This window comes from Anomaloglossus baeobatrachus, chromosome 10, assembly GCF_048569485.1.
Source record: "Anomaloglossus baeobatrachus isolate aAnoBae1 chromosome 10, aAnoBae1.hap1, whole genome shotgun sequence".
NCBI lineage: Eukaryota > Metazoa > Chordata > Amphibia > Anura > Aromobatidae > Anomaloglossus > Anomaloglossus baeobatrachus.
In genome coordinates, this window is record NC_134362.1 from 59,744,063 (window position 1) to 59,963,962 (window position 219,900).

Below are 219,900 nucleotides of genomic sequence, written 5' to 3' on the forward strand. Positions count from 1 at the left end.
AGAGAAAGCCTGCACAGCTTGTTCCGGGTGTATCCGCTGACTGAGAGCCAGAAGGTGGGCATATTAATGGGACAGCTAGCCGGCGCAGCCCAGCGTGAAGTGAAGTCCTGGCCTGATACAGATAAAGGGACAGTAACCCAGATACTGGCCAAGCTAAAGAGTACTTTTGACACCCGCACCGCAGCAGAGATAAAGATGAGATTCTTTGGGTGCAAGCAGCGGGCCACAGACAGCATAAGGGACTATGCCTTAAACCTGCAGGAGGCCCTGAAAGCGGTTAAACAAGTGGACCCAGAGAGTGTACGTGAGGAACACAAACTCCTAACTGAGCAGTTCATAGAGGGGCTCCTGTCAGATGCCCACAGGACCCAGCTGCGTATCATGGTCCTGCAGAACCCTGCTCTGGACTTTGCAAAGTTTAAGGACCAGGCCATACGGGTACTGAGAGAATCTACACCGAATGACCCAGTACCCCTCCGGCCTCTTGCTATCACGTACCCCGGGGTGGTGCCTGCAACACGAGCCACTGCAGGGGCTGAGGCGCAGTCCCTGGATAAGGATCCCACTGCAGAGCTCAGACAGCAGGTCCAGGAGCTGACCAAGACTGTAGCTGCCCTTGCCAAGACCGTGCAGTCTCTACAAGTGACCCCATCGCCTGCAAGAATCGAGTTGGCCTCCAGCCCAGATGACGTCCCATGGATGCGACAGAGGAGGGTTCCGCCGACCCGAGGCAGAGACACAGACCGGTATGATTCAACGGGACAACCGATCTGCCGCCGCTGCAGCCAGGCGGGCCACATTGCACGATACTGTCCTTTAAATGGGCCGAGCCTGGGGCCAGGAGCCGACCCCCAGGTGTAAGGAAGCCCGGCTCAACACCCAGCCGCAGCAAGTATGTGGGAGGACGACCGGTCCTTCCCATTGTGCTGGATGGGATCCCTTTGAATGCCCTCCTGGATACGGGGTCCCAGGTAACAACCATCCCCTACAAACTGTACAAAAGATATTGGGCTGATTCAGACATTGACCATGGCCCAGATGATGATTTAACAATTGTGGCCAGTAATGGTCAGCCCTTACCTCAAATTGGGTACAAAGAAGTAACCATTAAAGTGGGGCGGGTAGAATTGCCGTGTCAGGGGATGATAATTGTAGATATTGATCGCAAAGAATCTGACCCATTGGTAACCATTGGTACAAATGTGATAGAAAATTGTGTTGCCGAAGTGATAATTTTGTTGCAACAGGCGTCTGAAACTGCCAGCTCCGGGCAGCAGCGTGCCCTACAGAGGGAGATCAGAGCCCTGATGAGGAGGCAGCAGGTAGAGCTGGCCGGAGGAGAAATTGGCAGTGTGAGGGTAAGTGACCCCCTCCCCATTGCAATACCCCCAAGAAGTGAAATGTTGATATGGTGTCGGGCAGCAATAGGCCTCAAGGGTCAGGATTACCATGCCTTGGTAGAACCGGTGTATTCAGACAGCAGGCCTGGAGTCCTGATAGCCAGAGGGGTAGCAGACGTCCGCAAGGGGAGAGTGCCCATCCGTGTCCTGAATTGTGGGGAGGAGGAAGCCAAATTGCCCCGGTACGCCACTGTAGCAAAACTGTACACTGTCAGCAACAACACCATCAAAGCAGTGGAACCCTTGATCCCGTCCGACCAGGCGGAAGACAATGGCTCCAAGGGGCAGCTGGAAGACTGGTGCCAAAACTTACATGTGGGCACCGACTCCACCCCCTCACACCAAAAGCATGGGGTTTACCGGGTGGTACAGGAGTACGAGCGGGTCTTCAGCAAACACCCCCTAGATTTTGGGCAGGTGAAAGGGGTTAAACATCAAATCCCCACGGGAGATCATCCTCCCGTTAAAGAGAGATACCGCCCTGTACCCCCCGCACAGTATCAGCGTGCCAAAGAAATGTTACGGGAAATGAAGGAGGCTGGGGTTATCAGAGATAGTTGTAGCCCCTGGGCAGCTCCACTAGTGCTCGTAAAGAAAAAAGATGGTACAATGAGAATGTGTGTAGATTACAGGCAAATTAACCGCATTACACATAAAGATGCTTATCCACTACCCAGAATAGAGGAGTCACTAACAGCCTTAAAGTCAGCTAACTATTTCTCCACCTTGGATCTCACCAGTGGGTATTGGCAGGTTCCCGTGGCAGAGGCGGACAAGGAGAAGACTGCATTCACGACGCCAATGGGCCTCTGCGAGTTCAACTGTATGCCATTCGGGCTCTGCAACGCCCCAGGGACATTCCAACGGTTGATGGAGTGCTGCTTGGGCCACCACAACTTCGAAACCGTGCTGTTGTACCTGGATGACGTCATAGTCTACTCCAAGACTTATGAAGACCACCTGAAGCACTTAGCAGAAGTGTTTGAGTCTTTGTCAAAATATGGCCTGAAGATCAAGCCGTCCAAATGTCACCTCTTGAAGCCAAAGGTACAGTACCTGGGTCATGTGGTCAGCGCAGAAGGTGTGGCACCTGATCCGGAGAAAGTCACCGTAATCAAGGACTGGCCAAGACCCACCACGGTAAAGGAGGTGCGGCAGTTCCTTGGGCTGGTGGGCTACTACCGAAGGTTCATTGATGGTTTCACCAAGATAGCAGCGCCCCTTCAAGATCTCCTGGTGGGCCAGCCAAAGCAGGCTAAGAAGCAGAGCCCTCCCTTTGAATGGAGCAGCCAACTAGAAACATCCTTTGTCCAGCTGAAAGGGGCTCTCACGGGAGAAGAAATTCTGGCCTACCCTGACTACAGCCAGCCGTTTGTACTGTATACAGACGCCAGCAACGTGGGCCTGGGAGCCGTGTTGTCCCAGGTGCAGGGAGGCAGAGAGAAGGTGATAGCGTACGCCAGTAGGAAGCTTCGGCCCACAGAAAGGAATCCAGAAAACTACAGTTCCTTCAAGCTGGAGTTCCTCGCTATTGTTTGGGCAGTGACTGAACGCTTCAAGCACTATCTGGCGTCGGCCAAGTTCACCATCTTCACGGACAACAATCCGTTGACACACCTGGCAACAGCCAAGTTAGGTGCGTTGGAACAGCGGTGGATGGCCCGGCTGTCTAACTTTGACTTTACCATCAAGTATCGGGCTGGCAAGAAGAATAACAATGCTGATGCGCTGTCCAGAATGCCTCACTTACCCGAATCTGGAGAAGACCTGGATGAACTCGAAGAGATAGAGTTACCGGCTTTCCATCATCAGGGTGTTTCCCAGTGTGAGCATGCTGTGGGAGTGAAGCGCTCGAGCCAACACGAGGTCTCGGTTAACCCATTACTCCACCATAATTGGGAAGAGACACAGAACGGTGACCCGGCTGTGCGATTGGTCAAAGAAAAGCTAGCACAAGCTGAGACTCATCTTGGCCCAGATGCTCCAGAAGAAGCCCAGCAGTTGTGGAAAGAGAGGGGACGACTGTTCACCTACCAAGGCAAGCTCTGCAAGAGATATGTCAACTATCGAACAAATGAACTTGTCTGGCAGATAGTGGTTCCGCAGAGAGATGCTCCAATGGTCCTAGCAGCGTATCATGATAACGCAGGACACTTCGGGTGGAAGAAGTTGGAAGCCCTACTCCGTGATCGGTTCTATTGGGTGCACATGAGAAAGATGATCGAGAAGTGGTGCCGAGACTGTGGCCCGTGTAACCTGAGGCGGAAAGACGATGCCAGCCAAAAGTCTCCCCTACAGCCAATTGTCACAAAGCAGCCCCTGGAGTTGGTGGCCCTGGACCACGTGAAGTTAACACCAAGCCGGTCAGGCTATGTGTACGCCCTCACCATTGTGGACCATTACTCTCGTTTCCTGGTAGTAGTGCCTGTGAAGGACCAGACAGCCAGGACAGCAGCTAGAGCGTTCCAGGCATCCTTTTGTCGACCTCACGGCTATCCGGAAAGGGTACTGACTGATCAGGGTCCTGCATTCGAGGCTGAAGTGTTCCAAGAGTTCTGTAACATGTACGGTTGTAAGAAAATCCGAACCACACCGTACCACCCCCAAACCAATGGACTGTGCGAGAAAATGAACCATGTGGTTATTGATATGCTGAAGACCCTGCCGCTGGAGGAAAGGAACCAATGGCCAGAAAAGTTGCCAGATCTGGTAGACCTGTACAACCACATCCCAGTGAATTCGACCAACTGCAGCCCCGCTTACCTGATGCGAGCCAGACCAGGCAAGTTGCCTGTAGACTTTGAGATGGGGACTGTGTCGCCTGAGGCGGTTCAAGAAATAGAGGATTGGGATACAGAACGGCAGCAGCGGTACCGTAAGGTCCAGGAGTGCGTAGAGAGGAGCCTGTCTCAAGCAAGAACGAGGCAAGAACAGCATTACAATCAAACAGCCCCAGCAACTCCCTTAGCACCTGGAGAACAAGTCCTCAAGAAGAAGCGGAAGACGCATAAATTGGATGATCAGTGGGAAAACGAGCCCTACACCATTATCCCCTCCAACTTTGACAACAGTAAGGTGTGCCTCATAAGCAAGGATGAAGGCAAGACTTGTCAAGCAGTATCCAGAGACCGCCTGAAGACGTGCCCTGAGCGGTGCAAAGTTCAAAAGGAAGTGGAGGAAGTTCGAGAAGAGGGGGAAGAGATGATACAAACAATCCTCGGCAAATTCCCCAAGACTTGGACCCGCATAAATGGTGCCGTAGTGGTACCGGTCCTGACGTTCCCACAGTTGGTCGAGCCAGAAACAGAACGGGTTCCGGATCCACCCAAAGAACCGTCCGCCCCGACACGAGGTGACACGCCAGCAGTGGAACAGGAGGATCAACCCCCTGTCAGTGGTGAACCTGTCATACCCTTGGCGACTCTTAGACCACATGGGCGATCATCATGCATACCTATTGGGGTTAGGCCTACCGGTAGTGCTGAGATAGGAGACACACTAAGTAGTCAGGGACAAACACCAGAGCTACGCAGGTCCCAACGCAGCACTCGGGGACAACCCCCTCTAAGGTATAGGGAATCAAATGTATAAAGGAGAAAGAAAGAGTATTTATTGGAATGTAAATAGTTATGCGAAATGTCTGTAATGTTGTGTACAAAATGTTTTTTTCTTTTTCTTTGATTGTGAAAATGGACAACTGGGCCACTGGACTATGGGTGGCCAACACCTAAATTGTTCATAGTTAGCACCAGTGTGCTCGATACCCCTGAAGAAAAACCCGTCCGGCGTGCATAGAGTGGGGTCATCAATGCTCTGACGCACGCCCAGAGCCTACGTTGGGGGTTTTATCGCGGCGGGTCCCCCATGGAGCAGTGTAATGGACACCCGGCAGGGAGCCACACTGGACTCTTATAGTACTGTTTGAATTTGTAACGTTAAAGAGAATGTGCCTCCCATTTTGGGATGAAATGTATGACATGTTATGTTTTGTTTCCACAGTCCGGGAGTACTGAATTTAACTAAGGGGGAGTGTGGCGCCCTAGGACCTGGTCGCCACAACAGCATTGCCCTCCCAAAGGGTTAATGCTGAGCCTGGAGGTAATTGGGAGATCCATTGGCCAGCAGGTTTAACACCCAACACAGTTCTCCCTCCGGCCAGCAGGGGGAGCTCTGAACCTGGAATTCCAGGGAGCCTTCCTCTACCCGACCAGAGGGAGGAAGTGGAGTCAGTCTGAAGGGAGTAGTGGAAGTGAACAGACGCAGAGTGAGCTGTCCTGTGAATCTGGGGCCTAGAGCTGGAGCAGCTTGGCCCAGAGAAGCAGGAATAGCTGAGAGGCAGCAGAGAGACTCAGACATCGGAGTCTGTGGTTGCCAGGGTATAAAATCCGTCCCTGGTAGCCGAGTCCGAAGGGCAGGAGAGCTGCAAGCCCCTGGCCCAGAAACATCCAAGGTACAGCTGCAGCATCAGGGCCCGGTGTGGACTCCAGCGGAGAAGCACCAGAGAGAGGGTCTGCGCAGCCACCTACAGAAAGAAGGGACGTGCCATCGGTCCCAGCAGCAAAGAGGGCCATTGCTGGATTCAGAGAAGCAGGGTCCTATCATCACAAAGCAAAGTACAGGAGTAGGCCTCATACTCAGCTGGCCAGAAAGATCATCCCAAGTACTTCCAGGCCGACCGGATCCCCATCACCACCTGTAACGGTCTCCCAGGACTGGACTGTTCCCAGAGTAAAAGAGGAGAAGGTAAAGAGACTGTTGTTTGTGCCTGGTTCTTTCCTCGCCTGTCGGCCCTGCACCGTGTTAGCCACACAACACCATAGACTTTCACGGGCACCAACTGTATCCCGGGGCATCGCTCCACCTGTGGGGAGCAGTACCATCATAGCTGCCATAACATCACCCCGGAGTTCTCCCATAGCAGCGGCGGCTTAATAGCCGCATACCACAGGTGGCGTCACGAACATTAACTTTAACTCATCAGCCACATATTCAACTGACACCCACCAGGGCCACGGAGCCGGGCCCAGCCACCACCGACTACCACCGGACTAGTCCGGCCCGGCACCGGGTGTCCCATAGCCCTGGGGTGGGCGAGTCAAGTGCACTGTGTTTCAAGTAAATGCCTAATGCTAATCAGCTTGTATACTGTGTCACTGCCCAAGGTGGTAACAGAAGATCTAACGTGCATCGTCACAACTGATTATTATGTTTGCTGCAATTTTATGTATTTTGCCCAATATTTGATACTTCTTTGTAGCAGATGTGAATCCTAGATTTTAATTGCTTTTCATACTACAGATGTTATTTCATGAAAAGACGCCGCTGAACTCTGCAGTTTTAGTGCTTTTTTTTTCTCTAGAGGTTTCTATGTGGAGCTTAAAAAGAAGCGGGATAAAACCGCAGATACTGAGTGCAGAATCCAAGCTTTTCTGTATTATAAAAACATTTACAAAACATGGCACCAAAAACACATGATATAATGGGAAAAGGACATAAAAAATGCAGCAAAAATGTAATAATGAGAAAAGATTGTTATTGTGTAGTAAAACAAAAAACACAGAATTTATGCAACATGTGAAAACGCAACAAGAAGAGGAGATAAAAACTCCCCCAAAAATATATTATAAAATGTACTCACAGCAAAAAAAGGGCAACCAGTCCAGTTAGCCCAGGCCAACACATGTAATGCACAAACAGGATGCAGACAAGCCTCTCAACATGATGGACACTTCACAGGTGCAAGGTAAATTGCACACTAGTGGCGCGCATAGGGCACTGTTCACACTTGTATGCGCATGGTGTCCAGCCAGCAACCTATTACCACGCCCTTAGGCTATGTGCGCGCGTAGACAGAGCAGGAGCTGCCGGCAAAGCGCACGGAAGAAGTGACATGTCACTTCTTAGAACGCAGCGCTTCGGCAGTAGCCGAAGCGCTGCGCTCTAAAACGCCACGTGCGCACGGCCCCTGCACAATCTCCATAGACTGTGCAGGGGACGCAGGACGCATGCAGTTACGCTGCGCTACAAAGCGCAGCGTAACTGCATGTATTTACGCAACGTGCGCACATAGCCTTACTATTAGATTAGGCGGGTTACTCGGACACTACTCACTGCAGCACATAAGGGACAGAAATTCCACTGTGCACGGCCATATTAAGAGGCCCGGCTGCACCCCGCATAATCAAAGTGCAAAAAATACATATCAAATATATGTGAGGTATTAGTTTGTAAATTGGCCAATGTACGTAAGCCCACAATCCTCATCACGGATCCTCACGCTTGCGGGTCCCTACACTGATAAATATCAAAAATATCAACAAGAAGACACCATGCGCATACAAGTGTGAACAGTGCCCTATGCGCGCCACTAGTGTGCAATTTACCTTGCACCTGTGAAGTGATATGTGAAAACGGATAAAAAAAAAAAAGCAACGTGTCATATAGTGAATCGACATGAAGATGAGAAAGTTCTGGCGGCTCCAACTATGATTGAACAGTCCGGGGCATCTGCTGAATGTCCCTCTGTGCCAAATGGGTGTGGCCAAAATCTGTTGTGGGTCGCTGAGCGCGCCACATTATATGCCCCTCTTTCTGTTCTTCAAAAGCTGGGAGGTATGTAAACACGTATTCAGACAGGTAACTTCTTGAGACTCCCATGATTCCCAGGAAAGCAGCATGTGAACACTGAGGTCAGTGATCGGCTGCAGCGGTCTAGAGTCCCCATGTCTGGATGTTAGTAGTGTGATATTACTTATTATGCCAATAGTTATTATTTTGGGTAAGTGAACTAATGAAGTCTGCCAAGTTTATGATCAGACACATTTTCTTATATTTCGTACATCTATTTTTAAGATCTTTAACCTTTTCTTATTTAGCTATTAGGGTATATGCACACAATCAGGACCCGCTGCATCCTGGACACGGCAGGTCCTGACTTGCGGGGCCGCGAGTCTCCTCCGCAGGAGACCACAGCTGCTTGTGCCTATGATCCAGGCTCGGGCAGTTGAGGTCTCTCGCTTTGCGTCTCCGCAGCAAAGAATTGACATGCTGCTGTCGCGGGCGGAGGAGGGGACGCTGCGCTCACCCACTGCTCGGGTCCGGCTGCTGCTGCTGCTCGGTGGTGGCTCGAGCGGTGGGCCAGATCCCGGGGTCTTGAGCGGCGTTCCTCGCCCGTGAGTGAAAAGGGGGATTGGTGTGTGGTTTGGGGGATATTGTCCGTGACGCCACCCACGGTTGTGGTGAAGTTGTGACACCACCGCTGCTCTGGACGGGGATCCCGGGAGCGATGACAGGGAGCAGCTTGGATGTTGGTTCTCCCCTCCGTGGGTAGGAGGTTGGTTGTCCCGGGGCCCCAGTGAGGGTTTTAGGGATGGCAGGCAGGTTACGGGGCCTGGTGAGGTGCAGGGTCGCGGGGGCAGCGCTGTGCCGCACGGCACGGTGGTACTCACTCAGCCAGTAATTCACACGGAGTTTCTGGTCAAACAAACGGCTGGATGGACGGGTCCCACAGACGGCTGCGGTGTTTCCCCTCCCGGCAGGTTGATGGTGACTGCCTTTCCCTGCACCTGTGTTGTGTTTACGGTTCCAATGGCTTCCCACCAGTAACCCGCTCCCCAGCTTGGATGGATTCTGAGGGAGCCCCTTTTGCCCGCAGGCTCTGGCCCTGGGAACTGTAGCCTTGGCGGTGACTGTGTTTCCCTCTACGGTGTGAGCTGTTGCCTTCAATCGGGTCTTGGCTGCTGGGAAACCCCGGAGGTTCCCTTCGCTAACGGATTTGACCGGTTTTACGGCGACTCCTAGCCTGGTCGGGGTTCGTAGGCCCTGCCGGATGGTGCTGGCTTCTCTTTACTCTCCGATCCGGTACCGCCGGGCCACCGCCCGTCCACGGTCCATACGGTTTGCTCCAATTAGCCTCTCCTGCAGACGGTCACCACCGTCTGCCAACCTTGCTGAGTGCCCGGGCCACACACCCGGACACGGTCAGTCTCCTCTGCTACCACTTTCCTCTCCAAAACTCATCTGCCAACTCTTCCCGCCTCCAGGACTGTGAACTCCTCGGTGGGCGGGACCAACCGCCTGGCCCACCCCCTGGTGTGAACATCAGCCCCTGGAGGAAGGCAACAAGGATTTGTGTCTGGCTTCGGTGTGCCTAGCCGGGGTGTAGGGTGTGTTGGTGTAGTACCTGTGATGACCTGGCTTGTCCAGGGCGCCACACTGCCACTCGGAAAGCCGCGCCGCAGGTCATTTTTGCTGCAGAAAAAAACAAGCACAGTGGGCACAGGATTTCTAGACATTCCATTCACTGTGCTTGTACTGTACAACGCAGCGTTTTGGACTAAGCAAAAACACGCTGCGTCCAAAACGCTGTGAACCTTGATAGTGGGCACGCAACCTTAGGGGTACTTTGCACGCTGCGACATCGCAAACCGATGCTGCGATGTCGAGCGCGATAGTCCCCGCCCCGTCGCACATGCGATATCTTGTGATTGCTGGCGTAGCGAACATTATCGCTACGCCAGCTTCACATGCACTCACCTGTACTGCGACGTCGCTCTGGCCGGCGACCCGCCTCCTTCCTAAGGGGGCGGGTTGTGCGGCGTCACAGCGACGTCACACGGCAGGCGGGCAATAGAAGCGGAGGGGCGGAGATGAGCAGGATGTAAACATCCCGCCCACCTACGTCCTTCCGCATTGCAGCCGGGATGCAGGTAAGGAGATGTTCCTCGCTCCTGCGGCTTCATACACAGCGATGTGTGCGGCCGCAGGAACAAGGAACTACATCGTACCTGTCGCTGCACTGGCATTATGGAAATGTCGGACCCTACACCGATGATACGATAACGACGCTTTTGCGCTCGTTAATCGTATCAAAAAGGATTTGCACACTACGATATCGACTGCGACGCCGGATGTGCGTCACTTTCGATTTGACCCCACCGACATCGCACTTGCGATGTCGGAGTGTGCAAAGCCTGACTTACTATACTGTTTCTATGACCACAACGGATCACCACGTTTTAAATTGTGTTCTATTTTCCGTGGCAATTATTTTTCTATATTGGACACGTGATTTTTGTTTCTTTTATTGCCAGGTTTCAGGGCTAGAAACAGCCATTTAGACTGATGGTGCCTTTTACTTAATTTAATCCATACATTATGCCGACCTAAAAGATTATGAAAGACATGTGAGGGTCAATTTAAAAGTTAAATCCATTCTTAGTATTGCTGATTTCCCCTGTAACTGAGGCTGGCAGTTAGCTAAGCTAGAGTATATGTTTGGAGCTCTCCCCATTTATACTGTAATGCTCCCCATAAGCTCCCATTTACCAGATGTGTGTTCTTTCATGTTCCTTCTAGACAGTTTGTGTTGGCATACCGTTTGTTTAACCATATAAAAAAAGCACCTGAGACTGCTCTTCTTTATACAGAGGACTACTGTTAAGAAATCTATATGTTGCGGTATATCAAAACAAAATTCCAAACACGCATGGCTATGGTAAATGCCATGCAAAATAATTAAGATGATATATACAGAGCATAACTCCAGAACAATTAATGAAATGCAGGAGAAAATGGAGTAAAAAATGCACATCAGTAAGTAAGTGATCCATATATAACAATACATAGATAAGGCAAAGGATGCCAATAAAATAAACGGACCAGAAATACAGTCAGATGGTAATGACTTAATACCCCACATAGAGAGTAAAAGGGGGACAATCTGATCAAAGGTCAGAAAAATTATTGTAGGTATACCGAAACTTTACAGCAGCGAAACTTAACTAACATCATGGAGGTTCAAGCAAATGGGCAATATGACCAAATAATCGTCTGTGATTAATCAAATCTGACCAAGTAAATGCAGAGACCCTCGAGCATGCTAACCAATTAGGTATAAATATGTTGCGGTGTACAAAAAATAGTTGACCATGATCAGATATACTTCACCCATATACTCACAGTGTTGGGTAGTCAGAGGACAAAAGTTATCCAGAGCAAAAGAAGACAGGAAACCTAACGTACGTTTCGCTTCTTAAAAATAACCAAATACATGGCTTCCTCAGATTGTCCCCCTTTTACTCTCTACATGGGGTATTAAGTCATTACCATCCGACTGTATTTCTGGTCTATTTATTTTATTGGCGTCATTTGCCTTATCTATGTATTGCTATATACGGATCACTTACTGTTAAATATGAGCATTGGTTGTTCTATGGTTGTGGATTCTCATTTTAATATTGTTATTAATAAAAAAATGTAATTTTCTGTTGAACATTGTTTACTGATGTGCATTTTTCACTCCATTTTCTCCTGCACTTCATGTTGCGGTATATGTATCTGCACAATGGGTGTCTATGATAGAAGTATGACACAGCATCCATCCCAACTGTGGCCAGTGTGGGGCACATACTTCCAATCACCAAAACGTAGTGTTGACCTAAACATACAGGGTAAATTTAATCTTATGCCTGAACTGCAGTTGATTTGGGTCTGCTAGTGCCCAGCAGCTCCTGCTCCCTCTGGGGAACATGCTCACTAGGAAGGGAATATGAAGCTCTGTTAGCGTTTCCTGCACTGTATACACAAAGCTGATTCAGCAGAGGAAGGCAGAGATGGTAATAAACCATGTCTGCCTTCACTATGGGCAGTCCATTCGTCTCTGACAGCTGTTGGAATTCTGCAGCTGCTGACTCTGCAATGACATTCTTATCGTCATCGCACAGTCTATACGTGGACCGGCTTGGCATTGTCATTAAGTTCTCCCCAGGCAGATAAAGTTTTTTTTTCCCAAAATTTGAACGATGGAAACCTATTCCAAAAATGAGGCTCTGTAGAGCCCCACATGCTCAATCTCATCTCCATTCATGGTCTATGGGAATGCTTCACAATGAATGGAGCAGGAGTTGACCATGCACACCAATGCTCAGGGCTCTCGAGGTTCTGGTTAGGGGAGAACTTGTGATTTTGGAACAACCCCTTTAATCCATGTATGCAGATTCTGTTTTTCTCTATTGAGCTGATTACTTTCAGTGACTGAATTCACACCACTAAACGCCAGCGCTCAGGGCCGTATTTGGCATTCATGCTGCCCTAGGCACTTTAAGTTGTAACGCCCTCTACTGGTAAGGCTGCTTTCACACTTGCGTTGTTTTGCATCCGTCACAATCAGTTGTGTGACTTATGCAACGGATTCATTGCAGATAGTGGCATAACTGATGTGACTGATGCTGCAAAACAACAATCCGTTGTTTTCTGGGGTTTTTTTTACTGTTTTACCAGCGGCTGGCTATTGTGAACGATCAGCTGATCACCCAGCGGCCGGCCGCTGGGCGATCACCTGATTGTTCACAGTAGCCGAGCGATCAGATGATCGTTCTCAAAAGCCAGCTGATCGCTCTCAAAATCCAGCTGCCGGGCGATCAGCTGATCGTTCGGCTGCAGAGAGAAAGAGGGAAACATTGATTTCAATTATTAAACACAAGAGCTGAGCATGCGCAGTAGAAAAAAAAAAAAAGATTCCGACGCTCAAAAACCGCTACATGCTGCGTTCCTACGTTCATACATAACTACATCACAAGATCAACAATTAGTACATGAATACATCACTAGAACCACAGTCAGTACATGCCTACATCACCAGGACAATCAGTACAGAAATACAGCCCTAGAACCACTGTCAGTACATGACTGCATCACCAGAACAATTGTCAGTACAGAAATACAGCCTGAGAACAACCGTCAATACATGACACATCACCAACGTTATACAGCAATCACTTTCAATGTCAGGTTAGCCCCTATCATATAAACTTGTATACCTTAACAATGGTAAGGAGATGATTGAAATTGTTGTTACCAACTATCATCAAACTAGGTACCACAGTACTGATTACTTGCTAGTAGCTGCTCTAGTAAAGATTTAAAGAGTAACTTAAAGGTTTGGTCTGAAGGCAAAGTAATTTTCATTCTAAATCCCTATCTATTTGGTGCCAAAAAATATTTTTTTTAATATACTTGCATTAATAATTTCCTATCCTGTCCCTTGATGACGCTTCATTTCAGGGAGCGGCAGAGGCTGTGGCAGTGACTGCAGCCTCCGCCCCATGATAACACTTCTTTTGAGTATCCCAGCATGCACCATGCTCTATGAGTCTCAAAAGGAGGGTCATCAAAAAGGACCATTCATTCTTAGACTGGTGCAGTAATGTGTCCTGAGACCCCCATAGGTGAAGTGCACGGCTCAGGAGACAGGACTATGACTTTCTACTGAATCCGCGCTGGTCTGTCTGCTCTCCTGCACTTTCCTAATAGGTCTTTGGAGCAATTGTGGGGGACTCGGGACCAGGTTCCCCTCAGATCTGCTCAAAATTAATTACCCTAAAACATATAAAATAATTTCTAAAACATTAAGTCGCTCTTTAAGGTGCGTTTACACTGCTACGGATTATTCGTCTACCTCAACAAGCTGTCAATTACCTGCTACAGAAGCAAAATATCTGTCACCCACAAAATGCCGATTACCCTGCACAAATATTCATAAAACATCGCCCATAGAAAAATCATACTAGGTGTATACAGCCCATACAGAAATCCCACCAGGTGTATACAGCCCATACAGAAATCCCACCAGGTGTATACAGCCCATACAGAAATCATACCAGGTGTATACAGTCCATACAGAAATCATACCAGGTGTATACAGCCCATACAGAAATCATACCAGGTGTATACAGCCCATACAGAAATCATACCAGGTGTATACAGCCCATACAGAAATCCCACCAGGTGTATACAGCCCATACAGAAATCATACCAGGTGTATACAGCTCAATTTAACATTAGATTCACTTTTGTTTATGGCATAGGCCACTCCAAAAGTGCACAATGCCCCCTCACTGGAAAAAAATAAATAAATAAAATAGAAGATTTTTTTATTGTTGGGTTACACTGTTTCTACCTGGTATGATTTTTATATGGGCTGTGTTCCCTAAAAAATGTTTGTATAGTTTAATTGGCATTTGGGGGGGGTGACAGACGCCTTTAAATATCTTTCTTGGCCGCACATTGTCCTGTGAACACATGCTGCCAAGAACAATGCTATTCTATGTGCACAGGATGATCATGGTAAAGATCGTACTGTGCACATGAAAGTGCGGTCACAGGCTCAGAAGCTGTTAAACCATTGACCATCTGCTGGATATAGATCAGCGATCACTTAAAACCTGCATTTAGCCAATGTGTTTAGCCATCACCTGCATTTATCCAGCTTCAGACCTCGGTACCTCACAGGTCCTGGCGCCATGATGACTTCACATCCAGAGCTCATCTCTGCAGACCTCCATCTTCTCTGCTCTTCTGCAACACATCACGACACAGTGCCCTTAAAAATAACATGTCATTATAAAAATAATCAACCATGCTGTTCCCTAAATAAGCCCCCAAAATAAATAACTGTCCCTCACTTTAATCCCTGCAGAAAAAAATGACCCCCCCCCCACACTGTCTATATTATGGTACATGGCTTCCACACTGGCCCCTTTATATACCACACAGTCTCCCCTCATGAGTTACACCCACTACACCCTCCTCACTTAGGAACTATGATCGCCAAACTGTCTGCACCACATGCTGCCCCCTATTCGAACTGTCTCCCTCTCATTAGACTTTTACATACTGAGCCATGTTGCCCTTTCTCCATACTGAGCCCACCCCACGATGCCCCCTTTTCCATACTGAGTCCACCCCACGTTGCCCCCTTTTCCATACTGAGCCCACCCCACACTGCCCCCTTTTCCAAAGTAAGGGTATGTGCGCACGTTGCTTTTTACCTGCTTTTTTGCTGCTTTTTCTTCTGCGCTGTTTAATGCCAAAATGGATGTGTTCTTCTATTCAAGCAAAGTCTATGGGAATTTGGGTTTCTTGTTCACACTATGTTGTTCAAAATGCTGCCTTTTTTGTGGCAGAACTTTGGTCAAAAACTCAGCTTTGCAGTGCAAAACCCAAATGGCAAAAACAATTGACATGTTGCTTCTTTGAAAAGCTGAGTTTTTGACCAAAGTTCTGACTCAAAAAGGCAGCATTTTGAACAACATAGTGTGAACAAGAAACCCAAATTCCCATAGACTTTGCTTGAATAGAAGAACACATCCATTTTGGCATTAAACAGCGCAGAAGAAAAAGCAGCAAAAAAGCAGGTAAAAAGCAGGTAAAAAGCAGGTAAAAAGCAACGTGCGCACATACCCTAATTCCACCCCGTAGCCTGCCCCCTGCCCCATACAGATCACACCCCATGCTGTGAACCCACACAGAGCCAACTACATGCACCCCCTTTATCATACAGAGCGCTCCCTATGCTACTGCCCCCTGCCCCGTAGAGATCCCCCTCCATGCACCCCCTTTTCCCATACAGAGCGCTCCCTCTGCTTCTGCCCCCTGCCCCATAGAGATCCCCCTCCATGCACCCCCTTTTCCCATACAGAGCGCTCCCTATGCTACTGCCCCCTGCCCCATAGAGATCCCCCTCCATGCACCCCCTTTTCCCATACAGAGTGCTCCCTATACTGCTGCCCCTGCCCCATAGAGATCCCCCTCCATGCACCCCCTTTCCTATACAGCGTGCCCCCTATGGCTGCTGCCCCCTGCCCCATAGAGATCCCCCTCCATGCACCCCCTTTCCTATACAGCATACCCCCCCTATGGCTGCTGCCCCCTAGAGGTCCCCCTCCATGCACCCCCTTTCCTATACAGTGCACCCCCTATGGCTGCTACCCCCTGCCCCACACAGATTACACCCCATGCACCTCTTTTTCCCATAGAGAGCGCCCCCTATGGCTGCCCCTGTCCCATGCAGATTACACCCCGCCGGCTGCCGCCGCTATCTTCAGCTCTACAGTGCCTACCTCCCAGCTCGGGTGACTTCTCCTCAGCTCCTCAGCGGCACTCGTTTTTTTTTATTACTCTCGCACCTGGCGCCGCCCAAGCAACCCGCTGCCCCAGACCTCCGGTGCCTAATGGTAAATACGGCCCTGCCAGCGCCAAGCAGTAATGGCGCGTGTCAATATCACAGAGTGACAAGTACTCGTACTATTCCAGCCAAGGATGCTATTGTTATAGCATCATAATTAGAGTTGAGCGCGGTTCGCGGTTCTCCAGTTCGCGGTTCGAATGATTTTGGGGGGTGTTCTAGATCGAACTAGAACTCGAGCTTTTTGCTAAAGTTCGATAGTTCTAGTTACGTTCGAGAACGGTTCTAGCAGCAAAAAGCAGGGCTTTTTACAGCTACAGTGTGCAGGAGCCATCGCTGGCAGCCTGCCAGAAGCTGGTAACCAAGATAAACATCAGGTATCCAACCAAAGCGCTTTGGTTAGTAACCCGATGTTTATCCTAGTTACGTGTGCAGGAAGCCGACACTTCCCCGCTCAGCTCACTCCGTCCCCTCCTGCACGCGGCATGTACACATACATACACACACACACACACACTCACACTCACCTGTCCCCAGCCATGCAGTCCACGACACTGACGTCCTCAGCGCCACATGACCCCGCTAGGCTCCACCCACTTCGCACTCCGCCGCCAGCACACATGGCTCCACCCACCTGGCACTCTGCACACATGGTCCCGCTAGGCTCCGCCCACCTGACACTCTGCACACCTGGTCCCACTAGGCTCCGCCCACCTGGCACTCTGCACACATGGTCCCGCTAGGCTCCGCCCACCTGGCACTCTGCACACATTTCCCCGCTAGGCTCCGCCCACCTTGCACTCTGCACACCTGGCACTCTGCACACATGGTCCCGCTAGGCTCCGCCCACCTGGCACTCTGCACACCTGGCACTCTGCATACATTACCCCGCTAGGCTCCGCCCACCTGGCACTCTGCACACATGGTCCCGCTCGGCTTACCTGCGGTGATGAAGTCCCGACCTCAGCGCTGTCACTGTCCTCCATGGCCGCCGCTTGTCACATCACCTTCTCTCGCTTCCGACCCGAGACTGACTAGCGGTGACGTCACGGGCCTCTCGCGATACTTGGCTGTGAAGGTCATTGAACTCAGTGACAGGTGCTGTCAGTGTGCAGGAGATCAGCGCAGGTAATGTACCTCGCTGACAGCAGCACTTGTCATCCCCTGCAGTGACCTGGGCTGACCCATTGATGTTAGCTCAGGTCACTGCACTGCTCTCCCAGCCAATGGGGAACATCCTGCTCTTCATTGACTGGGACAGTGTGGATCGTCATGGCAACCCTTTGGATTACACCAGACCTGGATTTGTTTTTCTTTCTAATAAATTGGTTAAAGAGGGAATGTTTTGGGGAGTGTTTTTTCAAATAAAAATGTGTTTGTCGTCTATTTTTTTTATTACTGACTGGGTTTGTGATGTCGGGTATCTGATAGACGCCTGACCTCACCAACCCCAGGGCTTGATGCCAGGTGACATTACACATCTGGTATTAACCCCTTATATTACCCCGTTGGCCACCGCACCAGGGCACGGGATGAGCTGGGGCGAAGCACCAGGATTGGCGCATCTAATGGATGCGCCACTTCTGGGGCGGCTACGGCCTGCTATTTTTAGGCTGGGGAGAGTCCAATAACCATGGACCTCCCTAGTCTGAGAATATCAGACCCCAGCTGTCTGCTTTACCTTGGCTGGTGATTCAATTTTGGGGGGACCCCTACGTGTTTTTTTTTTTTAATTATTTAATTTAAAATAACAGCGTGGGGTGCCCTCAGTTTTGGATTACCAGCCAAGGTGAAGCTGCCAGCTGTGGTCTGCAGGCTGCAGCCGTCTGCTTTATCCTAGCTGGCTACAAAAATAGGGGAAACCCCACGTCATTTTTTTTTTTTCATTTTTTTGGCTAAATACAAAGCTAAGCACCCCTTAGTGCCACATGAAAGGCACCAAAGGGTGCAAAATTACAAAATGCAGGAGAGTGGGACATTATGTGCCTTTCTGCCATTATAATGACAGAAAAGACTGATATGAAGTGTACAAGCACAAGAAAATCACCAGAGCACTCTACGCTGTGAAAAGCAGTAGGAAATGGCCCTGGAGTGAACATGTGACCGTCTCATGTAGGTTGAAGCTATGGATCCTGGGTAAATTTATGTATTTTCCCTCCTTCAGTTTTTTTGCTGTACACAAAAAAAATGGAAGGCACACGGATGACAAACAGATGACATACGGACCGTCTACGGAACGGAAACGGATGCCACACGGATGCACCCGTGAAAAAAACGGACTGTTTTTTGCAGACCACAAAAATGGATCGGTCGTGTGAATGTAGCCTTATTCTGATCTGCGGTTTATAAACAGCAGGCAGAAATAAGTGAATAGCGCCCCCCAGCGTCAGAAAATCTCCGGGGTTTCAGGGGTAGCTGAGACCCTGGAGATCCTGATTCAGGACGATTTTTCCGGTCCCCGCTCACGTGATCACCGGTATACACCGTATACCGATGATCACGTTACAGTAAATGACAGTGTCGGTAAAAAATTATTTATCTCCCATCTGGCATGAACAAACATGATAAATCTCCTCCCCGGTCTCCTCCGGTCCCCCGTTGTCGCCAAAGTGCCCCCCCTGATGCCCTCCCAGAAATCCAAGATGGCCACGCGCACAGCAGCGCGCCGGCCGCATTCACCCTACTCCTCTGATTTCTGTCGCATGTGCCATGACACATGCAACAGAAAACTCCTCCCCAGGCCCTGCCAGGTCACCCCCTATAACCCCACCGGTGTTCCCCGGTGTCCCACAGTACCTGTGCAGCGTTGATCCCCCCACGGCCCTCTCCTTCACAATAGACGCTGCCGCATGCACAGAGCGGCTGTCAGCTCAGCTTCCTGTGTTCAGACACAGTGAGTGGTTATGCATCTGTAAGTTAAATGGGTGGCACGGTGGCTCAGTGGTTAGCACTGCAGCCTTGCAGCGCTGAGGTCCTGGGTTCAATTCCCACCAAGGACACCATCTGTAAGGAGTTTGTATGTTCTTCCCGTGTTTGCGTGGGTTTCCTCCGGGTACTCCGGTTTCCTCCCACACTCCAAAAACATACAGCGCTATGGAATTAATAACGCTATATAAATGAATAAATTATTATTATTACTGCAATGCCCTGCTCATGAGGTAAGGAACATAATTGATCAGGATACTACAGGATACTACATTTCCAAATGGAGCGATTTGCTTTTATAGTTTCCCTGCTGAACGACTACCAAACATGAGAGTCCGTTATACGGCACAAGAAAACACATCTAAATAGCGAGCTCTGTTGTTTAGTATTCATTCAGCTGGATAACTGGACTTAAAGGGGTATTCCATCTCCAAGATCCTATCCCCAATATATAGTAGGTGGAATAGCAATAATATCAGCAAATACCAATATTTGGAAATGTAGAATAGTTCTCCAGATTAGGCATGCCCTTACCTCATGAGCAGGGCATTGCAGCTTTGGTAGCAACCATTACGACATGGACTCTGCTGCTGTGGACCCGGGGAGAGTGAGTGCAGATTCATTGCACCCACACTCCTCACATGAAGGGTCTGCACTCCTAGAAAATGGGGGATACGTTCCCTGAGTGTCTCCCCCCCTATTCTAGACGGTCCAGAGTCGTCGTGGGACCCCTTTATTTTTTTTCTTACAATAAATTGGTGAAAGAGGGAATCTTTTGGGGACTGTTTTTTCAAATAAATTTCTTTTGTCGATTTTTTTTGTTAGTACTGACAGTTTATGATGTTGGGTATCTAATAGACGCCATGACATCACAAACTGCTGGGCTTGATCTCAGGTGACTTTACAGCTAGTATCAACCCGATTTATTACCCCGTTTGCCACTGCACCAGGGCACGGGATGAGCTGGGGTGAAGCGCCAGGATTGGCGCATCTAGTGGATGCGCCACGTCTGGGGTGCCTGCGGCCTGCTATTTTTAGGCTGTGAAGGCCCAATAACTATGGACCTTCCCACCCTGAGAATACCAGACCACAGCTGTCCGCTTTACCTTGGCTGGTGATCCAATTTGGGGGGACCCTACTTTTTTTGTGTAATTATTAATATTTATAAAATAATTATAAAAAAAGAGCCTGGGGGGACCTCCACATTGGATCCCCAACCACGGTAAAGCTGCCAGCTGTGGTTTTCAGGCTACAGCCGTCTGCTTTACCCTAGCTGGCTATCAGAAATGGGGGGACCCAACGTCATTTTTTTTTTTAACTATTTTTTAAATAGAAAAAATTAATGGGCTTCCCTGTATTTTGATTGCCAACCAAGGTAACGGCAGGCAGATGGGGGTGGCAACCCATAGCTGTCTGCTTTATCTGCACTGAGAATCAAAAATACCGCGGAGCGCTACGTCATTTTTTTAAAGATTTATTTTTACAGCACTGTGATGTCCAGCAATCAAAATACAGGGAAGCCCATTTTGTTTTTAGTTATTTAAATAAATAATTAAAAAAAATATATATGGGCTCCCGCTGCATTTTTTGTATTGCTAGCTAAGGGTAATCCAAGCAGCTACTGGCTGCTAACCCCCACTGCTTGGTGTTATCTTCACTGGCAATGGAAAATCCAGGGAAGCATTTTTTATTTTTTTTGCCAAAAAACTACAAAAAAAGGACGTGAGCTTCGCCATATTTTTGTATGCTAGCCAGGTATAGCAGGCAGGTGCTGGAAGAGTTGGATACAGCGCCAGAAGATGGCGCTTCTATGAAAGTGCCATTTTCTGAGGTGGCTGCAGACTGCAATTCGCAGCAGTGGGGCCCAGAAAGCTCAGGCCAACCTGTGCTGCGGATTCCAATCCCCAGCTGCCTAGTTGTATCTGGCTGGACACAAAAATGGGGCGAAGCCTACGTCATTTTTTTTCTAATTATTTCATGAAATTCATGAAATAATAAAAAAGGGCTTCCCTTTATTTTTGGTTCCCAGCCGGGTACAAATAGGCAACTGGGGGTTGGGGGCAGCCGTACCTGCCTGCTGTACCTGGCTAGCATACAAAAATATAGCGAAGCCCACAAAATTTTTTCAGGGGGCAAAAAACTCCTGCATACAGTCCTGGATGGAGTATGCTGAGCCTTGTAGTTCTGCAGCTGCTGTCTGTCTGTATGGAGAAGAGCAGACAGCAGCTGCAGAACTACAAGGCTCAGCATACTCCATCCAGGACTGTATGCAGAAGTTTTTTGCCCACCAAAAAAATGACGTGAGCTTCGCCATATTTTTGTATGCTAGCCTGGTACAGCAGGCAGCCACGGGCTGCCGCCAACCCCCAGTTGCCTATTTGTACCCGGCTGGGAACCAAAAATATAGGGAAGCCCTTTTTTTTTAATTATTTCACTTATTTCATGAAATAATTAAAAAACAAATGACGTGGGCTTCGCCCCATTTTTGTGTCCAGCCAGGTACAACTAGGCAGCTGGGGATTGGAATCCGCAGCACAGGTTAGCCCGAGGTTTCTGGGCGCCTCTGCTGCGAATTGCAGTCCGCAGCCGCCCCAGAAAATGGCGCTTTCATAGAAGCGCCATCATCTGGCGCTGTATCCAACTCTTCCAACAGCCCTGAAGCCGGGTGGCTTGCTGGGTAATAATGAGTTAATACTAGCTTTGTTTTACTAGCTAGTATTAAGCCAGAGATTCTTAATGTCAGGCACGTTTGATCCGGCAATTAAGAATCTCCAATAAAGGGTTAAAAAAAAGACACCACACAGAGAAAAAATACTTTAATAGAAATAAATACAGACACATTAGAGACTCCATGTTTATTACTCACTGTCAGCCCTCCACGATCCATGGTCTTCTGTCTTTCTCGTTCAACAAATGCAGCTCTGCTCCATCACTGCTGCATGGGGGAAGACGCTGCTTCCCGTGCAGCCTTCACTCCATGAGAGATCAGTGCTGCTGGCTGTTAGCGGTAACAGCGGTAACGCTGACAGACGCGTTACCATAGCAACGGTGCTCCGATCATGTGATTCCCGGAGCCGCGGTTAGCGGTGACGTCACCGCTAACTGCGTTGCTATGGCAACGATGATCTCTGTTAATGACCGGCTGTGTCAGCCGGTCCCTAACGGAATGGGGAGTCGACCGTGTGCTAGAGCATGTCGCCGGTACACGGCGATACACAAATGTGCACCGTGTACCGGAGAGTGCAATGACAGGACCTAGGACAGGACATGACGTCAAAGCCATGTGACCAGTCTGTAGCCAATGAGATAATAGCCACGTGACTGGTCACATGGCTATTTTGATGACGTCACGGAAGGTCCTGTCAGTGCTGGTTATCGGGAGGACGCAGCGATCATTGGAAGGAATAGCGGCAGGAGACAGAGTGCAGGATGCAACGCGCGCACCGGTAAGTGTTATGGCAATGTTTATTAACTGTATGTGTACATTTATAATGCGTTTTTATGTGTTTGTGATTGCCTCCCATTCTTTCCTATTAGATAAGGGAGAGTCCAGCTCACCAAGGACTGACCTGCTGGTTGCAATCAAGAATCCTGCGCACGGAATGAGGCTCGGTACCATCCAATTAGAAATAGAAAGAGGAATTTCCAGCGCCAGGAATAGATTAAAAATCCTTTTTTATTGAAAATAAGGTAATAAAAATCCAGCAGATACCATAGTAGATGTCAGAACATCAGAACTTCTGACATCTACTATGGTATCTGCTGGATTTTTATTACCTTATTTTCAATAAAAAAGGATTTTTAATCTATTCCTGGCGCTGGAAATTCCTCTTTCTATTCTTTCCTATTGGTTCGAGTTCGGTTCGTCGAACGTTCGCCGAACTGAACTCGAACGGGACCTCGGTTCGGCAAACCGAGCTCGAGCCGAACCGCGGCTGGTTCGCTCATCTCTAATCATAATATATGATTATTGATAGTTTATCATTGATGGGAGACTGAGGAAGGAGTGAAACTGTGACCTCTAGGTAAAAAGCTGGGACGACGTCTGTCACCGCAGAATGTGGAGCGGAATTGAGTACTACATGGAAACCTCACCGGGCTTTCAGGAAATTGGTCCTCTTTGGGTGTGTGACAGCAGTGACTAAAAGCACGTACAAAGTTTGCGTGATGATGTTTTACACAGGTCACATTTTTAGCATTCCTGTATACTATTAAATGCCTATAAACTACCATTGCCATTGAGCACAACACGTCTGTGAAATCTGATCAGAGGGGGAGAGACTTAATGACGCAGGATAAATACACAGAACTAGTGACTAGTGCTGAGCGAGTGCTACCATGCTCGGGTACTCAATACTGGTAATAATGAGCGGGCACTACCATGCTCGGGTGCTCAGTACTCGTAACTAGTGATGAGTGAGCACTACCATGCTCGGGTGCTCGGTACTGGTAATGATGAGTGAGCACTACCATGCTCGGGTACTCAGTACTGGTAATGATGAGTGAGCACTACCATGCTCGGGTACTCGGTACTGGTAATGATGAGTGAGCACTACCATGCTCGGGTGCTCGGTACTGGTAATGATGAGTGAGCACTACCATGCTCGGGTACTCAGTACTGGTAATGATGAGTGAGCACTACCATGCTCGGGTACTCGGTACTGGTAATGATGAGTGAGCACTACCATGCTCGGGTGCTCAGTACTCGTAACTAGTGATGAGCGGGCACTACCATGCTCGGGTGCTCGGTACTCGTAATGATAAGTGAGTACTAACACGCTCGGGTGCTCGGGTCTTGTAACAAGCTGTTAGATGCTCGGGATGGGCGCGACTTGAGTACTGAATATACTGTGTGCAGAATTATTAGGCAAGTTGTATTTTGTAGGATTTTTTTATTATTGATCAACAACTATGTTCTCAATCAACCCAAAAGACCTCAAACCTTAATATTTTTGGAAGTTGTAGTGGGATTTTATTAGATTTGGCTATCTTAGGAGGATATCTGTTTGTGCAGGTAACTATTACTGTGCAGAATTATTAGGCAACTTAATAAAAACCAAATATATTCCCATCTCACTTGTTTATTTTCAACAGGTAAACCAATATAACTGCACAAAATATAGAAATAAACATTACTGACATGCAAAAACAAAACCCAAAAAATTAGTGACCAATATAGCCACCTTTCTTTATGATGACACTCAGCAGCCGACCATCCATAGATTCTGTCAGTTGCTTGATCTGTTTACGATCAACATTGCGTGCAGCAGCCTCCACAGCCTCCAGACACTGTGCCGAGAGGTGTACTGTTTTCCCTCCCTGTAGATCTTACATTTTATGAGGGACCTCAGGTTCTCTATGGGGTTCAGATCAGGTGAACAAGGGGGCCATGTCATTATTTCTTCATCTTTTAGACCTTTACTAGCCAGCCACGCTGTGGAGTAGTTGGATGCATGTGATGGAGCATTGTCCTGCATGAAAATCATGTTTTTCTTGAACGATACCGACTTCTTCCTGTACCACTGCTTGAAGAAGTTGTCTTCCACAAACTGGCAGTAGGTCTGGGAGTTGAGCTTTACTCCATCCTCAACCCGAAAATGTCCCACAAGTTGATCTTTGATGATCCCAGCCCATACCAGTACTCCACCTCCACCTTGCTGGCGTCTGAGTCGGAGTGGAGCTCTCTGCCCTTTACTGATCCAGCCTCTGGCCCATCCATCTGGCCCATCAACAGTCACTCTCATTTCATCAGTCCATAAAACCTTTGAAAAATCAGTCTTAAGATATTTCTTGGCCCAGTCTTGACGTTTTATCTTATGTTTCTTTCTCAAAGGTGGTGGTTTTTCAGCCTTCCTTACCTTGGCCATGTCCCTGAGTCTGGCACACCTTGTGCTTTTTGATACTCCAGTAACGTTGCAACTCTGAAATATGGCCAAACTGGTAGCAAATGGCATCTTGGCAGCTTCACGCTTGATTTTCCACAATTCATGGGCAGTTATTTTGCTCCTTTTTTTGTCCCAACACTTCTTGCAACCCTGTTGGCTATTTGCCATGAAACTTGATTGTTTGGTGATCACGCTTCAAAAGTTTGGCAATTTCAAGACTGCTGCATCCCTCTGCAAGACATCTCACAATTTTGGACTTTTCAGAGCCTGTCAAATCTCTCTTCTGACCCATTTTGCCAAAGGAAAGGAAGTTGCCTAATAATTAAGCACCCCTTATATAGGGTGCTGATGTCATTACACCGCACCCCTCCTCATTACAGAGAGGCACATCACCGGATTTACTTAATTGGTAGTTGGCTCTCAGCCTGTACAGCCTGGAGTAGGACAACATGTATAAAAAGTATTATGTGATCAAAATACTCATTTGCCTAATAATTCTGCACTCAGTGTATAATGTAAGTCAATGGGGAACTGGAGCATTTTTCTGAAAGATCTTCCGGAAAAATGCTTGGAGTACCCCATTGACTTCCATTATATTTCTCATTAACTTCCATTATATTCCCCATTGACTTCCATATATACCATGCTCGGGTACTTGGTACTGATGAGCGAGCACTACCATGCTCGGGTGCTCCATACTCATAACTAGTGATGAGCAAACACTACCATGCTGGGATGCTCGGTACTTATAATGATGAGCAAGCACTACCATGCTGGGATGCTCGGTACTTACAATGATGAGCAAGCACTACCATGCTGGGATGCTCGGTACTTATAATGATGAGCAAGCACTACCATGCTGGGATGCTCGGTACTTATAATGATGAGCAAGCACTACCATGCTGGGATGCTCGGTACTTATAATGATGAGCAAGCACTACCATGCTGGGGTGCTCTATACTTGTGATGACGAGTGAGCACTACCATGCTCGGATGTTTGGTACTCGTAATGATAAGTGAGCACTACCAAGCTCAGGTGCTCGGGTCTTGTAACGAGCAGTTGGATGCTCAGATGGGTGCAACTTGAGTACCGAATATAAGGAAGTCAATGGGGAACTGGAGCATTTTTCTGAAACATCTTCCGGGAAAATGCTTGGAGTTTCCCATTGACTTCCATTATATTCGGTACTCAAGTCGCATCCATCTGACCATCCAACTGCTTGTTACAAGACCTGAGCACCTGAGCTTGGTAGTGCTCACTTATCACTACGAGTACCAAACATCCGAGCATGGTAGTGCTCACTTATCACTACGAGTACCAAACATCCGAGCATGGTAGTGCTCACTTATCACCAATGACATGTGTTCTTATAAAACCATGCCAAAAAACATGTCCAATGAAATTTGTTTAGCCAGAAAAATCAATATCAGTAACTTCTGTGGGAACATACCCTAAAGAATTACAGGTAAAGCCACTCTCCTGTATGAAAGAAAATGTAAAATGTTTTGAAAAGTTGCACAAGTTTGTGAATTTTGGTGTGCTACACCAGTTTGACACAACTCCGCCAAATAGGCAAAACTGGAGCGACGTCGGGGCAGGATGTGGTGTTGCTACATCTACTTGTCAAATTCTGCAGAAGTGCCAGTGTTTCTTATGACAGGAATGCACTGGACTAGAATTTCTGACATGAAGCTTTGTTAGAAGATGCCCAAAATTCATGAAAGCACCGCTCAGCAGTTTTTCTTTATTTCACCGCTCAAATGATGCTTTAAATCTATGTCCCATGTCCCCTGTCTTACCCTCACCCTCCGCCATCTTCATCTGTTTCCAGCATTGCTCCCGTCAGTATCCGATGATTTGTGACCTGCTGGCAGCTCTAGTGTTTCACAACTCAAAACAAGTCTATGAGAGCCTCGTTCTGGCTCTCATAGACTTGTATTGGGAGGTTGTGACGTAACTTCTGTCTAACGGCCAGTCAGAAGTAATGGGCACAAGATGGTGCCGCAGGATCAGAGTGTTACGTCACCACCGGAGTCCGCTGCAGCGACTTCTACGCCGATCGCCAGGTGACGCCGTGTTCCGTGTTGTAGTGCTGGTGATGGGAGAGGAGTCAATGCCAGCGGCGCCGGTGAGCGCAGGCTCCGCTCATCCACTGGGCTGGGTTTCCTTGGGATCTGCAGTGCCACTGGCTGACTGTAGGTGGCATGTGTCTTACAGCTGAAGTTGCCATCATTCAGCTACAACCAATGGGAAGACACCACACCCTTCTTATTCCCCCTCCTGTCTGCTGGCCACTGCCAGAGATAGTTCTGGTCGCTGTTCCGCCCTGTTCTGTTTAGTTATTCTGGTGTTCTGACTTCTGCTTGTTTCCTGACTACCCTCCTGCCTGCTGTTTATGTACCTTGCTACCCGATCCGGATTTGACCTCTGCTACGTTTTCTGATTACGTCCTTGCCTGCCGATTCTGTTCCTGTTCTGCTATTCCTGGTTTGACCCTGCCTGACTGTGCCGCCCCCGTGCCAGCAGCCACCGCTGCTTGGATCCGGACCTTCAGGGGTGTGGCTCGAGGGTCTCCGGACCCGGGGGTCTCGCGAACAGGCCGAATAAAATGGGGGACGTAGATGTACGGGCTAGGCCGCAATAGGTTCGTGACGCCACCCACGGTGTGTGGTGAGGTGGGACACCACCGCTGCTGTTACGGGGCACCCGGGGGAGATGTTGTGCAGCAAGATGTTAACGCCTCCGTGGGAAGGGATGGTGGGCAGTATGGAGCGTCTGCGGCCTGCTCGGGTTTGCTCTGCGCGGGGGTTGAGCCCAGCTGGAGTCCCTCCAGGTCAGCTGCGACCGACACCTTTGGCAATTGGGGACCCCGCTGTGTCGTGGCTTGCTTGGCTGCTTGGCAGCTGCACCCCCGCGGCGCCTCAGCCGAGGCCTGAAACCTGGGAGCGGTCAGCGTTGCCTGCTGAGCGGGCTTCTGGTTGTGAACCACCTCCGCTTTGGCCGGGCAGACTGCCGGGGCCGTTGTCATCTGTGGCGCGGCCTCTTCCGGGATCGGTGGCGAGTCCAAGGCAGGACGGGGCACCTTCTGGACGCTGGTCTGCTGTGGAGCCGATACGGGTGCCAGGGCGGTGAATGGCTGGCTGCGAGTGGCTTTCTCGGGCAGGTCCTCGCGGGCCGATGGGACTGGCACCGCTACCGTTGTGGGTGGCAGCGGACCGAGTGGAGCGACAGCGGCACGTGCGGGCGGTGAGGGAGGCAGCGTGGCGGGCAGGCCGGGCCCCTCAGCCTGGTCGGCCAGTCCCTGAGGGACATAGTGGCGTAGGTCGCTTACCCGCTCCTCCAAGGTTGCTTCCACTTCACGAGCCCGCACGGCTGCAGCCAGCTCCGCCATGTTGGCCATCCATCTCTCCAAGATATAGTGCGCCTGCGCCTGGATCCAGCGGCACATACGTTCCGTCTGGGCTTCTACCCAGGCCGCTGTTCCGGCACGGGCTCCGGCACTCTGGGTTTGCCAGACGGGTTGGCCATGTTGCTCCGATGGTGTCCAGGAACAAGAAGGGTGGCAGTGTCCTGGAGAACCTGCCCTTTATCTGCTCGGTCATATGGTGCAGAATCTTCACCCACCCCCCTTGGTCTTTTGCTGGCACTCCTCTTTTAGGCCTGTAAGTTTCGTTTTTCGACTTCCGGCCTCGCTTTCCGGCCGCGTTGCCAGGGGGCGGGGCTTCGGCTTTCGCGCCCTTTTCGCGGGGAAAAAGACGTTGGGCTGTAATTTTTGCGCCCAAAAATGGCGGCAAGATGGCGACTTCTGAAAAATTTGCAACGGATCACTGCTGACTGTCCAATACAAGGCGCACTTCCACAAGGTAAGCAGATGGGTAAGTATCCTGTTTGTGACGCCAAGTTTCGAGGTGTGCCGCCCCCGTGCCAGCAGCCGCCACTGTTCGGATCCGGACCTTCAGGAGTGGTGGCACGAGGGGTCTCGTGGACACGCCGAATAAAATGGGGGACATAGATGTACGGGCTAGGCTGTAATGGGTTCTTGACACCACCCACGGTGTGTGGTGAGGTGGGACACCACCGCTGCTGTTATGGGGCACCAAGGGGAGATGTTGTGCAGCAAGATGTTAACCCCCTCCGTGGGCAGGGATGGTGGCCCCGGGATCCAGTGGCTCTGGTACAGGTGAGATGGCGACCGCAGAGGGTGCTGGTGTACTCACTGTTAGGAAAACACACAAGTCTCTGGTAAAACAAGGTGGTGGTGGCCGGTGCCGTGGCCGGTTGCGTTCGGGATTCCCTACCCGGCTGGTGGTCTCTATCCTTTTCCTGCACTGTTTAAGTAGAAAAGACTTCCCAGTTTTAAACGTAGGAGTCCGCTCCCGGCTGGATGTGGCCTAAGGAGCCGTGCCCACAGACGCTGGCCCGTGGGATCTATGGGCCTTGGCGGTGACCTCTTATCTCTAATCGGTGGGCTGTTGTCTTTTATGAGGGACTTTGGGTGGGACAGGACCTCTAGTCCTAGCCTCAATCGGTTAATTAACCAGTTCCAGTAGGATCTGGTTCCTGGCTTCAGGGTCCGAGTACCCCCCTTTGTGCTACGGTTTCTGGGTCAGTTCCCTGTGTCGGTACCGGCGGGCTCCAACCCTGGCCCGGTCCACCTCGGATCCACCGAGCCATCTTCCCGTCTCCTGCTGACAGAGACCACTGTCTGCCTCCTAGCCAGTGGCACCAGGGCTCCTACACTGGTACCTGTCAGTCAGTTTCAGGCCTGACACACAGGCCTGACCTCCACTCTATACTCCTCTGTCCTTGAACTCCAAGACTGATCTCCCTTACTTTCCCGCCCCCGGGCTGTCTGGACCCTTGGATGGGCGTGTCCCAACCGCCTGGTCACGCCCACTGGTGTGTCTATCTTTCCCTAAGGGGGTTGACTAGGGTTTAATGATTGGCTGTGTTTTTCCTAGTGAGGGAACGGTGTAATGCGGGGGCCTAACTGCGACTACCTGGTTTTGCCAGGGCATCACATGACTACTACTCTCATTGGACTGTAGCCCTCCACAGGTAGTGATCACCTTGGGCCCTGTGTAATACCAAATCCCTGTATAGGGGTTAAAGGGTTTCAGGGTTCTGGGGGTCTTGCTTGGTGAAGTGGTTTCCCTCTAGCCTGTCCATTACAGCCTGTCTGAGTCTGTGGATCCAGGCAGGCGTTACACAGAAAGGTGTAAATATAAGAACAAGACACAGTACTTAAATTTAAGCACCACTCCAGCGTTGAACCCCCCGGAGTGGTGCTTTAAGTGGTATACGACTGTTAATGAATTTGGTACTACATACTGCAGCCAGCCCTTCATTACAAGTATCGTGATCAGCGCCAGTCTCAATGAATCGGCCCCATTGTGACTGTGCAGCTGTTTGAATGTCCTGTGTATGTAATGTGGGATATAAGACTGCGGTACGCGTTCCTTTTGTGGTTTATAGCTTGATCTTTACATGATGTTCAGGTTGCCACACAACATTTTTTCCATAAGGAAACACTAAGGTTGGGCGCTACCGTAGTTATGGTGATTTAACAGAGTCCAAAGGTCTGGGTTCGAAATTGGAATTTCCCACTGACCCTGAGAAATAAAGGCAGTGACATTGGTGTAGGTGATTTTCGCTGTAGAGCAGCTCGCTGACCACTAGCGGTGCAGGGATTAGAAGAGCAGCCTTTTTAAAGCAATCAATACCTGCACCGCCAGATGGCTTGGAGCCCTGATGTGCAGGAAAGACTTTTCAGGGGCTGCAGCAGTATAACAACACTGCCTTTAATTCCACAGAGTGGTAGGGGGTCCAAAGTTCCCACCAATCATAAACTGATGACATGTACTAGTCATATACCGTCTCCTTTTAAGATTCGAATACCCTAGTAAATGGCTGCCCCACTAATTGTGTATCGGTTACCCTTCCTTAAAGGGAACTTGCCACCAGATTTTTCACTATTAAACTAAAAGTGACACCATCTGCAGCTCCTGGGCTGCGTTCTATGAAGGTGCACCTTGGCCCTGACTCCCCTTCCAGACCCCAAAAATAACTTCATAAAACATGACCCCCACGTATGCTAATTACCTGTGGGGCTCAGATGGGCATGCTCATTTTCGGCTCCTGTCCCCCCTCCTGCCGCTATTCGCCGTCCTCCTTTCTTGATTGACGTGATGACACCTCCGTCAATATCCTCATTGCATTTTCAAGTCTCGCTCCTGTACAGTTATTTCAGCTAGCGCAGGTGCAGTTCGCTCTGCCATATCGCGGGCACAGCAAACATAGCTGCCCTCGCACGTGCCGGTGAGCTAAATGCGCAGGCGTGAGATTATGGTCGGGTACGAGGATGATGCTGCACAACGCCAACCTTAATCTCGCGCCTGCGCATTTAGCTCACCGGCGCATGCGAGGGCAGCTATGTTTTCTGCTCTGCCTGCGATATGGGAGAGCGAACTGCGCCTGCGCGAGCCGACATAACTGCACAGGCGCAAGATTTGAAAATGCAATGAGGATGATGACGAAGGCGTCATTACGTCAATCAAGAAAGGAGGACGGCAATCAGCGGCAGGAGGGGGGGAAAGGAGCAGAAAATGAGCCCACCCATCTGAGCCCCACAGGTAATTAGCATACGTAACAGTCATGTTTTATAAAGCTATTTTTGGGGTCTGGAAGGGGATGCATAATACAACATGAAGGACATGTTATACATGGACTATAGAGGTGCATTATATATGGAGGAGTATGGGGCGGCATATTACAATATGAAGGACACCTTATACATGTAATATAGGGGTGCATTATACATGGAGGAGTATGGGGCTGCATAACACAATATGAAGATCTATGAGGATGCATTATAATACATACAGTGCCTTGCGAAAGTATTCGCCCCCCTTGAATTTTTCAACCTTTTCCCACATTTCAGTCTTCAAACATAAAGATAAAAATGTTAATGTTCTGGTGAAGAATCAACAACGAGTGGGACACAATTGTGAAGTTGAACGAAATTTATTGCTTATTTTAAACTTTTTTAAAAAATAAATAACTAAAAATTGGGGCGTGCAATATTATTCGTCCCCTTTAAGTTAATACTTTGTAGCGCCACCTTTTGCTGTGATTACAGCTGCAGTCGCTTGGGGGATGTGTCTATCAGTTTTGCACATGGAGAGACTGAAATTCTCGCCCATTCTTCCTTTGTAAACAGCTGGAGCTGAGTGAGGTTGGATGGAGGCGTTTGTGAACAGGAGTTTTCAGCTCTTTCCACAGATTGTCGATTGGGTTCAGGTCTGGACTTTGACTTGGCCATTCTAACACCTGGATACGTTTATTTGTGAACCATTCCATTGTAGATTTTGCTTTATGTTCTGATCATTGTCTTGTTGGAAGACAAATCTCCGTCCCAGTCTCAGGTCTTTTGCAGACTCCAACAGGTTTTCTTCAAGAATGGTCCTGTATTTGGCTTCATCCATCTTCCCATGAATTTTAACCATCTTCCCTATCCCTGCTGAAGAAAAGCAGGCCCATGATGCTGCCACCACCATGTTTGACAGTGGGGATGGTATGTTCAGGGTGATGAGCTGTGTTGCTTTTATGCCAAACATATCGTTTGGCATTGTGCTCAAATAGTTTGATTTTGGTTTCATCTGACCAGAGCACCTTCTTCCACATGTTTGGAGTCTCCCAGGTGGCTTGTGGCAAACATTAAATTACACTTTTTATGGATATCTTTCTTCTTGCCACTCTTTCATGAAGACCAGATTTGTGCAGTGTACGACTGATTGTTGTCCTATGAACAGAGTCTCCCACCTCAGCTGTAGATCTCTGCAGTTCATCCAGAGTGATCATGGGTCTCTTGGCTGAATCTCTGATCAGTGTTTTCTTTGTTTGAGATGAAAGTTTGGATGAATGGCCGGGTCTTGGTAGATTTGCAGTGGTATGATACTCCTTCCATTTCAATATGATCGCTCGCACAGTGCTCCTTGGGATGTTTAAAGTTTTGGAAATCTTTTTGTAACTAAATCCGGCTTTAAACTTCTCCACAACAGTATCACGGACCTGCCTGTTGTGTTCCTTGGTCTTCATGATGCTCTCTGCACTTTAAACTGAACACTGAGACTATCACAGGCAGGTGCATTTATACGGAGACTTGATTACACACAGGGGGATTATATTTATCATCATCAGTCATTTAGGACAACATTGAATCATTCAGAGATCTTCAATGAACTTCTGGAGTGAGTTTGCTGCATTGAAAGTAAAGGGGCCGAATAATATTGCATGTTCCAATTTTCAGGTTATTGTTTAAAAAAGTTTAAAATAAATAATAAATTTCATTCAACTTTACAATTGTGTCCCACTTGTTGTTGATTCTTCACCAGAACATTAACATTTTTATCTTTATGTTTGAAGCCTGAAATGTGGGAAAAGGTTGAAAAATTCAAGGAAACCGAATACTTTTGCAAGGCACTGTACATGTTTCCCTGAAAATAAGGACTAGCAGGAGTTTTCAGCAAGGCCTAAATATAAAACCTTCCCTGAAAATAAGCCCTAGTCGCGGTTCAATAATGAATTGTCCATGCAGCTAAAAAAGTTAAAGAATCCTGCAGGACACTTCATTATAGAAAGCAGACACCCCCCTAAAAGATAGAAGATTCACCAGACGCCGACCGGGAGCAGTAGAACGCATCGAGAACCTGCAGTGGAACACACACCCACACACATCAGCTGACACACGCACACATGAGAATGCACACACACACACACACACACAATCACACATCAGATTACACACACACAGGCTCACCACAGCCAGCGATATCGATTGCTTCTGCCCGGCGTATGGTAAGGACCTGGGAAGCTGTACAGTGAAGCTCCAGGACCTTCAGGTGGAACGCATGGAGGACCCACCCAGCGGTGGAATGCATCATAGAGATAAGAGAGCAAAGAGTCCCGTGCTGGCTGGAAACAAGTGGTTTCACTGGATGTGAGTGTGCGCGCATGCGATTGTGTGTGCGCATGTGTGAGTGCGATCTGATGTGTGTGTAAGTGTAACTGTGCAGTAGAGCGGTTTATGTGTGTGTGTGCACGCACGTAGCAGAGCTGTGCATTAAGTGTAACTGTACATGTACCAGAGTTGTGTATGTAAGTGTAACTGTGCATGTAGCAGAGGTGTGTATATGTGTATGAGTGTGTCTGATGTGTGAGTGTCGGCCAGAAGCAGGGGAGGATGGCGTGCAGCACACCTGCTGGAAGCACCCGCCACGGATCACAGAAGGACCCGGGTACCTCGCCCGGGTCTGGTAAGTATGACTATCCTGGGAAGGGGGATCTTCATTTTTTGGGGGGTAAACTTTCCTCCCAATCATGTTTCCCTGAGAATAAGCCCTTCCCCAAAAATAAGACCTAGTGCTTTTTTGGGGTAAAAAAAATAAATTATAAGACAGTGCCTTATTTTTGGGGAAACAGGGTATAGGACTATGGGGGCTGCATTATAATATATGGAGGACTATAGGGGCTACCTTATACATGGACTATGGGGGTGCATTATAAAACATGGAGGACTATGGAGGTACACTATAATATATGGAGGACTATGGGGTGCATTATAATATATGGAGAACTATGAGAGTTGCATTATAATAACTGGAGGACTATGGGGGTGCATTCTAATATCTGAAGGGTTATGTAGGACCCATTATACTATATGGAAGCCTATGTGGGGGCCATTATAGTATTTGGAGAACTATATACAAGGGGGACAAAGATACAATCAGGGGATGGGAAAGTTTTGTGCTGAGGGAAAAGGCTTTTTCCCTCAGCACACAGCTTCCCCATGCTATGATGTACATCTTTTCTCAGCACCCAGCTTTCCCATGCTCTGATGTACATCTTTTCTCAGCACCCAGCTTCCCCATGCTATGATGTACATCTTTTCTCAGCACCCAGTTTTCCCATGCTATGATGTGGGAAAGCTGGGTGCTGAGGAAAATATGTATAACAGTGCATGGGGAAGCTGGGTGCCGAGGACAAGATGGATATCAGACCATAGGAAATCTGGGTGCTGATAGAAAGAGGGATTTCAGATCATGGGAAACTTAAGGGGGCTTTACACGGTAGCGATATCACTAGCAATTTGTAGCGATAGCGAGCGTGTAAGTACCCGCCCCCGTCGCGCATGCGATTGTTTGTGATTGCTGCCGTAGCGAACATTATCGCTACAGCAGCATCAAACATACTTACCTGGTCGGCGTCGTCGCTGTGACTGCCGAACAATCCCTCCCGCAAGGGGGAGGGACGTTCGGCATCACAGCAACGTCACCGCAACGTCACTAAGCGGCCGGCCAATCAAAGCGGAGGGGCGGAGATGAGCAGGACGTAAATCCCGCCCACCTCCTTCCTTCCGCATTGTAGCCGGCGGCAGGTAAGGAGACGTTCCTCACTCCTGTGGTGTCACACATAGCGATGTGTGCTGCCGCAGGAGCGATGAACCACCTGGATAAACAACCCTTACCGATTTTTGAGTTTGGGACGACCTCTCCATGGTGAACGATTTTCACCATTTTTGAGGTCGCTTAAGGTCGCTGGTCAGTGTCACACGCTGTGATATCGTTAATGACGCCGGATGTGCGTCACTAACAACGTGACCCCGACGATAAAACATTAACGATATCGTAGCGTGTAAAGCCCCCTTTAGGTGCTGAGGGTAAGAGCTAAGTGTCAGCATCATTATCCCGTACTCCAAGTGTCAGTGTCATTATCCAGTACCCCGAGTGTCGGCGTCATTATCCTGTACCCCCAGTGTCAGTGTCATTATCCTGTACCCCCAGTGTCAGTGTCATTATCCTGTACCCCCAGTGTCAGTGTCATTATCCTGTACCCCCAGTGTCATTATCCTGTACCCCCAGTGTCAGTGTCATTATCCTGTACCCCCAGTGTCAGTGTCATTATCCTGTACCCCCAGTGTCAGTGTCATTATCCTGTACCCCCAGTGTCAGTGTCATTATCCTGTACCCCCAGTGTCATTATCCTGTACCCCCAGTGTCAGTGTCATTATCCTGTACCCCCAGTGTCAGTGTCATTATCCTGTACCCCCAGTGTCAGTGTCATTATCCTGTACCCCCAGTGTCATTATCCTGTACCCCCAGTGTCAGTGTCATTATCCCATACTCCAAGTGTCAGTGTCATTATCCTGTACCCCCAGTGTCAGTGTCATTATCCTGCACCCCCAGTGTCAGTGTCATTATCCTGCACCCCCAGTGTCAGTGTCATTATCCTGCACCCCCAGTGTCAGTGTCATTATCCTGCACCCCCAGTGTCATTATCCTGCACCCCCAGTGTCAGTGTCATTATCCTGTACCCCCAGTGTCATTATCCTGCACCCCCAGTGTCAGCGTCATTATCCTGTACCCCCAGTGTCAGTGTCATTATCCTGTACCCCCAGTGTCAGTGTCATTATCCTGTACCCCCAGTGTCATTATCCTGTACCCCCAGTGTCAGTGTCATTATCCTGTACCCCCAGTGTCATTATCCTGTACCCCCAGTGTCACCGTCATTATCCTGTACCCCCAGTGTCACCGTCATTATCCTGTACCCCCAGTGTCAGCGTCATTATCCTGTACCCCCAGTGTCAGTGTCATTATCCTGCACCCTCAGTGTCAGTGTCATTATCCTGTACCCCCAGTGTCATTATCCTGTACCCCCAGTGTCAGTGTCATTATCCTGTACCCCCAGTGTCATTATCCTGTACCCCCAGTGTCAGTGTCATTATCCTGTACCCCCAGTGTCATTATCCTGTACCCCCAGTGTCAGTGTCATTATCCCATACTCCAAGTGTCAGTGTCATTATCCTGTACCCTCAGTGTCATTATCCTGCACCCCCAGTGTCAGTGTCATTATCCTGTACCCCCAATGTCAGTGTCATTATCCTGTACCCCCAGTGTCAGTGTCATTATCCTGTACCCCCAGTGTCACCGTCATTATCCTGTACCCCCAGTGTCACCGTCATTATCCTGTACCCCCAGTGTCAGCGTCATTATCCTGTACCCCCAGTGTCAGCGTCATTATCCTGTACCCCGAGTGTCAGCGTCATTATCCTGTACCCCGAGTGTCAGTGTCATTATCCTGTACCCCGAGTGTCAGTGTCATTATCCTGTACCCCGAGTGTCAGTGTCATTATCCTGTACCCCCAGTGTCAGGGTCATTATCCTGTACCCCCAGTGTCAGGGTCATTATCCTGTACCCCCAGTGTCAGTTTCATTATCCTGTACCCCCAGTGTCAGCGTCATTATCCTGTACCCCCAGTGTCAGTTTCATTATCCTGTACCCCCAGTGTCAGTGTTATTATCCTGTACCCCCAGTGTCAGTGTTATTATCCTGTACCCCCAGTGTCAGTGTCATTATCCTGTATCTCCAGTGTCAGTGTCATTATCCTGTACCCCCAGTGACGGTGTCATTATCCTGTACCCCCAGTGTCAGTTTCATTATCCTGTACCCCCAGTGTCAGTGTTATTATCCTGTACCCCCAGTGTCAGTGTTATTATCCTGTACCCCCAGTGTCAGTGTCATTATCCTGCACCCCCAGTGTCAGTGTCATTATCCTGTACCCCCAGTGTCATTATCCTGTACCCCCAGTGTCAGTGTCATTATCCTGTACCCCCAGTGTCATTATCCTGTACCCCCAGTGTCAGCGTCATTATCCTGTACCCCCAGTGTCAGCGTCATTATCCTGTACCCCCAGTGTCAGTGTTATTATCCTGTACCCCCAGTGTCAGTGTCATTATCCTGTACCCCCAGTGTCATTATCCTGTACCCCCAGTGTCAGTGTCATTATCCCATACTCCAAGTGTCAGTGTCATTATCCTGTACCCCCAGTGTCAGTGTCATTATCCTGCACCCCCAGTGTCAGTGTCATTATCCTGTACCCCCAATGTCAGTGTCATTATCCTGTACCCCCAGTGTCAGTGTCATTATCCTGTACCCCCAGTGTCAGTGTCATTATCCTGTACCCCCAGTGTCACCGTCATTATCCTGTACCCCCAGTGTCACCGTCATTATCCTGTACCCCCAGTGTCAGCGTCATTATCCTGTACCCCCAGTGTCAGTGTCATTATCCTGTACCCCGAGTGTCAGTGTCATTATCCTGTACCCCGAGTGTCAGTGTCATTATCCTGTACCCCGAGTGTCAGTGTCATTATCCTGTACCCCGAGTGTCAGTGTCATTATCCTGTACCCCCAGTGTCAGGGTCATTATCCTGTACCCGCAGTGTCAGCGTCATTATCCTGTACCCCCAGTGTCAGTTTCATTATCCTGTACCCCCAGTGTCAGTGTTATTATCCTGTACCCTCAGTGTCAGTGTTATTATCCTGTACCCCCAGTGTCAGTGTCATTATCCTGTACCCCCAGTGTCAGTGTTATTATCCTGTACCCCCAGTGTCAGTGTTATTATCCTGTACCCCCAGTGTCAGTGTCATTATCCTGTACCCCCAGTGTCAGTGTCATTATCCTGTACCCCCAGTGTCAGTGTCATTATCCTGTACCCCCAGTGTCAGTGTCATTATCCTGTACCCCCAGTGTCAGTGTCTTTATCCTGTACCCCTAGTGTCAGTTTCATTATCCTGTACCCCCAGTGTCAGTTTCATTATCCTGTACCCCCAGTGTCAGTGTCATTATCCTGTACCCCCAGTGTCAGTGTCATTATCCTGTACCCCCAGTGTCAGTGTCATTATCCTGTACCCCCAGTGTCAGTGTCATTATCCTGTACCCCCAGTGTCAGTTTCATTATCCTGTACCCCCAGTGTCAGTGTCATTATCCTGTACCCCCAGTGTCAGTGTCATTATCCTGTACCCCCAGTGTCAGTTTCATTATCCTGTACCCCCAGTGTCAGTGTCATTATCCTGCACCCCCAGTGTCAGTGTCATTATCCTGTACCCCCAGTGTCAGTGTCATTATCCTGTACCCCCAGTGTCAGTTTCATTATCCTGTACCCCCAGTTTCAGTGTCATTCTCCTGTACCCCCAGTGTCAGTGTCATTATCCTGTACCCCCAGTGTCAGTGTCATTCTCCTGTACCCCCAGTGTCAGTGTCATTATCCTGTACCCCCAGTGTCAGTGTCATTATCCTGTACCTCCAGTGTCAGTGTTATTATCCTGTACCCCCAGTGTCAGTGTCATTATCCTGTACCCCCAGTGTCAGTGTCATTATCCTGCACCCCCAGTGTCAGTGTCATTATCCTGTACCCCCAGTGTCAGTGTCATTCTCCTGTACCCCCAGTGTCAGTGTCATTATCCTGTACCCCCAGTGTCAGTGTCATTATCCTGTACCCCCAGTGTCAGTGTTATTATCCTGTACCCCCAGTGTCAGTGTTATTATCCTGTACCCCCAGTGTCAGTGTCATTATCCTGCACCCCCAGTGTCAGTGTCATTATCCTGTACCCCCAGTGTCATTATCCTGTACCCCCAGTGTCATTATCCTGTACCCCCAGTGTCAGTGTCATTATCCTGTACCCCCAGTGTCAGTGTCATTCTCCTGTACCCCCAGTGTCAGTGTCATTATCCTGTACCCCCAGTGTCAGTGTCATTATCCTGTACCCCGATTGTCAGTGTCATTATCCTGTACCCCCAGTGTCAGTGTCATTCTCCTGTACCCCCAGTGTCAGTGTCATTATCCTGTACCCCCAGTGTCAGTGTCATTATCCTGTACCCCCAGTGTCAGTGTCATTATCCTGTACCCCCAGTGTCAGTGTCATTATCCTGTACCTCCAGTGTCAGTGTCATTATCCTGTACCTCGAGTGTCAGTGTCATTATCCTGTACCCCCAGTGTCAGCGTCATTATCCTGTACCCCCAGTGTCAATGCCATTATCCTGTACCCCCAGTGTCAGTGTCATTATCCTGTACCCCCAGTGTCAGTGTCATTATCCTGTACCCCGATTGTCAGTGTCATTATCCTGTACCCCCAGTGTCAGTGTCATTCTCCTGTACCCCCAGTGTCAGTGTCATTATCCTGTACCCCCAGTGTCAGTGTCATTATCCTGTACCCCCAGTGTCAGTGTCATTATCCTGTACCCCCAGTGTCATTATCCTGTACCCCCAGTGTCAGTGTCATTATCCTGTACCCCCAGTGTCATTATCCTGTACCCCCAGTGTCAGTGTCATTATCCTGTACCCCCAGTGTCAGTGTCATTATCCTGTACCCCCAGTGTCATTATCCTGTACCCCCAGTGTCAGTGTCATTATCCTGTACCTCCAGTGTCAGTGTCATTATCCTGTACCCCCAGTGTCAATGCCATTATCCTGTACCCCCAGTGTCAGTGTCATTATCCTGTACCCCCAGTGTCATTATCCTGTACCCCCAGTGTCAGTGTCATTATCCTGTACCCCCAGTGTCAGTGTCATTATCCTGTACCTCCAGTGTCAGTGTCATTATCCTGTACCCCCAGTGTCAATGCCATTATCCTGTACCCCCAGTGTCAATGCCATTATCCCCACATCACGTCTCGGGTGGTATGATGCCCCGCTGGTGAATGTTAAATTATGCTGTAAGAGGCATAATATCATTAGGGAACTAAAAATTAAGGTAAAAAACATGTAAAAATTGGAATATTCTCCCCTTCATTGAAAATAAAGTAGGAATAACACAAGTGCACATATGTGGAGTCGCCTGGTCCGTATGAGTCTGATGTATCCAGATATAGGGTTAATTAACCTGATTAGTAAAGGCTGTAACCACAACCACCGGGGTTAGGTGCAGTGTGCAGATATGGGCCCTGTATACAGCAGTGACAGGTTCCTCCTCAGTCTCCATGGTAACCAGGGAATCTCACCACGCGCCGTGACGTCACGCCGGGGCGGTCCTCCACTGCCCAGCTGACGTCACCACCCCCAGCCCTGACCCGGAAGGAGATCTCCTTGTGTTGCTGGCTTCCGGACGCTGATTGCCAGTGCAGGGCCGATCACACGAAGTATGCGGTGAGCGCAGCCCGGAGGGTGAGTGACGGCGTGATACGGAGCGGGGAGGACGTCTGCAGGGTGACGTGTGCGCGGCCTGCGTGCTGGGCCGTGACGTCACTGCTGCGCTGCCTGCCTTATCTAAGAGCAGTGCTGACGTCACAGGCACGTTGTTATTATGGCGGCCGCCCTGACATTGGCTTCAGCTGGTGTCATTCCTGGGTTAGGTGTCGTTGTGGTACTACAGGTCCCAGCAGGTGTAGTGGGCGGTATAGGCTGTGCCCAGGTGTGCTCTCTGCCCTGTGTGACCACGCACCCAGTGAGTAGTGTCATAATCCAGCATGCTGGGCTTTGTAGTGCCCAGCTGGTATTGTGCCCACTATATAGGAGCCGTGTGTAATCTGCAGGTGGCCGCCACCCGCCCTCCACCCATGACAAAGGCTGCAACTGGATGGGGAGTATAAAATAAACAAAAAACACTTATATTTACCAACCCACAGGTGGCGCTATAGGGTCTGTGCTGACACAAGAAGAGTGACAGACCGCTGCGGTCAGTGATTGGCTGCAGCTCTCAGGTGACTTGAGCACCATGGTCATCAGATGTCTTAGGCCTTGTGCACACATTGAGTATTTGGTGAGTTTTTTACCTCAGTCTTTGTAGCCAAAACCAGGAGTGGAGCAATCAGAGGAAAAGTATAATAGGAACACGTTACCATTTCTGTATTTATCACCCACTCCTTATTTGTCTACAAATACTGAGCTAAAAATCTCACCAAATACTCAACGAGTCCATGTGGATACACTGCACAAAGTCATGTGACTGCTGCAGCCAATCACAGACTGCAGCGGTCAGTGGAGCAGTGACATTAGCACTTACTGCCTCTGCACAGGCTGGGGAGCACTCTGCACTGGATGAAAGTGATAACTGACATATATTCCGACCTTTTAAAGGCCTAATCCCGCCAGTTGGGCGCAAGTAGGTGAGTGTAACAGTCTGGTTTTTTTTTTTTTTTTGTTTTATATATATATTTTTATTATTCCTTGTCTCTTGGACAAAGTCTTAATTTGTCCTCCCCTGGACAGACTTATTTTTGCGCATACCAGAGAAACTGATTCCACACTAATGGTAAAAATGGATAAACATCAAGAATGTGCATATGCAAGCAAAGGAGGATGATTTGCGCTAGCGTTTTTCATGTTTTTAATTTTTTTTGTCACTTTTGACTGTATTTGTTAGTCCCCTTTGGGGGCTTGAAGCTGTGGTTATCTGATGGCTTGTGCTATACACAGCAGTGCTTGAGCACTGCTGTGTACATCACAAATCATGGTCTACTATGACCGCTGGCTCTGTGTTGGCTTTCACAGGAGATTTATGACTGGCATAGAGGAGCAGACACCCCACCCTGCCCCACCATCATGTCACAGGTGGTATAACACCCCTCCCTTAAAAAAAAAAAACCAAAACAGTTGTGTGCATGAGGCCTTATGACTAGTGATGAGTGAGCACTACTGTGCTCGGTTGCTCAGTACCTGTAATGACCATGCTCGGGTACTTGGTACTTTTAGTGATGAGTGAGCACTACCATGCCTAGGTGCTCTGTACTCGTAGTGGGCACTACCATGCTCGGGTATTAGGTAATCGTAATGATGAGTGGGCACTACTATGCTCAGGTGCTCTGTACTCGTAATGATGAGCGGTCACTACTATGCTCAGGTGCTCTGTACTCGTAATGATGAGCGGGCACTACCATGCTCGGGTGCTCAATACTTGTAATGATTTGTGAGGACTACCATGTTCGGGTATTTGGTACTCGCAATGATGAGCAGGCACTACCATGCTCGGGTGCTCAGTACTCATAATGATGAGCGGGCACTACCATGCTCGGGTGCTCAGTACTCATAATGATGAGCAGGCACTACCATGCTCGGGTGCTCAGTACTCATAATGATGAGCGGGCACTACCATGCTCGGGTGCTCAGTACTCATAATGATGAGCGGGCACTACCATGCTCGGGTGCTCAGTACTCATATTGATGAGCGGGCACTAACATTCTCGGGTGCTCGGTACTCGTAGTTATGAGTGAGCACTACCATGCTCAGGTGTTTGTAACCAGCAGTTGGATGCTCAGATGGGCGCATCTCGAGTACCCAAGTATAATGTAAGTCAATGGTGAACTCAAGCATTTTTCCTGAAAGATTTCCCTGAAAAATGCTCAAGTTCCCCATTCACTTCCATTATACTCCAGTACACAAGTCGCGAGTGTCCGACTGCTCTTAAATGGAACCAATCACCAGGATTTCCGTATATAAGCTAAAGCCAGTGATATACTAACACTATCAGGCTGAGTCTATACATACCTGTAGTGGTCAGCTCGGATGTGAAGGTTTTGAAAAGCAAGAAAGTAAAGTTTATAAAATCCGCAGCTTCTTGAGTGACAGCAGCGGAGGAGCAGATAATATCTGGGGGGTATTCATAGTTATACCCTCCCCCTGTTAGAATTAGCATAAGTATTGTACAATCGATATACGTTTTCACTAGGAAGGACCTGTGTGAGGTCATACCCATGTGACCTGGTATCAGCTTTGTTGGCTGAGGCCCCGCCCCTTCTTATCACATGGGTATGACCTCACACAGGTCCTGAAAGTGAAAAGTTACATCGATTGTACAATACTTATGCTAATTCTAACAGGGGGAGGGGAGAACTATGAATACCCCCCCAGATATTATCTGATCCTCAGCTGCTGTCACTCATGAAGCTGATGATTGTATAAACTTTACTTTCTTGGGTTTCAAAACCTAAACATCTGAGCTGACCACTACAGGTATGTATAATATCAGCCTGATAGTGCCAGTATAGCACTGGCTTTAGCTGACCACTACAGGTATGTATAGACTCAGCCTGATAGTGCCAGTATAGCACTGGCTTTAGCTGACCACTACAGGTATGTATAGAATCAGCCTGATAGTGCCAGTATAGCACTGGCTTTAGCTGCCCACTACAGGTATGTATAGACTCAGCCTGATAGTGCCAGTATAGCACTGGCTTTAGCTGACCACTACATGTATGTATAGAATCAGCCTGATAGTGCCAGTATAGCACTGGCTTTAGCTGACCACTACAGGTATGTATAGACTCAGCCTGATAGTGCCAGTATAGCACTGGCTTTAGCTGACCACTACATGTATGTATAGAATCAGCCTGATAGTGCCAGTATAGCACTGGCTTTAGGTTATGTACACAAATCCTGGTGATTGGCTCCCTTTAATGAGATTTGAGCATGGTGGTGCTCGCTCATCACTACTCCTGACCCATTTAGACCAGCCAATAGCTGGTGAATGATGTGTCTGATTGTAATCCATGTCTAAGGCGGCCATTCTCCCAAGTAATGAGCAAATTGCTTATTCGTCACGTGATGGATCGTTTAGTTCATCAGAAAGATGATTGTAATCGGCAGCACATTGTCCTGTGTGATTGGGGGATGTGCTGCCAATAGTGTGATCCTGTGCAGGACGGAGCGATCTTATTGGGCGTTGGAGCAGTAAGCCCTCATCAGATCAGCTTGTATATAGTGTCGGGGGTCATTCAGCGGCCTGGACTGGCACATGTAGAGGGCATTGAGCTGGTATCAGGCCTGAGCAGAGTTCCCGTTTTCTCCGCTGTGACCCGGGTGCTCGGCAGGCGGTGAATGAGAGTGTAAATCTTCTCCTGATGGGATGATCATTATGGCTGCTCCGCACTGTGATGTAGACATGCAGCTGCTGGAGCTCTTATAAGGATTTGCTCACAGAGTAAGGATCAGTTCACACTGTGCCAGGTTACCACCGTATAATCTCCTGGCTGATCCCAATAGAAATACGACCAGTAATAAATGGTTTACACAGTACAATGTCCTGCCAAGAGCGATGATCTCTGCATCCTGTAGCTTTCCACCAAAATCGTGCAGTGTAAATGCACCTTTAGGATTTGTGCCGTTGATGTCAGTAGAAGCCCGTTCACATTATTTTTGAAGAGTCCTTTAGATGTGGCTGTAGTGCTGCCTGCCCCTCCCTCCGGACCACCACATGATACCACGGAATTGTTAGTTTAGTAATTCTCCAATATGTTTGATGGACTGAACAAGAAGAAGCAGTGACAGTAATGGACGCTCACAGCTGGGATGGGGGCAGCACATCTCCGTAACGAGTCGCCCCCCTCTGCAGCCTCCCATCTCCGCTTACCGACCAGTAACATGCAAAAAATAGACTGTAAAATCGTTAACATGTTACCATATTTGTGTTCTCTGGCCTTCGGAGTGACTATGTATGAACGGCCTAGACAAAAATATATCCCTTTCCAAGTGCGAGCCTTGTACCCGGCGGACGGTAACCCTTTCCAAGTGCGAGCCTTGTACCCGGCGGACGGTAACCCTTTCCAAGTGCGAGCCTTGTACCCGGCGGACGGTAACCCTTTCCAAGTGCGAGCCTTGTACCCGGCGGACGGTAACCCTTTCCAAGTGCGAGCCTTGTACCCGGCGGACGGTAACCCTTTCCAAGTGCGAGCCTTTTACCCGGCAGACGGTAACCCTTTCCAAGTGCCAGCCTTGTACCCGGCGGACGGTAACCCTTTCCAAGTGCCAGCCTTGTACCCGGCGGACGGTAACCCTTTCCAAGTGCGAGCCTTGTACCCGGCGGACGGTAACCCTTTCCAAGTGCGAGCCTTGTACCCGGCGGACGGTAACCCTTTCCAAGTGCGAGCCTTTTACCCGGCAGACGGTAACTCTTTCCAAGTGCCAGCCTTGTACCCGGCGGACGGTAACCCTTTCCAAGTGCCAGCCTTGTACCCGGCGGACGGTAACCCTTTCCAAGTGCCAGCCTTGTACCCGGCGGACGGTAACCCTTTCCAAGTGCCAGCCTTGTACCCGGCGGACGGTAACCCTTTCCAAGTGCCAGCCTTGTACCCGGCGGACGGTAACCCTTTCCAAGTGCCAGCCTTGTACCCGGCGGACGGTAACCCTTTCCAAGTGCCAGCCTTGTACCCGGCGGACGGTAACCCTTTCCAAGTGCCAGCCTTGTACCCGGCGGACGGTAACCCTTTCCAAGTGCCAGCCTTGTACCCGGCGGACGGTAACCCTTTCCAAGTGCCAGCCTTGTACCCGGCGGACGGTAACCCTTTCCAAGTGCCAGCCTTGTACCCGGCGGACGGTAACAGTTTTGCTGCCAGGACAGTTTCCCTGCTTAAAGAATATTCACCGCCTAAGAAATTAAGTCAAAAATTCAATAAATATAGAACAGATAAAATAGAGAGATATTAAGAAAATAAGAAAGAACAGAATAGCTCAGTAGATGTAGATGTAGTTAGCTTGGCCAGCTGTTTTGCAGCAATTTTCTTTTTCAATTAAAAAAAACAAAAAACTGATGTGCGGTCCCCCCCAATTTTCAGAACCAGCACAAGAACAGCAGCAGGCTGCAGGCTGCAACCCTCAGGTGTCTGCTGTACCTTGGCTGGTTATTAAAAATAGAGGGAATCCCAGGCTTATTTTTAAAATTTTTAGATTAGAAAGGAAAAAAAAAAGGACGTGGGGTCCCCCCCATTTTACTAAAATCAGCCAAGGTACAGCAGACAACAGGGGGCGTATATTATTAAGGTGGGAAGGGCCATGGTTATTTGGCCCTTTTCAGCCTAACAATCCATAGCCCACAGCCGCCCCAGAAGTGGTGCATCCATCACATGCGCTAATTCTGGTGCTGGGCCCGGCTCTTCCCGTTGCCTTCGTGCGGTGGCAAATGGGGTAATGTATGTGAGGTTGATGCCAGCTCCAGCTGGCATCAAGCCCTGGTATAAATAATGGATGGCGTCTAAGGCCCTGTGCCCACGGGAGCTTGTTCCTGCGGATTTTGCCGCGGAAAACCTGCAGATTTATCTGGATTATCCAGATAAATCCGCAGGTTTCAGCACGTACAGACACTCCCCATGTTATCCTATAGTACATGGGGAGTGTGTGTCCATGCTGCGGTATGTGCAGCTGCGGATGTCCCGCAGCCGCACGTAACTGCATGTCAATTTTTCCTGCGGATTTACCTGTGGAAATCCCGGCGCTCCACTATGGAGATAGAGGCTTACCTGCCTCGATAGCAGACACCCGTCACTTTCTTCCGGTGCAGAGGACCTCACGGCAGTGGAGCTAGGAGCAGGAAGCAGGAGGTGGGCGGGGCCTGCACGAGCTCCGGTCATGTGACAGCCGGTGCTAGTTCAGGCCCGCCCACCTTGTTCTGCACAGTGCAGACGCTGACAGACACGGCGGCCAGAAAGTGAAGTGCTGCGTGATGGAGGTAAGTATGAACTCCCGATCACTCAGCACTTGTTCTGCATTGAGGATGCAGTGCTGAAGCCATGGTACTGTATTCTCAATGCAGAATGCCCGTCGGACATTACACAATACAACCGCAGCATTGAAACGGACAAAGTTGTGGTGCGGATTTCTGGGAGCTCCTGCGGAATGTTCTGCAGATATAACCGCAGGACACTTTCTCCGTGGGCACATAGCCTAACAGACACCGCCATTTCTAATCCAGTAGTTGAAAGGTTGAAAATACCCTGACCCGCCCTCGTTCACCAATTTATTTGTTTTTTTTAAAATAAAAAAAATACAAAAGGTCTGCCATAATCCATGGTGAGGTTCCCCAAAAGGACACCTCTATAATTCTATTAGAGGGATCCACATCGATCACATACTGCTGTCACATTCAATGGAGAGCTGAACGTTGGATACTCCAATTGACCTCCTGGCTTCAACACATACGGGCACGTACGTCCATTTATACACCTACGTCCGGGCACGTACGTCCATTTATACACCTACGTCCGGGCACGTACGTCCATTTATACACCTACGTCCGGGCACGTACGTCCATTTATACACCTACGTCCGGGCACGTACGTCCATTTATACACCTACGTCCGGGCACGTACGTCCATTTATACACCTACGTACGTCCATTTATACACCTACGTACGTCCATTTATACACCTACGTACGTCCATTTATACACCTACGTACGTCCATTTATACACCTACGTACGTCCATTTATACACCTACGTACGTCCATTTATACACCTACGTACGTCCATTTATACACCTACGTACGTCCATTTATACACCTACGTACGTCCATTTATACACCTACGTACGTCCATTTATACACCTACGTACGTCCATTTATACACCTACGTACGTCCATTTATACACCTACGTACGTCCATTTATACACCTACGTACGTCCATTTATACACCTACGTACGTCCATTTATACACCTACGTACGTCCATTTATACACCTACGTACGTCCATTTATACACCTACGTACGTCCATTTATACACCTACGTACGTCCATTTATACACCTACGTACGTCCATTTATACACCTACGTACGTCCATTTATACACCTACGTACGTCCATTCATACACCTACGTACGTCCATTCATACACCTACGTACGTCCATTCATACACCTACGTACGTCCATTCATACACCTACGTACGTCCATTCATACACCTACGTACGTCCATTCATACACCTACGTACGTCCATTCATACACCTACGTACGTCCATTCATTCATTTATACACCTACGTACGTCCATTCATTCATTTATACACCTACATACTTTCATATACCTACATACATACATACATTCATACACCTACAGTCAGGGCCAGAAATATTTGGACAGTGACACAAGTTTTGTTATTTTAGCTGTTTACAAAAACATGTTCAGAAATACAATTATATATATAATATGGGCTGAAAGTGCACACTCCCAGCTGCAATATGAGAGTTTTCACATCCAAATCGGAGAAAGGGTTTAGGAATCATAGCTCTGTAATGCATAGCCTCCTCTTTTTCAAGGGACCAAAAGTAATTGGACAAGGGACTCTAAGGGCTGCAATTAACTCTGAAGGCTTCTCCCTCGTTAACCTGTAATCAATGAAGTAGTTAAAAGGTCTGGGGTTGATTACAGGTGTGTGGTTTTGCATTTGGAAGCTGTTGCTGTGACCAGACAACATGCGGTCTAAGGAACTCTCAATTGAGGTGAAGCAGAACATCCTGAGGCTGAAAAAAAAGAAAAAATCCATCAGAGAGATAGCAGACATGCTTGGAGTAGCAACATCAACAGTCGGGTACATTCTGAGAAAAAAGGAATTGACTGGTGAGCTTGGGAACTCAAAAAGGCCTGGGCGTCCACGGATGACAACAGTGGTGGATGATCGCCGCATACTTTCTTTGGTGAAGAAGAACCCGTTCACAACATCAACTGAAGTCCAGAACACTCTCAGTGAAGTAGGTGTATCTGTCTCTAAGTCAACAGTAAAGAGAAGACTCCATGAAAGTAAATACAAAGGGTTCACATCTAGATGCAAACCATTCATCAATTCCAAAAATAGACAGGCCAGAGTTAAATTTGCTGAAAAACACCTCATGAAGCCAGCTCAGTTCTGGAAAAGTATTTTATGGACAGATGAGACAAAGATCAACCTGTACCAGAATGATGGGAAGAAAAAAGTTTGGAGAAGAAAGGGAACGGCACATGATCCAAGGCACACCACATCCTCTGTAAAACATGGTGGAGGCAACGTGATGGCATGGGCATGCATGGCTTTCAATGGCACTGGGTCACTTGTGTTTATTGATGACATAACAGCAGACAAGAGTAGCCGGATGAATTCTGAAGTGTACCGGGATATACTTTCAGCCCAGATTCAGCCAAATGCCGCAAAGTTGATCGGACGGCGCTTCATAGTACAGATGGACAATGACCCCAAGCATACAGCCAAAGCTACCCAGGAGTTCATGAGTGCAAAAAAGTGGAACATTCTTCAATGGCCAAGTCAATCACCAGATCTTAACCCAATTGAGCATGCATTTCACTTGCTCAAATCCAGACTTAAGACGGAAAGACCCACAAACAAGCAAGACCTGAAGGCTGCGGCTGTAAAGGCCTGGCAAAGCATTAAGAAGGAGGAAACCCAGCGTTTGGTGATGTCCATGGGTTCCAGACTTAAGGCAGTGATTGCCTCCAAAGGATTCGCAACAAAATATTGAAATTAAAAATATTTTGTTTGGGTTTGGTTTATTTGTCCAATTACTTTTGACCTCCTAAAATGTGGAGTGTTTGTAAAGAAATGTGTACAATTCCGACAATTTCTATCAGATATTTTTGATCAAACCTTCAAATTAAACGTTACAATCTGCACTTGAATTCTGTTGTAGAGGTTTCATTTCAAATCCAATGTGGTGGCATGCAGAGCCCAACTCGCGAAAATTGTGTCACTGTCCAAATATTTCTGGACCTAACTGTACATACATTCATACACCTACATACATATATACATTCATACACCTACATACATTTATACACCTACATACATTTATACACCTACATACATTCATACACCTACATACATACATTCATACACCTACATACATATATACATTCATACACCTACATACATATATACATTCATACACCTACATACATATATACATTCATACACCTATATACATTCATACACCTACATACATTCATTCATACACCTACATACATTCATTCATACACCTACATACATTCATTCATACACCTACATACATACATACATTTATGCACCTACATACATACATTTATGCACCTACATATATACATTTATGCACCTACATATATACATTTATGCACCTACATACATACATTTATGCACCTACATACATACATTTATACACCTACATACATTTATACACCTACATACATTTGTACACCTACATACATTTGTACACCTACATACATTTGTACACCTACATACATTTGTACACCTACATACATTTGTACAACTACATACATTTGTACACCTACATACATTTGTACACCTACATACATTTGTACACCTACATACATTTGTACACCTACATACATTTGTACACCTACATACATTTGTACACCTACATACATTTGTACACCTACATACATTTGTACACCTACACACATTTGTACACCTACACACATTTGTACACCTACACACATTTGTACACCTACACACATTTGTACACCTACACACATTTGTACACCTACACACATTTGTACACCTACACACATTTGTACACCTACACACATTTGTACACCTACACACATTTGTACACCTACACACATTTGTACACCTACACACATTTGTACACCTACACACATTTGTACACCTACACACATTTGTACACCTACACACATTTGTACACCTACATACATTTGTACACCTACATACATTTGTACACCTACATACATTTGTACACCTACATACATTTGTACACCTACATACATTTGTACACCTACATACATTTGTACACCTACATACATTTGTACACCTACATACATACATTTGTACACACACGCACACTTTGCTGGATTCTCACCTGTCCCCAGCACACGTCACACGTACCTTAAACACAGAGGTTTAAAGGGGCCTAAGGGTGGGTCATCTGTATTGTAAGTCAGCAGATCCCCTTTAATACTTGGGGCGGCCTTCTAGCCCTAATTCTAATTGTGTGAAGCCCTTATAAAGCCACTACATATTACTTCCTTTGTGGTAAAAGGGTTAAATGAGTTTTCCGGGAAGTGAGCGCCAGACTTTATTTATTTTTTTACTTTATTCTTTTGTACAATAAGGTCCTTTTGTTCCTGTCTCTGACTTTCATGGCCAAGTCTCGCCCACCCCAGTGTTACGTACACGGCCGCCCTACGAGTGTATGTATAACTCCCTGGGAGTTGTGGAAACCGCTTCGCTCAGCGCAGTATGTAGATAGAGGATTGTGTTTTGCCTGTGAGTGTGCACTCAACTGAGTATGCATGTATATGGTGGGATGGGGGAGAGAGAGGTCAGTTTACATGAAACGACAGGCGGCACTATACGACCGCTGATCCAGTAACATTTAACAATTAATGGCCGTTTAAATTCCTGTTTACACAGGAATACAGTATGTGGTGTGCACTGAGCAATCTGTAGTGGGTCACTCAGTGCGCACGTGCTGCCGAAGCCCTGATTAGCCAGCACAATGCATCCCCAAGATCGATGATCTCCTGCGCTGCGCAAAAGATCATTTTACCGGATGAAGAAAACTTTTTCTCAATCATTGGGTGATCAGAGCTGGTTTACACCACAAGGTAACAGTGAAATGAGCGTTTTTAAGAACTGTCTGTGTAAATGCAGGTAAAGCACCGAAAAATACAATAAATATTACCGCCAAAGAGTAGCCGAGAGGTTCCCTTTAAATAACAGCTGTCCGTTTGGCACAGGTCTTGCTGTTTATGAGCTTTGCTATTTGTGAACTTTGTCCTTTAAGTTCAGTTGTTTTTTTCTTTGTGTGGTTTTACATAGGATTCGGTTGCGGAGCTGACGGGTAGAGGGGCCATAGGGAGACCCCCGATCAGTGTAGCCCGTTTATAACCATGTTTTCCAAACCGGCTGCAGGTCTCCTGACCCTCACATACGCCTCTGAGCGACTCACGACCGGTCCGGAGACCCAGCCCATGACACTATTGCATAAAACCAGCCTAATGTACAGACTCCAGCACAACACATTACATACGAGCAGAACCTGGGTAGTTTTGCAAATGAATGTGAACAATTTGTGATTACTGATCAGGTAAACTAAGAAAGTATCAGTCTGAGAAGATTTATCCCTTTATTACTTGCCGTCCTGCTATGTAACATCCGCTTTTGGAAATTTAAAAAGAAAAATCAACTAGGTCCCATGACATGCCATAATTGTATTAAAGGGAATCTGTCAGCAGGTTTTTGCTTCCTAATCTGACAGCATTACTTACAGCAAAGATGGGCAGAAGTTGTAAACCGCCTAGGCCAAAAACTAGTACTCTGCCAGGATGCAGCTAAGCCCCCACTGGAGGCATCACAGGTGCAGGAGGAGCAAATCACACACTTCCAAGGAATGGAGGGGGGCAATTGCTGGATGATAAAACTGCACGCTGATGGCCATAATACCAACTAAAACATCATTTTTTTTTTTTTTTTTTTGTACAGTATACAGCCAGGCCCCTTTCTGTTAGGCCTTCCATATTAGAGTTTCTGTCCCTGCATGATACACAGTGGGGTATGGCTTGGCAGCCCATCTGATCTAATAGTATGGGCACCACCTAATAGGCTGCGGGCTTGTGACTGTGTTATCTGCATGTGTGAACAGTGCTCTATGCAAGCCATCAGTGTGCAGTTTTATCATCCAACAATCGCCCCCTCCATTTTTTGGAAGTGTGTGTGTGTGTGTGTGTGTGTGTGTGTGTGTGTGTGTGTGTGTGTGATTTGCTCCTTCTGCACCTGAGATGCCTCCACCTAGTGGGGCTTTAGCTGTATCCTGGTAGAGTACTAGTTTTTGGCCTGGGCGGTGGACACACTGCAGCCGATCTTTGCTGTAAGTAATGCTCAATTTTTGGAGGATATTTATTCCTTTTTGTGTTGCTATTTCTAATCTGACAGCAGCATAATGTAGGCAAAGAGACTCTGAGTCTAAAGAGCCCTTTACACTCTGCGATATTGCTATCGATATCGCTAGCGAGCATACCCACACCAGTTAGTTGTGCGTCACAGGCAAATCGCTGTCTGTGGCGCACATCGCTAACACCCGTCACACTACTTATCTGCCTAGCGACGTCGCTGTGGCCGGCGATCCACCTCCTTTCTAAGGGGGCGGTTCATTCGGCGTCACAGCGGCGTCACTAGCGGCCGCCCAATAGAAGCAGAGGGGTGAAGATGAGCGGGACGAACATCCCACCCACCTCCTTCCTTCCTCATTGCGGGCGGCCGCAGGTAAGGAGAGGTTCCTCGTTCCTGCGGTGTCACACATAGCGATGTGTGCTGCCACAGGAACGACTAACAACATCGTACACGCAGCAGCAACAATAATCGGGAATGGAATGACGCGTCAACGATCAAGTAAGTAATTTTGATCGTTAACGGTCGTTCGTGCGTTTCACATGCAACTAGGTCCCTAACGAGGCCGGATGTGCGTCACGAATTCCGTGACCCCCCCCCCCCAACGACATCTCGTTAGCGGTGTCGTTGCGTGTAAAGCGGCCTTAAGGCTGGAGTCACACGAGCGTATGGCATGTGATGCGAAAGCATCGGATGTGTTATGCTAATGACCACCGACTCAGGTTCTGCTGTGAGCGTGAGCCGAGTGTCATGCAACTGTGATCTGATCTTGGGATCGGGTCACAGCTGCGAAGCTGAGGGTGGGCGCTGCGGAGGAGAGGGATGGGTTAATCTCCCCATCTCCTCCATTGTCAGCCTGTGCGTATATCGCACTGCACTGGGATAACATCCGACTGCAGTCCGATGTTTCTCTCGCACCCATACACTTGAATGGGTGCAAGTGATGGGGCTCTCGCAGAAAATCGCAGCATGTTGCTACTTGTCTCGCTTCCAGAATCTGGATGCGAGATACGCTGACCAACTGCTCTGCCTCATTCACTAACATTAGTCAAGATTTTCTCACATTGCACTCATCCGATTTCAACGCTCGTGTGAGCATACCCTCATGATGTATCACTTAGATTACTGGATGCAGCCATTGTAACACAATCAGAATGTCTAGATTTAGTATGTAGCAGAGCTGAGCGAGCTTCCCCGCCCACACCAGGCTCTCTATAGAGATTGTATATTGAGTCAGGTGTCAATCAGAGGATGGGGCGTGCCAAACTGTGCGCCTGACATTAGCAATGATAAGAGTCCTGCTGCTTATACAGACAGCAAATAAACAAAAGATAGCCTTTGACAAGACAGGCACACCTGAATTCTATGTTTTAACCCTTGCAGCATGCTGGTTTCAGATTACCCACACCAGGCTCTTTATTAAGATTGTATATTGACCGTGCGCTGTGAATCGGAGGGGGCGTGCCGGACTGTGCTGGTGATTTTGTAGTCCGAGCAATAACGGGGGATGGACCTTGACAAGACGGGCATCCCTGAATTCTGTGTTTTAACCCTTGCAGCATAATGTTTTCAGCTTACATTGCAAAAACCTGCTGATAGATTCCCTTTAAAGGGTCATAAAATATTGATAATTTTAATCTTTGGATCTGTCATCAGTATCTGATCAGTGGGGGTCCGATACCCTGATCGATTGTCATCAGCCCTGGTGGTGGTTCCATGTAAAGACTTTGTGCAGCTCCATTGAATTGTAGCAGCCGCTGCCGAGTGCTGCAGATCCCTTCTCTTGAATAGAAGTTTTGCAAAGCTCCGCAGCGGCCACTACACATTGGATCCAGCTAATCGTTGTGTATTTACACCTGGCCATTATGACAGCTGATAAGTGGGGGAGGGGTTGCCAGCCGTCAGATCATACTGACCTGATATTAGGGACATAATACAAATCTGCACTTTTACTGCAGAACATGCGTTAAATGCACTATGCCATGTGTGAATGGGGTCTTATATTCTATGTCAATTGCCACTTACACTATTCACTGTTCCCTATGAAATAAAAAGGTGGAGAATACCGTTTTTTTTTTTGTTTTTTTGTTTTTTTTTTTTTGTTTTCCACTGCCGTTGTGCAAGTCTACAGCCAGCAAGGCGTGCCAGGAATTTCTTGTTTATTTTGGTATTTGCTGAAAATAATCACATACTGGCTCTACCTGTCGGCTACCATTTTCAAACTGAAAAGATACTTTAACTCACTTATTCCAGCAGCAGGTTAATGAGTTTTCAGCAGTCTCATTATCATCACAGACAAGATTACAATGGCATGTTCTTCAAATTTTTTTGTACATGCTCATTAGATGCTTTAATCCAAGAGATAGATTCTTATCGGTTATGTACGTGTGGGTTTCCTCCAATGAAACCTCCGTGGCCAAAGTGAATATTGCAAGTGTTTTTTTTTTTTAAATACAAATCATGAAATGAAAAACACATTTTACATGAACTGCTGCACCATTCAAGACTGGACTCCTTAGGGCCCCCCGTTCTCCCGTGTCTCTGTGTCGCCGGGCCCCCCGTTCTCCCGTGTCTCTGTGTCGCCGGGCCCTCCCGCTCTCCCGTGTCTGTGTCGCCGGGCCCCCCCCCGGCTCTCCCGTGTCTGTGTCGCCGGGCCCTCCCGCTCTCCCGTGTCCGTGTGGCCGGGCCCCCCCGCTCTCCCGTGTCCGTGTGGCCGGGCCCCCCCGCTCTCCCGTGTCCGTGTGGCCGGGCCCCCCCCGCTCTCCCGTGTCCGTGTGGCCGGGCCCCCCCGCTCTCCCGTGTCCGTGTGGCCGGGCCCCCCTTCTTGTTATCATGGGTCCAAGCATAGGATAGGAGCGTATTTGCAATGTTGGAAATAACTCTTAAATCTGCATGTCCAATCTATGTGGAATCATCCAAAGCGCTGACTATGCAGATTACTAGTATATGTGCCGTATTCTAATACATTTTCCAAATATACCTCATTTTAGACACTTTATAAATCTATTAAAAGGAATCTGTCACCAAGTTTTTGCCACCTAATCTGAGAGCAGCATAATGTAGAGGCAGAGATCCTGATTCCAGCAATCTGTCACTTACTGGGCTGCTTAGTGTAGTTTAGATAATCTGCTGATTAATCAATGATTTTATCATTACAGGACTACTTAGCGTTCTGCAGGTAGTCCAGCATATTCATGAGCTTTGTATAACGGCTAGATGTGCAGCAGAGAAAACATCTGATTTTATCAAAATGACAGCAAACAGCTCAGTAAGGGGCACATCACTGGAATCGGGGTCTCTGTCTCTGTATTATGCTGCTCTCAGATGAGAGAGCAGAAATCGAGTGACAGTCCCTTTAAGCAGCGGTATGGTTTAATGCTCTGGTTTTGGCTCTCATACATTATAATATTTTGGTATGTGCTAATATCGTGTAGGCTGAGCTGGCTGATAATTGGTTTATGATTGCAGAACTTTCCAGAACTTCCCATCCTCTGACATTGGATATTTTTGCTGTTTACAGGGGATGACTTTCTGATGCATAACCATGGATGATGAAGAGAATCAGGATCAGCTCATCAACAGGAACACCTCCCAGGGGAAAAGCCGACGACAAGGGCCGTTTGTAGTCAGTGATGATGGTAATGCTTGGATTGCAAAGCTACCGAGTTATTAAAGAAGCTGTTCAGAAATTTTTGGGGGGGGGGGGGGGAAACATGAAGATTAACTCTCTATCTGCAGGTAAATAACGTTTTACAAGTTGACGAGTGCCTGTGAGCATGGGCAGTAGTAAGCTTTACCTGCATGAGGTACAGGTTATCACCAGGTCTCAGCAGCTGATTAACATTCAGAAAAACATGATGCACAGCAGTGTGAGCAGTCTCTTCTTACCTCAGCATTCCTAGTATCTCTGGTGTTAAATCGTATAAACAAGGTGAACAGCAGTGTAAGCAGCCTCTCCTTACCTCAGCACTGCTGGTATTTTAAGTATTAGATCATACAGAGAGGGTAGACAGCAGTATGGGCTGACATTTTTTTTTTTTTTAAATATATACTTCAGCACCCCTCGTATGACCAGTATTAGATCAGATGAACCGCATTATCATTAGCCTCTTCTTACCTCAGCACCTCTGGTATCTTGAGTATTCAATCATATATAGACAGGGTGAGCAGCAGTGTTATCAGTCTTTCCTTTGGCCGGTTTCACACATCCGGCATTTCGCCGCTTTGCCGGATCTGTCACACTCCAGTACAGTGCAGTGGCATCGTGGCATGCTCCGGTCACATGACAGCATGTGACCGGAGCTTGCCGCGATGCCACTGTACTGGAGTGTGACGGATCTGGCAAAGTGGTGAAATGCCGGATGTGTGAAACCGGCCTTACCTCAGCACCTCTGGTATCTAAAGTATTAGATCATACAGACAGCTTTGGCAGCAGTGTGAGCAGCCTCTTCTTACCTCAGCACCCCTGGTATATCAGAATTGGATAAATAGAATAGGTGGACAGCAGTGTGAGCAGCCTCTCCTTACCTCAGCACCTCTGTTATCTCTAGTTCTAAATCAGATATACAGGGAGGCCAGAAGTGTAAGCAGCCTCTTCTTACTTCAGCATCTCTGGTATCTCCAGTGTTAGATATGACAGGGAGGCCAGTAGAATGAGCAGCCTTTTCTTACCTCAGCACCCCTGGTATCTCAAGTATTCGATCATACAGACAGGGTGAGCAGCAGTGTAAGCAGTCTCTTCTTACCACAGCACTCCTTGTATCTCAAGTATTAGATCATATAGACAGGTTGAGCAGCAGTGTAAGCAACCTCTTTTTACCTCAGCACCCCTGGTATATCAGTATTGGATCAGATAGAATGGGTGGACAGCAGTGTGAGCAGCATCTCCTTACCTCTGCACTCTTGGAATATCCGTATTAGATTAGATAGGCTGCACACACTGCTGTCCTCCCTATCTAATCTAATACGGATATTCCAAGGGTGCAGAGGTAAGGAGATGCTGCACACGCTGCTTTCCTCCCTATTTGCCTTTTAATATTTGTATTCTTTTGGTTACAGAAGATGTTGAGGAATCTGATGGATCAGGGAGTGAAGGGGAGGATGATATGGATGAAGAAGATGGTGAGGTGGAAGATGGCTCTGGTGAGTATTAACAATCTAATGAAGCAGTAATTGCTTTTAAGATGTGGGACCTGATTCACTAAGACCTTTGATGATGGGGGTTTGGTGGAGATATAAGGCAGATGGCTTGGGTCAGGCGATCCGGCCAGTAGGCTGTATATGCATATGGCCCCTTCAGAGAGGTGGAGGACTTGCCCTCTAGCACCACTTTTTGAAGTAGTAATCCTAAAAGTCAATATTGAGCCTTGCCTTGACTTTGGATAAAAGCCACACCAGACTCTCAATTTTCAGACACGGTGTTTCGGGGTATTGCTCCTCATCAGTGCAAAGTATGGGATTGGCTTTGGCTATATGATGGGCTTAAGTCTGGGATCTAAGGGGTAAGGTTTCTCCTTGTGGAGTGGGACATGCCGGGATGAGCAATAGATGTACACGGAGAACGCTTCATTACATAAGGTGACCAATGTGTCTGTCTATTGCTTTTTTTTAGATTCAGTAGAGGAGGGGGAAGAAGAAGAAGAGGGGGAGGAGGAGGATGAAGATGATGAAGATGAAGAGGACCTTCCAATGGGTAACGTGGATCCCACACAATCTGCAACAGATTTGGCTGAAGCGATGAGTTCTGATGAAGAAAGGGAGAACTGCCCCATCTGTCTGAATGGTTTCAGAGACCAGGTCGTGGGGACACCAGAAAACTGTAACCATTACTTCTGCCTGGACTGCATTCTAGAGTGGGCAAAGGTTAGTGATCTGCAGCGTCGCAGCACATTCAGCCTATGATGTTCCTAATGGAAACAAATCTTTATAGATAAAATCTTGCGCATGCATCCATGTCTGGTATCAATGAGCTGCCATGACAGTCAGGGTTCGCTGTTATGTTGATAATTTTTTTTTTTTTTTTTTTGTGATGACCTGGTGGAAGCTGGCCTTCCCAGGGGGCCAGGCGGCAGCTGGGCCTTCCCAGGGGGCCAGGCGGCAGCTGGGCCTTCCCAGGGGGCCAGGCGGCAGCTGGGCCTTCCCAGGGGGCCAGGCGGCAGCTGGGCCTTCCCAGGGGGCCAGGCGGCAGCTGGGCCTTCCCAGGGGGCCAGGCGGCAGCTGGGCCTTCCCAGGGGGCCAGGCGGCAGCTGGGCCTTCCCAGGGGGCCAGGCGGCAGCTGGGCCTTCCCAGGGGGCCAGGCGGCAGCTGGGCCTTCCCAGGGGGCCAGGCGGCAGCTGGGCCTTCCCAGGGGGCCAGGCGGCAGCTGGGCCTTCCCAGGGGGCCAGGCGGCAGCTGGGCCTTCCCAGGGGGCCAGGCGGCAGCTGGGCCTTCCCAGGGGGCCAGGCGGCAGCTGGGCCTTCCCAGGGGGCCAGGCGGCAGCTGGGCCTTCCCAGGGGGCCAGGCGGCAGCTGGGCCTTCCCAGGGGGCCAGGCGGCAGCTGGGCCTTCCCAGGGGGCCAGGCGGCAGCTGGGCCTTCCCAGGGGGCCAGGCGGCAGCTGGGCCTTCCCAGGGGGCCAGGCGGCAGCTGGGCCTTCCCAGGGGGCCAGGCGGCAGCTGGGCCTTCCCAGGGGGCCAGGCGGCAGCTGGGCCTTCCCAGGGGGCCAGGCGGCAGCTGGGCCTTCCCAGGGGGCCAGGCGGCAGCTGGGCCTTCCCAGGGGGCCAGGCGGCAGCTGGGCCTTCCCAGGGGGCCAGGCGGCAGCTGGGCCTTCCCAGGGGGCCAGGCGGCAGCTGGGCCTTCCCAGGGGGCCAGGCGGCAGCTGGGCCTTCCCAGGGGGCCAGGCGGCAGCTGGGCCTTCCCAGGGGGCCAGGCGGCAGCTGGGCCTTCCCAGGGGGCCAGGCGGCAGCTGGGCCTTCCCAGGGGGGCCAGGCGGCAGCTGGGCCTTCCCAGGGGGCCAGGCGGCAGCTGGGCCTTCCCAGGGGGCCAGGCGGCAGCTGGGCCTTCCCAGGGGGCCAGGCTTTTTACCAGATACTGCAATATTGAAGTATTTCAACATAAAGAACAATCGATCAAACTGAGACACATTCCAGTTCACTATGGGGATTTAAGTTACAAGCAAGATTTTGTGTGTGTGTGTGTAATTCTGTCCAAATTTATTTTTTTTTTGTGCAGTTACATTACACACAGGATATAAATGTGTATTTCAAAACATAAAATTGTAATGCTTTTCTGGGAAAAATATTTCATTTTCTAGAACAATTTTTCTTTTTTTTTTTTTAAGGGTACCAACACTTTCAGCCATAACTTTATAAAATTTACTTTTTGCAAAATGGTATTGATTAAAATGCCAATCTGCTACGGAAAAGAGAAAAGTCCTCACATTCACATGCTCCATTTATAGAAATTAAACAGTCATCAATCTCGGAAAACACCACACACACACACACACACACACACACACACACACACACACACACACACACACACACACACACACACACACACACACACACACACACACACACACACACACACACACACACACACACAGGCGCGCACACACACACTCACTCACACTCACACTCACATATATAATATACTTTTCTTTGTCGCTCCATTGGGAGACCCAGACAATTGGGTGTATAGCTATTGCCTCCGGAGGCCACACAAAGTATTACACTCAAAAGTGTAAGGCCCCTCCCCTTCTGGCTATACACCCCCAGTGGGATCACTGGCTCATCAGTTTTCATGCTTTGTGCAAGGAGGTCAGACATCCACACATAGCTCCACTGTTTAGTCAGCAGCAGCTGCTGACTATGTCGGATGGAAGAAAAGAGGGCCCATACTAGGGCCCCCAGCATGCTCCCTTCTCACCCCACTTTATGTCGGAGGTGTTTGTTAAGGTTGAGGTACCCATTGCGGGTACGGAGGCTGGAGCCCACATGCTGATTCCTTCCCCATCCCTGTTACAGGGCTCTGGGCGAAGTGGGATTTTAACGGTCTCCAGGCACTGAGACCGTGCTCCATCTACAGCCCCTGGAGAAGACGCTGGATATGGAGCGGAGTACATCAGGGACAGGCCCTGCTTCCTCAAGGTACTCTGTGTCCCCGTGCATTTCGCACGCACACCGCAGCATTGCTGGGTGTGTTAGTGCGCCGGGGACATCAGCGCTGCTGCGCTTGTGCCATTGTCTCACTTCAGCTTAGCTGAGTGGGCAGACTTATGTAGAACGGTCGCGCCGGCCGCTGGGACTGCGACGCGGCTGGGACTTGTGGTGCGCCGGGGACTTCCGCGCTGGCCGCGCTTTTACGGCGGCCGCGCTTATAAATCGAGTCCCCGGCTTTTGCGGCCTAGTTCGTTCGTTAACGCCCACAGGCCTGCCAGTCAGGGTAGGGGCGTGACGCTGCACATCACGGCAGCCCGGAGAGCTGGAGTATGTTTTGCATACTCCACCCCTCTCACTGTGTGCACTGTGAAACCGGATTCCCGCACTTTCTCAAGCACGCCCACGGCTTCCTTCTCTAACACAGGACGCCGGCAGCCATTATTGTCAGTTCTTTCTATAGCGATAAAACAGACAAGTGTGGGAACACCCTGACAGGGATTCTGAGGTTCACACAATCGCTGTGAGCAGGCGTTAATCAGCACTTGTGGTGCTAACCCCACTAGTGCCGAAGTGCATTGAGATATATGCTTCTACGCTATGCATTGCACTGTTTTGGTCGTACTTTTGTATATATCCTCCTTATTGTGCGGAGGAGATTACAGCATACTGTCTGTGGAAAACAGAGGTGCAGAAGCACATGTTTTCCATGCAGCCGGTACAGCAGGTACGGCTATATGGCCGGCAGGTTACATACACCCCCATTGTATGCAACTTAGCCGGAGTCTCTGCTAATGATCCAGAGGCTGGGGATGAAGTCTGCAGTGTTTACTGACAGATTTTCTGAGACTATGGCTGTGATACTAGAAGCCTTGCAGTCCAGACAAGTCTCTCACACCATGAGCACTGTTGAATCATTGATCCATGGTCCCCCTCAGTGTGAACAATTACAGCTCCGGGGGGGTCACGTGCATCCCAGAGTCACGGCTCTGACACGGACGACAGTCCCAGACAGCCTAAGCGGGCTCGCTGAGCGGCCCTCAGTTTCATCGCACTGGTCAGGGTCCCGCAGGTGGACTCTCTGGGTGCTGAAGCGGAGATAGCTGCTCAGGAGTCTTATCCTGAGACCGCTCTCAATCTCGGTACACCTGATGGTGACGCCATAGTGTATTATCTTATAGCGTCCATCAATAGAATGTTGGTCATTTCTCCCTCAGCTCCTCCTGTGAAGGAGCCAGCTGTACGGCAGGAGAAATTCTATTTCAGGTATCCCAAGCGTAAATTAGGTATTTTTCTGGACCACTCTGCCTTCAGAGAGATAGTCCAAAAACACCACGCTTATTCAGATAAGCGCTTCTCCAAGCGGCTTAAGATACACGTTATCCCTGCCCCTGACGTGGTCAAGGGCTGGACCCAGTGTCCCAAGGGACATCCTCCACTCTCCAGGCTTGTGGCTAGATCCATAATTGCAGTGGAAGATGGGGTTCCACTTACAGATGCCGCTGACAGACAGATGGATCTCTGGTCGAAATCCACCTATGAGGCTGTAGGCGCGCCGTTGGCTCCAGCATTCGCAGCCATAGAGGCACTCCAAGCCATTTCAGCTTGTCTTACACAGATGGACACAGTCACACGTACATCTGTACCGCAGGTGGCATCCTTAACCTCTCAAATGTTTGCATTTGCGTCTTACGCGATTACGCCTGTCCTACACTCTACGAGCCGTACGACAGAGGCGTCCGCTCACTCCGTGTTTTTACGCAGACCCTGGTCGTTAAGTGAATGGAAGGCAGATTTTGCTTCCAAAAAAGTACTTAACCAGTTTGTTTTTTTCTGCGGAACGACTGTTTGGTGGGCGTTTGGATGAAATCATTAAACACTCCAAGGGTAAAGATTCATCCTTACCTCAGCCCAGACAAACAAACCCCAACAGAGCAGGGGTCCCCTCGTCCAAAAGGACTCAAAAAGATCAGAGGAGCTCAGATTCGTGGCGGGCTCAGTCACGCCCAAAACAGACAGTCTGAAAACCCGCTTCCAAGGCGGCTTCCTCAGGACTTGCAGCCTCCTCTCTTCGCATCCGCGCTCGGTAGCAGGCTCTCCCGCCTTGGCGATATTTAACTGCCATAGGTCAATGGCCGTTGGGGGAGAGACATTCTGTCTCACGGGTACAGGATAGAGTTTAGTTCGTCCTCCAACTCGATCTTCAGAACTTCTCCACCTCCCGGCCGAGCCGTTGCGCTTCTGCAAAAGATGGGCACTTTATAGGCAGAAGGAGTGGTGACTACGTTTCTCTTCAGGACCAAGGTCACGGTTTTTGCCCCAATTTATTTCGGGTGCCAAAAAAGGACGGGTCGTTCCGTCCCGTTCTGGATCTAAAACGGCTCAACAAGCTCGTGAGCACCAGGCGGTTCTGGATGGAATACTCCGCTCCGTCATCGCCTCAATGTCCCAAGGAGGTTTCCCAGCATCAATAGACAGGATGCTTATCTCCACGTGCCGATTGATCCAGAGCACCAGCGTTTCTGCGCTTCGTTATAGGAAACGAACACCTTCTGTTCGTAACTCTTCCTTCCTGCTGGCGACAGCCCCACGGGTCTTCGCCAAGTTCATGGCAGCAGTAGTGACAGTTCTGCACTCTCAAGGTCACTCTGTGATCCCGTATTTGGACGATTTCCTGGTCAAGGCACCCTCTTAGGGAACACTGCCCGTATGTTGCGCTGGAGACTCTCCAGAGTTTTGGGTGGATCATCAACTTTCAATGTCAGATCCGACCCTGACCCAATCGCTACCATATCTAGGTATGGAGTTTCATACTCTCTCAGCGATAGTGAAGCTTACGCTAAATCAACAGCGTTCACTACAGACAAGGCTACAATCTCTCCTTTAAGGACCAGTCGCACACATTGAGACGCCTCATGTACTTCCCAAGGTCCTTCCTACTCCCATCCTGGGTGGTAGTTACGACAGACGTGAGTCTATCAGGGTGGGGAGCAGTTTTTCTCCACCACAGGGCTCAAGGTACTTGGACTCAGAAATAATCCAACCTTCGGATCAATGTTCTGGAAAACAGAGCAGTGTATCTTGCTCGACTAGCCTTCCAGCAGTGGCTGGAAAGCAAGCAAATCCGAATTCAATCGGACAACTCCACAGCGGTGGCATACATTTACCACCAAGGAAGAACACGCAGCCGGCAAGCCTTCCAGGAAATCCGGCAGATTCTGACGTGGGTGGAAGGCACGGCATTCACCGTATCCTCAGTTCACATCCCAGGGGAAGACTGGGAAGCAGACTTCCTCAGTCGCCAGGGTATGGACGCAGGCGTATGGTCTCCTCAAGATCTGTCGCCGCTGACAGATGCCGGACGTCGACCTAATGGCGTCACGGCACAACAACATCGTCCCGGCTTCATGGCACGGTCTCACAATCTTCGATCTCTGGCGGCGAACGCCTTAGTTCAGCATTGGTCGCAGTTCTAGCTACCTTATGGGTCACGCCGCTGGCATTGTTGCCCAGAGTGCTGCGCAAGTTCAGGCCCGACTGCCGCCGCGCCATCCTCGTCGCTCCATTGGCCAAGGATGACGTGGTACTCGAATCGGTGGTACCTCACGGTGGGCCAACCGGAGGCACTACCAGACCGATCAGACTTGCTGTCTCAAGGGCCATTTTTCCATTTTTCCAGTTGAATTCTGCGACCCTCAACCTGACGGTGTGGCATTGAGTCCTGGAGCCTTGCGTCTTCAGGATTATCTCAGGACGTGGTTGCCACCATGGGACAGACTAGGATACCAACGTCCGCCAAGATTGACCACAGGATGTGGAAGATATTCTTATCTGGGTACTCGGCTCAAGGGGTTTCTCCCAAGCCGGTTCCATCGTCTATGTTTCCTTCCTTCCTGCAATCTAGGTTGGAAAATGGGTTGTCGCTCAGCTCCCTCTCGGGACAAGTCTCAGCGCTATCTGTATTTTTTCAGAAACGCCTAGCACGACTTCCGCAGGTACGCACGTTCCTGCAGGGAGTTTGTCTTCTCAGCACTCCGTACAAGCGGCCGTTAGAGCCCTGGGATCTGAACAAGGTTCTAATTGCTCTTAAGAAGCCGCCTTTCGAGCCTAGGAAAGATTTTCCCTTTCCCACCTTTCACGGGAAGTGGCCTCTCTAGTACGGTCACGGCTCTTAGGAGAAGTTTTCGAGCTAGTAACGCTCTCATACAAATCTTACTTCCTGGTCCTTTACCAGGACAAGGTAGTTCTGCGCCCGATTCCGGGATTTCTCCATAAGGTGGTATCCCACTCTCATCTCAATCAAGATATCACCTCACCTTCTTTGTGTCCTCATCCAGTCCACCAACTTCAGAAAGATTTGCAGCTGTTGGATCTGGTGAGAGCACTCAGGTTCTACACGGATGCACTCTTTGTCCTTGTCGCTGGTCGGCGTAAAGAGTCGCAAGCTTCCAGATCCACCCTGGCTCGGAGGATCGAGGAACCAATTCTTGAAACCTACAGTTCTACTGGGCTTCCGGTTCCTTCAGGGCTGAAGGCCCATTCTACCAGAGCCGTGGGTGCGTCCTGGGCATTACGGCACCAGGCTACGGCTCAGCAGGTGTGTCAGGCACCCACCTGGTCGAGTCTACTTACTTTTACCAGGCATTATCAGATGCATACCTACGCTTCGGCAGACGCCAGCCTAGGTAGATAAGTCATTCAGGCGGCGGTTGGCCACCTGTAGGAGAGGGCCGTTTGACGGCCCTATCATGGGGTATTCTTTTACCCACCCAGGGATTGCTTTTGGACATCCCAATTGTCTGGGTCTCCCAATGGAGCGACAAAGAAGAAGGGAATTTTGTTTACTTACCGTAAATTCCTTTTCTTCTAGCTCCAATTGGGAGACCCAGCACCCGCCCTGTTTTCTCGGGGTTTTTTTCGGTTTTTTCGGGTACACATGCTGTTAATGTGGAATGGTTTCAGTTCTCCGATGTTCCTCGGATTGAATTGGTCCTTAAACCTGTTATTGGCTTTCCTCCTTCTTGCTTTGGCACTAAAACTGATGAGCCAGTGATCCCACTGGGGGTGTATAGCCAGAAGGGGAGGGGCCTTACACTTTTGAGTGTAATACTTTGTGTGGCCTCCGGAGGCAATAGCTATACACCCAATTGTCTGGGTCTCCCAATTGGAGCTAGAAGAAAAGGAATTTACGGTAAGTAAACAAAATTCCCTTCTTTTACACTGCATGTACATTTGCTCATGTTTAGGGCATAAAATGTCATGGCAGTGGCTGCTTCCTAAAACTTAAACTCAAAAATCATTGTTTTTGTTTTTTGTTTTTTTTTTTTTTTTTAATCATTTTGTCACGGCACATGAAATCATTTTCCCGTACAAAAACTAAGATTGCCTTCATCTGTAAGGGGTTAATAAAAAATAATCATGCATCTAGATTACTATCCTGTATCGAGGCAGCGCTGCTAACCTTGCTTTCTGCTTCTTTCTCCTTACAGAATGCCAATTCCTGCCCCGTGGACAGAATCACCTTTTCATGCATTCATATTAGGGCTCATTATGGTGGAGATATCTTGAAAAAGGTGAATATATGGCCTTGTTCTTAGAGATATTGTTATGTTTGGCTTTTATGGATATAATGCTTTTTATGTTCTCCATAACCATCAATTATGTGTCGTATAGACGCTGGAGTAATAATTTCTCTCTCTTCCTGTGCTTTTGATGTAGGTCCCAATACAAAGTAAAGTAGATGAGAGTTTGGTAGAGGAGGACCCTACAAACTGTGAAGTTTGTGGGCGTAGTGACCGAGAGGACCGTCTGCTGCTGTGTGATGGCTGTGATGCCGGGTATGTGCCTTCTACAATGTGGGACTTGTTCTCTGGTTCTCCCCTGGATCTAACACCTTGGGTTTGAGGCCAAGTCTATGACCCTTGGGCTTTTCTTTCTTCATGAGTCTGTGGGTGGGGGGGACCAAGCGTGAGCAGGGGACACAGGTCTTCAACAATCAGTGGAGGACCTAGCGGTGGCACCTATCTTGTGAACAGGTGACAACATCTGGGATATCCTTAGTAACCATACTTCAATTCTTTTTTTTGTAAATCAATAGTAAATACGAAAATAAGAAACTTTGTAATATCTTATCAGATAAATCTGCTTCCTTCTCATTAATACCATTGGGGACACACCGTGGGTTACCATTCTCTGCCACTAGGAGGCTTGACACTATCTGAAACAATGTTTCTTTGGCTGTCGAGAAGTGTTCAACATCACTCTGCTCAGGGCCTCTGGTCTTTTGAAGAATCTGAATGACCAGGTCCCAAGACTCATGGACCTTCATGGTAGAAGTTCTGGTCACTCCATGGGCAGAGTTCGATCTTCTCTATCTCTACCGTCCTCTACCTCTCCTACATTGTGTTCTCAAGCAAGTCAAATGGAAGGCTTTCCTGCTATCCTCTTAACTCCTGTATTGGCCTCACCGGGTATGGTCCTCTGACCTTATTCATCTGGTCACAGGTGTCCTGTTGCCCTTCCACTCTTGTGCCTCTCCATGCAGGCACCCGGTGGAACTTTGGGATCTCTGTCTGGATCAGTCTGCCCTCCATGAGTTTCCCTTCGAGCCTGTTCATAGCATCTCTTCTAAGATCCTTTCGTGGAATGTGGCATTCATGGTGGCCATAGCCTTCATTCATAGGGTGCCTGAGTTGGCTGCCCTGTCCTCCAGGACTCCCTTTCAGGTCCTTTGGCCTGTTCCATCATTTCCTCTAAAGGTGGTTTCCACTATCCACGTTAATGATGACCCTGTGTTTCCCCTCCTTTTTTTTTTTTTTTGTCCATCTCCATTTCATCACTGGACGTGTTCTTTTCATTGTCCAGATCTAGTTAGAGCCATCAGGACCTAGCGTTCAGTTACAGAAGCTTTTTAGCTTTTCGATCCTCTTCTCTTTTCATGATTCAAAACAACCCACAGAAGGGTTTTTCAGCCTCCAAAACTACCAAAGCTCAATGGATTAGGTCAGCTATCGCGGAAGCCTAGAAGTCCAAGGGAAACTCTCCTCCTCTTTGGGTCACAGCTCATTCCACCAGGGTGGTCGGTGCCTCCTGGGTGGTCAGGGCTCTGCTGCAAAGCTGCCACCTAGGACTGTCCATACCTGTGTGACATTTTACAAAATCTACTCCATGGCTTCTGCGTATGCTGGCTGATTGCGGAAGGTGCTGCAGCGGTGAGAATGGTCCGCTGTTGTTTTTCCCACCCAGTGGGACTGCTTTCAGATGTTCCTACAGTCATGTGCCCCCCATGCTATTAAAGGGAACCTGTCATTTAGTTTCTTTATCGTTCCTATGGGAGACCCAGACATTGGGTGTATAACTTCTGCCTCCGGAGGACACACAAAGTACTACACTAAAAAGTGTAGCTCCTCCCTCTGAGCATATACACCCCCTGGAGAACGAGATCTAGTCAGTTCATTGCTTTGTGTTCAGGAGGCACACATCCACACATGCATTCTCATCTGATTTTTCATTTTTGGAAAGAGTTTGAAGAAAAGCGGGTCCAAGCCTGGACTCCCGGCATGTCCCTTCTCACCCCACTGTCGGCGGTGTTGTTAAGGTTGATTCCAAGGCTGGAGCCTTACATGCCGTGCTCCTTCACCATCCCTCGGGCTCTGGCTTGAAGTGGGAGCCAGCACGGTTCTCCATGCTTTGCAGGAGACCGGTCTCCATCCGCAGCCCTTCAGGATCCTGCTGGACGGAGCACTCATCCCCAGGGACTTGGAACCCTGCGTCTCAGCAAGCTAAGTACCTGAGACATTTATATTCTGGGGGTCCCTGTACTTTATTATGGTGGGAGAGTGTGCTGTGTAACTTTTCTGACATTTCCGGCCGGTTCTCTGGCTGTCGCCTGAGAACCGCGCCGATGGTGCCTGCGCGCCGGCCGCATCGCTCAAATATAGGCCCCGGCTTCGCCGGAGGCCTACTTTCGATTTCACTGCCCTCGCATGTCAATCATGCAGAGGGACAGTGCGGCTCCGCCCAGCGGCCGTTCGGCACAGGGGAGGGACACTCCTCTCTGAGTACATGTCCCCTCCCCTGTAAGTCTCCTTGGCCCTCCAGATCCCGCTCTCAGAGCAGGTCCCGCCCCCTCTCCTCACTCCGGCGCCATTTTATCAGCGTTTTTCTCTGCGATCAGCGCTGGCTGCAGCATCCCTGCTAAGCTGCTTGGGGGTCCGGGCTGTGGGATCTGGAGGGCACACAAACGGTCTGGTAAGCCACAACCTCCAGTTGTGGACCTTCTTATATACTCTCTGGGGGTCATTCTGGCTCAGAGCCCCCACTCCAGCAGCATGTCTCACACAAGGAGCAAGGCTGTACTCAGTATGCACTGTATGTAAGCTCATACTGCCTGAACCGAGCACATATCCACATTGTGATGCCTGCTCTAACCTGACAATGCCTCAGCCTGGAATCGCCCCCCCAGTGGTCTCTCCGGCTGCTCCGGCTCCGGTGGCTGAACCCCCGGCTTGGGTAGAATCCTTCTCTAGGTCAATCTCCCAGTCTTTTGTCGACTCCATGGGACAGCTGTCCCGGACGTTGCTGAACATGCATCAGCCCCCTTCTCAGGGCGCCTCTGCTGCTAGGGCTCTCTCAGCGGAGCTCACAGAGGATTCTTCATATGGTCCCAGACCCCGTCCTCCTAAGAGGAGACGTAGGGCTCCCTCCCCTTCCTCGTCTCGCGGCTCTGCTTCTGAAGCTGACTCGCCGGACGGGGAGGATGCCTTTACAGGGGGCTCGGAGGCTACCTCCATGTGCCCCATTGATTTGTCCGAAGGTGACTCAGATGTTAGTGATTTGATTGCGTCCATTAATTCGGTACTGGACCTCAATCCGCCAGTATCAGAGGAGCAACCCTCTCTGGCAGAAAAGCACCAGTTTACCTTGCCTAAGAGGACAAAGAGTGTGTTCTTTAACCACTCCAGTTTTCAGGCCGCTGTGACCAAGCCTAGGGCCTGTCCTGACAAACGCTTCCCAAAGCATGGTTCTGATGACCGTTTTCCTTTTCCACCTGAGGTGGTCAAGGAGTGGGCTCATTCACCAAAGGTAGACCCCCCCGGTGTCTAGACTCTCAGCCCGGACTGTTGTATCAGTGGCTGATGGCACCTCTCTTAAGGATTCCACTGACCGCCAGGTTGACCTTCTGGCCAAATCTGTATATGAGGCGGCAGGGGCCTCGTTCTCCCCATCTTTTGCAGCAGTGTGGGCTCTCAAAGCCATCTCTGCTTCTCTAGAGGAGATGCATTCCCTCGCCAGAGAATCTATGCCCGAAATGGTTGCCTTAACTTCCCAAGCTTCAGCTTTTTCATCCTATGCCATGTCTGCCATGCTGGAGGCTTCTCACCGCACTGCGGTGGCTTCGGCTAATTCCCTCGCTATCCGCCGGATCTTGTGGCTTCGAGAGTGGAAGGCAGATGCTTCTTCAAAGAAGTACCTTGCTGGGCTCCCATTTGCTGGGTCCAGGCTGTTCGGTGAACAACTGGATGAAATTATTAAGGAAGCTACTGGCGGGAAGAGTACTTCCATGCCACAAACCAAAACCAGGAAACCTGTCCAGGGTAGGAACCAGTCGAGGTTTCGTTCCTTTCGTTCCTCCAACTGGTCGTCCTCTAAGCCCTCGGCCTCGTCCACTAACTCAGCCAAGGACCAAAAATCCAACTGGCGCACAAAGGCGCGTCCACAGAAGACCGCAGGAGCTGCTGCCACTAAGGCAGCCTCCTCTTGACTATCTGTCCGCGCCAGCAACGTCCTTAGTCGGTGGCAGGCTCTCCCACTTTGGCGACGCGTGGTTTCAACACGTCTCCGATCAGTGGGTGCGGGATGTCATCTCCCACGGCTACAGGATAGAATTCTCTTCCAGCCCGCCAAACAGATTTTTTCTGTCAACTCCCCCCTGTTCCAATGCCGCCGCCTTCTCTCAGGCCGTGGCATCCTTGCAGGCCAACGGAGTAATTGTACCGGTTCCCGCCCGGGAACGGTTCAGAGGTTTCTACTCAAATCTCTTCCGAGTCCCCAAAAAGGACGGTTCCTTCCGGCCCATCCTGGATCTCAAGCTTCTCAACAAGCATGTTCAGGTGCGGCATTTTCGCATGGAATCCCTGCGGTCAGTCATTACCTCAATGACCCAAGGGGATTTCCTGGCATCCATCGACATCAGAGATGCCTATCTGCATGTGCCAATTGCAGTTTCTCACCAGCGTTGGCTACGTTTTGCAATCGGAGAGGAACATTTCCAATTCGTGGCTCTCCCCTTCGGGTTAGCCACGGCCCCTCGGGTATTTACCAAGGTCATGGCAGCAGTGATTGCGGTTCTGCACCTCCAGGGGGTGGCAGTGATTCCTTACCTGGACGACCTTCTAATCAAGGCTTCATCCAGCGCAGACTGTCAGCGGAGTGTCTCGCTCACTCTCGCCACTCTAGCCCAATTCGGGTGGCTGGTCAATCTGCCCAAATCCACTCTGACTCCGACCCAGAGGCTCACGTACCTAGGGATGCAGTTCGAGACTCTGCCGGCACTTGTGAAGTTGCCCTTGATCAAACAGCAGTCCCTCCAACTGGCGGTGCGCTCTCTGCTGAGGCCCCGCCGTTATTCCATCAGGCACCTGATGCAGGTGCTGGGTCAGATGGTGGCGTCCATGGAGGCTGTTCCCTTTGCCCAGTTCCATCTGCGTCCTCTGCAGCTGGACATTCTCCGCTGTTGGGACAAGCGGACTTCCTCCTTGCACAGGCTGGTAACTCTGTCGCCACAGACCAGGAGCTCTCTTCAGTGGTGGCTTCGGCCCCTCTCTCTGTCTCAGGGACGCTCCTTCCTGGCTCCGTCCTGGGTGATTCTCACCACGGATGTCAGTCTGTCCGGCTGGGGAGCGGTATGTCTCCACCACCGAGCTCAGGGCACTTGGACTCCGTCCGAGTCAGCCCTTTCAATCAATGTGCTGGAAACCAGAGCCGTGCTCCTGGCTCTCCTAGCTTTTAACCACCTATTGGCGGGCAAACACATCCGAGTCCAGTCAGACAACGCGACAGCGGTTGCCTACATCAATCACCAGGGCGGGACACGCAGCCGCTTGGCAATGTTGGAGGTACAACGCATCCTTCAATGGATGGAGGACTCCAAGTCCACCATATCCGCAGTCCACATCCCAGGCGTGGAAAACTGGGAGGCGAGTGGTCCCTGCATCCGGCAGTGTTTCAGTCAATCTGCCGCAAGTGGGGCACTCCGGACGTGGACCTAATGGCATCCTGTCACAACAACAAGGTTCCGATTTACGTGGCTCGCTCCCACGATCCTCAGGCCTTCTCAGCGGACGCTCTGGTTCAGGACTGGTCCCAGTTTCGTCTGTCCTACGTGTTTCCCCCTCTAGCTCTCTTGCCCAGAGTCCTGCGCAAGATCAGAATGTAGGGCCGTCGGGTCATACTCATTGCTCCGGACTGGCCCAGGCGAGCTTGGTATCCAGACCTGCTCCATCTGACGGTAGAGATGCCGTGGCATCTTCCGGACTGTCTAGACCTTCTCTCACAAGGTCCGTTTTTCCGCCAGAATTCTGCGGCTCTCAGATTGACGGCGTGGCTCTTGAGTCCTGGATCTTGACGGCTTCTGGTATTCCTCCTGAAGTCATTTCCACTATGACTCTGGCCCGGAAGTCTTCCTCGGCCAAGATCTATCACAGGACTTGGAAAATTTTCCTGTCCTGGTGTCGCTCTTCCGGCCATCCTCCTTGGCCTTTTTCCTTGCCGACTCTACTGTCCGGTCTGCAGCTGGGACTGTCCCTCAACTCTCTCAAGGGACAAGTCTCGGCTCTGTCAGTGCTGTTCCAGCGGCGTATCGCCCGGCTGGCTCAGATCCGCACCTTCATGCAGGGCGCGTCTCACATCATTCCGCCTTACCGGCGGCCCTTGGATCCCTGGGACCTCAATTTGGTCCTCACAGCCTTGCAGAAACCCCCCTTTGAGCCTCTTAGGGAGGTTTCCTTGTTTCGTCTTTCACAGAAAGTAGTCTTTCTAGTGGCCATAACTTCCCTCAGGAGAGTCTCTGATTTGGCTGCGCTCTCTTCGGAGTCACCTTTTTTTGATTTTCCATCAAGACAAGGTGGTTCTCCGTCCGACTCCGGACTTTCTCCCTAAGGTGGTTTCTCCTTTCCACCTTAACCAAGACATTACCCTGCCTTCCTTTTGTCCGGCTCCTGTTCATCGCTTTGAAAAAGCGTTGCATACTCTGGATCTGGTGCGGGCGCTCCGGATCTATGTGTCTCGCACCGCTGCTCTTAGGCGGTGCACCTCTCTTTTTGTGCTAACCACAGGTCGGCGTAAGGGCCTCTCTGCTTCTAAGCCGACCTTAGCCCGTTGGATTAGGTCGGCCATATCCGATGCCTACCAGTGTACTCGGGTGCCTCCCCCGCCGGGGATCAAGGCACACTCGACCAGAGCTGTCGGTGCCTCTTGGGCTTTCAGGCACCAGGCTACGGCTCAGCAAGTCTGTCAGGCTGCCACTTGGACTAGCCTGCACACCTTTTCGAAGCACTACCAAGTGCATGCTCATGCTTCGGCAGATGCGAGCTTGGGCAGACGCATCCTTCAGGCGGCTGTCGCCCATTTGTGAAGTTAGGCTCTGCCTACTTCTCATTTTTTCTGTTTACTCCCACCCATGGACTGCTTTGAGACGTCCCAATGTCTGGGTCTCCCATAGGAACGATAAAGAAAAAGAGAATTTTGTTTACTTACCGTAAATTCTTTTTCTTATAGTTCCGTATTGGGAGACCCAGCACCCTCCCTGTTGCCTGTTGGCAGTTTCTTGTTCCGCGTGTTATCACCGGCTGTTGTCGTGGACAGAGTCTCCGGTTGTTCCGGTTCTTGCTCTGTTTTTACTTGTGGGTGGCTATTCTCCTTCAGCTTTTGCACTAAACTGGCTAGATCTGGTTCTCCAGGGGGTGTATAGGCTCAGAGGGAGGAGCTACACTTTTTAGTGTAGTACTTTGTGTGTCCTCCGGAGGCAGAAGCTATACACCCAATGTCTGGGTCTCCCAATACGGAACTATAAGAAAAAGAATTTACGGTAAGTAAACAAAATTCTCTTTTTTTTCCTTTCTTAAACCAAAAATATCACCTTCTGCAGCTTCTGGGCTGCATTCTAGGATGGAGCACCTTGTTGCAGACCCCTAAAAGAACTTTATAAAATCTTACCGTTTCCTATGCAAAGGAGTTTGGTTGGCCAGATGGGCGGGTTCAAATTCGGCTCCTGTCTCCCCTCCTGCCACTGTTCGCCATCCCCAGTCGCCGTCTTTGTGCATGCTGCTGGAGTCTTGCGCAGGCACATTTCGCTGTGCCCCTATCTTGCGGCTGAGCATAGAGATTCCCTCGCGCGAGCGCCGGTGATGTAGCTGCGCAGGCGTGAGATCATGAGCGACGCTGTGTATGACCTCACCAGCGTCATCCTCGTACTCACCCATAATCTCGTGCCTGCGCAACTACATCACCGGCGCTCGCGCGAGGGAATCTTTATGCTCAGCCCCGCGATAGGGGCACAGCGAAATGCGCCTGCGCAAGACTCCAGTAGCATGCACAAAGACGGGGGCAGCGTCATCCATGTAAACCATGCCTGGGGACGGCGAACAGTGGCAGGAGGGGGGACAGGAGCCGAAATTAGAGCCCGCCCATCTGGCCAACCAAACTCATTTGCATAGGACACAGATTTTATAAAGTTGTTTTAGGGGTCTGCAAGGGGGGCCAGCAACAAGGTGCACCTTCATAGAATGCAGCCCAGGAGCTGCAGAAGGGGATATTTCTGGTTTAATAGAGAAAAAAACTGATGACAGGTTCCCTTTAAAGAGATGAGTGGAATTTTTTACTTTTAACATAAAATCTTTTTTTTTTTTCTTAAATACATTGGGAGACACCGTTCCCACCCTGTGCCTAGTTATCCTGCCCCGGGGTCAGTTCTCATTGCCTGTGGTCTCGCTGGTATTCTTCCCCAGGTTTCAGGTCATGTTGGTTCCTGCTAATGGGGGTTTTTCATTCTCAAAATTCTTTATTCATGGGTAAAATGTGTCTGCAATGAATACAGATGCTCTCATTTCTGAGCTGACAGTTGGTGCTCGTAAAGTTCCGTCATTCATCTCAGATGAACTTTCAGCAGAATTTCTACCTCCTCCATAGAATGTTAAAAGCACCAACTGTCATCTCTTATCTCATTAATGGGAAAATCTTGTCTTCACTGAATACAGACTTTAACCATAGATTGAAAGTGAAAGATCAGTCCAGGAGGAGGAGGAAGCGGATTTCTCTGATTTAAAGATACTTTACAATATTGCTTATTTTCTTGTGTACTATTAATTTATGAAATATAAATTATAAGGACGTTTACTCCTTTTTAATTCTTTTTCAAACTTGATGTAAATTTTTTCTTCTTGCACCGATGTGACTTTCCCACCTCCTTCCGTGACAAGCTCTCTTCCTTCATTAGTATTTGATCCTTCACTTCCATGCCATTATTTTTCTGAGACCACATAGTGCAGCCCATAATCCAGTACTTAGGGGTTTATCCGTCAGCAGGTTTTTGCTATATAATCTGAGAGCAGCATAACACAGGGAAGGAAAACCGAAGGCTGTATCACTTACTGGGCTGCTTGGTACCGTTTTCATACAATCCCTGTTTTTTCTGATATAGATGTAGCAAAACTAAGACTTCTGGGCCATGTATAACCCCGCCCACACCCCTGACAGGCAGCTTCCTGCATACGGTGAATTGTCAGCAAGCTGCCAATCTGGTGGGGGGGCGGGGTTACACAGATTAGCTTGTGCACTTAAAAAAAAAAATATGTCCTGCAGTGATAATCTCCTGCTAATAAAACAATGATTGTTTTGACACTACAGCACACATTCTAGTAAGTGACACCTCCCTGGAATCAGGCTCTAGTGCCCTATATTATGCTTCTCTCAGATTAAATAGCTAAAACCTTCTGGCAGATTTCTTTTAAAGTTGAATCTACAGGAAAAAAAGACTTGTAAAGTCCTAATTTTTAATAAGTCAATTGCTAAAGTGACTTTTAGCCCCAAATACATGAAATTAAAGGGGTTGTGCCACAATACAATTTACTGTTATCGCTGCAGTTTTCTTGTAAACGAGATATTTTTGTAATTTAAATGTATTAAATATGATGCCCCATTTAAAAGCTGTTTAATATGGCGCCCCCTAGTGTTAGTACTACTGGCCGCACTCTCCGTCCAGCTAACACTCTTCTGCTGGCTGAATATGCCCAGTTTCCTCTCTATCTGTGAAATGGCCGCCTCCGCTATGTAGTCCTCTGCGCGGGTCAGGATCTCCTACAGCGGCATGTGCTGGGAGTCTGAAGTCCCTGTGTACATAGTGACGTTCCCAGCACATCACCCGGGCAGGGCGTCTCCCCCTGTCACCTGCCGCAGCAGCTATGATGAACATTACACCCTCCAGCCCGCCGTCCTTGCAGTGGAAACGAATCTGCAAATAAGACAGCGGCTTCCTTGTCCTCTCACTCGGTGCTGGCTGTGCAGAGCGCAGGAATTGTGAGGAGTTTGTCCTCTGATTGCTGCACTGTGCATAGGCAGTGACTAAGATCTCGGCCTTGCTATGCAGTAGTCAGATGACATACTCCTCACAACTACAGTGCTGTGAGAGGACAAGGAAGCCGCTGCCTGCTGAACTGAACCAGCTCTTGCATGTCCCTGCGTCTCCCGCTGGTAGCGGTCTAATGCTCCTGGCCTGGTTCCTGGCTCTCCTCCCTTATGTCCTCCGTTCCCCAGCTCCTGACCTCTGTTCCCTCATGTTTTCTGTTCCCCAGTTCCTTGCCTCTCCTCCATTCTCCAGCTCCTGACCTCTCCTCCCTCATGTTTTCCGTTCTCCGGTTCCTGGCCTCTCCTCCCTCATGTCTTCCATTCCCCAGCTCCTGGCCCGTCCTCCCTCATGTCTTCCGTTCCCCGGATCCTGGCCTTTCCTTTCTCATGTCTTCCGTTCCCCAGGTCCTGGCCTTTCCTTTCTCAGGTCTTCCGTTCCCCGGATCCTGGCCTTTCCTTTCTCATGTCTTCCGTTCCCCGGATCCTGGACTTTCCTTTCTCATGTCTTCCGTTCCCCGGATCCTGGACTTTCCTTTCTCATGTCTTCCGTTCCCCGGATCCTGGACTTTCCTTTCTCATGTCTTCCGTTCCCCGGATCCTGGACTTTCCTTTCTCATGTCTTCCATTCCCCAGCTCCTGGCTTGTCCTCCCTCATGTCTTCCGTTCCCCGGATCTTGGCCTTTCCTTTCTCATGTCCTTCGGTTCCCAGGTCCTGGCTCTCTTCCCTCATGTCCTTCGGTTCCCAGGTCCTGGCTCTCTTCCCTCATGTCCTTCGTTCCCCAGGTCCTGGCTCTCTTCCCTCATGTCCTTCGTTCCCCAGGTCCTGGCTCTCTTCCCTCATGTCCTTCGTTCCCCAGGTCCTGGCTCTCTTCCCTCATGTCCTCTGTTCCCCAGGTCCTGGCTCTCTTCCCTCATGTCCTCTGTTCCCCAGGTCCTGGCTCTCTTCCCTCATGTCCTCTGTTCCCCAGGTCCTGGCTCTCTTCCCTCATGTCCTCTGTTCCCCAGGTCCTGGCTCTCTTCCCTCATGTCCTTCGTTCCCCAGGTCCTAGTCTCTCCTTCTCTTCTTAGGCTATGTGTCCACAGTAGAATGTACCTGCGGATTTTTCTGCATGAAAATCCGCGACTTTCGCGGCAAATCCGCACCCGCGGATTTTGATGCGGATTTTTTTTTTTTTTTTCCCCCATTCTATACCCAAAATCCGCAACAATAATTGACATGCTGCAGATTTTTCCGGATCAAAATCCGCGGCAAATCCGCCGCGGAAAAATCCGCAGCATGGACACAGCATTTCCAAAATGCCATTGAAATGGCTTGGAAGTGCCGCTGCTGCAGATTTTCGGGAAATCCGCGGCAAATCCGTGGCAAAATCCGCGGTAAATCCGCAGCGTGGGCACATAGCCTTAGAGCTGGGAGCGGAGACCATGAACAGGCAGCAGCTTCTTTGCCTGTTGCTCCTGACCGTGCAGAGCGCAGCAGTTGTGATGAGTTTGTCATGTAACTTGTACTATGCAGAGGCAGGGACCTTCATTCATTACATCGCTCTATCACTGGCTGTGCATAGTGCAGCAATCAGGAGAGACTCATCACAACCCAAGCCACTGAGCTTATTACTGTCTGCACATCCTGTCCACACTCCATCAGGCCTCCCAAAGCTTCTGCCTCTTTCACTTGGACTTTGTGAGAACAAAGACTTCTGAGGATTTTCCCCAGTTTTAACAAAAAATAATAAATAAATAAAAAAAATCAGTAACATCGTTACATTTCATGGCCCAGAAAAAAATGTGTAAAAAGTATTAAAACCCTTTGTTCTGCAACCAGCAGCATATTTTTGTTGCAGAAATTTCTGCAACTGAAAATCAATGTATCTGACTGGGCTGTTGCAGAACTTTCCCCAGAAGAATCAGAAGCATGATCTTCACCCCTAGGCCTCATTCACGCGGGCGGTGGTCGGATGACAGGCGGCCGTTTTTTCACATGCTTGTTTAAACAAGGACATGTGAAAGAGGCCTTTAGGAAGGTGTTTGACAAATGAGGTTTCTCCTTTACCCAGGAGCTTCCCTAATTTTGCAGGAAAGTTTTCAACTTTTGAAAATGTACCATGATTATTGCACATAGTGTAGGTCTCACAATTTGTTCACAAATAATACATTTAGGAAACTTATCTGTGAGCTTCTTTTTGGACATCAAAGCAGTTTTACTGTCCGAATTGTGAGTTGTACATTAATCCGACCCCCTGAAAGCTTTTTCCATGCACCCTATCATATGTCGTGTAGTGAGATGCTTTAGTATTTGGATGTTATTTGTTTAGTTCAGACACTGGATGGATAACCCTTCCGCTAACACATGTTTTAGGTACCACATGGAATGTCTCACGCCCCCCCTCAACGCTGTCCCTGTGGATGAATGGTTCTGCCCAGAATGTGCCGCCACTAATCAGCCAGATGACGGTAATTCCTAACTTTTATATATAGGGGGACAGGAGCTCGGGGTTAGTTTTTCTCTGTCTCTAATTGATTCGGATTGGGGGAGAGGCTGGGCGGAGGAGAGGGAGAGGCTGGGCGGAGGAGAGGGAGAGGCTGGGCGGAGGAGAGGGAGAGGCTGGGCGGAGGAGAGGGAGAGGCTGGGCGGAGGAGAGGGAGAGGCTGGGCGGAGGAGAGGGAGAGGCTGGGCGGAGGAGAGGGAGAGGCTGGGCGGAGGAGAGGGAGAGGCTGGGCGGAGGAGAGGGAGAGGCTGGGCGGAGGAGAGGGAGAGGCTGGGCGGAGGAGAGGGAGGGGCTGGGCGGAGGAGAGGGAGGGGCTGGGCGGAGGAGAGGGAGGGGCTGGGCGGAGGAGAGGGAGGGGCTGGGCGGGAGAGAGGGAGGGGCTGAAAGGGAGAGGCTGGGCGGGAGAGAGGGAGAGGCTGGGCGGAGCTTGTAACCAGTTATGTAAAGATTGTGCCCACATGAGGGTTTGTAGAATGGATGTTTGGGTCACAGACGGAAGACAAATAACACTGTGGATGAGTTGATTTTCACTTGGCAGGAGAACCTCAGTCTCCCAGCCCAAACCTAATCTCCTGCATTTCCATGTACTGCTTTGTCTGTACCATACAGGATACATACCGTATTTTTTGTTTTATAAGATGCCCCGGATTATAAGACACACCCCAAATTTAGAGGAAAAAACAATATGGGGTCCGTCTTCTAATACGGTGGTGTCTTACCGGAGGTGGGGGGGTCACAGGAGGCAGGGGCGGTGCTGGAGTAGGGCGATGCTGCCGTCGGTGCAGCGGGTGTCCCAGATATTTGCTGTGGACAGCAGTGCTGTGATGCAGGCTTCAAATAAATGGCACTCGGAGTCGACATGTGCGCAGATTGAGTTATCTGCTCAATCACAAGCAGGGATTTCATCTGCGGACGCGCCACCTCTGGGCGCCATTTTCCTTAAAGGGAACCTGTCAGGTGTAATATGCACCCAGAATGATGAGCAGTTCTGGGTGTATATTGCTAATCCCTGCCTAACCGTCCCTGTATACACTAACATAGATAAAGAGATCTTTAGAAAAAGTATCTAAAGATCTTTTATCGTATGCTAATGAGTGAGGGGACTAGTCCCCTGGGCGTTAGCTCCCTGGCTAGTCGGCTCCATTAGCATGTTAGTACACCCCTGTGGGCGTGCTATCATGCTAATGAATGTGCAGCATCAGAGGATATCACTCACCTCTCCGCTGCCATCGCGTCCGACACTTTATTTTGGCTCAATGCGCATGACCCCAGACTTTTACTCATGCGCACTATTTCAGTTTGAAGCCAGGACGCATACACCCGGCTTCATAGTGCGCATGACACAAACTCGGGTCATGCACACTGAGCCAAAATAAAGTGTCGGACGCGATGGCAGCGGAGAGGTGAGTGACATCATCCTGTGACGCTGTGCATTTATTAGTATGATAGTACACCCACATGGGGCCAACTAGCAGGGGAACTAGTCCCCTCGCTCATTAGCATACGATAAAAGATCTTTAGAAATACTTTGAGATCCCTTTATCTATGCTAGTGTATACAGGGATGGTTAGGCAGGGATTAGCAATATACCCATACCTGCTCATGGCTCTGGGTGCGTATTACACCTGACAGGTTCCCTTTAAGCCCACTGCTGGGAGATCAATGGGCCGGAGGCAACGCGTGTGCAGATGAGATCTTGAGCCAGGAGCTCAATCAGCGTACGTGCAGACTCTGGTGCCATTCTTTGAAGCCTGCTCTGTTGACATTCAGGATGGCAGCCCCTGCCTCACCGCCTTGGTGCAGCACAGGGGACAGCACCCCACCCGCAGCATCATCCCTGCATCCTGTGACCCCTCTCCACCACGTTCTAGTAAACTACATTTGGATTATAAGACGCACCCCTCGTTTTCCTCCCAAAATTTTGGGAGGAAAAGTGCGTCTCTTATAATCCGATAAATACGGTATGTTTTCCCACATTTAAATCAGACTGATATAACATTTGCTGTAGGCATCCTTTTTAGTGTGGAAAGTAGAATAACTTCTGTTAGTGTACAGCCGGCTAAAGTGTGTATAAGGAGTTTATGGGGCATTAATGAAAGACATTACACATGTACATGCACATCGCCGATTCCACAATAAATGGCCTTGAGCTCATTATATACTTTGATATAAACACAATCAAAATAATTGTATTGGACTATGTCTCTGTTGGAGACTATATATATATAATGCACTCCATTTAATTTGTACAACCCTCCTAATGTACTTCTACCACTTTAGAATACATTATTACCGCCCCCCCAGCATTGCACCTAGAAACAAGCGCAAAGTGCAGACCACCCACATTAGTGACATTACCACCTTCACATCTTTACATCATCAGGGTAGTTTTAATACTAATATTTTTGTCCATTCCTGTTGTCCTAACCTGTGTGCATCTTAGGCAAAAAAATATGGTGTGTATGTATGTAGACTTATATATAATTTATATTATATCTCGCTATCAGTCATTAGTGTCCCTATACAGTGTGTCCACCCATATCCTATCCACCGCTATTAACTTGAGAACGGCGGCAGCTATAGGCATAGAAGTGGTGTCTAGGTATATTAAAGTAGCCATGCGCTACACAATGAAACCATCTATAGCGCCACCTGGTGGAAAACAACGGAGTTAGCATTTTTATTTTGAAAACTGAACAAGATAGAGAAAAAAAAGTGAATAAAGTTGTAGGGCATCATCAGTTCAATACGAATCGACACCTTGCATACAGAAATGCTATGATATGAAACCCATGACCCCCCCCCAAAACATTGAATGGTGGTCATGCATATGGCGCTCATTTAACTTGGATGCTCAAAGTGTCCCCCGTCAGCTGCAATGCACATCTGGACTCTGGACAGCATACTGTATCTTGCTGCACGTTGTGCAATATGGTAGGTGACACGTTTGCACAAGCACCTGTGATACATCGTCGTAGGTCCTGCAATGTTGGTGGAGGGGTCGCATACACCTGCTGTTTGATGTGACCTCACAGAAAGAAGTCCAATGCGGTCAGGTCAGGTGAGTGTGGAGGCCAGTCCACACAGCCACCATACCCAATGACTTGTAGGAAGGTCTCCATGAGGTATCGCTTCACGTCCGCAGCCTTGTGAGTTTTACACGTTCTAATCATAGCATTTCTGCATGCAAGGTGTCGATTTGTATTGAATTGATGATGCCCTACAACTTTGTAATTCACTTTTTTTTCTCTATCTCGTTCTGTTTTTGAGATAAAAATGCTAATGCCGTTGCTTTCCACCAGGTGGCGCTATAGGTGGTTTCATTGCGTAGCGCATGGCTACTTTACTATACCTAGACACCACTTCTATGCCTATAGCTGTCGCCGTTCTCAAGTTAATGGTGGTGGACAGGATATGGGTGGACACACTGTATAGCACAATAACTTTTAAAACATAGCATTCATAGGGAATCCTGCTTCAGAATTCCAAGGAAGAGAATACACGGATATGGCAATAAAATCTATTTGTTATTAAATGTAATCATTAAAAATGCCAGAATATCAGTAGGTGACTATGAATAGGATGCAACACATTGACAAATGCATATGTAAAGTATATTATGTAGAATACAGAGTCCCATTATATCATACAATACAGTGCAAGCCAGAGAATGCACTAACAATATAGAATTGACCTAAATACTAATCTTTCTACTAAGCATCTCCTGAAAGGGCTTAAAGGGAACCTGTCAGGTGCAATATGCACCCAGTACCACGAGCAGTTCTGGGTGCATATTGCTAATCCCCGCCTAACCGTCCCTGTATACACTAGTATGGATAAAAGGATCTTTAGAAAACATATTTCCAAAGATCTTTTATCATATGCTAATGAGCGCGGGGACTAGTCCCCTGGGCGTTGCTTCGCTTGCTAGTTAGCCACATTAACATGTTAGTATGCCCCTGTGGGTATGCTATCATGCTAATGAATGTGCAGCGACACAGGATGATCTCACTCACCTCTCCGCTGCCATCGCGTCCGACGCTGGATTTCGGCTCAGTGCGCATGACCCCGGAGTTTTGGTTAGGCAGGGATTAGCAATATACACCCAGAACTGCTCATATTTCTGGGTGCATATTGCACCTGACAGGCTCCCTTTTAAGTGCAAGTGGTGAACAGGGACATCTAGTGGTTTGTACACCAAATTACACATTAATTACACAACTGGCACTCCATAGGACATATATAGGAGGTCTTGCATTAGTTTCATGAAATACCTGCATAATTCTACGAAGGCTCACGTCAGAGCCAAGGATACAAAGTGTTCAAAAGGGAGTAGGAAGAGAAGAAATTACCCACCTCGTTGACCTATGATGTATCGGACTGGAAACTTCTTTTGGGCAGTATCTGGTGTGACCACCATTTGCCTCATGCGGTGTCACATTCACATAGAGTTGATCAGGTTGGTGATTGTGGACTAATGGTCCACTCCTCTTCAGTGGCTGCAGAGTTACTGGATATTGACCACGCTGTCATATACGCTGATCCAGAACGTCCCAAGTATGCTCAATGGGTGACCTGTCCGGTGAGTACGCTGCCATGCAAGAACTGGGTGTACTCCGCTTCCAGGAATTGTGTACAGATCCTGGCACCATGCGGCCATGCAGTAGCATCTGCAACATAAGCTGATGGTTGTGCATGAGGATCTCACCACGGGATCTCTGTGCCTTCAAAATGGATGTACTGCCAAATTCTGACACTTCTTTTGGTAGAGAAATGAACACTCAATTCACGGGCAGCATCTCTGGTGTCCATTCCTAAGTCAGCAGCCAAAGGCACATTGCCTCAAAACCTGCGTGATCTGTGATTAAAACTGCACATCTTAGAGTGGCCTTTTATTGTCGCCAATCTAAGGCACACCTGTGCAATAATGCTGTTGTCTAACCAGTATCTTGATATGTCACACCTGTGTGGTGCAGGGATTATCTCAGAAAGAAGTGATCACTAAGGCTGCTTTCACACATCCGGCTTAAGCTCTGCGGCTCAATCCGGCTGTGCAAGCTATGCAACGGATGCGGTGAACACACCGCATCCTTTGCATAAGTTTTTCCTTTGCGGGCAGTCCGGTTTTTGCCGCTTGCGGCATGCTACTGAGCATGCGCAGTGGCAAAAACCACATGCGGCGGCTGGATGCGGTTATTGCCGCATCCTGCCGCCATAGGCATGCATTGAAAAATGCGCCGCATCGGACGAATGCGGCGCAATGCGGTTTTTTTTTTTTGCCGCACGAAAAAACGTGCCAGGCAACGTTCCATCCGGCCGCCGCATCGGCTAAATCTGCCGCATGCGGCAAAAACCGGATGGAACGCGAGCCCATGCGGCACTAATTAAAGTCTATGCAGAAAAAACGCAACCGGCAGCAAAAAACAACTGTTGTGATTTTCCTGCAAAGTGCCGGATTGTGCCGCATTGCAGAAACCGGAGGTGTGAAAGCAGCCTTACACAGATTAGACAAATTTGCAAACAATATTTCTTTGTCGCTCCATTGGGAGACCCAGACAATTGGGTGTATAGGCTATGCCTCCGGAGGCCGCACAAAGTATTACACTAAAAGTGTAAAGCCCCTCCCCTTCTGCCTATACACCCCCCGTGCTCCCACGGGCTCCTCAGTTTTTTTGCTTTGTGCGAAGGAGGCAGACATGCACGCACAGCTCCACAGATTGGTCAGCAGCAGCTGCTGACTATATCGGATGGAAGAAAAGTGGGCCCATATAGGGCCCCCAGCATGCTCCCTTCTCACCCCACTCTTGTCGGCGGTGTGGTTAAGGTTGTGGTATCCATTGCCGGTACGGAGGCTGGAGCCCACATGCTGTTTTCCTTCCCCATCCCCCTCAGGGCTCTGGGTGAAGTGGGATCCTATCGGTCTCCAGGCACTGAGACCGTGCTTCATCCACAACTCCTGTGGAGCCTGCTGGATAGGAGCCGGGTATCGTTCAGTGACATGGCCCTGCTACTTGGAGGTACTCTGTATCCCTGTGGGGACAGCGCACAGCAACACTCCAGCTTTGCTGGGTGTGCTAGTGCACCGGGGACCGCGGCGCTGACCGGGTTAATATGTGCCATTACACACTCAGCGTTGCTGAGTGTGTTTATGTATAGGGACTGCCGCACTGACCGCCGCTGCCATGGAAACACCGCGGCGCGGCTGGGACTTGTAGTGCGCCGGGGACTTCCACGCCGGCCGCGCTTTTACGGCGGCCGCGTTCATTACTAGAGTCCCTGGCTTTTTGCGGCCTAGTTTCTTTTCTTCCCACCCCCAGCCCTGACAGGCAGGGGAAGGGCGGGACGCTGCACAGAACGAGCAGCACTGAGGGCTGGAGCATGCTTTGCATACTCCACCCCCCTCACTGTGCACAGTGCGGGCACCAGTTCCCGCACTTTCTGGGTCACGCCCACGGCTCCCTCCTCTCCTCAGGACGCCGGCAGCCATTCCTGTCAGCTCCTCGGACGCTGCAGAGGGGGACAAAGTCTGGGAGACCCAGGCAGGGACTCTGGTGACCGCACAACCGCTTTAAGCGGGTGGTAAGCAGCACCTGTGGTGCTAGCCCCATTGTGCAGTAGTGTAACATTATATGTTTATGGTATATATATTTTACACTGTATGGTGCACAGTTGATTTCTGGCTATATACCCTATTGTGTTGCTCAGGGAAGATAATAGCATGGCGCCCACGAAAGGCAGGGGTGCCAAAACACAGGCTTTTTATGCTGCCTGCGCCGCATGTACGACCCCACTACCGGCAGGTTCCACTGACCCCCATTGTGTGCACTGTTCGGCCCCTGTGGCACTTACTCAGCCAGAGCCTCTGCTAAGAGGGGCCCAGGGGGAGCCACCTGCTGACACTGTTTCAGGTGACGGGGACAGAGTTTGCAAAACTCTCTGAGACTATGGCTAAGATACTAGAAGCCTTGCAGTCCAGGCCGGTATCTCAGCACAGGGACTCTGTTGAATCCCCTGGCCCACCTCAGTTGGACCAACAATGTCCTCCCGGGGTATCTCATGGGTCCCAGGCTGAGGGTTCTGACACAGACCCCAGCCCCAGACCGACTAAGCGAGCTCGCTTAGAATTTCCCTCGACATCATCATATTGTGCAGGGTCTCAGAGGGGGGAATCTCTGGTTGATGAAGCGGAGACAGTTGATCAGGATTCTGATCCTGAGGCCGCTCTCAATCTTGATACTCCTGACGGGGACACCATAGTGAACGATCTTATTGCGTCCATCAATCTAATGCTGGATATTTCTCCCTCAGCTCCTCCGGCGGAGGAGTCGGCTTCTCAGCAGGAGAAATTCCGTTTCAGGTTTCCCAAGCGTACACAGAGTATGTTTCTGGACCACTCTGATTTCAGAGAGGCAGTCCAGAATCACCATGCTTGTCCAGATAAGCGTTTTTCTAAGCGCCTTAAGGATACACGTTATCCCTTTCCCCCTGACGTGGTCAAAAGTTGGGCTCAGTGTCCCAAAGTGGATCCTCCAATCTCCAGACTGGCAGCTAGATCCATACTTGTAGTGGAAGATGGGGCTTCACTCAAAGATGCCACTGACAGGCAGATGGAGCTCTGGTTGAAATCCATTTATGAAGCTATCGGCGCTTCTTTTGCCCCAGCATTCGCAGCCGTATGGGCGCTACAAGCTATCTCAGCAGGTCAAGCGCAAATTGACGCAGCCACACGCACGTCCGCGCCACAGGTGGCGTCCATAACCACTCAGACGTCGGCATTTGCGTCTTACGCTGTTAATGCTGTCCTGGACTCTGCGAGACGTACGGCGGTTGCAGCCGCCAATTCGGTGGTACTACGCAGGGCCTTGTGGCTACGGGAATGGAAGGCAGATTCGGCTTCCAAAAAGCGCTTAACCAGTTTGCCAATTTCGGGCGACCGATTGTTTGGCGAGCGTTTGGATGAAATCATCAAACAATCCAAGGGAAAGGATACATCCTTACCCCAGCCCAAACCAAACATACCCCAACAGAGGAGGGGGCAGTCGAGGTTTCGGTCCTTTCGGGGCGCGGGCAGGTCCCAATTCTCCTCGTCCAAAAGGCCTCAGAAAGATCAAAGGAACTCTGATGCATGGCGGTCTAAGTCACGTCCTAAAAAGACCACCGGAGGTGCCGCTACCAAAGCGGCTTCCTCATGACTTTCGGCCTCCTCACTCCGCATCCTCGGTCGGTGGCAGGCTCTCCCGCTTCTGCGACACCTGGCTGCCACGGGTAAAAGACCGTTGGGTGAGAGACATTCTGTCTCACGGTTACAAGATAGAGTTCACCTCTCGTCCCCCGACTCGATTCTTCAGGTCATCCCCGCCTCCCGAGCGAGCCGAGGCTCTTCTGCAGGCGCTGGGCACTCTGAAGGCAGAAGGAGTGGTGGTCCCTGTTCCTCTTCAGCAACAGGGCCACGGTTTTTACTCCAACTTGTTTGTGGTCCCAAAGAAGGACGGGTCTTTCCGTCCTGTCCTGGACCTGAAACTTCTCAACAAACACGTAAAGACCAGGCGGTTCCGGATGGAATCCCTCCGCTCCGTCATCGCCTCAATGTCCCAAGGAGATTTCCTTGCATCGATCGATATCAAAGATGCTTATCTCCACGTACCGATTGCTCCAGAGCACCTGCGCTTCTTGCGCTTCGCCATAGAAAACGAACACCTGCAGTTCGTGGCACTGCCGTTCGGCCTGGCAACAGCCCCACGGGTTTTCACCAAGGTTATGGCTACTGTAGTAGCGGTCCTCCACTCTCAGGGTCACTCGGTGATCCCGTACTTGGACGATCTGTTGATCAAGGCACCCTCTCAAGAGGCATGCCAACACAGCCTCGACGCTACCCTGGAGACTCTCCAGAGTTTCGGGTGGATCATCAATTTTCCAAAGTCAAATCTGACACCGGCCCAATCGCTGACATACCTTGGCATGGAGTTTCATACCCTCTCAGCGATAGTGAAGCTTCCGCTGATCAAGCAGCGGTCACTACAGAAAGGGGTACAATCTCTCCTTCAAGGCCAGTCACACCCCTTGAGGCGCCTCATGCACTTCCTGGGGAAGATGGTGGCAGCAATGGAGGCAGTCCCTTTCGCGCAGTTTCACCTGCGTCCTCTTCAATGGGACATCCTACGCAAATGGGACAGGAAGCCGACGTCCCTCGACAGGAACGTCTCCCTCTCTCAGGCGACCAAAGCTTCCCTTCGGTGGTGGCTTCTTCCCACTTCATTGTCGAAGGGAAAATCCTTCCTACCCCCATCCTGGGAGGTGGTCACGACGGACGCGAGTCTGTCAGGGTGGGGAGCGGTTTTTCTCCACCACAGGGCTCAGGGTACGTGGACCCAGCAAGAGTCCTCGCTTCAGATCAATGTTCTGGAAATACGGGCAGTGTATCTTGCCCTGAAAGCGTTCCAGCAGTGGCTGGAAGGCAAGCAGATCCGAATTCAGTCGGACAATTCCACAGCGGTGGCATACATCAACCACCAAGGCAGCACACGCAGTCGGCAAGCCTTCCAGGAAGTCAGGCGGATTTTGATGTGGGTGGAAGCCACGGCCTCCACCATCTCTGCAGTTCACATCCCAGGCGTGGAAAACTGGGAAGCAGATTATCTCAGTCGCCAGGGCATGGACGCAGGGGAATGGTCCCTTCACCCGGACGTGTTTCAGGAGATCTGTTGCCGCTGGGGGGTGCCGGACGTCGACCTCATGGCGTCCCGGCACAACAACAAGGTACCGACGTTCATGGCACGGTCTCAAGATCCCAGAGCTCTGGCAGCAGACGCCTTAGTTCAGGATTGGTCGCAGTTTCAGCTCCCTTATGTGTTTCCTCCGTTGGCACTGTTGCCCAGAGTGTTACGCAAGATCAGGGCCGACTGCCGCCGCGTCATCCTCGTCGCTCCAGACTGGCCGAGGCGGTCGTGGTACCCGGATCTGTGGCATCTCACGGTCGGCCAACCGTGGGCACTACCAGACCGACCAGACTTGCTATCTCAAGGGCCGTTTTTCCATCTGAATTCTGCGGCCCTCAACCTGACTGTGTGGCCATTGAGTCCTGGATCTTAGCGTCTTCGGGATTATCTCAAGACGTCATTGCCACTATGAGACAGGCTAGGAAACCAACGTCCGCCAAGATCTACCACAGGACGTGGAAAATTTTCCTGTCGTTGTGCTCTGCTCAGGGTTTTTCTCCCTGGCCTTTTGCCTTGCCCACTTTTCTGTCCTTCCTTCAATCTGGACTGGAAAAGGGTTTGTCGCTCGGCTCCCTTAAGGGACAAGTCTCAGCGCTCTGTGTTTTTCCAGAAGCGCCTAGCCAGACTTCCACAGGTACGCACGTTCCTGCAGGGGGTTTGTCACATCGTTCCTCCTTACAAGCGGCCGTTAGAACCCTGGGATCTGAACAGGGTGCTGATGGTTCTTCAGAAACCACCATTCGAGCCAATGAGAGATATTCCTCTCTCACGCCTTTCGCAGAAAGTGGTTTTTCTAGTAGCAGTCACTTCACTTCGGAGAGTGTCTGAGCTAGCAGCGCTGTCATGCAAAGCCCCTTTCCTGGTGTTTCACCAGGACAAGGTGGTTCTGCGTCCGGTTCCGGAATTTCTCCCTAAAGTGGTATCCCCCTTTCATCTCAATCAGGATATCTCCTTACCTTCTTTTTGTCCTCATCCGGTTCACCAATGTGAAAAGGATTTGCACTTGTTAGATCTGGTGAGAGCACTCAGGCTCTACATTTGTCGGACGGCGCCCCTGCGCCGCTCGGATGCACTCTTTGTCCTTGTCGCTGGCCAGCGTAAAGGGTCACAGGCTTCCAAATCAACCCTGGCTCGGTGGATCAAGGAACCAATTCTCGAAGCTTACCGTTCTGCTGGGCTTCCGGTTCCCTCAGGGCTGAAGGCCCATTCTACCAGAGCCGTGGGCGCGTCCTGGGCTTTGAGGCACCAGGCTACGGCTCAGCAGGTGTGTCAGGCAGCTACCTGGTCGAGCCTGCACACTTTCACGAAACACTATCAGGTGCATACCTATGCTTCGGCGGATGCCAGCCTAGGTAGACGAGTCCTTCAGGCGGCGTTTGCCCACCTGTAGGAAGGGGCCGTTTTTACGGCTCTATCACGAGGTATTATTTTACCCACCCAGGGACTGCTTTTGGACGTCCCAATTGTCTGGGTCTCCCAATGGAGCGACAAAGAAGGGAATTTTGTTTACTTACCGTAAATTCCTTTTCTTCTAGCTCCAATTGGGAGACCCAGCACCCGCCCCTGTTTTTTTGTGTGTACACATGTTGTTCATGTTGAATGGTTTCAGTTCTCCGATATTCCTTCGGATTGAATTTACTTTAAACCAGTTTATAATTCTTTTCCTCCTTCTTGCTTTTGCACCAAAACTGAGGAGCCCGTGGGAGCACGGGGGGTGTATAGGCAGAAGGGGAGGGGCTTTACACTTTTAGTGTAATACTTTGTGCGGCCTCCGGAGGCATAGCCTATACACCCAATTGTCTGGGTCTCCCAATTGGAGCTAGAAGAAAAGGAATTTACGGTAAGTAAACAAAATTCCCTTCTTTAGCAAATTAAGGCCTTTTGTACATAGGAGACGTTTTAGATCTTCAGGTTCAGCTCATGAGAAATTTTGAGCAAAACCATACTATATTTTTGTTGTGTGTGTAAATTTATAATGCACTTTCTCTGGTTTCTACAGATGCAGTTAGTGAGGAAGAAGTGGCCAGCCTGCTAGCAGATGTCGTTCCCACCACAAGCCATCTGAGGACCAACGTGGTTAGAACTCGTGCGATTGCCCGCACCAGGCAAAGTGAGAGGGTGAGAGCCAATGTCAACAGGATCCGCACCACGGCACGTCATAGCCAGGTAGGAGTATAGAGTATAAAAAGTGTATATGTTATATATATAATATATATATATATATATATATATATATATATATATATATATATATATATATATATATATATATATATATATATATATATATATAATGTATATGTATATGTATATGTATGTGTGTGTGTGTGTGTGTGTGTGTATATATATGTGTATATATATGTATATGTAAATGTATGATATATATATATATATATATATATATATATATATATATATATATATATACACGCATACGCATATACACATACATAATTTTAGGAGATATATATCTCCTAAAATTATGTATGTGTATATGCGTATGTGTGTGTGTGTGTATATATATATATATATATATATATATATATATATATATATATATATATATATATATATATATATATATATATATATATATATATATATATATATATATATATATATATATATATATATATATATATATATATATACACATACATAATTTTATAATATATAGACATATAGATATAGATATATATAATATAATTAAATTTTAGTCTCTGTGTAATATGTATGTTGTAACCTGATCATGTGTTAATATACTTTTCGATGGCCATGATCCATGCAGGTGCTGTCCTCTTCTGCACCACCAATGTGATTAGCTCTCGCTGTGCCTTCTGTGTAGCTCAGAAGACAGACTCACAGTTTATAGGGGTTGTCCCATTTTAGATAATGTTGGCCCCCGTGCTACAATTTTAGTACAAAAATCCCCCCAAAAACAACAAACTGTACTGTATTCACCTTCCCCAGGTCCATCGTCAGGTCTCCCATCGCTGCTCCTGGTGTCTGACATTAGCAGTGGGGCTGATGACAGGTTGACAGCACAGCAGCCGGTCAGTGAGCGCAAATGCTCTGAAGGCTGCTGTGCCGTCAGCATAACGGGAGCGCCGCTGCCAATGACAGACACTGGGAGCAGCGACAGAGACTTGTTGGTGGCCCCAGGGAAGGTGAGTAAAGTGCGATGACTTATTTAACACACTGCAGCAGGGCCAGAGCAATGTCTGAAAGTGGACAACCTCTTAGTCTATGAGACTAGCCTTGAAAAATAATCTACCGGACATGACAGAAGATAGTCTGAAATTGACGCACGTGGTGCAGGAGAGGACCAAAATGACACCGATCACGGGAGGAGACGACAATTGGTAAGTACCGTATGTTAACACATGCATGGTACTGTATACTTATTAAAAATGGAATAAGAAATAACATTTCTTCGGCGCTCTATTGGGAGACCCAGACGATTGTTTTGACGATTGGGTGTATAGCACTGCCTCCGGAGGCCACACAAAGCAATTACACTAAAAAGTGTAAGGCCCCTCCCCTTCTGGCTATACACCCCCAGTGGGATCACTGGCTCACCAGTTTTCTGCTTTGTGCGAAGGAGGTCAGACATCCACGCATAGCTCCACTGTTTGTAGTCAGCAGTAGCTGCTGGCTATATCGGATGGAAGAAAAGAGGGCCCATATGGGGCCCCCAGCATGCTCCCTTCTCACCCGTGGTGGTGCTTGTAAGGTTGAGGTACCTATTGCTGGTACAGAGGCTGGAGCCCACATGCTGTTTTCCTTCCACATCCCCTGGAGGGCTCTGTGGAAGTGGGATCTTGCCGGCCCCCAAGCCCTGAGGCCGGGCTCCATCCACAGACCCAGAGAACCTGCTGGATTTGGAGCGGGAGTGCCGTTCAGGGACAAGGCCCTGCAACTTTCAGGTACTCTGTGTCCCCGGCAGGCACGGACACTCTCAAGGCTTGCTGAGCGTTATAGTGCGCCGGGGACAGTAGCGCTGTGCGCTGGGGTTAGGTCACTGCAGCTTTGCTGAGTGACGTTACATGTTGGGAACTACTGCGCCGACCGCTACTGGAGCGGCGGCGCAGCTGCGACTTGTGGTGCGCCGGGGACTTTGCGCCGACCGCGCTTTTACGGCGGCGGCGCTTCTAACTTTAGCCCCCGGCTTCTGCGGCCTAGCGCCGCTTCGTTCCCGCCCCCACCCTGTCAATCAGGGTAGGGGAGAGATGCTGCTCAATTGGCAGCGCCGAGGGCTGGAGCTTTATTTACATGCTCCAGCCCTCTCACTAGGCACAGTGGGAAGCAGGCTTCCCGCTCTTCGTCTGTATACGCCCAGGGCCCGCCCCCCCTCTCCACAAGGACGCCGGCAGCCATTACACATGCGGTCTGGCTGGGGAAGGGCAGCAGGCTCTGGGAGACCCAGACTAAAGGGATTTCGGCGACCACACACCCGCTCCTAAGCGGGCGGTAAGCTGCACTTTAGTGCTGGCCCCACTAGTGCCTCAGTGTTATATTAGTGTACTTTTTTCTTGGTACCATATATATATATATATAGTTGCACTGTAAGGTCGCTTCTTGGCTGGACACCCTGTACTGCTCTGAGGAGGCAGCAACATGTCATCCGCAAAACGCAAGGGTGCCAAGGCACAGGCTGTGTACACTGTTTGTACTACATGTGGGGCTGATCTACCGGCAGGCTCCAATGACTCACATTGTGTGCAATGTTCAGTCCCAGTGGCACTTCGTCAGCCAGAGCCTATGGTGGTAGCCCAGGCTGAGGCGCCTGTGAACCCTGCCCCGGTGACGGGGACAGACTTTGCAGTTTTTGCTGATAAAATGTCTGTGACTATGACAAAAATCCTGGAGACCTTGCAGTCCAGGCCAGTTACTCAGACCATGGACACTGCTGTGTCTATGCTCTCCGGTCCCCCTCAGTTGGAACTAATCCGTACTTCAAGGGGGTCTCAAGCATCACAGGCTGAAGTCTCTGACTCAGATGACAGTCCCAGGCAGCCTAAGCGAGCTCGCTGGGAAAGACCCTCCACGTCATCACACTGCTCAGGGTCTCAGCGAGAAGAGTCTCTCTGTGATGAGACTGAGGACGGTGATCAGGATTCTAATCCTGAGGCCCCTCTCAATCTGGATGCCCCTGATGGTGACGCCATGGTTAATGACCTTATATCGGCAATTAATAGACTGTTGGATATTTCTCCCCCAGCCCCTTCTGCAGAGGAGGCAGCTGCACAGCAGGAGAAGTTCCATTTCCTGTATCCCAAGCGTAAATTAAGTGCTTTTTTGGACCACTCTGACTTCAGAGAATCGATCCAGAAACACGACGTTCATCCAGACAAGCGTTTCTCTAAACGTTCTAAGGATACCCGTTATCCTTTTCCCTCTGAGGTGGCCAAACGCTGGACCCAGTGTCCAAAGGTGGATCCCCCAATTTCCAAGCTTGCGGCTAGATCCATAGTCGCAGTAGAGGATGGCGCTTCACTTAAAGATGCCAACGACAGACAGATGGACCTTTGGTTGAAATCTGTCTATGAAGCTATCGGCGCGTCGTTTGCTCCAGCATTCGCGGCCGTGTGGGCACTCCAAGCTATTTCAGCTGGTTTAGCACAGGTGGATGCTATCATACATCCAGCAGTGCCGCAAGTGGCGTCCCTAACTTCGCAAATGTCTGCGTTTGCGACCTATGCTATCAATGCTGTCCTAGAATCTACGAGCCGTACCGCTATGGCGTCCGCCAATTCTGTGGTTTTGCGCAGAGCCTTGTGGTTAAAGGACTGGAAAGCAGATGCTGGTTCCAAAAAATGCTTAACCAGCTTGCCATTATCTAGAGACAGACTGTTTGGTGAGCCATTGGCTGAAATCATAAAACAGTCCAAGGGTAAGGACTCTTCCTTACCACAGTCCAGAGCAAGTAAACCTCAACAGAAAAAGTGGCAGTCGAGGTTTCGGTCCTTTCGAGGCTCGGGCAAGGCCCAATTCTCCTCGTCCAAAAGGACTCAGAAAGAACAAGGGAGCTCAGATTCCTGGCGGGCTCACTCACGCCCCAGGAAAGCAAATGGAGGAACCGCTTCCAAAGCGGCTACCTCATGACTTTCGGCCTCCTCCCTCCGCATCCTCGGTCGGTGGCAGGCTCTCCCGCTTTTGCGACATTTGGCTGTCACAGGTCAAAGACCGGTGGGTAACAGACATTTTGTCTCGCGGGTACAGAATCGAGTTCAGTTCTCGGCCTCCACTTCGGTTCTTCAGAACCTCCCCACACCCCAACCGAGCAGATGCCCTGCTGCAGGCGGTGGACTCTCTAAGAGCAGAAGGAGTCGTGATCCCTGTCCCCCCTCAGGAACGGGGGCGAGGATTTTACTCCAATCTCTTTGTGGTTCCAAAAAAGGACGGCTCCTTCCGTCCTGTTCTGGACCTAAAACTGCTCAACAAGCATGTGAACGCCAGGCGGTTCCGGATGGAATCCCTCCGCTCAGTCATTGCCTCAATGTCCCAAGGAGATTTCCTAGCATCAATAGACATCAAAGATGCTTATCTCCACGTGCCGATTGCTACAGAGCACCAACGCTTCTACGCTTCGTGATAGGAGACGACCATCTTCAGTTCGTAGCTCTGCCATTTGGTCTGGCGACAGCCCCTCGGGTGTTCACCAAGATCATGGCGGCAGTGGTAGCAGTCTTGCACTCTCACGGACACTCTGTGATCCCTTACTTGGACGATCTACTGGTCAAGGCACCCTCTCTAGAGGCATGCCAACTCAGCCTGAATGTTGCACTGGAGACTCTCCAGGCGTTCGGGTGGATCATCAACTTCCCAAAGTCAAATCTGTCACCGACCCAATCACTAACGTATCTTGGCATGGAGTTTCATACTCTCTCAGCGATAGTGAAGCTTCCGCTGGACAAGCAGCGGTCTCTACAGACTGGGGTGCAGGCTCTCCTTCAAAGTCGCACTCCTTAAGACGCCTCATGCACTTCCTCGGGAAGATGGTGGCGGCAATAGAGGCGGTTCCGTTTGCGCAGTTTCATCTGCGTCCACTTCAATGGGACATTCTCCGCCAATGGGACGGGAAGTCAACATCCCTGGACAGGAAAGTCTCCCTTTCCCAGACGGCCAAAGACTCTCTGCAGTGGTGGCTTCTTCCCACCTCATTATCACAGGGAAGATCCTTCCTACCACCGTCTTGGGCGGTGGTCACGACAGACGCGAGTCTGTCAGGGTGGGGAGCAGTTTTTCTCCACCACAGGGCTCAGGGTACGTGGACTCAGCAGGAGTCCACCCTTCAGATCAATGTTCTGGAAATCAGAGCAGTGTATCTTGCCCTACTAGCCTTCCAGCAGTGGCTGGAAGGAAGGCAGATCCGAATTCAGTCGGACAACTCCACAGCGGTGGCATACATCAACCACCAAGGGGGGACACGCAGTCGGCAAGCCTTTCAGGAAGTCCGGCGGATTCTGATGTGGGTGGAAGCCACAGCCTCCACCATATCCGCAGTTCACATCCCCGGCGTAGAAAACTGGGAAGCAGACTTCCTCAGTCGCCAGGGCATGGACGCAGGGGAATGGTCCCTTCACCCAGATGTGTTTCAGGAAATCTGTCGCCGCTGGGGGGTGCCGGACGTCGACCTAATGGCGTCACGGCACAACAACAAGGTCCCAACCTTCATGGCACGGTCTCGCGATCAAAGAGCGCTGGCGGCAGACGCCCTAGTGCAAGATTGGTCGCAGTTCCGGCTCCCTTATGTGTTTCCACCTCTGGCACTCTTGCCCAGAGTGCTACGCAAGATCAGATCCGATTGCAGCCGCGTCATACTTGTCGCACCAGACTGGCCGAGGAGGGCGTGGTATCCGGATCTGTGGCAGCTCACGGTCGGCCAACCGTGGGCACTCCCAGACCGACCAGACTTACTGTCCCAAGGGCCGTTTTTCCATCGGAATTCTGCGGCCCTGAACCTGACTGTGTGGCCATTGAGTCCTGGATCCTAGCGTCTTCAGGATTGTCCCAAGGGGTCGTTGCCACCATGAGACAGGCTAGGAAGCCCACGTCCGCTAAGATCTACCACAGAACGTGGAGGATATTCTTATCCTGGTCCTCTGCTCAGGGAGTGTCTCCCTGGCCATTTGCATTGCCTACCTTTCTTTCTTTCCTGCAATCTGGGTTAGAAAAAGGTTTGTCGCTCGGCTCCCTTAAAGGTCAGGTCTCGGCGCTATCCGTCTTTTTTCAGAGGCGTTTGGCACGCCTTCCTAAGGTGCGCACGTTCCTACAGGGGGTTTGCCATATCGTACCCCCGTACAAGCGGCCGTTAGATCCATGGGATCTGAACAGGGTACTAGTTGCCCTCCAGAAGCCGCCCTTCGAGCCTCTGAGGGAGGTTTCACTTTCTAGACTATCACAGAAAGTGGCTTTTCTGGTAGCGATCACATCTCTTCGGAGAGTGTCTGAGCTGGCAGCACTATCATCCAAGGCTCCCTTCCTGGTCTTCCACCAGGACAAGGTTGTGCTGCGCCCCATTCAGGAGTTTCTCCCGAAGGTGGTATCCTCTTTTCATCTTAATCAGGATATCTCTTTGCCTTCGTTTTGTCCTCATGCAGTTCATCGGTATGAGAAGGATTTACATTTGTTAGATCTGGTGAGAGCACTCAGAATCTACATTTCCCGCACGGCGCCCTTGCGCCGTTCGGATGCACTCTTTGTCCTTGTCGCTGGTAAGCGCAAAGGGTCGCAGGCTTCTAAGGCCACCCTGGCTCGATGGATCAAAGAACCAATTCTTGAAGCCTACCGTTCTGCTGGGCTTCCGGTTCCATCAGGGCTGAAGGCCCATTCTACCAGAGCCGTGGGTGCATCCTGGGCATTACGACACCAGGCTACGGCTCAACAGGTGTGCCAGGCAGCTACCTGGTCGAGTCTGCACACTTTCACCAAACATTATCAGGTGCATACCTATGCTTCGGCGGACGCCAGCCTAGGTAGAAGAGTCCTGCAGGCGGCAGTTGCCTCCCCGTAGGGGAGGGCTGTCTTGCAGCTCTAACATGAGGTATTTCTTTACCCACCCAGGGACAGCTTTTGGACGTCCCAATCGTCTGGGTCTCCCAATAGAGCGCCGAAGAAGAAGGGAATTTTGTTACTTACCGTAAATTCCTTTTCTTCTAGCTCTTATTGGGAGACCCAGCACCCGCCCTGTTTGTCCTTCGGGATTTTTGGTTTGTTTGCGGGTACACATGTTGTTCATGTTGAACGGTTTTCAGTTCTCCGATGTTACTCGGAGAGAATTTGTTTAAACCAGTTATTGGCTTTCCTCCTTCTTGCTTTTGCACTAAAACTGGTGAGCCAGTGATCCCACTGGGGGTGTATAGCCAGAAGGGGAGGGGCCTTACACTTTTTAGTGTAATTGCTTTGTGTGGCCTCCGGAGGCAGTGCTATACACCCAATCGTCAAAACAATCGTCTGGGTCTCCCAATAAGAGCTAGAAGAAAAGGAATTTACGGTAAGTAACAAAATTCCCTTCTTTGCTTGGAGTGCTGCTTTAATGACCAAAGTGTATAATAAAAACAATTGATACAATAATTTAGTGTCATTCAACATTTTTTTGCAGAATGTTCCTAGGTATTTGTTGTCGTCTCTACTTGATGAAACCATTGAGGCGGTTGTAGCTGGACTCAATACTGCTGTGTACCAACGAAACCTAACTCCACGCCCCACCACCACACGGCGGAAAAGAAGAACTGGTGCGTATCCTAATACTTGGATAGAAAGTTGACCTATTCAGGGAAATGTTGATACGGTGTTAAAGGGAATCTGTCAGCAGGTTTTTGCTATCTCATCTGAGAGCAGCATATTGTAGGTAAAGAGACTCTGAATCCAACTATGTATTACTTAGATTACTGGGTGCAGTGGTTGTGACACAATCGGGGTGTTTAGATTTAGCAATGCAGGAGAGCTGAAAAAGCTACCCCCGCCCACACCAGGCTCTCTCTGTACAAAGTCTATTGATATGGATAGTCATGGTCGGACTGAAGTAGTCCAGCAATGTTAATCCTAGGTGATTAAAGTTTCACTCTAGGCAGGGTATTAAGTGACACGTCATTGAACTCTGTGTGTCAGCCTCTATTTCCTGCTATCTTTAAGTTACATAGCGAAAACCTGCTGACAGATTCCATTTAATTTTATATAGTAGACATTATACTAAACCTTTGTTTTGCACACTGAGCGCACTGGTGACATCTTAAATCTTGTGTCAAAGGAAAAAAAACTGGTCAATCAAAGACGTCTAAAGGAAGCCGTGGTGTAAGGAAAAGGCGAAGACGACGGGTTAAAAGACGAAAAGGACGGAAACAAATAGTGAGTAATATCCGGTAATATTTGTACCTAGCATTGTCAAACATGAGAGATTTTCGCTGTAGATTCCTCAGAGCGCTGTATAATGCAGTGTCTTCTGAGAACCTATTCACATGTCGTGTAAAAATTTGCCACAACCATATTCTTATCTGAAAGTTCCTGAAGATGTAGGATATGTCTGTTTATACTTATGCTATTTTAAGGGTAACCAGTCATGTGCAAAATGCAATTTCTTTGTCGCTCCATTGGGAGACCCAGACAATTGGGTGTATAGCTTATGCCTCCGGAGGCCACACAAAGTATTACACTAAAAGTGTAAAGCCCCTCCCCTTCTGCCTATACACCCCCCGTGCATCACGGGCTCCTCAGTTTTTATGCTTTGTGCGAAGGAGGCTGACATCCACGCATAGCTCCACAGCTTAGTCAGCAGCAGCTGCTGACTAGGTCGGATGGAAGAAAAGAGGGCCCATAACAGGGCCCCCAGCATGCTCCCTTCTCACCCCACTGTGTCGGCGGTGCTGTTAAGGTTGAGGTACCCATTGCGGGTACACAGGCAGGAGCCACATGCTGTTTTCCTTCCCCATCCCTTAATGGGCTCTGGGTGAAGTGGGATCCTAATCGGTCTCCAGGCACAGGGACCGTGCTCCCTCCGCAGCCCCTGGGAATCTGCTGGATAGGAGCCGGGTATCGTCAGGGACAAGGCCCTGCTACTGTGAGGTACTCTGTGTCCCCGTGGGGACCGCGCATGCATGGAGCGCTTGTGCCATACACATTGCAGCACTGCTGGGTGTGTTAGTGCGCCGGGGACTACCGCGCGGCCGCGCTTATTGCCGGCCGCGCTTATAACTTTAGTCCCCGGCTTCTGCGGCCTAGTGTCGCATATTCTCGCCCACAGGCCTGCCAGTCAGGGGAAGGGCGGGACGCTGCACAGATCGTCAGCGCTGAGGGCTGGAGCATACATTAGTATCCTCCTCCCCCCTCACTCAGTTCACTGGGGCACTAGATTCCCGCACTTTATTGGGCACGCCCACGGTCCCCTCCTCCCCACAGAACGCCGGCAGCCATTCCTGTCAGCGATTCAGACGCTGGAGAGGAGAGACAACACAGGGAGACCCAGGCAGGGAATCTGGTGATCACACAACCGCTCTGAGCGGTCGGTAAGCAGCACCTGTGGTGCTGGCCCCACTGAGTACCGAAGTGTATATATATATATATATAGGCTTATAGGCTATACATTTGCACTGTACGGGCGCTCTGTTGATTTGATTTTGGCTATATACCCTCCTGGATTGTTCTCAGAGGAGACAACAGCATGTCGTCCGCAAAAAGCAAGGGTGCCAAAGCACAGGCGTACTTTGCAAACTGTACCTCATGTGCAGCTATACTACCGGCAGGTTCCACTGACCCTCATTGTGTGCAATGCTCGGCCCCTGTGGCACTTACTCAGCCGGAGCCTCTGCTACGGGTGGCCCAGGTGGAACCACCTGCTACCACTGTCCAGGTGACAGGGACGGAGTTTGCAGCTTTTGCTGACAAACTGTCTGAGAGTATGGATAAATGGTCTGCTAAAATACTAGAAGCCTTACAGTCCAGACCGGTGATTCAGGCCCCGGGCACTGTTCAATCTTTGACCCCTGGTCCCCCTCAATTGGAGCAGCAAAGTGCTCCTGGGGTGACTCATAGGTCCCAGGGTGAGGTCTCTGACACGGACCGCAGTCCCAGACCGCCTAAGCGGGCTCGCTGGGAAATTCCCTCCACCTCATCACACTGTTCAGGGTCTCAGCATCTGACTTCAGAGAGGCAGTCCAGAAAAACCGAGACTGTCCAGACAAGCGTTTTTCCAAGCGCCTTAAGGATACACGTTATCCCTTCCCCCCTGATGTTGTCAAGGGCTGGACTCCGTGTCCTAAGGTGGATCCTCCAGTCTCCAGACTGGCGGCTAGATCCATAGTTGCAGTGGAAGATGGGGCTTCACTCAAAGATGCCACTGACAGACAGATGGAACTATGGTTGAAATCCATCTATGAAGCTATCGGCGCGTCTTTTGCTCCAGCATTCGCAGCCGTATGGGCACTCCAAGCTATCTCAGCTTGTCAGGCGCAGATTAATGCAGTAACGCGTACATCTGCCCCGCAAGTGGTGTCCTTAACCTCTCAGGCGTCGGCGTTTGCGTCCTACGCCATTAATGCTATCCTGGACTCTGCGAGCCGTACGGCGGTAGCATCCGCCAATTCGGTGGTAGTCCGCAGGGCCATGTGGCTACGTGAATGGAAGGCAGACTCTGCTTCCAAAAAGTTCTTAACCGGTTTGCCATTGTCTGGCGACCGCTTGTTTGGTGAGCGATTGGATGAAATCATTAAACAATCCAAGGGAAAGGACTCATCCTTACCCCAGTCCAAACCAAACAGACCTCAACCACGGAAGGTACAATCGAGGTTTCGGTCCTTTCGGCCCGCGGGCAGGTCTCAATTCTCCTCGTCCAAAAGGCCTCAGAAAGATCAGAGGAACTCCGATTCATGGCGGTCTAAGTCACGTCCTAAAAAGACCGCCGGAGGAACCGCTCCCAAAGCGGCCTCCTCATGACTTTCGGCCTCCTCAAACCGCATCCTCGGTCGGTGGCAGGCTCTCCCGCTTTTGCGACGCCTGGCTGCCACAGGTAAAAGACCGATGGGTGAGAGACATTCTATCTCAAGGTTACAGGATAGAGTTCAGCTCTCGTCCTCCAACTCGTTTCTTCAGAACATCTCCGCCCCCCCGAAAGAGCCGATGCTCTTCTGCAGGCGGTGTGCACTCTGAAGGCGGAAGGAGTGGTGATCCCTGTTCCTCTTCAGCAACGGGGTCACGGTTTTTACTCCAACTTGTTCGTGGTGCCAAAAAAGGACGGATCCTTCCGTCCTGTTCTGGACCTAAAACTGCTCAACAAGCATGTGAAAACCAGGCGGTTCCGGATGGAATCGCTCCGCTCCGTCATCGCCTCAATGTCCCAAGGAGATTTCCTGGCATCAATCGACATCAAAGATGCTTATCTCCACGTACCGATTGCGCCAGAGCATCAGCGCTTCCTGCGTTTCGCCATAGGGGACGAACACCTTCAGTTCGTGGCACTGCCTTTTGGCCTGGCGACAGCCCCACGGGTCTTCACCAAGGTTATGGCAACAGTGGTGGCAATCCTACACTCTCAGGGACACTCGGTGATCCCTTACTTAGACGATCTACTTGTCAAGGCACCCTCTCAAGGGGCATGCCAACACAGCCTAAACATTGCTCTGGAGACTCTCCAGAGTTTCGGGTGGATCATCAATTTTCCAAAGTCAAATCTGACACCGGCCCAATCACTGACATATCTTGGCATGGAGTTTCATACTCTCTCAGCGATAGTGAAGCTTCCGCTGAACAAACAGCGTTCACTACAGACAGGGGTGCAATCTCTCCTTCATGGTCAGTCACACCCCCTGAGGCGCCTCATGCACTTCCTAGGGAAGATGGTAGCAGCAATGGAGGCAGTTCCTTTTGCGCAGTTTCATCTGCGTCCACTTCAATGGGACATTCTCCGCAAATGGGACAGGAAGTCGACGTCCCTCGACAGGAACGTCTCCCTTTCTCGGGCAGCCAAGGCTTCCCTTCAGTGGTGGCTTCTCCCCACTTCTCTGTCGAAGGGGAAATCCTTCCTGCCCCCATCCTGGACGGTGGTCACGACGGACGCGAGCCTGTCAGGGTGGGGAGCGGTCTTTCTCCACCACAGGGCTCAGGGTACTTGGACTCAGACAGAGTCCTCCCTTCAGATCAATGTTCTGGAGATAAGGGCAGTGTATCTTGCCCTAAAGGCGTTCCAGCCATGGCTGGAAGGCAAACCGATCCGAATTCAGTCGGACAACTCCACAGCGGTGGCATACATCAACCACCAAGGCGGGACACGCAGTCGGCAAGCCTTCCAGGAAGTCCGGCGGATTCTGCTGTGGGTGGAAGCCACAGCCTCCACCATATCCGCAGTTCACATCCCGGGCGTAGAAAACTGGGAAGCAGACTTTCTCAGTCGCCAGGGCATGGACGCAGGGGAATGGTCCCTTCACCCGGACGTGTTTCAGGAGATCTGTTGCCGCTGGGGCATGCCGGACGTCGACCTAATGGCGTCCCGGCACAACAACAAGGTCCCGACATTCATGGCACGGTCTCAAGATCACAGAGCTCTGGCGGCAGACGCCTTAGTTCAGGATTGGTCGCAGTTTCAGCTCCCTTATGTGTTTCCTCCTCTGGCACTGTTGCCCAGAGTGTTACGCAAGATCAGGGCCGACTGCCGCCGCGCCATCCTCGTCGCTCCAGACTGGCCGAGGAGGTCGTGGTACCCGGATCTGTGGCATCTCACGGTCGGCCAACCGTGGGCACTACCAGACCGACCAGACTTGCTGTCTCAAGGGCCGTTTTTCCATCTGAATTCTGCGGCCCTCAACCTGACTGTGTGGCCATTGAGTCCTGGATCCTAGCGTCTTCAGGGTTATCTCAAGAGGTCATTGCCACTATGAGACAGGCTAGGAAGCCAACGTCCGCCAAGATCTACCACAGGACGTGGAAGATATTCCTGTCGTGGTGCTCTGCTCAGGGTTTTTCTCCCTGGCCATTTACCTTGCCCACTTTTCTGTCCTTCCTTCAATCCGGATTGGAAAAGGGTTTGTCGCTCGGCTCCCTTAAGGGACAAGTCTCTGCGCTCTCTGTGTTTTTTCAGAAGCGCCTAGCCAGACTTCCACAGGTACGCACGTTCCTGCAGGGGGTTTGTCACATCGTCCCTCCTTACAAGCGTCCGTTAGAACCCTGGGATCTGAACAGGGTGCTGATGGTTCTTCAGAAACCACCATTCGAGCCAATGAGGGATATTTCTCTCTCACGCCTTTCGCAGAAAGTGGTCTTCCTAGTAGCAGTCACTTCACTTCGGAGAGTGTCTGAGCTAGCAGCGTTGTCATTCAAAGCCCCTTTCCTGGTGTTTCACCAGGACAAGGTGGTTCTGCGTCCGGTTCCGGAATTTCTCCCTAAGGTGGTATCCCCCTTTCATCTCAATCAGGATATCTCCTTACCCTCTTTTTGTCCTCATCCAGTTCACCAATGTGAAAAGGATTTGCACTTGTTAGATCTGGTGAGAGCACTCAGATTCTACATTTCTCGTACGGCGCCCCTGCGCCGCTCGGAGGCACTCTTTGTCCTTGTCGCTGGCCAGCGTAAAGGGTCACAAGCTTCCAAATCAACCCTGGCTCGGTGGATCAAGGAACCAATTCTCGAAGCTTATCGTTCCTCGGGGCTTCCGGTTCCCTCAGGGCTGAAGGCCCATTCTACCAGGGCCGTGGGAGCGTCCTGGGCCTTGCGGCACCAGGCTACGGCTCAGCAGGTGTGTCAGGCAGCTACCTGGTCGAGCCTGCACACTTTCACGAAACACTATCAGGTGCATACCTATGCTTCGGCAGATGCCAGCCTAGGTAGGCGAGTACTTCAGGCGGCGGTTGCCCACCTGTAGGACGGAGCCGTTTACGGCTCTATTATGAGGTATTATTTACCCACCCAGGGACTGCTTTTGGACGTCCCAATTGTCTGGGTCTCCCAATGGAGCGACAAAGAAGAAGGGAATTTTGTTTACTTACCGTAAATTCCTTTTCTTCTAGCTCCAATTGGGAGACCCAGCACCCGCCCCTGTTCCCTTCGGGCTGTTGTTCTTTGTGTACACATGTTGTTCATGTTGAATGGTTTCAGTTTTCCGAACTTCCTTCGGATTGAATTTACTTTAAACCAATTTATAATTTTTTCCTCCTTCTTGCTTTTGCACCAAAACTGAGGAGCCCGTGATGCACGGGGGGTGTATAGGCAGAAGGGGAGGGGCTTTACACTTTTAGTGTAATACTTTGTGTGGCCTCCGGAGGCATAAGCTATACACCCAATTGTCTGGGTCTCCCAATTGGAGCTAGAAGAAAAGGAATTTACGGTAAGTAAACAAAATTCCCTTCATTTACCTGCGGACGAAGAGTGTTATAAGTTTGCTTGGTTGCCTTACTGAAAGTGCAGCTACTGGGAGAAAATAAGATTATTTCCTCCCTGTAGCGACTTGCTTTCATTCATCAGGTTGGTGCACAGAATGGTTACAGTCATCGCTCACTATACTGTGAATGGCAGCTGAACCGCACCACAGTATGGATTTGCAAAGTGAGCTGTCAATCAAAGTACCGGGGTGTGATTCTAGCTACCGGTCACACTGCAGTGACTGTAAACTCTCAGTGCAATAACGACCAGCTTCTGGGAGGAAATAAGTTCGTTTTCTCCCAGAAGCCGCACATTTCAATCCGGCAGCCAGACAGCATTATATCGCTATTAACCTGCAGATTAACCCTATATCTGCAGGTTAATGGCATTTTTGTACATGACTAGTTTGCTGTAATAAGAGTTCTCCTAGTCTACAGCTAAATCTCTTCAGGTAGTGTATGTAAGGCCGGAGTCACACTTGTGAGAGACTCGCTCGAGTCTTGCAACGCATCAGCCGTCATGGCCGCACACTCTCCGGACAGGAGTGTCTCCGCTGCATAGAAATACATACAGCCGATCCGCTCCTGTCAGGAGAGTGCGTGGCCATGCCGGGTGATGTGATACGAGACTCGCGCGAGTCTCTCGCAAGTGTGACTCTGGCCTTAGGGTCGTTTGAGCCCACCCTGTCCGTCAGTTCCTCAGAGAGAAAAGCGGCTTTCCCATGGAAGCTGATGGACAGGTCTGGTCACCTGTTCCTCCCTCCGTAGCTTTGTATGGACAGGTCAGGTCACCTGTTCCTCCCTCCGTAGCTTTGTATGGACAGGTCAGGTCACCTGTTCCTCCCTCCGTAGCATTGTATGGACAGGTCTGGTCACCCGCTCTTCCATCAGTAGCATTGTATGCACAGGTCTGGTCACCCGCTCTTCCATCAGTAGCATTGTATGGACAGGTCTGGTCACCCGCTCCTCCACCAGTAGCATTGTATGCACAGGTCTGGTCACCCGCTCTTCCATCAGTAGCATTGTATGGACAGGTCTGGTCACCCGCTCCTCCACCAGTAGCATTGTATGGACAGGTCTGGTCACCCGCTCCTCCACCAGTAGCATTGTATGGACAGGTCTGGTCACCCGCTCCTCCACCAGTAGCATTGTATGGACAGGTCTGGTCACCCGCTCCTCCACCAGTAGCATTGTATGGACAGGTCTGGTCACCCGCTCCTCCACCAGTAGCATTGTATAGACAGGTCTGGTCACCCGCTCCTCCACCCGTAGCATTGTATGGACAGGTCTGGTCACCCGCTCCTCCACCAGTAGCATTGTATTGACAGGTCTGGTCACCCGCTCCTCCACCAGTAGCATTGTATGGACAGGTCTGGTCACCCGCTCCTCCACCAGTAGCATTGTATGGACAGGTTTGGTCACCCGCTCCTCCCTCCGTAGCATTGTATGCACAGGTCTGGTCACCCGCTCTTCCATCAGTAGCATTGTATGGACAGGTCTGGTCACCCGCTCCTCCACCAGTAGCATTGTATGGACAGGTCTGGTCACCCGCTCTTCCATCAGTAGCATTGTATGGACAGGTCTGGTCACCTGTTCCTCCCTCAGTAGCATTGTATAGACAGGTCTGGTCACCCGCTCTTCCATCAGTAGCATTGTATGCACAGGTCTGGTCACCCGCTCTTCCATCAGTAGCATTGTATGGACAGGTCTGGTCACCTGTTCCTCCCTCAGTAGCATTGTATGGACAGGTCTGGTCACCCGCTCTTCCATCAGTAGCATTGTATGCACAGGTCTGGTCACCCGCTCCTCCACCCGTAGCATTGTATGGACAGGTCTGGTCACCTGTTCCTCCCTCAGTAGCATTGTATAGACAGGTCTGGTCACCCGCTCCTCCACCCGTAGCATTGTATAGACAGGTCTGGTCACCCGCTCCTCCCTCCGTAGCATTGTATGGACAGGTCTGGTCACCCGCTCCTCCCTCCGTAGCATTGTATGGACAGGTCTGGTCACCCGCTCCTCCACCCGTAGCATTGTATGGACAGGTCTGGTCACCCGCTCCTCCATCCGTAGCATTGTATAGACAGGTCTGGTCACCCGCTCTTCCATCAGTAGCATTGTATGGACAGGTCTGGTCACCCGCTCCTCCACCAGTAGCATTGTGTGGACAGGTCTGGTCACCCGCTCCTCCACCCGTAGCATTGTATGGACAGGTCTGGTCACCCGCTCCTCCATCAGTAGCATTGTATGGACAGGTCTGGTCACCCGCTCTTCCCTCCGTAGCTTTGTATGGACAGGTCAGGTCACCTGTTCCTCCCTCCGTAGCATTGTATAGACAGGTCTGGTCACCCGCTCCTCCATCAGTAGCATTGTATAGACAGGTCTGGTCACCCGCTCCTCCCTCCGTAGCTTTGTATGGACAGGTCAGGTCACCTGTTCCTCCCTCCGTAGCATTGTATGGACAGGTCTGGTCACCCGCTCCTCCATCCGTAGCATTGTATAGACAGGTCTGGTCACCCGCTCTTCCATCAGTAGCATTGTATGGACAGGTCTGGTCACCCGCTCTTCCATCAGTAGCATTGTATAGACAGGTCTGGTCACCCGCTCCTCCACCAGTAGCATTGTGTGGACAGGTCTGGTCACCCGCTCCTCCACCAGTAGCATTGTATAGACAGGTCTGGTCACACGCTCCTCCATCCGTAGCATTGTATAGACAGGTCTGGTCACCAGCTCTTCCATCAGTAGCATTGTATGGACAGGTCTGGTCACCCGCTCCTCCACCAGTAGCATTGTGTGGACAGGTCTGGTCACCCGCTCCTCCACCCGTAGCATTGTATGGACAGGTCTGGTCACCCGCTCCTCCACCAGTAGCATTGTATAGACAGGTCTGGTCACCCGCTCCTCCACCCGTAGCATTGTATAGACAGGTTTGGTCACCCGCTCTTCCATCAGTAGCATTGTATGGACAGGTCTGGTCACCCGCTCCTCCCTCCGTAGCATTGTATGGACAGGTCTGGTCACCCACTCCTCCCTCCGTAGCATTGTATGGACAGGTCTGGTCACCCGCTCCTCCACCCGTAGCATTGTATAGACAGGTTTGGTCACCCGCTCTTCCATCAGTAGCATTGTATGGACAGGTCTGGTCACCCGCTCCTCCCTCCGTAGCATTGTATGGACAGGTCTGGTCACCCGCTCCTCTACCCGTAGTATTGTATAGACAGGTCTGGTCACCCGCTCCTCTACCCGTAGCATTGTATAGACAGGTCTGGTCACCCGCTCCTCCACCAGTAGCATTGTATAGACAGGTCTGGTCACCTGCTCCTCCATCAGTAGCATTGTATGGACAGGTCTGGTCACCCGCTCCTCCCTCAGTAGCATTGTATGGACAGGTCTGGTCACCCGCTCCTCCACCAGTAGCATTGTATAGACAGGTCTGGTCACCCGCTCCTCCCTCCGTAGCATTGTATGGACAGGTCTGGTCACCCGCTCCTCCACCCGTAGCATTGTATAGACAGGTCTGGTCACCCGCTCCTCCACCAGTAGCATTGTATAGACAGGTCTGGTCACCCGCTCCTCCACCAGTAGCATTGCATGGACAGGTCTGGTCACCCGCTCCTCCCTCCATAGTATTGTATGGACAGGTCTGGTCACCCCCTCCTCCACCAGTAGCATTGTATGGGCATGTCTGGTCTCCCGCTCCTCCACCCGTAGCATTGTATGGACAGGTCTGGTCTCACGCTCCTCCACCAGTAGCATTGTATGGACATGTCTGGTCACCCGCTCCTCCACCAGTAGCATTGTATAGACAGGTCTGGTCACCCGCTCCTCCATCAGTAGCATTGTATGGACAGGTCTGGTCACCCGCTCGTCCACCAGTATCATTGTATGGACAGGTCTGGTCTCACGCTCCTCCACTAGTAGCATTGTATGGACAGGTCTGGTCACCCGCTCCTCCACCCGTAGCATTGTATAGAGAGGTCTGGTCACCCGCTCGTCCACCAGTAGCATTGTATAGACAGGTCTGGTCACCCGCTCGTCCACCAGTAGCATTGTATAGACAGGTCTGGTCACCCGCTCGTCCACCAGTAGCATTGTATGGACAGGTCTGGTCACCCGCTCCTCCACCAGTAGCATTGTATGGACAGGTCTGGTCACCCGCTCCTCCACCAGTAGCATTGTATGGGCATGTCTGGTCTCCCGCTCCTCCACCCGTAGCATTGTATGGACAGGTCTGGTCACCCGCTCCTCCACCAGTAGCATTGTATGGCCAGGTCTGGTCACCCGCTCCTCCACCAGTAGCATTGTATGCACAGGTCTGGTCACCCTCTCCTCCACCAGTAGCATTGTATGGACAGGTCTGTTCACCCTCTCCTCCACCAGTAGCATTGTATGGACAGGTCTGGTCACCCTCTCCTCTACCCGTAGCATTGTATGGGCATGTCTGGTCACCCGCTCCTCCACCCGTAGCATTGTATGGACAGGTCTGGTCACCCGCTCCTCCATCCGTAGCATTTTATAGACAGGTCTGGTCACCCGCTCCTCCATCCGTAGCATTTTATAGACAGGTCTGGTCACCCGCTCTTCCATCAGTAGCATTGTATGGACATGTCTGGTCACCTGCTCCTCCACCAGTAGCATTGTATGGACAGAAGTGCTGGTCCATGTGTGAGGAAAGTGGAAAAAGTGGCCAACCACTGAGTTATGGCCACAGGACATATTAACGTTGACTGTGCAAGGAAACAATGGTCAAAATTTGTAATGATACCCAACTGCAAAAATGATTTTTAGCCCAAAATACATGCATTGTGGTAAAAAGTCCCCAAAGATGGCCAACCCCTTTTAATTATTAGATTTAACCTTTTACATTTTAATTTATTCCTTTTCTTTTCAGATTCGTAAAGTTCCGACGTCTCAAAGCCGCATTGCCAGATCGTTGGGTATACGCAGCCCACCGCGGGGGTCTTCAATACCTCGCATACAGAGGGCTCCAGAACACACACTAGGCTCCATGAGACAGGACATTGGTGCTGCCTCCCTCTCCGTGTTTGGTAACCCCAATGACTTTGATCCATTTGACAGGTAAATAGTTTACCCTCTGCCCACTAACATAAGGCTTGGTTAACGACAGAAATCGAACTACTAACGTCTCTATCAGGAATTACTCTTTGTGAGTAACAACAAAATTAGTGTTTTTGCCGTGCGTTTGGTGCCAATTTTTCACATTCATTGCAATCTGTCTAATCTACAGCAAAAGCACTGAAAGAATTTACTTATTTCTACACCAAATCTGTAAGAACAAAATACTCAATGTGTGCAGGAGACTTCAAAATTCTCATTGACTTTGTGGCATCAGAATTCCCTTCTGTTTTGTGGCATATCTGCACTAAAAAACGCTGCAAATACGCAATGTGTGCACACAGCTTTACATGTCATGAGCAAATCGATTGGTTTCCCCTGTATTGCAGTGACCCAGGTTTTACAATGACTATCTGAGTAAGCGCAGAATCTGGGGAGACTGTCTTCTCTGCAAGGAGTTTGTATGTTCTCCTTATGTTTGTGCGGGTTTTCACTGGTTTCCTCCCACACTCCAAAGACTCATACTTAATATTATTATATATCAATATTGTAATAATATTCCTTCTATACTCTGCAGCCCAGCCAAAAAAAGAGGACATAGCTGCTTCTAAAGGGATAATCTGCAGGAAAATGTAGCTGTTTACAAAGTTGATGTGCAAAAAGCTCCCTGAAAAGGGGTTAATCTGACTATTTTTCTTCATATTTCACATAGGCCACAGCAGCCCAACCACACAGAGTAGGTAGTGCGCATTTGCCTGTACCACTGCTTATGTCCTCCTGCTGTTGCCCCATAAGACACAGGATGTCGAAATTGGAATTCAGCAAACTTCTGGAATTTATCAGGGAAATTTTGATTTGCATCGGAGATTTAATGCAGGATTGTAAAAAAAAAAAAAAAAAAAAAAATTTCTTCGGCGCTCCATTGGGAGACCCAGACGATTGGGTGTATAGCACTGCCTCCGGAGGCCACACAAAGCATTACACTAAAAAGTGTAAGGCCCCTCCCCTTCTGGCTATACACCCCCAGTGGGATCACTGGCTCACCAGTTTTCTGCTTTGTGCGAAGGAGGTCAGACATCCACGCATAGCTCCACTGTTTAGTCAGCAGTAGCTGCTGACTCTATCGGATGGAAGAAAAGAGGGCCCATATAGGGCCCCCAGCATGCTCCCTTCTCACCCCACTTGCGGTTTGTAAGGTTGAGGTACCCATTGCGGGTACGGAGGCTGGAGCCCACATGCTGCTTTCCTTCCCCATCCCCCTGAGGGGCTCTGTGGAAGTGGGATCTTACCGGCCCCCAAACCCTGAGGCCGAGCTCCATCCACAGACCCAGAGACCCTGCTGGAGGAGCTGAGTACAGTCAGGGACAAGGCCCTGCAACGTTCAGGTACTCTGTGTCCCCGCACAGACAGGCCACGCACACTCCAGGCTTGCTGGGTGTGCTAGTGCGCCGGGGGCACTAGCGCTGCGCGCTCGGGTTAGAGTCACTGCAGCTTAGCTGAGTGATTTTATGTCTTGGGAACTACCGCGCCGGCCGCTCTGGGAGCGGCGGCGCCGCTGGGACTTGTAGTGCGCCGGGGACTCGCGCTGCCCGCGCTTTTACGGCGGCAGCGCTCATAAATCTAGTCCCCGGCTTTTGCGGCCTAGCTCTGCTTCGTTCCCGCCCCCACCCTGTCAATCAGGGAAAGGGAGAGACGCTGTTCTATAGCCAGCGCCGAGGGCTGGAGTCTTATTTACATACTCCAGCCCTCTCACTGGGCACAGTGGGGACGCAAGTTTCCCGCTCTTGGTCTCAACACGCCCAGGGCCCGCCCCTCTCCACAGGACGCCGGCAGCCATTCCTGCATGCAGTCTGGCTGGAGAACGGACACAGGCTCTGGGGGACTCAGACAAGGGACTCTGGCGACCACACACCCGCGTTTATGCGGGCGGTAAGCTGCACATAAGTGCTGGCCCCACTAGTGCCTCAGTGTTATTTGGTGCATTTTTTCCCTGTACCATATATATTTATATTGCACTGTACAGTCGCTTCTTGGCTTATACCCTCATTGCTCTGAGGAGACAACAACATGTCATCCGCAAAACGCAAGGGTGCCAAGGCACAGGCGGTATGCACTGCTTGTGCCGCATGTGGGGCTAATCTACCGGCAGGTTCCAATGACCCCCATTGTGTGCAATGTTCAATCCCTGTGCCACTTCGACAGCCAGAGTCTATGGTAGTAGTGGCCCAGGCAGAGACACCTGTGAACCCTGCCCCGGTGACGGGGACAGAATTTGCAGTTTTTGCTGATAAGATGTCTGTGACTATGACAAAAATCCTGGAAACCTTGCAGTCCAGGCCAGTTTCTCAGACCATGGACACTGCTGTGTCTATGCTCCCCGGTCCCCCTCAGTTGGAACTAATCCGTACTTCAAGGGGGTCCCAGGCATCACAGGCTGAAGACTCTGACTCGGATGACAGTCCCAGGCAGCCTAAGCGGGCTCGCTGGGAAAGACCCTCGCCGTCATCACACTGGTCAGGGTCTCAGCGAGACGAGGCTCTGTATGAGGAGACAGAGGTGGGTGATCAGGAATCTAATCCTGACACCGCTCTCAATCTAGATACCCCTGATGGTGACGCTATGGTAAATGACCTTATAGCGGCCATCAATAGACTGTTGGATATTTCTCCCCCAGCCCCTTCAGCAGAGGAGGCAGCTGCACAGCAGGAGAAGTTCCATTTCCGGTATCCTAAGCCTAAACTGAGTACTTTTCTGGACCACTCTGACTTCAGAGAATCAGTCCAGAAACATCATGCTTATCCAGATAAGCGTTTCTCCAAACGTCTTAAGGATACACGTTATCCCTTTCCCCCTGACGTGGTCAAACGCTGGACCCAGTGTCCAAAGGTGGACCCCCCAATCTCCAGGCTTGCGGCTAGATCCATAGTTGCAGTGGAAGATGGGGCTTCACTTAAAGATGCCAATGACAGACAGATGGACCTTTGGTTAAAGTCTGTCTATGAAGCTATCGGCGCGTCGTTTGCTCCAGCATTCGCGGCCGTGTGGGCACTCCAAGCTATTTCAGCTGGCCTGGCACAGGTGGACTCTATCATACGTCCAGCAGTGCCGCGAGTAGCGTCCCTAACCTCGCAAATGTCTGCGTTTGCGACTTACGCTATCAACGCTGTCCTGGACTCTACGAGCCGTACCTCAATGGCGTCTGCCAACTCTGTGGTTTTGCGCAGAGCCTTGTGGTTAAAGGAATGGAAAGCAGATTCTGCTTCCAAGAAATGTTTAACCAGCTTGCCACTATCTGGAGACAGACTGTTTGGTGAGCAATTGGCTGAGATCATTAAACAGTCCAAGGGTAAGGACTCCTCCTTACCCCAGCCCAGATCGAGCAAACCTCAACAGAGGAAGTGGCAGTCGAGGTTTCGGTCCTTTCGAGGCTCCAGCAAGACCCAATTCTCCTCGTCCAAAGGGACTCAGAAGGAGCAAAGGAGCTCAGATTCCTGGCGGGCTCATTCACGCCCCAAGAAAGCAACCGGAGGAACCGCTTCCAAGGCGGCTGCCTCATGACTTTCGGCCTCATCCCTCCGCATCCTCGGTCGGTGGCAGGCTCTCCCGCTTTTGCGACATTTGGCTGCCGCAGGTCAAAGACCGGTGGGTAGCAGACATTTTGTCTCACGGGTACAGGATAGAATTCAGTTCTCATCCTCCGCCTCGGTTCTTCAGAACCTCCCCACATCCCGACCGAGCAAATGCCCTTCTGCAGGCGGTGTGCTCACTAAGAGCAGAAGGAGTGGTGATCCCTGTTCCTCTGCAGGAACAAGGACAAGGTTTTTACTCCAATCTCTTCGTGGTTCCAAAAAAGGACGGCTCGTTCCGTCCTGTTCTGGACCTAAAGCTGCTCAACAAGCATGTGAACACCAGGCGGTTCCGGATGGAATCCCTCCGCTCCGTCATTGCCTCAATGTCTCAAGGAGATTTCCTTGCATCAATAGACATCAAAGATGCTTATCTCCACGTGCCGATTGCTACAGAGCACCAACGTTTTTTACGTTTCGTGATAGGAGACGACCATCTCCAGTTCGTAGCTCTGCCATCTGGTCTGGCGACAGCCCCACGGGTTTTCACCAAGGTCATGGCGGCAGTGGTAGCAGTCTTGCATTCTCAGGGACATTCGGTGATTCCTTACTTAGACGATCTACTTGTCAAAGCACCCTCTCAAGAGGCATGCCAACACAGCCTGAATGTTGCGCTGGAGACTCTCCAGACTTTCGGGTGGATCATCAACTTTTCAAAGTCAAACCTGGCACCGACTCAATCACTAACGTATCTTGGCATGGAGTTTCATACTCTCTCAGCGATAGTGAAGCTTCCGCTGGACAAGCAGCGGTCACTACAGACAGGGGTGCAGTCTCTCCTTCAGGGTCAGTCGCACCCCTTAAGGCGCCTCATGCACTTCCTAGGGAAGATGGTGGCAGCAATGGAGGCAGTCCCGTTCGCGCAGTTTCATCTGCGCCCACTTCAATGGGACATTCTCCGCCAATGGGACGGGAAGACAACTTCCCTAGAGGACAGTCTCCCTTTCTCAGATGACCAAGGACTCTCTGCAATGGTGGCTTCTTCCCACCTCATTATCACAGGGAAGATCATTCCTGCCCCCATCCTGGGCAGTGGTCACGACAGACGCGAGTCTGTCAGGGTGGGGAGCAGTTTTTCTCCACCACAGGGCTCAAGGGACGTGGACTCAGCAGGAGTCCACCCTTCAGATCAATGTTCTGGAAATCAGGGCAGTGTATCTTGCCCTATTAGCCTTCCAGCAGTGGCTGGAAGGAAAGCAGATCCGAATTCAGTCGGACAACTCCACAGCGGTGGCATACATCAACCACCAAGGAGGGACACGCAGTCGGCAAGCCTTCCAGGAAGTCAGGCGGATTCTGATGTGGGTGGAGGAAAGAGCATCCACCATATCCGCAGTTCACATCCCGGGCGTAGAAAACTGGGAAGCAGACTTCCTCAGTCGCCAGGGCATGGACGCAGGGGAATGGTCCCTTCACCCGGACGTGTTTCAGGAAATCTGCCGCCGCTGGGGGGTGCCGGACGTCGACCTAATGGCGTCTCGGCACAACAACAAGGTCCCGACCTTCATAGCGCGGTCTCGCGATCAAAGAGCTCTAGCGGCAGACGCCTTAGTGCAAGATTGGTCGCAGTTCCGGCTCCCTTATGTGTTTCCACCTCTGGCACTCTTGCCCAGAGTGTTACGCAAGATCAGATCCGATTGCGGCCGCGTCATACTCGTCGCCCCAGACTGGCCGAGGAGGGCGTGGTACCCGGATCTGTGGCATCTCACGGTCGGCCAACCGTGGGCACTACCAGACCGACCAGACTTACTGTCCCAAGGGCCGTTTTTCCATCGGAATTCTGCGGCCCTGAACCTGACTGTGTGGCCATTGAGTCCTGGATCCTAGCGTCTTCAGGATTATCCCAAGGGGTCGTTGCCACCATGAGACAGGCTAGGAAGCCCACGTCTGCTAAGATCTACCACAGAACGCGGAAGATATTCTTATCCTGGTGCTCTGCACAAGGAGTATCCCCCTGGCCATTCGCGTTACCTGTCTTTCTTTCCTTCCTGCAATCTGGGTTGGAAAAGGGCTTGTCGCTCGGCTCCCTTAAAGGGCAAGTCTCGGCACTATCCGTGTTTTTTCAGAAGCGTCTAGCGCGACTTTCTAAGGTGCGCACGTTCCTGCAGGGGGTGTGTCATATCGTACCTCCGTACAGGAGGCCGTTAGATCCGTGGGATCTAAACAAGGTCCTTGTTGCTCTCCAGAAGCCGCCTTTCGAGCCCCTGAGGGATGTGTCACTTTCTCGACTCTCACAGAAAGTGGCATTTCTGGTAGCGGTCACGTCTCTTCGGAGAGTGTCTGAACTAGCAGCGCTGTCATCCAAAGCTCCTTTCCTGGTGTTCCACCAGGACAAGGTAGTGCTGCGCCCCATTCAGGAGTTTCTCCCTAAGGTGGTATCCTCTTTTCACCTTAATCAGGATATCTCCTTGCCTTCCTTTTATCCGCATGCAGTTCATCGGTATGAAAAGGATCTACATTTGTTGGATCTGGTGAGAGCACTCAGAATCTATATTTCCCGCACGGCGCCCCTGCGCCGCTCGGATGCACTCTTTGTCCTTGTCGCTGGTAAGCGCAAGGGGTCGCAGGCTTCAAAAGCCACCCTGGCTCGATGGATCAAAGAACCAATTCTTGAAGCCTACCGTTCTGCTGGGCTTCCGGTTCCATCAGGGCTGAAGGCCCATTCTGCCAGAGCCGTGGGTGCGTCCTGGGCATTACGACACCAGGCTATGGCTCAACAGGTGTGCCAGGCAGCTACCTGGTCGAGTCTGCACACTTTCACCAAACATTATCAGGTGCATACCTATGCTTCGGCGGACGCCAGCCTAGGTAGAAGAGTCCTGCAGGCGGCAGTTGCCTCCCCGTAGGGGAGGGCTGTCTTTGCAGCTCTAACATGAGGTATTTCTTTACCCACCCAGGGACAGCTTTTGGACGTCCCAATCGTCTGGGTCTCCCAATGGAGCGCCGAAGAAGAAGGGAATTTTGTTACTTACCGTAAATTCCTTTTCTTCTAGCTCCTATTGGGAGACCCAGCACCCGCCCTGTTGTCCTTCGGGATTTTTGGTTGTTTTTCGGGTACACATGTTGTTCATGTTGAACGGTTTTCAGTTCTCCGACGTTACTTCGGAGTGAATTTGTTTAAACCAGTTATTGGCTTTCCTCCTTCTTGCTTTTGCACTAAAACTGGTGAGCCAGTGATCCCACTTGGGGGTGTATAGCCAGAAGGGGAGGGGCCTTACACTTTTTAGTGTAATGCTTTGTGTGGCCTCCGGAGGCAGTGCTATACACCCAATCGTCTGGGTCTCCCAATAGGAGCTAGAAGAAAAGGAATTTACGGTAAGTAACAAAATTCCCTTCTTTTTTTTTCCGGTTTATAAGACGCCCCGGATTATAAGACTCACCCCAAATTTAGAGGAGGAAAATAGGAAAAAATAATTTAATGTTGAAATGAGGGTTTCTCTTCTAATCCTAGTGTGTCTCAATCCTAATGCTTACAGAGGGGAGCGGCGGTGGTGGAGTGGCTCAGGAGGGTCCCAGGAGGCAGGGTCAGCAATGCTGCGGGCTCAGAGAAGGGGGTGTGACATCTGAGGAGGGTCCGTGAATGGAGGCAATACTGTGGCCTTGGGGGTGTCACGGCGGCGGGCACCATTGAGCTGCCAGCATGTTGCGGGTGTATCACTGCGTCGGAGGACTCTGGAGGGTCACAGGACAGGGTGTTGCTGCATCGGTGGGAGCCTGATCTTACTGCAGACTTTGACATTGAATTGCCCGCGGTTGACTCAATGGTCTTCAAGAAAATGGCCGCAGGGGCGGCGTGTGTGCAGAAAGGTCTCCGTGGCCATTGTCTTGAAGTCCCATCACATTAGTCTGCATACGTGCCGCATCCACAGCCATTTTCTTGAAGTTCTTTGTGTTAACCGCGGGCGATTCAAGAGAGCCCGCAGTCAGCTCAATGCACCCGCCGCGACACTGCAGTGACACCCTCAGTATTGCTGACCCTGCCTCCTATGACCCTGCTATTACCTCTGCTGAGGTAATTTATCCGCATTGTAAGACGCACCCCCATTTTACCCCCAGTTTTGGGGGAAAAAAGTGCGTCTTACAATCTGGAAATTACGGTATATACTCCACCACTCATCTGTCCTGCCGCCGTCCGGTCCTCTGCGCCTCTTCTTTTTACATTTTCCTGTTACACACATCATCTTCTGCCTGATTTACTCTGGACAAGCTTCCCGTGTGACTAGGCCTCTGATGTTCCTGCACTGTGCTCGCACAAGGCGCGTAACATGGCGTGCAAGGAGGTCAAAGGCCTAATCGTTCCAGAAGCAGCATGCCGAAAATGCATGCCGCGAGGAAAATGAAGAGAGGTGGTGCCGATGATCAGACGAAAAGTGCAGTGGCTGCAGGACAGATGAGCAGTAAGGCATTAATTTTTCTTCATCGTTCCTTATGGGAGACCCAGACCATGGGTGTATAGCTTCTGCCTCCGGAGGACACACAAAGTACTACACTCAAACGTGTAGCTCCTCCCTCCTAGCATATACACCCCCTGGTAGCCAGTCCTAGCCAGTTTCAATGCTTTGTGTTCAGGAGGTCACACACACACACATGCATTCTGATTTTTGATTTTTTTTGATTTCAAAGATTTGGAAGCAAAGCGGGTCCAGTCTGGACTCCCGGCATGTCCCTTCTCACCCCACTGTGTCGGCGGTGCTGTTAAGGTTGATTTTACAAGGCTGGAGCCTTCACATGCCGCGCTCCTTCACCATCCCCTGGGGCTCTGGCTTGAAGTGGGAGCCATCACGGTTCTCACTGCTTTGCAGGAGACCGGTCTCCATCCGCAGCCCTTTCAGGATCCTGCCGGACGGAGCACTCACCTCCCAGGGACTTGGCACCTGCGTCTCACAAGCTAAGTACTGAGACGTTTTTACCACAGAAAGTGGTCTTTCCAGGGGTCCCTTGTACTTTATATATTGGGGAGAGTGTGTTATATGACTGTGTTAACATTTCCGGCCGGTTCTCCAGTTTTCACTGGAGAACCGCGCCGATGGTGCCTGCACGCTGGCCGCATGTTTAAATCTAGGCCCCGGCTTCGCCTGAGGCCTAGTTTCGATTTCACTGCCCCTGCATGTCAGTCATGCAGAAGGACAGTGCGGCTCCGCCCAGCGGCTGTTCAGCACAGGGAACGGACACTCCTCACTGAGGAAAGATACCCTCCCCTGTATACCTCATTTGCCCGCTCTCAGAGTAGGCCCCGCCCCCTCTCCTCGCTCCGGTCGCCATTTTATCAGCGTTCTCAATGTCTGCATAGGCACAGAGATACCACATTGTGACAAATGGGGGCCTGGGCTGGGGGATCTGGAGGGCACAGAGATGTATGTTAAACGGTCTGGCAAGCCACAACCTCCGGTTGTACAGCTGCTTATATACTCTGTTTATATACTCTGCTGGGGGTCATTCTGGACAGAGCCCCCACTTCTGCAGCATGTCTCACATCAGAGCAAGTAACTGAATAGGATAACTGAAGTGAGCACTAATATATATATATGAGTGCAAGCCAAAAATACATACTATATATAAGAATAAGGCTGCACATCAAACTTAGATAATGGTATAATGCCTCAAGCATATGGAAAAATATTGGAATATACAATGAAAAATGCTACTTGCTAATTTGAACATGTGAATAATGAATTGCATACCTGCCATGAATATTAGGAAAAAGGAGATATTTAGCAATCGCATTGATCAATGTAACTGAGCCCCAAGGCTGTATATTCCAATATTTTTCCATATGCTTGAGGCATTATACCATTATCTAAGTTTGATGTGCAGCCTTATTCTTATATATCACATCAGAGCAAGGCTGCAAGGCTGTTCTTAATATGCACTGCAGTAGACTCGTACTGCCTGTACCGAGCACGTAAACACAGTGGTCCCTCAGCCTGGAGGCTCATCAGTGGTCCCTCCAGCTGCTCCGGCTCCGGTGGCTGAACACCCGGTTTGGGTAGAATCCGCTCTTTCCAGGGGACAGCTGTCCCGGACTCTGCTGAGCATGCATTAGCCCCCTTCTCAGGGCGCTTCTGCTGCTACGGCTCGCTCCGCAAAGCTCACAGAGGACTCTTCATCTGGTCTCAGACCCCGTCCTCCTAAAATGGAGACGCAGGGTCCCCTGTCCTTCCCCGTCCCGCAGCTCTGATTCACGAGCTGACTCACAGGACGAGGAGGATGTCTTTACTAGGGGCTCGGACGCTACTTCATGTACAATTGATCTGTCCGAAGGTGATGCAGATGCTAATGATTTGATTGCGTCCATTATATTTGTACTGGGCCTCAATCCGCCTGTATCAGGGGAGCATCCCCCTCTGGCAGAAAGGCATTAGTATACCTTAAAGAGAACAAGGAGTGTGTTCCTTAACCACTCCAGTTTTCAGCCCACTGTGACCAAGCCCAGAGCCTGTCCTGACAGACGCTCCCAAAGCGTGGTTCTGATGACTGTTTCCCCCTTCCACCAGAGGTGGTAAAGGAGTGGGCTCATTCACCAAGGGTGGACCCTCCGGTGTCTAGACTTTCAGCCCGGATAGTTGTATCAGTGGCTGACGGCACCTCTCTAAGGATCCCACTGTACATTAATTCTGTACTGGACCTCAATCCGCCAGTATCAGAGGAGCAACCCTCTCTGGCAAAAAGGCACCAGTTTACCTTGCCTAAGAGAACAAGGAGTGTGTTCCTTAACCACTCCAGTTTTCAGGCCACTGTGACCAAGCCCAGGGTCTGCTCTGACAAACGCTTCCCAAAACGTGGTTCTGATGACAGTTTTCCCCTTCCACCAGAGGTGGTCAAGGAGTGGGCTCATTCACCAAAGGTGGACCCTCCGGTGTTTAGACTCTCAGCCCGGACCGTTGTATCAGTGGCTGATGGCACCTCACTTAAGATTTTGCTGTCCGCCAGGTTGTGCTTCTGGCCAAATCTGTATGGAGGCGGCAGGGGCCTCGTTCTCCCCATCTTTTGCAGCAGTGTGGGCTTTCAAAGCCATCTCTGCTTCTCTAGAGGAGATGCATTCCCTCACAGCGACTCTATGCCCGAAATGGTTGCCTTAACTTCCAGACTTCAGTCTTTTCATCCTATGCCATGTCTGCCATGCTGGAGACTCTCACCGCACTGCGGTGGCCTCGGCTAATTTCCTCGCTATCCGCAGGCTCCTGTGGCTTCGAGAGTGGAAGGCAGATGCTTCTAAAGAAGTTCCTTGCTGGGCTCCCTTTTGCTGGGACCAGACTATTCGGGAACAACTGGACGAAATTATTAAGGAAGCTCTTGGCGGGAAGAGTTCTTCCATGCCACAAACCTAAACCAGGAAACCTGTCCAGGGCAGGAATAAGTCGAGGTTTCGTTCCTTTCGTTCCTCCATCTGATCGTTCTCTAAGCCCTCGGCCTCATCCACTAGCTCAGCCAAGGATCGTAAACCCAACTGGCGCACGAAGCCGCGTCCTCAGAAGACCGCAGGAGCTGCTGCCACTAAGTCAGCCTCCTCCTGGCTATCTGGCCACGCCAGCAACGTCCTTGGTCGGTGGCAGGCTCTCCCACTTTGGCGACGTATGGTTTTAACACGTCTCTGATCAGTGGGTGCGGGATACCATCTCCCACGGCTACAGGATAGAATTCTATCCAGCCCGCCAAACAGATTTTTTTCTGTCAACTCCCCCCTGCTCCAAGGCCGCCGCCTTCTCACAGGCCGTGGCATTCTTGCTGGCCAATGGAGTAACTGTACCGGTTCCCGACTGGGAACGGTTCTGAGATTTCTACTTAAATCTATTCCTAGTCCCCGAAGAGGGCGGTGCCTTCCGACCTGGATCTCAAGCTTCTCAAGCATGTTCAGGTGCGGCATTTTCGCATGGAGTCTCTGCGATCAATCAATGACCCAAGGAGATTCCCTAGCATCCATCGACATCAGAGATGCCTATCTGCATGTGCCAATCGCAGTTTCACACCAGCGTTGGCTACGTTTTGCAATCGGAGTGGTCCAATTCGTGGCTCTTCCCTTGGGGTTACCCACGGCCCCTCGAGTATTCTCAAGGTCGGGGCAGCTGTGATTGCGGTCCTGCACCTCTAGGGGTTGGCAGTGATCCTTTTGTCCTGGACGGCCTTCTAGTCAGGGCTTCATCCAGTGCAGACTGTTAGCGGAATGCCTCGCTCACTCTCGCCACTCTAATCAATTCGGGTGGCTTGTCATTCTGTCCAAGTCCACTCTGACTTCGACCCAGAAGTTCACGTACCCAGGGACGCAATTCGAGACTCTGTCGGCACTTGTGAAGCTGCCCTTAGTCAAACAGCAGTCCCTCCGCTGGCGGTCGACGTCGTTCCAGCACCTAATACAGGTGCTGGATCAGATGGTGGCGTCAATGGAAGCGATTCCCTTGCCCAGTTCCATCAGCGTCCTCTGCGGCTGGATATTTTCCGCTGTTGGAACAAGCGGACTTCCTCCTTCCACGGGGTGGTGGCTTCGCCACAGACCAGGGGCTCGTTTCAGTGGTGGCTTCGGCCCCTCTGTCTCAGGGACGCTCCTTCCTGGCCCCGTCCCGGGTGATCCTCACCAGGATGCTAGTCTATCCGGCTGGGGAGCAGTATATCTCCACCATGGAGCGCAGGGCACTTGGACTCTGTCCGAATCAGCCCTCTGGATCAATGTGCTGGAAATCAGAGCTGTGTTTCTAGCTCTCGAAGCCTTTCACCATCTGTTGGTGGCCAGGCACATTCGAGTCCAGTCAGACAACGCGACAGCGTTTGCCTACATTAACCTCCAGGGCGGGACACTCAGCCGCCTGGCAATGTTGGAGGTTCAACGCATTCTTCAGTGGACGGAGGACTCCTAGTCCACCATATCCGCAGTCCACATCCCAGACGTGGAAAACTGGGAGGTAGATTATCTCAGCCGTCAAACCGTGGACAGCAGCGAGTGGGCTCTGCATCAGGCAGTGTTTCGGTCAATCTGCCGCAAGTAGGGCTCTCCGGACGTGGATCTTCGCTCCACGATCCTCTGGCTTTTGCAGCAGACACACTGGTTCAGTTTGGTCCCAGCTTCGTCTGTCTTACGTGTTTCACCCTCTAGCTCTTGCCCAGAGTCCTGCGCAAGATCAGAATGGAGGGCCGTCGGGTCATTCTCATTACTCCAGACTGACCCAGGCAAGCTTGGTACCCTGACCTGCTCCATCTGTCCGTAGAGGTGCCATGGCATCTCCCGGACTGTCCAGACCTTCTCTCACGAGGTCAGTCTTTCCGCCAGAATCCTGCGGCTCTCAGATTGACGGCGTGGCTTTTGAGTCCTGGATCTTGACGACTTCTGGTATCCCTCCTAAAGTCATCTCCACTATGACTCGAGCTCGGAAGTATCCTTTGGCCTTTTTGCCTTGCCGACCCTCCTGTCCCTTCTACAGTCCGGTCTGCAGCTAGGACTATCCCTCAGTTCCCTCAAGGGACAGGTCTCGGCTCTGTCAGTGTTGTGCCAGCGGCGTATCGCCCGGCTGGCTCAGGTGCGCTCCTTCATGCAGGGCGCATCTCACATCATTCCGCCTTACCGGCGGCCTTTGGAGCCCTGGGACCTTAATCCGGTCCTCACGGCTTCCGGAAACCCCCCTTTGAGCCTCTTAGGGAGGTTTCTTTGTTTCGTCTTTCACAGAAAGTGGTCTTTCTAGTGGCCATAACTTCCCTCAAGAGAGTCTCTGTTTTGGCTGCACTCTCTTCGGAGTCACCCCTTTTTTGGTTTTTCATCAAGACAAGGTGGTTCTCCGTCCGACTCCGGACATTCTCCCTAAGGTGGTTGCTGCTTCCACGTTAACCGGGGCATTTCCCTGCCTTCCTTTTGTCCGGCTCATGTTCATCGCTTTGAAAAGGCGTTGCATACTCTGGATCTGGTGCGGGCGCTCCGGATCTATGTGTCTCGCACCGCTGTTCTTAGGCGGTGCACCTCTCTTTTGTGCTGACCACTGGTCAGCGTAAGGGCCTCTCTGCATCGAAGCCGACCCTGGCTTGTTGGATTAGGTCGGCCATTTCCGATACCTACCAGTGTACTCAAGTGCCTCTCCCGCCGGGGATCAAGGCACACTTGACCAGAGCTGTCTGTGCCTCTTAGGCTTTCAGGCCCAGGCTACGGCTCAGCAGGTCTGTCAGACTGCCACTTGGATTAGTCTGCATACCTTTTCGAAGCACTACCAAGTGCATGCTCATGCTTCGGCAGATGCGAGCTTGGGCAGACGCATCCTTCAGGCGGCTGTCGCCCATTTGTGAAGTTAGGTTTCGCCTACTTCTCAGTTTTTCTGTTTATTCCCACCCATGGACTGCTTTGGAACGTCCCATGGTCTGGGTCTCCCATAAGGAACGATGAAGAAAAAGAGAATTTTGTTACTTACCGTAAATTCTTTTTCTTATAGTTCCGACATTGGAGACCCAGCACCCTCCCTGTTGCCTGTTGGCAGGTTTCTTGTTCCGTGTGTTTTCACCGGCTGTTGTTGTAGACAGAGGTTCCGGTTGTTCCGGGTTTTGCTCTATCTCTACTTGTGGGTGGATGTCCTCCTTCAGCTTTTGCACTAAACTGGCTAGGACTGGCTACCAGGGGGTGTATATGCTAGGAGGGAGGAGCTACACATTTGAGTGTAGTACTTTGTGTGTCCTCCGGAGGCAGAAGCTATACACCCATGGTCTGGGTCTCCCATGTCGGAACTATAAGAAAAAGAATTTACGGTAAGTAACAAAATTCTCTTTTTTTGGGACAGTCCAGCAAAATGGCAGCCAATCGCATTGGCTGCCATTTTGCTGGAGTGTCCCAAAAAAAGAGAATTTTGTTACTTACCGTAAATTCTTTTTCTTATAGTTCCGACATGGGAGACCCAGACCATGGGTGTATAGCTTCTGCCTCCGGAGGACACACAAAGTACTACGCTTAAAAGTGTAGCTCCTCCCTCTGAGCTTATATACCCCCTGGTGAGCCAGTCCCAGCCAGTTTTATCGCTTTGTGTTCAGGAGGCATACATCCACACATGCATTCTCATATGATTTTTTCCTTTTTGGAATGAGATTGAAGAAGCGCGGGTCCACGTCTGGACCCACGGCATGTCCCTTCTCACCCCACTGTGTCGGTGGTGTTGTAAGGTTGATTTCCAAGGCTGGAGCCTTACATGCCGTGCTCCTTCACCATCCCTCCTGGGCTCTGGCTTGAAGTGGGAGCCAGCACGGTCTCCATCCGCAGCCCTTCAGGACCCTGCTGGACCGGAGCACTCATCCCCAGGGACCTGGCCCTGTGTCTCAGCAGCTAAGTACCTGAGACATTTATATATTGGGGGTCCCTGTGCTTTGTTTGGGGAGAGTGTGCTTACTGTATTTATTGGCATTTCCGGCGGGTTCTCTAGCTGTCGCCCGAGAACCGCGCCGATGGTGCCTGCGCGTCGGCCTCGCCGCTCAAATTTAGGCCCCGGCTTTGCCAGAGGCCTAGTTTCTGTTCACTGCCCTCGCATGTTACTCATGCAGAGGGACAGGCTCTGCTCCTCCCGGCGGCTGTCCTGCACAGGGGAGGGACACTCCCCACTGCTGTGCGTGTCTCCTCCCCTGTAGGTCTCTATGGCCCTCCAGATCCCGCTCTCCTCCAGGAACGCCCCAAGTCCCGCACCCTCTCTTCGGCGGCCATTTTCTCAGACAGGGTTCACTCTGCGCTGGTCTGCACTCTGCATCCCTGCTGAGGTGCTGTGCATTGGGGGTCCGGGCTTCGGGATCTGGAGGGCACACAACACCGCTTCCAGCGGTCTGGTAAGCCACAACCGGTCTCTGGTTGTGGACCTCTGTATATACTCTCTGGGGTTCATTCTCTTGTCTCTCAGCCCGGACCGTTGTGTCGGTGGCTGATGGCACCTCCCTTAAGGATTCCACTGACCGTCAGATTGACCTTTCCTTCCAAATCCGTGTATGAAGCGGCGGGGGCCGCGTTTTCCCCGACTTTTGCAGCAGTGTGGGCTCTCAAAGCCATCTCTGCTTCTCTAGAGGAGATGCATTCCCTCACCAGGGAATCTATGCCCGAGATGGTTGCCTTAACTGCTCAGGCTTCAGCTTTTTCATCCTATGCCATGTCTGCCATGCTGGAGGCTTCTCACCGCACTGCGGTGGCTTCGGCTAATTCCCTCGTTATCCGCAGGATCTTGTGGCTTCGAGAGTGGAAGGCAGATGCTTCTTCTTAGAAGTACCTTGCTGGGCTCCCTTTTGCTGGGTCCCGGCTGTTCGGAGAACAGCTGGATGAAATTATTAAAGAAGCTACTGGCGGGAAGAGTACTTCCATGCCACAAACCAAAACCGGGAAACCTGCCCAGGCTAGGAATCAGTCGAGGTTTCGCTCCTTTCGTTCCTCCAACTGGTCATCCTCTAAGCCCTCCGCCTCGTCCGCTAACTCAGCCAAGGACCAGAAATCCAACTGGCGCCCAAAAGCGCGTCCACAGAAGACCGCAGGCGGTGCTGCCACTAAGGCAGCCTCCTCGTGACTCTCTGCCCGCTCCGGCAACGTCCTTAGTCGGTGGCAGGCTCTCCCACTTTGGCGACGCTTGGTTTCAACACGTCTCCGATCAGTGGGTGAGAGATATCCTCTCCCACGGCTACAGGATAGAATTCTCTTCCAGCCCGCCAAACAGATTTTTTTCTCTCAACTCCCCCTCGCTCCAAGGCCGCCGCCTTCTCGCAGGCCGTGGCAGGCCAACGGAGTAATTGTACCAGTTCCCGCCCGGGAACGGTTCAGAGGTTTCTACTCAAATCTCTTCCTAGTTCCCAAAAAGGACGGTACCTTCCGGCCCATCCTGGATCTCAAGCTTCTCAACAAGCATGTTCAGGTGCGGCACTTTCGCATGGAGTCTCTGCGATCAGTCATTGCCTCAATGACCCAAGGGGATTTCCTGGCGTCCATCGACATCAGAGATGCCTATCTGCATGTGCCAATTGCAGTTTCACACCAGCGTTGGCTACGTTTTGCAATAGGAGAAGATAATTTCCAATTCGTGGCTCTCCCCTTTGGGTTAGCCACGGCCCCTCGGGTATTCAGCAAGGTCATAGCAGCAGTGATTGCGGTTCTGCACCTCCAGGGGTTGGCAGTGATTCCTTACCTGGACGACCTTCTAGTCAAGGCTTCATCCAGCGCAGACTGTCAGCGGAGTGTCTCGCTCACTCTCGCCACTCTAGCCCAATTCGGGTGGCTTGTCAATCTTCCCAAATCCACTCTGACTCCGACCCAGAGTCTCACGTACCTAGGGGTGCAGTTCGAGACTTTACCGGCACTTGTGAAGTTGCCCTTAGTCAAACAGCAGTCACTCCAGCTAGCGGTGCGCTCTCTGCTGAGGCCCCGCCGTTATACCCTCAGGCGTCTGATGCAGGTGCTGGGTCAAATGGTGGCGTCCATGGAGGCTGTTCCCTTTGCCCAGTTCCATCTGCGCACCCTGCAGCTGGACATTCTCCGCTGTTGGGACAAGCGGCCTTCCTCCTTACACAGGTTAGTGGCTCTGTCGCCACGGACCAGGAGCTCTCTTCAGTGGTGGCTTCGGCCCCTCTCCCTGTCCCAAGGGCGCTCCTTCCTGGCCCCGTCCTGGGTGATTCTCACCACGGATGCCAGTCTATCCAGCTGGGGAGCGGTATGTCTCCACCACAGAGCGCAGGGCACTTGGACTCCGTCCGAGTCAGCCCTTTCAATCAATGTGCTGGAAACCAGAGCCGTTCTTCTAGCTCTCCTAGCTTTTCACCACCTGTTGGCGGGCAGGCACATTCGAGTCCAGTCAGACAACGCGACAGCGGTTGCCTACATCAATCACCAAGGCGGGACACGCAGCCGCCTGGCAATGATGGAGGTACAACGCATCCTTCAATGGGCGGAGGACTCCAAGTCCACCATATCCGCAGTCCACATCCCAGGCGTGGAAAACTGGGAGGCAGATTATCTCAGCCGTCAAAGCGTGGACGGTGGCGAGTGGTTCCTGCACCCGGCAGTGTTTCAGTCAATCTGCCGCAAATGGGGCACTCCGGACGTGGACCTGATGGCATCCCGTCACAACAACAAAGTTCCTGTTTACGTGGCTCGCTCCCACGATCCTCAGGCCTTCGCCGCGGACGCTCTGGTTCAAGACTGGTCCCAGTTTCGTCTGTCCTACGTGTTTCCCCCTCTAGCTCTCTTGCCCGGAGTCCTGCGCAAGATCAGAATGGAGGGCCGTCGAGTCATCCTCATTGCACCGGACTGGCCCAGGCGAGCTTGGTATCCGGACCTGCTCCATCTGTCCGTAGAGATGCCGTGGCATCTCCCGGACCGTCCAGACCTACTCTCGCAAGGTCCGTTTTTCCGCCCGAATTCTGCGGCACTCAAATTGACAGCGTTTCTCTTGAGTCCTGGATTTTGACGGCTTCTGGTATTCCTCCTGATGTCATCTCCATTATGACTCGGGCCCGTAAGTCTTCCTCCGCTAAGATCTATCACAGGACTTGGAAAATTTTCCTGTCCTGGTGTCGCTCTACCGACCATCCTCCTTGGCCATTCTCCTTGCCGACCCTTTTGTCTTTTCTACAGTCCGGTCTGCAGCTAGGACTGTCCCTCAACTCTCTCAAGGGACAAGTCTCAGCTCTGTCAGTTCTGTTCCAGCGGCGTCTCGCTCGGCTGGCTCAGGTCTGCACCTTCATGCAAGGCGCGTCTCACATCATTCCGCCTTATCGGCGGCCCTTTGATCCCTGGGACCTTAACTTGGTCCTCACGGTATTGCAGAAACCCCCTTTTGAGCCTTTTAGGGAGGTTTCCTTGTATCGTCTCTCTCAGAAGGTGGCCTTTCTGGTTGCTATAACTTCTCTCAGGAGAGTCTCTGATTTGGCTGCGCTCTCTTCGGAGTCACCTTTTTTAGTTTTTCATCAAGAGAAGGTGGTTCTCCGTCCGACTCCGGACTTTCTTCCTAAGGTGGTCTCTCCTTTCCACCTTAACCAGGACATTACCCTACCTTCCTTTTGTCCGGCTCCTGTTCATCGCTTTGAAAAAGCGCTGCATACTCTAGATCTGGTGCGTGCTCTCCGGATCTGTGTCTCGCACCGCTGCGCTTAGACGGTGCACCTCTCTTTTTGTGCTAACCACAGGTCGGCGCAAGGGCCTCCCTGCTTCTACGCCGACCTTAGCCCGTTGGATTAGATCGACCATTTCGGACGCCTACCAGAGTACTCAGGTGCCTCCCCCGCCGGGGATCAAGGCACACTCGACCAGAGCTGTCGGTGCCTCTTGGGCTTTTAGACACCAGGCTACGGCTCAACAAGTCTGTCAGGCTGCCACTTGGACTAGCCTGCATACCTTCTCGAAGCACTACCAAGTGCATGCTCATGCTTCGGCAGATGCGAGCTTGGGCAGACGCATCCTTCAGGCGGCTGTCGCCCATTTGTGAAGTTAGGTTCTGCCTACTTCTCAGTTTATACTGTTTCTTTCCCACGCAGGGACTGCTTTGGAACGTCCCAAGGTCTGGGTCTCCCAAAGGAACGATAAAGAAAAAGAGAATTTTGTTTACTTACCGTAAATTCTTTTTCTTATAGTTTCTTATTGGGAGACCCAGCACCCTCCCTGTTGCCTGTTGGCAATTTCTTGTTCCGCGTGTTATCACCGGCTGTTGTCGTGGACAGAGTCTCCGGTTGTTCCGGCTCTTGCTCTGTTCTACTTGTGGGTGGCTATTCTCCTTCGGGTTTTGCACTAAACTGGCTGGGACTGGCTCACCAGGGGGTGTATAAGCTCAGAGGTAGGAGCTACACTTTTAAGTGTAGTACTTTGTGTGTCCTCCGGAGGCAGAAGCTAAACACCCAAGGTCTGGGTCTCCCATTACGGAACTATAAGAAAAAGAATTGACGGTAAGTAAACAAAATTCTCTTTTTTGTAAAGAACAAGAATTCAATTCCACCTGAATTAATTCACTCATCACTATTGGGAATCCATCTCCTCTTGCATGGCTTCTTGTACAATTGGCATGTAAGGGTACTTTCACACTTGCGTTGTTTTCCTTCAGTTACAATCCGCCGTTTTGGAAAACAGCGGAATCCGTTAACGGATTCCGCTGTTTCCCATAGACTTGTATGGATGACGGATTGTGCCAAAAGTACCTGCGTGGCTTCCGCTGGCCGACGCTGCGTGGCTTCCGCTGGCCGACGCTGCGTGGCTTCCGCTGGCCGACGCTGCGTGACTTCCGCTGGCCGACGCTGCGTGGCTTCCGCTGGCCGACGCTGCGTGGCTTCCGCTGGCCGACGCTGCGTGGCTTCCGCCGAGCAGAAGGAACGCAGCATGTAACGTTAATTGCTTGCGTTAAAATGATGCTGAGCGGCGGATTCCGTTACATCCGTCAATAGTTATAATGGATCCCTATGGTGGCGGATTCCGTTGCAAAGTGCTTTACAACAAAATCTGCCGCTGGATTCCGCTAATTTCTACTGAGCATGCCCAAAATGAAAAAAAAATAAAAAAAAAAAACAAAAACTGAGCCAACGCATTCCATTAGACGGACGCTAAACGGATGCAACGGGTCCGTTATTTCACAGGAATCAGCTAACAGATTCCTGTAAAATAACTGACCCGTTGCATCCATTGACAACACAAAAATAACGGATGCGTCAAAACGACGCAGCAACGGACCCAGCGGATTCAACCCAACGCAAGTGTGAAACTAGCCTTACAGCACAGATCTTTCCTGTGTTTCCATGCTGCACACTTTCTCCCCTCCCACACGCAAACATAGTATCTCCCAGCTTAGAAGCAGGAAGTCTCACAAAGCTGTGAAAATAGTGAGTCCGAGGAGAGCTCACGCACTATTTTCAGGCATCCACTTAATCTTACATGGCTTCTTATATCACTGCCATGTAACTGCACAGATCCTTCCTGTGTTTCCATGCTGCACACTGTTTTCTCCCCTCCCATACTGTTTGTGTATCTCCCGGCTCAGAAGCAGGAAGTCTCACAAAGTGGTGACAGTAGAGAGTCAGAGGAGAGCTTAGACTTTCCTGTCTCCCTCTCAAAAATGGATAAAGCTTTCATCACTAAATTAGTTAAGAAATGCTTCATTTAAAATTGTTTTTATTTGGTCGTCTTTTATTTTGTGGTTTCCCAGAAAGTGATATTAAAGGGAACCTTTGTCCTATAAGCTGCGGCCAGCACCACTGGGCTTTTATATACAGCGTTCTAACATGCTGTATATAAGAGCCCAGACCGCTGTGTAAAACATAACACTTTATAATGCTCACCTAAACCGGTCGCTGCGGTGGATGTGGCTCAAATGGGCGTCTTCGTCCTCCGGTGCCAGCGCCTCCTTTTTCGGCCATCTTTGTCTTCCTTCTGAAGCCTATGTTCATGACGCGTCTACGCCATACACACTTGCTGGTCCTGCGCAGGCGCACTACAGTGCTTTGATCTGCCCTTCTGAGGACCTGAATGTCAGCGAGTGTGGATGACGTTGGATGTGTCATGCACCGCGGCTTCAGAAGGAGGACGAAGATGGACGAAAGAGGCAGCTCTGGCACTGGAGGACGAAGACGCCTATTTGAGCCACATCCACCGCAGCGACCGGTTTAGGTGAGTATTATAAAGTGTTTATGTTTTACACAGCGACCTGGGCTCTTATATACAACATGTTAGAATGCTGTATACTGTATTAGAGCCCGGTGGTGGTGGCCACAGCTTATAGGGCAAAAAAGTGGTGCTTTAAGTTGTAAAACTGGATGAACACAACAGATGAATTTGCGCCAAAATGACTATCCCTTGAGAATTTTATGCCACCCTACAGCCAGCTATTACTGTTTGATTACGCTATTATATTTTATCCCCATCAGTCTGAAACTGTGTATAAGAATATGCTTCATTTTTCTGCTTTTTACAGTAATGACGGCCCGGTCAGTAATCCGTCATCTCCACTGACTGCTAAGAGAAGGATCCTTTCTCGTTCTGCACTGAGGTCGCATCAGCCGGTTGCGAGGCCCATCTCCGTTGGACTGTCACGGTATGAAAAAAAGCCAATTTTTTTTTTTTTTACTGCGATTATATACATGCGAGTCCAAAAGAAGGAAGGTTCACCACTGAGCACATTCAGGATCTGCAGCAGAAAATTTTGAAGCAAATCTTGACGTGTTAAGAAAAACACAGTGCAAAATACCAAGTTTTTTCACTTCTGTTATGTCTTGAGACTGAGTCTTTCTGCTGCTCTCTGACTTCTTCCCAATGTCCATTTCGACTGAAGGAAAAGTGAATCAGCTCATAAACAAACGCTGATTTGGTTGAGATGCTCAAGTGACATAATATCATGTGAACCCCTCACCTATTATCGCTGGAAGAGCACCGTATGGGAATAGTCTGTTTTTTATTTTACATGGGGGGGAATATAATAATTGAGAAAGAATTGCTCTGGACAATCCCTTTAAGATACTATTGCAAAAATGGCCGTAATCCATGTACAGTTTTTAAAGGGAACCTGTTAGGTGCAATATGCAGCCAGAGCCACTCCTTCCTAATCCCTGCCCAACACTCCCTGTATCTAGTAGCATAGATAGAGATTTTTAGAAAAAGTATTCCTAAAGATCCTCTATGATATGCTAATGAGCACAGGGACTAGTCACAAGGGTGTTGGTTCCCCCAACTAGTCCGCCCTCTTAACATGCTCACAAGGTGTGCTAACATGCTATTCAATGCCAATTGTACAGTGTCGTCATCGGCAGTGACGCGCATACCTGTGTCCATTGTCACCACTTCAGACGCCAGGTTTAGGGTCAGTGCGTGTAATCAGAAGTCTCGGCACTCCCAGTCATGCGCAGTAGACCTCTCCGAAACCGGGAAGCGTACACCCAGCTTCATAGTGCTCATGACGGAAGTGTGGTGACTTCTGATCATGTGCACAGCCTGGCATCTGATGCGGGAACAACGGACACAGGTACGCGCCGATGACACTGGGCAATGGACATTTAATAGCATGTTAGCATGCCTCTGTGGGTGTGTTAATATGCTAAGAGGGCAGACTAGTTGAGGGAAATAACGCCCTTGCGACTAGTCCATGTGCTCATTAGCATATCTTAAAAGATCTTTAGAAATACTTTTCTTTGTCGCTCCATTGGGAGACCCAGACAATTGGGTGTATAGCTTCTGCCTCTGGAGGCCACACAAAGTATTACACTTTAAAAAGTGTAACCCCTCCCCTCTGCCTATACACCCTCCCGTGGATCACGGGCTCCTCAGTTTTATGCTTTGTGTGGAAGGAGGCACGGTCTCAGGATCACAGAGCTCTGGCGGCGGACGCGTTAGTTCAGGATTGGTCGCAGTTTCGACTGCCTTATGTGTTTCCTCCTCTGGCGATGCTGCCCAGAGTGCTACGCAAGATCAGGTCGGACTGCCGTCGCGCCATTCTCGTCGCTCCAGACTGGCCGAGGCGGTCGTGATACCCGGATCTGTGGCATCTCACGGTGGGTCAACCGTGGGCGCTTCCAGACCGCCCAGACTTGCTGTCACAAGGCCCGTTTTTCCATCTGAATTCTGTGGCCCTCAACCTGACTGTGTGGCCATTGAGTCCTGGCTCCTAGCGTCTTCAGGGTTATCTCAGGATGTCATTGCCACCATGAGACAGGCCAGGAAGCCTACGTCCGCCAAGATCTATTATAGGTCTTGGCAAATCTTCCTATCCTGGTGTGCTAATAACGGTTTACCTCCATGGCCGTTTGCCTTACCCACTTTTTCTTTCATTCCTTCAATCCGGAATGGACAAGGGTTTGTCACTCGGCTCTCTTAAGGGCCAAGTATCGGCGCTCTCCGTGTTTATTCAAAAGCGTCTAGCCAGGCTTCCGCAGGTCCGCACGTTCCTGCAGGGAGTTTGCCACATAGTCCCACCTTACAAGCGTCCGCTGGAACCCTGGGATCTTAACAGGGTGCTAACGGCTCTTCAGAAACCACCTTTCGAGCCGCTGCGGGATGTCTCTCTATCACGTCTTTCGCAGAAGGTGGCCTTCCTAGTGGCAGTCACATCACTTCGGAGAGTGTCTGAGCTAGCAGCGCTGTCATGCAAAGCCCCCTTCCTGGTGTTTCACCAGGATAAGGTGGTTCTGCGTCCGTTCCCGGAATTTCTCCCTAAGGTGGTATCCCCTTTTCATCTCAATCAGGATATCTCCTTGCCTTCATTTTGTCCTAATCCAATTCACCAGTGTGAAAAGGATTTGCACTCTTTGGATCTTGTGAGAGCACTCCGGCTCTACGTGTCTCGCACGGCGCCCCTGCGTCGTTCAGATGCGCTCTTTATCCTTGTCGCTGGCCAGCGTAAGGGCTCTCAGGCCTCCAAGTCAACCTTGGCTCGGTGGATCAAGGAACCGATTCTCGAAGCCTACCGTTCTTCTGGGCTTCCGCTTCCTTCAGGGCTGAAAGCCCATTCTACCAGAGCCGTGGGTGCGTCCTGGGCATTGCGGCACCGGGCTACGGCTCAGCAGGTGTGTCAGGCAGCTACCTTGTCGAGTCTGCACACTTTCACGAAACACTATCAAGTGCATACCTATGCTTCGGCAGACGCCAGTCTAGGTAGGCGAGTCCTTCAGGCGGCGGTTGCCCTGTAAGAGGGGGCCGTTTTTCGGCTCTTTTTTATTGAGGTATTCTTTTACCCACACAGGGACTGCTCTTGGACGTCCCAATTGTCTGGGTCTCCCAATGGAGCGACAAAGAAGAAGGGAATTTTGTTTACTTACCGTAAATTCCTTTTCTTCTAGCTCCTATTGGGAGACCCAGCACCCGCCCCTGTTCCCTTCGGGCTGTTTGTTCTTTTGTGTACACATGTTGTTCATGTTGAATTGTTCTTTCTTCGGCGCTCTATTGGGAGACCCAGACGATTGGGTGTATAGCACTGCCTCCGGAGGCCACACAAAGCAATTACACTAAAAAGTGTAAGGCCCCTCCCCTTCTGGCTATACACCCCCAGTGGGATCACTGGCTCACCAGTTTTCTGCTTTGTGCGAAGGAGGTCAGACATCCACGCATAGCTCCACTGTTTAGTCAGCAGTAGCTGCTGACTATATCGGATGGAAGAAAAGAGGGCCCATATGGGGCCCCCAGCATGCTCCCTTCTTACCCCACTTGTGGTTTGTAAGGTTGAGGTACCCATTGCGGGTACGGAGGCTGGAGCCCACATGCTGCTTTCCTTCCCCATCCCCCTGAAGGGCTCTGAGGAAGTGGGATCTTACCGGCCACCAAGCCCTGAGGCCGGGCTCCATCCACAGACCCATAGAACCTGCTGGATGTGGAGCGGGAGTGCCGTTCAGGGACAAGGCCCTGCAACTTTCAGGTACTCTGTGTCCCCGTATGGCAGACCACGCGCACCCCAGGCTTGCTGGGTGTGCTAGTGCGCCGGGGACTGTAGCGCTGTGCGCTGGGCTTATGGTCCCCGCAGATTACTGGGGGACCTTATGTGTGTGGATCGCCGCGCCGACCGCCCCTGGAGCGGCGGCGCAGCTGCGACTTGTAGTGCGCCGGGGACGCGCCGACCGCGCTTTTACGGCGGCGGCGCTTCTAACTTTAGTCCCCGGCTTTCTGCGGCCTAGCTCCGCTTCGTTAACGCCCCCCACCCTGTCAATCAGGGTAGGGGAGAGACGTTGTTCAATCGGCAGCGCCGAGGGCTGGAGCACGATTTACATGCTCCAGCCCTCTCACTGAGCACAGTAGGACACAGGCTTCGCGCTTTTTCTCTGTGCACGCCCTAGGCCCGCCCCCAGGCTTGCAGCTCCCCAGGACGCCGGCAGCCATTATACACATGCAGTCTGGCTGGAGAACGGACGCAGGCTCTGGGGGACCCAGGCTAGGGGTTTCTGGCGACCACACACCCGCGCTAAGCGGGCGGTAAGCAGCACATACGTGCAGCCCCACTAGTGCCACAGTGTTATATTTTTCGCTGTACATAGACACTGCTGTGTCTAGATATATTTATATACTGCACTGTAAGGTCGCTTCTTGGCTGTACACCCGATATTGCTTGAGGAGACAACAGCATGTCATCCGCAAAACGCAAGGGTGCCAAGGCACGGGCTGTATACACTACTTGTACAGCATGTGGGGCTAATCTACCAGCAGGCTCCAACGACTCTCATTGTGTGCAATGTTCAGTCCCAGTGGCACTTCGTCAGCCAGAGCCTATTGTGGTGGTAGCCCAGGCAGAGACGCCTGTGAACCCTGCCCCGGTGACGGGGACAGAATTTGCAGTCTTTGCTGATAAAATGTCTGTGACTATGACAAAAATCCTGGAAACCTTGCAGTCCAGGCCAGTTGCTCAGACCATAGACACTGCTGTGTCTATGTTCCCCGGTCCCCCTCAGTTGGAACTAATCCGTACTTCAAGGGGGTCCCAGGCATCACAGGCTGAGGGCTCTGACTCCGATGACAGTCCCAGTCCGCCTAAGCGAGCTCGCTGGGAGAGACCCTCCACGTCATCACGCGGATCAGGGTCTCAGCGAGAAGGGTCCCTTTATGAGGGTTCAGAGGTGGGTGATCAGGAGTCTTGTCCTGACGCCGCACTCAATTTGGATACGCCAGATGGTGACGCCATGGTAAATGACCTTATAGCGGCCATCAATAGGCTGTTGGATATTTCTCCCCCAGCCCCTTCTGCAGAGGAGGCAGCTGCACAGCAGGAGAAATTCCATTTCCTGTATCCCAAGCGTAAATTGAGTACTTTTCTGGACCACTCTGACTTCAGAGAATCCATCCAGAAACATAATACTTATCCGGACAAGCGTTTTTCTAAACGCCTTAAGGATACACGGTATCCTTTTCCCCCTGACGTGGTCAAACGCTGGACCCAGTGTCCAAAAGTGGACCCTCCAATATCCAGGCTTGCAGCTAGATCCATAGTTGCAGTGGAGGATGGGGCTTCACTTAAAGATGCCAATGACAGACAGATGGACCTTTGGTTGAAATCTGTCTATGAAGCTATCGGCGCGTCGTTTGCTCCAGCATTCGCGGCCGTGTGGGCGCTCCAAGCTATTTCAGCGGGTCTGGCACAGGTGGACTCTATCATACGTCCAGCAGTGCCGCAAGTGGCGTCCCTAACTACGCAAATGTCTGCGTTTGCGACCTACGCTATCAATGCGGTACTGGACTCTACGAGCCGTACCTCAATGGCATCTGCCAACTCTGTAGTTTTGCGCAGAGCCTTGTGGTTAAAGGAATGGAAAGCAGATTCTGCTTCTAAAAAATGTTTAACCAGCTTGCCATTATCTGGGGACAGACTGTTTGGTGAGCAATTGGCGGAAATCATCAAACAGTCCAAAGGTAAGGACTCCTCCTTACCCCAGCCCAGATCAAGCAAACCTCCACAGAGGAAGTGGCAGTCAAAGTTTCGGTCCTTTCGAGGCTCGGGCAAGCCCCAATTCTCCTCGTCCAAAGGGACTCAGAAAGAGCAAAGGAGCTCTGATTCCTGGCGGGCTCACTCACGCCCCAAGAAAGCAACCGGAGGTACCGCTTCCAAGGCGGCTGCCTCATGACTTTCGGCCGCCTCCCTCCGCATCCTCGGTCGGTGGCAGGCTCTCCCGCTTTTGCGACATTTGGCTGCCACAGGTCAAAGACCGGTGGGTAACAGACATTTTGTCTCACGGGTACAGGATAGAGTTCAGTTCTCGTCCTCCGCCTCGGTTCTTCAGAACTTCCCCACATCCCGACCGAGCAGATGCCCTTCTGCAGGCGGTGAATTCTCTAAGAGCAGAAGGAGTGGTGATCCCTGTTCCTCTTCAGGAACGAGGTCAAGGTTTTTACTCCAATCTCTTTGTGGTGCCAAAAAAGGACGGCTCATTCCGTCCTGTTCTGGACCTAAAACTGCTCAACAAGCATGTGAACGCCAGGCGGTTCCGGATGGAATCCCTCCGCTCAGTCATTGCCTCAATGTCTCAAGGAGATTTCCTAGCATCAATAGATACCTATGCTTCGGCGGACGCCAGCCTAGGTAGAAGAGTCCTGCAGGCGGCAGTTGCCTCCCCGTAGGGGAGGGCTGTCTTGCAGCTCTCACATGAGGTATTTCTTTACCCACCCAGGGACAGCTTTTGGACGTCCCAATCGTCTGGGTCTCCCAATAGAGCGCCGAAGAAGAAGGGAATTTTGTTACTTACCGTAAATTCCTTTTCTTCTAGCTCTTATTGGGAGACCCAGCACCCGCCCTGTTGTCCTTCGGGATTTTTGGTTTGTTTGCGGGTACACATGTTGTTCATGTTGAACGGTTTTCAGTTCTCCGATGTTACTCGGAGTGAATTTGTTTAAACCAGTTATTGGCTTTCCTCCTTCTTGCTTTTGCACTAAAACTGGTGAGCCAGTGATCCCACTGGGGGTGTATAGCCAGAAGGGGAGGGGCCTTACACTTTTTAGTGTAATTGCTTTGTGTGGCCTCCGGAGGCAGTGCTATACACCCAATCGTCTGGGTCTCCCAATAAGAGCTAGAAGAAAAGGAATTTACGGTAAGTAACAAAATTCCCTTCTTTGGTTCATGGTTTTCAGTTCTCCGAACATCCTTCGGATTGCATTTACCCTAGACCAATTTATAAGTTTCCTCCTTCCTGCTTTGGCACCAAAACTGAGGAGCCCGTGATGCACGGGGGGGTGTATAGGCAGAGGGGAGGGGTTACACTTTTTAAAGTGTAATACTTTGTGTGGCCTCCGGAGGCAGAAGCTATACACCCAATTGTCTGGGTCTCCCAATAGGAGCTAGAAGAAAAGGAATTTACGGTAAGTAAACAAAATTCCCTTCTTTCTACAGATCTCTTTGTTTGCTACTAGATACAGAGACAGTTAGGCATGGATTAGCAATATACACCCAGAACTGCTCGAGATTCTGGGTACATCTTGCACCTGACAGGTTGACTTTTAATATTTTTGTAAAACGCCCTTGGGTTAATGCTGATGGTCTGCACACCACTTACATGTTGATGGCTTTATTTTCAAGTCCATTGAATGACATACAGAGGCTGAGTTATGATTATTGCGTCACTATCCACATATTTCTGCACCCTGCTGTATCCTGAAAGGTTTATGACTTGGCCTTATTCTCCTTTATTCAGGGGCAGAGCATCCCCTTTATCTTCTGGGTCGGCAGCAGTCGCAGAGCCTGTGCCGGATCTCCTGGGAAGTATCCTGTCTGGGCAGAGCATGCTCATGATGAAGAGTTCTGATATTATGATCAGCCGAGATGGATCTTTAACAGCAAAGAAACCTGGTGAGATGTTTATGCTAATACATGGTTTGTTCTTGGTGTAAACTAATTCTGTGCACTCCTATATTGTTTGACTTTAGTTTTGTAACGCAGCAATACGGGGGAATATGATGGTACAGGGCTCCTAGGCTGACCCTACGACTAGGGACCCTGAGCTGTCCCTTATCCCGATGGTAGACTTAGAGGTAGTCAGGGTTGAGCCTCCAACGTGACCCTGTCCAGGCCCTAACAACTGTGTCCTCACCACCTATGGGATTGACCCGGACGAAGCCACCAACCAACCAACGCATATGACCACACATTCCACATATTTTGTTTACTATAACTAGGACAGCATCTACCAACCTAGAAACCACTTGTATCCTTAGCCAAGAATACGTACAATGCTAATTTTCCTTACAAAAGTGCATTTTTATGAAAAATTAAAGCATAAAATTACACATCTAGACATAACGGCACAACAAGGTAAGAGGACATGTACCTGCAACTCCCATACATTGGGGAAAGGGGGGTACAGAACCTACAGCAGATCCCTCATAGAAATAATAGATACATAGGGATCATTGGTCTGCCTGCAGATTGTACTACACTGCACACTGCTATATAATAGAGCCACTGCCTAGTGCTAGTATATTGGGTATCAAACAAGAGGACTGGACATTAATTACAGCAGATGGTAATGCGTTAAACATAGAATTTCTCTATCAACATGCTGCTTCCACTATTTGTTGGTCGTAACCAAAAAAGGTATATGGGGGTATAATTAACCCCTTCACGACCGGCCGATTTTTCGCTTTCCGTTTTTTTTTTTCGCCATTCTTTTTCTGAGACGTAACTTTTTTATTTTTCAGTCAATATGGTCATGTGAGGGCTCATTTTTTGCGGAACGAGCTGTACTTTTAAATGAAACCATCAGTTTTACCATATTGTGTACTAGAAAATGGCAAAAAAATTCCAAATGCTGAAAAATTGCAAAAAAAGTGCGATAGCACTATGGTTTTTGAGATATTTTATTCACTGTGTTCACTATATGGTAAAACTGATGTGTGGGTGTGATGCCTCAGGTCAGTGCGAGTTCGTAGACACCAAACATGTATAGGTTTACTTTTATATAAGGGGTTAAAAAAAAATCGGAAGTTTGTCCGAAAAAAGTGGCGCACGTTTTACGCCATATTCCGTGACCCGTAGCGTTCTCATTTTTCGGGATCTTAGGCTCAATGACGGCTTATTTTTTGCGTCTCGAGCTGACGTTTTTAACGGTACCATTTTTGCGCAGATGCTACGTTTTGATCGCCTCTTATTGCATTTTGCGCAAAAGTTGTGGCGACAAAAAAACGTCGTTTTGGCGTTTGGAATTTTTTTGCCGCTACGCTGTTTACTGATCAGATTAATTGATTTTATATTTTGATAGATCGGGCGTTTCTGAACGCGGCGATACCAAATGTGTGTATATTTTTTATTTTTTTAACCCTTTAATTTTCAATGGGGCGAATGGGGGGTGATTTGAACTTTTTAGGTTTTTTTGTTTTTTTTTTAATTTTTTAAAACTTATTTTTTAACTTTTTTTTTTTATTTTACTAGTCCCCCTAGGGGGCTATTGCGATCAGCATTCCGATCGCTCTGCAGTATCTGCTGATCACAGCTGGAAGGCTGTAAACAGCAGATACGCTGTCTTTCTCTTTTGCTGTGCCCCGGGCACAGCGAAAGTGAAACCAAGTCATGTGTAGTACAGGAGTCATCACATGACCCTGTGCTACCATGACAACTATCGGGAGTCACGTGATCGCGTCACGTGACTTCCGGTTTTGGGCGGTAAGTAAATGCTTACCGCAATCGCGCTTATAATGGCGCTGTCATGTATTGACAGCGCCATATAAGGGGTTAATCGGCACGAGCCGATAACGATTCTGCTCGTGCCTAGCAGGCACACATCTCAGCTGTGAAAATCAGCTGAGATGTGTGCCGATCGCGGCATGCTGCCGCCGGAGGACCGCGGGCAGTAAGATTATGTCATTTAGGACGTAATTTTACGGCCCGCGGTCGTTAAGGGGTTAAGATACACATCCTAAGTCATTGATGGCAATAGAGTACCTTCATTAATGCCAACAAACGCTGCATATCTCCCCCTAACATTCTATCAGTCTAACAAAATTATTCCATGAATACTGCATATCCCCACCAAAATGTAAAGCAGGGAGATGAGCGTTACTCACTTATTAGTCCATATATTGCACAGGCAGAGCTTAGTATCCACCATTATATACAGCAGTGTAAATCGCAGAGCACAATCATGACAATAGTACACAGTAATAGTACAGATCTGAATAGTAGTTGCTGGGGTTCCCACCCACCGCGCCTCAACGCGTTTCACCAACTGGGCTTCCTCAGGAGGCGGATATTTACCTTGCCAGTCCATTGCTCTTTATATATGCCACTAAATGTACTCACATGGTCGGCAATCAGGGGTCCCACTCCATGTTTGCATCGGCACGGTCGTGTTTCCAGTCAGAGGCAGCTATGGGATTGACCAGGACGGAACCCACCAACCAACCAACCAACACAGCATAACAGTCAGGGTAACAGAAAACCTCATACACACCAAAAACCCACACCAGGAACAATCAAGGAAATACGGGCGAGGAATAGTAAGGGAAAGGAGGTAGAACAAAAACACTCAACTTGCACAACCGCAGCAGAAAGCACAGCAGCAACCACCACGTCCTCTCTGCTCCCAGGCTAGCTCCTAACTGAATAGAATAACCAGCACAATACCCAGGAAGCAGACGGCTTATATCCTGAATGGAAGGGATTAAGTGCTGACTGCTGAGCAACCATTAATGTGCCCGAAGGGAAAAACTTAGTGCTTGATCCCAGATAGTAAATGAGAAAGCTGGCCCTGAGTCTATCCTTATGCATGTGACAAGTTTTAGCTCTTAAAGGATTAGGCCGCTACTGAACAACCCATTTTTAGTTGCTAAAGTGCTCAACCTAAAAAATCCCCATTATCTTCACCTGCAAGACCAGCGCCACGCCAAGTGGCCATTGTGTCCTATTGGTTATGTGACATTATTATGTTGCGTAACCACTAAAGGCTTTCATTATTCCGTCAGAGCGAATGTATGCTCCATCTCATGTGACCAGAGGCGGCATTGGAGGAACGTATCCAGTCTGGAAAATTAATTCGCGTTTTTTTTATGAGGGGTACTTTAGCCGTTAAGGAGGGGTTGTGCAATAGTGGACAAACCCCTTTAACCTCTTTCTGGGACTTCACCATGTGTGAAGGCGAGCCGTCAGGTGCGGGCTATGGTATGCAGGTAACACAAATTTGCAACAGACGGGTATTAAAATAGCTCAGTAAACCCAGGATACATACACCAATAACCGGCAACTGGTACAACACTGGTAACCGCTTCTTAGTCATATTGGACAATGTAGAGAAAGTAAGAATAAGTCAGAGATTTGCGGGCTGCTGGCCAAAAACATCCAGAGTTGAACGGAAAGTTGTTATATCATGCCACTAAAAACATATGCGTTTTTTTTTGCGGAAGTGGACCACTGCCTTTATCGAGTTACAGCTATATTCTTATAAAAGCAAATAGGGCCGTGTCATCTGAATGGGGTCAAATACAGTGCTGGCCAAAAGTATTGGCACCCCTGCAATTCTGTCAGAGAATACTCAGTTTCTTCTTGAAAATGATTGCAATCACAAATTCTTTGGTATTATTATCTTCATTTAAATTTTCTTCAATGAAGAAGAAAAAAAAATGTCAAAAAGCCAAATTGGATATAATTCCACACCAAACATAAAAAAGGGGGTGGATAAAAGTATTGACACTGTTTGAAAAATCCTGTGATGCTTCTGTAATTTGTGTAATTAACAGCCCCTGTAACTTACCTGTGGCACCTAACAGGTGTTGGCAATAACTAAATCACACTTGCAGCCAGTTGACATGGATTAAAGTTGACTCAACCTCTGTCCTGTGTCCTTGTGTGCACCACATTGAGCATGGAGAAAAGAAAGAAGACCAAAGAACTGAGGACTTGAGACTCCAAATTGTGAGGAGCCTGAGCAATCTCAACTCTACAAGTCCATCTCCAAAGACCTGAAAGTTCCTGTGTCTACGGTGTGCAGTGTCATCAAGAAGTGTAAAGCCTATGGCACTGTGGCTAACCTCCCTAGATGTGGAAGGAAAAGAAAAATTGACGAGAGATTTCAACGCAAGATTGTGCGGATGGTGGATAAAGAACCTCGACTAACATCCAAACAAGTTCAAGCTGCCCTGCAGTCCGAGGGTACAACAGTGTCAACCCGTACTATCCGTTGGCGTCTGAATGAAAAGGGTCTGTATGGTAGGATACCCAGGAAGACCCCACTTCTTACCCCGAGACATAGAAAAGCCAGGCTGGAGTTTGCCAAAACTTACCTGAGAAAGCCTAAAACGTTTTGGAAGAATGTTCTCTGGTCAGATGAGACAAAAGTAGGGCTTTTTGGGAAAAGCCATCAACATAGCGTTTACAGGAAAAAAAAGAGGCATTCAAAGAAAAGAATACTGTCCCTACAGTCAAACATGGCGGAGGTTCCTTGATGTTTTGGGGTTGCTTTGCTGCCTCTGGCACTGGACTGCTTGACCGTGTGCATGGCATTATGAAGTCTGAAGACTACCAACAAATTTTGCAGCATAATGTAGGGCCCAGTGTGAGAAAGCTGGGTCTCCTCAGAGGTCATGGGTCTTCCAGCAGGACAATGACCCAAAACACACTTCAAAAAGCACTAGAAAATGGTTTGAGAGAAAGCACTGGGGACTACTAAAGTGGCCAGCAATGAGTCCAGACCTGAATCCCATAGAACACCTGTGGAGAGATCTCAGAATGGCAGTCTGGAGAAGGCACCCTTCAAATCTCAGGGACCTGGAGCAGTTTGCCAAAGAAGAATGGTCTAAAATTCCTGCAGAGCATTGTAAGAAACTCATTGATGGTTACCGGAAGCGGTTGTTCGCAGTTATTCTGGCTAAACGTTGTGCAACCAAGTATTAGGCTAAGGGTGCCAATACTTTTGTCTGGCCCATTTTTGGAGTTGTGTGTGAAATGATCAATGATTTGATTTTTGTTTCATTCTCTTTTGTGTTTTTTCATTGGAAGCAAAATAAATGAAGATAATAATACCAAAGAATTTGTGATTGCAATCGTTTTCAAGAAGAAAATGAGTATTATCTGACGAATTGCAGGGGTACCAATACTTTTGGCCAGCACTGTATAATCTTTGCAATTAAAGGGCTTGTCCACCACTTGGACAACCTCTTCTCCATTACTATATTTCCATTTGAAATAACAGCCTGTAATCGCCTCCGATGTCAGCGGCAGCTCTCCTGGGGCTCTCGTGACGCTGTTATGCCACACGGGCCCTGCAGACAATCAACATCGCAGGAGACCCGGCACCAACATCACTGGAACGGCATCGGAGGTTAGTATACGTTATTTTACATGGAGGAAACTGTACTCATTGAGAAGGAGTTAACCAAGTAATGGACAATTCCCTTCAATGGTTGCAATTACCCTAATGAGATTCTCCTTCAAAAATATTACTCCACAGGGTAAATTCTAGAATGATGGGCACCCGATGGTTGAAAAGTTTGTAAATTGTCTGTTCTTAGACACAAGTCACTACTAAGTCTGCAATGGCTGCATCAGAAGTGCTTGTATCCACTACGTAGGCATTGGGGAATGGGTGATGAGATGTAGTAACTTGTATACATACAATTAAAGGGGTTGTCCAGATATAAAGTATAAAGTATTCATGACCTATCCTTAGGATAGTTCACTAGTATCTGTTCAGTGGTGGTCCGCCACCCCACCCCACCCCACCGATCAGCTGCTACAAGGTGCAATTGCGGGGACTGTTAAGTGTGTACCAGTCCCTAATGAGATCATCAGATCATATTCCGCTGATCTTCAGTATCCGACAGCGGCCACTACATGCAAGATACAGCTGTGGCTTTCAGTGTTTACATTCATCCACCACCGGAGCTAATGACAGCTGGTCGGTGGGAGTGACCGGTATCAGATGCCCACCATGAGTACCTATCCTAACAATATATTCTCTGTTGCTTCATTGGGGGATGCAAAACCATGGGAAAGGCTGCGGCCACCTGTAGGCTGACACTGGTATTACATAAAATTAAAAATTGGCTCCTCCCCAGCAGATTACACCTTGCCTGCTATCCACCGGCTGCCTCAGTTTTTTTTTTGTTTTTGTTTTTTTTTTTTTCTTGTGTCCGTTGGAGGAAAGATCTGTATCAGACCTGTAGTTGAAACAAGGTTCTGACTTTGTTCTTCTTTTCAGATAATTGGGTTTCCAGGTAGCAGATTGTACAGTCACACTCTTTCACCCACATAGCGGCAGAGTACAGGCTGTAGTTAGCAGACTGTCCTCTCACATCAGGTTGGCCGGATTGCAATAGCTGACCAGACTCTGGTACAGAATGAAGCCCGTATGTCAGTTAAGCTCCTGCCCACTCTCCCCACGTAGCATACATGTGTGCCACGCAGAAGGCAGCTTGGTAATATATTACCCTGTCTTGTCCTCCTTTTTTCTTTTCCCCTTTGTTCCTTTTACCTTAAATCTGGGAGGGGGCAGCAGCGGGACACCTCGGATGGCGGGTACCGTGTTGTCCTCTCTCAGTGGGTGCCCTCTCTCTGTGGGTGTCCCCTCTCTGTGGGTGTCCCCTCTCACCAGTGTTCCTAGGCTGGGATCGTTGGTTTCTGTCAAACGATCATCTGGGTGCTCTGGTCCAATCAGAACGGCCACTGATCACGTTGTGTGGATGAGCGTGCCGGGGATCCTATCTGAGTGGCACATTCAATACCGCCCCTTCCAGTCTGTTTTTTTTTTTCCTCTTCCAGCGTTTTATTTCGGCGCAGACGCCAGCCACACGCTGGGTCATCCCTCACCTCTGTTGGAGACCTCACTGTGCAGAAATATCACCTGCACAACACAAGAGTGCTCCTTCAGGGATCTTGGACCACGTAGGCAGCTCCTATCTGGGAGCTGACTTTTATTGAGACCTCCAGCAGTGCTCCCTCTCTGTTCACCAGTCTTTTTTTTTTTTTTTGTTTTTTTGTTTTTTCCCCTGTTTTACACCTATCTTCCAAATGTTGGAGTCAAGAAGACCGTGCACGCTCTCAGTCCCAATCCACACTAGTTATCTATTATGCATGTGTTGTGTGTAGTAGCAAATTTGCTACCGGCCACTCTATACATTATTGTACCTCCTGTCCTCCTCCCCCTTCTTTGCCGATGTCTGTTCAGGGACCTGAAGAGAATGTGTCCCCTCCTGTCTGCGCCTGTGATTTAGCTCAGGCAGTTGCTGAACTAACCAGGGTGTCTAAAATGCTGGATACTGTTGTGGAGCGTTTTCTGGTGAGGTCGACTGCCCCGGGAGCTCTGGCCGCTTCTGCTAGCGAGTCAGACCCTGCAGTGACTTCCCATCAGTACGATCACTCTCAGCTGCAATCTACGCGCTCACAGATTTCTTCCCGTTCCAGGTTTCTTTCCAGTTTGACACCCAGCGGGTTTTCCTTCCACATTGGGGGGCCATTCTGCAGACCGGTCATATTAGAGTTCCAGTAGGGAATTGGTGTTCAACCCTTACTAGGTTGGTAAATTAACAGACATGGAGAGTCTGATTACAACAGTCTATTCTTCCTTAGGGGTCAGACCGGTGGACCTCCTGCCATCCTGTGAAGTGGGGTGCTTTAGAGGTGTGTGCATGTGGCTAAGGCTTTTGCTGATGTACTGCAAAGAGCTTGGCAACACCCTGACAATTGCTTTCAGAAACCCAGTCTTTTGGATGTGTTGCATCCTTTCCTAGAGGAGTTGATGGCATCCTGGTCTAGGTCTACTCCGCCAGTGGTGGGTACATCTGTATCCTACCTGTCTAGAAACACTACCCTGGCTGTTGGGGAGGTCACGTCATTGATGGATACTACGAATAGACGCATTAAGTCTGTGGCTAAGTCTGCATTTCAGCCTGCAGGGTCTACCTTTGGTCCAGCCTTTGCATTTACAGCATGGGCTAAGTAAGTATCTCAGTTTTTGGGCTCGATCCCAGGAGTTAAGGGTGCTTTACACGCAACATCGCTAGCGATCTCGTTAGCGATGTGACACGCCAGATCGCAGATACGATTTGCCGAGATCGCACATGTGACCGTCGCTAGAAAAACGACCTATGTGCGATATTGGTAAATCTTATCTGCGATCTGGCGTGTCACATCGCTAACGAGATTGCTAGCGATGTCGCAACGTGTAAAGCACCCATTAGAGTTGGTTGAAGTGGCAGGTCAGATTGCACAGAGCTATATATCTTTGTTCTTCATCTCTTGATGCTGCAGAATGTTTCGTTCAAGACGCAAGTACTTGTGTGGCTATCTGCCGCATGTATTGGCTTAAGGTTTGGAGAGCGGATTTAGCCTAAAATAAATATCCCTGATATCGGCTTGTCAGAGACCTCATGCATCCTAGCGTGCTAAGACAGCCCCTTTCAAGCCAGTTCCCGCCTGGTGACCTAATGGGCCAGGAGGTAATATCTCTGTTTCCAGAGACAGCAAAAGGGTTGAGGCCTGGTGGGCAAGCCCCCACTCGTTGATTTCTACCGTTTTACTCTGCCTTGGAAGAGGTAGCCAAAATCCTGGATTGAGCAGAATACAAGGTGCCCTTGATATCGGCGGTTCACATTCACAGGGTAGTCAATTGAACAGCAGACTTTTTAAGTCGTCAGCACCATAGATCAAGGTGAAACTGCTCTTCATCCAGAGATATTCAATCAAATTTGCCAGTGTTTAGGGCATGCCAGACATCAATCTAATGGCTGCCTGGCTAAACCACAAGGTATCAAAAGAACCCAGAACCATCAGGCGGTAGGGGCCAGCGCTATTGTGATCCCTTGGTCCCAGTTCTTGGCCATACCGCCTTCATCTTCTATCTCTTCTTCCCAGAAGACTCTCGCAACAGATCAAAACTTTTCTCCTGGGAGTGGCGCATATTAAGCCTTATTGGCCACATCTTGAGTCTTGGGATCTTAACCTACTTTTGGAAGCTCTTCAGTATCCCCCTTTTGAGCCCATCAAGGAGATGTTGCCGCTTCAACTGTCCTATAAGGTGACTTTCCTTTATAGGCATTACTTCTGTCAGAAGAGTTTCAGAACTGGCGGCCCTTTCTTGCATGCTCCCTACCTCATTCTTCATCAGGGTAAGGTAGTACTAGTGCCTGTTCCAACTTCCAAAGGTTGTTTCGGCCTTCCATCTAAATGAAGACATTGGTTTGCCTTTCTTTTGCCTTCCATTTAGCCCTTTTTCCCAATGGAGCAAAGGCTGCACAGTCTGGATGTGGTTAGAATCGGCGACACTACTTGTTGGCCACCGCCCCGTTTAGATGATCTGATTCTTTTTTTGTTCTGCAGTGTGCCTCGTAGGGGGTCAAGTTCCCTCAAAGGTGACTATTGCTTGCTGGATCAGGTTAGCCATTATTCAGAATTATAAATCAAAGAATCGGGCAGCCCCATTTTCTGTTAGGACACACTCCACGCGGGCGATGGGAGATTTTTTTGGCTGTCCGTCACAGAGCTTATAGTATCATATCATAGTTTTTAAGGTTGAAGGGAGACTCTAAGTCCATCTAGTTCAACCCGTAGCCTAACATGTTGATCCAGAGGAAGGCAAAAAAACCCCAATGTGGCAAACAAGTTCCAATGGGGAAAAATTTCCTTCCTGACTCCACATCCGGCAATCAGACTAGTTCCCTGGATCAATACCCTGTCATAAAATCTAATATACATAACTGGTAATATTAAATTTTTCAAGAAAGGCGTCCAGGCTCTGCTTAAATGTTAGTAGTGAATCACTCATTACAACATCATGCGGCAGAGAGTTCCATAGTCTCACTGCTCGTACAGTAAAGAATCCTCGTCTGTGATTATGATTAAACCTTCTTTCCTCAAGACGTAGCGGATGCCCCCGTGTTCCAGTCGCAGGCCTAGGTGTAAAAAGATCTTTGGAAAGGTCTCTGTACTGTCCCCTCATATATTTATACATTGTGATTAGATCCCCCCTAAGCCTTCGTTTTTCCAAACTAAATAACCACAAGTTTAATAACCTGTCTTGGTATTGCAGCCCACCCATTCCTCTAATAATCTTGGTGGCTCTTCTCTGCACCCTCTCCAGTTCAGCTATGTCCTTCTTATATATCGGTGACCAGAATTGTACACAGTATTCTAAGTGCGGTCGCACTAGTGACTTGTACAGAGGTAGAAGTATATTTTTTTTTCATGAACACTTATACCTCTTTTAATACATCCCATTTTATTAGCCCTGGTAGCAGCTGCCTGACACTGTCCACTAAAGTGAAGTTTACCATCCCCCCATACACCCAAGTCTTTTTCTGTGTCTGTTTTACCCAGTGTTCTACAATTAAGTACATAATCATAAATGTTATTTCCTCTACCCAAGTGCATGACCTTACATTTATCTACATTAAACTTCAATTGCCACTTCTCAGCCCAATCCTCCAATTTACATAAATCTCCCTGTAATATAAAATTATCCTCCTCTGTATTGATTACCCTGCAGAGTTTAGTATCATCTGCAAATATTGAAATTCTACTCCGCATGCCCCCAACAAGGTCATTTATAAATATGTGGAAAAGAAGCGGGCCCAATACTGACCCCTGTGGTACCACACTATGAACTGAGACCCAGTCCGAGTACGTACCATTAATAACCACCCTTTGTTTCCTATCACTGAGCCAGTTTTTAACCCAGTTACACATATTTTCCCCTATCCCCATTATTCTCATTTTATGTACCAACCTTTTGTGTGGCACCGTGTCAAAAGCTTTTGAAAAGTCCATATACACAACATCCACTGCATTTCCCTGGTCCAGGCTTGAACTTACCTCTTCATAGAAGCTGATCAAATTAGTTTGACAGGATCGATCCCTCATAAACCCATGTTGATACACTGTCATAAGGTTATTTTTCTTGAGATACTCCAGTATAGCATCTCTCAAGAAACCCTCAAGGATTTTACCAACCGTAGAGGTTAAACTTACCGGCCTATAATTTCCCGGCTCAGTTTTTGTCCCCTTTTTGAATATTGGCACCACATTTGCTATGCGCCAGTCCTGCGGTACCGACCCTGTTATTAAGGAATCTGAGAAGATTAAAAATAATGGTCTATCTATCACAGAACTCAATTCCTGTAGTACTCTGGGGTGTATGCCATCCGGGCCCGGAGATTTGTCAACCTTAGTGATTTCGAGGCGGCGGCGTACTTCCTGCTGGGTTAAGCAGGTAATATTCAAGGCTCAATTTATGGTATCACTGGTCATGTCATCTGCCATGGCATTTTCTTGTATAAAAACCATAGAAAAAAAGTCATTCAGCAGGTTGGCTTTACCCTCATCCCCTTCCACCATTTCACCAAGACTATTTTTAAGGGGGCCAACACTATCGCTTTTCAGTTTTTTACTGTTTATGTAGTTAAAGAATATTTTAGGATTATTTTTACTTTCTCTCGCAATGAGTCGCTCTGTCTCAAACTTAGCTAACTTAATTTGCTTTTTACATATTTTATTTAATTTTCTATAATTATATAATGCCTCATCACTACCTACCCTCTTTAATTCTTTTAAGGCTTTCTGTTTTTCTTTTATTGCTTCCCTTACAGCTCTATTTAGCCATAGAGGTTTCCTCCTATTTCTAGCATGTTTGTTCCCATAGGGTATATTTTCTGCACAAGCCCTATTCAGGATGCTCATAAAAGTCTCCCATTTGCTTTGTGTACTTTTATTACTTAGTACATCATCCCAGTTTATTGCACTAAGATCATCTCTCAACCGTTTAAAATTTGCTTTCCTGAAGTTTAGTGTCCTTGTAGCCCCTCTACTAGACATCTTACTAAAGAATACATGGAAACTTATTATTTTGTGATCACTATTCCCCAAGTAACCCCCAACTTGTATATTTGATATGCGGTCTGGCCTATTGGTTAGTACAAGGTCTAGTAGTGCTCCCCCTCTTGTGGGGTCATGTACCATTTGTGAAAGGTAATTATCTTTCATTGTTATCAAAAATCTATTTCCTTTGCTGGAACTGCAAGTTTCTGTTCCCCAATTTATATCAGGATAGTTAAAGTCCCCCATAATAATTACCTCTCCGAGACTCGTTGCTTTATCAATTTTCTTTATGAGGAGATTCTCTACCTCTTCCATAATATTCGGCGTCTTATAACACACCCCTATCAGTATTTTATTATTCATTCTCCCCCCCCTTATCTCCACCCATAGGGACTCTACATTCTCAGTACCCTCACATATGTTGTCAGGCAGGATGGGTTTTAAGGATGATTTTACATATAGACACACACCTCCCCCTCGCTTATTTGTACGGTCATTCCTGAATAGGCTATAACCCTGTAACTAAACAGCCCAGTCATAGCTCTCATCCAGCCATGTCTCTGATATCCCCACTATATCATAATTTTCTTCCAACAATATTAATTCTAATTCCTCCACCTTATTTGTGAGTCTTCGGGCATTAGTGTACATGCACGTTACGTATGACTCTGTACTTGTATTCCTGCTTACTGTATTAACTGTCCTAACCCTTCCCCCCCGTACCACCCCCAATTTCATTACTTGTGCCCTGGTCACTATCTGCACTACATTCCCCTTCTATAAAGTGAATACCCTCGCCCCCCATTCCTAGTTTAAACACTCCTTCAACCTTCTAGCCATTTTCTGCCCCAGCAGAGCTGCACCCTCCCCATTAAGATGCAGCCCATCCCTAGCATAGAATCTGTAGCCAACTGAAAAGTCGGCCCAATTCTCCAGGAACCCAAAACCCTCTTTCCTACACCAATTCCTGAGCCACCTGTTAACCTCCCTGATCTCTCTTTGCCTCTCTGGTGTGGCTCGTGGCACAGGTAGTATTTCCGAAAATACCACTTTCTTTGTCGCTCCATTGGAAGACCCAGACAATTGGGTGTATAGCTATGCCTCCGGAGGCCACACAAAGTATTACACTAAAAGTGTAAAGCCCCTCCCCTTCTGCCTATACACCCCCCGTGCTCCCACGGGCTCCTCAGTTTTCATGCTTTGTGCGAAGGAGGCAGACATGCACGCATAGCTCCACAGCTTAGTCAGCAGCAGCTGCTGACTATGTCGGATGGAAGAAAAGAGGGCCCATAACAGGGCCCCCAGCATGCTCCCTTCTCACCCCACTCTTGTCGGCGGTGTTGTTAAGGTTGAGGTATCCATTGCGGGTACGGAGGCTGGAGCCCACATGCTGTTTTCCTTCCCCATCCCCTTTAGGGCTCTGGGTGAAGTGGGATCCTAATCGGTCTCCAGGCACTGAGACCGTGCTCCATCCACAGCTCCTGGGGACTCTGCTGGATAAGGAGCCGAGTATCGTCAGGGACAAGGCCCTGCTACTTTAAGGTACTCTGTGTCCCCGTGGGGACCGCGCACAGAAACACTCCAGCATTGCTGGGTGTGTTAGTGCGCCGGGGACCGCAGCGCTGACCGCGCTTGTGCCATCACACACTGCAGCGTGCTGGGTGTGTTAGTTTATGGGGACTACCGCGCTGACCGCCGCTGCCATTTTTACACTGCGGCGCGGCTGGGACTGTTAGTGCGCCGGGGACTACCGCGCCGACCGGGCTTATACGCCGGCCGCGCTTATAACTTTAGTCCCCGGCTTTTGCGGCCTAGTCTCACTTTTTTCCCGCCCCCAGGCCTGCCAGTCAGGGGAAGGGCGGGACGCTGTACGAGAAGTCAGCACTGAGGGCTGGAACATGCTTTGCATACTCCACCCCCCTCACTGTGCACAGTGTGGCACCAGATTCCCGCACTTTCTAGGGCACGCCCACGGCCCCCTCCTCTCCTCAGGACGCCGGCAGCCATTCCTGTCAGCTCTTCTGACGCTGGAGAGGGGAGACAAGCTCGGGGAGACCCAGGCAGGGATTCTGGTGACCACACAACCGCTTTGAGCGGGCGGTAAGCAGCACCTGAGGTGCTGGCCCCACTTGTGCAGAAGTGTACTTATAGATTATATGATTATAGGCTATACTTTACACTGTATGGTGCACGGTTGATTTTTGGCTATATACCCTCCTGGATTGCTCAGGGGAGACAACAGCATGGCGTCCACAAGAAGCAAGGGTGCCAAAGCACAGGCTTACTATGCTGCCTGCGCCGCATGTACGGCTATACTACCGGCAGGTTCCACTGACCCTCATTGTGTGCAATGCTCGGCTCCTGTAGCACTTACTCAGCCGGAGCCTCTGCTAAGGGTGGCCCAGGAGGAACCACCTGCTAACACTGTCCAGGTGACAGGGACGGAGTTTGCAGTTTTTACTGAAAGACTTTCTGAGACTATGGCTAAGATACTAGAAGCTTTGCAGTCCAGACCGGTATCTCAGACCATGGGCACTGTGGAATCATTGCCCCCTGGTTCCCCTCAGTTGGAACAACAATGTCCTCCCGGGGTGTCTCATAGATCCCAGGGTGAGGTCTCTGACACGGACCGCAGCCCCAGACCGCCTAAGCGAGCTCGCTGGGAAATTCCCTCGACATCATCACATTGTTCAGGGTCTCAGCGGGAGGACTCTCTGTATGATGAAGCGGAGGTAGCTGATCAGGATTCTGATCCTGAGGCCGCTCTCAATCTTGATACTCCGGATGGGGACGCCATAGTGAATGATCTTATCGCGTCCATCAATCAAATGTTGGATATTTCTCCCTCAGCTCCTCCAGTAGAGGAGTCAGCTTCTCAGCAGGAGAAATTCCGTTTCAGGTTTCCCAAGCGCACGAGTATGTTTCTGGACCACTCTGACTTCAGAGAGGCAGTCCAGAAACACCGAGCTTGTCCAGATAAGCGTTTTTCCAAGCGCCTTAAGGATACACGTTATCCCTTCCCCCCTGACGTGGTCAAGGGCTGGACTCAGTGTCCCAAGGTGGATCCTCCAATCTCCAGACTGGCGGCTAGATCCATAGTTGCAGTTGAAGATGGGGCTTCACTCAAGGATGCCACTGACAGACAGATGGAGCTCTGGTTGAAATCCATCTATGAAGCTATCGGTGCGTCTTTTGCTCCAGCATTCGCAGCCGTATGGGCACTCCAAGCTATCTCAGCGGGTCAAGCGCAAATTGACGCACTCACATGTACGTCTGCGCCGCAAGTGGCGTCCATAACCTCTCAAACGTCGGCATTTGCGTCCTACGCTATTAATGCTGTCCTGGACTCTGCGAGCCGTACGGCGGTTGCAGCCGACAATTCGGTGGCAATACGCAGGGCCTTGTGGCTACGGGAATGGAAGGCAGATTCGGCTTCCAAAAAGTGCTTAACCGGTTTGCCATTTTCTGGCGACCGTTTGTTTGGTGAGAGATTGGATGAAATCATCAAACAATCCAAGGGAAAGGAAACATCCTTACCCCAGGCCAAACCAAACATACCCCAACAGAGGAGGGGACAGTCGAGGTTTCGGTCCTTTCGGGGTGCGGGCAGGTCCCAATTCTCCTCGTCCAAAAGGCCTCAGAAGGATCAGAGGAACTCCGATTCATGGCGGTCTAAGTCACGCCCTAAAAAGACCGCCGGAGGTGCCGCTACCAAGGCGGCTTCCTCATGACTTACGGTCTCCTCACACCGCATCCTCGGTCGGTGGCAGGCTCTCCCGCTTTTGCGACACCTGGCTGCCACAGGTAAAAGACCGTTGGGTGAGAGACATTCTGTCTCACGGTTACAGGATAGAGTTCAGCTCTCGTCCTCCGACTCGATTCTTCAGAACATCTCCGCCTCCCGAGCGAGCCGATGCTCTTCTGCAGGCGGTGGGCACTCTGAAGGCAGAAGGAGTGGTGGTCCCGGTTCCTCTTCAGCAACAGGGTCACGGTTTTTACTCCAACCTGTTTGTGGTTCCAAAGAAGGACGGGTCTTTCCGTCCTGTCCTGGACCTAAAACTGCTCAACAAACACGTAAAGACCAGGCGGTTCCGGATGGAATCCCTCCGCTCCGTCATCGCCTCAATGTCCCAAGGAGATTTCCTTGCATCGATCGATATCAAAGATGCTTATCTCCACGTACCGATTGCTCCAGAGCATCAGCGCTTCCTGCGCTTCGCCATCGGAGACGAACACCTTCAGTTCGCGGCACTGCCGTTCGGCCTGGCGACAGCCCCACGGGTTTTCACCAAGGTCATGGCTACAGTAGTTGCGGTCCTCCACTCTCAGGGTCACTCGGTGATCCCTTACTTAGACGATCTGCTGGTCAAGGCACCCTCTCAAGAGGCATGCCAACACAGCCTCAACGCTACTCTGGAGACTCTCCAGAGTTTCGGGTGGATCATCAATTTTCCAAAGTCAAATCTGACACCGGTCCAATCGCTGACATATCTTGGCATGGAGTTTCATACCCTCTCAGCGATGGTGATGCTTCCGCTGAACAAACAGCGTTCACTACAGACAGGGTTGCAATCTCTCCTTCAAGGTCAGTCACACCCCTTGAGGCGTCTCATGCACTTCCTGGGGAAGATGGTGGCAGCAATGGAGGCAGTCCCTTTCGCGCAGTTTCACCTGCGTCCTCTTCAATGGGACATCCTACGCAAATGGGACAGGAAGCCGACGTCTCTCGACAGGAACGTCTCCCTCTCTCAGGCAACCAAAGCTTCCCTTCGGTGGTGGCTTCTTCCCACTTCTTTATCGAAGGGGAAATCCTTCCTACCCCCATCCTGGGAGGTGGTCACGACGGACGCGAGTCTGTCAGGGTGGGGAGCAGTCTTTCTCCACCACAGGGCTCAGGGCACGTGGACTCAGCAAGAGTCCTCACTTCAGATCAATGTTCTGGAGATCAGGGCAGTGTATCTTGCCCTAAAAGCGTTCCAGCAGTGGCTGGAAGGCAAGCAGATCCGAATTCAGTCGGACAACTCCACAGCGGTGGCTTACATCAACCACCAAGGCGGAACACGCAGTCGGCAAGCCTTCCAGGAAGTCCGGCGGATTTTGATGTGGGTGGAAGCCACGGCCTCCACCATCTCCGCAGTTCACATCCCGGGCGTGGAAAACTGGGAAGCAGACTTTCTCAGTCGCCAGGGCATGGACGCAGGGGAATGGTCCCTTCACCCGGACGTGTTTCAGGAGATCTGTTGCCGCTGGGGGATGCCGGACGTCGACCTAATGGCGTCCCGGCACAACAACAAGGTCACGGCATTCATGGCACGATCTCACGATCACAGAGCTCTGGCGGCAGACGCCTTAGTTCAGGATTGGTCGCAGTTTCAACTCCCTTATGTGTTTCCTCCTCTGGCACTGTTGCCCAGAGTGTTACGCAAGATCAGGGCCGACTGCCGCCACGCCATCCTCGTCGCTCCAGACTGGCCGAGGAGGCCGTGGTACCCGGATCTGTGGCATCTCACGGTCGGCCAACCGTGGGCACTACCAGACCGACCAGACTTGCTGTCTCAAGGGCCGTTTTTCCATCTGAATTCTGCGGCCCTCAACCTGACTGTGTGGCCATTGAGTCCTGGATCTTAGCGTCTTCGGGATTATCTCAAGAGGTCATTGCCACTATGAGACAGGCTAGGAAACCAACGTCCGCCAAGACCTACCACAGGACGTGGAAAATATTCCTGTCGTGGTGCTCTGCTCAGGGTTTTTCTCCCTGGCCATTTGCCTTGCCCACTTTTCTGTCCTTCCTTCAATCCGGATTGGAAAAGGGTTTGTCGCTCGGCTCCCTTAAGGGACAAGTCTCTGCGCTCTCTGTGTTTTTTCAGAAGCGCCTGACCAGACTTCCACAGGTACGCACGTTCCTGCAGGGGGTTTGTCACATCGTCCCTCCTTACAAGCGTCCGTTAGAACCCTGGGATCTGAACAGGGTGCTGATGGTTCTTCAGAAACCACCGTTCGAGCCAATGAGGGATATTTCTCTCGCACGCCTTTCGCAGAAAGTGGTTTTCCTAGTATCAGTCACTTCACTTCGGAGAGTGTCTGAGCTAGCAGCGTTGTCATGCAAAGCCCCTTTCCTGGTGTTTCACCAGGACAAGGTGGTTCTGCGTCCGGTTCCGGAATTTCTCCCTAAGGTGGTATCCCCCTTTCATCTCAATCAGGATATCTCCTTACCCTCTTTTTGTCCTCATCCAGTTCACCAATGTGAAAAGGATTTGCACTGGTGAGAGCACTCAGATTCTACATTTCTCGTACGGCGCCCCTGCGCCGCTCGGATGCACTCTTTGTCCTTGTCGCTGGCCAGCGTAAAGGGACACAAGCTTCCAAATCAACCCTGGCTCGGTGGATCAAGGAACCAATTCTCGAAGCTTATCGTTCCTCGGGGCTTCCGGTTCCCTCAGGGCTGAAGGCCCATTCTACCAGGGCCGTGGGAGCGTCCTGGGCCTTGCGGCACCAGGCTACGGCTCAGCAGGTGTGTCAGGCAGCTACCTGGTCGAGCCTGCACACTTTCACGAAACACTATCAGGTGCATACCTATGCTTCGGCAGATGCCAGCCTAGGTAGGCGAGTCCTTCAGGCGGCGGTTGCCCACCTGTAGGACGAAGCCATTACGGCTCTATTATGAGGTATTATTTACCCACCCAGGGACTGCTTTTGGACGTCCCAATTGTCTGGGTCTCCCAATGGAGCGACAAAGAAGAAGGGAATTTTGTTTACTTACCGTAAATTTCTTTTCTTCTAGCTCCAATTGGGAGACCCAGCACCCGCCCCTGTTTTTTTGTGTACACATGTTGTTCATGTTGAATGGTTTCAGTTCTCCGATATTCCTTCGGATTGAATTTACATTAAACCAGTTTATAATTTTTTCCTCCTTCTTGCTTTTGCACCAAAACTGAGGAGCCCGTGGGAGCACGGGGGGTGTATAGGCAGAAGGGGAGGGGCTTTACACTTTTAGTGTAATACTTTGTGTGGCCTCCGGAGGCATAGCTATACACCCAATTGTCTGGGTCTCCCAATTGGAGCTAGAAGAAAAGGAATTTACGGTAAGTAAACAAAATTCCCTTCTTTGAGGTCCATGCTTTAAGCTTACAACCTAATTCCCTGAAATCATCTTTAAGGACCTTCCACCTACCTCTAACTTTGTCATTTGTGCCAATGTGTACAATGACCGCTGGGTCCTCCCCAGCCCCTCCCAGTAATCTGTCAACCCGATCAGCGATGTGCCGAACTCGAGCGCCAGGAAGACAACACACTGTTCGGCGATCCCTGTCTTTGTGACAGATTGCCCTATCTGTCCCCCTAATAATTGAGTCCCCCACTACCAGTACCTGTCTTGCCTGCCCTGCACTCCTATTCCCCCCCTTACTGGAGCAGACACTCCTCTGGCATTCAGAGGTCATGCCTTGCTGCAGCAATGCTACCCCTGTAATGACATCCCCCTCATCTGCCAAGTTTGCAAACCTATTGGGGTGTGTCAGTTCAGGACTAGCCTTCCTACCACTTTTCCCTTTACCCCCCTTTCTAACTGTCACCCAGCTACCTACCTCACCGTCCTGCCGCTCCCTACTACGATCCTCCCCCACATCTGACCCAGCAAGCTGCTGCTCAGTGAGCAGCAGACTCCTTTCCATATTGCTAATGCATCTCAGAGTTGCCAGCTGCTCATTTAGATCCAGTATCTGGGCTTCCAAACGTGCAACTTGCGCACATCTCGAACAACAGTATGCACCCTCGAACGGCTTTTCAAGGACTGCATACATGAGACAAGATGTACACTGGATCGCATTAGCAATAGTGGAGCACATTTTCTAATGGGGATAGCACTAAACAAATGTTAAGTAATTAAACAACTAAATACAAACAATTCTACTCACACTTACTTTTGCTCACACTTTGCTCACTCACGCTCACAATGAAGAAGACAGGCTAAAATTCAGAAGTCTTCCTTCCGGCTGTAACGGCCAAAACCCGGTTCTCCTTGAGCTCGCGGTGACTCTTCACTTATCCCAGAAGGCACTGGGAATATGCAAATTATCCTCGCAAGACTCCTTCCCTGGCTTTGATCCTGTAGCTCTGTAAAGCGGCTACCTGGGCATCAGTACATACATTTCACTGTGTCAATACCTTTGCTTTGGCAGATGCAAGTTTGGGCAGGAAGATTTTGCGAGTAGCTGTGGTTCAGACCTCCTCTTGAGTCCTACTAATTTTTGTGATGCTAACAGAATATTGGTTCTGTGTCCCCCAATGAAGCAACCGAGAAATGAAGATTTTTGGTAGTCCTATTTTTGTTTCTCTTCATTGGAGGACAAGGCTCACCCTCTTGGTTCCCAATTGGGCATGTATCTACTTTTTTTTCTGGATAACCTGTTAAAATTCTTTATTCCTTTTTCCTCTGAACTGCTTTCTCTCTAAATTGATGAGGCCGGTGGCTAGCAGGCAAGGGTATAGTCTGTTGGGAAAGAGACCATTTTTTATTCTGTATAATAATATTGTCAGCGTATGGGTGGCAGCAGACTGCCATGGCTCTGTGTCCCCCAATGAAGGCTAACGAGAAACAGATTTTAATGTGCGTGCCAAAAATCTACATTTATACCTGTACAACCCCCTTAAATTTGTAATGCATTTTATGTATATTGAGGCACGCTATAGCTTTTGTATTGTACTTGTAAGACATTGTTTTTATGCTAACTTTTCATGAATTATTTCCAGGTGAAATTCCTTCACAGAACTCAAAATCTAGCGAAGATGTAACGCCGCCTGGCTTATTGGAACCAAGCCCATCTCACTCAGGGTCCCCAACAGTCTCCTCCTCAATTAATACATGGACACCAGTTGTACAGCCACCACATCTCACTTTTCCTTCATCTGAGCTATACTCCCTGTCCCCTTCACCATCACCACCTCCAACATCATCCTCTCCTACAGACATGGATAGATTATCTGTGCCCAACTCTTCAATGCTTGGGATTTCTCCTTTCAGGTTAAAAAATGCTTTTACTCCACGGGTTGTCCAAGTGCAGTCCTCTGCAGGACGTTTTGCCTCTAAAGGGGCCGAGCCGCATCGTTTTAATGGAAGTCTTTACCAGCCAGAGTTGCTCAGCCTATATGATCCAATCCCTCCGAAGCCACCAGAGGTCAAGTATCCGAGCAAGCCACCGGCAAAAAGACTTGACATTTCTGAATTTCCTCGGATACCAAAGATCAAAAAAGAGGTAGACACCAGTCCTAATGATGAAAGTAGTAAACGGTTGGACTCGGCCTACCAAGGGCCAAGTGTGAACCAGCTAACTGGACGAGGCGAGAGTAAGCAGTTAGGCAGGTTTGCTGCAACTGAAAATACGGAAAAAAATAGTCGAAATGAATCTCAAGCACCTTCAAGACACTCTGGTGGGATATCATCAACTCATACGCCCTCAGACAGCAGCAAAGCCCCCCTTTGTTCTAACGCTTCAAGGAATTTGAGTTCCTCAGATTCAGGAGGTGGGGGACTTAGAATAACTATCAGCTCTAGTTCTAGTAATTCATGTAGGCAGTTCAGTCCAAGTGCAAAACACCCTTTTCGCCCATCAGAAGGAAAAACTCAACAAAAGTCTACTCCTCATCCTTCAAATATCAAAAGAGAAAAAGCTGTCAAAAATGAAATTTACGATCCCTTCGAGCCAACGGGTTCAGATTCGAGGTCTGAGAATAGCAGTCCGGAAAGGCCTGCAACTCCGCCCTTACCCTCCACATCCACAGAAAACACTAGCTCAGCTCAACCTAGCGGAGTGAAAGTGGGAGCATTTCGGAGCTTTAAGTTCACCACTCACTCTAGTAGAGTGGGTGCATCTAAACTTGGGCCTGACTTTTCTGGGCTGTCGCCTAACAACAAAGAGTCACCAGAAACAAAAAGTCCTGAAAATGTAAGCCCAGTGTCGCCCCCTCCCCTGAATGTGGATAAGGAGATCAAAAAGGAAATAAAGGAGGAAAAGACTGAACATACTTCCTTTAGAATTACCTGCCCACTGTCCGGACTTAAAATTACTTCCGATCTCAAGGCCGGTGGTACGCGTGGCTTCCACTTTGACCTAGAAGGTCAGCCTAAAATTTCTATTAAATCCGAGCCAGACATACTTCCAAACAGGACTTTTCATCGGAGTATGGCAAGTAACAGAGTAGTGTGGGAGGCAGAAAAGCCCTCAGATTCCAGCTCACCACCTATTAGGCATAGCATTGAACCACCGAGAAGGAAAATTATCATTAAAGAGGAGCCAAAATTACGTTCAAGATCTAGAACAAGGTCCCAAGAACGAGAATCAAGGTCCCGTGATCGAGAATCAAGATCCACTTCGTTGACTACAGAAGATCGAGAAAGAGAAAGGAAATCCAAATCAAAGGCTCACAAGGTGAAGAGATCACGTAGTGACAGGTCGAGTTCTGGCAGCTGTGAACGTTCCAAGAAGAAGCGTCAAAAAGAGAGGAAGAAAGAAAAGAAAAAAAAGAACTCTGAGTCCAGAGAAAGAAAGAGGTCCAGATCTAGCAGTCGTAGTAGCTCATCCCACAGGACATATAACAGTAAGAAGAAAAAGAAAAAAAAGCGAGATTCAAGAAGTGGATCATTGGGCCGACCCATTAGTCCTGAAAAAGAAAAAAAACGGAAACATAAAAGTGACAAGAATTATTCCAACAAAGAAGGGAGTTATAAAGTGAAAGAGAAAAAGAAGCCTAAGGAAGACCGGGGAAAACAAAAATCAAGGTCTCAGCAGATGACCAAGGCGTTCAAATCTCACAAGTCAAAGGACCGATCTCCTCCTCCTCCCTTTAGAGACCAAGAAATAACTAGACATATTGTCTTATCCCCTAATGATAATGAAACGACCATAACATGCACCGTTAGCTTCAAATCGGAGTCCCCTACAATTGTTCAAGAGACAAAAAAGTCTGTGCTTCTTACACCCAAAGAAGAAGTAGAAGAAAGACATACATTCCAGTACTTGGAAGATGAGGTTTCCACTAAAAAGGAAATGGATGAGGAATTATCTGACAGTGATGAGGAAGTCAAGATGGAAGCAGAAAGCCCACCCTGGTCTCCATCACTTTTAGATTCTTTGGTTCCTGAAGACAAGAATGAAGACATCCAAGAACCTCCTTCTCCAAAGGAGTCTTCTCCTGTAAATGATGTACTTGCTACGTCTGTGGTTAGTCCTCAAGCTTCATCTTTGTCTTCTGACACTGAGCCCGATAGTCCTAAACCTCAGAGTCCACAGCCATCTTCTCTTGTGGATCCTCCAAAGCCTACTTCTGTTCCGACTGTCAAGAACGAGGATGACGATCTTCAGTGGTCCCCATCCCATTTAGAGGATTTCCTGTTAAATGAGTTCTCTGATGATGTGTGCTCAGCGGGCGCCGACAGCCCAGATGATGTAGATCTGGAAGAAGCAATACTGATGAAGAGAGAAGGGGACGCTAAGGTAAATGGCGTTACTGCAGACAACTATCTTATGTGATTTAGTCTCCATTTGAACAACGAACACTATTACATATAGTACAGCTCATCCATAGTCTTGTCTTCACTGCTGGCAAGTGCTACAGTAATACTGAAGATGGGGGAGCCCAAAATCTCCTGTGTGGGTGAAGCATTACTGAGCATGTCTTACTGCTTCCCCATTCACTTTCTAGAACGCCTACATAATAGAGCAATGATTGCACATGCTCATAACGCTTTCTTCACATAGGGAAGTTTTGCCCCCCCCCCATCCTTTCTCTGGATCGGTGGGGACTGAACATTTGTCATCCATCCTGTGGATGAATAATGCATGTTGTTCATATGAAAACCCCTATAAGTTGTAATTTTCTATATCTTTCATGATGATGATAAAACCACTCTAAGAGGACCAACCACCAGGATTTTCATATATAAACTAAAGCCAGTGCTATACTGGTGCTATCATGCTGATTTGTATACATACCTTTTAGTTATGAGATCGTATGTATAGTTTCCGAAATACAGGCAAGTAAAGTTTGTGAAACGCACTGTTGATAGCAGCTACAGAATATCTAATAGGTGGGTCGGGTTTTGCTAGTTATTCCCGCCCCTACCAGACAGCTTGTCCCTTCTCCCCCCTGTTCTCCACCCCCCCCCCCCCCCCATAATAATAGAGACAGGGGGAGAAAGGACAGGCATTAGGCAGGGGCGGGAATAACTAGCAAAACCTGCCCCACCTATTAGATATTCTGTAGCTGCTATCAATCAAGTAACAGTGCATTTCGCAAACTTTACTTGCCTGTATTTCAGAAACTATACATCCGATCTCATAACTAAAGGTATGTATAGAATCCGCATGATAGCACCAGTATAGCACTGGCATTAGTTTACATAGGAAAATCCTGGTGGTTGGTCCTCTTTAAGAATCCTGTGTTTGAGGATTATTGGTCCGCTCATCTGACCTCTTACTTTATTTATTTTAGGAGCCTGAAGAAATTAGCTTCTCTAAAAAGTCAGTCATACCTTTTCTACAAGATGACGTAATTTCAGGCCTTGTAGCAGCAGGAAACCACATTGATGGAAAGACCACCAAAACCAGGAACTTCAAAGCAGATGTTGTCAAGTCCGATGGCCTTAAAGAAGCGGCATCTTTTTCTAGTCCAAAATTCAAGCCCCAGATAAAGAGAGTGACCTGGAACCTTCATAAAGATCCTCCTAAGAACCCTGCCGCAGAGGAATCTGTGTGTAAGTACCCGCACCCCCCACTTTTGGTTTGTGGGGTTTTATTACGTTCATAGCAACTTTGTGCTTCACAATGAAGCATCGCAAAACTTGTAAGCTTTTTGCATGTTGGAACCCTATGATGGAAAACACCCCAAAGTTGGCACACCCAAGCCTCACCTGGTGCACGCGATACCTATTTAGAAATATTATTTGACTAGCTGTACTACCCGGCTTCGCCCAGGTTAATAACTGCTGTTAAAAAAATAGAATGTATTAACAAAAATGTATTCTGCACACAAACACCACAAAACAAATAGAAATGTAATTATAATGTCTGTCTCCCCCTCTGTATATATCTTTGTCTCTCTATCTCTTTCCCTATCTGTCTCTGACTGTCTCTGTCTTTCTCTGTTTGTCTCAATCTCTTTCCCTGTCTGTCGCTTTCCCTCTCTGTCTGTCGCTTTCCCTCTCTGTCTGTCGCTTTCCCTCTCTGTCTGTCGCTTTCCCTCTCTGTCTGTCGCTTTCCCTCTCTGTCTGTCGCTTTCCCTCTCTGTCTGTCGCTTTCCCTCTCTGTCTGTCGCTTTCCCTCTCTGTCTGTCGCTTTCCCTCTCTGTCTCTGTCGCTTTCCCTCTCTGTCTCTGTCGCTTTCCCTCTCTGTCTCTGTCACTTTCCCTCTCTGTCACTTTCCCTCTCTGTCTCTGTCACTTTCCCTCTCTGTCTCTGTCGCTTTCCCTCTCTGTCTCTGTCGCTTTCCCTCTCTGTCTCTGTCGCTTTCCCTCTCTGTCTCTGTCGCTTTCCCTCTCTGTCTCTGTCGCTTTCCCTCTCTGTCTCTGTCGCTTTCCCTCTCTGTCTCTGTCGCTTTCCCTCTCTGTGTCTGTCTCTTTCCCTGGCTGCATTGTGACACGCCAACATTCCATATAAGGGCGTCGCTGCGCTTTCTTCTGAAGTTCTGGCTGCACTGTAACTCCCAGCTCCATTTGCTTTAATGGAGGCTGTTTTTTTGGCGAATAACTGTAAAGCGCGGGGTTACAATTTCCCCTCGAAACATAGCCTATGACGCTCTCGGGGTCCAGACGTGTGTGAGTGCAAAATTTTGTGGCTGTAGCTGCGACGGTGCAGATGCCAATACACACACACACACACACACACACACACACACACACACACACACACACACACACACACACACACACACACACACACACACACACACACACACACACACACACACATACATACATACATACATACATACATACATACATACATACATACATACATACATACATACATACACACACACACACACACACACACACACACACACACACACACACACACACACACATTCAGCTTTATATATTAGATTGCAATGAGACAACCAGAATCCGTTTTACATTTGACTGGGTTTTATTCTGATCTTTGTTACTGAGAATGATTTATTTTAGATGTCGCGTTTGCTATCAAGTGACTTTGCAGAGATTCTGCTTTTTAAACTAGAAAAGAAAGAGATCCAGGTGGTCATTTATACAAAGCGGATGGGATCACATCATTGCTCAATTCTTGTTACTTACAGTGCTGGCCAAAAGTATTGGCACCCCTGCAATTCTGTCAGATAATACTCAGTTTCTTCTTGAAAATGATTGCAATCACAAATTCTTTGGTATTATTATTTTCATTTAATTTGTCTTCAATGAAAAAAAAAAAGATTGTCATAAAGCCAAATTGGATATAATTCCACACCAAACATAAAAAAGGGGGTGCACAAAAGTATTGGCACGGTTTGAAAAATCATGTGATGCTTCTCTAATTTGCATAATTAACAGCCCCTGTAACTTACCTGTGGCACCTAACAGGTGCTGGCAATAACTAAATCACACTTGCAGCCAGTTGACATGGATTAAAGTTGACTCAACCTCTGTCATGTGTCCTTGTGTGCACCTCATTGAGCATGGAGAAAAGAAAGAAGACCAAAGAACTGTCTGAGGACTTGAGAATCCAAATTGTGAGGAAGCATGAGTAATCTCAAGGCTACAAGTCCATCTCCAAAGACCTGAAAGTTCCTGTGTCTGCGGTGCGCAGTGTCATCAAGAAGTGTAAAGCCCATGGCACTGTGGCTAACCTCCCTAGATGTGGAAGGAAAAGAAAAATTGAGAGATTTCAACGCAAGATTGTGCGGATGGTGGATAAAGAACCTCGACTAACATCCAAACAAGTTCAAGCTGCCCTGCAGTCCGAGGGTACAACAGTGTCAACCCGTACTATCCGTCAGCGTCTGAATGAAAAGGGACTGTATGGTAGGATACCCAGGAAGACCCCACTTCTTACCCCGAGACATAGAAAAGCCAGGCTGGAGTTTGCCAAAACTTACCTGAGAAAGCCTAAAACGTTTTGGAAGAATGTTCTCTGGTCAGATGAGACAAAAGTAGAACTTTTTGGGAAAAGCCATCAACAATTTGAAAAACGATTTCTATATGGTTGGATTGAGTTCAAATGTGTAAACGGGAAAACCTCAAATTCCAATTAAAATGACTAACTTTTATTATTATTAAAATTGAACAAAACACCCAGTGATATTGTGCGCATAGGGTAACATGAGGGGAGGAGCTGGAAAATATGGGGTCCCTAAAGTTTCCCTAAAGGGGACCTTGCTCCTACCTGCCAACGGAGGGTTTGACACCGTAACTGTTTTGGGCGCCCCCGTTCCACGTCGGCTGACCCTCACTAAGCCCTAACTCTTTAGTGAATTAAATTTTAATTACACTCCTGATGGCCAAACCACAGTACTCATGCATACACAAAATTGGTAATTATCAATCCCAAAACTACAAGCTGCCTCCAAAGATTGAGAACAGCTATACAGGACAGATTAAGGGAATCACACCCAAGATAAATGTATACACTATTACATCAGACGGTTATTTCACGCCCTTCCCTGTCCTGATATGTTATGGCCATCAAACATGGAAACCATCATCACAAATATAACTTATCTTAATAGACACTGCATAGCCCCAATCTGGGCAGGTGCATGCAAAACAGTGCAGCGTCCAAAGACAATCAGATACACATTATAAAAGCATATCAGGGTGAATAAAATACACCCAAGGGAAAAGAAGAAATGATTACTTCCCTTTAGAATATGCTTCACATCGCCTCGACGCGTTTCCCCTTCAGGATACAAGGATCATCAGGAGGCTGAAGTATCATGAACAAAAGATGTGGACAGAGATGTCATCCATGGCTGTGCGCCCAGATCACAGGATGTCCAGGGTTTAAAAACCGGCGCCAATCATGGTCACATGGACCCAGCAACCAATTGAATTCATTGGCTACTCTGTCTCCAAAGATCTCACTGCGCATGTAACTTTCGGTCTGGTCACAAGAGGTCCTGAATTACCCCATTGCGCATGCGTGCGCTCATTCCGGCTTACATAGTAATACAGCAAGAGGCGGTAGCCAGCCCAGTCGGCCACTCCTCCCAGAGACGCCGTCCAATAAGCGGCGCGTCTGAGTTACCTCCCTCCGGCTTACATATTAATACGTCAGGAGGCGGTGGCCAACCCCGTCGGCTACTCCTCCCAGAAACGCCGTCCAATAAGCAGCGCGTCTGAGTTACCTCCCTCCGGCTTACATAGTAATACGTCAGGAGGCGGTGGCCAACCCAGTGGGCCACTCCTCCCAAAGACGCCGTCCAATAAGCAGCGCGTCTGGGTTACCCTATTCCAACTTAGATGGCGATACAGGCTACAGGTCGGGAGGCGGTGGCCGGATTGATCGGTCACCCCTTTCAAACCCGCCCCATATGCGCCGTCCAATAAGTAGCGCACCTGGGTTACCCCATTGCGCATGCGTATGCTTATCTTAGCTTGGATCGTAATTTAACCTGTACGTCAGGAGGCGGAGGCCAAACCAATCCGTCACTCCTCCTATACAAGCCACCACAGAGACGCCGTCCAAAGAGACGTCCCCGGGGCAGGAGTTTAAGAACTTCACCACGCATGCTCGCTAGGTTCCATATAGTAATGTGCGCATAGAAGGTACCATAACGAGAGGGGGACGTAGACACAAGATGTCATTTAACTGACACCCATGCCACATTCCTCCAACAGTCTATTTGAGGGAGAAAAACGGCAAAGCGCCGGTCACTCCACCAACGCTGTTAACCCTATATTGACCAGACTAGAAAGCCCTCCTAATGAGAGGTCCAGACCCATAAGTGGATCTAGGAGAGAGACTATAATTACCAAGGAAGAATACCTAATGATAAAGATATTTATAAACCGTATATCCCCTTTCACAGGGCAATGACGGAGGGGTTTCCAAGAGGATCCTATCAATAATAAATTCTGTTTAACAATTAAGCGACATTAGGGTTGACCAAACCCAATTATAAATCTAAATATAAGGGGGACCTTTTAGAGAAATGAGGAATATGTTAATCTATCATTTAGCCCCAACGGAGCTTGTGTTTTGAGGTAAAAAATCCAACGACATTCCCTTTGCAAAATCTTTTTATCCAAATCAACCCCCCCTAGGGCCAGGCTTGATGACTTCCACTACAACAAAAGAGATTGATTTACTGTCTCCTTGGTGGACCTCCCAGACGTGTCGGGCCAGGGGGGTATCCCTCTTATGTTTGATGTCCCCCAGATGTTCACCGACACGTCTGCGTAATTCTCTTGTGGTCTTACCCACATAGTTTAATGGGCATTTACATGTGGCCATATATACCACACCACTGGTCTTACAGTTGGAGAAGTCTTTAATAGGATACTTTCTACCTGTATTTGCGCTAAGAAAACTTTTTGAAGGCACAATCCAGTTACAGTATTTGCAATCTCCACATCTAAAACAGCCCAGTGGTCTTCTATCCAGCCAGGTCCCAGGAGGAGTGGGTCTCTGGTAGTGGCTGTGCACCAGTTGGTCCCTAAGCGAAACACCCCGTCTGTATGTTATAGATGGGTGGGGGGCAATATCTTCACAGATATCAGGGTCTGCCAGGAGGATTCCCCAATGTTTCCGGAGTATCCCGTGAATCCTTTCTGATTGGCAATCAAAAGTGCCGATGACTCTAATGATGTCCTCACTCTTTTCTTTTTTTGCCCTTGGTTGAAGGAGAGATTCTCTATCGCTACAACGGGCATAATTGAAGGCCCCCCGTAAAACCTCATCGGGGTAACCTCTTTTCCGAAACCGGCTTTGTAAGTCTCTTGATTGATCGAAAAAATCATTTTTATTCGAGCAATTTCTCCTCATGCGGAGATACTGCCCTTTCGGAATACCACGTTTCAGGGGAGTCGGATGGAAACTATCCCACCTCAATAAACTATTCGTTGAGGTGGGTTTCCTATGTGTCCTAGAGGAAAGGTGTCCACCGCTACCCACGGAAAAGGAGATGTCTAGAAAAGAAAGTGAGGATTCATCAATTTCGCTTGTAAATGCCAGGCCAAATTCATTACTGTTGATCTCATTAATGAACCGATGGAAGTCCATTTTACTTCCTGACCAAATAATAAAAATATCATCAATGAATCTCCCCCAAAAGTGGATCAATGGGATCCACCAGGGGGAGTCATCGGAAAAAATGACGCTTTCCTCCCACAAGCCCAGGAGCAGATTTGCATACGATGGGGCACAAGAACTCCCCATCGCAGTGCCCCTGGACTGGTGGAAGTACTTGCCGTCAAAAACAAAATAGTTGTGCGTCAAAACGTAGGTCAGGAGTTCCAGCACCAAGGTGTTGTGGGCCTGTAAATACACTGCCCTCGACCGCAGATAATGTTGTACTGCTGCTATTCCCTTTAGGTGTGGTATTGAACTATAAAGGGCTTCCACATCAATGGATGCCAAAAACATCCCAGGCTCCACAGTAACCCCATCGATTTTTGAGAGAAGGTCCGAAGTATCACGGATATACGATGGCAGAGTGAGGACGAAGGGTTTGAGGATTTTATCGATGTAAATCCCTACATTTTGGGTAATTGACCCCACCCCAGAAACTATAGGGCGCCCCCTGAGTGGGGGATACCCCTTGTGAATTTTGGGGAGTGCGTAAAAGGTTGCTACTGCGGGTTTAATCGGTAACATGAACTCATGCTCATCTTTTGAAATCAGATGTGTTTCCAAAGCCTGATCCAAAATGACCATAAGTTCAAGTAAATAAGAATTAGTTGGATCAGTTTTGAGTATCCCATACGTAGTCCGATCATCTAAAAGGGATCGACACATACTACGATAAGGCTCATGATCCATAACTATAAGATTCCCGCCTTTGTCTGAAGGCTTTACAATGATGGTCTGATTGTTCTTGAGTAATCGCAGGGCCTCCCTCTCCCCCTCATTGAGATTGTAAATGTCAATGTTACCATGAATTCTAGAGATGTCATCCTCCACCACTTTCAAAAAAATATCAATGCTTGATAACTCACTAGACGGTGGTAACCTCTGGCTCTTATTTTTTAATTCAGTAAATGGTCCCCATCCCCTATGACGCTCACCCTCTTCCAGGAGGTCTGTTAGGACATTCACCCCCTCCCAGTCTGAAACCTCAATCCCCAATTGCCTACACTTCTCTTGGTCATTATTTTTAAAAAAAAATTTCCATCTTAATTTCCAACAGAAGAGGTTGATGTCTTTCGTCCAAGCGAATTTGTCAAAAGATTGTGTAGGCACAAAAGACAACCCCCTTCTGAGTACAGAGACCATTTCACCCGTTAGTGTGCATGAGGAGAGGTTTATCACCTGGGTGTCATTCAAGTTCTTTGATTGGACTGTTCCCGACTCCTGAGATTGTAGGAATTGGGAACCCCTTTCTCTAAAAAAGAGGAGGAGGGAGCAGCTGACAACGAGGGCACATGAGATGAGGTAGAGCCCATAGAGGACTGTGGTGGACCTTGGAAGGTTCTTGAATCCATGTTTGGACCATAGGAGGGATAATTTCCTCTCGGATTCCGCCATCTCTGTCTCCGTGGCGGTCTGTTTGAAAAACCCCTCCCTCTACTACGTTCTCCAATAAAAGAAGATCCCGTTCTCTCAGTATCAGAATATTCTTGATCTGAGGAAGAGACGTCCGTATATGGTTTTGGCTCAGTAGTTGCTGTAAAATTATAAGCTCTTTTGTCTTTGAAATCGTTGAAGTCACGCAAAAATTGCTTATGCTTGCGTTTCTTCAAAGTCGCCTGATATTTTTCAATGCTAGTCTGTAGGGCGGCCTCTTTCCTCCCAAAATCAGGATCCCCTTTTAATTCAAGGGCCTTTTTCCTCAAGATGTCCAATTTGGTCAGTGATTCGCTATAATTGAATTTTTCCTTATCGAGGAGCAGCTGCATAAATTTAAGCGAAGACGCTATTGATTCCCTCTCCCAATTGGACAGAAACTCGGGATCATGTAGTCTAGGGGCGGGATTGATGTTTATTCTTAACCCCCTCGGAACAATATTTTGTTTAATGTAATTTTCTAGGGCTTTTACCTCCCACCAGGCCCTCAAGTTCTCTGAATAGAGATCCTGTAAGTCTCTAAATGTGTTCCTTAAAGATGGTGAATTTAACCCCGCGCTGGTGTCCTCAGTAGAGAAGGCCTGCACTGCGTCTTCCAGCCAAATATCTGCCCCAACAGATCCAGACAGGAAACCCGCCATAGAACAATTTGAAAAACGATTTCTATATGGTTGGATTGAGTTCAAATGTGTAAACGGGAAAACCTCAAATTCCAATTAAAATGACTAACTTTTATTAATATATTATTAAAATTGAACAAAACACCCAGTGATATTGTGCGCATAGGGTAACATGAGGGGAGGAGCTGGAAAATATGGGGTCCCTAAAGTTTCCCTAAAGGGGACCTTGCTCCTACCTGCCAACGGAGGGTTTGACACCGTAACTGTTTTGGGCGCCCCCGTTCCACGTCGGCTGACCCTCACTAAGCCCTAACTCTTTAGTGAATTAAATTTTAATTACACTCCTGATGGCCAAACCACAGTACTCATGCATACACAAAATTGGTAATTATCAATCCCAAAACTACAAGCTGCCTCCAAAGATTGAGAACAGCTATACAGGACAGATTAAGGGAATCACACCCAAGATAAATGTATACACTATTACATCAGACGGTTATTTCACGCCCTTCCCTGTCCTGATATGTTATGGCCATCAAACATGGAAACCATCATCACAAATATAACTTATCTTAATAGACACTGCATAGCCCCAATCTGGGCAGGTGCATGCAAAACAGTGCAGCGTCCAAAGACAATCAGATACACATTATAAAAGCATATCAGGGTGAATAAAATACACCCAAGGGAAAAGAAGAAATGATTACTTCCCTTTAGAATATGCTTCACATCGCCTCGACGCGTTTCCCCTTCAGGATACAAGGATCATCAGGAGGCTGAAGTATCATGAACAAAAGATGTGGACAGAGATGTCATCCATGGCTGTGCGCCCAGATCACAGGATGTCCAGGGTTTAAAAACCGGCGCCAATCATGGTCACATGGACCCAGCAACCAATTGAATTCATTGGCTACTCTGTCTCCAAAGATCTCACTGCGCATGTAACTTTCGGTCTGGTCACAAGAGGTCCTGAATTACCCCATTGCGCATGCGTGCGCTCATTCCGGCTTACATAGTAATACAGCAAGAGGCGGTAGCCAGCCCAGTCGGCCACTCCTCCCAGAGACGCCGTCCAATAAGCGGCGCGTCTGAGTTACCTCACTCCGGCTTACATATTAATACGTCAATATCTTTATCATTAGGTATTCTTCCTTGGTAATTATAGTCTCTCTCCTAGATCCACTTATGGGTCTGGACCTCTCATTAGGAGGGCTTTCTAGTCTGGTCAATATAGGGTTAACAGCGTTGGTGGAGTGACCGGCGCTTTGCCGTTTTTCTCCCTCAAATAGACTGTTGGAGGAATGTGGCATGGGTGTCAGTTAAATGACATCTTGTGTCTACGTCCCCCTCTCGTTATGGTACCTTCTATGCGCACATTACTATATGGAACCTAGCGAGCATGCGTGGTGAAGTTCTTAAACTCCTGCCCCGGGGACGTCTCTTTGGACGGCGTCTCTGTGGTGGCTTGTATAGGAGGAGTGACGGATTGGTTTGGCCTCCGCCTCCTGACGTACAGGTTAAATTACGATCCAAGCTAAGATAAGCATACGCATGCGCAATGGGGTAACCCAGGTGCGCTACTTATTGGACGGCGCATATGGGGCGGGTTTGAAAGGGGTGACCGATCAATCCGGCCACCGCCTCCCGACCTGTAGCCTGTATCGCCATCTAAGTTGGAATAGGGTAACCCAGACGCGCTGCTTATTGGACGGCGTCTTTGGGAGGAGTGGCCCACTGGGTTGGCCACCGCCTCCTGACGTATTACTATGTAAGCCGGAGGGAGGTAACTCAGACGCGCTGCTTATTGGACGGCGTTTCTGGGAGGAGTAGCCGACGGGGTTGGCCACCGCCTCCTGACGTATTAATATGTAAGCCGGAGGGAGGTAACTCAGACGCGCCGCTTATTGGACGGCGTCTCTGGGAGGAGTGGCCGACTGGGCTGGCTACCGCCTCTTGCTGTATTACTATGTAAGCCGGAATGAGCGCACGCATGCGCAATGGGGTAATTCAGGACCTCTTGTGACCAGACCGAAAGTTACATGCGCAGTGAGATCTTTGGAGACAGAGTAGCCAATGAATTCAATTGGTTGCTGGGTCCATGTGACCATGATTGGCGCCGGTTTTTAAACCCTGGACATCCTGTGATCTGGGCGCACAGCCATGGATGACATCTCTGTCCACATCTTTTGTTCATGATACTTCAGCCTCCTGATGATCCTTGTATCCTGAAGGGGAAACGCGTCGAGGCGATGTGAAGCATATTCTAAAGGGAAGTAATCATTTCTTCTTTTCCCTTGGGTGTATTTTATTCACCCTGATATGCTTTTATAATGTGTATCTGATTGTCTTTGGACGCTGCACTGTTTTGCATGCACCTGCCCAGATTGGGGCTATGCAGTGTCTATTAAGATAAGTTATATTTGTGATGATGGTTTCCATGTTTGATGGCCATAACATATCAGGACAGGGAAGGGCGTGAAATAACCGTCTGATGTAATAGTGTATACATTTATCTTGGGTGTGATTCCCTTAATCTGTCCTGTATAGCTGTTCTCAATCTTTGGAGGCAGCTTGTAGTTTTGGGATTGATAATTACCAATTTTGTGTATGCATGAGTACTGTGGTTTGGCCATCAGGAGTGTAATTAAAATTTAATTCACTAAAGAGTTAGGGCTTAGTGAGGGTCAGCCGACGTGGAACGGGGGCGCCCAAAACAGTTACGGTGTCAAACCCTCCGTTGGCAGGTAGGAGCAAGGTCCCCTTTAGGGAAACTTTAGGGACCCCATATTTTCCAGCTCCTCCCCTCATGTTACCCTATGCGCACAATATCACTGGGTGTTTTGTTCAATTTTAATAATAATAAAAGTTAGTCATTTTAATTGGAATTTGAGGTTTTCCCGTTTACACGAAAAGCCATCAACGTAGAGTTTACAGGAAAAAAAAGAGGCATTCAAAGAAAAGAACACGGTCCCTACAGTCAAACATGGCGGAGGTTCCCTGACGTTTTGGGGTTGCTTTGCTGCCTCTGGCACTGGACTGCTTGACCGTGTGCATGGCATTATGAAGTCTGAAGACTACCAACAAATTTTGCAGCATAATGTAGGGCCCAGTGTGAGAAAGCTGAGTCTCCTCAGAGGTCATGGGTCTTCCAGCAGAATAATGACCCAAAACACACTTCAAAAAGCACTAGAAAATGGTTTGAGAGAAAGCGCTGGAGACTACTAAAGTGGCCAGCAATGAGTCCAGACCTGAACCCCATAGAACACCTGTGGAGAGATCTCAGAATGGCAGTTTGGAGAAGGCACCCTTCAAATCTCAGGGACCTGGAGCAGTTTGCCAAAGAAGAATGGTCTAAAATTCCAGCAGAGCATTGTAAGAAACTCATTGATGGTTACCGGAAGCGGTTGTTCAGTTATTTTGGCTAAAGGGTGTGCAAACAAGTATTAGGCTAAGGGTGCCAACACTTTTGTCTGGCCCATTTTTCGGAGTTTTGTGTGAAATGATCAATGATTTGATTTTTGTTTCATTCTCTTTTATGTTTTTTTCATTGCAAGCAAAATAAATGAAGATGATAATACCAAAGAATTTGTGATTGCAATCATTTTCAAGAAGAAACTGAGTATTATCTGACAGAATTGCAGGGGTGCCAATACTTTTGGCCATCACTGTATATACTTTATTGTGTATTATGTTACTTGTATTTGCTTTATTTCTAATATACCGTGTATGTTTCTATGAAAGCTTCTCCTTTCCGTGATGCTCCATCTGAGGATTGGGCAGCCTCGCCCAAGTTTACAGCCAATGAAGTCACCAGTCACAAAACGGATCCTCCAAGTGATAGTTCCAGCCCCCTTGACTGGAACACCGTGGATGCAGCCTTGCAGGGATCTGTGCTCCAATCAGTCAGTCAGGGGTCATGGAATTTAGGAAACCTAGAACAAAGTAACATTCTGGATAAATCTGAAGACAAACCTGTAGCTGTGGACAGACACATCACCCAAGAAAGACAAGTGAAGGACACCGGTTCGATCCCATGGATTGCCACAGATACTCCTGTTCAGGTAGTCTATAGATGAAATGTCCTGGGTGTAAAAGTATTTGTCTGCTAGTTACAGTAGGTTTTAAGCTTGACGTTTTTCATTAAAGGGGATTGCCACGTATTTAACCCCATCAGCTGTCTCTAGTTAAAAATAATAAAATCTGCTAAACTTGCCCACTGCTCTCTGCCGCTGCTCCCGGGCCGCCCACTGCTCTCTGCCGCTGCTCCCGGGCCGCCCACTGCTCTCTGCCGCTGCTCCCGGGCCGCCCACTGCTCTCTGCCGCTGCTCCCGGGCCGCCCACTGCTCTCTGCCGCTGCTCCCGGGCCGCCCACTGCTCTCTGCCGCTGCTCCCGGGCCGCCCACTGCTCTCTGCCGCTGCTCCCGAGCCGCCCACTGCTCTCTGCCGCTGCTCCCGGGCCGCCCACTGCTCTCTGCCGCTGCTCCCGGGCCGCCCACTGCTCTCTGCCGCTGCTCCCGGGCCGCCCACTGCTCTCTGCCGCTGCTCCCGGGCCGCCCACTGCTCTCTGCCGCTGCTCCCGGGCCGCCCACTGCTCTCTGCCGCTGCTCCCGGGCCGCCCACTGCTCTCTGCCGCTGCTCCCGGGCCGCCCACTGCTCTCTGCCGCTGCTCCCGGGCCGCCCACTGCTCTCTGCCGCTGCTCCCGGGCCGCCCACTGCTCTCTGCCGCTGCTCCCGGGCCGCCCACTGCTCTCTGCCGCTGCTCCCGGGCCGCCCACTGCTCTCTGCCGCTGCTCCCGGGCCGCCCACTGCTCTCTGCCGCTGCTCCCGGGCCGCCCACTGCTCTCTGCCGCTGCTCCCGGGCCGCCCACTGCTCTCTGCCGCTGCTCCCGGGCCGCCCACTGCTCTCTGCCGCTGCTCCCGGGCCGCCCACTGCTCTCTGCCGCTGCTCCCGGGCCGCCCACTGCTCTCTGCCGCTGCTCCCGGGCCGCCCACTGCTCTCTGCCGCTGCTCCCGGGCCGCCCACTGCTCTCTGCCGCTGCTCCCGGGCCGCCCACTGCTCTCTGCCGCTGCTCCCGGGCCGCCCACTGCTCTCTGCCGCTGCTCCCGGGCCGCCCACTGCTCTCTGCCGCTGCTCCCGGGCCGCCCACTGCTCTCTGCCGCTGCTCCCGGGCCGCCCACTGCTCTCTGCCGCTGCTCCCGGGCCGCCCACTGCTCTCTGCCGCTGCTCCCGGGCCGCCCACTGCTCTCTGCCGCTGCTCCCGGGCCGCCCACTGCTCTCTGCCGCTGCTCCCGGGCCGCCCACTGCTCTCTGCCGCTGCTCCCGGGCCGCCCACTGCTCTCTGCCGCTGCTCCCGGGCCGCCCACTGCTCTCTGCCGCTGCTCCCGGGCCGCCCACTGCTCCCTGCCGCTGCTCCCGGGCCGCCCACTGCTCCCTGCCGCTGCTCCCGGGCCGCCCACTGCTCCCTGCCGCTGCTCCCGGGCCGCCCACTGCTCTCTGCCGCTGCTCCCGGGCCGCCCACTGCTCTCTGCCGCTGCTCCCGGGCCGCCCACTGCTCTCTGCCGCTGCTCCCGGGCCGCCCACTGCTCTCTGCCGCTGCTCCCGGGCCGCCCACTGCTCTCTGCCGCTGCTCCCGGGCCGCCCACTGCTCTCTGCCGCTGCTCCCGGGCCGCCCACTGCTCTCTGCCGCTGCTCCCGGGCCGCCCACTGCTCTCTGCCGCTGCTCCCGGGCCGCCCACTGCTCTCTGCCTCTGCTCCCGGGCCGCCCACTGCTCTCTGCCTCTGCTCCCGGGCCGCCCACTGCTCTCTGCCGCTGCTCCCGGGCCGCCCACTGCTCTCTGCCGCTGCTCCCGGGCCGCCCACTGCTCTCTGCCGCTGCTCCCGGGCCGCCCACTGCTCTCTGCCGCTGCTCCCGGGCCGCCCACTGCTCTCTGCCGCTGCTCCCGGGCCGCCCACTGCTCTCTGCCGCTGCTCCCGGGCCGCCCACTGCTCTCTGCCGCTGCTCCCGGGCCGCCCACTGCTCTCTGCCGCTGCTCCCGGGCCGCCCACTGCTCTCTGCCGCTGCTCCCGGGCCGCCCACTGCTCTCTGCCGCTGCTCCCGGGCCGCCCACTGCTCTCTGCCGCTGCTCCCGGGCCGCCCACTGCTCTCTGCCGCTGCTCCCGGGCCGCCCACTGCTCTCTGCCGCTGCTTTCGGGCCGCCCACTGCTCTCTGGCGCTGCTCTCGGGCCGCCCACTGCTCTCTGGCGCTGCTCTCGGGCCGCCCACTGCTCTCTGGCGCTGCTCTCGGGCCGCCCCCTGCTCTCTGGCGCTGCTCTCGGGCCGCCCACTGCTCTCTGGCGCTGCTCTCGGGCCGCCCCCTGTCTGGCGCTGCCCCGGGCCGCCCCCTGTCTGGCACTGCTCCCAGGCCGCCATTGCTTACTGTATAGCCAGTCAACCAGCTGCAGCAGTGATGAGGTGCATGAACATCAATATTGACTCAGAGACTTATTTCATTGGTCAACGTAGGGTTATATTGGAATAGATTTACAGTAGGTTTTAAGCTTGACGTTTTTCATTAAAGGGGATTGCCACGTATTTAACCCCATCAGCTGTCTCTAGTTAAAAATAATAAAATCTGCTAAACTTGCCCACTGCTCTCTGCCGCTGCTCTCGGGCCGCCCACTGCTCTCTGCCGCTGCTCTCGGGCCGCCCACTGCTCTCTGGCGCTGCTTTCGGGTCGCCCACTGCTCTCTGGCGCTGCTCTCGGGCCGCCCACTGCTCTCTGGCGCTGCTCTCGGGCCGCCCCCTGTCTGGCGCTGCTCCCGGGCTGCCCCCTGTCTGGCGCTGCCCCCTGTCTGGCGCTGCTCCCAGGCCGCCATTGCTTACTGTATAGCCAGTCAACCAGCTGCAGCAGTGATGAGGTGCATGAACATCAATATTGACTCAGAGACTTATTTCATTGGTCAACGTAGGGTTATATTGGAATAGATTTACAATTTGCCAAAGGCCACAAATTCCCTAAACTAAAGACTAGTTAAGATATAACTTTTAATTCATTTTTTTTTTTTTTTTAATAAATCATAGACACACACAAATTAATTTAAAACTCTAAGCTCTGTAATCTGAATTATAGCCTATGTAATCCTTATAACGCTCAGCCATTATTGTCCCCTATAGTATATAATGCTATATACACATTCCTTTGCTGATGACCACAGTGTTGGCAATTTAAAATCCTATCAGCAGCCGCCCCAACATGTTTCGCCACACTGGCGTCCTCAGGGGCAGAGGCTAATGCCTTACTTTTGTGACATTGTGACTTTAGTCTCTTTCACGCTAATTTTTCCCAATTTAAGAAAATGGGTGTGCGAGCATGACATCACAGTTCATATAATTCAGGATGATCCTATCTGCACCTTACTTTCTACAGTCGGACTGGAATAAGATTTCTGGGCTCTATGCATGCCACTTGTAAGACATGCCTGATTCATTAAGAAGCATGCTCCTCTTAGAGATTAAGGACCATCAAACTCCAGTTGGCCCCTTCATCAAGACCACCGAGAAAATCGCCGGTCTTCATGAATCAAGCCTGGGTGTCCACATTCAGTTACCCTAGAAAGAGCGGGAATTTGGGGTTTTACACAACTTGGTCATTTTCTTTGATTACAAAATTGAGGCTCTGCAAATCACGAGAGGCCTGTAGAGCAAAGTAAGAAGTTAGGAGGTGTCTACCCCTTTCCCCTTGAGAACCTGGTTTACCTACTGATCCTCTGCCGCTCCTTTCTGTGTATTCCTGGGTCTCCATCTCTTTGCTGTTTCTGATGGAGACAACACGTGACCTGGTCCAGAATAAAAAAAAAACAGGGGGCAGGGTTTGGCACATATTCTCGGCACAATTTTTTTGAGGTGGGCAATTGGTTGATTGGAAAACCCTAAAGGAAAGCAGACCCTCTTATAGGTAGGACATTGATGTTAGTTTTCTTCCCTAGGTGTTCCCACAGACGTTGCCGCCATTACCTCTGCCGCCAGTCTTTTCCACATATGCACCTATGAGTCAACCCACAGTGCCCTCTATCATTCAGAGCATCCGTATCATGCCTAGCCAAACGCCAAGACTCGGCAGTCTGGCCACAGCAAATGAACCCAAGATGCAGGCAACGAGCACAGGTGAGAGTCCATATAATTACTTTCCTTATTTCCATGTCTTTAGGGCACATGGCACATATCATGTGACTGGATGCGGTGCCCACATGGCAGGTGTTCTCCTATTCTGTGAATGGATGTGGTGCCCACATGGCAGGTGTTCTCCTATTCTGTGAATGGATGCGGTGCCCACATGGCAGGTGTTCTCCTATTCTGTTAATGGATACGATGCCCACATGGCAGGTGTTCTCCTATTCTGTGAATGGATGCGGTGCCCACATGGCAGGTGTTCTCCTATTCTGTGAATGGATGCGGTGCCCACATGGCAGGTGTTCTCCTATTCTGTGAATGGATACGATGTCCACATGGCAGGTGTTCTCCTATTCTGTGAATGGATGCGGTGCCCACATGGCAGGTGTTCTCCTATTCTGTGAATGGATACGATGCCCACATGGCAGGTGTTCTTCTATTCTGTGATTGGATGCGGTGCCCACATAGCAGGTGCTCTTATATTACGTGAATGGATGCGGTGCCCACATGGCAGATGTTCTCCTATTCTGTGAATGGATGCAATTCCATTTCTGTAAATGCACAACATAGCCAGTTTGTGCACTTTTACACCAATCCCTCCTACTGGACGTGTTTTGGTTTTAGGACATCTGTTGTCTATAGGGATATTTTGGCACCATTGTTATCAGAAATGACCCCTGTCAGAGGCAGGATTTCCAGTTCTAGTGTATTTACTAACCATTGGTCAGCAGCTTTATGTATATTTTCTGTATTTTTATGTTTGTTTTTTCTTCCTTAGGTAAAGGAAAATCCAAACCAAAAAAAGGTGAAAACGTAATAAAGAATGAAGAGGTAATATGGAGATGCCTATAGGAATTACCTGTGCCAGTGTCATTGTTACATTTTATTTGCTGTACGCTTTTTTTTTTTTTCTTTTTTTTTATGTTTCTCTTCTACAATATTTCACAATATTTTATATAATATAAGAAGTTTTGCAAAAGCAGAGAAGCTGCAAATCTACAAAAAAAAAGTAGAGTAACAACTTGGGCTGAATTTCTATGTTTTTGAGCTTCGGACTGTGCTCAGATCGCAATACCTGGCTGACCAGAGGGCTACCTGACCGGAGCTGACCGAACTATATACACCTATGAGGCCGTTAGCTGAGGTCAGGAGATCCGCTGGTTGGGCCAGATCTTGTGATCTGAGCACAGTCCATGTTTTACGGATATGTAAGTGTATGGATCCTTGGAAAAGGGGAGCCGTGCTTGTAATCCACCAGGGACAGGACAAGCCAACAAGACCTGTACGTTTGAGGCATAGTTCTAGATCTGTAGGACACTTGTGTTTCTGGGCGATGCACTTCGATAATACGTTGTGTAATGCTGTGCTTGATTTTTGATCGATAAATAATAGCAAATGTTACACACTTATACATACATAGGGCTAAACGTATCTGGCCGTTTGATAAGAGTCTGGGTTTGCTGACCGTGACCTGCCTGACTGCATTATGCCAACTGTAAAGTTTGGTGTGATAATGCCAGGAGGTCGATTTTTGAAGGGTCATGGATTTTGTTTTCAGAAAACTAGTCCCCCAGCACCGTTTGATTATTCACCTTCCCAAGGTCTTGCGTTGAGTCTCCCCTGCTGCTCCCAGTGTCTGTTATTGTCTGCAGTGCTGACTTCCCGCTGCAGCCAATCACTAACTCAGAGGCTTGTGCCGTGCCTTTGTGCACGGTACTAGCCACTCGGGGCAGCTGAGCTCACTGATTGATTAGCTGCAGCGCTGTTGACGTGATATCAGCGCTGCAGACAATAATAGACACAGGGAGCAGAGGTGGCGACTCTGGAAGGCACAGAGGTTTTCTCCCAACTCCGTAAAGACATGATTGGGGGAGCTTGGTTTGGAAGAACATGACCGGCCCCACACAGAGCTCGGACCTCAACTCCATCCAACACCTTTGGAATGAACTAGAATGGATATGATAAGCCTGACCCTCTACCCAACGTCGGTGTCTGACCTCACAAATGCTCTATTGGTTGAAGGTGGAAAAAATTCACACAAATGCCAAAGGCATGTTTTTAGCATTATCATTGGTATTTTAAAGGGGACCTGTCACAAGATTTGGCGACTATAAGCTGTGGCCGCTACCACTGAGCTCTTATATACAGCATTCCAGAATACCGTATAGAAGAGCGCAGGCCGCTCTGTAGAACGTAAAAAACTCTTTATTACACTCACCTGTGGGATAGTCCGGTCCAATGGATGTTGCTGTTCTCAGATCCGGCGCCTTTTCTCTGCTGCGATCTCCGTCCTCCTTCTACCCAGCCTAGTATGGATGACATGTCCTATGTCATCAACAATAGACGGCATTGCGGTCCTGTGCAGGCTCACTTTGATCTCCCCTGCTGAAGGCAGATCAAAATACCGTGCTGCACAGGCACGAGGAAAGGTCAAAGACCGTCCGCGCATGAGCACTACAATATTTTGATCTGCCCTGAGCAGGGCAGATCACAGTGCGCCTGCGCAGGACCTCAGTGCCGGTGAGTGTGTATGACGTAGGACGCGTCATGCACACAGGCCTCAGAAGAAGGAGGACTGCGATTGCTGCAGAGAGGAGGCGCCGGACCCGAGAGCAGTGACACCCAGTAGACCGGACCGCCCTAAAGGTGAGTATAATAAAAGTGTTTTTCTTTATCGTTCCTATGGGAGACCCAGACCATGGGTGTTTAGCTTCTGCCTCCGGAGGACACACAAAGTACTACACTTAAAAGTGTAGCTCCTCCCTCTGAGCTTATACACCCCCTGGAGAGCCAGTCTTATCCAGTTTATCGCTTTGTGTTCAGGAGGCATACATCCACACATGCATTCTCATCTGATTTGTTTGATTTTTGGAAAGAGTTTGAAGAAAAGCGGGTCCATGTCTGGACTCCCGGCATGTCCCTTCTCACCCCACTGTGTCGGCGGTGTTGTTAAGGTTGATTTCCAAGGCTGGAGCCTTACATGCCGTGCTCCTTCACCATCCCTCCTGGGCTCTGGCTTGAAGTGGGAGCCAGCACAGTCGCCATGCCTGGCAGGAGTCCGGTCTCCATCCACAGCCCCTTGAGGATCCTGTTGGACCGGAGCACTCATCCCCAGGGACCTGGCCCTGCGTCTCAGCAGCGAAGTACCTGAGACGTTTATGTGTTGGGGGTCCCGGTTCTTTATTGTATGGGGAGAGTATGCTGTATATGATTATTTTGACTTTTCCGGCGGGTTCTCTAGCTTTTGCCTGAGAACCGCGCCGATGGTGCCTGCTTGTCGGCCTCGCCGCTTAAATTTCGGCCCTGGCTTCGCCGGAGGCCTAGTTGAGTTTTCCTGCCCTCGCATGTCACTCATGCAGAGGGACAGGCTCGGCTCCTCCCGGCGGCCGTTCTACACAGGGGAGGGACACTCCCCACTGCTGTGGCGTCCCTCCTCCCCTGCAGGTCTCTATAGCCCTCCAGTTCCCGCTCTCCTATAGGAACGCCCCCTAGTCCCGCCCCCTCTCCTCTCTCCGGCGGCCATTTCTCACGCAGAGTTTACTCTGCTCTGGGACATTCTGCACTCTGCATCTCTGCTGAGGTGCTGTGCACTGGGGGACCGGGCTTGGTTATCTGGAGGGCACACAACAACCGCACCCAGCGGTCTGGTAAGCTACAGCCGGTCTCCGGTTGTGGACCTCTGTATATTGTCCCTGGGGTTCATTCTCTGCAAAGCCCCCACTCCAGCAGCATGTCTCACACAAGGAGCAAGGCTCCAAAGCTTTATTCTGTATGCACTACATGTAAGCTCCTGCTGCCTGAGCCGAGCACCTATCCGCATTGTGATGCCTGCTCTAACTTGGCGGTGCCACAGCCTGGAGTCTCACCCCCAGTGGTCTCTCAGGCTGCTGCTGCACCTGTGGCTGAACCCCCGGCCTGGGTAGAGTCCTTTTCTAGGTCCATATCCCAGTCATTTGCTGAGTCCATGGGACTTTTGTCCAGGACTTTGATGAATATGCATCAGCCCTCCTCACAGGGTGCATCTAATACTCTTAACAGAGGATTCCTATCCTCTGACCTCCGTCCATCGGAGCTCACGGAGGATTCATCATCTGGTCCCAGACCCCGTCCTTCTAAGAGAAGGCGCAGGGTTTCCTCCCCCTCCTCATCCCATGGCTCTGTCTCAAGAGCTGACTCGCAAGATGAGGAGGATGCCCTCACGGGTGGCTCGGAGGCTATGTATCCCATCGATTTCTTTGAGGGTGACTCAGATCTTAGTGACTTGATTGCTTCTATTAATTCTGTGTTGGATCTCAATCCGCCAGTATCAAAGGAGCAACCCTCTTTGGCAGAAAAACATCAGTTTACCTCGCCTAAGAGAGTGAAGAGTGTGTTCTTTAACCACTCCAGTTTTCTGACCGCTGTGACCAAACCCAGGGCCTGCCCTGACAAACACTTTCCAAAGCGTGGTTCTGATGACCGGTTTCCATTTCCACCTGAGGTGGTCAAGGAGTGGTCTCACTCCCCAAGGTAGACCCTCCGGTGTCTAGGCTCTCAGCCCGGACCGTTGTGTCGATGGCTGACGGCACCTCTCTTAAGGATTCCACTGACCGTCAGATTGACCTATTGGCCAAATCTGTGTATGAAGCTGCGGGGGCCACGTTTTCCCCGACTTTTGCAGCAGTGTGGGCTCTCAAAGCCATCTCTGCTTCTCTAGAGGAGATGCATTCCCTCACCAAGGAATCTATGCCTGAGATGGTTACCTTAACCTCTCAGGCTTCTGCTTTTTCATCTTATGCCATGTATGCAATGCTAGAGGCTGCTCACCGCACTGCGGTGGCTTCAGCTAATTCTCTTGTTATCCGCAGGATTTTGTGGCTTCACGAGTGGAATGCAGATTCTTCTTCCAAGAAGTTTCTTGCTGGGCTCCCTTTTGCTGGTTCACGGCTGTTTGGTGAACAGCTGGATGAAATCATTAAGGAAGCTAGTGGCGGGAAGAGTACTTCCATGCCACAAACCAAGACCAGGAAACCCGCCCAGGGTAGGAATCAATCGAGGTTTCGTTCCTTACGTTCCTCCAACTGGTCATCCTCTAAGCCTTCCGCCTCGTCCGCTAACTCCGCTAAGGATCAGAAATCCAACTGGCGCACAAAAACGCGTCCGCAGGAGGTTCTGCCACTAAGGCAGCCTCCTCATGACTCTCGGCCCGCTCCAGCCACTTCCTTAGTCGGTGGCAGGCTCTCCCACTTTGGCGACGCTTGGTTAAAGCAAGTCTCCGATCAGTGGGTGAGAGACATCATATCTCACGGCTACAGGATAGAGTTCTCTTCCAGCCCGCCAAACAGATTTTTTTCTCTCAACTCCCCCCTGCTCCAAGGCCGCCGCCTTCTCACAGGCCGTGGCATCCTTGCAGGCAAACGGAGTGATTGTACCAGTTCCTGCTCGAGAACGGTTCAGAGGTTTTTACTCAAACCTCTTCCTAGTTCCAAAAAAGGACGGTACCTTCCGGCCCATCCTGGATCTCAAGCTTCTCAACAAGCATGTCCGGGTGCTGCATTTTCGCATGGAGTCTCTGCGATCAGTCATTGCCTCTATGACCCAAGGGGATTTCCTGGCGTCCATCGACATCAGAGATGCCTATCTACATGTGCCAATCGCAGTTGTCACACCAGCGTTGGTTACGTTTTGCGATAGGAGAGGATCATTTCCAATTCATGGCTCTCCCCTTCGGGTTAGCCACGGCCCTTCGGGTATTCACCAAGGTCATGGCGGCAGTGATTGCAGTCCTGCACCTCCAGGGGTTGGCAGTGCTTCCTTATCTGGACGACCTTCTGGTCAAGGGTCCATCCAGCGCAGACTGTCAGCGGAGTGTTTCGCTCACTCTCGCCACTCTAGCCCAATTCGGGTGGCTTGTCAATCTTCCCAAATCCACCCTAACTCCGACCCAGAGTCTCACGTACCTAGGGATGCAGTTCGAGACTTTGCCGGCACTTGTGAAGTTGCCCTTAGTCAAACAGCAGTCTCTTCGGCTAGCGGTGTGCTCTCTTCTGAGGCCCCGCCGTTATTCCCTCAGGCGCCTGATGCAGGTGCTGGGTCAAATGGTGGCGTCCATGGAGGCAGTTCCCTTTGCCCAGTTCCATCTGCGCCCTCTGCAGCTGGACATTCTCCGCTGTTGGGACAAGCGGCCTTCCTCCTTACACAGGTTATTGGCTCTGTCGCCACGGACCAGGAGCTCTCTTCAGTGGTGGCTTCGGCCCCTCTCCCTGTCCCAAGGGTGCTCCTTTCTGACTCCGTCCTGGGTGATTCTCACCACAGATGCCAGCCTATCCGGCTGGGGAGCGGTATATCTCTACCACAGAGCACAGGGCACTTGGACTCCGTCCGAGTCAGCCCTTTCAATCAATGTGCTGGAAACCAGAGCTGTGCTTCTGGCTCTCCTAGCCTTTCACCACCTGTTGGCGGGCAGGCACATTCGAGTCCAGTCAGACAACGCGACACCGGTTGCCTACATCAATCACCAGGGTGGGACACACAGCCACCTGGCAATGTTGGAGGTCCAACGCATTCTTCAATGGGCGGAGGACTCCAAGAACACCATATCCGCAGTCCACATCCCAGGCGTAGAAAACTGGGAGGCAGATTATCTCAGCCGTCAATCCGTGGACGGTGGCGAGTGGTCCCTGCACCCGGCAGTGTTTCAGTCAATCTGCCGCAAGTGGGGCACTCCGGACGTGGACCTAATGGCATCCCGTCACAACAACAAGGTTCCTGTCTACGTGGCTCGCTCCCACGATCCTCAGGCCTTCGCCGCGGACTCTCTGGTTCAGGATTGGTCCCAGTTTCGTCTGTCCTACGTGTTTCCCCCTCTAGCTTTCTTGCCCAGAGTCCTGCGCAAGATCAGAATGGAGGGCCGTCGAGTCATCCTTGGCCCAGGCGAGCTTGGTATCCGGACCTGCTCCATCTGTCCGTAGAGATGCCATGGCATCTTCCGGACCGTCCAGACCTACTCTCGCAAGGTCCGTTTTTCCGCCCGAATTCTGCGGCACTCAAATTGACGGCGTGGCTCTTGAGTCCTGGATTTTGACGGCTTCTGGTATTCCTCCTGAAGTCATCTCCACTATGACTCGGGCCCGTAAGTCTTCCTCCGTCAAGATCTATCACAGGACTTGGAAAATTTTCCTGTCCTGGTGTCGCTCTTCCGGCCATCCTCCTTGGCCATTCTCGTTGCCGACCCTTCTGTCTTTTTTACAGTCCGGTCTGCAGCTAGGACTGTCCCTCAACTCTCTCAAGGGACAAGTCTCAGCTCTATCAGTGCTGTTCCAGCGGCGTCTCGCCCGGCTGGCTCAGGTCCGCACCTTCATGCAAGGTGCGTCTCACATCATTCCGCCTTATCGGCGGCCCTTGGATCCCTGGGACCTTAACTTGGTCCTCACGGTATTGCAGAAACCCCCTTTTGAGCCCCTTAGGGAGGTTTCTTTGTATCGTCTTTCTCAAAAGGTGGCCTTTCTAGTTGCCATAACTTCTCTCAGGAGAGTCTCTGATTTGGCTGCGCTCTCCTCGGAGTCACCTTTTTTGTTTTTTCACCAAGACAAGGCAGTTCTCCGTCCGACTCCGGACATTTCCTTGCCTTCCTTCTGTCCGGCCCCTGTTCATCGCTTTGAGAAAGCGCTGCATACTCTGGATCAAAGCACACTCGACCAGAGCTGTCGGTGCCTCTTGGGCTTTTAGGCACCAGGCTCAACAAGTCTGTCAGGCTGCCACTTGGACTAGCCTGCATACCTTTTCGAAGCACTACCAAGTGCATGCTCATGCTTCGGCAGATGCGAGCTTGGGCAGACGCATCCTTCAGGTGGCTGTCGCCCACTTGTGAAGTTAGGCTCCGCCTACTTCTTAGTTTTTTCTGTTTATTCCCACCCAGGGACAGCTTTGGAACGTCCCATGGTCTGGGTCTCCCATAGGAACGATAAAGAAAAAGAGAATTTTGTTTACTTACCGTAAATTCTTTTTCTTATAGTTCCGTATTGGGAGACCCAGCTCCCTCCCTGTTGCCTGTTGGCAATTTTATTGTTCCGTGTGTTATCACCGGCTGTTGTCGTGGACAGAGTTTCCAGTTGTTCCGGTTCCTGCTCGGTTCTACTTGTGGGTGGCTATTCTCCTTCAGCTTTTGCACTAAACTGTATAAGACTGGCTCTCCAGGGGGTGTATAAGCTCAGAGGGAGGAGCTACACTTTTAAGTGTAGTACTTTGTGTGTCCTCCGGAGGCAGAAGCTATACACCCAATGTCTGGGTCTCCCAATACGGAACTATAAGAAAAAGAATTTACGGTAAGTAAACAAAATTCTCTTTTTTTACGTTATACAGAGCAGCCTGGGCTCTTATATACAGTATTCTAGAATACTATATATAAGAGCTCATTGGTGGTGAGCACAGTTTATAAGGCCCAAATCTGGTGACAAGTTCCCTTCAATGCTGTAGCTCCTTCATAGGGAATAATGTGGCCGTGATGTATTGGAGTCTGCTTCTGATGTTGCTCTTTGCCACTGTTAGATGGAGAATAACCGCTATAGGATTTCTAACACATTTGCTGTGGTTTTCTCTTCTCAGTACATGAAGAAACTTCACGTCCAGGAAAGAGCAGTTGAGGAAGTCAAACTGGCCATAAAACCGTTCTACCAGAAGAGAGAAATCACAAAAGATGAATACAAAGAGATTCTGCGCAAAGCTGTGCAGAAGGTAGGCTCGAAACCAGGGGCCGGTATGCCTCGCAGGGCTGGTTATGATTAGCCACTATACTCCGCTGCTGTACAGCATTATGTTACAGCATGTTGGGAGCTGTAGCATGCCAATAGCCAGAGAACCACGGGTTGAAAATAAGTGACCTTAGAAGAACCAAAACTTTTGTATATGCAATTTTAAATTAATAAAGAGAACCTTGTCAGCAGGCTTTTGCTATGTAATCTGAAAGCACCATGATATAGGCGCATAGACCCTTATTCCGGCGATATGTTTTGTTGTTACAATAAAATCAATTACACCTAGTCCGGTAGGTGTATTGCGCCTCATGGGCCAACCTCACCACAAGCACCGATTTAGCAGCTTTCTGCCTATGCAGTGTATACAGAAAGCTGCCAATCAGTGGTATAGATGGGTTTTACACCATGAATTCAAAGCACTGCTAGATCTACCACAGAGGAAAACGGATTCTATCGGAAGTGCAGCACCCAACGCTGGAATGATATCGGTCTTTATATCATCCTGCTGTCTGGTTACAAAGCAAAAATCTGCTGACATTTCCTTTAAAAAATATTCTGCACACAAGATATCAATATCAAAATATAATCCACAAAGAGTTTTATTTTATTTAACCCCTTCCACTGCACTGTAAATATTCGGCACAGTCCGCATTATGCTGTACCTATATGGTGTCGTGATGATGTGGGCGCAGAGGGCTCAAAGTAGACAAAAGGAAAAGCATATGTTGCGCATATACAAGGTATATACTGTGTATGTGATCATTTTTATTTTTTTTCCCTCCCTGTTGCAGATCTGTCACAGCAAGAGTGGGGAAATCAATCCAGTGAAAGTTGTGAACTTGGTGAAAGGCTACGTGGATAAATACAAACACATAAGAAATAAACAGAGGAAATCGGGAGTGTTTGACGATCATGACTTCGGCCGCGATTCGCCCATATAAATAAAGTCTTCTGCAAAATCGCAGCATACGAACTCAAGTAGACATGGTAACCTGGAGGTGGTCTGGTCACACTCCCCCTGCTCAGTGGATGAAGTGTATGATAAACAGGAGATAATTTGCATTTTTCAAGATGGAAAATGCCTGCTTTATTCTTCTAAACTTGTTCTGGGTTTTTTTTTTCCTTTTTTTTTTTTTCTCTCTGTTTGCTGGTTTTGAACCATATTGCCATTTACTGCAAACCAGTCGGCCAGCTTTCATTTCACAAGGGTCCTTGCTAGAATCGTGGAGAAAAATACCGAAGGACAAGGCGGTAACATCGTCTCCTTGAGACTCGGGATTATTGCTGACAGCTGTTGTTCTATCCCTTTGTAGTTTGCGTTCCTAAAGTATTCGCGGAAGAATGAATAGATAAATTTGTAAGAAACACTTTTTCTGTGGGGTATACTTTTTATTGGCATGGAACAGAGGCGAAGACCCTGCCGTCAATTATGAGAGCAATGAAAGGATATATTCTGGAATAAAGATTAGTCCTTTGACGATGAAATATGTATGAGGGAAACTTTATGATTTTAATAAGATGTTTCTTTGTTTTACACTAGATCACCTTGTAAGATTATTTCAGAGTCTAGAGCTTCCTTTGGGAAACTGTGGGATTGTCTGCTTTTTACCATTTTCTTTTTTAAAAATTTATTTAGGAGACTCTCCCGACACTAAAACGGTCATCAGTTGTCCTGCTGCTAGGACCCCACATCGCCCTGTGATTTGCAGGTGACCATGGCATAGAGGGTTCAACTTCTTTACAACACCCCCACCATAATGACCATATTTTTCAGTTTCGAAAAACGCACCGGATTATAAGACGCACCACAAATTTAAAGAAAATAAGGATCATCTTATAATCCGGTGGTGTCTTACCAAGAAAGATGATTGAGCAGGGCGGTGTGGCGGGTGTCACAGATGCTCCTTGTGGGTGCTATGAGGTAGGTAACATCCAGAAACAGTCAGCAGCGCAGGCTTCAAAGAAATGGCACCTGGACTGGGCACATGTGGCGATGTGAGCTGTCGGCTCAATGACTAGTTGAGATCTCATCTGCGCACGCGCCACCTCCGGGCCCCATTTTTCCTAAGTTCACTGCTGGGAGACCAATGGGCCGAAGGCAGCGTGTGCGCAGATGAGATCTGGAGCAGAGAGCTCCATCTACGCATGTGCCCACTTCAGGCGCCATTAGTTGAAGCCCAAACAACCGACATTTTTAAGATAGCCCCTACCTAACCTCCTCCAGCACAGTGCCCGCAGCATTGCCCTTGCCTCCTGCTACCCCTTTCCACCACCCCCTGGTGAGCTACATTTGTATTATAAGATGCACCCCTCATTTTCCTATAAAAATTATTGGGAGGAAAAGTGCATCTTATAATCCAAAAAACACTAAATATTGCAAGATGTCCGTCCCGACAGCACTCCAGGATCTTCTTATCCTTTATATCAGGGGTGGGGAACCTTTTTACTGCCGGGGGCCATTTGGAATTTTCTACCAACCTTCGGGGGCCGCACCAAATTATCAACTTGAAAACGACCAATCTATATTTGGTCAAACAATTAATTAACTCACCCCTACTGTGGTGGCAGGAGCTGCTTCTCTTTGGTGCGGCTGTGATGTTCGGTGATATTGATCATTTTGTTTCTCACAACTGCTTTTCCAGGTTTGTCTTGGTCTGGAGAGTCTGGGGCATACACATCACAGGAGACGCTGGGGCGCATATACATCACAGGAGACACTGAGGCATATACATCACAGGAAACATTGAGGCATATACATCCCAGGACAGGCTGGGGCGTATAGATCACAGGAGGAGCGTATAGATCACAGGAGGGGTGTATACATCACAGGAGATGCTAAGCATGGACAGCACTAGTGGCGGGCACAGACAGCACTAGGCGGCGGCACAGCGGACAGCGCTAGGCGGCACAGCGGACAGCGCTAGGCGGCACAGCGGACAGCGCTAGGCGGCACAGCGGACAGCGCTAGGCGGCAGCACAAAGAGCACTGACAGTGACAGCACTAGGATGCAGCAGGGAGAGCATTAGGTGACAGCACTAGGAGGCAGCAGGGAGAGCACGATGTGGCAGCACTGACAGCACTAGGAGGCTGCACAGATTACACAGCACTTGGGGCAACACACAGTACTAGGGGGTACACAGCACTGGATGGGGGGGCAGCGATGGGTTGCATACTCACAGTACAAGGGGAGGAGGAGGAGTCACATAGCACAGGTCCGGGAGGCATGTACAGCAGGAAGGCATCTGCTGCACCTCTTCTGCTATGACTGGAGCACAGCGTGCTGTTTACCCCGCCCTCAAGATAAACCCTGAGCATGCGAGCACAGTCCCGGGTTCAGTCTAGAATGTATGGGCTGTAGTCAGGTCCCGAAAAGAGCCCGTACATTCTAGTACGGGCTGCAATCAGGATCTGTAAATAGCCCATACATTCTAGTATCTACCCATAACGCACTGGGATTTTAAAGGGCCGGCGGCTGGCAAAAGCGCAAGTGCTGCTCGAGCACTGGGGTAGCCTGGAATGTGCCCGGGGGCCGCATTAAATGTCATCGCGGGCCGCATACGGCCCGCGGGCCGGAGGTTCCCCACCCCTGCTTTATATAGACAGGAACACATGAGAGGTTAAATAGCTCCTTCCACTATTACCCACCAGTGTTTTCACTGTCCCTATGAAGGACATGAGGTGTGCTGTATGCGTGAAGATCTTACCATTCTAAACAGTCTCCAGAGGATCAGGGGGTTAGTTGTCTCCTTCCTGGTAAGAGATCTTTTCGCAACACCTCCATGGCCAGATCTCCCTCAGCCTTACCAGTCGAGCCATTGATGTAGCTCCTGGTATTAGCAACTTCCCTCAGATGACTCTTGGCTTCCTGCCTCCTAATTTCCAGGACACAAGCAGGCACTGAGGTAAACTTCTGGTGAGACTTCTTGGCCTGCATTCCAGGGGAAGTACATTTCTTTTCTTTTTCGCTCCTAATTGGGAGACCCAGACAGTGGGTGTATAGCTACTGCCTCTGGAGGCCGCACAAAGAACTACACTTAAAAGTGTAAGGCCCCTCCCCTTCTGGCTATACACCCTCCCGTAGGAGTACAGATTCCTCAGTTTTAGCTTTGTGCGCAAGGAGGTCAGACACGCACGCATAGCTCCATTGTTTTTAGTCAGCAGCAGCTGCTGACTATGTCGGATGGAAGAAAAGAGGACACATATAGTGTCCCCAGCATGCTCCCTTCTCACCCCACTTATGTCGGAGGTGTTTGTAAGGTTGAGGTACCCATTGCGGGTACGGCGGCAGGAGCCCACATGCTGATTCCTTCCCCATCCCTTTTTACAGGGCTCTGGGTGAAGTGGGATTTACCGGTCTCCAGGCACAGAGACCGTGCTCCATCTACAGCCCCTGGAGAAGATGCTGGATGGAGCGGAGTACATCAGGGACATGGCCCTGCATCCTCAAGGTACTCTGTGTCCCCGTGTATCTGGCGCTCACACCGCAGCATGCTGGGTGTTGTAGTGCGCCGGGGGACATCAGCGCTGCGGCGCCTGTGCCATGGCCTCATTCAGCTTTGCTGAAGCAGGCACATTTATGGGAATAGGACGCGCCGGCCGCTGGGACTGCGGCGCGGCTGGCACTTGTAGTGCGCCGGGGACTTCAGCGCGGCCTGCGCTTTTACGGCGGCCGCGCTGATAACTACAGTCCCCGGCTTTTGCGGCCTACTTCCTTTCGTTCCCGCCCCCACACCTGCCAGTCAGGAGAGGGGCGGGACGCTGCCCACGTCCAGAACTCGGTCGCGCCGGCCGCTCGAACAGCGGCGCGGCTGGCACTTGCGGTGCGCCGGGGACTTCAGCGCGGCCCGCGCTTTTACGGCGGCCGCGCTGATAACTCGAGTCCCCGGCTTTTGCGGCCTGCTTGCGTTCGTTCCCGCCCACAGACCTGCCAGTCAGGAGAGGGGCGGGACGCTGGCCAGGGCATCAGCGCTGAGGGCTGGAGTCGTTTTTACATACTCCAGCCCTCACAGTCAGCACAGAGGGGACACTGTTCCCGCACTTTTGTTTGGGAACTCCCACGGACCGCCCCTCTCCACAGTAGCCGGCAGCCATTCTTACAGACACGCTGAGCTGCAGAGGGGAGCCGGGGAGACCCAGACAAGGCATTCAGCAGCCTCTTACCCGCTGTTCAGCGGGCGGTAAGCAGCCCTCAGGGCTCACCCCCTCTTGTGCTCGTAGTATTCTTAGTATTTTGTTGCTACAAATACTTGGTATTACATAGCGCTGGTCGCCCTTTGGCTATAGACTCTCTCACATGCAGAGAGCCAGCAGCATGTCGCCCGTAAAACGCAAGGGTGCCAAGGCACAGACATTGTATGCTTCCTGCACCGCATGTGGGACTTTTCTACCGGCAGGCTCCACGGACCCCCATTGTGTGCAGTGCTCGGCCCCTGCGGCACTTGCACAGTCGGGACCTCTGCTGGACGTGTCCCAGGGTGTACCACCTGTGAATGCTGTCCAGGTGACAGGGACTGAGTTTGCAGCTTTTGCTGACAGAATGTCTCTCACTATGTCACAAATTCTTGACACATTGCGAGCTAGGCCTGTACTTCAGACCACGGACACTGTGCATGTATTGCCCCCTGGTCCCCCTCAGCTCCTAGCTCCGGGACGGGCATCTACACCTCAGGGTGAAGACTCTGACTCGGACGATGGCCCCGGGCAGCCTAAGCGGGCTCGTTATGACGGGCCTTCACATTCATCTCAATGGTCTGGATCCCAGCGGGATGAATCTATGGGTGATGAGGCGGACTTAACTGATCAGGATTCTGATCCTGGGACCGCTCTCAATCTAGATACACCAGATGGTGACGCAATAGTTAATGATCTTATATTTAACATCAATAAGATGTTGAATATTTCCCCACCAGCTCCTCCTGTAGAGGAGTCAGCTTCGCAGCACGAGAGAATCCATTTCAGATACCCTAAGCGTACATTAAGCACTTTTCTGGACCACGCTGACTTCAGAGACGCAATCCAGAAACCCCACGCTTATCCTGAAAGGCGTTTTCCTAAACGACTTAAAGATACACGCTACCCTTTTCCCTCTGAAGTGGTCAAGGGTTGGACCCAGTGTCCAAAAGTGGATCCTCCAATTTCCAGGCTTGCAGCCAGATCCTTGGTTGCTGTTGAAGATGGAGCGGCACTTAAAGATGCCACTGACAGGCAGATGGAGCTCTGGCTGAAATCCATCTATGAAGCGATTGGAGCGTCATTAGCGCCTTCTTTTGCGGCCGTATGGGCACTCCAAGCTATCACGGCCGGGCTTGCGCGAGTCGACTCTGTCACACGTGCATTTGCCCCGCAGGTAGCACCATTGACTTCGCAAATGGCGGCATTCGCGTCGTACGCGATTAATGCTGTTCTTGACGCTACAAGCCGCACGGCAGTGGCGTCAGCCAACTCAGTTGTTTTGCGTAGGGCTCTGTGGTTGAGACATTGGAAAGCAGATTCTCATTCCAAGAAGTGCTTAACCAATTTGCCTTTTTCTCGTGACCGATTGTTTGGAGAGCGTTTGGATGAAATCATCAAACACTCCAAGGGTAAGGACTCATCCTTACCGCAACACAGACAAAACAAGCCCCAACAGAGGAGGGGTCAGTCTGGTTATCGGTCCTTTCGAGGACAGGGCAGGTCCCAATTCGCCTCGTCAAAAAAGACTCAAAAGGACCAGAGACGTTCAAATTCTTGGAGGTCTCAGTCACGCCCAAAAAGACCAGCCGGAGGAACCGTTGCCAAAACGACGTCCTCCTGACTTGCGGTCTCCGATGCCCACACCCGCGGTCGGTGGGAGGCTGTCCCACTTTGGCGACATTTGGCTAGCAAATGTCAAAGACCGTTGGGTGAGAGATATTCTATCTCACGGGTACAGGATAGAGTTCGGTTCTCGTCCGCCAACTCGTTTCTTCAGAACTTCTCCACCACCAGACCGAGCCGATGCTCTGTTGCAGGCGGTGGCCGCTCTAAAGGCGGAAGGAGTGGTGACCTCTGTCCCTCTTCAGGAACAGGGTCACGGTTTTTACTCCAATCTGTTTGTGGTCCCAAAAAAGGACGGATCGTATCGTCCCGTCCTGGATCTGAAGTTGCTCAACAGACACGTAAAAGTCAGGAGGTTCCGGATGGAATCCCTACGCTCCGTCATAGCCTCAATGTCTCAGGGAGATTTTCTAGCATCAATAGACATCAAAGATGCGTATCTCCACGTGCCGATTGCACCAGAGCATCAGCGTTTTCTACGTTTCGTCATACACGACGAGCACCTACAGTTCGTAGCGTTACCCTTCGGTCTGGCAACAGCCCCCCGGGTCTTCACCAAAGTCATGGCAGCAGTAGTAGCTGTTCTGCACTCGCAGGGTCACTCGGTCATCCCGTACCTAGACGACCTGCTTATAAAGGCATCCTCTCAAGAAGCATGCCAACACAGTCTGAAGGTGGCGCTAGACACTCTCCAGACGTTCGGGTGGATTATCAACTTTCCAAAGTCTCATCTAACCCCGACCCAATCTCTGACTTATCTTGGCATGGAGTTTCATACTCTATCAGCGATAGTGAGGCTTCCACTGGACAAGCAGTGCTCGCTACGGACCGGAGTGCAATCTCTCCTTCAGAGCCAGTCGCACTCACTGAGGCGCCTCATGCATTTCCTAGGAAAGATGGTAGCAGCAATGGAGGCAGTCCCGTTCGCGCAGTTTCATCTGCGCCCTCTACAATGGGACATTCTACGCCAATGGGATGGGAAATCGACGTCCCTCGACAGGACTGTCTCCCTCTCTCAGACTGCCAAGGATTCTCTACGTTGGTGGCTTCTCCCCAACTCATTGTCACAGGGAAAGTCGTTCCTTCCCCCGTCCTGGGCAGTGGTCACGACAGATGCGAGCCTATCAGGGTGGGGAGCGGTGTTTCTCCACCACAGGGCTCAGGGGACGTGGACTCAGGAAGAGTCCACCTTGCAGATCAATGTTCTGGAAATCAGAGCAATCTACCTTGCCCTGCGAGCCTTCCAACAATGGCTGGAAGGCAAGCAGATTCGGATTCAGTCGGACAATTCCACGGCGGTGGCGTACATCAACCACCAAGGGGGAACACGCAGTCGCCAAGCTTTTCAAGAAGTCCAGCGGATTTTGACGTGGGTGGAAAGCAGAGCGTCCACCATATCTGCAGTTCACATCCCAGGCGTGGAAAACTGGGAAGCAGACTTTCTCAGTCGCCAGGGCATGGACGCAGGAGAATGGTCCCTTCACCCGGACGTGTTTCAACAGATCTGTTGCCGCTGGGGGTCGCCGGACGTCGATCTGATGGCGTCACGGCACAACAACAAGGTCCCAGTTTTCATGGCACGGTCTCACGATCACCGAGCGCTGGCGGCAGACGCCTTGGTTCAGGATTGGTCGCAATTCCGACTCCCCTATGTGTTCCCACCTCTAGCATTGTTACCCAGAGTTCTCCGGAAAATCAAGTCCGACTGCCAGCGAGCCATACTCGTCGCTCCAAATTGGCCAAGAAGGTCGTGGTACCCGGATCTGTGGCATCTCACGGTAGGCCAACCGTGGGCACTACCAGACCGTCCAGATCTGCTGTCTCAAGGGCCGTTTTTCCATCTGAATTCTGCGGCCCTGAACCTGACTGTGTGGCCATTGAGTCCTGGATCCTAGCGGCCTCAGGTTTATCTCAGGGAGTTGTTGCCACAATGAGACAGGCTAGAAAACCATCCTCAGCTAAGATCTATCACAGGACGTGGAAGATATTCTTAGCGTGGTGCTTGGCTCAAGGGTTTTCTCCCTGGCCATTTGCATTGCCAATTTTTCTTTCCTTCCTGCAGTCTGGGTTGGAAAAAGGTTTGTCCCTTAGCTCGCTTAAGGGTCAAGTCTCCGCGTTATCCGTATTCTTTCAGAAGCGCTTGGCACAGCTTTCTAAAGTACGCACGTTTCTCCAAGGAGTTTGTCATATCGTTCCTCCTTACAGACGGCCATTGGAACCCTGGGATCTGAACAAGGTTCTCCTTGCTCTTCAAAAGCCGCCTTTCGAGCCTTTGAAAGAGGTTCCCCTTTCTCGGCTTTCACAAAAGGTAGTTTTTCTTGTAGCGGTCACGTCTCTTCGAAGAGTGTCCGAGCTGGCGGCGTTATCTTGCAAATCTCCCTTCCTGGTATTTCACCAAGACAAGGTGGTACTGCGTCCAATTCCAGAGTTTTCTCCCAAGGTGGTTTCTTCCTTTCATCTCAATCAGGATATCACTTTGCCATCTTTGTGTCCGCATCCAGTTCACCAATTTGAAAAGGGTTTACATCTGTTGGACCTGGTGAGAGCACTCAGGATTTACATTTCTCGCACGGCGCCCCTACGCCGTTCGGATGCGCTCTTTGTCCTAGTCGCTGGTCAGCATAAGGGATCGCAAGCTTCCAAATCCACCCTGGCGCGGTGGATCAAGGAACCAATTCTTCACACATACCGTTCTGCTGGGCTTCAGATTCCATCTGGACTGAAGGCCCATTCTACCAGAGCCGTTGGTGCGTCCTGGGCGTTGAGGCATCAGGCTACGGCTCAGCAAGTGTGCCAGGCGGCTACCTGGTCGAGTCTGCACACGTTTACCAAACACTATCAAGTGCATACCTACGCTTCGGCAGACGCCAGCCTAGGTAGACAGGTCCTTCAGGCGGCGGTGGCCCACCTGTAGGAAGAGGCTGTATGACAGCCCGTTCATGTGGTATCTTTTTACCCACCCAGGGACTGCTTTTGGACGTCCCACTGTCTGGGTCTCCCAATTAGGAGCGAAAAAGAAGAAGGGAATTTTGTTTACTTACCGTAAATTCCTTTTCTTCTAGCTCCAATTGGGAGACCCAGCACCCGCCCTATCTGTTTTTAGGGTTTCGTTCTTTCGGGTGCACATGTTGTTCACGTTGTTTCTTAAATTCTCCGATCTAGTTATCGGATTGAATTTGTTTTTGAAACTGTTATTGGCTTTCCTCCTTCTTGCTTTGGTACTAAAACTGAGGAATCTGTACTCCTACGGGAGGGTGTATAGCCAGAAGGGGAGGGGCCTTACACTTTTAAGTGTAGTTCTTTGTGCGGCCTCCAGAGGCAGTAGCTATACACCCACTGTCTGGGTCTCCCAATTGGAGCTAGAAGAAAAGGAATTTACGGTAAGTAAACAAAATTCCCTTCTTTTCCAAGGAAGTAGCGTTGTAAGACCTCTAGTGCCTCATGTGCGTTCTAGCGTGGACCGCAGCAAGAGCCGGATCGGTACAAGAAGAAGATGACATGGCAGATGCCACGGTTTGCTTTTGGCAAATTGGGGGACGAAGCCAGGAAAGGGATACTTATTCTGATCCTAGGGCCAAGTCTCATCACTGCAGATACCAGCTTGCGTTGGAAGGATAAAGTCCTGGCCTTCCTGACCTACATGCAGTTATTCATTGGTCAAGTTTGTGATGTTTTAGTATGCAGGGGTCACTTCTTATTCCTTCAGATGTCTTTGTCTGACCATTGTTGTCTTAGGACAAAGAGACCGCCCTAAAATATACCTCCATTATAAAAAAAAAATCAAGAGATGTGCCATATGTAATATTAAACTGCCAGGGGCATATAGGAGGCAACTCTGCTTGAAGTGCATTGCTAAGATAAAGAGGAACAATCCTTCATGACCGACGTGAATTCCATAAGAGAAGAGGTTCAGAGCACTGTATCTAAGTTAATTTCCCATTCAGTCACCCCAAACTATATCCTGTTGTAAGAGGCCTTGATATGGAATAAAGCTCAGAAGAGCCGGAGATATCATATTACTCTGGCCAGAAGTTGAGGAGGAGCCAAAAGAAATGGTTGCTCCCGAATTCCCAGAAAAGAAGATAAAGTATTACTTCTCTTTAAAATATACATATGACCTGCTATAAGCAGTTAGGAACACTATGAAAATTCAGGAGACCCATGAATCCCAGTCAATTCAGGATAAGATGTTTGGTGGCTTGAGAACCCGAAGGACTAGGGGTTTTAGGGCACATTAGAGCCATGATCCAGTAGAAGAGTGAATACTTGAAGAAAAGGATGTTTTTTCCGAGAAATTTTAAAATTCACTTCCCCTTTCTTTTTCGCTCCTAATTGGGAGACCCAGACAATTGGGTGTATAGCTACTGCCTCCGGAGGCCGCACAAAGCACTACACTCAAAAGTGTAAGGCCCCTCCCCTTCTGGCTATACACCCCCCCGTGGGAGCACGGGTCCCCCAGTTTTTTTGCTTTGTGCGAAGGAGGTCAGACACGCACGCATAGCTCCACTATTTAGTCAGCAGCAGCTGCTGACTATGTCGGATGGAAGAAAAGAGGGCCCATACAGGGCCCCCAGCATGCTCCCTTCTCACCCCACTTTCTGTCGGTGGTGCTTGTTAAGGTTGAGGTACCCATTGCGGGTACGGAGGCTGGAGCCCACATGCTGATTCCTTCCCCATCCCCATTAGGGCTCTGGGCGAAGTGGGATTTTACCGGTCTCCAGGCACTGAGACCGTGCTCCATCCGCAGCCCCTGGAGAAGCCGCTGGATATGGAGCTGAGTATCGTCAGGGACATGGCCCTGCTCCGTCAAGGTACTCTGTGTCCCCGTGCATACGCGCGCACACCGCAGCATTGCTGGGTGTGTTAGTGCGCCGGGGACAACAGCGCTGCTGCGCTTGTGCCATTTCCTCACTTCAGCTTAGCTGAGTGGGTAGACTCAGGGAGAACGGTCGCGCCGGCCGCTGGGACTGCGACGCGGCTGGGACTTGTGGTGCGCCGGGGACTTCCGCGCTGACCGTGCATATATCACGGCCGCGCTTATTACTACAGTCCCCGGCTTTTGCGGCCTAGTTCGTTCGTTCCCGCCTCCGCACCTGCCAGTCAGGAGGAGGGCGGGACGCTGTACAGAGCATCAGCGCTGAGGGCTGGAGTCTTTTTTACATACTCCAGCCCTCACACCAGGCACAGTAGGACGCAGTTTCCCGCACTTTGTTTGTGGCACGCCCACGGTCCGCCCCTCTTCACAGAACGCCGGCAGCCATTCCTGCCTGCACGCTGAGCTGCAGAGGGGAGACGGGGAGACCCAGACACGGGATTCTACGGCCTCATACCCGCTGTTCAGCGGGCGGTAAGCAGCCCTCAAGGGCTCACCCCCACTTGTGCCGTTTGTATACTGAGTATTTTGTGTTTGCAAATACTTTGTACTGTACGGTCGCTGGTGATTCTCGGCTATATATCCTCCTAGATTACAAGGAGGCAACAGCATGTCGTCCGCAAAACGCAAGGGTGCCAAGGCACAGACATTATATGCTGCCTGTACTGCATGTGGGGCTGCTCTACCGGCAGGTTCCACTGACCCCCATTGTGTGCAGTGCTCGGCCCCTGTGCAACTTGCACAGCCGGGGCCTCTGCTGGACGTGACCCAGAGTGTACCACCTGTGAATGCTGTCCAGGTGACAGGAACGGAGTTTGCAGCTTTTGCTGACAGATTGTCTATGACCATGTCAAAGATTCTTGAAACATTGCAGTCTAGACCAGTAACTCAGACCATGGACACTGTGGCATCATTGCTCCCTGGCCCCACTCAGCTGGAACACTTCCAAGCTCCGGGGGTGTCACATGCACCCCAGGGTGACGATTCTGACTCAGACAACAGTCCCAGACAACCTAAGTGGGCTCGTTATGAGGGGCCCTCAACTTCGTCTCACTGGTCAGGATCCCAGCCGGACGAATCTATGGGTGATGAGGCGGATGTAACTGATCAAGATTCTGATCCTGGGACCGCTCTCAATCTGGATACACCGGATGGTGACGCCATAGTGAATGATCTTATAGCGTCCATCAATAGGATGTTAGATATTTCCCCGCCAGCTCCTCCTGCGGAGGAGGCAGCTTCACAGCAGGAGAAATTCCATTTCAGATATCCCAAGCGTAAATTAAGCACTTTTCTGGACCACTCTGACTTTAGAGATGCAATCCAGAAACACCACGCTTATCCTGAGAAGCGGTTTTCTAAACGGCTTAAAGATACACGCTATCCTTTTCCCCCTGACGTGGTCAAGGGTTGGACCCAGTGTCCCAAGGTGGACCCTCCAATCTCCAGGCTTGCAGCTAGATCTTTAGTTGCAGTAGAAGATAGAGCGGCACTTAAAGATGCCACTGACAGGCAGATGGAGCTCTGGCTGAAATCCATCTATGAAGCTATTGGAGCGTCGTTGGCGCCAGCTTTTGCAGCCGTATGGGCACTCCAAGCCATTTCAGCTGGGCTTATACAAGTCGACTCGGTCACACGTACATCTGCCCCGCAGGTGGCACCATTGACCTCTCAAATGTCTGCATTCGCGTCTTACGCGATTAATGCTGTCCTGGACTCTACGAGCCGTACGGCGGTGGCGTCAGCCAACTCCGTGGTTTTGCGCAGAGCCCTGTGGTTGAGAGAATGGAAGGCAGATTCTGCTTCCAAGAAGTGCTTAACCAGTTTGCCTTTTTCTCGCGACCGATTGTTTGGGGAGCGTTTGGATGAAATCATTAAACACTCCAAGGGTAAGGACTCATCCTTACCTCAACACAGACAAAACAAGCCCCAACAAAGGAGGGGTCAGTCTGGTTTTCGGTCCTTTCGAGGCTCAGGCAGGTCCCAATTCTCCTCGTCCAAAAGGACTCAAAAGGATCAGAGAGGCTCAGATTCTTGGCGGACTCAGTCACGCCCAAAAAAGACAGCAGGAAGAACAGTTACCAAGACGGCTTCCTCATGACTTTCAGCCTCCTCTCTCCGCATCCTCGGTCGGTGGCAGGCTCTCCCGCTTTGGCGACATTTGGCTGTCACAGGTCAAAGACCGTTGGGTGAGGGACATTCTGTCTCACGGGTACAGGATAGAGTTCAGCTCTCGTCCTCCAACTCGTTTCTTCAGAACTTCCCCACCGCCCGACCGAGCCGATGCTCTGCTGCAGGCGGTGGCCGCTCTAAAGGCGGAAGGAGTGGTGACTTCCGTTCCTCTTCAGGAACAAGGTCACGGTTTTTACTCCAATCTGTTTGTGGTGCCAAAGAAGGACGGGTCCTTTCGGCCCGTCCTGGATCTAAAGTTGCTCAACAAACACGTAAAAACCAGGAGGTTCCGGATGGAATCTCTACGCTCCGTCATAGCCTCAATGTCTCAAGGAGATTTCTTAGCATCAATAGACATCAAAGATGCTTATCTTCACGTGCCGATAGCGCCAGAGCATCAGCGTTTTCTACGCTTCGTTATAGAAAGCGAACACCTGCAGTTCGTAGCGTTACCTTTCGGGCTGGCAACAGCCCCTCGGGTCTTCACCAAGGTCATGGCAGCAGTAGTAGCAGTCCTGCACTCGCAAGGTCACTCCGTGATCCCGTATTTGGACGATCTACTTATAAAGGCACCCTCTCAAGAGGCATGCCAACACAGTCTGGACGTGGCACTGAAGACTCTCCAGAGTTTCGGGTGGATTATCAACTTTTCAAAGTCAAATCTAACCCCGACCCAATCACTAACATATCTTGGCATGGAGTTTCATACTCTCTCAGCGATAGTGAAGCTTCCACTGGACAAGCAGTGCTCTCTGCAGACAGGGGTGCAATCTCTCCTGCAGAACCAGTCCCACTCCTTGAGGCGCCTCATGCATTTCCTAGGGAAGATGGTGGCAGCAATGGAAGCAGTCCCTTTCGCGCAGTTTCATCTGCGCCCTCTACAATGGGACATTCTCCGCCAATGGGACGGGAAGTCGACGTCCCTCGACAGGGATGTCTCCCTCTCTCAGGCAGCCAAGGACTCTCTCCGATGGTGGCTTCTTCCCACCTCATTGTCAAAAGGAAAGTCGTTCCTACCCCCATCCTGGGCGGTGGTCACGACAGATGCGAGCCTATCAGGGTGGGGAGCAGTGTTTCTTCACCACAGGGCTCAGGGTACGTGGACTCAGAGAGAGTCCACCCTTCAGATCAATGTTCTGGAAATCAGAGCAGTCTATCTTGCTCTGCGAGCCTTCCAACAGTGGCTGGAGGGCAAGCAGATCCGGATTCAGTCGGACAATTCCACAGCGGTGGCGTACATCAACCACCAAGGGGGAACACGCAGTCGGCAAGCCTTTCAAGAAGTCCGGCGGATTCTGACGTGGGTGGAAAACACAGCATCCACCATATCCGCAGTTCACATCCCAGGCGTGGAAAACTGGGAAGCAGACTTTCTCAGTCGCCAGGGCATGGACGCAGGGGAATGGTCCCTTCACCCGGACGTGTTTCAGGAGATCTGTCGCCGCTGGGGGATGCCGGACGTCGACCTGATGGCGTCACGGCACAACAACAAGGTCCCGGTTTTCATGGCACGGTCTCACGATCACCGAGCTCTGGCGGCAGACGCCTTAGTTCAGGATTGGTCGCAGTTCCGACTACCTTATGTGTTTCCACCTCTGGCATTGTTGCCCAGAGTGCTCCGCAAAATCAGGTCCGACTGCCGTTGCGCCATTCTCGTCGCTCCAGACTGGCCAAGGAGGTCGTGGTACCCGGATCTGTGGCATCTTACGGTAGGACAACCGTGGGCGCTACCAGGCCGTCCAGACTTGCTGTCTCAAGGGCCGTTTTTCCATCTGAATTCTGCGGCCCTGAACCTGACTGTGTGGCCATTGAGTCCTGGATCCTAGGGACCTCAGGTTTATCTCATGATGTTGTTGCCACCATGAGACAGGCTAGGAAACCATCCTCCGCCAAGATCTACCACAGAACGTGGAAGATATTCTTATCTTGGTGCTCCGCTCAGGGAGTTTCTCCCTGGCCATTTGCATTGCCTATTTTTCTTTCCTTCCTGCAGTCTGGGTTGGAAAAAGGTTTGTCGCTTAGCTCCCTTAAAGGACAAGTCTCTGCGCTATCCGTATTCTTTCAGAAGCGCCTGGCGCGACTTCCTAAGGTACGCACGTTCCTGCAAGGGGTTTGTCATATCGTTCCCCCTTACAAGCGGCCATTGGAACCCTGGGATCTGAACAAGGTTCTAATTGCTCTCCAGAAGCCACCTTTCGAGCCTATGAAGGAGATTTCCTTTTCTCGGCTTTCACAGAAAGTGGCTTTTCTGGTGGCGGTCACGTCTCTTCGGAGAGTGTCAGAGCTGGCGGCGTTATCTTGCAAATCTCCCTTCCTGGTGTTTCACCAAGACAAGGTAGTACTGCGTCCAATTCCAGAGTTTCTTCCCAAGGTGGTATCTTCCTTTCATCTCAATCAGGATATCACTTTACCATCTTTGTGTCCGCATCCAGTTCACCAATTTGAAAAGGGTTTGCATCTGTTGGACCTGGTGAGAGCACTCAGGATCTACATTTCCCGCACGGCGCCTCTGCGCCGTTCGGATGCACTCTTTATCCTGGTCGCTGGTCAGCATAAAGGGTCGCAAGCTTCCAAATCCACCCTTGCGCGGTGGATCAAGGAACCAATTCTTCACGCCTACCGTTCTGCTGGGCTTCCGACTCCTTCTGGACTGAAGGCCCATTCTACCAGAGCCGTGGGTGCGTCCTGGGCATTACGGCATCAGGCTACGGCTCAGCAGGTGTGCCAGGCGGCTATCTGGTCGAGTCTGCACACTTTTACCAAGCATTATCAGGTGCATACCTACGCTTCGGCGGATGCCAGCCTAGGTAGACAAGTCCTGCAGGCGGCGGTGGCCCACCTGTAAGAAAGGGCTGCCTGACAGCCCGATCACGAGGTATTCTTTTACCCACCCAGGGACTGCTTTTGGACGTCCCAATTGTCTGGGTCTCCCAATTAGGAGCGAAAAAGAAGAAGGGAATTTTGTTTACTTACCGTAAATTCCTTTTCTTCTAGCTCCATTTGGGAGACCCAGCACCCGCCCTGTTTTTTCTTAGGGTATTTGTTTTTCGGGTGCACATGTTGTTCATGTTAATAACTTACGTTCTCCGATATTGTTTATCGGATTGAATTTGTTTTTGAAACAGTTATTGGCTTTCCTCCTTCTTGCTTTTGCACTAAAACTGAGGGACCCGTGCTCCCACGGGGGGGTGTATAGCCAGAAGGGGAGGGGCCTTACACTTTTGAGTGTAGTGCTTTGTGCGGCCTCCGGAGGCAGTAGCTATACACCCAATTGTCTGGGTCTCCCAATTGGAGCTAGAAGAAAAGGAATTTACGGTAAGTAAACAAAATTCCCTTCTTTAAGCCTAAAAATATTAAAGTAGGGGAAGAGATCCAAAAAAATCGATATCCTGATTTGCTAGACTGTCAAAAAAGACGTCCATCCCATTTGATGATTCCTCGAATGTAAAGGATCCTATGGATAAGAAGGACTGTTTACTTAAAAGAACCTTGGAGGAAACTCTTGTTATAATCAGAAACATTATTGGAACCACCTCAGTTGCTAATTTATGCACCTGTGGATTGAATAATTGCAAAACTATTTAAGAATGAAGACCCAGAGAGGACATATTGGAATTTTTGCCCTTATTTAAGATGGCGAAAGGCTTTATGGTAGATGCCTTGGCAAATTTGCCGCAAGGAATAGTGGACTTTCAAATGCATCAAGGTGTGCTATATATCTTAAATCCTGGTCAGACGATAACCATTCAAAAAAAGCCATTTCTGCTCGTTTTCTTTATCTGCTCTTGTGGTATTCAAACCAGTACTAGAGTTCATTCTGAAGTAGGCCTATGATGGCAAAAAAGGTTTTCAAGAAGAGAAATAAAGGAGACTATCTTCCTATCCTATCTTCCCATCCACATCAAAGACTGGACTATAGAGAAAAGGGGAAAACTGGTGGAGTTCTCCTGTGAACCATAGAGGTTGTCGCATACTTGATGGCAACTACTGATGCATGCTGCAGTGGTCGAGGATCCTATATAGAGGTAAATGCCTTTAGGTCACTTGGCCAACATCAGTTCATCAAATATCCTAAAACTGTAGAGCGCTTGTAGCTGTGTGGGAAACCTTTTATAAAGGTGTTGGGTCTATCGCAAAGACCATCATATCAGAATTCTGTCAGACCATTCCACGATGGTCTAGTTTCTTTGTCACCAAGGGGATCTGATGTATACTCATGTACATGCCTTCACCTCAGATATATTCATTTGGGTAGTGAGGATGGTTCTTCTGAATTCAGCAGTGCGTCTGAAGGGGACGGGGAATCAGATTTTGGATTTCTTTGTCGCTCCATTGGGAGACCCAGACACTTGGGTGTATAGCTTCTGCCTCCGGAGGCCACACAAAGCATTACACTTTAAAAAGTGTAACCCCTCCCCTCTGCCTATACACCCTCCCGTGCATCACGGGCCCATCAGTTTTATTGCTTTGTGTTGAAGGAGGCACACATCCACGCAAGCTCCACATTTTAGTCAGCAGCAGCTGCTGACTTTATCGGATGGAAGAAAAGAGGGCCCCTAACAGGGCTCCCGGCATGCTCCCTTCTCACCCCACTCTGGTCGGCGGTGCTGTTAAGGTTGAGGTGCCCATTGCGGGTGCAAAGGCTGGAGCCACATGCCGTTATCCTTCCCCATCCCTTAGGGGCTCTGGGAGAAGTGGGATCCTCACCGGTCACCAGGCACTGGGACCGGGGCTCCCTCCGCAGCCCCTGGGGGAATCTGCTGGACAGGAGACCGGGTATCGTCAGGGACAGGCCCTGCTCCTTTAAGGTACTCTGTGTCCCCTTGGGGACGGCGCATAGAGCGCCTGTGTGACGGACGCTGCAGCAGCTGCTGGGTGTTTTTGTGCGCCGGGACTACCGCGCTGACCGCGCTTGTTTGCCGGCCGCGTTTATAACTCTAGTCCCCGGCTTTTGCGGCCTAGTACCGCATACTCCCGCCCCCGGGCCTGTCACTCAGGGGTAAGGGCGGAACGCTGCACTGGACGTCAGCGGTGAGGGCTGGAGCATACTTAGTATCCTCCTCCCCCCTCACTGAACACCGTGGGGCACCAGATTCCCGCACTTTCTGAGGCACGCCCACGGCTCCCTCCTCCTCTCTGAACGCTGGCAGCCATTGCTATCAGTACTGCTGCTGGTGGAGAACTTCAGACGAGATCCACAGCGCTGGGAGGCCCAAGCAGGGAATCTGGTGGACACACAAACCGCTGAGAGCGGTCGGTAAGCCGCACCGTTTACTAGGTGCTGGCCCCCCTGGGTGCCGAAGTGTATGTATATATATATATATTGTATACATTTACTCTGTTCGGCCGCATTATTAGCTTTGGCTATATACCCTCACTGATTGCTTAGAGGAGACAACAGCATGTCGTCCGCAAAAAGCAAGGGTGCTAAGGCACAGGCTTATTATGCTACCTGTACCTCTTGTGCGGCTATGTTACCTGCAGGTTCCGTCTACCCTCATTGTGTGCAATGCTCGTCCCCTGTGACACTCACTCAGCCGGAGCCTCAGCCACTGGTGGGACCCTCGGCCCAGGTAGAACCACCGGCTTCCACGGCCCAGGTGGCAGGGACAGAATTTGCAGTGTTGGCTGACAAACTTTCTGAGTCACTATCTCAATCCATGGCTCAGTCTATGGATAGATGGTCTGCTAAGATACTGGAAGCTTTGCAGTCCAGACCTGTAACACAGGCCCCGGGCACTGTTGAATCATTGCCCCCAGGCCCCCCCGGTCGACGCAGCAAAGTGCCCCTGGGGTGACTCCTAGGTCCCACGGTGAGGACTCTGACACGGACCGCAGTCCCAGACCGGCTAAGCGGGCTCGCTGGGAGCTTCCCTCGACTTCATCACACTGTTCAGGGTCTCAGCATGAGGACTCTTTGGAGGATGAAGCGGATGGGGCAGATCAGGGGTCTGACCCCGACGCTGCTCTCAATCTTGATACACCTGAAGGGGACGCCATAGTAAATGACCTTATAGCGTCCATTAACCAGGTGCTAGAACTGTCTCCTCCAACTCCCCAGTTTGAGGAGTCAGCTTCTCAGCAGGAGAAATTCCAATTTAGGTTTCCCAAACGTACACGGAGTGCGTTTTTAGATCACTCCAACTTCAGAGATACAGTCCAGAAGCATAGAGCTTTTCCGGACAAGCGCTTCGCTAAGCGCCTTAATGACACACGTTACCCCTTTCCCGCTGACGTAGTTAAGGGTTGGGCTCAGTGTCCCAAGGTGGATCCTCCAGTCTCTAGACTAGCGGCTAGATCCATAGTAGCGGTAGCAGATGGTTCATCGCTCAAGGATGCCACTGACAGGCAAATAGAGCTTTTGATGAAGTCCATCTATGAAGCCATAGGCGCGTCTTTTGCTCCAGCATTTGCAGCCGTATGGGCTCTCCAAGCTATCTCAGCCTGCCTGTCGGAGATTAATGCAGTCACACGTGCCTCTACTCCGCAGGTTGTATCCTTAACCTCTCAGGCGTCGGCCTTTTCGTCCTACGCCATGAATGCTGTCTTAGACTCTGCGGGCCGTACAGCGGTAGCATCCGCCAATTCAGTGGCAGTCCGCAGGGCCATGTGGCTACGCGAATGGAAGGCAGATTCTGCTTCCAAGAAGTTCTTAACAGGTTTGCCATTTTCTGGCGACCGTTTGTTTGGCGAGCAATTGGATGAAATCATTAAACAATCCAAGGGAAAGGACTCGTCCTTACCCCAGTCCAGACCGAAAACACCTCAGCAACGGAAGATACAGCAGAGGTTTCGGTCCTTTCGGCCCTCAGCCAGGTCTCAATTCTCCACGTCCAACAGGCCACAGAGGGACCAGAGGAACCCTGATTCATGGCGGTCTAAGTCACGACCTAAAAAGACTGCCGGTGGAACCGCCACTAAGGCGGCCTCCTCATGACTTTCGGCCTCCCCAAATCGCATCCTCGGTCGGTGGCAGGCTCTCCCGCTTTTGCGACGCCTGGTCGCCACACGTCCAAGACCGATGGGTGAGAGACATTTTGGCTCACGGTTACAGGATAGAGCTCAGCTCTCGTCCTCCGACTCGTTTCTTCAGAACATCTCCGCCCCCTGAGAGAGCCCAGGCTCTTTTTCAGGCGGTGAACACTCTGAAGGCAGAAGGAGTGGTCATTCCTGTTCCACTTCAAGAACGAGGTCGCGGTTTTTACTCCAATTTGTTTGTGGTGCCAAAAAAGGACGGATCATTCCGCCCCGTTCTAGACCTCAAACTGCTCAACAGACATGTGAAAACCAGATGGTTCCGGATGGAATCTCTCCGCTCCGTCATCGCCTCAATGTCCCAAGGAGACTTCCTAGCATCGATCGACATCAGGGATGCTTATCTCCACGTGCCGATTGCACCAGAGCATCAGCGCTTCCTGCGTTTCGCCATCAGAGACGAACACCTTCAGTTCGTGGCACTCCCTTTCGGCCTGGCGACTGCCCCACGGGTCTTCACCAAGGTCATGGCATCAGTGGTGGCAGTCCTACACTCTCAGGGACACTCGGTGATCCCTTACTTAGACGATCTTCTAGTCAAGGCACCCACCCGGGTGGCATGCCAACACAGCCTGAACACTGCTCTGGAGACTCTCCAGAGGTTCGGGTGGATCATCAATTTCCCAAAGTCAAACTTGACTCCGGCACAATCGCTAACTTACCTCGGGATGGAGTTTCATACGCTATCAGCGATAGTGAAGCTCCCGCTGGACAAACAGCGTTCACTACAGACAGGGGTGCAATCTCTCCTTCGAGCCCAGTCGCACCCCTTGAGGCGCCTCATGCACTTCCTAGGGAAGATGGTGGCAGCAATGGAGGCAGTTCCATTTGCGCAGTTTCATCTGCGTCCACTCCAATGGGACATTCTCTGCAAATGGGACAGGAGGTCGACGTCACTCGACAAGAGCGTCTCCCTTTCTCGAGCGGCCAAAGCCTCTCTTCAGTGGTGGCTTCTCCCCACTTCTCTGTCGAAAGGAAAATCCTTTCTGCCCCCATCCTGGGCTGTGGTCACGACAGACGCGAGTCTGTCAGGGTGGGGAGCGGTTTTTCTCCACCACAGGGCTCAGGGAACCTGGACTCCGACAGAGTCCTCCCTTCAGATCAATGTTCTGGAGATAAGGGCAGTGTATCTAGCCCTAAAGGCGTTCCAGCCGTGGCTGGGAGGCAGGCAGATCCGAATTCAGTCGGACAACGCCACGGCGGTGACGTACATCAACCACCAAGGCGGCACACGCAGTCGCCAAGCCTTCCAAGAAGTGCGGCGGATTCTGCTGTGGGTGGAAGCCACAGCCTCCACCATCTCCGCAGTTCACATACCGGGCGTAGAAAACTGGGAAGCAGACTTTCTCAGTCGCCAGGGCATGGACGCAGGGGAATGGTCTCTTCACCCGGACGTGTTTCAGGAGATCTGTTGCCGCTGGGGAACACCGGACGTCGACCTAATGGCGTCTCGGCACAACAACAAAGTCCCGGCATTCATGGCACGGTCTCAAGATCACAGAGCTCTGGCGGCAGACGCGTTAGTTCAGGATTGGTCGCAGTTTCGACTGCCTTATGTATTTCCTCCTCTGGCACTGCTGCCCAGAGTGTTGCGCAAGATCAGGTCCGACTGCCGCCGCGCCATCCTCATCGCCCCAGACTGGCCGAGGAGGTTGTGGTACCCGGATCTGTGGCATCTCACGGTGGGTCAACCGTGGGCACTACCAGACCGACCAGACTTGCTGTCTCAAGGGCCATTTTTCCATCTGAATTCTGAGGCCCTCAACCTGACTGTGTGGCCATTGAGTCCTGGATCCTAGCGTCTTCAGGGTTATCTCAAGAGGTCATTGCCACTATGAGACAGGCCAGGAAACCAACGTCCGCCAGGATCTACCACAGGACGTGGAGGATCTTCCTATCCTGGTGCTCTGATCAGGGTTTTTCTCCCTGGCCGTTTGCCTTGCCCACTTTTCTGTCTTTCCTTCAATCCGGGATGGACAAGGGTTTGTCTCTCGGCTCTCTCAAGGGACAAGTATCGGCGCTTTCCGTGTTTTTTCAAAAGCGTCTAGCTAGGCTTCCGCAGGTACGCACGTTCCTGCAGGGAGTTTGCCACATAGTCCCACCTTACAAGCGTCCGCTAGAACCCTGGGATCTTAACAGGGTGCTAACGGCTCTTCAGAAACCACCTTTCGAGCCGATGAGGGATGTCTCTGTATCACGCCTTTCGCAGAAGGTGGTATTCCTGGTGGCAGTCACATCACTTCGGAGAGTGTCTGAGCTAGCAGCGCTGTCATGCAAAGCCCCCTTCCTGGTGTTTCACCAGGATAAGGTGGTTCTGCGTCCGGTCCCGGAATTTCTTCCTAAGGTGGTATCCCCTTTTCATCTCAATCAGGATATCTCCTTACCTTCTTTTCGTCCTAATCCAGTTCACCAATGTGAAAAGGATTTGCACTTGTTAGATCTCGTGAGAGCACTCAGGCTCTACGTTTCTCGCACGGCGCCCCTGCGCCGTTCTGATGTGCTCTTTGTCCTTGTCGCTGGCCAGCGTAAAGGGTCACAGGCTTCTAAGTCAACCTTGGCTCGGTGGATCAAGGAAACGATTCTTGAAGCCTACCGTTCTTCTGGGCATCCGATTCCGTCAGGGCTGAAAGCCCATTCTACCAGAGCCATAGGTGCGTCCTGGGCATTGCGGCACCAGGCTATGGCTCAGCAGGTGTGTCAGGTGGCTACCTGGTCGAGTCTGCACACTTTCACGAAACACTATCAGGTGCATACCTATGCTTCGGCAGATGCCAGTCTAGGTAGGCGAGTCCTTCAGGCGGCGGTTGCCCACCTGTAAGAGGGGGCCGTTGTCGGCTCTTTTTATAGGGGTATTCTTTTACCCACCCAGGGACTGCTTTTGGACGTCCCAAGTGTCTGGGTCTCCCAATGGAGCGACAAAGAAGAAGGGAATTTTGTTTACTTACCGTAAATTCCTTTTCTTCTAGCTCCAATTGGGAGACCCAGCACCCGCCCCTGTTCCCTTCGGGCTGTTGTTCTTTTGTGTACACATGTTGTTCATGTTGAATTGTTATTTGGTTCATGGTTTCAGTTCTCCGAACATCCTTCGGATTGAGTTTTACCTTAGACCAATTTTTAAGTTTCCTCCTTCCTGCTTTGGCACCAAAACTGATGGGCCCGTGATGCACGGGAGGGTGTATAGGCAGAGGGGAGGGGTTACACTTTTTAAAGTGTAATGCTTTGTGTGGCCTCCGGAGGCAGAAGCTATACACCCAAGTGTCTGGGTCTCCCAATTGGAGCTAGAAGAAAAGGAATTTACGGTAAGTAAACAAAATTCCCTTCTTTCTCAACAGAGAAAAAGTGCAGTCATCGGCGTGGGTGTTGAATGTAGAGGTATTCCAACAATTGACCCAATGCTAGGGTACTCCTCAGATCTGTTTGCCTCCAGGAAAAACGCAGAAGGAAAAAGATTTTTTTTGTTTGAATCCAGGGGCCAAACACACTGAAGTCAATGCCTTATCCTAAAAGAGGAACATGGACCTTGAAATATGTCTTTCCACCATTTACCCTGATCCCAGGGATGCTGAGGAAGATTCAATGAGATCAGGCCAGAGTAATCGTCCCATTCTGGCTGAAGAGAAGCTGGTTTCCCCTTCTAAAACTGATTGCTTTTGAAAGTCCCATTCTACTACTATTCAGGGGCGATCTTCTGTCTCAGTGCTCTTTATTTCACCCTTGAATCCTGGAAGGTAAATACTGAGGGTACAAGGTCTTTCAGAGCCGGTTAAATCTATAATACAGAAAAGCAGTAAACGTGTGATCTGTCATTCTATGCAAAGATGTGGAAGACGTTTTGTGCTCATTAAGCAGGGCCCATCTCGAATCTCTCCTGTCTAAACATTCTGAAGATCCTAGACTTTCTACAGTCAGTTTGACAAGGGATTGAGGCCTAGTACGTTTAAGGTCCAGATATCCGCCTTAAGCACCTTCTTTGATCTTCTAGCCAATCATCCCAAGGGCTATCTACAGAATTAAGGTGGTGTCACACACAGCGACGGCGACATTGCTAAGTCACCATTTTCTGCGACGTAGCAGCGATGTCCCGTCGCTGTCGCTGTGTGTGACATCCAGCAACGACCTGGCCCCTGCTGTGAGGTCACCGGTCGCTGCTGAATGTCCTGGACCATTTTTTGGCCGTTGCTCTCCCGCTGTGAAGCACACATCGCTGTGTGTGACAGCGAGAGAGCGACAAACTGAAGCAGGGAGCAGGGAAACAGCTTCTGGCAGCCTGCGGTAAGCTGTAACCAAGGTAAACATCGGGTAACCAAGCGAAGTGCTTTGCTGGTTACCCGATATTTACCTTAGTTACTAGCGTCCGCCGCTCTCAGGCTGCCAGTGCCTGCTCCCTGCACGCGTAGCCAGAGTACACGTCGGGTAAATAAGCAAAGGTTTGCTTTTTAACCCGATGTGTACTCTGGCTAGGAGTGCAGGGAGCCAGCGCCAAGCGGTGTGCGCTGGTAACCAAGGTAAATATCGGGTAACCAGTGAAGCATTTTGCTTGGTTACCCGATATTTACCTTCGTTACCAAGCGCAGCATCGCTTCCACGCGTTGCTGGGGGCTGGTCGCTGGTGAGATCTGCCTGTTTGACAGCTCACCAGCGACCATGTAACGACACAGCAGCGATCCTGATAAGGTCAGGTCGTCAGTCGTGATCGCTGCTGTGTCGCTACGTGTGACCCTAGCTTTAGGCCCACAATAATTCCTATGCCTCCATTGGATTTAAATCTGGGCCTGAATGTCCTCTATAAAGCTTCATATGAGCCTCTACAAGAAGCAAAACTGAAACTTATTGACGTTTCTTATCGGGGAGGGTAGGTCTAAAGAGATGCATTAAAGAGTTCTATTTATGGCCAGTGAATATTTTTAGCAGCATTCTACATTATCTCAAAAATAATAATTTCTCTGACTATGCAAAAAGAAAAAAAAGCTGACACCTGGTAATAAGGACGATTTTAAAAAGGTGCCCTCATCAGAAATGGGTAAAACTGCAAAATGCTCAGAAAACAAAGTTGCAATTTCCCTTTTATTAAAAATTAATTCATAATAATGGTGAGGTTTTTACAGGGAATCTGTCACCAGGTTTTTTCCATCTAATATGAGAGCAGTTTAACGTAGGGGCAGAGATCCTGATTCCAGCGATGGGTCACTTACTGGGCTGCTTAGTGCAATTTTAATAACATCACTGTTTAATCAGCAGGAGATCATCATTGAATGACTACTTGGTGTGCTGCATGTAGTCCACAATATTCATGAGCTCTGTATAACTGCTAGATCTGCAGCAGAGAAAACAGTGATTTTAGCAAAACAGCTCAGTAAGTGACACATTGCTGGAATCAGGGTCTCTGTCTCTACGTTATGCTGCACTCAGATGGGGGAGCAAAAACCTGGTGACAGATTCCCTTTTAATTCTGTGGTTTACTGTTCATTGCCTAGGTTACCTGCCACCTTAGCTGTGGTTGGTCTCCTAGGCAAGCAGTACAGTGCTTACAAGCTCTTTTCTCTCCGATTGTGCTGCATGTCAGATCTGTCCGCTCTCCAATCAGGGGTGACCCACCTCTGGTAAAAAAAAATTTTCTTTTTGCATAGTCAGAGAAATTATTATTTTTGAGATAATGTAGAATGCTGCTAAAAATATTCACTGGCAATAAATAGAACTCTTTAGTGCATCTATAAGTGGTGCGCACTTGAAGTATAAATATATATTTTAAAGGGAACTTGTCACCAGTTTTTTCAGTATTGAACCTAAAGTGTCACCTTCTGCAGCTCCTGGGCTGCATTCTATGAAGGTGCACCTTGTTCCCGGACTCCCCTTGCAGACCCCAGGAATAACTTTATAAAATCTGACCGCCACGTATGCAAATGACCTGTTCTGGTTGGATGGGTGTGCTCTTTTTCGGCTCCTGTCCTCTCTCCTGACGCTGTTGCCGTCCTCCTTTGAAGATTGACGTGTCTGCCTCCGTCATCATCTACGTAGTGGGACTGAATCTTGCGCCTATGTAGTCATTGTCGGCTCGCGCAGGCGCAGCTTGCTCTGCTCCATTCCGGGCAGAGCCAAAAACATAGATGCACTTGCGCGAGCCGGTGAGCTCTCTGCGCAGATGTGAGATTGTGAGCAGGCTCACGCAAGTGCACCTATGTTTTCGGCTCTGCCCACAATGGGGCAGAGCGAAGTGCGCCTGCGCGAGCCGGGTATGACTGCGCAGGCGTGGGATTTAGCCCAGCTACATGGATGATGACTGAGGTGTCAGACACGTCAATCATCAAAGGAGGACGGCAAACAGCGACAGGAAGGGGGACAGGAGCCGAAAAAGAGCCCGCCCATCCAACCAGAATAGGTCATTTCCGTACATGGTGGTCATATTTTATAAAGTTATTTTTGGGGTCTGCAAGGGATGTCAGGGAACAAGGTGCACCTTCATAGAATGCAGCCCAGGAGCTGCAAAAGGTGATACTTTTGGGTCAGTACTGAAAAAACTGGTGACAAGTTCGCTTTAAATGAAACCTGTCACCATATAAGCTGCGCCCACCACCACTGAGGTCTTATATACAGCAATCTAACATACTGTATATAAGAGCCCAGACCGCTGTGTAGAACGTAAAAATCACTTTATAATACTCACCTAAGGTGCGGTGCAGACTGGTCGGATGGGTGTCTCTGTCCTTCGGTACCGTCGCCTCCTCTTTCGGCCATCTTTGTCCTCCTTCTTCTGAAGCCTGGGTGCATGACGTGTCCTAAGTAATCCACACTAGCCAGCATTGAGGTCCTGCACAGGTGCACGTTGAGGTGTCCTGAGCAGGACAAATCAAAGTATTGTAGTGCGCATGAGCGGGACCTCAGTGCCGGCTAGTGTGGATGACGTAGGACACGTCATGCACTCAGGCTTCAGGAGAAGGAGGACAAAGATGGCCGAAAGAGGAGGCGCCAATCTGACCAGTCTGCACCGTACCGACCCTTCGGTGAGTATTATAAAGGGATCTTACGTTCTACACAGCGGCCTCGGCTCTTATACAGTGAATAGCATTTCTGTATGCAAGGTGTCGATTCGTATTGAATTGATTGTAATCTTGTAATTCACTTTTTTTCTCTATCTCGTTCCATTTTCGAGATAAAAATGCAAACTATGTTGTTTTTCACCAGGTGGCGCTATAGGTGGTTTCATTGCGTAGCGCATGGCTACTTTACTATACCTAGACACCACTTCTATGCCTATAGCTGCCGCCGTTCTCAAGTTAATGGCGGTGGACAGGATATGGGTGGACACACTGTATACAACATTCCAGAATGCTGTATATAAGAGCCCACTGGTGGTGGCCACAGCTTATAGGCCCCAAATCTGGTGACAGGTTCCCTTTAACAATCATTTTAATCCCAGTAGCTTCACAGGTTGAAATCAATGGATCTTTTGTAGTAAATCTTCATCCTTCACTTTATTTGTTTTTTTAAATTTAAACTCTTGATGTAATGATTAGATATTTATAGTCCCATTATATGCCCAGATCTCCTCATAGTTTACATCTGATCTATACTGTCCTGCAGTTTGTCTATGCACAGGTTTTAAAACTGCATCATGGGGGAAGAGTTTCCAATGTGTGACCACATCGGTGTGTATTGTGTCTGTTTCGAGATCATATATTTATTTTGAACGTAAGAGGAATCCCTGTCACTCAGGAGAACGGGGTGAGCGGAGAAAAGCCTCTGGAGACCGACCACATCCCTGAAGTTCTGGAGCCGGATTTTGTCTGATTCGTGATTGTTATAATTCAGGCAGCATGAATCAGCTGTCTGGTTCCCTTTAAGCATTTCCTGACATGACAAACACTTTTTTTTTTTTTCTAGAACAAGTGAATCTATAAGGAAATGAAACTTCACGTTGAAAAAAAAAAAAAATGGAGCCTCGCCTCAAAGATGAATGCATGGAAGGAAAAAGTGAGTATTCTAGGGATCCGGATATACTGATAGATCAATTGAATTAACGAGGCTCATTAAGATGATTGATTTTAAAAGTCTTAGTTTTTAAATAATTCAGACTTGTGACTGGCTATTGTGGGCGACGATCGCTTTGTACAAAGTTCTGAGCTAACTTCCCCATAAGATGAGAACTGCGAAAAATGAAAATGTTCAATCTGGAACATGCACGTATATCACAGCCGATGCACTCAAGATAAGAGATTGTGCGACGTACATCAATATTTCTTAATCACTGAGTCCACTGATCATAGGATGGTCACAGATTTTCTCCCAATTAGCTAAAATCTGTAGGGGAATCCCAGCAGTACAAGCATGCACCATATTTTTCTATGGAGGTCAATGACTGTTGTAGACTCCTCTACATGTTCTTTCACCTTCCTTTGCTTTTTTTTGACTAAAGGTCCATTCACACTGCATGATTAATGTTAGCGCTCCTTTCCGGAGTAGACAGACTGCCAAACAGATTCTCACGACTTTCCTCTTATGCTTAGATGAAAGTCGACTGAATACGTCAATTTCGACAGGATCTGCCAATCATCTAACTTTTATGGGGGCCGTTATAGGGGGCTTTGTTGCATGGTATCCCTCTTGTAATTAAGACGTAAAACCAATGGAAACAGAAACATCGACCCAAACTTCATGGGCTTATATGAGGCTGTTGAGTTTAAATCTAAGAAGGGTAGAGTTGGAAGGGACCTCAAGGGCCATTGGGTCCAACCCCCAGAGAGTTCAGGTTTTCCTAAATAATCCCAGCTATATGTTTATCCAGTTTGTGCTTGAAGATTCCCATTGATGGAGAATGGAGAGCTCACGACCTTTGGGTCAGGAGATTCGGGACCAATTCATGAATCACGTTCCGTTCTATGAAATTGACCTTAAAGGGAACCTGTCGGCTGCAATATGCACCCAGAACTACAAGCAGTTCTGGGTGTATATTGCTAATCCCTGCCTAACTGTCCCTGTATACACTAGCATAGATAAAGAGATCTTTAGAAAAAGCATTCCTAAATCCTTTATGATATGCTAATGAGCACAGGGACTTGTCACAAGGGCGTTACTTCCCTCAACTAGTCCGCATTCTTAGCATGGTAGCACGCCCACATGGGGCGTACTAACTTTCTTCTTTATTTTTTTATATAGTGCTAACATATTCTGCAGCGCTTTACATACATCAGGACCACTGTCCCCATTGGGGCTCACAATCTAAATTCCCTATCTGTATGTCTTTGGAGTGTGGGAGGAAACCGGAGAACCCGGAGGAAACCCACGCAAACAAGGGTGGAACATACAAATTCCTTGCAGATGTTGTCCTTGGTGGGACTCGAACCCGGGACCCCAGCGCTGCAAGGCTGCAGTGCTAACCACCGTGCCGCCCGTACTAACATGCGATTCAATACCCATTGCCCAGCATCATCATCAGCGGTGACGCATGTTCCTGTATTCGTTGTCACCACTTCAGACGCCGGGCAGTGCGTCTGATCAGAAATAAAAAAGGTGATCTGACTCTCTGCTTTTTTGGCATTTTTTTTTCTTTTTATCAATCACAATGAGATCACATTGTTCGGGTCCCCATAGATTTATATGGGGTTTGGCATCTGGGCTTATATTCAGGTCCCAAACTGGACTTTTGTTGTTTGTTTTTTTTGTAAGTCAGACTGGACCCGCCAAACCCAAACATCTACGGGTTCACCTATCTCTAATCACAAACACCTGAAACTAAGCCAGTTGTCTAATTTTAGAAGTCCTGGTACCATTTTGAAATGGATACAGTGCATCAATGTTGTGTAACTATTTTTCCCGGTGTGTCCTCTTACACCCGTACATGTTCCATAACATCACCTGTGCACTGACCAATGCAGTTACTGGGAAGGTCCACTTAACGACCAACATGTGAACAAGTGCTTGTGGCCAGGGATGCTACATTAACATGACACCACATTGGATGAACCTTGTTGAGCCCGGGACTAAACACGATCCTGGGACAGCACACCTTTTATCGACGCTAAGGACTGCAGACCCAGGTTCCATCAGGGTGTCC

General features: G+C 49.9%; 1 protein-coding gene across 1 annotated transcript; it reads left to right on the forward strand.

Moving 5' to 3' along the window:
- Window positions 1-41,082: 41,082 nt before the first annotated feature.
- PHRF1 (PHD and ring finger domains 1) lies at window positions 41,083-190,461 on the forward strand. Its single transcript, XM_075326849.1, has 20 exons — window positions 41,083-41,176; window positions 57,123-57,240; window positions 58,661-58,744; window positions 59,214-59,464; window positions 67,231-67,314; window positions 67,460-67,578; window positions 79,716-79,810; window positions 91,561-91,727; window positions 99,166-99,298; window positions 99,814-99,911; window positions 110,793-110,980; window positions 132,471-132,590; window positions 139,648-139,802; window positions 160,497-163,237; window positions 164,235-164,496; window positions 175,836-176,155; window positions 180,061-180,238; window positions 181,023-181,075; window positions 188,828-188,956; window positions 189,768-190,461. The coding sequence occupies exons 2-20, from the start codon at window positions 57,147-57,149 to the stop codon at window positions 189,915-189,917; spliced, it is 5,421 nt and encodes a 1,806-aa protein (XP_075182964.1). The 5' UTR covers window positions 41,083-41,176; window positions 57,123-57,146; the 3' UTR covers window positions 189,918-190,461.
- Window positions 190,462-219,900: the final 29,439 nt, after the last annotated feature.

Excerpts from the sequence above, each read along its gene's own strand:
- PHRF1 (XM_075326849.1), top strand. The coding sequence starts at position 57,147 with ATGGATGATGAAGAGAATCAGGATCAGCTCATCAACAGGAACACCTCC. Across the intron at positions 67,579-79,715 it reads TGTGATGGCTGTGATGCCGG|GTACCACATGGAATGTCTCA; the intron begins GTATGTGCCTTC and ends CACATGTTTTAG. Across the intron at positions 91,728-99,165 it reads CCACGGCACGTCATAGCCAG|AATGTTCCTAGGTATTTGTT; the intron begins GTAGGAGTATAG and ends ATTTTTTTGCAG.